The sequence below is a fragment of the Mastacembelus armatus genome, chromosome 2 (genome assembly GCF_900324485.2).
Source record: "Mastacembelus armatus chromosome 2, fMasArm1.2, whole genome shotgun sequence".
Lineage (NCBI taxonomy): Eukaryota > Metazoa > Chordata > Actinopteri > Synbranchiformes > Mastacembelidae > Mastacembelus > Mastacembelus armatus.
In genome coordinates, this window is record NC_046634.1 from 7920055 (window position 1) to 8167527 (window position 247473).

General features: G+C 43.4%; 16 protein-coding genes and 2 long non-coding RNA genes across 34 annotated transcripts; 11 read left to right on the forward strand and 7 right to left on the reverse strand.

Moving 5' to 3' along the window:
• The first annotated feature begins 3680 nt into the window (after window positions 1-3680).
• Window positions 3681-61825, forward strand: nrp2a (neuropilin 2a). Of its 5 annotated transcripts, none has more exons than XM_026301871.1 (18): window positions 3681-4508; window positions 12424-12595; window positions 21589-21770; window positions 28442-28672; window positions 30085-30240; window positions 30758-30930; window positions 31586-31741; window positions 39867-40011; window positions 41797-41972; window positions 42437-42616; window positions 42713-42857; window positions 47801-47881; window positions 48136-48240; window positions 51494-51759; window positions 52434-52530; window positions 54173-54205; window positions 59368-59430; window positions 59550-61825. In XM_026301871.1, the coding sequence occupies exons 1-18, from the start codon at window positions 4433-4435 to the stop codon at window positions 59852-59854; spliced, it is 2742 nt and encodes a 913-aa protein (XP_026157656.1). In that variant the 5' UTR covers window positions 3681-4432; the 3' UTR covers window positions 59855-61825. The 5 variants fall into 5 exon arrangements, with proteins under 5 accessions (XP_026157656.1, XP_026157658.1, XP_026157657.1 ...); XM_026301873.1 differs by having other exon boundaries at window positions 48139-48240; XM_026301872.1 differs by having other exon boundaries at window positions 30761-30930; window positions 59550-61824.
• Window positions 61826-73958: 12133 nt separating this feature from the next.
• abcb6a (ATP binding cassette subfamily B member 6 (LAN blood group) a) lies at window positions 73959-81986 on the forward strand. 2 transcript variants are annotated; one of them, XM_026301877.1, is made up of 20 exons: window positions 73959-74257; window positions 74800-75323; window positions 76161-76301; window positions 76504-76693; window positions 77141-77233; window positions 77355-77547; window positions 77649-77770; window positions 77865-77974; window positions 78064-78129; window positions 78398-78523; window positions 78642-78718; window positions 78800-78863; window positions 78953-79038; window positions 79153-79210; window positions 79288-79392; window positions 79864-80038; window positions 80230-80342; window positions 80587-80681; window positions 80799-80867; window positions 80969-81986. In XM_026301877.1, exons 2-20 carry the CDS (start codon window positions 74808-74810, stop codon window positions 81126-81128), a joined length of 2559 nt encoding a protein of 852 aa, XP_026157662.1. In that variant the 5' UTR covers window positions 73959-74257; window positions 74800-74807; the 3' UTR covers window positions 81129-81986. The 2 variants fall into 2 exon arrangements, 1 of the variants encoding a protein (XP_026157662.1); XR_003295417.1 differs by lacking the exon at window positions 80969-81986 and having other exon boundaries at window positions 80230-80360; window positions 80799-80835.
• A 600-nt stretch (window positions 81987-82586) lies between these two features.
• On the forward strand, window positions 82587-86044 carry cnppd1 (cyclin Pas1/PHO80 domain containing 1). Its single transcript, XM_026301886.2, has 8 exons — window positions 82587-82789; window positions 83096-83198; window positions 83417-83498; window positions 83590-83710; window positions 83879-84007; window positions 84086-84147; window positions 84313-84430; window positions 84628-86044. The coding sequence occupies exons 1-8, from the start codon at window positions 82727-82729 to the stop codon at window positions 85264-85266; spliced, it is 1317 nt and encodes a 438-aa protein (XP_026157671.1). The 5' UTR covers window positions 82587-82726; the 3' UTR covers window positions 85267-86044.
• Window positions 86045-86788: 744 nt separating this feature from the next.
• On the forward strand, window positions 86789-89772 carry prkag3a (protein kinase, AMP-activated, gamma 3a non-catalytic subunit). Of its 3 annotated transcripts, none has more exons than XM_026301907.1 (13): window positions 86789-86911; window positions 87054-87093; window positions 87257-87383; window positions 87486-87567; window positions 87645-87703; window positions 87957-88017; window positions 88102-88156; window positions 88276-88402; window positions 88508-88673; window positions 88760-88797; window positions 88937-89083; window positions 89168-89261; window positions 89530-89772. In XM_026301907.1, exons 1-13 carry the CDS (start codon window positions 86875-86877, stop codon window positions 89550-89552), a joined length of 1056 nt encoding a protein of 351 aa, XP_026157692.1. In that variant the 5' UTR covers window positions 86789-86874; the 3' UTR covers window positions 89553-89772. The 3 variants fall into 3 exon arrangements, with proteins under 3 accessions (XP_026157692.1, XP_026157691.1, XP_026157693.1); XM_026301906.1 differs by having other exon boundaries at window positions 87957-88002; window positions 88081-88156; XM_026301908.1 differs by having other exon boundaries at window positions 87957-88002.
• A 771-nt stretch (window positions 89773-90543) lies between these two features.
• On the forward strand, window positions 90544-96130 carry retreg2 (reticulophagy regulator family member 2). The gene is made up of 9 exons (XM_026301879.1): window positions 90544-90861; window positions 91294-91397; window positions 91505-91535; window positions 91841-91970; window positions 92284-92368; window positions 92618-92755; window positions 92909-92997; window positions 93376-93511; window positions 93837-96130. Exons 1-9 carry the CDS (start codon window positions 90608-90610, stop codon window positions 94631-94633), a joined length of 1764 nt encoding a protein of 587 aa, XP_026157664.1. The 5' UTR covers window positions 90544-90607; the 3' UTR covers window positions 94634-96130.
• Window positions 96131-96322: 192 nt separating this feature from the next.
• mdh1b (malate dehydrogenase 1B, NAD (soluble)) lies at window positions 96323-98917 on the reverse strand. Of its 3 annotated transcripts, none has more exons than XM_026301881.2 (9): window positions 98875-98917; window positions 98672-98784; window positions 98448-98582; window positions 98181-98323; window positions 97914-98082; window positions 97488-97842; window positions 97256-97397; window positions 96799-96974; window positions 96323-96699 (listed from the first exon to the last, which is right to left on the reverse strand). In XM_026301881.2, the coding sequence occupies exons 1-9, from the start codon at window positions 98894-98896 to the stop codon at window positions 96404-96406; spliced, it is 1551 nt and encodes a 516-aa protein (XP_026157666.1). In that variant the 5' UTR covers window positions 98897-98917; the 3' UTR covers window positions 96323-96403. The 3 variants fall into 3 exon arrangements, with proteins under 3 accessions (XP_026157666.1, XP_026157665.1, XP_026157667.1); XM_026301882.2 differs by having other exon boundaries at window positions 96334-96456; window positions 96560-96699; window positions 98672-98892; XM_026301880.2 differs by having other exon boundaries at window positions 98672-98892.
• On the forward strand, window positions 97983-104341 carry fastkd2 (FAST kinase domains 2). Its single transcript, XM_033325553.1, has 12 exons — window positions 97983-98120; window positions 99500-100135; window positions 100216-100319; window positions 100486-100594; window positions 100901-101024; window positions 101210-101349; window positions 101503-101675; window positions 101967-102130; window positions 102210-102446; window positions 102570-102654; window positions 103371-103485; window positions 103943-104341. Exons 1-12 carry the CDS (start codon window positions 98061-98063, stop codon window positions 104063-104065), a joined length of 2070 nt encoding a protein of 689 aa, XP_033181444.1. The 5' UTR covers window positions 97983-98060; the 3' UTR covers window positions 104066-104341.
• An 899-nt stretch (window positions 104342-105240) lies between these two features.
• On the reverse strand, window positions 105241-107747 carry LOC113127392 (uncharacterized). Of its 2 annotated transcripts, XM_026301916.1 has the most exons (5): window positions 107673-107747; window positions 107422-107577; window positions 105911-106246; window positions 105688-105827; window positions 105241-105569 (listed from the first exon to the last, which is right to left on the reverse strand). In XM_026301916.1, the coding sequence occupies exons 2-5, from the start codon at window positions 107504-107506 to the stop codon at window positions 105456-105458; spliced, it is 675 nt and encodes a 224-aa protein (XP_026157701.1). In that variant the 5' UTR covers window positions 107507-107577; window positions 107673-107747; the 3' UTR covers window positions 105241-105455. The 2 variants fall into 2 exon arrangements, with proteins under 2 accessions (XP_026157701.1, XP_026157700.1); XM_026301915.2 differs by having other exon boundaries at window positions 107422-107741.
• A 1395-nt stretch (window positions 107748-109142) lies between these two features.
• Window positions 109143-146105, forward strand: raph1b (Ras association (RalGDS/AF-6) and pleckstrin homology domains 1b). 5 transcript variants are annotated; one of them, XM_026301863.1, is made up of 19 exons: window positions 109143-109398; window positions 109487-109556; window positions 120007-120084; window positions 130136-130255; window positions 130571-130676; window positions 130784-130978; window positions 131649-132079; window positions 132834-132920; window positions 133590-133664; window positions 137105-137182; window positions 138577-138736; window positions 138997-139118; window positions 139409-139474; window positions 139563-139706; window positions 140118-140228; window positions 140519-140617; window positions 140831-140951; window positions 141221-141357; window positions 141475-146105. In XM_026301863.1, exons 4-19 carry the CDS (start codon window positions 130136-130138, stop codon window positions 144217-144219), a joined length of 4797 nt encoding a protein of 1598 aa, XP_026157648.1. In that variant the 5' UTR covers window positions 109143-109398; window positions 109487-109556; window positions 120007-120084; the 3' UTR covers window positions 144220-146105. The 5 variants fall into 5 exon arrangements, with proteins under 5 accessions (XP_026157648.1, XP_026157649.1, XP_026157650.1 ...); XM_026301864.1 differs by lacking the exon at window positions 120007-120084; XM_026301865.1 differs by lacking the exon at window positions 133590-133664 and having other exon boundaries at window positions 109144-109398.
• On the reverse strand, window positions 145139-148160 carry spp2 (secreted phosphoprotein 2). 2 transcript variants are annotated; one of them, XM_026301917.1, is made up of 7 exons: window positions 147672-148160; window positions 147467-147594; window positions 147234-147356; window positions 146852-146959; window positions 146671-146716; window positions 146482-146549; window positions 145139-145244 (listed from the first exon to the last, which is right to left on the reverse strand). In XM_026301917.1, the coding sequence occupies exons 1-7, from the start codon at window positions 147721-147723 to the stop codon at window positions 145176-145178; spliced, it is 594 nt and encodes a 197-aa protein (XP_026157702.1). In that variant the 5' UTR covers window positions 147724-148160; the 3' UTR covers window positions 145139-145175. The 2 variants fall into 2 exon arrangements, with proteins under 2 accessions (XP_026157702.1, XP_026157703.1); XM_026301918.1 differs by having other exon boundaries at window positions 147467-147611; window positions 147672-147752.
• A 216-nt stretch (window positions 148161-148376) lies between these two features.
• Window positions 148377-151655, reverse strand: alg11 (ALG11 alpha-1,2-mannosyltransferase). Its single transcript, XM_026301885.1, has 5 exons — window positions 151584-151655; window positions 150895-151116; window positions 150431-150802; window positions 149643-150208; window positions 148377-149553 (listed from the first exon to the last, which is right to left on the reverse strand). The coding sequence occupies exons 1-5, from the start codon at window positions 151628-151630 to the stop codon at window positions 149270-149272; spliced, it is 1491 nt and encodes a 496-aa protein (XP_026157670.1). The 5' UTR covers window positions 151631-151655; the 3' UTR covers window positions 148377-149269.
• A 338-nt stretch (window positions 151656-151993) lies between these two features.
• On the forward strand, window positions 151994-154820 carry cpb2 (carboxypeptidase B2 (plasma)). Its single transcript, XM_026301921.1, has 11 exons — window positions 151994-152060; window positions 152300-152375; window positions 152462-152586; window positions 152680-152788; window positions 152966-153067; window positions 153280-153384; window positions 153478-153588; window positions 153667-153757; window positions 154106-154308; window positions 154448-154532; window positions 154600-154820. The coding sequence occupies exons 1-11, from the start codon at window positions 151996-151998 to the stop codon at window positions 154803-154805; spliced, it is 1278 nt and encodes a 425-aa protein (XP_026157706.1). The 5' UTR covers window positions 151994-151995; the 3' UTR covers window positions 154806-154820.
• Window positions 154821-155677: 857 nt separating this feature from the next.
• On the forward strand, window positions 155678-165571 carry zc3h13 (zinc finger CCCH-type containing 13). Of its 2 annotated transcripts, none has more exons than XM_026301860.1 (20): window positions 155678-155824; window positions 156196-156363; window positions 156569-156672; window positions 156807-156921; window positions 157053-157164; window positions 157349-157515; window positions 157733-157881; window positions 157996-158196; window positions 158320-158466; window positions 158590-158933; window positions 159266-159754; window positions 159894-160139; window positions 160249-160777; window positions 161321-161517; window positions 161934-163166; window positions 163262-163942; window positions 164035-164178; window positions 164385-164585; window positions 164668-164831; window positions 164960-165571. In XM_026301860.1, exons 2-20 carry the CDS (start codon window positions 156205-156207, stop codon window positions 165158-165160), a joined length of 5583 nt encoding a protein of 1860 aa, XP_026157645.1. In that variant the 5' UTR covers window positions 155678-155824; window positions 156196-156204; the 3' UTR covers window positions 165161-165571. The 2 variants fall into 2 exon arrangements, with proteins under 2 accessions (XP_026157645.1, XP_026157647.1); XM_026301862.1 differs by having other exon boundaries at window positions 161321-161433.
• A 5223-nt stretch (window positions 165572-170794) lies between these two features.
• On the forward strand, window positions 170795-171682 carry LOC113127395 (protein unc-80 homolog). Its single transcript, XM_026301920.1, has 2 exons — window positions 170795-171239; window positions 171330-171682. Exons 1-2 carry the CDS (start codon window positions 171137-171139, stop codon window positions 171449-171451), a joined length of 225 nt encoding a protein of 74 aa, XP_026157705.1. The 5' UTR covers window positions 170795-171136; the 3' UTR covers window positions 171452-171682.
• A 1279-nt stretch (window positions 171683-172961) lies between these two features.
• LOC113127397 (uncharacterized) lies at window positions 172962-173981 on the forward strand. The gene is made up of 2 exons (XR_003295418.1): window positions 172962-173270; window positions 173939-173981. It is a non-coding gene; the product is annotated as an uncharacterized LOC113127397 (long non-coding RNA).
• LOC113127399 (uncharacterized) lies at window positions 173960-201230 on the reverse strand. The gene is made up of 2 exons (XR_003295420.1): window positions 201003-201230; window positions 173960-174000 (listed from the first exon to the last, which is right to left on the reverse strand). It is a non-coding gene; the product is annotated as an uncharacterized LOC113127399 (long non-coding RNA).
• A 10969-nt stretch (window positions 201231-212199) lies between these two features.
• On the reverse strand, window positions 212200-217925 carry LOC113127355 (SLAIN motif-containing protein 1-like). Its single transcript, XM_026301833.1, has 9 exons — window positions 217478-217925; window positions 216535-216671; window positions 214312-214476; window positions 214098-214217; window positions 213695-213844; window positions 213084-213395; window positions 212847-212987; window positions 212519-212747; window positions 212200-212447 (listed from the first exon to the last, which is right to left on the reverse strand). Exons 1-9 carry the CDS (start codon window positions 217789-217791, stop codon window positions 212384-212386), a joined length of 1632 nt encoding a protein of 543 aa, XP_026157618.1. The 5' UTR covers window positions 217792-217925; the 3' UTR covers window positions 212200-212383.
• Window positions 217926-218520: 595 nt separating this feature from the next.
• mrps9 (mitochondrial ribosomal protein S9) lies at window positions 218521-229009 on the reverse strand. Its single transcript, XM_026302281.1, has 11 exons — window positions 228894-229009; window positions 228398-228580; window positions 225124-225186; window positions 224417-224447; window positions 224236-224315; window positions 221171-221256; window positions 220933-221008; window positions 220677-220845; window positions 220131-220239; window positions 219277-219446; window positions 218521-218893 (listed from the first exon to the last, which is right to left on the reverse strand). The coding sequence occupies exons 1-11, from the start codon at window positions 228990-228992 to the stop codon at window positions 218802-218804; spliced, it is 1158 nt and encodes a 385-aa protein (XP_026158066.1). The 5' UTR covers window positions 228993-229009; the 3' UTR covers window positions 218521-218801.
• Between the last annotated feature and the right edge of the window lie 18464 nt (window positions 229010-247473).

Below are 247473 nucleotides of genomic sequence, written 5' to 3' on the forward strand. Positions count from 1 at the left end.
TGCCTGGATTCTGGATTTCTTACCACCTTGGCTTTTGCAGTTGCCTGCCCCCATTAGGCTCTGTTGGGTACTGCACATGTCTCACCCTCCTATGAAAAAAGCTCTTTTATTGAAAATGACTCTGGACCGCAGTCAGTGTTTTGTCTCTTTGCCGCAGGGGGTAAAAAACTGATCATAGTGACTGCAAAACGTCAGAATGAGTAAAACCAAATACCAAAACTGAACCGGAGAAAAACCTGCAGAGCTGCATCATAAAGCCGGTGTATCTGGGTGTTTCTGCACAGCTTTATTGTGAGGTTTTGCCTGCTGCGCCTGCTGTTTGCTGTCTGACTGCAGCTGAATGTGTTTTGATGATTGAGCTGTTTTTGGTACTGAAGGTAGCACATACAGAAGCACACATACACACATAGAAGGAGGCGAAGAAGGAGGAGTGGTGAGACAGCAGACAGACACCAGATGTTTCCATACAGTCCAACCAGCCAGCACAGCACAGCTAAGGCAAGATTATGTACTACCGTAGGTTGAAGTGGGTGTGTAATTAGTACCCTGGCCAAGGCAGGCCCATATCCTGGGTGGCCCATCAGGAATTTGACAGTGGCAGTAAGTCTAGAAATAACAGAAGATGTGGGAGATTTGGAATTTCTGGTGAAAGAGAGAGATTCTCCCACTGGAGGAAAAGGTGTGTGAATATTTAGGAATATGGAGCAGATGGTCTGTGTGTCTGTATGTGTCTGTGTGTGTGCACATGTGCTGATAAGATAAAGATCAGATGAAATTTTAATGATCCCAGGGGGAAACTGGGTTACTGCAAAAACAGTGTAAAGATAAAACTACAATAAATAGAACAAATTTGAAAATGAAAGATGAAGCATTTAAAGGTGAAGCTCCTATAGACGGTGGAGCTCTGCCTCCAGCCTCTGTTGGTGTGTGTTTGTGTGTAAGCATTTTTATCATTTTGATATTTTTTTCATCCCTAAAAATGATTGGAAAGCTTTGATAGTGCTAGCTGAAGTGTCTCTTTAATAAATACCAAAGGGGAATTCAAACCTCCCTCCTTGACCTGCACCTCTTGATGTGCTGACAGTCCCTGTAGCCCCTCCCACATACACACACCCTCACACATACTTGAGATGCTGATAGGGTCGAGTTGAAGCTATCTATCGCTTATCTCCCCCACCGTCACATCTAAAGCAGTGTCTGTCAGTGGTGAAGAAAAGAAAGCTGAAGGTCTTGACCGGGATCACTCAGCCTCTCAGAAAGGCTACCAGGCCTTCACACAGTTTCCTCCTTGAAGCTACAGCCAGCTGATGGCTAAACACACTGATGGGAGAGGGAGGAGGAGAGGTGTTGAGTCAGTGGAAGAGGTAGAGAGGTGTGTGTTTGTGTGTGACAGCAGTGGAGAGGAGAGAAAGAAAAGAGAGGGAGAGTTATCAGTCATGCTGTCAGTCACTGGGGCAGGTTGTGATAAGAGCAGCAGTATGGCAGTGGTTGGTATCTGTCTCTCCCTCCCTGCCTCCCCCTCAAACACACCCACATTACGGGGGAGAAAGACCCTGTTGTGTTCCCCTCCACCGCTCATGCGTGAACACAGTGCAGGTGTGCTGAGCTGAGGAGCTGCACTGTATGGCAGCCATTTGTCGACTGTATTCTGGGGCAGAGGGATGAAAGAGGGAATACAGATGGTAAGACCTGTGGAAAACACTTTATAAACAAGGGGCTCGTATCTTGCAGCTGCAGGTTAAGTGTTTGGTTTCATTGCTGTTGTACGTAAACTGCCTGTGACACTGAGACCAACAGTGTCCTGTGGCTTCTTTAGATGGAAGGACGTGAACGCCAAGTGCCTGTGAGGTGGTAAATTTCATTTTAGTTATTTGCAGTGTATCACACACACTACTCTGTGCTAAATGACTATTGTCCTCTCCACTAGAGCTTCTTTTAAATCAATAGAATTGGGTTTTGTAAAAAACAGCACGGCTGAAGGTACAAACAAAAAGGCGCAGTGATCTCTGGAAAGTAGATTGCAGCATTGAAAATGTTGCCAGAAAAATAGTTTATCAAAAATACCAATACATACATATTCCCCTGTATGTCCGTCTGTCTCACAGGTTCTCTTGTAGACTGTTCGCCTCCATTAGCCATGCATTGACCCAATATTTTGGGGGTTGAAAGCTGATGGGGGGGGGGGGGGGGGGGGGATGTTGACAAATGGGAGAGAGGAGTATCAGATGACCCCTGGAGACTGGTGGGGGGGGTGCAGAGAGAGCAGAAAGTGACCCAGTGCAGCTTGAAAGTTTTGTACTGGCTGTGTTTTCCCCTGTCTCGCTTTATCTCGGTGATAGGGTCATTACGGGGGTTAAGCAAAGATCAGCTGGTGCTCAATTAATCAGTGCTTTCTCATCAATAAACACACACATGTAACACACATCAGCGACATAGGAAAAACAATATGGCACATGGTTAAACTGTTTTATGCCTCAGCGGACCCCCACCCAGAGGCTCAGATTAGCCAATCACAGTGACGTCTGACAGTCGCAGTACCCTCAGGCTGGAGGTGGGCTTACAAATGACTGACAGGCTTTAAGAAAGCTGCAAGTTGATGGCATCTAGTAAACCTAGGGGGGTGCAGAGCAGCGGGGGATGACAGTTGACTGAGGTGACAGACTGACACACAAAGCTGTCATACAACCTTCTGTCAAGGGCACCAGGATCTTTTGTTGACACTGTTTGCAACTTGTGACTGTCATAATTTAGGGAGAGAGGTTGTTTATAATCGACGTCTTGCTCTGTCTCCGTTCTACAAGACGCCAACACTCCCGTCACCAATGCGTGCACCTACACCTACAGAGGGGCATGTTGCTGGCAGAAGGTGTAGAGTGTTACAATGTCTGAGAAAGTTCCCATGTGTCCTGCCCTTTAGGAATGCACCTAGCTGTTCCAAATAAAGATGCCAGCGAGGCTACATATTGTACCTCATTACACAGCCAGGCTTCAGCCACTCCATTACATTACACAGTAATACAAGCCATAGGCAGGGCACATGGACGCTGGAGAGGCCTTTCTCAGCAGATTATTTTGGGCTTGCTACTGTGTCATTATATGGCCTCCCACTCTCTATTTAGGCCTGTTGATTGTAGGGCAAAGACTGGGCAGGGCTGAGGTGGGCTCTCCCTCTATTGAGTTGAGGACTTTGACATTGGCTTGTTCGTTTGATGTGTTTTTGTGGTGAAAGCTGACCATGTGCCATTTGCTGTGCAACCACCCCCTCCCCAGTCAGACTCCTCTCTCTCTCTCTCTCACTGTTTCTGGGATTTTCTGTTCCTCAGCTCTTCTCTCTGATGGTTGGAAAACAGCCGTAGGAGAAGTTCTGCTCCCCTGTTTACCATTACAATATGTTTTATCTCCGCCTTATCTGTGGAAGACCTCATATCTGTAGTATCTGAAGGGGCGTGTGTGTGTGTGTGTGTGTGTGTGTGTGTGTGTGAGTGTGTGAGTGTATGAGTGTGTGTGTGTGAGTGTGTGTGTGAGTGAGAGAGAGACCGGTGCGCGTACACGTGCGCGCTCTCCCAGCCTATAATCAGCGACCGGCGGGAGGGGGCGGAGCCGAGGCGCTGTGACTGTAACGCGATAGCTGCTCAGCTCAAAAGCGCGATCACTCACACACAAACTCCTCACACACCTCCCAGCCGCTCACACTGAGCACACGCTGCCGTCGGTGCGGAGCGCAGGGTGCAGGGAGCCGCTGCCAGAGACACACACAGGACAGGAGCGCTGCCGCAGGAGGTGGCGTGACGTGAGCGGCGTTTTTGGGACGCAAGAGCTCAACACTTTTTCTTATTTATTATTTTCAGACTTTTGTGCCACGTTTAAAAGCAGCTTCCGATACTCCCAGGGCTTTGAGAGCTGTTACCGTGGATCCTCAGTTCGCTACTACAAAGCCCCTATAGGGGGACCGACCCTCGCGTGCGCAAAATACGCGGAGACTCAGACAGAGAGAAACGGGGACTGGGAGCCTCTCAGTCTGAAACTGACTCACCCTGGAGCCGCTGTCCAGACTCTCCGGAGCGCAGATATCGCCTGAAGCCTCCCAGCTGCGGGGCGCGCGCAGTATTGATAAAGGAGTTTGTTTGTTGACTTTTTTTTTTTTTTGGATGAGCTTTAGTGGCATCGCTCCTTAAACTGGACAGACTTAAAAGGCAAAGGGCTACAAAAATAGAAAACCCCGAATTCCAATGACATGTAGTTGGCACTTAGTTTTCTCCACCGATGGTTTAATAAACACAGTGGGATTTTTACTGAAGTGGTTTAGTCTTGGCCGCTGCCAGTTTCTGGTGCTTAAGGGTTGTGGATTTTGGGGGGAAGTGCAGACTTTATAACCTACGAAGTGGAAACATTAGACACTTAAAGCTCTTCCCGAGTTTCTGCATCATCCAAGATGGATTTTGTGTCATCGCTGATTGGATTTTTAATGGCAATGTGTCATCTGGCGTTGAGAGTCAGAGGAGAAGAGGGTGAGTTTTAGTCACTTCTTTGATTTTGACGCACGGTCTGTCTCAACCAAAATACACAAAACTGGAAAATAACAAATGTGCTTAAACCAGAGAATCATAAGTGTATTCTCTGCGCCGATACATATCAATCACTATGAATATTATGATGAGGAGCGTTTTAAATTGTTCCACCACACAAACGCCTGGCCTGCTGAAGCCATTGCGTGATAACTAAAGCCATGTGTCTCTTGGATATATTTCACTTAAACAATTTTAAGCTAGTGAGGAAGGAGCAGTATATACTCAACATACACACATTATATTGTACCCTTGTTTCATCAAAATCACAGGAACCATGTGATTCGTTTAGCCATGTGCCAATCTACTCACATTTAAAACTAAAGAACACAGATGCTTTCATCAAATATTTAGGAAATCAAGACAGTTTGTGTCCCAGCTACAGTCCAGGGTAGAGCTGACCAGTGACCACTGGACTGGAATGAGCTGATTATATGCATGACACATTGTTTACCCCGAGTTGCCCCTTTTTGTTTATTTGTTTGTCTTTAAGTTATTCATCAAGGGAAAAACTCAAACCCATACCTCATTACAATGCTATTTAAGATCGGGGAGAAAACGCGTATTGGGCGTACGCTGGTGTGCTACTTTACAAATACGCTGGTGTCCAAAAAAGACGTGCGTAAAAGCCACACGGTCATTGCACTATCTGAGTAATAACTGTATCTGTTTTCATCACCATTGTGTTTATCAGCCACAAGTCTCTGTTTCACTATTTCGCCCATGCTGCTGTGCGCAGGGTGAAGGCAGGAATGCTGGTGGCTGAGCGCAGGCATCTCCAGGCGTCGGCGCACCGTCACCTCCGTGCGCTCTCAGCAGTCAAATTAGCAATAAGCAGCAATTATAGAGCGAGGTGAGCCGCAGTATGGCAGTCCTGCTGCTAGTACGCATTCAGGGCTGTGCTTCCAGGCACCTGGGCAGGGTTCACTCTTTCTGAAAAGTACAGCAACGGAACTGTGGCAGAGTCCACATTTGTTTTTCTACCCAAATTCATTTAGATCGTGATGAGTTATGGATGGATTGTATGCAGGTGGTTACCGTGCAGAGCAGTGACGTGACTCATGGGGTGACACATGACCTCTCCCACACTCAGCTTTGTAAAGAACCTACTCTGACCTTCTTGTTGCTTTCACGATGGTCTGACGCCGGATGTCACATTGTCCGTGCGTTTTTCGCCACCTGTCGCCAGGTGGAATTTTTGCGCCAAAATGAGACATGACAGTAGCGTGTTTCTGTAGTGTTGTGTGCGACACAATGACGTTTATACACCATTCATTTAAGATTTGTCTTTCCTGTTGTCATACAGTGAGTCCTGGGAATCAGATGTACAGGTTTTGCTGTTTGTGTAGTATCTACATGTGGCTGCAGAGCTGTGGGTCCTTTTCGCGGGGACTAGGTGGCGTGAAGCGCTGATCATGATCCCGTGATGATCTTTGAGCCTTTACGCACCACCCGCTGCTCTGCCCCAGAGCTAAAGCCAGCTTCTGTTCTTCTTTCACACTGACTCTTCCTCTTGTTTAGGCTACATGTTTTTAAATAGGACAGTCAGTTCCCCTTGTGTGTGTGTGCTTGTGTGTATGTGTGAGGGTGAGTGTGTGCATGTGTGTATGTGTGTGAGTGAGTGAGTGTTTTGCCGAATGCCTCTGTACCCCATAATCGGAGGCAGATGTGGGCCTCTTGGCAATCACAGGCCGAGCAAGAAGCTAGATCCCCCTTCTCACTCTCCCTCTCCCCTGCCAGGACGTTGCACTGTAGGTTCCTGCCTCCACGCTTCCCTCAAGAGCCACATTACACACAGATGCCAAAGGGAAGACGGACTGAAAGAACAGATCAGAAACAGAACAAGGAACATCAGAGACAGAGAGGGTGCAGCAGCAGGGGTGGGGTGGTGGGGCATGAAGGGACAGAAAGACAGCGACTGTGTAGGACAATGGAAGACAGATGCAGTCCTACCCAAAGCACAGAAAAGTGAACATGGCATCCACCAGCTCATAACAGGAAGAAACAGAAAGCAACTAGAGAGAAGGAGAAGTCAGAGAAGAAAACTGGGGGTGGGGTGGCAGATTGTGCATCAAACACAGTGTGAGAAGAAAGGGCAACATCAAAGCGTGCCGGGGTCACAGAGTTAAAAAGGCACAGGACAGAGAGGGAACAGATCACATTAAGGGTTTATGAAGTGATGCTGTTGTCTGGGGTGACACAGATAAAGTGGGATAAAATCACTGCCAGAGCTCTGCAGGGACATTTTACAATAAGACAAGTGAAGTGAAGTGTATCTACTATTTGGGGAAAAAAAACAGTCACACATGATGCTCTGAAAGTTACTCACACTGCAGTCCCATTAAAGGCTTTAATTTTTGCAACAAGTTCCTGCTTTTGATCATAGCTTCCATCTGGCTCTCAGTGACGTTAAAAGATTTCCCTGAAAATATAATGTTTTGGAACAAACTGATGTGTGCCCGAGGCATCTCAGCCAGAAACCTCTGTAAGTGTAAAAATCTTACATGGTCTGAAGTAAATGATCCATGAAAGATGTTTGGTGCATGGACATTTCCAGCTGTGGCCTGCTGTTCTCTGCTGGTGGCACCTTCACATGGAATAGGAAAGTTCCCTTTTCATGTCTAAAAACCCGTTTGCTGCCATCTTTGTACTCGAAGCAGAGAGACTTCCACTCTGCCAGTACTGTAATCACAATAGTTTGACTCAGTGACATGTGCATTAATTACTCCTTTCCACACCCATTAATATTCAGACCATTAAGCAGCTTATTTGCATGTTTATTGAGTGGGTGGCTGTGCATCCTCTCCACCTACGGTATCAACTTCTTCCAGAGTTGGATTTCTATTCATTTAATCATTTCTTTTCCAAATGTTAGCTCCTGGGTGAGTGGACCTTCTCGTTTTTATCTTTTTTGCCGTTCTCTATTTGTTTTTCTCTCTTACACCTTTGCCTTTCCTCTCCCCCTGCAGCCTGCCCTTCAATTCTTTGCATTTCTCTGTGTTTTAATCTGTTCCAGCCTCAGAGGTATCAGCTGTGAAAACAAGGTCACCTATTAGCATTCATAGCCAAAGACAAACTGAGCAGCCCGTTCAATACCAGTCAGGTATGGGAGTCACATGCTCGTGCAAAGCCCTGGAACAGCCCACCACACTTGAGGTGAAATTAAAAACGAGACCCCCATAAATAAAACAGAGCTGTCTCTTTGTTCTGCCACATAAGTCACACGGGGTGGGGAGCATAGGGGGTCCTTAACGGGTGCTCAGGGATGGCTTTAGAGATGGCATCTGGAGGGGCTGACAATGTCAAGCAGCAAAGTATTTTAAATTTACTGTAATTCACACAGGGGTCAAAGAGGAGAGGGGGCGAGAGGAAAAAGTACAGAGTACGAGTTTAAAGAAAAAGCAGCTTGTGTAAGAACTTTATTCGCCTAAAAATGTTTTTTAAGTAGCTGATTTTGAAATTTTTGAAAGTCTGATTTGAAAGTCAACGTTCTGTGGCAACACGTCACCAAAACACGTGCAGCGAAGCTCAGTTCTTCCCTCCTCTCGCTGATGTCGACTCCAGAGACGAGCAAATCTTCGGTGGTGCAGAGACAACAGAGCTCACTAAGGCAGGAGACATGATACTGTAGTCAGGTAGTGTTTAGGCTTAGGCACACGCCATCACCCCCCTCCAGGCACCAGCAGCCATCTGTTTATTCGATTGATCCATTGAACCATTGATCACAATGGTCAGCACTGTGCATTTAGCTGATTAGCATGGGGCACTTATCCTGTTAGGGAGGGAGGAGCAGAAAGGGAGGATGGAAAAGGAGACAGAGAGGAAAAGAGGATTTGGGGATATTATCTGCTCTTATTGTAGCTTTTGTTAGTTCTTTTAAAAAAAAAGAGCCCATTTTACACTGTTTAACTAGTGCCTGTGTGTGTGTGTGTGTGTGTGGGTGGTGCATTACTGGGCTAACAGAAAATGCAGATGAGAGTTTCTTCACGTATTGTGGCCTCAGTGCAGCATCTCAAACTAATTAACCCTTTAATGTGAGGGTGTTGTTTCCATTTATTGAAAGGAGAAAAATGTTTATTTACAGTTTTTATTACAGTCGATTACTAATTATTTTCAACAATCAGATCATTTCAGTTGTTTGACTTTGTTTATTTATTTTTAACAAAATTAAACTTATTGCTTCTCACAAGTGAATGCAACAAGTAGGGTAAAAAATGATATTTAACCTTGGATCAGGAGGTGGATTTTTCATTAATGTGAGTTTTAAATTCTCGTGCTCTGCTCATCACCACTGCTGCTTCCCCTTTAGAGCACTGTCATTCTGCCTCAGCAAAAAAGTCTTAAAGCAAAAGGCGCCGAAGGTGAATCTCTTTTTTTCTTCAGCCTTCCTCCTCCTCTGCTCCCTCTCCTCAGGTTCCGTCTACTGTGCAGCGGGTGAGATTAAAAGCAGTGGGAGAGACATCCCCTGCTCCAGACTGAATGGATGAGTGCTGCCCACTCTCCCCTCTCATTCCCTCACTCTGGGCGATAGCACTTTTTAATTAAGGTGGGGGGGTGTGACACTAGGAAAGATGGAGGGATTTATCAGCGCCTCTCCTCATACTTGCAGCTTATCCCAGAGTGTGACGCTATATTTCCCTGATAACGTGGCTAATAGAAACGCGAGTGTGGGTGCGCACACGCACACACCCACACACCACAGTAGAGTGAAGACATGCAGACATATGCACATTCATCTCACATCTCAGATAATGAAGATAAAGGCCCTCACAGCGGCTGCAACAACATCTCTGGGTTCGGCCTGATCTGCAGTGGCTGCATGCAGTGACACACACATTCACAATTTGGTTTCATCCCCACAATGTTCAGAATAATAATGAAACACACAGTTCAACAAATACACTCTCATGGTGTGCACATACAATGGAGTGACATTGTTCTTGTGTAATAGAGTTTTGGTCCCTGCATGGTGGGAACATATGTGGCACTTGTGTGTGTGTGTGTGTGTGTGTGTGTGTGTAGACAGATGGGCTCCTGTACTAGCAGAGACAGTGTAATTCATGATCTAGCTGGCAGCTCCTGAGTGCTTCCCCCGTGTTACTCATCCAACACCACAAGTTCTGTTCTCACAAACACATTCTGCTAGAAACACTTACACACACACACACACACACACACACACACACACAATTGCATATTTTGCATTTAACTAATGAAGTGTAATTTGTTAATGCTAATTGATAGCCAAGCAATTAGGGGAAAAAAAACACATCTGCCTGAAAATCTTCTGTGTTTCAGTTAGTACATATGTATTACTGCTGCATCCCGTCATTCTTTATTTTGTCGCAGCAGTAGAAAACAAACACCCACACACGCGGGCGCGCGCACACACACACACACAGGCACACTTAAACACAAACATGCTGCCAGTGTATGTGAGCTGACTGACAGAGGTTTCCCAGTGGGGTCAGTGTGTACAGGGAGCCGCTGGATAGTGGGTATGTCTTAATGAGGCTCGTCAGGTTCTCTGTGCATCACACACACACACACACAGACACACAGTCCCTTCCCTCTATCTTTTCTCTCACTGCATCTTCCTCTCCCCCTTCCTCACCCTCTGTATTTCTCCATCCTCATCCCTCCTCCTCCCTGTTCCTCACACTTCCCCCCTATGTCCTCGCACCTGCCCTTTTTACATCAACCCCTGTCACCGCCTTCACCCTCCTCAACCTCCTGATCAATCTTCTTTTTTTATTCATCTTTTATCCATTGCCTCACCGTCTCTCCTTTTTTCAATCCACCCTTTTCCTCTCCTCTTCCATTTTCCTGCTCAGTCTAATCCTTTTCCCCTCCTCTTCTCACTCCTCCTCTCCCCTCCACTCCTGCTCTTCATCATCTTGGAGGCCATTGAATGGACAGCTCATGGAAAAAGTGTCGAGGCTGCAGGATTCTCCTCAAACAGCTTAATCTGCCAAGGCTCTGCGTGCTGATAGCCTCCTGCACACTGTTCCTTCCATAGGCTGCCCAACAATGCCGGCCTGTCTGCACCGCTGCAGCAGATAAAGAGATGTCTGAGTGTGTGTCTCCCTGTCTCTGTCATTCTTTGCCATCCCCACTATCTTTTAGAAGATTTTCAGTTAGCTATTTTCCACCCTCTGTTGGACACTGATTGAGAGGCCAGGCATGTGTGGGTGGCCATTTATGTTTATACCTGGGTTTGTGTTTAAGTATACATCCATGGACATGTGTGCACATGTGGCTGAAACTGAGTGTGTGTGTGTATGTTTGTGGAATCAGCCATGTGTGCCTGAGTGTGTGAACGTAGGCGTTGCTCCTCTCCAGTAACAAACTAAGGAAGCCATCGCAGCTCTATCAAATGTCAGAGAATCTTAAGTGTGCCTTTTAAGCACAATAGGCGGTGGAAATGTCAACACTTGAAGGGTCTATTACACTTCAAACCTTTGGTGCTGTTTTTTTCTTTTTTTCCACTTCCTTTATTGATGCTTTCACAGAAATTTGAAAGAAACAGGCAAGAGTATCAACCCACTTATGTCAAGAATAGACTCAGCTCAGGGGCTGAGTGGTTAAGCCCACCATTTGTAGTGCATTGTTAATGGCAGTATACTATACGTTTTAGTTTACTGGCTGATATAACACTGCTTTCCCTCCTTTGTACTGTTTTCTTTATTTAGCCAACGAACACCAGCTACAGTATTAAGAAAACATCTGTCGCTCTTTGAGTTCAATATCACAGAATTCATTACATTTAGAGATCCCACCATACACACAGTCATATACACAGATATACAGTGCTAGGTAGACACACACACACACACACACACACACACACACCCCACTGTTGTCATGGAGAACACGTTTCACCGTTGCGTCTCCATAAAGAATAATAATGCCTGCAAATCTACTGCAATGCAAGAGTAATAAAAGAACCATTGTGCACTATGGTGTGTGTGTGTGTGTGTGTGTGTGTGTGTATGTATGAGATGTCCCATTGGGTGTGTGCGTGCAGAATACCTATATACATGCTCTTTTTCTATGTGCATGTGAGTTTATGTGTTTAGTGTGTTTATGGGAGATAACACAAAGTGTGAGAGCTGCTGTAGCCGTCAGGGCATAAGTAGAGAATGGTGCCTTTGTTGCCATGTTAGCTTCTCATTACAGAGTCGGGGTGACCCCCAGAACCCCGCTAGACAGGCCGTCTGTGTGTCACTTCCTGCCTAAGCCTTCCAAGCCATGCCATTGGCAGGCTATTGTTCCTGGGAGAGCGTGATAGGATCAGGGAATGTGTCCTAATGTTTGCAGATTAGCTTGCCGGAGCAACAATTACAGTTGGACAACACTCCCAGTGGGGAACTAGAGAGATAAGAGCCTGGGTGTGGAAGAGGGTGAAAAAGGCCCAGTGTGTTTCTCTGCATATGTGTATGTGTCTGTATGTGTGCTCACCAAATGCAGCAGTGATGATCTTTTGTTGTTTTAATAGCTTACCCAGGTGGCCTCGGTCGCACTGACAATCCACAATGCAGAAGTTTTTCCAATTTCCTCCTAACTGACGTCCCAAATTGCTTTCTTTGTTTTACTGTTCATTTATTGCTCATCACGTCTTCATACAGAGAAACACGCTAAATGAAGGAGCGTCCTCTGAGTCACTGCTCTACAGAGTGTGGAGTTTACTGGGAATTTATGTGGTTTGCCGTCAGCCTGCCATGCAAATAACAGACGTACACATGCATCACAGCATGTGTCAAATAAAACCATACTCAGTTTACTGAAATGTTTCTGTATTTCCTGTGTTTTACAATCAACAACCATCTCCCTCTTTCCGTCTCTGTCACATTATCAGAGTGTGGGGGCGTCTTAGATGCCAGCGAGGCAGGTTACATCACCTCCCCCGGGTATCCTATGGAGTACCCACCTCACCAGAACTGTCACTGGATCATCACAGCGCCGGAGCCCTCCCAGCGCATCGTCCTCAACTTCAACCCACACTTCGAGATCGAGAGGCTGGACTGCAAGTAAGACGGGGAGGGGGCGAGTGGAAGAATAGTGTTTCTTTTTTTGTTTTGTTTTGATTTTCGTGGAGGGGCAGAGGCATAACCATCTCATAACAGTCAAGTCCGAGAACTATTCTTTTCAATCAGAACAATGCTGCTGTGATCAGTAAGACGTCATTCTGACTGAATGATGATTTATGATGACGTTTTCATTAGTATGTGGCAAAAACATTTGCTCCTCAAATAAGTAACTTCCTGTTGCAACACTGATTTTTACATGCTACTGTAATTCACTGCCAGTGGTTTGGCTCGATCCCACGTAGTTGAAACATTTTCCACATTTGAACCGCAACAGGTCATTCGCAGAGGAAATTTTAATTGTAGATACAAGCTTTCTGCAAAACGCAGACCATTAAGTGGACTGTGGTTTTCTGTTTGTGAGCTAATTATTTACTGAGAGAACAGTAAGCACATAAGCTTTTTTCAGTGCCGTTCCTTTTTCACATTCGCACCGTTACACACATTATATCCTGGATGCTGCCCAATACAACCACAGACGTTTAGTGTTGGCTTCTCCAGAGCAGTTACTGGGTTAAATTCCTTGCTGAAGGGCACATCAGCTGCATATAACCTCAACAGTTCAGAGGTTCCACATCCCAGGATTTTGTTGTTATTTTCACAATGTTGGACAGACAAAGCAGGTCACAGTATGAACGACTCCAGTGTCTCACATCCCTCTGGTTAGGCTTATACTGCAGAATAAACAACACAAACTTTCATTTTTAGCCAACTTAGAAACAGATGATTGATTTTTGCACAACACAATCAGAAAGTAGAGACAAACTTGGAGAATCATTTTTGTGTATGTGTCTGTTTAACACATTTGACATTATCGAGAGGATCCAGCTGTAATCCCCACCCATCTGATAATCAAATGCCAGGCTGTATTTGAAAATCTGTAAGTCAAAGAGTTTCGGGGGGGACAGGGCAGATAGTACGAAAGGTACACAGGGCAGATGGGATGAAAGAGAATTATGATGTAGCTTGAAGTTTGTGAGGGGAAAAGGCAGAGAGAGAAAATAAACAGGGAAGGAAAGAAGAAGAAGAGAATGAGGCCCAGCTGTTTGTCTGGATATGACTGCATAGGTCAGTTTCCTTTCTCAGAGATGTGAATAATCCAAATCATATGGTCTTCCATTGTCTTTGGTCTCAGAGGAAAAAGAGCTCACAGCCTCCTCTGTTTATTACACTTTTATACAACTGAGTCAGGGAGAATCAGCCACTGGGTCTGTTTAAAGTGAACACAGACTAGATTTATCAGTGCGCCTTCTGCAATTACAGCCATTTATTTCTCCTTTCCTCCGCTCTGTAAATTGAAGAATTAATAATCCAAATGAGTGTTTTTGCATTGTTCCTTGACAAAGCATTTAGTCTGGCCAGGAGAAGAATGTAACTTTCACGAGGACATCAATGGCGGCTCTGGTGAAAGGGTTTTGTAGTGATTGTCGGTTCTATTCACACAACTGTGTCACGCTGCAGTGAACTGGAAATGTTATTTTGAAGTCTCTGTGTCTCCACGTTTCTGACAGTTTTTTGTCAAAGGCAAAATGCTGCATAATTATCTCAGTTGCAATATGTTTCCCAGTATAATGCTTTAACACTAGCCTCACACTGTCAGCACTATAGCCCGCTGGACTCCCCGCTGTAGTGCTAAAGGAGGGAGGAATAGCTCAGCTGTTGATAAGCAGTGTGTCAAGCAGTTTCTCACAGCCCAAGGCTTGCAGGGCAGGAGGCCGAGGGAAGGAAGAGAAAACTCAAATGCCTCCTCTTCTCCCCTGCACACAGGGTTTTATTGGAAAAGGGGGATATTTTTTTACACTTGCCTGGAGGGTCCGAGGCCTTGGCCTGCCCTCAGCACTCACTCCCACTCAATCTTCCTTCATCCTGAATGTATGAGTGTGTGCATGTGTGTATATGAGAGAGGGAGTCAGTGAGCGTGGGCGGGAAAAGGCGTCTATGTGTGAGTAACCCTCCAAGCATGTGAGCAACTGTCAGTTTGTGAATCTTGCTGCTCTGCTTCTGCGATTCCTCCATCCCTCTATCCATCCACCCATCCTCAGAGTGATAGCCCCCATTTTAAAGGCCCATTAGAGAAATAGGGGATAATGCCAGCATTTATTTATGCGTAACCTCTAACACTAATGTGTTTGTCCTTCTGTGTTTCATGGAAGAAGCATTTCCCTCTGGGGAACAGAAACAGCACCAGAAATAAGTGGGAAAAGCCAAAGTACAGCTCGATATTCCTGCTCTCTCTGTCCTGTGTTATGCTTTTTACCCGGATTGATCTGAGCCCTGTAGCACTCTTATGGGTTGCTTCCTTTTTTGCCTGTGTGATTAGGCACGGCAGTGTGAGCGAGTGAGCAGAGAGTAGATTTTTGCATGTTTTCACGGTTCTCCGCAAGGTTGGGGCGATGGGAGCCGCGGGGGTGCAGAGGTGGAGGGCTCGTCATCTCGGTCAGGGTTGAAAATCTGCATGACAGCCGGGATTACAGAGACGGCAGCAGAGGAAAAACAGAACTGTGTGTTACCTGAAAGACACACTGCTGTTTGGTCTCGACTGCTGATCATGACAACACAGTGAGGAAAAAAAAACATAGATGATAACATGGTCATAAAGATTGTAAATAGACATATGTTTCAAGTTGATATGCTTAAAAACTCATGCACATACACACTTAAGTATGCAACCTGTCAGTGTAAGAGTGCTCATCAGCCATCACGTCCCCCCTTGGGCTTTTTAAGCCCTTATAAAACTGAGAAAAGTGCTTGGTCAGCCCAGACTAGGGGTCTGAACTCTGGCTAATATCCCTGGCCAGCTGGTCATTTTCCCTCAGTGGGTTCAAACAGTCTGTACTCTGACGATGTAACGTAGCCAAACCGCGGCTCTACTGCAGCAATCAAATCCGCAGCCTTATGCAGGCACTCCATGTCTGAGGTGGCACTTTAATTCAGGATTTCATTTCAGGGGGAGTCCGGCCGCGTGCCAAATAGCTCTTACCTACAGGCTGCCAGCCGATTGATGTGAACTAAATGTAATAAAGGCTAGATGAAATATCAGGCCCATATCTCTAATGCAATCTGCCATCACCAAGCCCCAGGATGCTACCTAGTGATATACCAGGAGTGGAGGAGAGGGGAGAGAGAGAGATGATTCTCCCTTTTTCTGTTTTCTCTGGTTCTCTTTCTCTCTCCCCTCATCTTTCTCCCTCCCTGTCTTGATCTATCGCTTTCCTCCCTTTGTTCTTTCATTCTCGCTGTCATCTAGCCTGGGGAGGAAGTGTTTTATTTTTACACACATGAATTAAACATTGAAACAGGCAGAATCACATACACACAAACACAGAGACACACACACACACACACACACACACGCCATAAAACTGTAGTCATTCAGAAAGATCCATTCCTTCAGCCTCTCTGGGTTTTATTTTCTCACTTTTATTTGGTTATTTGTTATTGGTTGCAGCCTGAGGTGGAAAAATGTGATGAAATAACTTTATAACCTCACACACATGAACACACACACAAATCTACAGGTCCCCTTGGCCCGTGAATGCCCTGTCATAGTGCCGCTAACACACAGCAACAACTCTGGTGTTTGGGTGAGTGTGCATGATATCACAGTCTTACTTATACCCAAAGGGGGAGCAGAGAAGTGTGGGATCAATGCCTGTATCGCTCTTGTAATGGGAAATCGATAGATGATCAGCAATAAGTGGAGAGAGAGAGAGGGGGAAGGAGATGAAGAAGAGGAAGGTGATGGTTAAGGATGAAAGGAGAGACAGATGAGTGGCCAGAGGTCATGACTAAAGGGGGACGTTCAGGTTCTGATGTGTCAGTACGTGGCACTTAGGCAGCAGTTAGATTGTGGTCATCAGCAGACAGTGGTCATGACTATTACAGCAGCTGGTGACATAATGATGATATAATAAGTAAATGGCACAATTAAACATAAAAAGCAGCATCAGTAACATTTTTAAATGCTTTCTGAGATCAGTTGCTATAATGAAGTCATCAAGCTTTATGGATAATCTGTGCTGTCCCAGTCTTTCTCTTCATATCCACAGACGGGAAGCAGCAAAGTGGAGAAAATCCTTCTAAGAAATATATGTTTATCCAGGTTGATTAAAATACAGCAGGGTCACGACTTCAGCCCAGACAGTTTGTAGTTTAGTGTGATGTTTCAGATCGATGCCGCACTAGAAGATCTGGGGCCAGGCCCAGACTTCCTGTGGTCAGCGGTTTGGTCCAAGTCATCTGTAAGTATGAATCTGTGATGGACAGCAGGAGAGGGAGGTGAAGCATCAGGAGATGAGGAAGGGGAGTGTTATTTGTTTTTCAGCTAGATTGAAGATGGCAGGCATGTAGATCTGCAGGGATTTTGCTTGCAGCATCTAGTTAATATTTCAGAGGCACTTATGGTTTATTAGAGTCCCTTTTGAGGGCAGGAGGGTGGGTGGCAGTGTGTGTCTGTGTGTGTGTCTCTACTGTACACCCTCTGCCTTACTGAATTTCTGTTTCTGTGCATCTCGAGAGGGAGAAGACAGAAGTGACAGGCAGTTCTTCATTGTTTACCAGATAGGAAGCTTGTGGGTTTCTGTGCTCCGTGAGTGGAGAACAGGGCATAAAGCACAGTGGAGCAGAGAGGGAAGTCATTTCAGATCAAGGCCTTAAGTGTCTGGGCAAAGTTTGGCTTGGTGATATTCAAGAACAGCTGTTGGCTCTTTTATCAACATAAACAAAATAAAGCGTCAACAATGATGCACCTACAGCAATTTACAGGTTAATCTTGTATAATTTCAACACTAAATAAATGTTTTATGTGTTTGTCTAAGTAGATTAAACTAAATGAAGATAGTTCTCACACAGACGGGCTTTGCTGATTTTACAAAAGGAATAAATACGACTAGTACTGATCCCTGGAAGTGACATGATCAAAGTGCCTGGTGTTTATAACAGGGAGCAGGTCACTTACAAAAGGCCGCACATATTGACATGCATAGGTCTACATACAGCATACATATATAGTGAGGCACTGATGCCGGCAGGAAAAGTCCCCGGTCCCCAACAAACAAAAAAAGGTGTGAAAGGCAATTAGTTGTTTTGGTGGAGGGACGAGTGATATATGAGAGCAGAGGAAGAGAGGACATGTCTGGACTGGTGCAGAATTACTGGCCCTAAAGGGTTTTTAGTTTCTTTAACCCTTCTCTCTCTCCTCCAACTATTCTCTGTGGGGAAAATGGGCTGAGGGGGTGAATCTGGTGCCCTGTAATGGCTCCCTGAACACAGACACACTGCCAGACAGACAGAAAGCTGGAGATGGGGGAATGGATAGTGTCAGACGTAGGCGGGGTTTGGATCAAGACAACTCCTAATGGAATCTGGATCTGAGTGGGGGGCTACATGCATGCTTGAATGTGTGTGTGTGTGTGTGTAGAGAGAGTGTCTATGTAAGCGTGCTATGTGTCTTCCTGGGTGCTGGTCCATGTGTGCACATGTACAGATGATTAATGTGTGTGCACAATGTCCTGGAATGCGTTCAAGTGTGTGTTTGGGAGAGACAGACAGTGGGCTCTCACACGTCAGGCCCTCATGCATGTATTCATCAGAGCCTGGGGAGAGGCTGAGCGAACAGGTCAATAATCACATCTGAGGAACACTCACTCGCTGACGCTAATCCATGACAGGAGAGAGCGAGACAGAAGGAGGGAGAGAGAGGATAGAGACCCACTCCAAAATCAATTAAAACCTAATTAGGCTCTCAGCTCTTTCACGGGCCTTTTATCCGTGGTGTTGGAGATACGACGCAGAGTGTGGACGCGCGCCGGTGTTTGTCTGTATCTGCCTGTGTGTTTGTTGGCACATGTTTGAGTGTGTTTTCCCTAAGCATGTGTCAGTTACAGCCCTAAGCAGGCGTACTCGGGGATAGTTGTGGCTCACCGTCAGAGCTGCCACTAAAGCCTTTACGATCGCCTCCGTAATGCAGGATTACAACCAAGACGCTTATAAAAGGATGGCGACTTCCTCACTTCCGTGGATGAGCATTCTTCAGGCTTGCTTTTGTGCAGATTTTCTTCAGCCCCAGTCATTACATACTTAAACTGCTAGGTTTGGAGCCTTAAACCTGGAACATACGTCTGAGTAACTTACAATTCTTGTTTCTTGCTGCAGTTTGTTTTTTCTTTCTGCATTTCCATAAGGTTAGAGGCCTTGAGACGGGCTGAGAATCAGTGCTGTAGAGGCAGAGATATGCTGACTTTTAGTCCAACGGGTCAAGCTTCAAAAATGCTACATCCTGCATTTTCCCTAATCCCATCCAATAGCACCTTTCCTTAGACATTCCTTAGCTGATAACAGACTTGTATCACCCTGTTGTGATTCTGGCTTTCCCTTAAAAGTTTCACTGTAGCTATAATTTTCTCAGACTGACAAAGCTCCGCAGTAAACACATACACAACAGTTTTCACAGTGTGTACCACTGATACCTCCCTGTAAAATCAACCTGCTCTTTAGGTTTAGCAGTTCAGTCAAACTAGAAAAATGACAGACAGCATCACTGAAAAATTCATCAGTGTGTCAGTGTGTAGTCATCCATTACTGCTACCAGCGTTAAATCGGGGCCTAAATATCTTTTTTACACTTTGATCCTCACCTGTACATGTGCAGCCCTGACCCAGATTAATGTGGCTGAGATTATCCCTCCATCAGCAGTCTCAGCTTGAATGCTCTGTATGGGAATCAATACCCTGCAGGAATGAGATGGTGAAAAAAGGCTCAGTGACTCTGGTTAATCCAGTTTTTGTTCCAAGGTGGGAATACAAAAGCAGTGTTAGTGCTTAGATACCACAGAGAAACACAACCTAGTGCTGACTGGTACTTCTCAGCTTTACCTACAGTTTGGATGAGAAGTGACAAAAAAAGTTTCCTGTTTAGAACATTAACAAGATGCCGCGTTTCGTGAGACGTCTGTGTGGCTTTTCAGCATCAAGCAGCCCGTCACTGTAATTAGAGAGTCAACAGAAACCCTGTTGTTTTTTGACGACTTCGTCATATAAACTAACTGAGACGAGTGTGTGTGTGTGTGTGTGTGTGTGTGTGTGTGTGTTTGTGTGTGTGTGTGGGGGGGGGGGGGGGTCCTCTTCGTAGCTGCAAGGCTCCAGCAGCGATGCAGTTAGTTACGCTGGGAAGCACAATGTCGGGTTTGAAGAGACACTTGTTAGCACTGTAGAGAGAGAGAGCAACAGGATTAATATTACGGAGAACTAAATGACAAGGAAATGATTTGCTACTGTGAATCCTGAAATACAATAACATTTATATTTTAGCAGAAAATGCAGATACACACATAAACGGCACCAACATAAATACATGTTAGTATGACTGGGAGAGTAGGAATTTTGTGTAACTTAACTAAAAATACTACTTAGATAGTAACAAATAAGAATTATGGGGATTTCTACAACCTCTAAAATTGTCACAACCCAAAATTATGACCTTAAAATGTGGTGGTTCACTGTCATCTCCCAGTCTCTTTTTAATCTCGTCAACAAAGACATGGCATCAATTATTGGAGGTACAGCATAGAAGGACTGTGGTTTACAGAAAATGACAGTTTTCATTGTACTTGATCATCTAAGGCCTGAAAATACTGTAATGGAAGTAAATCGAAGAAGTGAAACCTTCCTTGAAAAACATTCAGGGTAGCAGATAGATTTGCATCTTAGGCAGTGCAATTTAAGTGTAATAAAGAGTGTGAAATCAGTTTAAGCATGCTGATAGTGATGCAAGGGCACTTAAACTTTAAAATAAAGCTCTCGTTCATTAGGCAAAGAACCTACTGTAGACATCACGGCTCACGCTGGGCGCCACTGGGTTGTTTATTCCTACTGACTTCTTCTTCTTATGCACAAGAAAAAATGCACAGCAGACTGGGAATATTGCAAGATAAACCACAAACATTTGTCGTTGTCAAGATTAATTCTAACAAATTTGACAAACATACAAAAAAATGCCTATTTTGAAAGCTTGTATGTGACTGAATGATTTGTCCCCACCCGTCTGGTGTTTAATAGGAAGTAAATCAAACATCGCGGCAGACAGGGAAATGTGTGTCACCTCTGACTCTGTGCTGCTGCATGTGTCTGATAATGTTAGAGGACTGACACACAAGGCTATGGGCTAATTTTGGATCAACCAGGTGGGCGCCGTCTCCCAGCACACACAGAAAGTTCGTGTTTGCCTTTATCGTTTGGGGTCAGTTGGTAGGTCAAAGGTCATAATAAGCTGAGGACTCCAGCATGTGGAAGCGTTGACGAACTGAGGCACCTTCTGTGCTGCTAATGTCCTCACCTTTCCTCTCCCCAAGCCCTCACCTCTTTACTTTTTCATGTGCTTAATCTATTTTTATGCTTCTTTCTAATGAATCCGTTCGGCTGCATCTTCACTCACTTGCTCGAGTGTGTTCTGACTGAAGCACAGCTCTCCCATTTTCTTTTCTCTGAGTCAGAGATTTGGTGATTGCTCATTCCAAGCTGATGTCAATTGGTGTGTGTTGTCCCAGCAAAACTGGGTCGTAGGAGCTAAATTTATTGAACACAGCTGAAGGAAAACAGCACAAGTACGGTGGAGCTGCTTTGACTGAGAGCCAAGTGTGTGGCAGATATTATTTATTTGTGTCTTTAGTGTTGTGCTGTGTTTCTAAATGCTTTGCTTAGACATTGTTTTCTGTCCTGAGGTTGAACTCTGATGGCAAGCAGGTCCACACCCGTCTGGTTTTTGTTAGCTTAGCTACTTGTATAACCCCATAACTATGTATGTATGTAGCTCTCAGCCACTGCTCTCCTTTTATCTCTTTACCCCTCTTAATGTCTTTCGGATCATTGTAATCCAATTGTGAGAAAATATTCTAATGCAAAAGGAACTAATCTCCATCTTTTTCCTTTTTCGGGGATCAGGTATGACTTCATCGAGATCCGCGATGGAACTTCAGATACTGCTGATGTTCTGGGTCGACACTGCAGCAACATCGCCCCAGCACCCATCATCTCATCTGGACCCTCCCTCCAGATCAGATTCGTCTCAGACTACGCCCACCAGGGGGCAGGTTTCTCTCTGCGCTATGAGATCTTCAAAACAGGTGAGGGACCTTCATCAGGACCATGGAAGGAGAAGGTTGTGATTGGTTTGTTAAAGTTGGGTCTGTTTTAATAAAGCTGATAGGCATTATTAAATTGCTCAGTACTGTAACATAATTTATCAAGCTGTTCATCTCTCTTGGGATGTAAAGGAAGGAGTGCTGAGCCACAGTTTAGAGTAAAAAGGACAGTAGTTGATTAACATTTGTGTCATGTGGCTGATTTTTACAATATGTACAAAATCTCACTAAAAATCTCACTCAAAGTGCTTTTGCTATTTGATCACTGACTGTGTCCATCTCAGCTCCTAGCCAGAGGCTACGCCTCATTGCATTAATTTATCAGTGTTCTGGCACCTTGGTGGGAAATTTGAGTTTGACAACTTTACACTTTGAACCAAGCATAGGCAATTTGACTCTGCTGCACATTAATAAAATTAATGATTTTGTCATTCTTCCACTTCTTTGCCCCGTGTTAATGGACCAAAACTTGTGATCATCCAGCCCAACAGTCTCACAACAGTTTATATCAGCAGAGGCAGCCGTGCATTTAAACAAAACTTAAAGAGTGAGGGGAAAACTACCAAACGGCTTTCAAGCTGCCTGAAAGCATGTGAGGAATTCTTTCTTAATTGGAGCAGGATCTGCTTCCTCTGGGGAGATGAGGAGGGCTGGGAGTGGGAGGTGGTGGAGGGATGATGGAGAGGGCTCCAAGGCAGCGTGGAGTTGGACTTAAGGTTAAAGGTTTATGGGTAGAGGCGGAGGTGAGGAGATTGATGGGGATGATTGTGTGCCGAAATGGAATTTTCTCGAGGTCGTCTCAGTGCGAAGTGAAGTGCGCTTTGCAGGTGAAGCTGAGTAGGAAGTATATTTGTTTTGCTGGTGGTGTGTGTTTTTTGTGTGTGTACGTAGGAGAAGGAGAGGTGAAGTGGTCCGGTGGCCTTGAGGCAGCTAAAAGATTTATGCAGTTACCAGCTGATTGTCTTTGCAGCAGCATTTTAGGGTTCCCTTCCACAGGCCAACATTGATTTACATTCAGACTTTTAGATATCTAGACATATCTTCAGTAAAAAAATGAGAATTCAAAGATTGTTTCAGCTGAAAGCCAATAAAGACACATGAAAGTCAGGGTGTGTGGAGAATAAAAAATAAGCATTAGCCTTACATAGAAAGAATGTAAGAGATATCACTTATCAGTTTTGTGTGTCAAATAAATGTGACCCAGTTTTGACGCTCCATTACCAAAGCCACAAATTCGAACCCTGAAAATGTAATAGTGTATATTGTATCTGTCTCACACACACATGTGCAGATGGATTGAAAGCTGGTGGATGGGGGATGCGGTTGCCATGGCTTTAACAGGATCCTGGTATAAATTTGGGGGTATGAGAGATTGTGTTAATGCGTGAGCACATGTAGGTGTCTGCTCGCAGCATGTGTGGGTGGTTCCACTCAGCTCGTTGTGTGAGATGCTGTCTGTCTGCATGTGGAGGCGGAGCGACAGATGTATGTGTGTGCGAGAGACAGACAGACAGACATGGGGGGGAAATGATTGGAGTCAGGGGAGACAGATCAACAATGTAGAGGCAGAAAGTGAAAATGTATTGGTGATGCTTGATTGAGGCCATGTGTTAATTACACCATTTCCAGCTCCTGCACGCTCTCATCATAGCTGTTTGTCTTACCGGAGCAGGCCTGTGCCATTGGTATCCACTAACCACAGTATGACTACTGATGGGAATGCTGAGATCATGCTGAGATGTGTTTATTTATCAGAGAGGAAGTAATTGTGCTAATGAATATTAAAATGTTGTGTACTTGTAATTCCTTTACGGCTTTGGAAGACAGTAGCGTCACATCCGCTGTGATTTTTGTGTTTTTGCTGTAAAAGTATGAGGTCAGTCCCAGTTTGAGGTGGAGTGGAATGTTTTTGGTCTGGAGTGTGTGGATCCGTGAGGGGGCGTGTGTTTATGGGTGCGTGTGTGTTTTTAAAGGGTGCGTCCTAACAGAGATAGAAATCTCAGCATACAGCTGGGAGTTGTGTGTATGTGTGTCTGTTCAGCTTCCTCCACATCTTAAACAGACAGCACAGGCTGACTCCACTACAGCGTGTGAGACAGTGTGTGTGTGTGTGTGTGTGTGTGTGTGTGTGTGAGAGAGAAGGAGAGACAGGTCTATCTTGACCTGTTTTTCATACAATGAGCTAATGATTTTGAAGCTTGTTGTTGTTTTGTTCATTCAGGCCTGTTACATAAGCACTGACTGTAACAACTCCAGGGTGTTTGACTTGGACAAGCAATCTGTTTGTGTCAACGTGTGTGTGTATGCGTCAGTGTGTGTGTGTGTGTGTGTGTGTGTGTAATAGGGTACTGTGCGGTGAAAGCTAATTATTTCCAGCAAGGAGGAGCAGGAGTCGACCTCTGACTCTACATCCATCCTGATACTTAGGCCCCTTCAGTCCACCTCCTGAGGGGAGCCCCACAACAACATCCAGCCACCTACACATATACAGTACACACGTGCTTTAATCCGGCTGTACAGTGAACATGCACAACTCCCCTCCTCCCGTTTATTGTTGTGGCCTACTTTGCTCCTACTCATGCATGCTTAACCCTTTATTCAGCCCCGGCTACCACTCCCCACCCATGCCCCCGTACACCTCTCATACACTTTCACTTACATGCAGTCACGTGCTGCTGATGCTGTTACCACGGCTACAGGGGGAAGACTTGCCAGCAAAGCCCCCTTCATCCCAGTTACCCAAAGCTCTCTGTTAATGCAGTGGGGGCAGATATCGTCGCAGCCAATCCCAAGTTAAGACCAGGCCAAGAGCACCCCAGGGTGTTGGGTCTCCTCCGTGACCGCTACCGTGTCATCTGTCGGGTTGTGGATGGACCGCAGCCTAAGGCGGGACCCCCGTCAAAGTGCCAGTCATAACACTAGCCCTGTGTGTATTTCTGATGCTGCAGTGTTGATTGGACAATGAGCCTCGCGTCAGTGATGGCTGTTACTATATGACTGATTGCCATGTGTTGTTTATTCCTGAAACACCCAAATCATCCTAGCTCTGAGATTGCATTTAAGTAATTAACTGGGAAAGCTAAATTAAATTCATGAATAAATGAACTGATTGCAAAGAGTGTTTAAGACTGATCAGTGATGAAGAAAACATGTCCCAAAATGAAATAACAACACATGATGAGCAACTGCATGAAGCTGCACAAACACTTTGAACCACAGGAGACTTTTTGACATCAGCTTTTTTTTTGTGCTCAAGATTAAAAAAACTTGATAATTTCTTCAACACACAACAGAAGCCTCAGCACTACACATTCAGAGTGAATTAGGAGTGTTCTTCTCTTGGTAATGCTGCTTCAGACTGATCCAGAACGTCTCTGTGGGTCTATAAAAGTGTCGAGCTGTGACACTCCAAGAATGTTGTTTTTCTTTTCTTGGGTCTTCATGTTGTTCTCGATGTTATTATGGGCTTTCCACCCTCACCCACAGCACACCCCTTCCACCACATATTCACACACACACACAGGCATCCCTCCTCAGGTGCCTCAGGAGAGATTTTCTTCAATGGAGTCGTGAACTGAGCTCAAGCAGGGTTACATGAGAGATCTGCGTGTGGCTGTGTATGAGGAGTAGATGTGTGTCAGACGAAGACAGGCAGGTGGAGAGCGGAGGGAGAGGAGGTTTTGATGTGCGGCAGACGCTCGCAAACGCAGGGGTGAGCCCTCAGCAAGAGTCGTGCACTGAGGACTGGGGTAGCTAGACGTTAGCAGACGAGACAGAGAGTTAAAAGAGTGAATGAACACAGACTCTGCACATCGCTGCTGAGAAGAGAGAGAACCAGGGAAAAGATAAGAGAAAAACAGAGCAGGAGGAAGAGGAATGGGGGTTGCCCTGACACAACATGTGGAGTTGCTACTACATCAGGCACTCATGTGCAAGAGTCGAGTGGTTTCTACCCAGCAACCCACCCTCTCGCCCCCCCGCGTCACACTCAGACACACACACAGACTGACACAATGACCTCCCCCTCGCTGCCAGCAGACAGCTCTTGCCAAATGGCAGCTCACGGTGCAATGCAGGCACCAACCAGGGGCCAAGACATGGGCTGACAGAGGGAGGTAGTAAGAGGGACTTGTTTTTGTCTCGTTCACGTACTGTGAACTAATGAGCACTAACGATAAGAGAAGGTACTCATGCATACATAGACACTGCAAAGTGCACATGCACACGTAAATATACATACACATGCGTGCACCCAGCATAGGCACATGGCAGCACTGTGTGTGTGATGTGTCTAGTTTGTGCAGACTGTAAAACACACAGGGTGGTGTGCTTGGAGGCGATGGAGTCAAGCTGTGCTCAGATTTTAGTTTTCGGCAGTAGCACTCTGGACTGCTGCAATGTGACCCAGTAAGAAACAAGGCCAGTGTGTTACTGGGCCTTGCACATGCTGGGATGCTATCACACAAACCTTCAAAACCAGACCCACACATAGTTCAGACACATACTGAGAGACAAACATGCCAGCAGGAAAAGACTCACATGTGATGAGCTTAATAAAAGGCGTAAACAAACAACACATACAAAGACACACGCACTGGCATATCACTGTACACTGCAGTTCATTTACTACATTATGAACAAGATTACAGTCACATTCATGTTATTGCTTTAAAGGATTAATAGCATTCATGTTGACTCTGATTTATGCTGCTCACTCCAGGAACTAGACACACACACACACACACACACATCCAAAAACACATGTAACAGAGGGAGGTGGGGGTCTGTAGTGGAGGCGATAGGGACATATCGCTGGTAACTTGCTGTAAATTACCATCATATTTCAACATGCCCAGGTGTGTGAGCTGCTAGGCTGTGCGGGCAAATGATCCACTGGAGTCGATTCAAGAGTTTTAGCGTTGGGGGAAATTTTTCCATCTTTAGCAGAGCATACTTTATGGATGTGCATGTGTGCAAACCTGATTAATACACATGCATTTTATATTCATAAATATGTATACACAGAGAGAGAGAGAAGGAAATAAAACCAAAAATATTTAAATAGAAAATTATTTGCAACAAAGCAATGAAAGAGGCAAAATAATGAGGAGGAATAGACTGAAAAAACAGGAAAAGCTGTGAGTGAAGAGGAAAAACAAACGAGAGAAACAGACAGTGCATTTATCTCGACTTTTTTTTTCCCTCTGTCTCTGTGTTGATTGGGGTCAGTTCTCTGCTATTAACCAAGTGTAGACAGGGGAGGGCCAGAGCAGCCAGTCGACCCCTCCACTTTTATAGGGCTGCCTGATAATAACAACTGGTGCCTGGGAGGAATGCTGCAGAAGGAATGTGCTGTGAGCACGTCTCTGCTCCTAAATGCTGCTTTTATGAATATGTATCTGGTTATCAAACACAGCCTGGCAGTTCTCTGACACAGTGCAGTGCTGCTGGATGCAACCCTGCTTTCCCAGGTTTGAAATCCACCAGAACCTTCTTCCCTGAGCCTCCTTAACCTGACCTCCTTATCTGCTTCTAACAAAGGCAACAATTGGAGAGATACAAGAATGGACTCTTTTCTTTGTGTTAGTCATGTGCTGCCGGTTGTCTTGGCAAAGGGAAATGTAATGACAGCCTTGTAAAAATCATTTCAGTTGGAGAGAAGCTGAAAACCCCAATGTCCAGTGCAAGTACACTTATAAATAGCCACAAGAAGAACAGAGTTTTGAGTGCCATCATTAGGTTTAGAAAGACCACTACCACAGGCATTTCACGATGTTAAATAAAGATCTAATTAAATTCCTGCTTTTTCTTTGCAACGTTATCACATGAGGATATTTGCCTTACTGGCTAGTATATAAATAGTCATACAGATCCAAGTGTTTACAGCCTGCATGTAAAGATATTAGGGGAGAAGGTGAAAGAAGTGAGAAAATAGCTGGGTGAGTGTAGTTTTGTGTGCATATGTGCATGTGCTGGACCGTCAGCTCTCCCACCCTCATTGACGTGCTGGTCCATAAACACTCAACCATGACTCAGGCTCCCCAGTGGGCCGCAGAGCAGTGGCTGATGGGTAGATGATCTGAGCCACACAGCTGTTGGCGCTCAAGGTGAGCCGCCCAGGGCGCATAAATCTGCATGGCTAATGAGGAGCTGCCGCAAAGGGCCCACTTAGAACCATTACACAACGTTTGTGGTGTGTGTGAGAGAGTGTAAGACACACACAAAAGAGTGCACAAAAGAACAAGAGGGAAAGAGTATGTTTGTTCACATCCTGATCAAGTCACACATTGAAAATATTGGTGCTTTGTGTCAAGATGGTGGTGGAGCTGATTGGTGGGTGGGGACACTGAGGTCCAAAGGGCACAGCTGACAAAAAGAGCCTTCAGCCTGCTCATCTCTCACATCGCAGTGTTAGATATGCCTCCTTGAGCATTTGCTTGCTGTGTATTTTCTCCTCAATCGACAATCATAAATCATGTGTGTGTCTCACACCACAGCTACTTTATACACCAGCTTGCAGTCAGTGATGAACGATTCTCTGAAACACCCTCTGAAAGTCAGATGAGATATTCCCGTGTGATCAATTACTTATATATCTTCTCCTAATATGACCGATTGCTTATTCCTTTCTAAATATCCTCTTATCTGTTCAGGGTCGGAGTTCTGCTTCCGCAATTTCACCAGCTCCTCCGGCATGATCGAGTCCCCGGGGTTCCCGGATAAATACCCTCACAATCTGGAGTGCTCCTACATGATCATCGCACCGCCTCGCATGGAGATCACACTCACTTTCCTGACCTTTGACCTCGAGAACGACCCCCTGCTGGTGGGAGAGGGTGACTGCAAGTACGACTGGCTGGATGTGTGGGATGGCCTGCCCCAAGGTGAGGACGTGCACACACAAATGACACATTCAGATGTTGAACTGACAACTGAGGGGAAGCGTGCACGCACTGGATCAACCGCACATACACTCACTTATTAAGGTGCGGAGGCATACAGTTGCCTGGAAAATCAATGTTTCTGGGATGTGGGGATCACACATACACACGTTATATTCATATCCACATTTCAAGCTCACACTGACTCATGCAATCCCCTACATTCCCACAGAGAAATCTCCATACCAGTCTTCAATTTCCTGAGCAGCCAACACTCTCTTTGATGTAAGCAGCCTTGCCTTGCATCCCTTTACATTACATAGAGGAAACATTATTTCACACGGGGGGCTGAAAGTGCCTCAACACCCCTGAGGAGCAGCTCTTTCCCAGGCCCCTCTTCCCTCTCCATAATAACACCCTTCAGCACCCCCTTCCTATACTCCCTGTCCTCTCTCCTTATCACCTAGCACTTCCTTCCTCTTCTGTGTGAGTGAGAGTGACGGCCACGATGAATATCTGTGTGTATCCAATAGGAGGTGCGGTGCGTCGCAAAGGTGGCCTATCAGCTGAGATCAGGAAGTGGCGAGGAAAAAACATTTGAGGATGTTATCAAGGGTTTTGATAGTGACCGCCATAGGGCAATGTTTGTTAGTTGTGGTGGTGGTGCTGCTGAAAACCACATTAGTGGTGGTGAGTGGTTCATTTTCCACCTCTTTCTTGATAAACCCCCCCTCCCCAAAAACATAAAGCAGAGAACCGAGGATTTGATCTAATTATTTCATTTTCATTTGCTAAAAAGGGATCCAAGTGGATTTAAAATTCCAATTATAGCCTTGAATTTGGGAGCTTTGATAGCTAAAAACAATTTATACCATTCAAAGTTGAGAATTAGGAGGAAATTAAAGTGTAACCCAGTTCCAGTGAGCTGAGTCCTCGGGCATGAAAAAGGGATGGGAAACAAGACGGAAGGGTGAAGAATTTGGTGTCTGCCAAGGGAGCTCCTCTTGAGACTACTGTAATCCTCACTGGTACATGTGTGAGTGTATGTGCAGTATGTGCATGTGTGTGTCTCTGCAGCTGATCCCAGTGCAGCTTGCATTAAGGCAGGGATTCCAGTCCCCCTGCTGGGCCCTGGCTGAGACACACACAGCAGATGGAAGGATGGACAGGAGAGAAACAGGAGAGCGAGGAATAATGGGAGGCAGGGAGATGTGGGGACGCATGCTGTGACTCATTAGACATCACTTACTGCAGCAGTGTGCCACCGAAAGCCTTTGCAGTGCTGGATTTTTATTTTAAAGGAAGGGACATAAACATAGCACATACAGCAAGTGGCAGTAAATGCAAACGGATACATTTTAAAAATGAAATCACACAATGTTTAGATCTGTTGAATCTGTGTGTGTTGTCTGCAGTGGCTCCTCTGATCGGCCGGTACTGCGGGACAAAGATCCCTCCCGAGATCCAGTCGTCCTCCGGCCTGCTGTCCCTCTCCTTCCACACTGACATGGCGGTGGCCAAAGACGGCTTCTCCGCCCGCTACAACATGACACACAAGGAAGTCGCCGACTGTGAGTGCGAGATAACTTTTAGCAAATTTGTGTTCAAATGCCGTCTGTGTTACCTTGTCTGCTGACACTCATCTTTCTTTCTTCATCTTTCACTCCTCTCACCCTCAGTCTTTTCAGCTTTGTCTACTTTAATGCTATTTCAGTCTTGAACCTCTTTCTCACTGCTCTCTGCCTATCTTGCTTTCTCCTCAGAGAGCATGATTTCTCAGAAGTAGACTCATACTATTTTCTTTTAGAATATAAATTAACTTCACCTCAATTTACTTCTGCTCACCTGTTGGGCTCTTTTTCTTTTCTTTCTTTCTCCTTCTGCCCTTTCTCTGTCTGGATTTACCTTTTTGTCTCTGTCTTTGAGCTCTGTAAGACACTGCTTAGATCTTCTCTTTCAGTCTCTAATCATTTTCTCTTGCATCAGTCATACATTGTATTGTCCTCTCCTCACCTTCCTTTCTCTTACAGCTCATATTCCACTGTGAAGTCACATTAATAAATATTCTGGTTTCCCCTTCTCTCCCAGCAGCATTCCACTGCAGCATGGCACTCGGCATGGAGTCAGGGAAAATCAGTGAGGATCAGATCAGCGCCTCTACGACCTTCTACGACAGCCGCTGGTTGCCACGGCAGGCCCGCCTCAACAACAACGACAACGCCTGGACGCCATCGGAGGACAGCAACAAGGAGTATATACAGGTGATTCTATTGTTCTACGCATCATGTTTGCTGCTAAGTGTATTTATTGCTGCACTTCTTTAATGAGGTTTGGAATCAGCATTAGCTTCATTTGCTGAGAACAATAACTCATCTCAGTGACACTGGTGCAGAGGAGAAGATGCACTGGAGAAGGCAGCAGCATCTTGTATAGTGTGAGATCATGAAGCAGACACACACAAAGGAAATGGAGAACTGTGAACTGATGATAAGGACATGCTGCTATGCTCTCAATCTTTCCTGTCTCGAACACACATGCATGCATAGAAACACACATACACACCAGCACAGTGGAGAGCACCCAGAAGCCCATGATTGATGAAGGTGCTCTTTGGGAATGCATCTGAACATTACGCCATTGATCTTTGCCTCCAACCTTCCTCCCCTTAACACACCACAGTGCGCACACAAACACATAAACACCCTCTAGCTTCCAGCAGTAGGCCCCAGTCAGTGTCCATCCCTGTCCCTGAGTGACAGAGGCAGCAGCTGGTCTCTGTGGTGTCTACATCAGCCCTGTGCTCCATAGGCTCCTACCTATTACCTCCCTTATCCATACTGTTCATACACAAACTCAGTACAATAAATCTACTTTTAAATTCTTATTCTTAATGTAGTCTTTTTTTCTTTTCACTAGGTTGACCTCCACTTCCTGAAGGTTTTGACAGGCATTGCTACACAAGGAGCCATTTCCAAGGAGACTCAGAAGTCCTATTTCGTTACCACCTTTAAACTGGAGGTCAGCACCAATGGAGAGGACTGGATGGTGTACCGACATGGCAAAAACCACAAGGTATGTGCGCACACGTTCAGCAACATACTGTGCATTAAAGTGAGTCATGTAAAACAAGCCAGGAGCTGACTTAACTAGCCCTTGTAAGATGGAGGTCAAGCCTACTTGCATGCATTAAGATTAGCATATTCTACATATAAAGTGATGAAACAGTCAAGAAATGGAGCCTACAAAAAAAAAATCTCACTTTGCTTAATCAGGATTTGAACTTGTAGTGCACTTCTTATAGATTTTATACTACTATCATGATTCTTTTCATAACAACAGGGTCTGTTGTGTGCATATGCATAAATGGATGCAACATTCCTGAAGGAGTTGCTCCCCTTCTAAGACTGTTAGGAACCAGAGTCATGACCCCTGTCACGGGTTAGAGAAAGAGGGAATAGGAGGCTGGAAGAGATAGAGACAGAGAGAGGAGGGGAAGCTGACAAACAAGAACAATGGAGTCCTCTGTGTGCCCTTATCTGGGCTCACTATTCATCATCTCTTTCAAACCGTCACACACGCATACACACCTGAGGTTGTGAAACACTTGGACTGACACTAGGTGCTGGCTGAGTAAGTTTGTGTTAAAGAGGTTTGTTTTTGCGTTATTTCCTGAAATTGGTGATGTTCAGTGCTTCTATTGATCCTGGTTTGTGTGTCAGATGGGGGGGGGGGGGGGTAGATTGACACACAGGCTTGTGTATGAATGTACTTACAGTCTAGGTTGTTATTGTTGTTGTTCACATGGTGCAACCACCGGCTTGTCTCCAGGGGGTTCGAACTCACTCCCTGATCTCTGGTTTGAGGTCACTGTGGATTTCAAGAAGGAAAATAGAAAGTGGGTGAGGTTCGGGGTGTGTGGAGTCAGTTAATCCACACACTTACCCACATGGACTGGGATCTCCCTTCTGTGAGTGCCAATGATTAGTTTGGGTGGGGCCAGTGGGGGGTATTTGATGCTGAGATTATTGAGTGAAACGTGGATTTGACTTAGAAGTCAACATCTGTGCAATTTATTGCAGCCCCCAGATGCCTCTCATTCCTTTAACGTCGACATCCACACAGAATCCACAGACCCCCCTTTAACTACCCTCTGGCTGATCTATCTGTCTGGAGGTCTGTGCATGCGTGTGCATATGTATACTGTGTGATGTGTGCCCGTCTGTACTGCGTAATCTGAGTCCACTAATCTGTCTGAGCAAAAAGAAAAAAAAATTCAGACATGGACTCAGACAGATGCATCAACATGCACTTGATGAGATATTGCTTCCTGTATGAGAGGTTGCTTTGAATTGTGTAAATTGGTTATGATTTCAACTTTCAGAATGCACAAAGTCCAGTGGGAGGACAAAAGATCAATAAAACAGCAGATTAGTTTTAAAGTATGGGCTCTAAAGAAAAAGGGCTGAAGTGGCCGGTGCAGTGAAAATGAACAGGACCTTTAGAAGGCTGCACACTGTATTTAAGTCTGCACTCAGCACAGTTTAGGAATATTCAGCAAAAAGCTGAAACCAGGTAATAATGTCTGGCATTTTAACCAGTGGCAGGCTGCATACATAATCTACATAACGTATATCTGCTTAAATGTACTGCAGATACTAGTAAATATAACATTTTGTTTCTGATAATCATAAAGAAAAGATGACTCCATGTGTGATAGGGCTATGTTTGAATTCCACATGGATTTACTGTAAATTCATGCTCTCTGGTGTGTGACATTGAGGCAAAGCATCTTGGATAATGTTGGATAAAACTTCCTCGTTGTATTTTTGCCGACCAGATAGTGATATATGAATAAGATTTAGGAATAATGCTGTGGACAAATCGGTTCACTGTTCCTGTCTTTCATTCTCCTCATCAGTCAGGTTTCCCTCTGGTCCCCACAGGCTGCAGTTGAATCTTCCGTGACTGTTAATCCACCAGTCATGTCGTACAAACTCCCAGTTAGCCCATCTTAAGCCCCCCAAAGAGCCCTTAAGTGGTTGAAGCTCAGTTCTCATCAGGGGGTCCTGTAATGACTGGGGTTTGGTTATTCTAATTGTCATTTAACAGTGAGCTTGAAACTAATGTGGCTTTGGAACAGCGTGCATGTGTCGGTAGTGTAGAGTACATATGTGTTTGTGGAAGGTTGAGCAGTCATTGTGTCTTTGTGCATCAGATATGAATCATCCATGAATAAAAGGATTGGCTTGGCAGTTCCTACATCAGTGTGTTTGTTACAGGGAGAGAGCACGTTGCCATTTAGATCTGTGTCCTTATTTGCTGTGTTAACAAAGACCGAAGGATTTAATGCCAGTAAAGATTGTTTGACAGAAAGAGAGGCAGACAAAGAGAGAGCTGCTGAAAAGAAAAGGCATTTTGGAAAGCAGTGGCTTTTTTTTTTTTTTTTAAATGAAAGTGCTGTGAAGAGAAAATCACCAACACAGCACATTGGATCACCTCACCCCAACAAACAGGAGGTGTGTGTGTGTGTGTGTGTGTGTGTGTGTGTGTGTGTGCGTGCGTGTGTGTGTGTGTGTGTGCGCGCGCGTGCGCATATATATATATATATATGTGTGTGTGTGTGTGTGTGAGAGAGAGAGAGATATTCTTTTGACACAATTTCAGTTTGACACCCATGCGACTTGTTAATTCTAAATCACACTCCTCACATATGCACCTCATTACTTGATGAGACTCCAGCTCACTCAGGAATTGCATATCTCTCACACAGCCACTCTCACACAGACTAAAACACACAGTCATTTTCTGTAGCATACTCACACCTGTGCACCTAAGCAAATTAACATTAAAGACACACAATGTCATCCTTCTGTGAGGAAAATCCCATCAGCCCCAGTGCTAACCAAGCATTGTTATAGTGAAAAGCATTGTGAGACTGCACTAAATCTGTTCAACACACTCACATAAACAGAAAGTAACCTGGGAGGGGAAAAAGCCCACACAGCATTTCAGCCTGCACCTCCATCAAACACTGTGGCATGCACCCACGCACACAACGCTCAGTTCTTTACTTACTCATCCTTCATGCTAATACAAACATAACTATATGAATCATTATATGCACAAGTTACACCTCATGCACACAGACGTGGGTCAGACACAGCTGGTAAGGTTGGTACAAAGTGGGAGAGTTCGACATAAGGACATAAGGAAGTATAAGACAATTTATAAGGATGACTGCTTCAACCTTAACACACACACACACACACACACACACATACACACACCTCTAGCCCCTCTTAGAGGCAGTAGTGAAGAGCGGCCAGCTGGAACCAGTTCCCACTGTCAACATCTTCATACCGAGAGCCAAGAAAGGGGGAGGGAGGGAACGTCTGGAGCAAAGATGGAGGGGGGGGTAATGGCTAGAAAGAAAGAAGGAATAACTGGAGCAGGAAGACAGGGATGAGGAGTGTAATGGACAGAGAAAGAGACTGGGATCAAGGGAACAACATGGGGATGAAAAAATGGCTGGAAAACGAATAATGTCTTGCACAGACCTCGCCACATCTCCCCGTGGTGCCATCAGCTTGAAGGAAAACACTGGCAGAGGAAGCAGACGTGCCAGAAATACAGAATAGAGAGAGAAAGAGCGAGATGGTAAATGAATCATGCTATGATGTATGCATCAATCTATGTCTCATTTTCCAAAGAACTGATGCTCTTTGCTCTAACAAGAACTAGTGAAATGTAGTTGTTTGGGATGCACATTAGCTTCTTTTTAGTGTTTGCTGCTCCAGAGCTTTAGATCTTATCAGTGGGTGTTTACGACAACACACACACACCTTCCACAGTGACCTCGTTCTCTGGAGAGGTCATCAATAGTTAAATACCCATGATGCCTCTGTCCTGCCAGTGTTCACACAAATGACTGGCCATCATATGCTGTGTGTGTGTGTGTGTGTGTGTGTGTGTGCGTGTGTGTGTGTGTGTGCGTGTGTGCGTGCGTGCTTGCGTGCGTGCGTGCGTGTGTGTGTGTGTGTGTTTCAGACTAGTGAGGCTTCGTTATATTTTCATGACTGCGCACTAGGATAGACACAACATGACAACTTGAATTATTCAGCCCACCTCTCATGCACGTCATGTGATGAGAGAGGCTCACACACATATACACAAGCAAAAAAAAAAAGCATGCGCGTCGTCAGGCAGATTACAGGGCTGGCTCAGACGCCAGACTGGCGGCCTTGCCCTTCCATATGCCACACATGCCAGCACTTACACACACTTTAGGTTCTGCTTGCCCATTCTTTAATAAAATGCACAGTTCAATTCCCCACTTCCTAGTTAGTCAAAAAGTAACCACATTATCAACGTGGCTAATGACCAACCATCTGCTGCTTAAGGCCATTGCCCTTTAACCTTGGATGTAATAGGTCAGGGGTCAAATGAGTGACCTTTCAGGTGCTCCAACAATAGATGGGAGGAAGTGAAGGTAGACAGAAGAAGCTGGGAGTCTTGTCGTTCTCGTCCTCCTCCTGAGTTTCTTTTCTCTCCTCTCAGATCAACAAGAAAAATGGAAAGAGCCTCTCGAGCTGATTCTTATTGAACAAATTGTTCTTTTTGTGTCAGTAATGTTGGCCATATTCCCTGCTTTTATCTAAAGATAAAAACAAAGTAAAGCAGCAGCCAATATTATAATGCACCAGCTAATGGCCTTTTAGTCGTGGTGGGCATTTTGTACATTGGAACAAGACATTTCTGGGAAGTTGTAATGGACAAATATTTTATAGGCATTTTCAAACTTTCCACTTTTGAGACTGAACTATTTATGGCCTTGATTATGCCTGTTATGTTTTTTTATTACATATTTTATGTTATTAAAGTAGAAACTATTGCTAATGATTTACACTTAAGATGATGATGCTTGAGTGCTTAACAGGGCCACACAACGTTCTGATGCCTGAGTTATGGTGTTTGTCCAATAATGTGCTGGCAATTTTATGTAAAAACTGAAGAAATTCCACTGAATTTTGCAGTTTGTTTGTATTATGAAATCAACACTCAGACGGAGTATTTCCTCTCCAGTGATGAATCTAGTCGTTGTTTGCCACCACTCCCTGCCTCCTCTTCCACATTCCTCTGTTCCTATTCTTCATTAAGTTAAATCTGCTGCCCTCCATTCAACCTTTTCTTTCTATCTCCTCCATCCTCTCTTCTCCTCATCTGTTTTTAACTATTCTTCTGAGGACTCTTCCTCCCTGCAGTCATTTTCTGTTTTTCCCGTCTTCCCTCCCTGCTGCTCTTTGTTTTACGCACAGATTTTCTGGGAGTGGTAAAGGTGGTTCAGTGTATGAGGCACACTCTCCATCTCTACTCGTGTCTTTGTGTGAGCATGCATGGGTGTTTACATAACCCCCATAAGAGCCTGCATCCACTGTTTGGCCTCTTAGGTAAACATAACGGCTGTCTATCCTCATTTCAACAGCAGATACAGCAGAGATAGCCCCGCTTATCTGTTCAAACACTCATGCTCCTTTGTATTACCAGTGTCAGCTCCTCTTGATTAAATCAGGCCATGCCCAAAATCAAATAAAACCCCTTGAGTAGGATTTTGAAGTCATATCACTCATATTCCCACTGGTTTTGGAATTTCTGGAATATCATATCATTGTGGGACTTTAACAAATGGGTCACTTTACAACATTATGGCAGAGTATCATTATCTCACTTTACTGAAAACACACTTATAATGAAAAACAATATCAAAAGAAAGGAGAATCAAATGTGTAGGCTGTGGGAGCTTAGGTTTGATCATCCTGTGCTCGGATTAGAGTAAAAGAAAAATCATGTAGGAACTTTTTTTTTTTAGAAATGATGCCTTTAATCTTTAATTCTGCTGCTTGTAGCAGATGTCGCTCCATCTCTCCATTGTGCATACTGTCTATGATGTCAGTCTGAGTGTTTTCGCTGATATCAGTCGGTCAGCAGCAGCTCTTCTATCAGCCAACCCAGTCAACCGCAAACACACAGTGTGAATGACACTTAACAGTCACTCAGTCAGTTAAAAGACGCTTCCTCTGCTTATCTGACTTTGTAGGATGTGTGTGGGTTCCTGTGGTTTCCTGTGTCTTTGTGTGTGTGGTTTCAGCATGTAGTCACCAACAAGACGAGGAAAAGTGTATGGGGGTGAGAGAGGACGAGTGGGGAGATATCAACTGTACAGTCCTGAAGAGCTTTAAGGGGAAAATGGAGGTGATTAAGAGAGATGTGGCAAAGAGTTACCAAAATACACAATGACATGTGCCAAGAAATAGGTGAGCTTACCTATGGAAGCTCCCTGCCTGGTCCCAAAGAGACTGTTATGAGGCCATGCCGTCATAAATCTTCAAGGCTTCATAACAAGATCGCACTCCACCCTTCCCCATCTGAAACCTGTTTGCATATTATATCCTATCCTTCTGCCCTAATTCACAAGCCCCGCAGAGCCTCACTCCAGGTGTGCAGGCAAGTCTACAGGGTCATCAGGTGGGCACCCGCTCAATGAGAGTTGGGCCCACAACACCAGGAAGGCTCATCAGTGAGTTCCAGTGTCCCAGAACCACCCTCCTCTCTGTCCCACACACCCAAACCAGCCCAGCAGGGCCTGAGCCTACCTTAGAGCCTACCTTAGAGACTACCTTAGGGCCTAACTTAAGGCCTCCCTTAGAGTCTTCCTTAGGGCCTCCCTTAGGGCCTACCTTAGGGCCTACCTTAGAGCCTACCTTAGGGCCTACCTTAGGACCTAACTTAAGGCCTCCATTAGAGCCTTCCTTAGGGCGTCCCTTAGGGCCTACCTTAGGGCCTACTTTAGAGCCTACCTTAGAACCTCCCTTAGGGCCTCCCTTAGAGCCTCCCTTAGAGCCTCCCTTAGGGCCTACCTTAGGGCCTACCTTAGGGCCTACCTTAGAGCCTACCTTAGAGCATCCCTTAGGGCCTACATTAGAGCCTACCTTAGAGCCTCCCTTAGAACCTCCCTTAGGGCCTCCCTTAGAGCCTCCCTTAGAGCCTCCCTTAGGGCCTACCTTAGGGCCTACCTTAGGGCCTACCTTAGAGCATCCCTTAGGGCCTACATTAGAGCCTACCTTAGAGCCTCCCTTAGGACCTCCCTTAGGGCCTCCCTTAGAGCCTCCCTTAGAGCCTATCTTAGGGCCTCCCTTAGGGCCTCCCTTAGCCTATGAAATACAATAACAGAAAAGCTAAGCTAATAGCAGCAAATTGACCTTGTAAGATTCAGGCCCGCTTTTTTCACCCACCATTTGTTGCTGGTTTGGACAGCCTGAAACTAAAGAGGAACTAAAACAACACACACCAACAGGCCTTAGTTACTAGAAAATAAAAACTCTTGCCAGTGACAGAGTGGAGAGAAGAGGTAGACAAGGAAGCGGAAGTTACTCATAATTACAAACCAGGAGTTATGGTTTTGGAAAATGTTTTTGCCACAAAAAAGGAAGGAAACCACAGTCTATCTATCACTGAGTGCCCCCCCATCCTACACCCTGGAGCATCATGGGATGCTTTTCTGCCCAAAACAGGAAGTAACTTGATCACATTGGTTACATTTTCCCTCCAACCTCTGGTGCCCCACCCTGCCTCTTGAGAGCAAATGCTAGGAAGGGAGTGTTGTTGAAGTAAAGGTGATTGTTGATGTTCTGGGGTGGATGCCTCAGGAAGTGAATTTCACTCACATCCTTCCCACCTGGACAGACTTCCTGCGTCTGAAGGCCAGTCATATTTGGCCGTGTCAGGTCATGTCTCCCACAGTTTCCTATGACCACCAACACAGTGTGTGTGGAGGCTTGTGGATGAGTTAGCAGTGTGTGTGTGTATGTGTGTTTATGTGTATGTGTCAAAGCTTGGAAGACAGAGAGAAAGAAACCCTCATCCATCGTCAGGCGTTCCCAGCCTCCCAGCACTGAACCTTTGACCCCAAAACACATCGACAGCTGGGAGGGTGACATTGGATCTGTGTTTGGGTTGTCTCTGCTTTGTCCGGCCTCCCACTGTGTGTGCGTGTGTGTGTAGTCAAGCGAAACATGCACTGTTGATGGGTGTAGAGCAGTGTGTGTGTGAGAGGCAGAGAGCGATAAGACACAGTACAGTATAGTACATCTCCGTCTGACAGCCGCCAACCTTTGTCTTCTATTTGTCTTTGTTTTTCCAGACTTTTCATGCCAACACAGACCCAGCCGAGGTGGTCCTGAACCGGGTGCCACAGCCGGTTTTGGCCCGGTTTGTTCGTATCCGACCACAGACCTGGAAGAATGGAATCGCCTTGCGCTTTGAGCTCTACGGATGCCAGATCACAGGTGTGTGCATATGGGCGTGTGTGTTACAAGGTTAGGTTTATCTAACCTTTTTTTATTTATTTATTTTTCCAAAAGAAAGTTGACTTCGGTATCATCCTGTTTCATATTCATGCAGCTTGAAGAGGAACAACACTTTTCTGCTGCACTTCAGGGCTCATATTCCTGTTCAAGGGCAAGTTAGCAGAAGTGATGAGGGAGAAGAGAAATCCTTTTTTTGTCCACTTTTGTGATTTAGGGATTTAAATCAAGAGCCTTTTTCATTGTCTTGCCAAGAAAGAAACGTTTGAACGTTAAATATATTGTTCTTAGGGAGGATCAACTAGTAGAACTTCCTTTACGTAAAAAGCCAGGAACACACACATTGGCACATACACACTCACAGATTTACAGTGTCTGTTGTCTTTCAAACATACCAACCCTCAGGCTAATTAAAGGAAACTTTCTCTATTCTTCCTTCCGGAGGCACCACCAGTGTCATTTCGCTCTCATTGCTCTCCCACGTCTTCTCTGTGCTCTCTCTATCTCTGACTCCCCCAGCACCGCCTCCTTTCCTCTCATGGTTTTAGATACTTTTTTGATGTGTCCTCTTTGCTCTGTGAGCTTTTCTATATCGAGAAACGAGTACCGATCAATCATTCATGGCTCCTGTTCACTCTTACATCAGAAGCTGTGATTCGCCTCAGCCTTAACAGCTACAGCTGAAACAACTATTAGCTGTTACAGTACAGGTACATCCACACAGGCGGAGTCTAAATATAGCAGAAGATTGAAAAAAAACTCTCACAGATGACCTCAAAAGAAGGCATGCCCTGTGAAATCTACATAGACACCACCCACTGGCACACGCACACACACATCCTGTGCCTTTTATTCATTATTTACATCTCCTGCATTTGCAGTGACATAACAGCATGAAACTTTGATCTGTGTTCTCCTAAATCATCAGCACAGCTAACATCTCATCTCCGTTTCTTCTGCCCTTTCTCTCTTCCTCTGTTTCTTCCTCAAGCTCTCTCTGCTTCTCACCACCCTGAGTCTCTCAGTCCTCATCCTTCTATTCTTCCCTCTTCCACTGTTTGTCTCTGCAGGAGTCTCATCTCCACGTCTTGCTCTCCTCCTCCCAGTCTCCCAGACGTCATCTTCAGCTCTGAGTTGCTTTCTTTAGCTTTTTCTCACTCTTTCCACGCTCTTTCTACTCTTCTGCCTCCCAGCTCCTTCTATTATACTGTTCTTATCCCCTTAATCCTCATTTCTCCCTCTCACTCAGCAAGTTACTTTTAACGCTACTCCACAGTCCATGTCTGAATCTGTGGAACTTTCCCTCAGTGGGAGAATGTACATAAAATTTGTGCAGCATAGTGAACAGGCAAGGAAATGTACAGAATATAAAGACACAGTATATCCACAACATATTCAAAAAAGAATTAATATTTGTGTGAGATGTGAAGTGCATGAATGCAAAGTTGGGAAGTCTGCCCATTCAGCAGCAGACTTAACATATGCTTTTACCTCACTAATGGCAGTCTAATTGCATATTGGACATGAAGCAGTAGTGCTGCGCTACACATCTTTTTTCCTTCCCCCGCTCCCTGGTCCTTCACATTCACCCTCTCCTATTTGTTTCAGTCTAAACTCTTAATGCCTAGTAGCCAGTAGTGCAATCCTGCGGTGAAGCTTAACAGCTCCCAGGTGGGAATATGTGTAACAGCTCTGGTGAAACTCCTCCATCAACTCCCCTGAGGTGAAGGTTAAAGTAATCTCTGCCCTCTCCGCTGTCCATTCCAGATGCTCCGTGTTCAGACCTGCAGGGGCTGCTGTCCGGCCTGTTGCCTGATGCCCAGATCTCAGCCTCCTCCAGCAGGGACATGGTATGGAGTCCTGGGACCGCCCGTCTGGTGGCCAGCCGCTCTGGCTGGTTCCCTGCCCCTGCACAGCCGCTGGCTGGAGAGGAATGGCTACAGGTACAAGAGGGTCCCTTTCTTCTTCTACGTTAAAGATGTAATATGTGATGTTATAATATAAATGAAAAATGAATCACTCTAACATTACACATTAAGCAGGAGATGATCCTGAGGGAACCCCAACTGTGCAGAATACAGTTAATGGAGATCAAAATTAGTAAATAAATAAATATGTCTATTTCTGCCTATAATGTATTTTTATATTATTACTCACAGAGAAAGGTTTTGTGCTACATATACACATTAGAGGTTGGCAGCTGTTTGGTTGCAGTGTCATTTGTTCAGAAAAACAGTTGTTTGACAGCAGAAATGTCGTTTCTGCATGTAGCAAATGGCAGGTTTAAGCTCCGGTTTCCACATACAGTCATTTCAGCTGCCACAACAAAGGCACACAACTGCAATAAAACATAACCATGGGTTGGTTTACACAAAATGCAACATGTTAATCTAAATCTAATCCACAGGTGGACTTGGGTGTGCCCAAGACAGTACGCGGTGTGATCACCCAAGGGGCAAGGGGGGGAGATGCAGGAAGTGGAGCGACTACAGACAATCGAGCATTTGTTAGAAAGTACAAAATAGCACACAGCCTGAATGGAAAAGAGTGGAATTTCATCATGGACAGCAAGACTAGCCTACCCAAGGTGGGTAACAGGGGAGAGGACAGAACGGTTGTCTTGGTCCCAAAAAGCTCCAGTTCAGTAAGTGTCAGTGCTAATTTATATTTGTGTATCGTGCAGATTTTTGAGGGGAACACACACTACGACACCCCAGAGCTGCGTCATTTTGAGGAGACAGTGGCCCAGTACATCAGGCTGTATCCAGAGAGGTGGTCTCCAGCAGGGATCGGGATGCGAGTGGAGATACTGGGCTGTGACCTTCCAGGTAGGGCATTCTGCTGTGGCTTATAAAAATCCCATTGTATTTGACAGTTTGATGCCTGTAGTACTCCAGGATGAATTATTTGCACTGCAGTCTAATAAACTGATCTAACCAGAACTGAGTAGACCTAGAGGAAGGTGGTTCTCCATAAAAGTGAGGTTCACATTAGACTTGCATGAGAGTCATTAGAATCTGTCAGAGGTCAAAAGAGACCCGCGGTGTTAGCCAAGAAAGGAAAAGTAATAGAGCGAAAGCTCATGTTATTTTGATCCATTTTGATACTGTTTCACCTCAGAGATCTGTTAGCTCCTACACCATTGGCAGGGAGTGGACAGGGTTCGGTTTTAAGGAATGTGTCCCCACTGAGTGAGAATGTTAGTTTGTTCACTTTCCAGCACAGCCTGTTATCCAGATGTGAGGCAGTGCTGGAGACACACACACGTTCACTGGCACTTGTGCACATATGGACTCTCACTGTTTACCACTCCCTGTGCGCCTGAACAGGATGACTGGGCTGTATAGTGCAACATGCTCAGCACTTACATACAAGCATACACACACATATTTAACACACACACACAAACCACAATGAGAGAGATATATCCATGGATCCTCTCATTTTCACACACCCACACACACACCACTGTACTCGCGCCTCTATAAAAGCAAGTTAGGCAACAACTTCAGCTCCGAAGACACACATGTATATATATATATATATATATATATATACAGTGCTGAGGTTTTCTGCTTGAAACACCTGATGTCTTATCATTTTTATTTCCCCAAACCTCCTGGGAAACAGTTTTTTGTGCTGTTGATTGACAAGTGACCTGTGGGAAGTGCAGTGCAGAAACACAATGAACACTAACCCTAAAGATGGAGACAAACTGAAAAATGAAATCCTCAGGCATTGCCATTTTGGTCGACAGTGATTTTTATCAGAGGGAGCGGAGGGTTGTGTGACACAGAAAACTGCTGTTGCAGGTCACACGTAGTTCACAGGCCCCCAGAACTCAGCAGGAATAGTGGACTACTGCTGACATCCTGTAAATCATTCACTTCCCCTTCCATTCAGACAATTCAATTCTCTCTGTTCTGTCCTCTGTTGAGTGTCTTCACTGTTCTCATTTATATGATTTAAGCAGATGAAATAGATATATTTTTACCCCAAATCCTGCTGAGTGCACTCTGAACATAGGACAAAAGCTACCACAGAATAGGCCTCTCCCCTCACATGGTTGCAGTTTTTTCTTGTCCCACCCTGAGGCCCTGTGCGTGGGTTCATAAATGTTTTTGTTCTTTTTTCGTTACCATGCCTCCTCTCCTTTCCCCTCCTCTTCTGTTACTCATCACTTGCTTCCACGCTCATTGCTGTTGGTCTTGAATGCTTCCATTTCCCCGGTTCATGCGCAGCTGTCTCACACACACACACATACACACACGCACAGCGACTACAAGTCTGTTTTTTTTTCCTAGTGTACGTTTTCCAAAAATGAAACATTTGTAGGGAGAAGTAAGTGCAAAAAAAAAAAAAAAAAAAAGCATAATATCATTCCTTCCATTTTCCAGGTAGGATGCTTTTAGTCTCAGGAGCATTGTGGAGCTCACACATGCACATACACACTTGTAAAGTAAATCTAATGTAGTAGAACTCACTAAAAACAGTGGACACTGGTTGGTCCTTATTTATCCCATCCAGCTCTTTGTCTGTGTGTGTGTGTCTGGATGAACCTTGATCTGAGCAGTTAACACCACCCAACAGAATACCAAACAAAGGCTACTTGTCTTTCAGATCATGTTCTTTTGGGCTATATGTGTGTGCGTGTGTGTGTGTGTGTGCGTGTACATCCATTCATCGGAGTGTGTGCGGGCAGGCGTGTGTGTGTGTGCGTGCGCTCTCTGCCAAGCAGAGATTTACAGAAAGGCTTTCTACATAATTGAAGATTTTTTCTCTTCTCTGACATAGTGCTGAGTCAGATTCTTTGGGAGTGAGCAATATCTTTTATGCAAAGTGGGTTGGCCCATGCCACCCTGTGTGTGTGTATGTGTATGTGTGTGTGTGTGTGTGTGTATTTTGGATCTCTCTGTGTTGAAAAATAAGCACTCAAAAGCATTGATCTTTGTGTATGCCTGTGTGTACTTTTATGGGCGTAAGTGAATGCATGTGCAGCTGCATCATGTGTATAAATGTATATGCAAGTGTGTGTTTCCATTACCTATGCCAACAGTTCCCCTGGGTCCAGTTCTAAGTGCTGGGCTCTCACCCTGCACATGGTGATGACTTGTATCATCACCTGCTGCAGTAGACACAATATGTATTATGTAAGACAACACTGTGTTGCAGAAGGACTTTTCCTGCAGGCCCTCCTCTGCACGTGCTCTAGGCCTGCCTGTGCATCATGGGCGTGACATGGTTCTTCCACACATCAAGGATAGGGCTTGGGGCAAGGATAGGCAGGTCATATACATTCACACACATTTTCTTGCTGTCTCACATAAATATATTTACCCACGCAAGTGCACAAGTGGGTCCCACTGCCCCCGACATTCCTGTCACACCCTGGAAAGGTCAGCACATTTACACTGTGACAAGGCGTGACCTTTGAAAGCACAGAGTGCTCAGGAGCTGGCTAGAATCTTAATGGACTGGACTGTGCATTTTGTGTTTATGTGTTTGTGCGTGTGTGTGCTGGCACCAAGGTAATGTGTAGCTGGTCCAGAGACCTGAGTGGAGGACGTAAAGGTTAGACTGGAATGAAAAGACAAATATAAAAAGGTAAAATAAATGAGAAGAGTGAGCATAAGAGAGAATGAAGAGTAGGAAGGAAGCAAGAGCCAGGCTTGAATTGAAGGACGAGTGTTACTTTCCTTGTCTTACCTTGTCCCGTGAGCTGGCAGAGATAAGAGTCTAATTAAGTAGTTAATGACTGGTATAAAGGACATGACATTAACACTTGGTTAATGTCAGAAGCCATTGCCAGCTGTGGCTGGCCCTTTCATGTCTGCTGTTTCTCCAGCTGGGACTTTAAGCAGATCAGTTGTGCATCATGCAGCGTTTGTGGCTCTCACTGCCTTTTATAGTCTGTAAATGATAATGATAGTCATGCAGAAAGGAAAATTCTAGTATTGCCAGTAACAGGCATTCAGCATTAATCCATGTGAGTTTTTATTTAATGGATGTATGCATCCTTTGGCTTGTCTTTCTGTTCCAGCTGATGAGCTTTGTTTCACATTAGACTGTGATGCACTCAAGCTTTAGAGTTGTTTGGATAGATTTAAATGAGACAAGGCAGGGAACACAAACAAAGTGATTTGAAATATAACATGCTTTAAGAATCTACATACGTCATTTCAGTGGTCATTACTGTCAAATTAGCACAATATGGTTCAGTCCTGTGTAGTGAAATAAGTCACTGTGTAAACATGTGTTGCTAATAACTTTTTTCAATACTTATACATATTGAAATTGAGACAACAGTTTACAGAGTTTGCACACACGATAAATATGGGCCTTTTGGTTGACGCAGGACCCAAACTTCTGTGTAAACTCCCATAATACACCAGGGTTCACCCATCTGCTCCTAATAACACAGAGCTTTCTCCCACTTTACATTCCAACAGCTCCAACAATGTGCCTGTGTATGTGCACATGTGATGTGTTTTAATGAGCAAATTGTTGGCTTATTTATGCCTCTGGGGGTTATTTGTCTGTTTTTGTGATATATGTGTGCTTAAATAGATGTTAAGGCAAAGAGAAAATCATACATTTCATTTTGTGTTTGCTCTCCCTTCTCCCCGAGTGCACATGAGTTATGGAGTGAGGGAGACGCACACAATGACTAACACATGCACAAGAAAACACAGTGGGAGATGGAGTGTGTGTGCTGTGTATATTCTCGGACAGCCAGCGAGAGGTCCCGGAGTGTGATCAGCACAAGGTCAAAAGGACCTCCATCCATCCATCAGCATTAGTACCAGGCATCCTGCCTGTAAGCAAGTGTATGTGACTCTGCGTCAGTGTGTATATTAGCATTTACAAGTGCCTGTGTGTCAGTGTGTCTGTGTATTTGAGACTGTGTGTGTGTGTGTGTGTGTGTGTGTGTGCGTGCGTGCGTGCGTGCGTGTGTGTGTGTGTGTGTGTTGGATTGTGATACACCCCAGACACAACATGACGGATGCTCTGGGGCTATCGGTGCCAGTCTCTGACCCAGTGGGAACAGAAAATGACCTTAAACTCTCAATTATGGGATGTGTTTCAATTCGCCCTTAATATACCACTGAGATATGATGTTTGTGTGCTGCATAATGAATAAAGAAATCAAGACAGGTTGCTGAAAACAGCTCTGTAATTGCAGTGGAAAATGTATGAAACTTTTGATTGCTCTGTGCTACAGGTTAGACTGAAAATTTAAAAAAAAACAAATAGTTTTACAAGTGGTTTCATTCCCAAAATGAATAAATGAATGAACTTTTAAACCTTTTGACAGAACTGGGCTAACTGCTTCCTCTTGATTCCAACCTGCTGCTGCCTGTAGTTTCATAGTTACCTTAGATGAGAGTTGTATCACTCCGCTCATCTAAGTCCAGAAAGTCAAGAAAGCAAAAAACTTCTCTAAGTACTGAAAATGTAAAACCAGATCTACAGCCTTCGAAACAATTGTATGCTATCCCAGTCACCACAGCATCATTTAAAATAAACAGGGTTTTTAGATGTGTATAAAGGTGCTACACTTCATTCCTTTCTGGTCTGCCTTTCTTCCTTATCATTTCCTCTCCTGTCTGTATTTCCTGGCTCTCCCTAACATATGACACCAAGGGTGAAATTCCACATCAATAATGTCTTGCACAAACACTGGGTGATTATGTCGTCTTGGCAGGAATCTAATGTCAGGTTTATTTCTTGCTGCCGCCATTGACCTGATCTGTCCTGTTTGTTTCTGCAGAAACCACCACACCAGCAGACACTGTCACACCAACTCTGCCTGCCGACATCGAAACCACCACTGTGCCCATTACGTCTCCAGGTGAGCCCAAGCAACAGTGTGTTACTTGTTGATAAAAGCAAAGGAAATATTGCACTTATATTGTTATTAGGCAGTTGATGGTAGATGAAAGCCTTCAAAAGTCATTGTGTGACATTATGTAGAGCAGCTGTGATTTTTTTTTTTTACATTTCAAATGACTGATTCCTTTTTCCTCTCTGCTCTTTGTCTCTCACTCTTACTTTGCCGTTTCCTTCCTCGCGGCCCTCCACCTCCGCCTCCACCTCCGCCTCCAGTAGCAACCACTCCTCCATCAGACAGTGTGTGTGACTTTGACCATGGCCTGTGTGGGTGGACACATGACTCCAACGCTCCTCTCTACTGGTCCCTGCACAGCAACGGTGAGTCTCCGCATCAGTCAGATTTTACATTACTGCTGCTGCTGTCTGGTTAGTGCAATGACTCAGAGCTGCTTCAAGCAGCATGCATGTACTTCCCTATATGCAGCCGTCAGTTGATGGACAGTGACTTGTTTTCCAAAATAATGCCGCTCAACTTGATAATAGACGGTCTTTTGTATCAGTTTCTGTCAACATTAAAATCTTTGCTGCAGAGCTTTTATGTATGCAGCTGCTAAAGGAATTTCATTTGGGTGTAGAAAATTGCACAAACACAAATGCATATGTTTATTCTATCAACTTCAGTGGGTCTAGACAAGACAGTTTTCTATAATTAAATGGAATCACTCTGCTTGTGCATCTTCATTCAGTCCATTTTCAATTTGATTAAAATAACTTGTTAAATTGAAACCAGTCTAATTTAGCAACGACATCGTCTGCCAGCCGTACGTCTTTTTCCGAGTGAATGAAAATGAAAATGAATTAAGGGAATCAGAGATTCGACTGCTTCACACGTGACCCACACCAGCTCTCCACCTGTTCGTCTCTGTATGTCAGAATCCATGACGTCTCAGACAGGAAGGGGTTAAGACTCAGTAGCTCCAATTTAGCTCAGAGCAGGAGTTTCCAAAGTCACGCAGTTACTCCCAGCTGTCCCTTACTGCCCCTCTATTAATTCATGCACATCCCAGATGGTGCTCTATAGACTTCCATCTACTTAGGCACTCCTTAAAGAAATTATTATTCATTTTCCTCTTATACATACCCACAGAACAGAAGTGCAGCTTTTGGCGTGTTATTAAAAGCCACAGAAGATGTTTCCTGTTGGGTTTAAGGAGGGCTTTTTATACTACTATTTATAATTTTCCATTGGCAGGATTGTTATCCCAACCTTGTTTTAAAATTCACTGGTTTTGAGCAAGTCTCCATGAAATATTAAACATTTCTCCAGCTGCAAAGAATTAAACAAGAGGTTCAGCGTGACTCCCCCGCCCCACCCCTTTTTTTTTTTTCTTTTTTGTTGAATCCATGATGTCACCTGGGTCATGTTCTGCAGGTCAGCTCCTCTCACAGTAAATTTAGAAACTTTCCTGAAGTGTGACCTTTTTAGGTCATAGCCATCTTTGAGAGGGAGCTTCAAAGCAGCGTCTTTCATCACAGTGGGATTGGGAAGGTTTTCTTAGATTAGTCAGGTTGTGGCTTTCATGTATGCAGTATCATTTCCTGCCGTTTTCCACACGCCACACCGGCCTTTGATTTTCCCACAGATGCCAAAGGTCAGAAATTGAAGCCAACACAGGATCATTATTTCACCACTATCAATGCACTCTGTAGAGATTCCCTTTGTCATGTGACCCAGAAACCAGGATTTCACTCACGTTTTGACCTCGGTTATGCAGTAATAAAACACAGAGCTGGAATTAGCTACTATATATTGTTAAATATGGCATAATATACCCCACTAGTAAAAATGTGCTAACTAGGCGTCATAGATTGAGTCCTTGTTTGCTTCTCGCTGCAGGAGACCGCTGTGAAACTGATTAATAATGCTCTGTTGTGCTGTGTATGGTGAGACAGTCTCGATTATGAGCTGTCTGGCAAACAAGAGGAACAACAGTGGGGGGTTCACTGCGAGACGCCACGCTTCAACATGAGGCAGAAAGAGAAGGCTTTGGTGCACCCAGTAAAATGAGTGATAAAACGCATCGCAGAGTCACAAATATGTTTCACATCCGCTCCAGGCCTATACACATATACAGAATATACACTCACCCCCCCCACCCCACTACACAAAAAACAGCAAGGGAGAGTACACACTCGTTCCAGAGCTGCAAAGGGCCAAGGGACATACTGTCACATACGATGTCTGCACTGTCACACACAGGCGAGTCTGGGCGTATGGTGAGCAGAGGGGAGCTGTCAAGTCAGAGAAAGATTTGTCCCCCCAGACACTGCTTGTCTGATCCGCTGGAACCCCCCCCCCCCGCCCGACACACACACACATACAGTGAAAGGTTATCGCCCAGTCACTCAATAACTTGAGCGTGGCTGCACTAAAAACATAGTCTCACTGGGTGTGGATGCTACTGTGAGGTGTTTTAGTTGGAGACAGACGTGTTAAAAAGACAAAGCCTGTGGTGTTACTGGCAAACAAACACATGTTCTGGAAAATACCGTACCTGTATTCTTCCTGATTTGTGTGGGGATACTTTTCCTTGCCTGTAAGCCAGAAAGGCAAGAAGTCACCCGGACACATTGTTCAGTTGTTCATGATAAAGCAGGCGATTTAATCTGCAGATTGTTGATACTGGATGTTTTCCCACAGGCTCCACTTGAGAAATTCTTCAGCAGACGCCTCATTGAGACAACCTCACATATACATAAGCACACATGCGTTTTCCTTTCCACACATACACTCATATACATATAGCAGCCTCACCAGTCTCCCTCACAATGAAACTCATATTGGCATCCAATTTGTGAACTAAACATCCTCTGGTGTAAACAAATGGAGAGGGCATGCATTTTTATTTTTTTACTATTCCGTTGTTTGAGTTATATACCTGGAAGGGAATGAAGGCCCTGAGGGTCTTGGCAGGCGTAGCGGTAATGCTCCATGTACGAATGACGCTCTCATTGGACCTATTCTTCTGTGTTTATATTTGTCATACCCCTATTGTTTGGTGTGGCTATTGTATGGGGGTGATTCCATTCCTGTTAGCAACTGGTGATTAGTGTCTTTTTGTTTGAGAGTCATGCTGGAAATGTCTGTAACCGTGTGAAAGCACTCGTGTACATGGCTCTATATGGATATATGCGTCTAAGTCGGGCTCTAAGTGCGAACAGTGATGATTGATGATGATAACTGACACACACAGTATGTGTCCGCTCCACCTGTGGCGCACAGACTTATTTCTGCAGCGTCCATTTACAGTGGATATCAAAAGTCGACACAGCCTTTCAAATTTGCTAGTTTTTCTTGCCTTGAGGGCTGAAATGAAAACCCATTAAATGTGTTTTTTTTCTTTCAATTGACTGTAGAAACCCGTGAACTCAAGGTTAAAACTGAACTCTGCTGATTTTTGACAACGTATTAAAGCTACTAAAGCAGTTTGGTTGCATTCTGGGGCAGTGAATTTCTCCACTGTCAATTTTATTTTCAACATGATCCTGTTCATACCTGAGTTTTGAAATAGTCCAAAAAACTTGTAAATACAGCTAAAACAGGAATCTGTCATATCTCACTCCCCTCCAGAGCTCAACAGCTTTCTGTATATGGATGCCAGCCTAAAGACAGAGCAGCAGCGAGCCCGGCTCATGAGCCCTGTGGTGGCAGCTGAGACCGGACCCCTCTGCCTCCTCTTCTCCTACCAGCTGTCGGGGGAGGCCCAGGGCCATCTGAAGGTCCTGCTGCGGGAAGCCCACAATGAGGAGACCATCATATGGACTCTTAAAGATGATCAGGGTCTTGTTTGGAAGGAGGGTCGTACCATCCTGCCTCGCTCTCCTAAAGAATTCCAGGTAATAAAACAACATCTGTAGGTCAAATATTAATTGAAACTAATTCTATATTTACTGGCAGGAAAAGAGGAAATGCTGAAAAAGGAGGTGATTAGAAAGGTTGTAACTGCAATGATAAGAAAGCATCCGAATTATCAGTGAGCTTTATTAAAGTATGTCTGTTTGATGAATTGGTATCTGGGTCAGGTCTTTTATTATGTGTCTCCCCAGAAAGAGAAACATGTCTTTAATGTTCTTTGCCAGGGTTGATTAGACAGATATACGTTCATCTCACATGAAAGCATCAGATCTAACCTCTCTGTCACCTTAGGCCAGGTTTGACTTCAAAAGCAGCTAAAGTAAGCCATGTTTTCTCAGTTGGCTGCATGATTGTTTGGAGATCGCTGTGCATTTGTCAGAGACATCAAAACCAGTTAATGTTCTCATAAAAAAGTAAGTTGAAGGAGCTTGCAGAGAAGAGAGCATGATTGCAAGTGTTGAGTGCAACTTTGAAATCACAGACATCATATTAAGTTTTTATCCTTTCTCCTCCTCCTGCTTGTCCCTGTTCTCAATTTACCTCCACTCCCCTGCTCCCCCCTTTGGCTTCATCCTGTTTCCATCTTCCTCTTCTTTTTCAACTTTTTCCTCCTCCTCTTCCTCTTCCTCTTCCTCCCTTGTTTTCCTTGTGCTAGGTTGTGATGGAGGGATTCTTTGTGCATGGCACCAGAGGACACATCTGGATAGACAACATCCACATGAGCTCGAGCACCCCTCTGAAGGAGTGTACACGTAAGTCCCACACACTGTATACACGCAACTCTCTGACTGACAGATAGGAAGAAACTTTTTCTTTTTGCTTCAGTTGCCAAAATCTTCTCTATCCACAATATTGAAACACACACACACACACACACACACACACACATCCATTTGACCCTCTTCAACACTACCACCTCCTCATCATCTCTCCCTCCATCACTCTGCCGTTCCCTTGCTTTTACCTTCTCTACTTTTAGTCCTGAGGATCCCTCAAGTTCTCCCTCTACTCCATCACCCTCCCATCCCACTTCTGGAGATTGGCTCTCCCCCAAAAGAGCCCACCGAATACAGAGATGAAAGGAGGGAGGAGAGGGAGGGACAGCATTTATCCCACCACAAAAAAAGAAAAGAAAGGAAGAATAGGAAAACTAGGCCATAAACGCCCCGTGGGCCCAAACGATGCTAATCTATGTTTCATTAGATTTCACTTCTTCTCTTTCTTTCTTCTCACTCTTTCTCCCTTGCACTCGTATTTGTAAACAGAGCTTTTCCCGAGCCGTCAAAGGGAATTACTAGACAGGCTGTTTCCCAAGCAAGTTTCTGGGTGCCTGGTGTGAGCTGAGCGCCAGCATAGCCTCCTTAATCTGGCCTGAGCAGGGGCTTTGGAGAGGGTCTTAAACAGATCAGAGACCAAGCTGGGGGTGCAGCGCCAAAAACCTGCCGTCATCGCTTCTGACTGACATCCAGTGTGCTTTGGAGCTGAACCACAGTGAGGGCCAGGACCACAGGCAAAGTGTAATTGAGGGAAAGTGTGTGTGTGTTAGGTCCCTAGCTCAGGACAAACAGTTCAGTGTTTGGTTTTTTTTCTTCTTTGTGTGTTTTATCAGTCATTTCTGCGTGTGTGTGCGTGTGTGTGTGTGTGCGTGCACGCACGCACGCACGCACGCAGCACACGTGCTGCACAGCAGCTTGGACGGCAAAGATGACAACCCAGCTCCCTCCTGCCTCCTTGCTCCTGTGTTTTCTCCTTCCTCCCTTCCCTCCCCTCCTTTGCCACTCCCAGAGCATGCTGGGATGTAGCTTATCACCCAGTGCAGTTGAGTTTTTCACAGTATGTTGGCGTTCCTGCCAAAAAACAGAACCAGTTCCCAAGTTGGTTTCCTTGTTTCTTTAACTCACCCACCCCATGACACACACATGCACATACACTATGTAAAACACACACACACACACACACACACACACACACACCACATCTTTGTGTTTGCATTCCAGACAATCAAAGTGAAGGTTCTGCTTTGTGCATTTGCAGCAAGCCAAACACCCTCAGCCTGCTCCGGTTTAACTGGACTCCACAGATAAACAACTTGAAATGCACGAACGTCGCAATCACAGATGCATACGCACATTTACACACGTAGCATATACACTCTCAGCACATCTTAAATTCTGAAATCCCACAATGCACTCTGTTTGCAATTGCATCCTAGCAAAGGAGCTGAGTAAATGCCATAATTCATGAGTTATCTGAGGAATGAACTTAAATTTCCTCAGGAGTGGCTTGATAGTCTTGTGACATTTGTGTGACATTTTGCTGACTTTTACCTCATGTTTAAAGTTATCTAAAACTGCTGTCTCTCTCTTTCTGCTCCTCTGTCTCCCGTCTTCACAGAACCCTACGCCGCTTTTTCTCCTGAAAATTCAGGTACGTTTCACTTTGGTGTGATGTCACTTCCTCTCTGGTCTTGCATCCTGCCCGCTGGTATGCACTAGCCTGGGTTTTTTGCTTTGTTAGTTCTCTCAAATGCTGTAAGCCCAAACCAGTCTTTCACCAACAACACAGCGGCTGTTTCTGCTAGAGCTGTGTCACTGCAGATGAATAAAACTACTGATTTACTGCCACATCAGCAGAATGTAGTCGTCATAAAATAATAAAGTACTTGCAACAATTAAATTTATTATTCTTGCAAACTCCAGATGAATTTTCTCAAATTAGAATATTTCCGTAACATGTTGTGCATTAGTTTTACCTTGTCAGTCTCAGTGGAAACAAAGGATTAGTCTCCAAAGAGCAAACTGCGTGCAAGGCAAGCTAAATCAAGCACACCTCATGGAGTTAGCTGTTTGAAAAGAGCTACATATCCTAAGTTCTAAGCTGCCTGACATAGCCTGAAGGTTTTTAAATAACTGTCTGCCTCATGAAAAATATTTGGAGCATCCTGGGGGACTCTACGAGATTGATGTTATTGTTTTGGCATCTCATAATGTCTTCCAATAAGATAAGAGCTTGGCGGTTTGAGTGCGAATGTGATACGTGCACACTTCTTCAGCTTTTCTACTCCTTTGACTTTATACACTCACACAGAGTCTCTAACCCTTGACAAACATGCACAAACACACACATTAATATCACCACACACACACTCACCAGTGTCCCCAGTGAAAAGCAATCAGATAGAGTGACTGAGCATCAGCAAGCACGAGTATCTCTCCCTCTCTCTCTCTCTCTCTCGCCCTCTCTCTCTCTCTCTAACGCAGCTCCGTCTAATGAGTGTGTGCAGTGTGAAGTAGCAGGAGCACGCACCATTTCCCTCTGTAATTATGTGACACAGTCCAGAAATCAAGATGTATTCAACTCTGCTTCACTTTCTCTAGTTCAGTGTGACATTCTCTCGGCCTTACAGCTCTCTACATGAAGTTTGGATGTACATGTGGGCTGAGTGATTTTCTTCCACAGTTCATTTTTGCAAAGCAGACTTGGATAGTCAAGTAGAGGCTTCTTGGAAGGTGGTTAGCTGGTTCTTACCAAGAATTTGAGGGGAGGGGGTTCAAGTCAGGGGCAGCAGTGTAGAGGATCTGTGGAGATAGTCTCCAAGGAGACGGCGCTTGGCTTGAGGAGGAGAGGACTGGCCGGGAGACTGATGCATGAGAAAAAGGAAAATGAAAAACCAAGAACAGAGAACAAGATAAATTATGTACTCAAAACAAATCTGCCAACTCGAGCCAGCTAAATAACAAATCCCAGTCCAATATCGGCTCAGAGAGGGCGCACTGGAACATTGGATTCCCATGTGGTGTCTGACTGATTCTTGCATGGCTCTGAGACTTTAACAGGGGGCTGTTTGTGACTTCCTGTGCCAGTGCAGGAAGAGGAAGCTCCTTAATTCAATGTGTGTGGGTGCTTTTATAACTAATTATTTTGGCTTTCGTTTCACACCAAGTTGCTGGAGCCTTCAAAACAGTGTATTTTACTGCATTTGATCAGATCAACCATTGGACTGATTTCAAGTCAACTCTCTTGATGATCTTGGTGTGAAAACTTGTCCTCCAACTGCAACTCAAGCTACATGAGAGAAATGGATGCATTTTATTTATTTTTCTTTTTTTTGGCCTTGGAGATTCATTTTATTTTTTGCATCTGGCATGCTTCTGCATGCTCGTATGAGGTGCACGCCTGTTGTTCATATGATGAAGACCAGTAGGAATAGAGAATAGACAACTAAATGTAGAAAATAGCAATAGCAAGTGCCACTCCTCTCTTTTCCTATTGGCCAATTATTCTGTATCTCTCCACCAGGGGGAGGCGTTCCTGTGCCTCCCTTGCCCATCCACTGGTATTACATTATGGCCGCCGGGGGCGCCCTCCTTCTCCTGGCGGTGGCCATCTTGGTCAGAGCCCTCTGTTGCTGTCGACAACACCTGGCCACCAAGAAGAGCCAGCTGTCAGTGGCCTATCACAGCTCCTCGCAGTGCTTCCAGTATTCTAACTGGTCTTCCAGTATGGCCACCCCAGGGGTGGAGCCAGTCCTGACAGTGAGGTTGGACAGCCGGGACCGACACCGTACCCTCTGCTGAAAAGAAGCACTTAGCTGCGTTGTGTTTGGCAGAGCAGGACGCCTAAATATGTCAGTGGCAGTGTGTCGTGACGCAAGATCGGAAGAACATCCACTCAGTGAAACTTTCCCTCCTTTAGTTTACAAATGCAAGGCTGATGATGACACAGACATTGTGCTAAACTGCCAAGTTAAAATTTGCAAAGAAGCAGTGCTCTCTATTGGATGTAGCTTCGGTTGCTGTTTTCTTCTTTGTTCCATGAAGGAGTTTGCTGTTGACATTTCAAATCATGCTGTTCCTGATGAGAGAACTGAAGTCTGAGTAAGTTATTTATCTGAACAGCTTGTTATCTGAACAGCTTGTTTCAGAGCCGTCTGGCTCCTCGTAACCCCATCGGTTTTCCTGGAATGACCCCAGCATGGACATACACACAAACGTGTGCTGGGAAGAGGAGCGGGTCAAGCCAGTTCTGCTGTGGAGGCCAGGCAGAGCTGCCAAACTACAGGCTAAAACAAGACCCCAGAGACACGAGGAGCTCTGCAGTGCTGAGACAGAGGGGAGAAAACTGTTAGGCTGAGAGACATCCAACATGCTAGCTGTGGAAATGATCTGGCAAGCCCCAGAAAATCTTGGTATCCTTGTCATAACAACACGAGATAGCTGTAATATGAGTTGTCCCAGTAATGAGGGTGTTGTAAAGAAAAAAAATCCTTCCATTGTCCTTTCACAGAGCATGTGCACATTTAAAAACAAAGGAATGCAAATCCATCATACTTAAAGTCCTGCATCACAAATGGAGATAACCAGCTCCTTTGATTGAACTTCTTGTCTTCTGCTGATAAAGGCATCAGTCAGTGATGGATGCAGCCGTCGTGAGTGTTTAGTGTTTCATCTTGATTCTCTGGAGTAATAAAGCACGTTGTTCCACTCCCATTTATGTTTCGTACCACCCGCTCCCCCTGTTTCTCCATGACTTTGAGCTGCCCAGATGAAAGTCAAGCCAAGCCTTGTTGTGTTTTCAGTGTGAATATGTGCTTAGTTGTTTTTAGGATTGTAAATAGACACAGCTGTCTGCCATCACCCTTCCTTTCTTGATTTATACTCCTACAAATCCCACAATGCCACTGCAACAGCTGGAAGTCATAAGCGCGGTGTTTTGGTGTATATTCGCACCCTGGAACAGGATCCAAGATATTATGAAAACCAGAGCGCAGCTCCAGCTGTTGACAGTTCTTCCTTTAGTGCCATAGGATGAAATGAATGGCTATTAATGCGAACATATTTAACATATCTGGCATCTAGAAATCTATTTTATTGTGAAATTTCTCAAGATTGACTGAGTTAGACAAACTGGCACCAGTTCCTCTCGTCAGTCAGTACAGAGATGGACAGATTTGACCTGAGCTCACTTTACCATCTTATATTGAATGAAATTGAGGTCTTTACTCTGCGGCTTAACGGGGTGTACTTTTGTGATCTGTCGCAGCAGAAAAACTCTTATCACCTACTAGCCCAAAGCTCAACAGCTCTCGATTTTTTTTTTTTTTTTTTTTGGCCACAGTTTAGAAGCTGCACTTTTCTCTCCAGAGTGGGAAAGTGTTTTTGGATCCCTCTCACTCTGTGCTTCTAAATCAACCAAGGGAGGTGGGATTGGACACCCTGTTTGGTCCATCTCAACACCATTACACTCCAAGCCTCTAATAGTTGTAATTAGTTAATGGACAGATAACATTTATTAAGGCTGCGGTAAGCACTTTTCCCTCCCATCTACCCACCTCCATCAACCAATCTGCTGCCAACTTCAGTTGCCCTGGTAACAGTATTAATTACGCCATTGGCCATCAAAGACCTCCAGATCTAGACTCATGCCTTGCCAAGCAGTTTCTCCCACTTCTGAAAACTTGCCAAGAGCAGCAGGCATACACACACACACACACACACACACACACACACACACACACACAGCCACACACACACACACACACACACACACACAGCCACACACACACACACAGCCACACACACGCACACACACACACACACACACAGCCACACACACACACACACACAGCCACACACACACACACACACACACACACAGCCACACACACACACACACACACACACACACACACACACACACAGCCACACACACAGCCACACACACAGCCACACACACAGCCACACACACAGCCACACACAGCCACAAATGCACACGGACATACGCATAAACCCACACACACACAAAATCTCTGAAAAGAAAACTCATCTGAAGTGTGTTCAACTAAAGTGCTGCAGACATCGCTACTTTTGCCACACTTGTAATTTTCCCATTCAGTCACTGACGTACATATCACTTTTCAGTTCGCATAAATCTGGTAAATGATTTCAACAGAGCCCTACTTAAATGTGATTTCAGTTTAAATGTTCACATTTGTTGCTATTACTTGCTATTTTTTTTTCTTACAGTATACACCACTCTTAAACTTGACAGTAATAGTGTTGATTTTAACAGTAATTATGATAGATAATGTTAATTATTAGATGTTTGCATCTTTATTCACATGGAATGAACAGTCTTATGCCGTCAGTATCTAATGTGATGACTGTGTTTGACAGGAATGTACCATAATGATCTTTCTCTATTAATAAAGTCATATTTTTCTATTATTCCAAGACCAACGTCTGTGAATGGATGCTAGATCCCTAAATGGTCAAAATTAGCACCAGCAAAATACGAAACTTATTCACAATATTTAAAGTTTTGTTTTGTTTTTTTTTTAAATATTCATGTGGTACTGCAAAATGATACCCACCTGTTATTGCTGCTGATTGTTGGCATTACAAGAGCGTTACAATTGAACCAGAAAACTGAAAAACGTTCAATAAAGTAATCTGACAAAAGTACCAAACATGTTGCAACTTTGACTCAACTTAGCACCATTATTTGGTCCACCCGCTGTGCTGAGTCACAGTAATAATTAACAATTGCTCGATGCTTACAGACAGTGTTTGTGTGCTTTTCTCTAACAGTTAAGAAATTCAACGAACTTGGCGATGGACGACATATCAGTGGCAGAGACCCTCTAGGTGGAGGTAAGGCACTAAAGACCAGCTAAGTCATAAAGTAGCTAATGATTGAGCCTTCAATATCATTTTTCCCCACATTACTGGATCCACATTAACGTGTCCATTTCCCTCTGTTCCCGTCACAGTTTTACAGCTCCCTGAGTGGAACACAGCTTCGCCATCATCTGAGCCTCCAGTGACCCGTGTCTCAGAGAAGGACAACTCATGGCTGTACACCCTGGACCCCATCTTGGTCACCATCATCGTCATGAGCGCCCTAGGCGTCCTGCTTGGGGCGGTCTGCGCCGGCCTCCTCCTGTACTGCACCTGCTCCTACAGCGGCCTGTCGTCACGCTCCTCCACCACCCTGGAGAACTACAACTTCGAACTGTATGACGGCCTGAAACACAAGGTCAAACTGAACCAACAACGCTGCTGCACTGAGGCATGAGAGAGAGAACTCAACAAGAGGTGAAAAGAAAGAGATACAGCCATTTTGTGAAAACCTCCCACTATTTTCTTCATTTCCTCCAGTTCACTTTAGTGTCAGTTTACTTCCTTGGTGGTGCAGATCCCTGGACACATGGGCCACGAGAAAGTCACCTATTAGCTCGAATGAGAACTTGTTTCCTGTTTGGAAATCATGGCACCGTCCAGTGTCTGGTAGTTTCTGTGGGGAGAGAACTAATGAGAGAAAGACTGGGGTTACTGAGACGGATTGTTTCACTGTGGGGATGTTAGGCCTGAAAATTAAATATCTACACATATCAATTACAGATTCCTGCTCCACCAAAAGAGAACTGTTTATAAATGCATCTTAGATTTGTAAGAGGTTTAGTTTTGAAACTGGAAGCTGTAAGCTACACATTCTGAGTCAGAACACTTTGTGTTGGAAAGGTGGTAGGTTAGGAACGTGCTTAGAAAGCAGTTTATCTTTTTGGGTTTTTTATTTTTGTTATCACATGTGAACACAGTGGCCTAGAACTTAGTTCCTTTTTGTGGCCCGTTGGCTTTTTTGTTCCGTCGTCGACTCTGCTACCTATCAGCCTCCGTTACCCCCTTAGTTCCTGACAGTCTGTGGTATTTTTAGTCACTGACGAGTTTGTCTTTCTGCTCGGTCACTCTTTCTGTTTAATGTTTTCGTTCTGACCTATTGCCTGTCTGTGATGGCAGATAAGTAGAAAAAAAGACAAAGACAGTCTATGTGTGTGTAGAGGTGTGTGTGTGTGTGTGTTGGGGGGGGGGGTATTTTAACACATTCTTTTAATGACAGAAAGAGTTATTGTTAGATTTGCTTGTTGGAGACTGCTGTAACTGGTTCCTGTCAAACAGAAGGTCATGTTTACACTGTGGTTAATGTGGAAAGGTCAAGGATCTTTGGTCGTGCAACCTATGGATTGCTGGTAAGAACAGAGACTGAAAACCACTGAAGAAACTGAAACAAAGACAGTGAGAATATGATTGACAGTGCGCTGAACTCCCTCGCCTCCCTTCTCTCACAGGGGCAATGTGCGTTCTGTCTCTGTGCGTTTCGAGGACGAAAAACAATTGGGATCAAAAACAAGTGCACAGCTTGGAACAGCTTTCTCAATCGACTGACTGCGTGCCCGGATACAAACAAGCCTTAAAAGCAAATTGTTTGCGGAAATGCTATAAAAAGAAACGTTGAGGCACTAGGACAACAGAAGGATCCATCTCTCTATTTACATGTGGACCTCAAAAGCCATGATTTCAAGGACCTAACCTCCACCCAACCCCCAGCTCCCACATCGCACCACCCACACCTCAGTCGACTGACTAATCGCGCATATTATTTGAAGTTGTTTTTGTTACTTTTGCATATGCTCTCGCACAGCAAGGCGGGGCCGGTTTTAAACCAGCCAGGAAGGGTCTCACCTTGCAGGCTCTGAATGGACTCGTAAGCCATGAGAAACAACATGCACATACACACATTGCTTCACTTGTATATACACATGTATATACAGAACATGAATACACACTGGGAGGCATTCAGGCTGAAAAATGAAGGGAACAGTTGCTCCGTCTGTGAGGTATATATATATATATATTTGAGACTGGAAAGTAAAAAAATTGCCTTGGATTCACAACAGACACATTTTATTTCATCCTATATACCTTCACCATGTACACACACACTCCTCTGAGGCCGCATCTCTGGACCCCACTGACTCTCTTTAAAGTGCCTTGGAGCCTCGGGGATCCAGCTTGCCTTTGGAGCCGGGATCAGACACAGTAATTTGACATGGACAGTGATGGTCACAGCACCCCCTTCTGCCCTGGAGGACCAAACACATTGGAGGAAAGGCTCCCCCCTTTCGCACTGCTCGGACTGCTGTTGTTGTTGTTGTTTTAAAGGGGTCTTTGTACAGAAATGCTCTTTTTATGATTGTTATTATAATTATTGTTATGATTATTTAATAAAGGATTTATACCATACTGAGGAAAGAGCTAGTGAAGATTTTCTTGTTGTGATGCATTTAGAAAAACATGTAAAACAGGAACATTTGATTGATGTTGTTTTCATAGCCTTATTTAAATTTGTGCAATACTTGTGAACACAACTAAATACGTCCTGTCCAATTACTCACAGACTCCATTGGAGACTGAAGCAAACTTTCATTTTTAATTGCGAGAAGAATACAATAACACACATACAAAAATGTTTTCTCTGTCTCTCTGCCTGTCACATACACATACATACATAGGGCTGTGTCGTCAGCCTGCTGCACTTGGCCTCTAATCTCCACATGATGTCCCATTAGTCTGGACCTCTGGTGGCCCTCATTTAGGAGCTCCAGCACCAAAGCTTTGAAGTGCCCAGCGTCTTAGCCACACACAGACTCTTACAGCACACATGCAATTACTCTGCTTCTCTTTTATACAAGTCACTGCGTCTCCCCCATGCGGTTCCATTTAACCATATAAACTTTCCTCACCTAAATGCAAACCCTGTTAGCAAATACAACAAAGTTTCAGATGCAGACTGTGATATCTTTTATTCTTTGAGGTCTTATGGAGGCCTGTAGTAAAGCAGCCAAAGTGGGCCAAAATTTGTACCAAGGAGAGCTTATGGTGGCTGTTAACAGCTGTGACTTGGAAGAAAAATGACAGTGCCAAGGTTAATGTTGCATTTCCTACTTTGTGAGTGCTCCTGAAATCTGTTTTTCCTTACTCACATAGGCTGTTATCATAGCTTATTAATGAAGCAACATTTAACACAAGTTTTACTTGACATGAAATGGAGCCTGTAGCACAGGTATCACATTATGAGGCATACAAAGCAGAACGACATGTGTTGTCGCTGCACAGCGGCGATGGCAGCGGCTGTTAGCATGCTCCGGTCCGTGACATAGCGAGCCAATTACCGTATCTAAAAAAACACAGACAATCCCCAGTTTACTAGAGGAGTGAGATGCCATCTGCTCACAGGTTTGATTGATCCCGGCAGAACAGTCACCACCACATCACACGAATGAACGCCAACAGGAAATTACCAAAGGAGCCAGACTGTCATTGTTCCATACCGCCTTTTGTTTTTACAACCAAATTATTCCAGTTTTCTTCCCTGTGAGTGTGAGTGCTACCCAAATGTTTTCCTGGGTCTTTATCAGTCTGTAGTGGCACACTGCAGGGGCTCTTTCCTTTAGCCATCAGATCAGAGAGTTCTTTTGCCTCTGATGCCTAGGCGGCCTTCAAAGAAAAAGCTTTGGCGCCCTGTAAGTCGATAGGCCAGATTGTGGTGGGAACTCATTTGAGGGTCGCACTACAGGAAGTGACTGAAACACACTAATTAATCTGGGGATTATGTAATCAAGATGGAGAAGGGGGCAAACTGGCAGCACATTACTCGTCACAGTTGGGGAGGAAACTTTTGGTTTTCAAACACACTTAGTATTTCCTTAGTATTACTACGGAGAGATTTCTTACCCTGTCCTAGCAAAGTGAGGAATGGGTAAATCATTGTGCGTAAGTCTTAATGCTTATGAATCCCTAAAAAAAAGTGAGTGATACAGCCTTACACAGTATTAATAGAAGCAAATTCAAAAATCCCCTATATCCTCCTCACAGCTCCTTCAGTTACAGTCTGACGAATGGAGCCACCTGGAGACTAAACATTACATTTCTTTCAACAGCTTCCAAAGCGCTGTCACAACTGCAGCACTGCTGCATATACACATGCACATTCAGAGGCTGACAGCACACTTACATTTTTACATATGTGTCATGCACATACATACACACCACCATGCACCCACATCCCAGTGGTCTTACTGGGAAGGGGGCCTAGATAATCTTGTCAGGCCTGCCAGCAGTTCAAAGCACCTATATGGGTCAGAGTGGGGAGGGTGTGAGTGTATCTGTGTAGGATGGAGGGTGGAGAGGGGCTCTGTGGCAGCTTGCCTGCCAATGACGGCAGACCCAAAGACAACAAATGCCAAAGTCTTGCATAAACACCAGGCAGACCATCACTTTCCTTCCTCTGTGACATGATCATCCCCCCACCATCAGAGGATAGTGCCTCTGAAAACAAATACATGAAGGAAATGATTGGAATGAGAAAAGCGCCATTCAGAGCTCCAAACTAGGCCAGCCGCCTTGTCACTGTGAAGCAGCACAGAGGAAATTAGTTTGATAGAAAGATACTACGGGTTATTTGAGGCAATTTTTGGGCCTAATGGCCAGGGACCACATGACTGGTGGTCTGGCTTTAGTTTTGTTTTTGTCTCTAGACTGGAGCTAATGCCTCCTGCTGGTTTTGCTCAGTAGCCATGTTTGGGTGCAGAGCTCTGGATATAATTTCCCAGAAGCGTCTCCGCTCTGATATCTTTTCCATCAAGAGATCTGAGGCCATCAGAGCATATTGGGCCATGAAAAGGATTGCCTCATAAGTGAACTTTTGTTGTGGACACACAACATGACCAGTGCTCCTATGTGGTAAGCCACCTGTTCACGCCATTTGAGACTGGTGTGTTTACAGTCACGATTGCCCTATATAGCCCAGGAAACTTGTTATCAGGCATAGTGGGAGGCCTCTCACTGTGGGTCCTGTCCATCTGTCTAGAGTGTTTGTGGTGATTTTGAGTGAAGGTGTTGGTTGCAGTTCACATGCGCCCCACTACAAGGGCAGAGAAAAATTAAATGATTGTTCATTATTACTATGGAAGTTCTTTAACAAATGCATTGTTTCAGCAATAGCTTTATATGAAGGCAGCAGATCGTACAGTTCATTAAAGGGAACCTGACCTTTTTTGTAGACCCATTAGTCTGATTTGAACATTTCATTTAATGTGTTTTCTTTGCCCAAGGAAGTCTTCACATTACTGATACTATGCTCAGTTTGATAAAAGCTCTATTTTCGTATTGGGGTCAATGTTACTATTAATTTAGGGCAGAATCCACTAAACTAAACTCCTTTGCTTCTGGTTTGACCTCTGGCTTCTACCATTTTTATGACCCTTATGTAGGACAGGATGCCACATCATGATGCATGCTGAGGTTCTGTGTTCTGTGTTCCCACCTGGCAGCAATTATGTCTTTGAAATTACATTAAGGAGGAACGACTGATTGTTGTGTTGGTGCTCTAAATACGTTGGAACAACAGTAGACTCAAAAAAGTTTTAACACGATTCTCAGAACAGATCAAACTAATTCTGTGAAATCAATATGAACTCTTGAACCACAGAGAAAAAAGCAGCTAAAAATGTTTCTGTCAATCACAAGTTAAGTAAAGCAAGCTGTTAGTGGAGCAATCATGCTTGACAGCTTGTCAGGATTTGAACGTTCTTGGACAAAGCATCTTAAAGCTTCTGTAATAATGTGTTCGTTGTTGGCACAGTAGACAATTCTTTACTCCAAATCTGTCAAGTGATTTCAGCAGAGATATGTCGCCAAGCCTGTTATTATTTGAACAAGAGTGTCAATAATAGAATGAAAAACAAAGTTGTATTTCATAAAATGTGGTAATCAATTAACAATGACAAAAGTATTTTCAAGAATGCAGCTAAGGCAGATTTCAGAAATAAGCAAATCGACAGCTGTGCTCATCATGAGTCACACGCACTGTTATTAAAGGAAAGTGAGGCACAAAATAAGACATGGAAAAATCATCTGAATGCCTGAGTCTGTTGTGCTACACCAGTTTAGTTTGTGGAGTAATTGAAAGGGCCTTCTCATAACTTTCTCTTCAAATTAGCGCTCTTTCATTATGTATTCCATTGAGGTGATAATCTAATTCAATTCCACTTTGAGACCCATCTGTTCCAAAATAACTGACAATTCTACCCTTCAAAAAAGAAAAAACAATCTCCCCAGTCTCCTTGGCTCAACACATAAATCTCCTCATCTGAATCAAATTAGCTCCACGAGTAACGTGTGTTTGCGAAGCGGCTTTGTAAGAACACCCGCCACATTGCCTCTTTGATGACGCCGGATACTGCAGTATGATTTCAGCAGTTAAAAACATAAAATGCAAAAGCATGAGAGGTTTTTGTTTTGTTTTTTTTTTCCCTAAAAGGTTTCAGTTTAGTGCTAGTTGCTACGTAGCCAAATAAAATCCCGTATAAATATAGGAAAAGGTTTCTATCACTGCAACTATTTCCAGTCTTTCTTTTATTTATTTACAGTTCTGAGTTCCATTATGGCCTGAAATTGCAGCTGAAATTGTCTTGTTTTGTCATTCTCCCCTTGACTCTCTTTTCATGATTTGATTGTAAGCAGTGTAAGCTGTGCAGAGAAGTGATGTGGCAGAGGGAGATTATACCAGTGAGGCCAGTGTGGATGTGAAGCTTCTAGAGGAGAGGTCTCTGTGTTTGGTTAATGTGGGCTGGAGCTCTGTGCTCTGTGTACATCCTCAATCCTCTGAGTGGGTTGCTGTTGATGGTATGTGCAACATTTTATGCCCAGCAGGAGCTGTGTGTGCGTGTATATGTGTGTGTGTGTGTGTGTGTGTGTGTGTGTGTGTGTGAATGTAATGTGGTGACATCGTTCTCTGTGATAGCTCTGTACCACGGCGCTCTGAGTAACTGCACCCAGGAGAAAGCGGATTTAGAGCCTCATTCAACTGAGCTGAGCTCCAGTTAAACATCATTCAAACTGCCAACTTAGCAATCCTCCTCTATTTTTCTCCATCACACCACACACACATGTATACACACACACACACAAACTCTCTTCTTCATAATAACACACACAGGCTCTTGCCGAATGATGTCGTAAAGTCAGATTCATGGGACATTTGCAGTAGATGCTTTAGAGATTTATCTCTGTGCATTCCTCTCAATTTTGTTCAGATTTCTTTTTTATATCAGAGGTGAATCTCATAGTTGCATTGGCTTGGAACCAACACTTTCCCACATGTTTTAGCGTTCTCTCTCATAAATACAGTATTCAGGCTGTGACTTAGAGAGGAAAAAGACAGAGAGACCAGGCAGTAAAAACAGAAAATACACTCAGTACAAATGAAACAATTGTTCTGCATATAACCAAACAGAGGAGAGAGGAAAGGGGCCTCCTCAATTTGCTTATCAGTCCCTCTCAAGCTACTGTTTGGGCCCTTGGGGACATAACAGCATCAGGCCACTGGGACACAAGCATGGAGTCAAGTAAACACATCATAGTGGAAAAAGCAAGCTATACAAAAGGCCTTCCTCCCATGACCATGGCCACACACCACGCTGCTGTGCTGCAGTTTCCATATATACACTGGAAAGCATAACAAACAAGCTGACAAATACTGCTACAAATATCAAATCAATATCTTTTTATCTCCCTCATTATTTTTGAAACAGTTTGGACGTCATCATGGGATTATTTGTAACAGTAATAACCCTCAGAGGATGGGACCAGGGGAGTGCACACCACCTGCCCTCTCCTCTAAACACACCTGGGGTGGGAAAACAACCTAAGACAGTGGATGAATGGGTTGATGCAGTCTGGGTGTGTAAAATTGCACAACTGCATTGTCATGTCTATTGTTGTTTACATGTGTGGACCAGCTTGTGTGCTTTTTATTTACAGTGTCCGTGTGTGCATACTCAGGTTTAGTTCCCATGTGTCCTCCCACCCAGGCTGCTATGGGTTTTTGGTTAGATGCCTGTCTCCTTCACCTTTAGTTGTTATGGAAACAAGAGTGGTTGCAGGAACAGCATTAGCATGGGTGTTGTATGTTAGCCCCAGAGAGCATGGCATGCTAAACAGTGATAGTTCAGCAGGTCAAACTATGGTATCTCTCTCTCTCTCAGCACCTTGCCAAGAATGAGAAGTGCCTCTGTACTTGTATGTCTCTGTACTGAGTGGATTGCCTCCATATTTATATAGAAGTGGAAATACAAAGTGTTTTGCAAATTATGCGCATATAAATTTCTGCTCCTCTGTTCACTTGTATTTTTTAGCCATTTCTGTCCAAAATAATATTTTTTTAACTTAATACCTTCCTGGCAAATGTGTTGGGGAGAATGTTAACCTTCCTGCTGAAGTCCTGTCCTGTGCATAGTGACATGTTCGAAATAGTTGTCATTAAAAAGCAGTTAAGTCATGAATATGAACTAATGTGCATGTAGGCACAATATACACACAATATACACACATATGCTTGTCAAGGCTTCTTATTGCATTATTGCGTTTACTTGTTTGCCGCCAAATATCCTCATTGCATGACAACATCTGATGCTGGAAATATGGCCTTTGACACAAAACACATATTACCATGTGTCTGAGAGCATCAGTTCTTCATCAGCAAGAAGATACTTGCAGTATTCCCACGACCCCCAACCAAATTAATAACACGTCTCTGCTTGACACCAGTGAGAGTCCTTGTCTCCAGATGCTCTGCCTGCCCTGCATCTAAGTGCAGGGCCAACTCCCCTGCCCTTCCCTCCAATAACCACACTACAGCCTGGAGGAGAGCAACACTACCTCCATGCAATCAGCACATGCACATACTGTACATACATACCAAGACTAACACATGCATGCTGCCATGATGGATGGCCTTTTCATCTCAGTAATGCACAAAAGCATTATCCGTCACCTTGCAGCCTGCACTTTTAAAATTGACACATTGCTCCCTGGTAGCATCCCCAGCAAGCCTTGTGGAAGTTGGCCCAGCTGCAGACCTACTCATGCAGGAAGGTGCAGTATGCTTTGGATCATTTGCATATCTATTTGTTGATGCTACTTCATATATCATACATCATATTTACTGTTTTTCTCTATTATATGTCTTCCTTTGTTGGGGGTGGTGCATTTTTGCACATCCTGCATTTTCTGTAGCTTTACCATGTCTTCATTGTATTTTTATATGTTCATGCATGTATTTGCACACAGTATATGTTTCAGCTTGTACATGGTCTAGTGTTGTGTGACTGCCCATCTGCTCTTGTTTTTTGTTTCAAGAAGCTGCTTTCTATTTAACTGTTCCTGCCCAGTCATTGACACCTGACAAAGCTGCACAAGTCCCTTCCTCTTTCTCCCCCTCAGCCTGCAGACTGCAGAAGTCATTTTGGATGTGGGAGGTAACCTGTGATAAGATACTGAATTGATTTCTTCTTACATTTTAGTTTCCAATCTTTGATGTTTTGCTTTTGTTGCTTTTTTAGTGTTTAAGATTTGTTTTGTATGTAGATTTCATTCCTTGTATAGATGTCTTGGGAACAAATGGGTAGTAAGTCATCATGCAGAAAAGCAAACCCAATGTTTTTTTTTTATCTGGGTACTTCCCAGAGCATCAAGCAGCCTCAGCAGGAGGAGGGCTCGGAGCCAGTGGAACCTCCTGAGGCAGCAGTTTGGAAAGCTGTGGCTCAGTGTCATCATCCAATGAAGGAAGCCTTATGTTTTTCAAATCAGAGTGCTTCTTCTCATAAGTGCTGCACAGCATTAGCAGGAGGAGGACTTGGAGGCAGTGGAACCTGAAAAACCACTGCACTGACAGTCTGGGAAATCAAGCAGGCCTCTTCATCGTCCAGAGAACTCAGATCTGAGTACTATTTTTCCTTTGTCTGTGGAGGTGGCAGAATTGTATCCAAAAGGACCTGGTTGTGGTGTGGCCTGAGAGTCAGGAGTTAATTTTGACATATAGGCTAATGCAAACAGTAAATGATTGCTTATCTCACACACTATTTGATACATTTTCTTTTTAATGTAATTGGAAGAAAATGTAATAATGTTGCGTGCTGAGCCACAATAGGCACACCACATGCAGCACAATATAACAATAACACACATTAATATAGTTTGTTCCAGAGTTCCCCCTCGAGTATGTCTATATCCAATATTCAAGTTCATACAGTCAAAAGCTTTTTGAGAAATAAGAACTTAATTTACTTTTGCAAATGCAACTTCATGCTTTTATTAGCCCATGTAATTTTTATAAACAGATCTGTCCAAGATTAGCAAATCAGATATCAAAGTACAAGAATTATTGCAATATCTGCAACACTAGCAATATAACATAAACCAGTACTTCACTGCCTCAAGTTAAGGGATTTAAAATAAATAATCAGTTCAGTGGTTTTGTTTAACAGACGAAGAGTGTCCAGAGACAACCATGGTCGTGGATTTGGCAGAAGTTACGGAAGTAGCAAAGTAAGTTTGTGAAGGTCAAACACATCAACCTCACGACATCTGCAGCCGACCAGTAGACGGCATGAGGAGCTTGAGTCACTCATCAAAGACTCGGCCGCTGGTGGTGGGGATGACACCCACATCCACAAATCCGTGAGTGGAAGGAGGGGACAACAGAAGAATGGATACAGTCTTTACTAAATGGCTCAGTCTCTTAGTGCACTGCAGTAATAGAATATGTGTAGTTTAGGCTTTTGAACAGATAGTTTTTTAGCATGATTTCGAACTGAGTCTTGAACAAATTATTTAATAGAGGATTATATGACTGTATGATTCAAAAAGCAGTCTTTCTATAGGAGTGGACAAACAGACACTGCCTGCATTCATCTTTGCGTTTCCTTTAGTTCATTTCTATTCCTTGTAGTGGGGTGCAGGCAAAAGGTGCTGCTACTTTTCCAGTCCATAAAGCACTGACTTTATTCACTATGGATATACTATAGTCTGTAGTGCAGCATATTAGTCACCCAGAAGTACTTTCTTTCAAGTTTATATTTCATTCTACTATTCATCATAAAGTCTTGTGCAGTAGAGCGTGTCTGACTTCAGGTCTGAGTGTAGAAGATACGCAGTAACTCGTTTTATTCCATTAATTCTGTCAATCTGCATATCACTTGTCTCCAGAAGCCACAGGTATTGCTGTAATGTGGGAATGCCCTTAATGGTCAAGGGAGACTGTTGTAAGATGATTTGAGAGAAGTGCCACTCAGGTTGTAACAGTTTTTGTTATGTAAATTATTGGTATGTGTGACAGTAATGAAAGTAACCAAAGATTACAGCTCAAACAGGAAATTCCACATATTTAAATTTGTAAACTGTGTGTGGGAGAGAGGGAGGGAGAGAAGGTGCTGCTAGTTTTCCAGTCCACTGTACGTGCGGTGTGTGCTCCTCTGACAATGCCTCTCTGCCTCAGCCTATCTGCTTCTATCTGTGACAGATTCACCCACACACTGATGGCACTGGTGTGTCAATCTGGTTTCTCTAGCCTGTTATCTTGCATACACACTCACTCTTTCACACACATAATCTCCTGTTCTCTCTACCACTTCTCACTCACCTCCTGGCTTCCAAGCCACCCGTTTCCCTCTGCCTCTCTATCTAGAGGACTGTGGTGAGCGTGCAGTTCAGTAGCAGCTAAGGGAGCCGCTTTGTGTTTGTCAAGAGCAGTTTGACAGGAGATCTTATCCCCTGTGCTGTTCTTTTCACAGCAGGAAAAGGTGGCTGAACTAGACCCTCAGTGGGCTGCCAGGGTCAGACTGTTCAAGCTCAACCTCAAATGCAGTGTCAAGTTCAGCAGGCCAAGAGGAAAGTCTTTCCAAGTGGAAAGCTCTTTCAAATATCCCTTAAGTTCTAGGTCATTAACTCTAGAAGCTAGTCACCCATTTCAAAGACTTGGGTTACGTGCGTGAAGTATCATATAAAAAAAAAATAGGAGCATATCATTCTTTATTATCCACTTCCAAAAAATCTGCTAGAGTGTGACTTTAATGGGCACAAAAACTGTAGGTTGTTCTTTCAGTCAAGGACAACAATGATGAAACAGGTTGAAAACTTCATGAAAGGAGAGTTCCTTTTGTACTGCAGCCAGCCATTAACATGTGGGTCAGAGGACGAGTGTAGACCAGATGTCTAAAACAAGACGTTGTGCATATATTTTCCAAGAAACTCTGTGTGTTATTTGAACTGTGGGTTGTGACAGATAAGCTCATCAAAAGCAGACATACAGTAGGAGTGAGGGGAAGCTGTGGCATGAATACCGATGTCAAACTCATTCGATATATGCATGAAAGTAGTTGTAGTATCACCAAGCTCTCAAATATCTAAATAACATATGAGCTACCCTAACATAGAGGTACCTGTAATTTATTCTGTTTATTTATCCACATTGAAAAATCAGATTAATTATTGCCGCTCTGGAAGTGAAAAACCTTTTTTGGATAGAAAATACAAGTTGGTGGAAGTCCAGTGTGCACAAAAGCACTGAAGCAACGGTAGATGCTTGAAAGCCCATATCTATATGAGCCTGTCTACACACTTGGCTTTCACTCTGCTACACAATAGAGCATGAGTGATTAGTGAATAAAGGTAGCAGAAGTCGTCCACCAGTGAGCTTTATGTAGGAATTGAATTCACAAAGTCCAATCCTTCAGTGAATAGTACATTTGGCAGAACCAAAAGCTTTATTGATCACCCTTAGTACTAATGAGATTGGACATAGTGTTTTCAACACCTATACTCTCTTCTCACTAAATCAACGGCTTAGATTGGCATACACATCCGTCTTATCCCTGCCTGTTACCATTCATATGTGTCAGGCGGCTTCAAGTGAACAAAGAAGCATGAAGGAGAATGGGAGAAAAGGTGGGACTGAATAAAAGAAAAGACACACCTAAAGGACTTATAAGGCTCCAGCTGACTCTGTATGCTGAGGTAGAGGTGCCCACAAAAGGGGCGAGAGATGAGGGGTGTGATGGGCAGGCCATCACATCCACTCAGGGACAAAAGAGCAGGGTGACAAGCAGCTGATGGACAGAAGGTCCATTTCCACTCACACAAAAGAAGTGGGGAGATGAAGCAGATTAGCAGCTCTTTATGCCCATTGTGAAGGTTCTAAATGATAAGATTTACCCCTTTTCTTTTCCCATCCCAGTCTCTGCTGTGTGTGTGTAATAGAGAGAGAGAGAGTGAGTGTGAGCTCACACAAGACTCTTTTCTCTCTTTCTTATGCACACTCCATCTGGATATACTTCCTCTTTTTCTTCTTTCACCTGCAAATGCATACACACATCTGCTGAAGAGTCTTTATCCATCCTCAGATGAAGGACAGATGCGACAGCTGGCTTTTTGAGTTACTTCCCTTCTTTCTAAACCCTAAATTTACAGTTTGATGTGAAAAGCTTTTAACTTAAACCCCCTCATCACTGAAATATAGTGTTTTTTATGTTCCTTTGACTTGAAAATTGCTCTTTTCAGTAGTAGTAGCACACTTGGGGTATACTAATATAATGTGATTAATCACTCATTCACTGGCCTTAATATAGCAGTAAAATGAGATCCCCTTAGCCATTAATAACATGCTGCACATTGTTACCATGTTGCATCTCCTCCAGGAGTACTTTATCCTCCCCACCTGTGAATATGGGATTAGAGGTTTTCTAGACTACAAAATGGTTCCTTGTCATTACACCTTTGTATTTAGTGCCATCTAGTGATCATTTTGTTACATTGCAAACTCACATTTTTCCCACTTTGGTAAAAGATTTCATATAATTAACTGTGTAGGATCCTAAACATCTATGACATTACAGATATCTGTCAATCAAAGATACATCAGCAATAATACCTAGTTTGTAATGTTAATGTAAACTGAAAGTAATGCAGTGTTGCAGAAATTGAACATAACCAATCTATTTAAGTATTGTGGTAAAAAACAGTTGTTATTTACAATTTTAGATAATTTTGTACTCGTACTAAAGGAAATATGGTACTTTTTTGACATATTTGACAGATACAGTTGCACAATTTCCCCAGAGAAGAAGCCAAATGAGGTTAGTATAATCTTTTACAATAGAGCCCTGTTACTTTTCATAATACTTTTTGCTGTTACAATTAACCAAAGGTAGTTAAAATCTCCACTTTGTTAATAAAGCTGCTTATACATATGACTTAAATACAACACACCTGCCACCGTTTTTAAGGTTTATTGAGTTTAATGTCGCAGAAACAGATTTTCTTAAAGAAAATTCTGTTTTTCTGTTTTCAGAATAAACCGTGCCTTAAGCAAAAAAACCAAAAGTAACAAAAATACGTTCAGTCATGAGAGAGATGTAATTTTTGTTTGTTTTGTTTTGTTGATAAGAAAATGCTTCCTTCCGGTTTTCCTCTTCTTCGTCACTGGATCTTTCCTGATACCATGACTCAGCAACAGTATTCGACGAGCAGCAGCACAGAGGTGCTGAGTCATGGGTCGCTGTTCCTTCACACGCTACAAGGACACTTAGCAGCGCATGTAGCTACTCGGGGTTGGTGACAGCGATGGGAGACTCACACACATTACAAGCTGTCGTTTGTGCTATAACCCGGTGTAACGTTAGCCGACTAGCTCAGCTGGTTTCCAGCTAATTGTTTTTAGCAGACGTGCTAACGTTAGCTCCTCAGGGGTAGCTAACGTCCTATTACTGACGTTGAAGTGGACAGCCGCCGCCTGGACAAATAGGTAAATGTTAAAGATTAAGCTGTTTTATTTATTTATTTATTTAATGGGGTTGAAGCTTTTTGCATGTTGTGCTGAAGGTGTCTGGGCGGGGTGACGGTTTATAACCAGCTGCTTGAAGTTCACAGCGTTATATAAGTTAGTGTTGTAGAGTCTGTAAGATAGTTTTGGTTTGTTTACTACTTTATTAATCCCACACGGGGCAATTACATAGGGCGTAGGCAGCACATCCCAAATTTCAGTTTAAATATATATGAAAACACACAGACACACAGACAGAAAAGACATTTTTACACAAATTGCAGCAGAAGCTTCATATTAAATTCAACCACAAACAAGAACCAATCAAAAAATAAATAAAAAGTCATTACTACTCGTCTATACTCTAATTCTTGTTACAAATAGCTTCTGGCAAAAAAAGTGAACTTACATCGATTGGTTATGCACTTAATACTTCTGAGTTGCCTTCCAGAAGCCTACACTTCTGCACTTAGTGGTTTATCTGTCTGTTTTGGTCTCTAATTAACTTAATTCTCTCTCCCCAGCTGCAGCCATGGTGTTTATGCAGAGCTACTGCGAAGCCAATTCCTCCATCTCTCACACCTGGGTGGATGAAGGCATCTCCCCCTGCTTCTACTTCACGCTGGTCCCCACCATCCTGCTGACCATCGCCTTCTTCCTCGGCACCATCCACTGCATATTCTATCAGAAATATGGCACAGCAATGGAACCCAAGTTCATGCCCCGTTCCCGCCTGTACGTTTTCCAACAGGCCATCTCCGTCCTTCTCCTGGTCCAGTTTCTGGGTGGGCTAGTGTGGCAGGCTGCCAGTGGAGGTGAGCTCCCGGGCTATGTGGTGTTGTATGGCTGCTTCTCTGTATTGGCCTGGGCCTGGGCTATAGCCCTGCTGACAGTGGAGAGACGAAGGGTCCTAGTGATGGACCGAACAAGGGGTCATAGCACGGTCCTGCTGCTGTTCTGGGCTATCGCTTTTTCAGCTGAGAACCTGGCTTTTGTCTCCTGGTACAGTCCTCACTGGTGGTGGGGCCTGGAGAACAATCAACAACAGGTGAGAGAGGAAGCAATGTTGCATTTTCTAACCATAATTTTAAAAACTGACTCAAAGAAGACAAACTTAGCAGTATTTGTTCTTTAGCAGCACACTTCAGGTTTCTGTTGGTTCTTGTGTACAGCACACTGCATCCAGGTCATGTGCATTGCTTTACTGTTGTCCTTGTGTTTGTGTTCCCATTTGTTCAGGATTAGGTTTAACTGATTTTATTTATCTAATCTTAATCCAGAAATGTGCTGATAGTGGTTGCCTTTATGTGTGTATTTTAAGTGTGTCTCTTTAGTTAACTATGCTCAAAGCTTTATAGTCTGTCTTGACAAGCTGGGCCCTACAAAATATGTCAACACCAACATAAATGTGCACAAAGTTGTTTTTTTTGCTGAGTCATTGCCTTATCTGATTTACAGATCCCAGACAACTGCTCAAATCTTAAGATAGAATCTCTCCCCTCCCACACCACTATAGTAGTTCCAACTATAATTCTCAGCATGACTCGACGTTTTTGTCATTTATTTGTATCGTTTGTTTTGTTCTTAATATGAAATATGCAGTGGCTCTCTAGTCTAAAGCCCCCCTTTTCAAAATGAGCTTAAGAAAAGCATTATCCCATTTATTAAATAAACTTGTACAATTATGTATTAATCTAAGTAACTCAAATGCATTGTTATCCTCTATTTTAATAAAGGACACATCTAATGCAGACCTCAGTTTAGTCATCTTCCCATGTGCAGCTGTGTTATAAGCATTAAATTTACAGCTCCCCCTGTTACATGCTGTTTAACTGCAATGCAGTGCCCATATTAATCTGTTTGTAATTATCTATGAACCTCTCAGGTGCTGTTTGCCCTGTGGCTGATGCGTTACATTGGCACCGGGCTGCTGTTTTTCATTGGTCTCAAAGCTCCCGGACTACCACGTAGACCATACATGCTACTGATAAACGAAGATGAGCGGGATGTAGAGAACTCTGGACAGGTAATGATACGTAAATACCACCTTGAAGTTTTCCCCTTCTGATTTGAAGGCTATACTACCTTTTTTTTACACCTTGTTTAACGCACATCAGTAAAACCTGTGACATTTCTATTTGATATCAGTATCTCCGTTCTCAAGTATACACTTGATTCTGCTTTTATACGATGCTGTGTCAGATATTTAGTGTGTTTCTCTATCCCAGAGTCTGTTGGGCAGAACTGAAGACAGCCAGTCAACCTGGCAGGGCTTCAGAAAGAAAGTGCGTCTGCTTGTTCCCTACATGTGGCCAAGACACAACATCTTCCTGCAGCTGCTTGTTCTCTTCTGTTTGGGGCTGCTGGGAGTTGAGAGGGTTATTAATGTGTTTGTGCCCATTTACTACAAGAATATCGGTAGGTGAAATATCTTTTTACCTTGCCCTGTAGATGTAAATTTATTTCAGAGATACTTCACAAGTTACATGGCCTGTTGCGGTTGTTACAAGTAGCCTGAGCCACAGGCCAATAGAGCTCTAGTGTTTATTCATTTTGAGCCACAGGTCGCAGGCTTCAAGAGTCACATAAAACTCACCAAACAGATAGTGTTGAATATACACCTGGTGGCTTGTGCAGAGACTCATCAAGTTCAGCATGCACTGTTCCTCAGGATGTGTGATGCCATGAAATTGAGGCATCCATCTCCTGATGTCACTGAGCTTCTGGAGGACATGGAGATGAATATAAAATATCTTAATGACAGAGAACAACTTGAAAATTTTACCTGTCTTGTTTATCAGTTTGTTCATCTTCCTTATCTTTGAGCCAGACCCCATCTTTACCTTTATGTCTTTCTCCCCTCAGTGAATGAACTGACTGATGGCAGCAGCTGGCATACTGTGGCCACTACTGTGTGTATTTATGTGCTACTCAAGTTCCTGCAGGGCGGAGGGGCAGGTAATACTTTATGTCCTGGATAGATCATTTAACCACCCATTGATTGTCTGCTTGCCGTCACACATCACATGACTATAGCGATTAGGTTTGTGACTTTCATCCATATTTTGCCTGTTCTCAGGTGCCTCTGGGTTTGTCAGTAACATGCGCTCTTTCCTGTGGATCCGGGTGCAGCAGTTCACTAACCGTGTGGTTCAGGTGCGTTTGTTTGCTCACTTGCACTCCCTCTCCCTGCGCTGGCATCTGGGCCGCAAAACTGGTGAAGTGCTGAGAAGCATCGACCGTGGCACTTCGTCCATTAACAGCCTGCTCAGGTAAGACGATGCTGGATGTGCTGGAGGATTGTAAAAGCATTGGAAAATTAAATGAGCAGTTTGATTAAAGACTTTACTTATCTGTCCTTTTTTCTCCATAGCTACATAGTGTTCAGCATCTTCCCAACCATTGCTGATATTGTCATTTCTATCATCTACTTCATCACTTATTTCAATGCCTGGTTTGGCCTTATTGTCTTCATCTGTATGACACTGTACCTCAGTAAGTAGTACATGTTGAACCATTACTATTCACTGTTCCACTATATTGTTTGAATATTCCTTCCGAGGTTTCTGATTGTTTATTTTTCCTCCAGCCCTCACCATCATCATCACTGAATGGAGGACCAAGTACAGGCGAGACATGAATCAGCAGGACAACCTTGCCAAGTCCAAAGCTGTGGACTCCTTGTTAAACTTTGAGACGGTACATCAAACATTTTGATCTTTGATTCCAAGACTCTCTAAGATGTCAAACCTGAAACTCCACCATCATTTCAATTTTCTGTTTAATAGGTCAAATACTACAATGCAGAGAACTATGAGGTCAGTCGTTTTGAGGATGCCATCTTAAAATATCAGGTAAGTCAAAGGTATTTAATTATAAAAACAGCCAATTAAATGTTTTTTGCAACTATATATGTTTTAGAGAATACAGACTTCGCTGCAGCTGTAGGTTGATTTAGAGCTGGTGTGTATCAAGCAGGGTATGAAGCCACGAACAGGGAATTATTGTTGTAAAACTGGAAGATTATTTTAGTGAAATTACATCTGAATTTAAATATCTATCACTAAATTTTTTTTTTTAACTGGCCTGAAAATAAAAGATCTTTGCTCCCTCTGTTTCTAGGCGTCAGAGTGGAAGACCCAAGCATCCCTGGCCTTGCTCAACCAGACACAGAACTTGATCATCGGATCAGGCCTGTTGGCCGGCTCCCTGCTCTGTGCCTATTTTGTGACTGAAGGAAAGTTCCAGGTACTGGTCACATCAACATGTCCTTAGTGAAAGTGGAAGTGACAATTAGTTCAAAAATATTTTACCGATGAAAACAAAAAATAGTGATACTGTCTTGTAAAAAATCTTCTGATTCTAGGTTGGAGATTTTGTTCTCTTTGGTACTTACATTATCCAGCTGTACACCCCTCTCAACTGGTTTGGAACCTACTACAGGTAAGAAGAGGAGGAGATGCATTGTGGTTTATAGCGTGGGAAAGGTTTTCTTGTTTTAAACTGCTGCCTTTTTTATTGTAGAATGATCCAGAACTCTTTCATCGACATGGAGAGCATGTTCAAACTTTTTGAAGAGGAGGAAGAGGTACGTTTGAAACTGACACATCCAGGTTTTCACTGTCAGTAATCTATTATCCACACTTTGGAATTGGCTGTATTTGTTTCCCTGTGCAGGTGAAGGATGAAGTGAATGCAGGAAGTCTTCTATACAAACAGGGAAAAGTGGAATTTGAGAATGTTTACTTCAGCTACACAAATGGGTTTGTTCATAGTTTTTTTTTCATAGGATAGGAACAACTAACTGTGGTTATCAACTAAGTTTAAGTACAGAACATTTTGAGTTTTAAAAGGTTAAATTTGTACATCTTTTACAGCAAGGAGATTCTTAAGGATGTTTCCTTCACTGTACTGCCTGGACAGACAGTTGCCTTGGTAAGTGTCAGGCCTGTGGTCACTGTAACTATAGTCGCCATTGAAGCTGTGTAGTTATTTGCTGATATTCTCCACAGGTTGGGCCATCAGGGTCTGGAAAGAGCACCATCATTCGACTGATCTTCCGTTTCTATGACGTCCAGGGAGGCTGCATTCGCATCGACGGCCAAGATATATCAAAAGTGAGACGGAGAGTAATAACATGAATATATGTTGCGAAAAACAAATGCAAATTGGTACAATGTGCATATATTCAGAGTGAAACTAGTGACATGAACACATATATACCAGTACAATTCATTATCTCTACAATTAAAAACTACCTTTTTAATCTGTGATAGATTTAAGAACATTACAAATATGGCCACAAACATTACATTAGTTTAAATAGTGCCTCCATGATGCATGAATTAAAATTTTAAGCTTTACATTATATGACAAGGACAGCTTAATAATATGCACCCAGAGCTAAATGCATTAGTGCAATGAAGTACTTCAGCTGCTTATGCATAAATATGCCCCTTGTTATGTTGCTCCTGAGATTACCAAGAGCAATGAAAGCAGAAGTTACAGTGTGTCTAGCATTTTGTGACTGAACATTTACAGGCACACTGTGGACTTGTAATTACCCTGTTTTCATTGGCTCTGCTCAGGTGAAGCAGACGTCTCTACGAGCTCACATCGGCGTGGTTCCCCAGGATACTGTGCTTTTTAACGACACCATCCGGGATAATATTCGCTACGGTCGCATCTCTGCCAGTGATCTAGAAGTGGAGGAAGCAGCCATAGCTGCTGATATCCATGATAAAATCATGGCCTTTCCTGATGGTATTTTTTTCTTTCTGGCTCATACTTCCAGTACTGTATGTAGCAGATATTCAAAGTAATATGAAGAATCCAAATCCTGTTGATCAGCTGCCAGGGTTTGTCTGAGTCCTAGAGAGCAGCTGTAAGATGTCCTATAGTCAGATTTCTTTTTTAAATCACCTATCTTTTTTTTCTTTTTTTTTCTCTGGCAGGTTATGATACGCAGGTGGGTGAAAGAGGTCTGAAGCTGAGTGGAGGAGAGAAGCAGAGGGTGGCCATTGCCAGAACTATCCTGAAAGCACCACAGATCATCCTGCTGGATGAGGTGTGATTTTTAGAAGAGGTGCAGTGGTATTTAAATGGACAAGCAGATGGATGTTGAATCCTAATGATGAAGTTCTGGAGAACAACCATGTCGTGTTTTTTTTTTTTTTTTTTCCTCAGCTTGCATGTTGATATTCACTTAATTTAAATCCTTTCACAAACCTTGCATAACTCGTTTCACTATTATTCTGCAGTAAATGTTGAAATCCAGAGATGCAGTTGTATAATGTGCTGTCTCTCTGTAGGCCACATCAGCACTAGACACACAAACAGAACGCAACATTCAGGCCTCTTTAGCCAAAGTCTGTGCCAACCGGACTACAGTTGTTGTTGCTCATAGGTAAGAGATGCAGATACTCTAGATTTGTTTTTTCTTTGTGATGCATTTTTGTTTCTGTTATCTTTATTTAAGAAGTTAAGTCTCTTCTGTTTGTCCTGGTTTCCACTTATACTGTAGGTTGTCCACCATAATTGGAGCAGATCAGATTCTGGTGGTCAGGGATGGCCAGATTGCTGAACGAGGACAGTGAGTGTGTTTTATTAACCTCTAGCTCTGAATTACATGCTATCCACTGTGCAATACACACTCTTGTTTACTGAATAAGTGACTCTTTCTCTCTAATCAAGACATGAGGAATTGCTACTCAAGGGAGGCCTGTATGCAGACATGTGGCTGAAGCAACAGCAGAGCCAGGACTTGGATTCCTCGTCAGACACAGAAGCCAAAGATCGCAAATCTGAGAAGCTGCAGCCACCATCAACCTCTTCAGGCCACCATGGCCACTGAATATCTGATTTCTTTTGTTTTTAAAGAACTCTACATTTGAATTTCCCTATTAATTGTGAAAACTGAATAGATGGTTTCAATGTGATGGTACACTCAGCTAGATTAACATATTTATTTTTAAAGGTTTTTTTTTTTTTTTTTAGTTAATGTGTGATAGCTGGTTATGAAAGTGAGGTAAAGTGTCTTAGTAAAGCTCAGCAGTTACAAACACTCAGTTCAAATGTATCTAAGAGACATTTATTTAAGTTTATATTTTGTGTGTGATAGTCTAATCATTATCACAAATAATAGATGTAGACACTTTTTTTTTTTTTTTTTTTTAAGTTGAAACAAGACACTGACTACAAAGCTAAAGAATAAAAGGAATGTATATAGTCTCGTGCCTTCATCACATGACATGCTGAGTGTTCTAGCACGTGAACATTTTTTGGAGCATATTTTTGCCTTTTTTTTATTGTCATATATGCTGTTTTCTTTTCCTAGTGCAAAGATAAAAAAGGGAAAGTTGCAAGAATAGGAGAACAAATAGTGCTAATCTCAGCCTCAGCACTACATCTTGTACTCAGGGGATAATGATGCCATAGATGATAAAGTATGAATGATCGTGGGTTGGTTATATATATGTTGATTGTCTGATCCTTCCATTTTTTTAATTTTCAAGTAAAATATGACAATCGTATGTTTTAAATCTGTTTTCAACTGGCTAATCTTTTTTTTTTTCTGCATGAAAAAATATAACATCACCCACAATAGCTGGGGCAGTAGTAATACAAACAGTATCTGAAAGTGACAATCTCAGCTGTCAGGATGTGTTCCCTTTGCTCTGATGAAGTTGTAATTAAAGATGAGTGATATTAATTTGTGTTAGTTTGTTTTTTCTGACCTTTTCTAATCAGTAAATTGAATTGAAACCCATGACATGCAAAACCCTTAGCAAATTGACTGAAGTGTACAGTGGAGCCCTCTGTTGGCCAAATTATGTAACTGCATTTTAAAAATACAGCATGACGTTATAAAGGTAAAGTAAATAATACTAGTGCCACTTAAGGTGTTTTTGAGGAAATTATGGAATATATAGTCTTACAGTAAAACCAAACTTAAATATGTACAAACTTTCTCCAAAACACTGCTCCAAAACAAATTGTTAGTAATAGCAATCTACCATTTAAAGTGAAAAGATCTTCGCACAAAACACCCAAGAAAATGTTTTAATAATGTAAATAATGTAGAAAATAATCAGTCATTGGTTTTGCTGTGTTTCTTTGCATTTCACTGACAAAAACAAACTCTATTTGTGATTTTATTTTCGTGGAACCTCAGTGGTACGAGCACATCTCATGTAATCCTAAACGCGCGCTCCCGTATCTGTTTCCACGGGGTGGGGCTAAAACGGGTACCACTCGACAAGGTAGCATCTCTCGACAAAACACCGTCACAGCCAATCAGAACGCAGCTGCTGTGCCTGGAAAAAAAAACAGCTAAGCGCTTCAATCGTCACTGACTGTTCCTGGTCAGGGCGTGTTACTAGCTGGGCTTTACCAGGCCAAGCAGTCGTTTTCTCTGGAATTAACTTGAGTAATGTTTAATACACAGTAAATATGGATTTCGACGCTTTGTTTAACGAAAGTACATTTCAGTTTTCGGACTTCCAGGAGTTCACGGTAGGTCAACAAATTTACGCTACGGAAGCTAACGCTAGGCGCATTAGCTAAGTCAGCCAGCTAGCTAAGTTAGCTGTCATTTAATATTGCGTCCCTGTATAAAATGTTACAGACAAAGTTAGAGCTGTAGAACTAATGTGGTCTTAGCTTGCTAGCTAGATGTTTCTGCTAAAGCTGAACGGCGTGTCGTTCAAAAGTGCAAACTAAAAAACGATGGGTTAAGCTGTAACGTTAGCTCCGCTGCTTTTATTTTACGCGCTAGTTTAGCTCTCAGTTAACTTAATGTTGTATTTATTGTGTTCATAGTTCCTCCCCGGACACCAGAAGCTGACCGAACGAATGAGAAAGCGACTGTATTATGGCCTGGACAAAGACGTTTCATTAGATGCCCTCTCTTGCCCTGTTACAGGTGAGTTAAATATTATAAGTTAACTAATGTATAAAACACTGGATGTGGCTGTTTCTGACTAGCAATAAGCCACTGTCAGGAGAAGATGGTTTTAGTGACGCAACAACTATTTAGGTAGAACTTCATAGGAGTTTGTCACTTAGAGCTTACATGTACAGTAATGCCTTAAATCCATAATAACATTGATTTTTTTTGTCTTTCTATATGCACGGTTACAGACATTGCCGTCGAAATCTTCCAGAAGTCTGCCCCAAGCCCGATACGAAAGCTCCACAAGAAGTATGCTTCTCATGTTGCCAGGTTTGTACTGTGCTTCATATACGTGTGCATAGACTATACAAATAAAGCATTGCTAGTCATGCATCTAAAACCAATCTACTGTTTGCTTCAGGGAAGCTTGCATCTCTCCGTGTGCCATGATGCTGGCTCTGGTTTACATAGAAAGACTCAGACATAGAAACCCAGAATACCTGCAAAAGATTTCCTCCTCTGACCTCTTCCTGATCTCTATGGTAAGTGTTTGGTTCAGAGGTCATCCTTAGTGTGTCACTGATATTTTTAGAGTAGTCAACTCTCATCTCTGGAGTTTGAGATGTTTGTATGGCTGCCTATCGGAGCTTGTGTTTTCTGTCCTTAAAGGGTTTATAATGATACAGCACTGATCTCTCACTCTGAATTAGATGGTTGCTAGCAAATACCTGTATGATGAAGGGGAGGAAGAAGAAGTCTTCAATGATGAGTGGGGAGCAGCTGGAAAGCTGGATGTCCAAACAGTCAATAACCTGGAGATGAACTTCTTGAATGCTATTGTAAGTGTCCATTTGTGTCTGTGTGCATGCATGTTTGGCTCAGGTTCTTTGTTCCAAACCTTGTGTCGCATCTTCTAGGAGTGGAGCCTCTTCACGGAGCCAAATGACTTCTTCGATATATTGAGTGAACTGGAGACCAGGTTGGTGTCAGTATAGGACTGTAACTGTCCCTGCACTTCAATGACCTTTGATAATCATTTACAAGAATTGACATTATTTTGATATATGGGTCTTGCTAAGATTTAAGCAAACTGATGTTCACTGTGATTCAGAGTTGTAAAATACAACATAACATGTATTTCCAGCATCGCGGAGCGGCAAGGGATGAAGCGTGGCTGGTTCACCTACACTGACCTCTGTGTGCTGCTGGAACAATCAGCATGGAGTCAAGCCCTCACAGCTATTTACCAGCACTTTACGAAGGTGAAAAGTACATTTCATTTTAAAGGAGCTTAGTCTGTTTGTGCTTTGAATGTTTAACATGTTTTTTTTTTTATGCATCTTGTTTTTATTCTCCATTTTGAACTTAAGGCTAAACAAACACTACAGTAAAGTTAAAAATTCCAAAGGAAAATCGGTTATTAGATTTGCTCCCATTTATTTATTTATTTATTTTTTAGGTTTCCTGTATGCTCAGCCTGGTCTATCTGACCAGTGTGGCTGCCCTTATTGCCACCAGTGCTGTGCTGCACCAGCTGAGTCTCTCCAAGAGCGACCAGTCCGTGTTCACACCTCTAGTCGAGATCAGCCCAGCCCACCTTCATGCCTGTAACCTAAACCCTGGTGCAGCCCAGTGCCCCCCTGGTTGTATTCTGGCAAACAAGAGTCTTAACCGTCAAGCCATTGCACTTGGAATAGGCAAACACCACAGACAAAGTCCACCATTGGCTTCCACACAGACATCAGTATTGTGTCTCTGGGGGTCCTTCCTTTCCTCAATGGGTCACATACATCCTGAAACAAAATCTGAAGTAGAAACTTCCCAAACCTGGTCTACTGCTTCCTACTTCTGTCCTGGTTGTCTTGCAACCCTCCCTCCTCTTCAATGTGGGCTAAGAAACACCTCATCACTCTTAACTCACGGTCCCTTTGATAACCATCAGGGTCACGTGCCATGGCTGTTCTCCAATCTCTTTGGAGCAGTGGAACCAAGTCAGAACTCTCACCTTGGGATGTTTCCCCCTGTACAGCTGGGACCCTGTCATCCAGAGTCCATGTTACCTGTTGACAAAGCACAAGCTCTGCTCATATCTGGTTAGAGACCAGCAAACACCACTGCCCTCAGCCTGTAGTAATAAACTCTGGAAACCAGCCCTGTTTTCATGACCCATCAGCTGCTTTGAGTAATGTTTTGAGCTTACCATATCTAGAATACAGGTGAAAAGGCAAAATCACATTTCAGAGGCAAAAAGAGTTCGGGTGGAATTTTGCTTTGTACTGCAAAATAAATTTGCCATAAGCAAAATGCTAGTGTTCAGTTGTTTTACTACAGAAAATATTGCCAGATTTGAAGATCCTTTAATATGTTTTTCTTATATGCAACAGCATAGTTCAAAATCCACATTAATCACTGTTTGAAAGTTCAGACCTGTCAAGTGCTGGAGTAGGGTGTTTGAGATGAGTGGGTATGACTTGTTATATCACGGCTGTAATGTTAAGGTGGCTTGCTGTTTAGGTAAAGAGACGAGGCTTTGCAGTATATCGGAGTTTCACAGTAAGTTTTTGTTTTTTAAATGTAGGGGCATTGTTACATCCATGTTTGCTTAGCGTGACATGTATTTCTCATGTATTCATATGAAGGTTTACATCAGACCTTGGTCATACACATGTTCAGAGCACTGATTTTGTACAGCACAGTTTTTTTTGTTCCTATTTGTGAAACCAGCTGTCTTTTTTCTTCAGGAGCAAAACAGTTTGAATGCAGAGTGCATCTCCATACCTCAGTGTGACACTGACCACACAGAAGTCAAAACCTTTTTCCTGTAACAGCAATGTTTGGCTAAATGTAAGAAATTAACCTAGACGTTCCCCCAAGAGGGGAGGTTTGCAAAAAGGATGAGCCCCTGGGACTTTGTGTAAATTCTGGTTGGTGTTTTTCAAGTGAGCATTTTAACATGTTAACAGGTTCTTTGTTATTATGGTCTGAAATTTGCACATGTGGCTCCATTTCTTTCTGCAGACCATTCGACTATGATAATCACATTGTCAAGTTTAGCTCCTAAACACCAGAAAAAATGTAAAGATTGGTTTATATTTTATATCTGCATGTCCACACCTGGTCCGAAGGACTTTGTAATTGAACCTTTGAGAAATTATAAGCGTTTGCATTTGATATACTTTGAAGCATAAAGTCCTTTAATTTTGTAAATGCTGTTAAATGCAAATATTGTAAAAATCTGTACAAACAAACAACTAATAAATAATGCACTTCTTAGGCACACTGTTAATCGACTGTGAAGTCCAGAAGAATCTTTTGAAACACTGTTGTCACAAGTCGGCAGCCAACAATACCTTTTGTACATTAGGACTGTGCACCCTGGACATTTACTCTGTGTATCCAGGAGTGGGTGCTACGTAATTCCTGACATAGGTGACATTATATTGTATTCATGGACCTTGATAAAGCATTTAACCGTTCCATGAAATAAGTCATTACCTTATGTTTACTCAGAGACAGGAGGCAGGGGTCTTATTCTGGCAGAAGCTGAAGTGTCCCTCCCCCTGAGACAGAGCCAGTTTCTTTAACCCCTCCCCTTGCACCCCTGGCCTTACACATACCACCAGAGCGCTCCTAATATAGACCCAACTGCTTCGTAGGAAAGGGTACAGAACCGCAAGGAGTTTGCTGCTTTTAAAACAACTTTTTCATGGGCATGCAACAGAAATATGGATTCTCCCTCACAGGTGACATGTTACTTTGGAAAGGGTACAGCTGGGAGAATGCGTTTTGGTGATGTTTAAGCTACTAGTGGAGCCAAGGACACGAGTCTATTAGGTTTAAAACTACTTTGACTATTTTGAAAAAGGTTCACTTGCTGTGTTATAGGTATCATTCCCAGAAAAGAAGCAGGAGCTACAGAAACAAGGTGCGGTGACAATAACTGTCATAAATATTCAGATCTCTGTGAATGTGTACAAATATAGTTTATGGATCTATGCTGTAAAAGCTTGTTTGCTATTTGTAGGTGTGTGTGTATATGCGTGAATATGTCCATGCCTATATCTGCTCTTTGTTATGACTGTGACCAGCTGTTCTAACATGGAATTCCACCTAGAGCCAGATGCCGTAGTCTACATGAATTTCATGAAGAGCCACCGCTGCTATGATGCTATTCCAACCAGCTGTAAACTGGTCATATTTGATACTAAACTACAAGTAATACTGCAGCTATTAAAAACCTCTCATTTGTCCAGTATCTCAAATCAAATTGAAGTACTAACAATGTTTCTTTCCTTCTGAATTTATCTACTTCAAAAGGTGAAAAAGGCCTTTTTTGCACTGGTTGCAAATGGCTTAAGGGCTGCCCCTCTATGGGATAGCAAGCTGCAGAGATTTGTAGGTAAGACAAAAATTACTATCGTTGTCACAGTAAAGTATTAGTATTATTAAAATTGAAACATAAATCTTTTGTCACAGGTATGCTGACTATTACAGACTTCATCAATATCCTCCACTGCTATTACAAGTCCCCAATGGTGAGCATGAATATGTGAAGACAGAAACTCAGTTTAACATCCTTTTCTGGAGTTTTGTCACAGATCATTATTTGCCCCTGTATGTTAAGCCACAGACATAAAAACCAAGGTTAGAAGATTTACAACACGAGCTGCCTAAGTGCTGGCAGTACAGCACATTGTGAATCACTGACACATGACACGACACATTGCAGGGTTGCAATATTTGATTTAATGTGACTCATGACTTGACATTGTGCATTTCCCTCTAAAGGTTCAAATGTATGAGTTGGAGAGCCACAAGATTGAGACATGGAGAGGTGATTTATTTCAAAGTAATTAACTAACATCATCAATGGTATTATCTCTGTGCACACATCTCCATGAATTTCCATTAGCATTCCATCTCTTCTCTCTAGATGTCTACTTAAAGTTTTCCAGTCCCCTCCTCGTCAGTATTTCTCCAGAGGCCAGGTGAGCACACAGAGCACCCTCCCATGAAACCTTTGACTCAGTTTTACAGTTTACATTCCAGCCAGCTGACTCTTCTGCCAGGCAAGAAATTCCTGTTCTCTTCTGCTCTCTCATCTTAGCCTCTTTGATGCCATCTATTCATTACTCAAATATAAGATCCACAGACTCCCCATCATCGATCCAGAGTCTGGAAATGTCCTGCACATTCTGACGCACAAAAGAATTCTCAAGTTCCTTCATATATTTGTGAGCAAGCACTGACTAAGATTTACTTTCTAGGTTGGTGTTTGTGTGTGCCATAAACAAAGGACTGTAACATGAAGTGTTCTCCTGCTGTTTGGATGTGTTCAGGGAAAAAGAGTTCCCAAGCCTATGTTTATTCGGAGGCAGATCCAGGAGCTTGCGATTGGAACGTTCAGGAACATCGCCACAGTTCAGCAAACTGCATCACTCTATGATGCCTTGTCTATTTTTGTGGAAAGGCGTGTGTCTGCGTTGCCAGTGGTGGACCGACAAGGTATGCACTTTAAGAATTGATGTATTCTCTAAGCTGTATTTATTAGTATTGATGGCTGTTATAGCATCCAACAATCTGTTCTTCAGGCAAAGTGGTGGCCCTCTACTCAAGATTTGATGTGATTGTAAGTACTATAGAGAAATCATGCCAGTTTTGTTGAGCTACTCTCTTTGTAGTGTATATTCTATGCCACCATGTAAGTTATTATCCTTGCAAATTGCATTTGTTCAGAAACAGGACTAGCTGTGTTTCCTCCCTGGCAGAATCTAGCAGCCCAGAAAACTTACCACAATTTGGACATAACTATGCAGGAGGCCATTCGCAGGCGGACACATTTTGTGGAGGGAGTAATCAAGTGCTATCCTGATGAAATCCTGGAAACTATCATAGACCGTATAGTCAGCGCTGAGGTTGGTATTTTCTTCAAAGAGATTTTTGCCTCTTTCTTATAAAAAGATCAGGGAAAATAACTGTAATTTTCTTACATATCTCAGGTTCATCGGCTGGTCTTGGTGGACAGGGCTGATGTGGTAAAGGGCATCATCTCGTTGTCTGACCTGCTGCAGGCCCTGGTCTTAACCCCTGCAGGTATTGATGCCCTCTCTCTTGTCCTAGCACAGGGCACAGGGGCCTCTTTCCCCCCTTAACCAGCAGTGTAGGCTTGAGTCCTGGCCAAGTGCCCAGGCAGGTAGGCTCTGGAGCCTCTTTGCCACCTTGAAAAACCTCTCCAACCCCCTGTTATCAAGACATGCATTCGCTTTTACCAGCACAACCCCACCCCTCTGACTGCTTTGCATTGCTTTGCTCTGATGCTACTTGCTGAGTAGATTAATAGTCACTTTCGTTTGTCTTCCAGAAATCGCCACACGATTGCAGTGAAAGATTACACAAGAAAGAAAAGGTTCCTATGTGCTGCAGTTTACATGAAGATGTCTTCCCTGATGTACTTGCTAAATTAATTTTCTACAATAAATGATCTTAATCATGTCACGAATTTCTACACATTTCCAGCAATGTCCATATCAGCTGGATTTGATAAATTGATCAATGTATGTTTATTCAATACTATTTGCTTTGGTATTAAATATTTGTATCAGAACTTGGTGTGAGGTATTTTAAATGTGCATCTGGTTTTAGAGAGCTTACTGTTTTACTTATATGCCACCATCATGCAGCAGCTTGTCTAACCACACGGTGGTGCACTTGAGCTTTAACCCCATTCTCATACAGTAAACAAGGAAACACGTGACTGCATTATTTGTCATCTGTGACGGGCCTTGCGAGCCATCCTCCGATCCGTGTCTGGTTTATAAAGGGGCCTGAAGTAATCAAGAAACAAGCCGGAAATACCTGCTGTTTTTAAAACAAAATAATCTTGATGGGCATAAAATATTAATTAAAATGACAAATGTGTATTAGAACAAATATGAATCTGTCTGTTAAAAACACTATCGTTTTCACAGTCTCTAAGCTTTGAAAACCATGTTATGTTTGTTTAATCAGTGACTAGTCTATATGCATCTGTTAAATTAAGTATTTAATATTTACTTCCACAGGGGTAGTCTACACATCTTGCAATAACAGTTGTTTTTGTTTTAAAGTCATAACCACGTTGTTTTTATAATATGTTTAGTGTTTCATGTTTCAAAACTTGTATTTTCATTCATCAAATAAATCTCATGTGTTCATCCATGTATGTGCTTCTTGCTTATCCGTTTATAGGTTTAGATGTTACCGTTTTTATTTCTTTATTTTAGTGAGCTCTTCTTTTCAGAATAATACCTTGTATTAATATGTATTTTCATTACTTGCGCAGTTTCCTTTATTTTGAAGGTCACAGCCGGAAGTTTTACTTTTTAGGCCTGTAAAACTTGACGAGGATCTTCCCGTTCACCCCGTGCTCTCCAAAACAACAGAAGAAAGTGGGGGAAAACATGGAGAGCGGAGAGGAGGCCAGAAGACGTCCCTCGGTTACCTCCTCTTCGGTCGGCCTGGAGGCTCTGTTCCCTGCCGGGACATCGGAACAGGCATGCGGGGACGGAAACCCGGAGCTCGTCCGGCTGAGGGAGCGTCTTCAGGGCTGGCTATCGCAGTACGAGCCCCTGCTGCTGTGGGTGCAGAGGCTGCTGGTGTGGGAGAGGCCGTTGTACAGCGTTTCTGTCGCGCTGACTCTCAACACTTTATTCTGGTAACACTCGAGTCTGTGTTTGAAAACGTTTGTCGGCTCCTCGCAGTGGAAGTTTGTCGTTAGCTCGCAGGCTAACCAGGCTAACTAGCTCACGTTAATCCCACGTCTTTAGCCTGGTGCTAGAGTAGCCTGCTAGCGGCTCAAACTTCACTTTCAGCACGGTGAATTTGGCGTCATGCATCAAACACTGCCAGGAAAAGCATTACTGCGCTGACAAAATAGACAAGCGTGGTTATTTTGGGGCGGTACACCTGTTTGCTTTTGGGCAGCTTAATCCTGACAAACACTCATGTCACGCTGAGTGTGGCCCCGGGCCTTGTTAACCAGCTGCAGGTGACAGATTGATGCTTTCCCCGGCCACAGCAGACAGAGGCGAGAGGGACATGTGCTTCTTGGTATGTCTGTGAGCTGTTTATGTTTGTGTCTCCACAGGCTCCTGTCCTCCACCTCCCTGCGGCCTCTGTTCCTGCTCACTGTTTCCCTGCTGGGATTCATGCTACTGGAGAGATGGAAGCCCAAGTTGCCCATCATTACTGGTAAACCAATTCCTTTATTTATATGTGAAGAGCATTTCTAAAAGATCCTCTTTACTCCTCTTTTCTTCATGATCACCTGCTAATTGTGTGTTTTTCCTCTGCTGCAGTTCAACAGGCAGAGGCCCACCCTGTGCAGAGGTGTGTACTGTGTTGTCTGTTTTTCTGATATTACTCTTGTTTTGTATCTATTGAGACATTTCCTGAAGCAATTCAAAGTAAGAGCCTGTGTTAGATTGTAACATTATTTCCTCACGTGATACCGTATCAGTAAAACATTTGAAGCTACCAGTCTAGTTTAGTCTGTTTGTGTGTGTCTCATGACTTCATTTATCCTTACACAAAGACACAATCCTGTGCTGCCTCTGTTTGAATTGAATATGATGCACAGATTTTCTTCTTTAAAAGTGTCAATTGTGTCGTGGTCTCCCTGCATTTACATACAGTGAAACAATGAGGGTGGAGCAGCATCTGCTGAGTGTTCCTGAGCTTAGCCACCACCTGGCTGAGAGCTACCTGACCTGCTGTCTGTATCTACAGGAGATGCTGCAGTACAAACGACAGAACCCCGGAAAGGTACGGCACTTTGAGTCACGCTGTTAAAAGTCTATAGCTCACAGTCTTTAATGTAATTCTGTAAAGTGTGGATCTATGCTTAGTCTTGTGTTTACTTCTATCTAACCAAAAAGATGCTTTGGCTGAGTGGTTTAATGTAGGATTCACACTGTCTGATCTCAGCTGGTGCTGCAGTTTTGAGAACTCATTTGGACATTTTCTTCTGTCAGGCACAGACAGACCTCACACCTGCAGAGATGCCACATTTTCACTTCCTCCTTTTATACCCCTTGCAGCTTGACACCTTTGTTTCTCTTATTTGTTGTGCTTCCAGTTTTGTGTGATGATGTGCAGTGGCTGTTTTGTTCTTGCCGTGGTTGGACATTACGTACCAGGAATCATGATCTCCTACATCATCGGTGAGTTTCTGCACGTCCACGTTTTTATTTTTATATTTTGTATTAAGTGTTTGTTTTTTTTGTTTTTTTTTTGTATCATCAACTATGTCTCTCTTCATAGCTCATCTTAGATCACATTAGTGATCGCTTATTACAAACTATACCTTTTCTGATTACATCCACCCTGTGTGCATTTGGAGGGTTTTGTTTCAATACTTGTGAAAACTGTTCCTTTTTTTTTTTTTTTTTTTTTTGTCTGCACCTGTTCAGTCCTGAGTGTGCTTTTGTGGCCACTGGTTGTGTACCATGAACTCATCCAGAGAATGTACACGGGCTTGGAACCAATCCTGATGAAACTGGACTACAGCATGAAGGGAGATACAGAGCACCGCAAGCACGACAAGAGGAGTGAGTGACACGCATGCTTGTCGCTTGTAATACTGATACAGCACTTAAGCTTGCAAGGAGGAGAAAGAATTCCACTTTGTATTTCTTCATACTGAACCTCAGGCACAAACCACTGCAGACCTTCTAAAAATGTCTGTGTGTGTGTTTTACCAGAGATGAAGAAAGAAATGGAGGAGGGTGATGAGCCACGAGCTGAAACAGAGAGTGAGAGTGAGGAGGAGTTGTCCTGTTTTGCCCCAACGGTATGGACACACAGCTCAAAAAAACCCCACATCATGCTGCTGCATCCAGTAGTTTTTAGTTAGGGAGTGCGTAACAGCTTGAAGACCACCACAGGTAGCATGAAGTGCTGTGCCCCCGTTAGTCTTGAATTTAATAGTGTTGGCCTGTGTTGGCTGTTTTCAGCTGCAGCTAAAAATAGTTTTTCTTTATTCAAAGAATACCTTTCAGGTACCACGACATTCAGTTCATGAAACTCTAGGATGTACTTAGTCTGTTCATTACCTGTCATACCAGTTATTCTGTCACTATGCATTGTCTGTGGAATGACATAGAACCTACAGAGATCAATGTGATGTATCTGTGTGCTGTAGTTCTGACGCTGTGGTTTTGTTGTGCAGGTGGATGTGAAGACTACTGCTCTGGCAATGGCCATCACAGACTCAGAGTTGTCAGATGAGGAGGCATCCATTTTGGAGAGTGGAGGCTTCTCAGTGTCCAGAGCCACCACTCCTCAACTCACTGATGTCTCTGAAGGTAAATATAACTCACTTCCGTTGTTCTTACATTGATTGATGCTTACTATATGGAACTATTCTTCTTCCTGGGAGAAAGGTCAAAGATTAAGATTATTTTGACTCTGGAGATACTGGGAATCCTACATATCTTAAAATTATCTTATGTCTTGACAGCACCAGGTGTTCAGTTCTCCTTGAAAGCAAAGCTTCAAGTTAAATATGTGTGTTTTAACACACATCTTCATTTTCAGCATTTTCTGCATTCAAAGACATTTATTCTTGTTGATTTACTGCTTTTATATGTATATTGCTGTTAATTTTCATTTGTCTCAACTCTGCCAAAGACTTGGACCAGCACAGTTTCCACAGTGAACCAGAGGAGTCCTATCTGCGGGATCTCCCTGAGTTCCCCTCAGTCGAGGACTTCCCATCCATGGAACACAACCTGCTCAACTTTCCTCTTCAAGGCCCCAGTCAGGGAAGCGGAGTCCAGGCTGGTGCTCATTCAGAGGTGGAACCGTTGAGCCCCGCCAGCCTGCTTGTCCAGCACTTGGCGTCCCCGCTCCACTTTGTGAACACACACTTCAATGGACATGGAAGACCACCAGGGGGTGAGGAGGGGATGTTGCCTGTGTTAGGTGCAAAGCCAGAAGCAGGGAAGCAGGTTGGTGAGGTGAAGGAAGATGCAGTCAGCCTGGGTGCACAGCAGTCCTTGGAGGCCTTGAGTGAGGAAATAGTCAGCACGGCCATCTCCACCGTGGTGCAGAACACTCTGTCAGCCCTGCTGCGCTCCAGTGAGGCCAGCGAGGACCCGTCCCTGGCTGAGTTCCTTCCCACTGAAACTCCACCGGGCCCTCTGGAGACCTTCACCCAACCCACTGACATCACTGCTAAGACTACAATTACTACAATAGGCGAGCTGGGGCCTGATGAGGGCCTGGACGAGGCCATTACGACTGAAAGCAGCACCGGTGAGGAAATCCCTGACGACACACTAGTTCCAACTGAGGAAGAGGACTTTGAGCTTCTGGACCAAAGTGAACTGGATCAGCTGGATGAGGGACTGGTGAGCTCTGACAGACAGGTGGTGGGAGGAGCTCTAGACACATCTTCATTTCGTCCACATCAATCAGAATCATAGCTTCCCCGCCCCACTTCTGTTTTGTTTTTATTTCAACATTAGGACTACATTATAGCCATACTTCTATATTCAAAACATTTATCAAAGAGCTTGGCATTTAACTGTTGGTGATTATGTGGCAGATGGTTGAAATTACTGGTTCTGCTTTCATAGCTTCACATTACAGGGATCTGTTCTGCTGTCATCAAGAGTTGTCTTGTTGGATTATATAACGATTAATATATGCTATAAGTTATTTAAATTAATGGTCAGATTAAAAATTATTCTTAAAGTGAAGAAAAGTTTCAAAGTAAATTTTAGTAAACTTCCTGCCCATTATGAATGTATGGTAATTTAATAACACAGTGGACGTTCGGGTTTCAAAGATAGTTTCATGTTCCCAGAGTTAGACTTAGTAAAACAACTTTTCAGCTTTACCTTCATGGTCTGTAGTTTTGACAGAAGCATTCAGTCTATAGTGGGTTTTCACTTGTTGCCTGGAAATGGAAACCATGACACTGTTGGACGTTGAGTAGTAGATCCTTACCCGTACACTTCAGTGACTGATGTGGCAGGATAAAGAGAAATGTTCCAGAATTTCCTCTCTGATTGATGCCTCCTTTTTATCACCTTTGTGAATGGACTTCTAGCATCCATATGTAATTGGTCCGTTTGTGATTGAATTTATTCTTGATCTACATCACTGGCTTCTTGTGAGTTAGGCCCATCTGTACCTGGCTGTTTGTACGTGTATAGAGTCATCACTGGGAAATGCATCTATACCAAATAACCTACTTTGTGCCACGACAAGTCCATGCATGCCATGAATCACGCATGTATTACAGTGATCAATGTTTGAGGGCAAGATTCAAAAGATTCATTTTACTAGAGAAGATTCATTTTCTGTTTTTGAAAGATCATAATAGTCAACTCGCTCATCATGTATCTGGCCGATGAGATTTGTGGAAAATCTGGCACAATGCTTTACTGGATGAAGATGCCCACTGTAGTTTTGTGTAAACCACTCAGCATCCAAGTCTCAGGGGCGGGTTGTACAATTTGAATATAACATTGCAGAATATGTGTTCATTTCCCGACTTGTCGTAGTGCACTACATTTATACTAACCTTTTCTTTTTTCAGTCAATGCCTCCTTGTGTATAGTGTAGAAATGCTAAAAAAAAAAAGTGTATATTCTGCATGTAAAAACAGCACTCTGTTCAAGTTCTCCTTGTTAACTGACAAAGTCCTGCACAACTTGTAAGAAGAAAAAAGTCAAATTGAATGTTTCAGGTTTAAAAGAGCCCAGTTTGCTAATTACCTATGAGGGGAGTAAAAGCTCTGATGTATCCCTAATTTTAAAAGACTACCTAACTGTAAAAGGGAATGTGTGGCAAGTGATAACATCCAAATTGAAGGATAACAGACTAGTTTGTGTATGTAGTAGTGTGTTTTATGCTTAAAATATGGCTTCAACTATATAAAATGACATTACTGAACTGTACTATTTTAAAAAAAAGGAATATATTTTCTAATTTCTCCTTTTTCCATAAAGTACTCAGTTTGATCTTTTACATCTAAAAATCTAACAGCTATTGAAGAGTTTCACAAAGCAGGAAGGATTTATTGTCATCAAAACATTAAAATAAAACTGCAAGTCCACATGTGAAAGTAAGAGAATAAAAGAACAAACTGAAACAAGCACAAGATGTGACACTGGAATTCATCTGGATTATTTCCTTTATTTTGCTAAAATATGTCTGTTTTCAGTGGGGATAGTATTTAAGATCTATCAATTGTCTTCTTTTATCATAACGTGCAATTTTCTGATCCAAGCTCTTTTTGCTAGAAAAGAGAAACAGCTGTTAGAGACATTTTTGAGAGCACCAACATCTTGTGGCTGTAAAAGTGTATATTGTGCAACATCCTCTGTTGTAACTTGCCATACCCCCCTGAGTTCAGCAGCAGAAAAGTGAAGTGTCTCCTTCAGCTTGTCGCCAACGGTCACATCAAAGAACACAGACCATTTACCACCTGTTAAGGTTACTGGAACTGAGAGGACGCTGCCATCTGGGAGATCATAGTAGCCTGCAAGAAGCCAAAGACAATTGCATTTCAGCACTGGCTTAATCAGCCAAAACCAGAGCTAGACTTTGCCTGTCACTCACTGCTCGGCCATATCCTAACCTGAGCAAAGTACACCCAGAGAAAAGACCTCATCTGGATTACAAATGTCATTCCACGCCTTTAGAATGGTGAGGATCCCATTGGCTGCAGACATGGCAGCTACTCGACGGGTCTTTGAAGTCACAGCTGCGCGCCGACAGCGTACCAAGTCTTGAAAGTCTGTTTCCATCCATTTCCTGGAAGGGAGATAGTGACTATGGTCTTTTTGGCATATCCCATCAGAGCAGTCTACTGGGTCAGATGTATTGGGCAATCAACACTGGCACAGAGCAAAGTCACGATCTACAGATTAGTAGGCAGTTTTGTAATTTGATAGTAGACCTGACCTAAATCTGTTGAGCCCGACAAAGTGCAAGTGAGTTGGAGTTAATCAAAAATTAGTTATTCTGAACCAGGGGTGTGAGGCACAGTTGCATATAAATACTTCTAACTGCTTGTTTGTGTTATTGTAACAAACCTGTCATGGAAAATCTTGAAGAGTGATTGCGAAAAGAATGAGGGTCCTTTGATAGCCCCATCATAGTTGAATACCTTTGCCCTCTGCAGGTCAATGTGGAAAACACCACTGACATTTCCCCACACTATGACATCTGCAATATCTGAAGGACAGAAGGGAGAAATTAAGTCTTACATGAAGTGTGCTGGTGCTAAAATGCAGTAGACGTCTGGTCAAAGAAATAATTATCTACCTGATGCCCTCACTTTCAGCTTCTTTGCAATTATGGCCCTGGCTTCATTCTCCAGCTGAGTTGCCATAGTGACGAAGTGGTGGAAGTCAATGGAGCGTGCATTGTCCACAAGAATTGAGCATTTCAGGTTGACAAATGCGTCACCTGACACAATCACTTTCACTTCTTTGTTGGCCCTTGCATCGATTAGTTGTCCATACTCTCTGTACCGCTCTGAGATGTCCTTTACTTTCTTCTTTTCCGCCTCATTTCGATTCCTCCTCTCACTGTCGCTGCCATCACGCCACCAGTCATCCAGCAGGATGATGACATCTGCTTCTTGAAACGCCTGTTTTAAATCTGTGTGAATGGTCACCTGTGGATAAATATCATTAGATTTTTTTTCCTTTCAGATATGAAATATGTTTAAAAAAAAACATGTTGTACCTGATGAAGCAGAGGGAGAGCCAGGTCCTCCATCTCCATCCTCAGCCCTTGCAGTCCCTCCTCATCCCCCTCAAGGTCCAGTAGGTGGAGGCTGATTGCAGCAATGTGGGGGAAGACCTCAGCAGAGAGCAGACTGGGCATCAGGAGATGGCAGGTTGGACAGAGAGCACTGGAAATGTATGGAAAAATATGCATGCAATCTGTCAGGTAACACTCGTAACACCTGAAAGATGTTTCTTCTTTAGTTTTGACTGTTGACTAATGCACCTTGTGATCCATATATGAAGAGGCTTAATGAGACTGACACGGTGCTGCTCCTCCACAATAAGGTCCATGCTGGTCTCCAGATTCTCTGCTGCAACACTTAGCATTATATCTGTAGACATGTCTGATGTTATGCTGTAGTAGTCCTACACAACCATCGATTAAAGAAATGGGTGTCGAGGTTTGAGTTTGAAACAGTGTTAGTTTGTTAGACAAGAGGAATACTATGATGGTTTATATTGACAGAAAATCTAATTTACTCGTCACTACCTGACAATGCTCTAAGAAGTCACTGAAGCCCCCTAAGAGCACCCCCTTTCCCCCTTGGTCCACTAGTTCCCTCCAAACCAACGGGGACTTCTCGTGTTTCCATCCATTTCTTTTGCAGGTGTCCTCCAGCCACTCCTGTCAGAGGTGACAAACAACGACACAAGGAACACGAATGTAAATTTCAAAGACCTGTTGCATTGTTAAAAGGGGAAATATCTGCCTACCATCCATTGGTTAGGGGGGATCGGGATCTTATGGGTCCTGAAGTTTGGCAGGGATCGCTGCAAAGCGTCGGCTAAAAGTTCCGCTTTGGCATAATGAGGACAGTCGGTTTTTCCTGAAACGGTACAAATTATAAATATGCATGTTTTATATATATATATATACATATAAATAGAAAAACGTGAAAACTAAAATCAAACGTTACCAGCGAGCACAAACTTTGACATCGTATACGGATAGCGTCGGTTGCTAGGGAACCGTGAGTGTAACGCTTATTTAAGTCCGAGTAGGAACCAGCTCTCGCGCACTCTCATATATATATATATACACACGCACTTTTTAAAGACTTGTTTAAAAACGGTCATAAAATGGTTTTTATCAACAATAAACATTAAGATATATGTTAATTGGTTTATATTCGCGATAACAAAGTTTATTATTGCGCTTCTATTTGGAGTTGGACGGTAGATGATGTGCTAAGTTGACACACGGAGCGAATATGGCAGCGCACACAGCACTATTCGGCGTGTGGTGTGGACGAACCTGGACTGGACCCAGGCTGTGATGGTTTTTACCGTCACATCAGCTTTTTGTGTTTGTTTTGGCGCAGCAGGAAGTGATTCTGTGAGTGTCACGTGTTACTGGCTAATGTAAGCTAGCTAGTGTTTCCATAACTGTTGACCTTGCTGAGTGATAGTACTGTGTTGTTACTACCTTGTGCTAGTACTACTAATGTAATGGTGTTAGTAGCTACTTGTTCCCCATTGAAGAGGAGCTGAAATAAAACCCCCAGTGTCTTCATTTCATTGTCACGTCCCTTAATTCGTCAGAGAAGAATGTCGGTCTTGGTTGTGGAGGAGGTCCTGAGGTGGACCATGCGCCTCTGCGGCCGCGGGTCTCAGTGGCAGCATCTTTTGATAACATCTGTCAAACACGGGTCTTTTCCTCGCAGACAGTTAGTGCACATCTGGGCCACAAGGCAAAGGCACACATGCCTGACCAGGTGCGGTGCAGACTCCGTGAGGTTTTATTCACAAGGTGGGACTCACAGTGATGAAGTGGAAGAGGAGGAGGAGGAGCACCTCTCACTGTCCACTGAGATCAGGTCTGCTGAGTCTGTCCCACAGCAGAGATACTGGAAGTCCCCTTTCATGAGCGGGCTGCAAAAGTGTGTCTCTCCATCAGACGTGTTAGACCTCACCTGTCAGTACGCAGCTACACATCGACAGGTCAGCAACTGCTTGACCCACATGTGGTCCAGCACCAAGAAGATGTCAGATGAGCAGCGGCGCTATGAGCTGCAGCTGATGTTTGAGCATCCTGCATTTGATAAACTCCTGCAAAATGCTATGAACGGTGCTTGGCACATGCGCATTGAGGACTTGGCTTACTCTCTCCTAAGTATGGTCAATCTGGGTGTGCCTCAACGTAGCCGTGTGATCCAGACTTACCTCCGAACCTGCCAGGTAAGCAGTCAGCAAGCATAAATGTCATCACTGTCTTTGTACTCTTATTTAGCTCAGTGTGTTTTGTTGTCCACTACCAGGAGAAACTGAACGACTTTGATGAGAAGAGCCTGTCCATCCTGGCCTCCTGTCTGGAGCACATGGAGAGCAGTCCCAATGTTGGTGCCCTTAGGGACGGCATAAGGTGCAGCATAAGGAATGATGCATAGAGCTCAGGCAAAAATAGAGTTCAAACTTTTGATTTGCTGCAGAAAATAATCTGTTAAAGTCTCACAGAGAAACTTTTTATGACCTTAACAGATTATTTATTTGCTTATTTGTTTATTTTCTCTTTTCTGACTGTGTCCTAGGTTGGTAGTTGAAATCCGTCTTTCTGGCATCAAGACTGTAATGGCCCTCCAGACCATGATGCGTCTGTTGGGGAAGGATGTCCCACTGGGTCTGAAGCGAAAACTAGAGGTTATTAGATTTAGAGTCTTGGTTTTGACCATATTTGTTATTTAAGTCCTAACATTATCCAGGTTTATGATGGCCAGGTCATGTTTTTGACTGTTCATTGTTCTGGCCACTGTTACTCTCGTGTACAGGCTGTCAACTTATTATAGGTTTTAATAGGTTTAGATTCTCATTGCTAACTGGCAAAGATTTACTCTAGACATAATTTAGTTTCTTGATTCTTGATTCATAGTTAGAATTAAATATGTCCTTATCAAAAGAAAAATGTGATCCCTAGCTAAACTTTCTCCTTTTGTACACTTACTACAGGGTAAAGCTTTGTCAATGACAGACCAGTTCAGCCTTCCCAATGCCCAATACATGATTTCCACTATGGCCACAATGGGATTTTACTCCAAACCAATTCTGAATGTCTGCAGTAAGAAGATCATAGGTAAAATATTTCCCACGAGACACATGACAAAATGGCTAAATGCTGACAAACACAAAAATCCTAGTTATGATTTAATAAAGTATTTCATGTGGGATATAATATGGTCACAAATATCATCTAGTCCATTGGTAATGCAAGACTTTGGTATGTGCCGTCCCACTTACCACATCCATCCTCTCTGGTAGAAAACCTCCATGGAATCCCCTTCAACAGACTGCAAACAGTGCTGCATTCATGTAAGGAGCTGCACTACAGAGACTCAGACCTGCTCACTGGTGTTTCAGACTATGTCGCCTCCACACTAGATATATGGAGCAAGAAACAGGTGCTGTAACAAAAAACCCTTTTTTGTTGAATATTAGATATGAAGCTGTTCCTCTAGAACCTATTTTATAAACAGACATCTCAGGATAACTGTGCTGTTATATAGCTTTGTTATTTATCTTTAACTTCTAATGCATTCCTCCTTTGTGTTTAGGTGCTCCTCTTTCTGTCTGTGTTTGAGTCCCTGGTCTTCTGTCCCACTGCTTTATTGGAGGCGTTTGCTGAGAGGACGATCGCCAACCCAGACGCCCTGACACTCAAAGACCTGCTCTGTGTCCTGAAGGTGTACTCCTCTCTCAACCACGATCTGAAGCACCACAGACAACAGTATGTCTCTCACATGTCTGGAGACAACTAACTTGATATAGATGTCACTGTTTTTAAGCCTCCTAATGTTACTTATTACTTAAATTGCTTCTTTTTGACTATCTCGAGGCCACAACATGTGTAATCTACTACCTTAAAAAGCCAAGTTCTGATGCATCTTACATTTATCTGGCCTGAGTGATCACCCAACAGCATATCTGGATGAATATATGTTAGACAGTGGAAACTCTCAAACATAACTGACCCCAGCAGTATTGCTTGTAAGGTTTGATGTATTTCTTGCTGCTCCAGGTTCCTGGATGGTCTCAGCCAGGCTCTGGCCACCTATCTGCCCAAGATGTCCATGTTTGAGCTATTAAAGTCAGTTTATTGTTTTTGTCTACTGGGCCACTTCCCCTCTCCATTACTGGAGCAACTCTTGCAGAGCAGCACTCTGGAGCAGTGTAACAATACAGGTAAGACAATTGACACACATGGACAGTTTTAAATGTTCATAATTTCATCTTTCTCAACTTTTTTCTGTTTTTTTCTTAGCGTCAAAGTTTCACAAGAACCTGGAAAGAATGTTTCAGACAGTAGACTTGTGCCTCCGTCTTGACCGTCCTCCTCTCCCTCGGCCCTTGAGTGTCCACCCATCGGTTCTTGGAGACCCCGCACCCAGCAGCACGTCAGTCAAGCTCAGTCTCTCACAGGGCCTGCATAGTGTGCTGGGAGATCAGGCAGGCACAATGTTACAGGAGATGGTGGTGGTGGAGAACGTCTATGTCATAGGTAATAAGGGTGTTTGTGATAATAATCAATCTTAATGAGATTATTAGCTGGGGAAAACAATTTCAGCTCATCTTGAAACTAATCAAGCAGCTGTGTTTGTGTGTTTTGTGTGCTGATTCTCAGATGGTGTGATAACCAAACCTCTGCCAAGCCAAACTCCCGTTAGTGAAGTGAGAGAAGAGCAGTCTCCAGCAGAGAGCAGTCTAAGGTAAAGTATCGGCTGTCGTGCGTAGCCGCTAACACTGTCAGTGTTGAGCAGTTCTGCAGTGGCTTTTTCTTTTTGATTTGATATGTCATGTCACATTCGGTTAAGGCTCATGCTACGACAGCAGTTTAGGAGGATAATTGTTTTTTTGCTTTGGCGTTGGCACTGACACATGCTGTGATCAGTGCCCGCCAATCAAATATCTGTTTCAGTTCAATTGTAAACTCTTTTGAAGGTGCAGCTGCAACTTTGAAACATCTGCCTTTGACTGGAGATTCTATGATTGATTGATTGATTGATTCATTCATTCATTATCAAGTTCGGTCCACTGCAGTTCTATAATTCACTTTTAATGTATTAATAATCTTTAAATCCTGCTTTTCATTGACTGTTCTTATTGTTAGATCTCTCATAATGTGCCCAGAGGTTATTTAATATATGAGATCATTAAGGCAAAATGAGAAATCCAACCTAACAACAACCCTACTGAGTTAAAATCGTAAAGTATGTGTCAAAGGAAGTCATTAGTACAAAGTGCTCCAAACACAGCACTATGTATGATAATAAAGCCACAGTCTGCTCTGTTTTTGACGTTTTAGATTTTTATCTTTCAGTGATGATTTTTTAATCAGACCTCTACTTTCATTCTCTTATGTCTGTAGATAAATTCAAATTTTGAGCTTTTTAAAACTTTTAAAACTCTTGTTTTGATTTTATAGAATTGCAGTAATTTGTGCTTCACCCTCGGAATTTTGTTATGGTACGTCCAATGCCCGTGGTCCCTTAGCGGTGAAGATTCGCCATCTGAAGATCCTGGGATACAGCCCTGTCCTGGTGAGACCTTGGCTTTCCTTTATGTTAGTTACCCACTTTCAGAAGTTTTAATATTGTTTCTACATGTAAAAAGTTTTCCCTCACTACTTTTCCGCCCCTGTCTTTAATTAACGTCAGTTTTAATGTAGAACATTATGTGCCATCTCTATACCAGCATGTGTTTCTCACTGCTGATGTTCTCACTCATGCTTTGACCATTTATACAGAGGATGTGTCTTCGTTATAGAGATTCAAAGTCTCCAAATCTATGCTGCACTGACTTAAATAAACTCCGTAAAATACGTATCATCTGTAGATATTACTCTTTCTGATTATATTGTTAAATTTTGTTCCTCCGTAAGAACATCTTACTGACATTAAGTGAAATCAAATTATTCCACTTCCAGAGAAAGAGCTATCAGTGTTGAGTGCGTGTCTGTTGTAGTGAGATTTATATGATCCTCATCCGGTTCTCCAGGTAACGGATAAGGAGCTGCAGTCTGAGTGTGACGAAAAGAGGACGGAGTTCCTCAGGGAGAAGATTTTTCCAGAACACCAGAGTGTAGACACAGAACCTAAACTGGAGCAACTGGGACCTTGAAGACAGATGTCAGTGGATTCAACCATGATCACACATTTTGCTGTGTTACTCAAGGTTTTATCAACAATGGAAAAAAAATATTAATGTATTTAAAGTGATTGTGGCTGTTTAGTGAAAATATGGTTTGTTTTTTGTAATGGCAGTGAACTGATGAAACTCACACAGGACATATAATTTTACCAATTGTATGTTTGTAAATAATGAGAGTTGGAATAATCAGTGGAATATCAATCTGTAGTGTCTCTGCAAGATTTATAAAACTTCCTGATGAAAGCAAACAGCTGAAATTCTCTTTTTTTTTAATGGCCCAGTTGAACTTGTATGAGAATAGCTCTGCTGGGGTTTTTTTCTGTTTTAATTTTCTCACTTTGGAAAATTGTTGATTCTACATCGAGATGACTGCAGGGGAAAGGAAAAATGCCTTCATCATAAATGACATTTATTTTTAATCTTCTGTCAAGGTCCCAAAGTGCTTAAAAAGCTAACAGAAAGTATATGTTAATCTTACTGGGACTTCTGGTAGTTGATGACTAAGACTATGCTGCTGAAACCAATAAACCCAGTGTGTGTGTGTGTGTGTGCGCAATAACTGCACAGAAACTGCAAGGTGAGCAAGGTAAAGGTGGAGTCCCTTTGAAGCACTCGTATCTGCAGAAAGCACTATGAAGGAAGAGAAGTAGAGGAAGGTAGACAGGAAATGTGCAAACTGTGACAGCGTTCACCTCTCCTGGTTGTGTATCTGCTTCTCATCAGCCACAGTGATATTACCTCTGAGAAAACATTCTCCGCTTGCTGTTTTGTAGAAATAAGAGCATGCAGACTGGAAAGAGAAGCATGGTGTGATGTTAATCTGTTGCGTGTTGTTTCAGTTTTTCGCACCCTGGTTTGTACAGGCCTATATTGTTTTGTTTTTGTTTGTTTTTTTTCCATTGGTGGTCTCATTGTGGTTTCTGATCCGAATGATAACGCTCAGATTTACAAACTGAATGAGCCCTTTGAATGTGGTTAAATCCCCCCCATCATACACAACCTTCTGTTTCGACCACAAAGGCTGGTTCCTGTGTGTGTGTGTGTGTGTGTGTGTGTGTGTGTGTGTGTGTGTGAGAGAGAGAGTGTGTGAGAAAGAGGCAGGCACAGTGGGGCAGTGAAATAAGAAGCAAGCAAAGTCAGAAAAGTTCAGTATATCATTTATTTTATGGTTTTATACAGTTACAACTGTAAAACAAACTGCTACTTTTGCTGTGTAGACACAAAACAACAACTACATCAAAACAAATCCTCACAAAATCCACAACAATGTTCTATTTAGAGTAAGCTATGGCAAGAACACCCCCTATGTTTATATCTAAATTACTGGGGATAGCTGTGCAAATGGTCAGACAGATAATAATCAGAAGTGTCGTGGTATGGGATTCTGAACCCCTTTTTTCTTCCTGCGGTCCCTTGATGCTCTGGGCTTGGTGTTCATGTAGTCGCTGTGGGAATCGACCCTCTGCAACTTGACCTGCAAGACCCATGAAGACAAATGTGGAAAACAAAAGCATAAAAAAAATGTCCCCATTCCTACATAGTTCAAACATCACTTCTCCTTTTAGTTCGAATGTGTTAGAGGAATCCCTTACCCAGGTGACGAAGGCAATAATGGTGACAGTTAAGCTGTAGACGATGAGAAGTACAACCACCAGAATCCAAGCCCAATGAAATTCATGCTTTATATTGTCATCCGGTTTATTGATGGCATTATTGCACTTGCATTGGTTTCCTGAAAGAAGCATATTCAGGAATTTCTCAATATACTTTATACACACAAATGTATAGATCTTGGTACGTCTTAGGAATCCTTACCTTCCTTAAGTACTCGGACCCTCAAAGTACTTGGTACTGTTTTCAGGGGAGGAGGGTAGGTTACTGTGCCTTGACATGTGTAGACTCCCTGGCTACTGTCAGTCAGTCCATCGAGGATGAAACTGAATGATTTATGCTCACTGTTTTTTTGCAGTTTCATGCCCTGCTGGTTGGGTTTTCCTGAACAGTTCCATGTATTGTTTTGAAAGTTGCACACAAAGTGCGAAGTCTCATTATCATCCTTAAAAAGTTCAAACCTCACCTCGCCGGCAGTCACATTTGGACATGGCACATGCACACTCTCGCTGCCAGGTATGCAGACAGTTTTCAGCTCCACTGGAGAGAAAAATGTGACAGTTATTCAGGTCCTAAGTGTGATACATATGAAATTAGTAAAATCTCTAATTCACTGCAGCAAGTTATGGCTTTGGCTTGCAAAATACTTCCAATGTGACTTTAAACACATTGACACTTTGAAAGAAACGTTGTTCTGAGCATAATGAGAGCAGTCCAGCACTGTTTTTTGTTGCAGTGAAGCAAATCAGGATCCCCATCTTTTTAATCAACACCAAACACCGTTACAAAGGAAATGGCTTCTTACAGTTATAACTGCTGCAAAGATTGATCTAATTACAGTTAATTCCCCTGACTGAAATTCTGGCATCGAAACCTGTCATTTCACAGCATCTCCACCCCCACGCGGAATTTTGTTAAATAACAGCACGTCTAAGCACATTTATCTCTGTTTTTTTTTTTTTTTGTAACCAGCTTAACATTTCATAATACAACCAGAGATGTGCCATGTGAGTGGTATACTTGAGTCAGCCCTGACTGACTCAAATATGCTACTCACACATTTGTGGTTTACGTGATGTGGAGCTAGGTTTTGCACATGTTGGTGCCTTCTGCACTCCGCGTTAACAGCGGTTGCCCTGAAGTTGTGGCAACATGTTGTTTTTTTATCCTCCTTAGACTCTGGTAAATGCTGGATCACATTAAAATGTCTCAACCTGCAAATGCATGTATTCCACCTGCATTAGGCCACAAGGGTCGTCTCAAGTGCTAATTAAGAGATAAGCAGTGAATAATTAAAGAAACTCGCTGTACGTGTAGCAGAACATACTCCTTTAAGCCTGAACCTTTCACGTTTCACTAACCCCAACCCAGAGCTGTCAGCCATAGAGTAGTTAAAACACACCACCTAAATATCTACTGAAGTCACTGCTGCAACCTTGTAATCCTAAAGTAAATAAATTTATATTCATGTTTTACTGCGCTACAAATTAGGGAGCTACAAATCAGACCAAATAGCCTGTTGTAAATATCTACTGTATGCAAAGTACCATCACTTGGATTAGTACACAGAAATATTTACTTATGAAGTTAATTGCTTACAATAACTTGTATTTTTCATTACTAGTATTTATAGTAATTAGTACCTGAATACTAACCACTATGACTGTATGAATTACTGAAAGCTAGAGATAGATACAATAAAGTCTAGAACTTACCATTGCAGGGGCAGGTGTTCTGAGACTCAGTGGCATGAGACAACCTACAGCCCAGGAGGATCATGAACATCCAGCAAACCCTCATCTTGATCTTTTGCCCTGTGAGTGTGAACGTGCCTCCAGCAGAATGGTGTCGTCCAGGCTTTTCCTCATCACCTAAAATTTGAAGCCCAAACTCCATGAACCGTATGTTGCAGAGAGATCGACACCGTTACTCCAGTGTCACGGACCCTGGCTCTGTGCACGCTTATCTTCAAGAGCAATACATCATATCCTTTGCTGTGCCTGTGAAACACTCCCACGAGGCTGCAGTGACTGAATCTCATATAACTACTCTAGAAGGAAAACATCCTGTGGCAGAAAACACCCCCTCGTCTGAAGTTTCCGCTCTCTCCCAGGGTTGTGACCTTTTGATTGCTTAATTATTTTATGTAAGACTATTCATGTAGTAATTTAGGGCACATGCCACTGCAGGACAGATCAGTTCCCATGTCTCGGGTATGTGATTAAGGCCTGCTTTTGTAAACTGTAACGTAGTGAATGTAGTTCAGTTTTACTGCACAAATTTTGATTCAATTTGAGCAGTAGTCAGTTGTGCAGGTGCTGCACAGTTGATTTAGTTTTTTACCGTATATTTTAATATTGTGTAATTTGGGAGGGAGAAAAGAGACCACACAAATCTGTGTAAATCTAAGATGTTGTTTGTTTTTTACAGATTTTAGCTCCTGGTGACCTGTAACCACTTGTGATATACCTTAAATCTTTAATACTAACTTACAAATAAGTACTGCATGATTATATGTTTTTTAATTTACAGCTGTGTTCAAGCTTTATGAGAAAAATAAAGTTGCAGCCAAAGTTAGAAGTGGAGTGAGTGACCAAAAGTGCAATGACCCAGTGGACCATGTGAAAGTTTTATGGAACAAAAAGCCAAAAACTGGAAAAGAAAATGTGTCTTGGACAAGTGAACAGTGTGTGAGTCAGTCAGTGAGGCAACTGTATAGACACTGGCACAGATCCATCAGAGAAAAATAGTGTGTAGCTCCTCTATTGAGCCACTAGATGGCCACAAACTACTGATTCTAATCAGCCTGTTGACTAAAATGCAATAGTTTTGTAATACGGGCCAGAAAAACAATCATTTTTCACTATAGTCTCATTTTAATTGCAGCAATATTTAATTTTGCTTCACTACTAATTAGAGGTTAGAGGTTAGAAAAGGGCAGAAATGTTTTCCTTTGTGTGCCAACACATGGTGACAGATTCATAGGATTGTGAAGTAGGGATTATGGCATTTCCAAAACGCTTCCTGTAATTGTAACTGAAAATGGGTGAGCTGAATTGACGGGTTAGTAATGTCATGTGTCCATATGGGCAACACGCAATAATCTCCTAATCTGGAACATGTCTCTTTTGTTTCGTGGTGATGGCATCTTTAGTGTTACATATACCTTCTTAACTCATCCAACTGTATTTTGTTTTATTTAATATTTTACCTTTATTAATTTTACTATTAATATTATTATTATTATTATAGGAAAAAGCTACTGGATGCTAAGGCTGCCTTCAGTGTTCTCCCAAGACTTTCAACCTTAAAAATATGTTAAATAATGTGCTGTTGAAGTAATCGACCTTAGAAAAGCAGATTTTTCACTTGTTTTATTTAAAAAAAAAAAAAAGACGAAGAAGAATACATTTTTTTCTTTCTTTTCATTGGTCTGATGGAGAGACGAAAGTGAGCATATAATTTAAACTTTCCTCTGTTAATCAGCAGAAATTAGTAAAATGCTAGGTCATTCTTCTTCTCTGCGATCACTTGTGCAATGAGGTTTTCCCGAGCGACCGTGAAGGCAGCACAGCTCTCTGGGCTGGACAGGAAACGACGGAGACGCGCAGCGTGTCTCCTCAGCGGCTCCGGGAGAGAAGAATGGAAAAGGGTCTGGGAGTGTAAATATAGACCAGGCGACGTGAGAAAACGTGAGGCCAAAGCTTTAAAACTAGATTTTTCTCTAAAATAGATAATTCCACCTTTTATTTGAGAGGTTTTTCTCCTTTCCCCCCTCAGGACAGGGATATCTGCTCCAGCTGGACAACATAGGAGAGGAGAGGACCCTCTTTGTCAACCCAAATTGACTGTAAGTGGGTTTTTCTTTATTATCCCCGCATGTTTTAATTCCATAGCTCCTTTTTATCTTTCCTCAATGTCCATCTTCCTTTGAGCACAGTGCCAGTTGGAGAAATGGAGCTAATTATGCCATTCATTGTTGGCAGCATTTTGTGCTGTGGAAAGCAAAGGAGGAGCAGCACTACATGTTTACCACACTTCTCACAGGGACCAGGACCTGGCTTTACTGCTACTGTTGTTGGAGACCTGTGTCTGAATGGGGGTTTGTGTGCCCCCTATGCGGCCATTGAACAATCCCTTTCTTGGGGAGAACCGGTGTGCAGCGTTTGGGCCGACTGGGAAAAGAGCCGCAGCTTTTTAATGGGAGTGACAATTAAAGATGAGTCCATTGTTATGATGCATCTGTTAGTTGTGTTTCCTTATCCAGTGTCCATGACTGTGTCCTGACCGGGACGTATGTTCAACCTTAATTTTCCACCTCTGCATCTGAGCAGAAGGGAGATGTGTGGTCTCCACCCTGTTCAGCGGGAGGAGGCTCTCAGCTGCTGCTCCTCTAATGGCCGATGGTTTTGTTGCGCTAATATGCACATCTTGCATGGGGACATATGAAACACTAGAGTTTAAACCGCAGTGAAGTGTGTGTTAGTGAGGCTGGAATCGCTTCGTGGTTAGATTCCTTCTTCAGCTCATGAGCTGTGTTTTAATTCCCTTTGTTGGATGGCGCCGCCACTGCAGGCTGGATAACATGTTGCCAGTTTGACCAGTGTTTACCCCCAGTTTAATGCAAACACCCACTTTGTTTTGTAGAAACAGAAAGTCTAAACTGTGCAGTTTGTCACTTTGTTCAGAAGTCAATTATTTGTGTTTGCATTCCTGCTGCTTTACTGACAAAAAATAAGGAGATAATTGTAAATTAACCTCTCCACCAAGGACATGCTGTTTCCTTTGCTCCCATTCAGGCATTAAGGCTGGAAAGATAATGACCTTTCACTGACCATGGGGTTCAAAGGTCATTGGTAGAGGGGCTGTCTGACTGGCTGCCATATGCACTCAGGTTGTCACCCAGTAAACATTCCCAGTGCCTGTGTTATTTACACTGCCAAGGCCAGGAGGGGACAGTTTTTATCAGTATCTTTTCAGTTCAGGGGTGAACACAGCAAAACAAACAAAATGTGCTCAAGCAAAGCTTCTCCAAAGTCACTTAGACCAGCCTTTATTCCCCACTGTGGCATTATAATAGACCGTCTGTGTCCTTAAGGCACGCCTGATTTGCATCCACAAAGCACTAGACCAGAAGCACATTATTCTGGGCATGGAGACAGTGCAGCAACAATGCAACCTACTCGCTCACAGGGCTGTTAATGGGGAAGGTGCTGGCCTTCTGGTTGCTCCCCCTCAGGCAAATGGCTTTAAGCTTATTATGTTTTGGGCAGGATCTTGGAGTCAGATTTAACTCACTATCCTGTCAGAGAATCAGAAGAAGACAGAAAACATGTGATGTCCAAAGCACATCTGGAAAACCCAGTGAACTGTTGTTTTCGTTCCTGCAGGCATTGTTACACTGCGCCTCTGTTCTCGGTGCTGTGTCCCATTATGGCTGGGCTTCCTAAGAACTTAATCAGCAGCTTATGCAAAATAGAAATATTTGTTTTTGAAGTTAGAGGCAACTTTCTGAGCCTGTTTTAGTCCAATGAAGTTAAATCCACTGAAAAGAAGTTTTTGTAAAATTCACTGGTGCAAACACATGACCACTTAAAAGGCAACAGCGAGCATAAGGACAGACATGATTCAGCACCTCAGGCTGAAAACAGGTAAAACATATGTTGGAAAGGAGTGTGTCCTTTCAGTAAGAAGTGTTTCACTGTAAACTGTCTGTCTCAAGGCTGTTGAAAAGACAACATGGGTACAGGGTATATATTTTGGGAGCAGGCACGGCTCAAACTAAAAATATGGTTTTCTCATTCATCCACCCCGTCTTACTTGGCCAAAAGAGGAAGGGAAGAAAAAGTCTGCTGCTCTTCTCCCTCTATCCCTCTGCTTCCTCTCCTTTTTGTATGTTTGATTTCCATGAGACGTAGTTGATTAGATGAGAAAAACAGTTGTCGAAATGTTTGGGGTTTAGGAACAATCCTCAGAGACCGTCTGCAGGAGACATTTGAAAAGCTATTCTTGGTTTGTGTGTGCGTTACTATCTCCTGGTCTGTCCATCTGTCAGCACTTTTCTGAGTCTGTCATGCGAGCTGCAAAGGCCATCTATGTCTGACCTCCACCCATCCATTCACCCATGTCCCTGGGCAGAAGACTTTCCTTAACAAAGGCTCCAAAGTCAAGGCTGGAGGGTGGCGAAGGCGTTTGGTGTACGTTTACCCAGCTTGTGTTACAGCCAGAGGTGTAGGTGGGTGAAGGGAGGGCGGGTGGAGGATGGCACTTCAAACGCAGCCTTCGACACACCTTGATGATGAGCCAGGGGGTAGGGTGTAACCTGATATTAGCAGCTACCTTGGCTTGGATTGCAGAGTGAAGCGCAAACTGAAAACAGACCACCAGCTACTGCAGGGCCCGGCTCCTTGATGCCAAACAACATGCCATGTTATGGGTGTGATGAGCTTGAGTCAAAATGTGATAGAAAGTAGCTATGTGTTATTCCACCTGGGTGTGTCCCTCTTCTGTCACAGGCACGTGGTCCCAGCCTCTATGGGGCCTTGTTCTGGAAACATTTTGCTGACCTTTGGTGGCAGCTGCCCCTGCCATTTGGAAACAAAGACAAATGGTTAACCATCCCAGCCATAGCCTGCAAAACCTCCGCTGTCCAGATAGTTTCTCTTCCAGTTGGCCTTCTCATGCATGCTCACATCAGGGCTCACACTGGTGGCAAATCAATTGTTTGACAGCTGTAGCTTTTTACTTTGTGTAGATTGGGTATGGTTCTTCTGTTCTACTATTCATCCCCCTTTTTAGTATTAAACATGCGGCCACTGCACATGTGCCAGTACTGAAGCAGCAAACTGTGGACAACTTGGTCTCTATTCTCCTTCTGCAGCTCTGATTGGAGTAGACACAAGGAGGGCACCCTGCTCTCCTTTCAGGGCAATATATGATCCAGGTCCTCGTTCAGCAGGTGCACTCAAGCACAAGACAATTACAGATACAAATGACAAGGACTGACCTACAATCAGATCTCCTTGCTATGTTAGTTTCCCTTTCTGTGCCATTTAGTGAGCGGTTTCTCCTGCAGCACACAGCACATTCACGAGTGTATGCATTTTTAGTACGGGTCAGTCCTGGTGGGATTTACACTCTTAAAGGAAAAGTCTTGGGTTTGCACTTGTTGCTTCCAGCTGTGGGTTGTAATTTGTAAGTGGAGAGAGGCAGTGTAATGTGTGGGAAGAGTGTGGAGAGAAAAAATGAGAGAGTTACTCAATAAACAACATGTCTCGCTGTGGCTGCATTGGATTCTGCTTTATTGAGGTGGAAACGGACAGCATTAGGAAACAGAATGCATTTGGTTTCTCTGTGTAATTGTTAGGCATCTGTATTAGACTAGCGGTCCAGAAATCAGCCCTTGTTGCTAGATTGAGAAGTACGGCCACCGAAGCTCGACATGGATAAGTGCGTTACACTATTTCCTGTTCACCAATTTACACACACAGTCACACACTGGTGCAAGTGCTGCCATGGGGCCCCAGGAGCAACTTGGGGTTCAGTGTCTTGCCACTTTATTCATGGCACTTTAACATGTGAGCTAGAGAAGCCGGGGGTCGAACCACCAGCCTTTTGGTTTATGGCTTTAGCTCCTGAGCCACAGTGACCCACAATATAATCAGTCCATGTTTTTAGTGGTAGGTTTTCCTTTGCAGATGTCATTAATAGGCCCTTCCTCACCCTGCCAGTCTTTATCTCCACACACCACTCATTCCATGACCTAATTTCGTACATTTTATCTGATTTGCCATAATACACGTCTAGTCTATTGTATTGTTCATTCATTAATTGCCCCTTTTGTTTGCTATAGTGTTCACTGTACAGTTTGTTTAAGCAGCTTAGGCAGCTATTAGTCAGTGTGAGTTTAACGACGGCAGGTGGCTCATTCTCACTGCTGCACTCCCTTTACTGTATTACAGATGGGCTGTTCCACTCACTGTTGTCAGGTTGGTGTGTGTGTGTGTGTGTTAACTGTGTGTTAGACAGGAAATTGGAGGCCTGGAATAAAAACAGGTATTTTGTGAGACTTGCTGACATAATTGTTGCGTTGTCACACATTTATGCAGTTGGCATCATGAACACCTGTGACTGCCACTAAGCCTGGAGGCACCTTTCTTTAGGTTTAGTTACACACAGTTGGCTCATCACTTTGAAACTGATGTTGATACTCAAGTTTGGAAAAGGCTCATCCCAGTGGGAATTCTCAACCAGAATTCCAGCAGTAGCATCAGATATCAGAGGGGAGCGCAGAAGAGGGAGGCATCGTGTTTCTTTCTCTGCCCCACCAGCCTGTGTAATCCACAGCAAAGTCCAGTTACAGCTCCACCACAAGAGCCATGGGCCAGCTGATGGATGGGATAGGTTGTCTGTGTGAATGGACAGACTTTGGGGCTGGGCTATGTGTGATGCATCTTTGATATGGAAAGAGCACAAAGCGCTTAAGGCAAGCAGCAGTGCTTCAGAGACAGTATTAAGACCACACAAACTGCTAACTCAGAGGAAGCTACTTGTGCTGTCTGGCTGCTGTATAGAAAATATACATTATAGACTGGCTGTGATTTATAATCTGTCTGGTGTGAGAGTTACATATAGGAGGAGAATGCAGAGTTATTTTCTGCTCTCTGGATCGCTTTCACATGCCTTTGCATCCCTTATCGAATTAAATGTCCAGTCCTTTGCAGCACATCATGGCCGTGGCTGCCTTATAGCCTGGGATAAACATCGGCACCATGACTTCCTGTGTCCTCTCTGCTTCCTGTCTCATCAGAGTTCATCTGTTTCTCATGAAACCATAACAACAGTTTGTGTGTCTGTGTGCAGGGTGCATTGTGTTTGTTTGCCTTTTTGCAGTCTCTGAACACTTATGGTTCAACATAGCTGAAACTGAGGGAGAGACGCACTGCATACACATGCACAGATGCAAACAAAATAAACTATACTGTTTCCTCCCACCCCATTGTGAAATACTTTCCTCTTGGCCTAAAATGTTTAGATGACTTCTATTTACATGAGTTTACGGTTGTGCATTTGCCCTCTGGGCTACATTCAAGCCAAATCCACTGAGGATTCAGTTTTTATACCACCTAGAATACACTAACAATAGTGGCATTATAGGGCCATCAGAGAAAGTGAAGGATGCAGTTACAGTGATTACAGTGTCCCTTCCTGGTGTCTTTTGGGAGGTTACCATCATATTGTGTTGGGGGTGTCATGTTTATCTGTGTGGTTACAAAAGCAGTGGTGCATGTCTGAATCACTGAAACAAACAAATATCTATGATGCTAGACCAGAGCATGCACTTGATTTAAGTTGTCATCCTCTTGAATTGTAGCTCCAAACAGGATTCTGCTGCACTCCAGAAATACACTGGATTTGAAAACAGGCTCACCCCTACATTATTTACATTTTCCAAATGTTTCAACTATCTCTGTCTTCAGTTCAAGCCACAAACTTGTCTTCAGTACATAAAAAAAAACTGGGGCTGTAACGGCTTGTTCTACCATTAAATATGCACTGTAGCCTATTTTCCACCCCTCAGATCTTTAACTCCTCTCTCACTCGTAATCTGAAAAGTTACCAAAGCTCATGTTTGTGAGAAAGCAGCAACACTATCCAGCACTAAGCCTGCAGTGAAACCTCAAGGAAGGGAAATGAGAAGAGTTGGAAAGCAGCCTACACTAGTCAGATTGCCTGTTCTCTGCATCCCAAGCCAAGTGCCCCATGGTTCACTACACATCGCCGTGTCACTAATGACTGTTCGACCAGCTTGGCTGCCAGGAAGAGTTAGTGAGGTGGAAGAACACCTGTGAGGAAGAGAGTGGAAATGATAAGAGGAAAGAAGTATCAGGGGGAGCATGAGAGGTTTTGGAGAACCAGTGAAATATTCTTCATGGCAGATGTCATGTGAAATACAACAGCTTGGAAACGCTGATGTCATTCTTGGTTTTCCTTGTGTCTACACAAGTCATGCTTTTTCACACTTCACACATTCATGTTGGTGAATTTACTGTACAGGCTGATGTTGGCTGGCTGCTCCATTTTCCTTTTACGTCAGGGTTCATGCAGGACACTGCAGGAATGCAGAGTTGTACTGACCTACTGTGCAGACACAATGTAAGTGAAAACAGCCGTGCGTGCCGTGGTCAAAGCGGACTGACACATTTCTGTGACAGCATCCCTTGACAGTCACTCAAACCTGCAGGCTTAATCTTGCAGAATAGTGCAGTGTGTGCGTGTGTGTCTGTGCTGTTGTGGCTGTCTCTTGCCAAATCTCATTGACTAATACCATGGCAGCTCTCGGAGTGAGCCCAAGCCTCTACTGCCTGGCTGAAGTTCGAGGCTGAGTAGCTCGCTAATCTCTCTCTGCTCCACTGATCTTTACTTTCTAGGGATTCCTGATTATCTCGGCCCACGTGCCACACGGGCAACTCACTGATTGAATCAGTGGAGTCTGGAGTCTGGCACTCTGGCCAACTTTGAGGCTATGAGGAGGGTTAGTAGCATATTTGTGGTCAGTCAGGTTGACCCCTCACCCATCACTGCTGTTGGGGATTCCCATGGAGAAACTACTGGAATGAAACAGTGTGAGTGGGAAGACGTCTGTCTTTAAGCTGATCAGCTCGGAGCAAGCCGTACTAACGATGAGGTCTGAGAGCTGAACACGCTGAATCGTTTTGCAGCTAAATGAAAACAGCAAACAAATCCTTTTGACACAAAAGACTATTTTGATCCAACACGGATCTAAATAGTCACAACAACACAACTCCATAACCAATCTACACAAAGTGGAACAGATCCATATGTAGGCTAACACAAGAGACATTTGATTGCCTAACTCTGTATGTGTGTGTAACATTACCCATAAACCCCAGCCAGCGGGACCTACATCAGATCACCCTGACCATCGTGGGAACATTCCTGACGCAGCATTATTCCATAATTCCCACCATGTGTGGTTTTTGCTCACAGCACGGACTGTGGAGAATCCCACTGAGGAGGGGAGATCAGCTCCTTGTAATCACAACCAGACTTTACTGTGAGCAGGAAGAGCATACAGTGTGTATATGACAGTGGAGGTCAGTTTATAACGCGTCACTCCAGGTTAAACCAGAGAGCAGGTCGTTTGCTTAACCTCAGTGCAGAAACCCACTCTTGGTATTTATGTTTTGTCATGTGACCAAGATGCACTCAGGAGCCTGCCAACTTGGTTACACCAGAGAAAATGAATTACCCACATAGATGTGTTAATATTAGTCATAGATGATTCACTTAAACTGAAAAATCCAGTATTCAATAGCTGTCAGACATTTAAGGAGACCAGCCCCAAAGAGAACCATGGCAGTGATATAACCAACATGATTATATTGGACTGTAGAAGTGGTAGGTGCAAACTTATTTGTCTCCAGCTCCAGAGGACATAAAACCAAGCAGTTTCTAGATGTGGTATCTGACATTCTCAGGTGACTTCGTATTGACCTGCTGGAGAGGTCAACCAGTCCACTGTGTAAGACTGGAAGCAGTAGCTTCTTTGAAGTGCACTTGACTTGCTATAAAAGCAATACACTGATCAATGCTAATGGACCTTCCCAGTGAGGACTGGCTCTGTAGAGAGCCGTTAATCAGCTGACTGCTTTCCGTCAGTGCTCTTACAAGAGTCACTGCTAAGGCCTCACCCTGTTTTGAAACCAGATTAAAATGCTGCTGTGTGTTTCTGATTAATAACTTTTCCCGGGTCCAGTCATTGTTATACAGGTCAGTGGCGAATCAGGGGACGTATGTGTTTTCTGTCTTGAATCAAAGGTCACCACCAGATTATTAGTGGATGGCATTTGCCGCGCTGTTTCACACACTGTGGTGATATGTCGCAGTCCCTGATGTACATTGGGCAGTATGTGTTTGTCTGCTGGTGGGAAGATGGCAAGTGCAAATCAGATGATGCTTTCATTTAAAATAAAGCATTCTCTGGTGGTGAATGATACGAAAAACTGAAGCTTACCAGAATCCTTGTGAATGAAAAACAGAACTGAAGCTCAATGTGAGGGGTATATTCCCACTCTCTTTGAATGGGTCTAACACAAAGGCCTTCGGGGCAGAATGTGCACTGATCTACCCATTTAATGTGGTGTGTCATCCTGAGCAACAAAGACCCTGTGTAGTGGCTTGTGTGCCAGTTCTGCCTTTCATGTCTGTTTGGAACAACGCTGTTATGTGGTCATGTATAACCCATATTTTAGTATAGGGGACTTAAAAGATTTACACTGTATTGTGCTTTTAGCTCTGCCTGATTCCTACTTACTCATTTTCTGTGCTGCCCCTGTAACAATCCTGCCTTTATTTCCCTGCTGTGACATCATCGTCACGCCTGCTAAATCCTTGCCCTGCCCTCCTTCCCACTTCCTGCCCAAACAGGAAATGAGCCACCGTGAAGGACTGCTGCTAATGGGGGAAGTGTGGATGGACACACCTGAGTCCTCTACAAAGGACCCAGTGTTTCCCTTAGTGTTTGTTGTCGAAGTGGGGCACCGATCTAGGTCACATACAGTCTGTTGGTGCTAACACTGGTAACAGCAGTGACACACGGGGCCTGTTTTTGGGCAGACTTGCCTGAGCATCCAGGCACATCGTGTCACTACACGTACTGTAATATACAAGTTTCATCAGTTGTGCAGCGTCTGAAAATTTATACTTGTGTCCCAGTACTGCAGTGGTTCAGCAGGAAATGTCTGATACCTATAAATCAGATATCTGGACTTATAGCAGTACCAACTAGCAGCACTGGTGTGTTTTGTCCACCTGATACTTCTTAGACTCAAGAGTATTGTTTCATGTAACACATGAACAAATACACCATGTCATTTGACACTCATTATAGCAGAACCCAAAAAGGAAAGTCTCATGTCTGGATTTGGGTCATTTCGGTCTTTTAAACTGCGGTTTAGTTGTCGTCCCCTTCATTCAGTGCCTCTGGATCATAAGCTGGTCATGTTTGTCTGTGCATGTGCCGCCGGCCGGTCTTTGTTTTCATCTTAGGAGCAGCTGCCTGCCGCCCCCTGTGCTGTTGTGACTGGAGCGACTGTGTTCCCTGCAGCTGCACAGACCCATGTGTCACTGCCACACCTGTTCTATGGCCTTGTTGACTGAGTGATATCACACATTAACTGTGTGCAAATTACAGAAGAGGTGATGGGGGGGGGGGGTGCTGACCTGTAATCTGAGGAGGCAATTGTGTGTTTTAGACACACGTAAACAGATGACGTGGATGTGCACAAAGGCACACACACACAATCTCCCACCCTGTTACAAGAAGCCTGTTTGCTGTGAAAACACACATCTCATGCACACACACACTTTGTCAGGGGAAGGGACACATGCTGTGGCTGAACAACAGTTGGTGTGTAGAAAAACGAAGGAACAGCTGAGGCCAGTGGGAATAGCTTCCTAGTAGCTGCCTCCCACCCCCCCCACTCCACTCACCCACAGCAAAAACACACCGTGCCCCAACTGTAGCTTCTCAGCCTGTTCAAAACTGACGTGCCTGAATGATATTTTACTGCCAAACTATGACTCAGCATCCAGGTTGTTGTAGTTTAAATAAAGTTAGGCTTGTATGAGTCAGCACTGAGGTGGATGATTCGCTGGAATGTTTAATGCTGGTCAGCATTATTGAGACCTGGTGGAGACTGGTGAGTCACAGTCAATACACAAGTGAGAGTTTTGACAAGGTTTAAGTTTCTACTCTGACTCATGTTGTGAAATTATTAGCCTTGGGTGGTGACATGCTTATTAAGCTGCCTCTGCGCGTGCGTGCGTGCGTGTGTGTGCGCGCGCGCGTGTGTGCGTGCAAGGCTTTGTAGTCAAATGAAGATGGTCTCTGCAGCTCAAATGTCACATTCTTAAATCTCACAGTAAAGACGAAGAGACTTTCTAATCAAGGCAGAACTGTGCTTGATTGCTTTCAGAGCTTGGAGATAAGTGTCTTTCTGGCTGTGCGTGTCATTTTGTCTGTGTTTAGTTAAGTCTCTCACACAAGCACCCTCCATAGTTAATCCTCCGAATTCTTGTGATAGTGAAATCAGTCCGCTCTCCTCCAGCTGCTGCCGCCGCCAAGTCTCTGTATTCTCCTGCACTGCACATTCAATCCGTACATTTGGTATTTCACTGACTTATGGCCTTGAATTCGGTGTAGCTGAAGCTGCATTTTGCTGCTCCGGTCACAAAAATAGAAACTAATTCACATCTGATTTGTCCTTCTGTTCCAGGGGATAAAAGCCCAGAGAGGAGTGGTGCTTTCATCTGACCTTTAACCTTAGTAGGAAGGAAAGAAAACCACTTCTGAGGTAAGAGTTCCAGTAAACCAGAGTGAGCAAAGGTGATACTTTCTGTGGGTAATAAATTCTGAGCAAAAGAGAAAAAAAAGTATTGACGTAGCTACCAGTAAGTTTTACAAAAGTCATGCTTCGTCGCACAAATACCGCAGGGATTATTTTGACACAAGTTGCTGCTGTAGAAAGCTGCCAGGGAAACTATATTTAAGATTTGCTCAAATGCGGGTTTTGTTGTGGCACCCCTGACGTGCCTGACAGGGGCATCATCTGTGCAAATTGTCAGCTTGCTATGTTTTGTTTTTGAGTAAGTGGAGTCCCGAGTTGACAGTGTGGATCCATGTGTTTGCAGTTTGTTGTAAAAAGAGGTAAATCCTCCGCGCCAAACCCTGTCAGACACCCCTGTAAATCAAGGCCAGATGAAAGAGGAGTCAGGCCTCTGAGGATCTTGTCATGGGAGAGTCTCATTTGCAGAAGGAGACAGTTCCTGACTAAAGTGGAACCATCTGAGGCTGGTGGTGGTGGAAAGAGATGCTCCATTCAGTGAGCCTTTATTCTCTCCCTGCCACAGATCTGCAGTGAATTTGCGATTCAGGCTCCACTCATATTTACGCAAGGGATGTTCACTTTCTTGTTTTTTCAGAGTAATTGCATATTGTCCTCATTTTCAGGTCTGTTATGAAAGCCCATTGTTAGAGCATCATCACGGCTGTGTGAGGCTGGTTTTATAGAAAATACACATGACAGCACACATAAACACCTAGGTTTTTTTTTTTCCCTCCCTCAGACCCAGAATGTAAAACAGTTTTATGGAAAGAAATAAATCTCAGCAAAAACTACAGGCTGACTCTTCTCTGAGCGATTGAATGTTTTTCTTGTTAAGGAAAACCATCCATCCATCCATCCATCTTCTATACCCGCTTTTCCTGGTTCAGGGTCACGGGGATCTGCTGGAGCCTATCCCAGCTCTCTCTCGGGTGGAAGGCAGGGGTACACCCTGGACAGGTCACCAGTCTGTCGCAGGGCCACATATAGACACACAAAGACAGACAACCTCACACACTCACACTCACTCCTACGGGCAATTTTAGAGTCACCAATCAACCTAACATGCATGTTTTTTGGACTGTGGGAGGAAACCGGAGTACCCGGAGTAAACCCACGCAAGCACAGGGAGTAAGGAAAACCAGCTAATTGAAATGTTGTGGAGGCTGCATGTTGCAGTCTGATTGTTGTTTGTTATTTGCAGATGCATTTGCCTGGGTGGAATGCAGGCCTGACAACATTGCTCATTGTTTTTAAGTAGTATCTTTTGTCTGTAGGTATTATCTGTAGGTTGTGTATGTAATGTATTAATCGGGCACATTTCTGGGGATTAATCTACAACTTTTACCACCCGTCCATTATCTATACCTGCTTATTCCTATTTCATGGGGATCTGCTGCAACCTCTATAACATTAAACCTAGATGCAATTTGTCCCATTTTGAAGGAACACAGTGTTTGGATGCAACTTGCATGTAAGTTTTCAGGTCTGACACGTGAATGGACACAGGCCCAGAGACCTGCAGAATTATGTTCATCTTGGGAAACAAACCCTTGATGTGTTTTAAAAAAAAAAAAAAAAAAAAAAAAAGACTCAGGGGTGAGGATGTGGAAGGAAACTGATGACGGAGCCTGAGGCCGAGAAGAGGAAGCTCACTCCTCTGGGCTTGAACTGTTTCAGGAAGTAGGGATGTGTCAGGGTCAGGGAGGTTTATAAAGGTTTTTGTGTGTGTCTCATGTGTTGTGATGCAGAGATGCACATTTGCTTTGACATCCGGCTGTCAATACTATTCAACATTTACATCACACTTGCAGGCCACGGTGAACGTGTCATTGGTCTGCGGTGTGGTTGCCGTGGCAACCATTTCCGTCATGTGCCGGGCATTATTAAAAAGACTGTCCTTGAAATTATCTCCCCTGTTGTTCCTGAAGACATACAAGTTGCAACTACGAAGACCTTTGGGAAATTAAGTGTGTGTGTGTGTGTGTGTGTGTGTGTCCCTAAATCGAGGGGATGGCAGCATTGACACAACAAGAATGCTGGAGATGGTGTGGCAGGAAAGAGGCTGCCACATTTTTTGTCTTTTTCTGGTGAGATACACACACACACACACACACACACACTTAGACATTTGTTTTGAATCTGGATAAGAAGAAGCTTTTGTGCAGTAGCCAATCAGTGGACAGCTGCAGGTGTCACGAGGACTATTATTACTATGGGCAGCGCAAGGGGTAGATGGGAAATATAGTGGGCTAACACCCCCAGCTGTGAGAAGCATGTGCACAGATGTGTGTAATGCATCCTTTGCATTTACGGCTGGCTTGTTGCAGCAGGAATGTGTTCTTCACACACAGGTTATTCATCTGTGTGTTTGTGCATGTGTTGCTTGTGCAGTATGTTGTACCTAGTGTGATTTGTTTTCCCTGACAGGTGGCAGATCTAAACTTCCTGTTCTGCTAGACCAAGCAACAGAAGGATGATGGAAATTAGTGGTACCCCAATGAGTTTATCCAGAGCAGAGTAACAGAAAATGAGAGGCATTTTTAGATAATACATTTTTTAAAATGAGCAGTCTGGAATTACTAAAGTCAGGGGCCTTCATTACCAAATACACAAACGTCAGCTACACAAACAGAAGACACCAGCCAAGGCTTTCCTTCGTGGCTTTGCAGCTCTTTTTACTTTACGTCTTAACAAAGCAAGGCCTGCTTTTAATGTCAGGCTAGTTCTCAGCAGCCAGCCTCTCTCTGCTGCTGCTGCAGTGCTGCATCATGTTCACAGCAGTGTGTGTGACCCCGCTGCAGCAGACCACCTGAGCCCGTGAATGTCTGTGTATGTGTGGATGTAACCCAGTTTTATTTGGGCAGGGACAAGGTTATTGATTTTACATTTGGACAGCTGCCCTGGAGAGACGCAGGGACGCTGACACATCCTACGTGTGTTTGCGTGTGCAAGGAAGAGAGAGCGAGCGAGGGCAGGTGGCAGTCAGGAAGAGGGACAGAGGATGGACACACACACAAATGAGACAAGAAAAGACTGAGCCACATGTGCTGCTTGATTTGTAGTCTGCATTTATAGTGAGGTCAGCAATTCCACTCAACGCCAACCACCTTTGTAAGTCACGGGAGATTATGGAACCCCAGGCAGTCATCAGATGAGTGCGCTGAGGTTATATGACCAGGTAGTTGGACACCCTGCAGGCCAGGGTATTGAAACATGGCGTCAATATGTTGAGGATCTAGGCTAACCTCATACCGTCATGGCTGCAAGTCTGATGTGCATTTGTGTTGCCATGGCAATACCTGCTGGAATAGACAGCCGAGGGTCGACTGGCGCTTGGTGAGCTGTCGAGTCCTCACACCTTCTGCCCACCAGTGTGTCCATGCATTTTCACACTTGTTCATCTCGTTCTCCTACTCGTCCCCCACCCCCGACTCCCTCTCCATCTGTCTGCCTCTGACATCCTCCTCATCTTTCTCCCCTCTCTGTCCCCCACCTCTTACTCTGCCCCTCCTTCCTAATTGGCTGGATAAGCCAGTGGCTCGCTGTGTCACGCTGCGCATGAGTGAGTTTGCATGTTTGTGGATCCATGTGTTTGAATCCTTCCTCTACTTGCAAGCTGTTAGTTGTGCATGACTAGTGACATTGGAGCTGTTGTTTTGGCCATTAGGCCCTCCCTCTTTATTCACAACCTAATAGTTCACTCCATCCATCCATTAATGTTCCTATCCATCACCCCCACCCCACACCCCCACCCCCACCTCCTGCTCTCTTGCCCATCAGTCATTTTCCTTAATGCACTCTTTCTCCTTTTATGTGATGCTGCAGGACACATGGAAACATGATGAAGCACTGAAAGGTTCTTGTTTTAGTTGCAGAAACACTGAACGTAATAAATCTTTTGCCTTTTAACTGGAGAGAATGAAGGGAAATTGGTAGAACAAAGTGCTAACGCCTCATTATGAAAATCACTTCATCGTTGCTTTAATTGACTTGCCAAAGAGCACGGAGGTGTTCGTCTTCGTACTTCCAACCCATACAGTAGGTCGCCACCTGTGAATGTGTTCAACCTTTAATCCCCCATCCTTTCAGCTACCATTTACCATTTACAGACCACACACTGGGCATTGTGTCATTTTCTACGTCAGACGTGAGAGGCCACTATAGGTCAGTTAAGCCGACCACACCTAATTGGACTTTGGACTGTAGCTCACAAACCACTCCCTTGTTCTTTTACTGGCGCTGGGAGCTACTGCTCTTAATTTCCTCTTTACACTTCTAACATGCACATGTCCATGTGACGCAGTGATGCTGGTTCCTACTCACCCTGCTCCTCTCGTGGTTTAATGTCTGAAGGGAGTTGCCCAGGAAAAATGGCAAAGGAAGAAAGGAGCAGAAATGAGCAAACAACCACAGCCTGTACTGAATACATGAGCCTGGAAATAACCATTATTGCTCACACATTAACAATGAGATTGTATCTGTTTTATTTCTCAAAGGCAGTGAAACCAAGCATTTGGGAGCTGCAATAGAGGCTTTGTTCATCCCTGACAGACGACGTCTTTTGACTGTCTGGTCGTAGACGAGCTCTAGAATGTGTACTGCCTTTAGTATGACACAGGAAGTCATTATGAAGCTATTTAAGGAGATTATGTATTGGTTTTAAACAGTTATGATCACAGTGAGCCCCATGCATATGTGTTAGAGGAGATTCATAGTCAGGGTGGAAGCACAGTTTGCACCAGATGTTTAGTTGATCCTGGAGATAAGATTTTATGTAATTGAGGTTTAAGATGTTAGAATGTAATATAAAAAAAACATAAATTTAGCTTTAATTTGTTTATTTGACTTGATGTCATTATTAGTTTCTCAAATTAGTTGCAGGTTCAACAACAACTGGGCTTAAAACTACTGGATTTTAATGAGGAAGTGAGGTGCCGTGGAAAAAGCATGAAAATATTTGTTTGCATTTACATGTCTCTGTACTGAACATCACAGGGACAGCTTTGCTATTAAAAGACATTCTGGAAAATAAATTTACCCTGTAGATTTTTCCACTCTGAGTGTGGTGTAAAGTCAAAGTCATGCACAAATACAGTTCCATCTCACTGTTTCTCCCACAGTTGAGTCAATCAGCAGCATTTAGTGGTGGGCTAGAGGGGTCCACACTGTTGACTCATTACCTTTCCCAGGCCTGCTGAATGACTGTGTATAGAGCTGTTCCTAAACATGGGTATGCTTTTACTTGGTCCTGCAGTTTGAGCTTTGTGTGCATCTGCCATCAGAGACTCTTGTTACTGTGAGCCCCATGCTCAGTTGTTTCCAGTCTCTTTCTTCTGGGATTTGGCTTTCTTTGGTGGGATGAAGTGTCGAGAATATTTTTAGAGTATAGGTGTCAGACATTCTAAGATAATTTGAGAGAAGAGGAAAATAGCTGCCTTCTTCAAAGTTTGTGTGTAATTCACCAGTTTTCGAAGTGGAAATGAGGAGAGGAAAGGTATTGGTGCCCGGTTTCATTAACCTCCATGGTCCTTGTTGCCACATTATAACTAGCACACACATGCAGTATGTCTAGGTGGAGTATGTGGTCCAAAAATAGTCTATTTAGAAGTGTTTAATGGAAACATTCGTCATCCCAGTAGTAGTATCTGGCCCCAGTAGTGTTTACAAAGCTAAGGTCATATTCCACGTCCCAGCCCTCCTATTTCCCGTGTGACTGAAATATGAAAGGATTTAACTGTAACTCAAATGTTTGGAGCCATTCAGTATTTAAATGCCAACTGGCAACAGGGCGAGTGATGCTGACCCTGTCAGTGAAAGGCTGTTCTCCTTTCTCTGCTGGGATTGGATGCTGTTTGATTTGTTCTCACAACAAGTAATTCAACTTAGTCCAACAAAATAGGATTGTAAAAATGCATAATAAGTAATATGGGAAAATACAACATACACATTTGGATGTTTCCAGGTTTCAAATTTTTGGGGCTTGTACCAAAGAAGGACTGGGCTCATGGAAAAATACTTTGGTTTTTCATATCAAAGTGGATTAATAAAACCCAGGCATCATGGAAACTGTCATTCTCTAAATAAATCGAGTCAGAGTATAATTTTAACAGACTAGTCCACTGGCCCATTATGTCGTACTGAGTAGAAAGGGGTTTACAGTACTTATCGACAGGCAGAATCTTTAAATCTGTCCTTCTAGCTAGTGTGTAAAGTAACAAACGTTTTTTGTGTCCCAAACGCAGTTTAATGTGAACCAAATGGACAACAGAACTCTCCTATCATGCAAACTGCATTAAGGCAGAGCCAGCCACAGAGACCTAACCTGACCTATGATGTCATTATGTGCTCTGCCTCGCTCTTTGTCACACCCAAATAATTGTGTGACTTTTTTCCTGCTCCTCATTTCTTTCTGAAGATGGAGGTTGATGGAACCTGAGCTGGGCTCTCTCTGTTGTACAGCTTGTATAATCTCAGTGAAGGGGCCTGATATGAATATATATCATCAATCAAGTACTGAGGACATATTTAACATAACTTACCCTCCATAACTAAACCAGAGGCTTATCTGCAGTTTGTCACATAAGGAGGAAAAACAGGCCTCAAGCAGCATTGGTCTTTCTTAACCATGTGACCTACAATGTGACAAGAGGTCAGTAAGTTCACTAAACCAGTACACTGGAGCTCCTTCTCATTAACCTGGTTTGTTTTTGGGTTGCGTGATGTAAGCCTGAGCCATTCGTGGTTAGATAGAAACTTTGAAACCTCGTCTAATTTGTACAGATATTCAGGAGTAGTTGCCTCTGAGTCTGAGGTTAGGAAAAGAAACTGTGGAAAACTATTCTCGACACTATTCCTCTCTTTGTACACCAAGTTAACATCTAGTCTTCATACCACTCTCTTTCCCAATCCCCCAGACACTGTCTCTTCTGAACAACTTAGTCTAAAGATAGACATATCCTCCTCCTCCTCAGCACTGGTTGCTGTGCTTTCTCAGATTTAGCAAGAATCTTTTCCCCAGAAAAGACTTTTCATCTTCCTTTCATTTAACTCCACACGTCCCTTCGCCAGCACTGCAGCATCACTGGGAACTGCACGTGTTTAAAACGTCTGCAGAACAGAGGGACTCTCCACTGGGAAGACCTCTGACCTTTAACCTTTCACCCTGGACCTCTGAGCCAAGCAGGAGTCACAAGAGACAGATGATTTCTGGTCATGCTCAGACAAGAAAGAGGGACCGTGTGGTATCAGAAGGGGAAAAGGCCAAGGCTGGTGTTTGGTTTGTGATGAGCCCTGTAGAGATGCACATACACACATACACAAAGCTTTCTCCTGTCCATTTGTGCGTCCTAAGTCATGCTCCATAAGCTTAAAAGCAAAGCCTCAGGTGCTAATTCACTTAAACCTGCAGCAGCATTGGCCTGTGAGGCTATAATTCCATTAGAAAGCCAGCAGTGATATTTTCAAAGTACTGCTTTGTTTCTGTATGCATGCGTTTTTTCTTGTTTGGATTTCTTATTCTTTTTACAGTTAGGAGTGTGCTCACTATTGTGATTGATCCATGCTGTTTAAAGCTGCTCAAGGTGTCCTGCTGTGTGACTCATTGCTTGCTGGTGTATTTACATAGAAACTTAGCTGAGAATATTTGCAAAGACAATACAACCTAATCTCATTTTAGCTGATTCCTCTTCCTGTTTGTTTCCAGCCAGCCATGATGTCATGCCTTACAGCAAGGGTACTGAACCATTTTCCAACTGGGGAACCCCCCAAATGTCTGTGACCAAAGGGCCCCATGTGGAGCCACATGTGAGGGCAGCCAAGTAGGCAGATGGTTGCTTAAGTTCTTTGGTGTAGTTTAAATATGGGTAAACCATTTTATGCTTTTGTCACCACTGGATGTTTGGAGTGTGGATATGAACACCCTGAATTTCTCCTCCTGCTCACTGTAAGTGGTGCAGATAATTCAAAGACGTCTGAAGTTTACTGCAAAGAAACCAGTCACAAGGGAAATCGAGAGTTCTGTACATCCTGGCCATTGCTCTCATGAGCTTCTGAGTGCACCAATGTAATTCCACATTCGGTTGTTTTTGTTTACATATCTAAACAAGATGACAAGTTAGTCATGTGTTTAAAACATGTGCCAGGGCAGGAAACTATCCATCATCAGTACTGTAATCTGCACACACATACACAGGAGACACGGAGGCTTGGTGAGATGGGAGGTTGGAGCTACTGTAGGAGTATGTTTGTACATGCAGCACATACAGTGACTCTAAGGAGCATAACATGTGCTGTCTGGAATGTGACTGCTTCTGATCAGAAACAAAGACTCCTGCGCTGCTCTGTGTGTGTGTGTGTGTGTGTGTGTGTGTGTGTGTGTGTGTGTGTGTGTGTGTGTGTGTGTGTGTGTGTGTGTGTGTGTGTGTGTGTGTGTGTGTGTGTGTGTGCGCGTGTGTGCGCGCGTGTGCGCGCGTGTGCATGTGGGGGGGGTCAACTGACCAGTTTTCAGTGCCGTTGTTATCACATTCCCGTTTGCTTTGCCAGACGCTGCCTGTTTTATTACCTGCCTTTATCACCTTCTAACGACAAAACATGACTTTTAGATTGCATCTGGAGTATTCACTGTAACTATAAAGGCTTAGATGCACAAAGACATTCATATTCACGTGCACATTTTTCTGGATCAAAAGAACAGGGGTCATCAGAGGGGTTAATCCTGGTTTGGCACACTGTGTGGATAACAGAAAGGAATGAACCCCCCACATCAGAGGGATTACCCAAGAATATTTCATTTGATTTTTACTTTTTACTGGGAGCCACTGGACTGGACCAAGACAGGTGGATAACAAGACAAGCTTTACCTTTATATTTATTTTATAGACTATCCGTTGTTTAAATTAGTACAGTTTTATATGTGGCTCTATCCATGCTAAGACAGAAGGGTGCAATAACCAAGTGAGTGTGTGTATGTGTGTTTGTGCGCTCGACACTTCCTCGTTCAGCTGACCGTGTGACTTTCTGTACCTGACCATGTTTTTCTTCCCGTTTGTATACATATCACCAGATTATATTACTCAGTGCATATTAGCACGTGTGGGTGTTTTTTCGTTCTCTAGGTCAAGTCTGAATAGTTTGACTGCCCAGCTGACCTAGAAATGATATGGAGTGGCAGAGAGGGATGTCAACATGTTTTTACATATTGTACAATGGAGGCTTTTAATCTGTTATTTTGTCTCATTGAAGTTTTCATTTAGTGGCTTGTCTCCTGTACATTGTCCTTGTATACAATCAGAAATTGTGCTGAAAGGTCAATACAGAATCTTATCTGCAAAATGGTGCAATATTTTGAAAGTTGTAGATTTTTTTAAAAATAAAACTGAGCTAATGTTTATTACGGATCCTCAGAGTGTTTATTATGGTCATTTCTAACCATCTCTCATTAAAGATGAAATTGATGAATTGGAAATTCTCACCGGTTCTGTTCCATTACCAGAAAAGCTGCCAGAATTGAGTGAACCAGTCACACAGCTGTGTTTTGCAGGTACACCTGTTTCCTCTTTGTCCACTAGAGGGTGTACTGTCCTCGACTTTGACAACACACAACTGGGCATACAGCTTCCTTCATTCACACTGGTCTATAAAGTCACTACAGCCACCAGCTAGTGTTGCTCAGAGCGGTTTGATTGGTGTTTTCTCCCAGGACACCCCATTTGTTTGGTAAAACACTCCATTTAGGTGGCACTGGGTTGTGTCCATTCCAGTGGCGAGCAGCACGCTAGACACTACAGGGTATCCCAGCGATTAGACTGCACAGGGTGCCTGCTAGGGGTCCATGAGCGTTGCCATGGTAACAGGCAGTGGGGTTGGCATGAGCTGAGCCGAAGGATGTTTTTTCTTCCTTTTGATCATTCCTGCTGTGTGGGTGTGATCTGACAGTTTTTGAATGTGTGTACATGTGTAAAAGCATCTGACAATGTCTCATTGTATTTATTTGTGTCTGTGTGTGTTTGTGTGTGTGTAGATGGAGCAGGTATCAGATGACGAGTTGGACCATGGAGCAGAGGAGGACAGCGATAAGGAAGACCAGGACCTGGACAAGATGTTTGGAGCCTGGCTGGGGGAGCTGGACAAGCTGACACAGGTTCACACACAGACACAATAAGGATGGTTGGTTACACAGATAAATACTCAAACAGGTTGAAGAGCAGAGAAAAGGGAAAGGGCTGTATCCATAGCAACCTCAACACTGCTAATCCCGTCTCCCTATGCTGTATCCTAGCAACTCCCCTCCCACCATCACTTTGTCTTGTGTATTTGAGCAGGTCTGTGTGAGTGTGTGAGAATTAGGATTCTGGCAGGTAGACACAGCTGCTTAGATGTTGTGCTTTGACTGTCGTGTCAGAATGTGTGTGTTTGCATAAATGCATCTAAGGTATTTCTTCTGTCTCTGTCTCAGAGCCTGGATGATGGCAGGCCACAGAAAGCACTGCAGAAGCCTCCTCTCAGGCAGGAGACAAATATGGCCAACTTCTCCTACCGCTTCTCAATGTATAATATAAATGGTGAGTCCTTATTCGCAGTGTCCAGTTAAATGGTAGCACTGATGAGAAATGACCAACCTGCTCCTGCTCCCTGATTCTCCTCCATCCTTTATTGTTGCTCTCTGCAGAGGCGTTGAACCAAGGAGAAACAGTGGACCTGGATGCGCTGATGGCCGACCTGTGCACCATCGAGCAGGAGCTCAGTACCATTTCTAAACCAAACTCCACGTCTCGTGGCCAGAGCAAAGGCCAACAGAGGGCCCCTGGGGGCCGCAGTGCTAGCACCAAGCACACAGGCACCAGTGGAGGAGGAAGCAGCGGAGGTAGTCCTACTAAAAACTGTTCACTTATGACAGTATTTTATGTCCTGTTTGTTTTTATTTTTACTTGATAGAATAATTTGTGGAGCGACTAAACACTGAATACGAATGGGGCCATACTCTGCTTTGCATTTGACATGATATTTGTCATAATATTTGGAGGTGCAGCACAACACAAAGGAGGAACAGAAAGGTGTTATTTCTCCTGCTGCAAAGGGAATTAAGTAAAAAAACAAAAAAAACAAAACTCATGCAGAAAATCCTCTTCAGTAAACCGAAGACAAAACAAACACAGGCTCAGCAATAAGTTAGAGGAGGAAGAGGGATAATTAGCAGCGCCCTGTTTCCGGCAGGAAAATGTACTGTAATGAAAGCTGACAATACCACTGTTAAATGTACCAAGTTGTTCCTGCGATGGTCTCATCTGTAATATTTTCATAGGAATCATTACAATGTTTTGTAACAACCTAACCTAATTTATGTCATTATATATATTAAACACATGTATTGTTTTTAAATGGAAAAGTAGCAGCTCAAATCAGCAGTGTAACATTAACAAATGGACTGTAGAAAAACCATCATATGGATTATATATTGTTTTAAAATGGAGTGGATGTACAAAATTATTTCTTCCATCATCTAAGTTGTGTTTAAAGTTTGAATTTGCTCACAGGAAGCACCAGTAGCAGTACCCGGGCATCACCGGCCAACACAGTACGAGGCGGCAGCGTCAACGCCCGCCCTGCGGCCTCCAACATCTCCCTGGATGACATCACCTCTCAGCTAGAGAAGGCTTCTCTCAGCATGGATGAAGCAGCTCGTCAAACCTCCTCCTCCTCTTCCTCGTCCTCCTCCTCTTTGTTCTCCTCCACCACACTCCGGCGGCCGTCCTCCGGGTCAACCGGTGTCGGGCAGCACCGGAGGACGGGCTCGGTGGGTACGGTCAGCGAGCAGGAGGCCCAGTCGCAGCGGTCCAGTGTAAATTCAGCATGTGCCTCAGCTTCCAGCATGGACTCCCTGGACATTGATAAAGTGGTGTCAGGAGGAGAAGTGGAGGGCCAGAGCAGCCTGAACACACAAGGGCAAAACCAGACCAGCACAGAGGTATGACACTGAAATACACATGAATATTGAAGAACACACACCAAGGATATCCAAGAGCTGGATATCGTATTATTGGCTAATGAGCGTGTGTGTGCGTGTGTGTGAGCCACAGTGTGAAAGACGTGTATATTTTCATATGTGTAGGTAAGTAAAATGAGGTTTAATAAGATTTGGGGTCAATTTAGCTTTGGTTCAGTCACTGAACACATGTAATACACAGGTTAACAACAAAGTAGATATTTGAATTTCATAGAAAATCCAAATCCTGAATACGCTGACTTGACCTCAATCCAGCTCTGATCCTGCATGTTTAACCACACAGCATGACATCTGGAAGAAACCGCATGCCTAAAGCGTATCGCCAGCCAATCCACAATAAAGCCTATATATTGTGGATTGGACAGTGTGTTTATGACGACACTGTAGTCTCTTATTACTCTCCTGAATCTGACTGACTGCAACCATTTCTGAATTCTGTGTTGAATCACTGAGCACGATGGCTTTCTAGCAAAAGTACATTCGAGATGAGTTTGACCTGCTTCAGTATTAGACGCCTATAGAAACACACTGTACGTGACTTATATAAGAGGGAGTGAGTGTTTCAGTTCAGAACAATAACCTAACCTGTGCATATTAACACAGTCTCTTGCATGTCCCCTGTCGCCTTGCGTATATGTAATCTGTGTTTGCATCCCCTCATATCCCTGTGGTCTCTATCCACACACACCTTGCCTGCACCTTCTGATTTTCCCAGCATGTCATACTGCGACGGGCCAATGGTAAGCCAGCCAGACGGCAGCTTGACTTCACCTCACGAGAGGGTGAAGTGGATCGGGTCACTGTAAGTGCATGTATCTGAGCTTGCTTGTGTGCATCCATGTCTACAGGCGTTTGCCTGTGTAAGGCTGCACAATGAGTTATTTATAGTGTATTCACATCTTTTAGTTTCCACTGTACATATATAGCCATCTTATTAAAAATATAATTTAAATACCAGTAATCTGATTAAAGCTGATTTTTTTTTTTTTTTTTTTTTTTTTTTTTTTAAATTTAAATGTAATTAAACTTTTACTTTTCTGGATTTCAAAATTGACATTTGGCTGTAGTTAGCACAGCCTTGGGTTTGTGTGTAAGACATGCACTTATATATGGTGTGTATGTATGACGTGAGAGTTTTTGTAGCTAGCCAGAATGCACAATATACTATGTATATAAAACCAGTATATATGTATATAACACCCCAGTTTACTGCAATCAGGTTTGCTTTGTCTGTATCTACAGTACTTTTCACAGTCATTGCTTCTTTACCCACAGCTGCAGCTAATGACAACCACAGCTGCCGAGCGCTCTAATCATGGACCCTTCTCTTGCTTCCACGCTTCTTTATTCCAAAAAGATCAACACACCTGCGATTAATAAGCCTCCAAGAATCATCTGGCACTGACTTCTCTGTATTTTGTCTGTTCTTCTCTTCTCTCTTCCTTTACCCCGTCTCCTCTCTTCACCCAAGCACTCCTATCTGGACCGAGAAACCTCGCTCATTCTGAAAAGCATAGCTGGAAAGCCTTCTCACCTCCTGACCAAGGTGACTGCCTCCAACACTTGCTTCTTTTTGCCTGTGTCCGTCTCTGTGTCCGTCTCTGTGTCCGTCTCTGTGTCCGTCTCTGTGTCCGTCTCTGTGTCCGTCTCTGTGTCCGTCTCTGTGTCCGTCTCTGTGTCCGTCTCTGTGTCCGTCTCTGTGTCCGTCTCTGTCCATCTCTGTCTGTGCACACTGCTCCTGTCTTCTGCTTTGCTTGCCTTTTAGTGGAAAAATCCATCTTGATAACACCTGTTAAAAAAACAGTTAACAGTTAAAAAAAGTGTTTTAAGCCAGTGAAGAGGTGACAAACAATATTACATGCAATAAATGTGGAAATGCACATGATGAAAAGTCATGAGGTAAGTTGAAAGAAATTTGACATGCCCAGAAATAAATTGTATCTATGTTCTAGATATCACAAGTAATAAAATGAAGCATTCCTACATATTCCATACATATCAGAATGGATTTTGTATCCACACACAAGTATATTTGATTGTTTGTTTTCTTAAATGCTTTCACATTTATCTTTCACTGGCATGTGGCCTTTTTCCTCTGGGTCTTTGTTTTCTTTGACTTTTTTTTTTTTACCTTTTCTCTGTGAAGCCAGCTTTGATTTGCACTCTGACCTTGAATTGATACTATTCTAATATTATATAGACAAAACAAATAATAGTTACAGCCCTATATAACTGCAAAGTAGTGAGTTTGTGTTGAATTTGAAATATATACTCTGTACTGCAGGTTAATGATGATGAACTTAGTTTGCTTTGCTATTGTTTTGCATTATATTTGCAGTATTATGCATAAATTTACACATAGATCTGTTTAATCCATTAATACAATATCAGTCACATCTGTTTTACTGTAAAGCTCCTGGCACCAGTCAGATTTCCCAGTAAAAGTGTTGGTTGCAGCCTTTGGCTCCTGTGCAGAGCTTATGCTGATCAGATGTGTACAGATTTGTGGTTTAAAGTTGGCGGCCGTTGACTGTGATTTATTCCACCATTGCTACACGATGCATAGCAAAGCACAGCAGAGGTAGATATTGGAGGCAAAAGTTCCTTAAATCCTATGGAGCTTTAAAGAATTTACCTAACATAACCCAAGAGCTTTTCCTGAATATGAGACAAACCACAAGCTATTCTGGTTTTATGAAGCATTCCGCTATGATGGGCTGGGCTTTAGGACTCTTTCGGGCTCTGTCCTTTAGAAGAACTCACAAAAATTAACCTTTTACTATTCATATGAATGTAAACTAAAAGATCTCCTTTAATAGTTATCTCCATTTATTTGAAGATAGTTAGAATGAAGCTGGTGGTCTCATGCAGTTATGTCAACACAGTTCATCTGCCCTCAAATTGCACAGCCAAAATCTTGCAGGGGGCATTATTCCATCTATTTCTCTTTGTGCTACAGTACAAAGGATTTAATTCAATGTTTGAAGACTATTGGTTGCTGGCATCTAAACTCTTGTGCATGCACGATGCATTTAAATCATTTTGAAAAGGGGGGAGGATAAAGAGCCTGTGGCGTACAGGCTGTGAGTTTGTTAGTGTTACACTTTACACCAGAGAATGGGAGCAGACCAGCCACAATAGCCTCAACTGACAAATACTCTATGTCTCCTCATTCGCAAGTGAGAAAATGAAGGCACATGGGATGTTTGGGAACAAGCGAGGATGGAGAGAATTGGAAGAAATCAAACAGAACGAATGCCAAGATTTTTTTTCTCCGGCCAGGCAGAAGAGCCTTTTAAAACTGGCTGCAGTGTGGCTCAGTGTGAAAGTGGAAGATAAAATGGCTGTGGAATAGGAATCAGACTAATGTCATATAAAAGTGTCATGTGGAGAGGGAATAATAGAGGAGGGCAAGATGTGAGGGGGTTACTCTGGCATTTCTAGGATTAAACCTACAGTTGTGTTTCTGGACTGTAGTCAGCACAGCCTCTGTGACCTCGCCTCTGCTGCTGTTCTTTTTACTCACACACACACACTTGGCTGACTTAAAGCCTGCCAGTCTGTGTTTGCCAGACTTTGTTGGCTTTATGGCTTTAATGTGTGTGCACCCTGGAGCTGGTCATGTGGAAAAGGTAGTCTGGGTCAAGGAGGAGGATTTTTTTTTCTTTTTTTTTGAGCTAAGAGGTTTGGGGAGCATTTGTTAATCCCCCTCTCTCCATCTCTTTCAACACACACGCCTGTGTGTACACACACAACTTTAAATATTCAGCACCTCAGCATCTCATTCACCCAAATTCCACTTTCTGTCCTCGTCACTGTAGTTTAGCTTCAGGGCTGGTGTCGGTCACGGTCTCCCCCTTTGTCGTGATTGGCTAAGGGGTACGGGGTCATGCAAACGGGGCTTGCTGGTTGGCTGAGCCGTCATTGTACTATTTTTGTGGGGATTATGCTTTATCGATTGGGCATGCTCCCAAACCCCTGCATCTGTTCTAGAGAGAAAAGGGAAGAGAGTGATGGAGAGAGGGGGGAGGAAGCAGGAAGAGGGGGGGGAGGGGCATCGTCCTCCCCACTGTCTCACTTAGGGTGTTAGTCAGGTTGTGCTCATCTCGGGCGCACATGTCTGCGTGTCAGTGAACCTGCTGTCACAAAGTCTCAGCTCACTTGACCGCTGTCGCCTGAGCGATGGAAGACGTGGATGCAAGACTGAACTTCACCTTCTGAGGATCATGATGGAATAAGTTTTTTTATATAACAGTTGGTGACAAGCAGAAAAAAATTGCTTTTTTCTTTTTTTTCTCCATCTTGCATTATAAAGACAACTTAAAAGAAATCTTTTTTTTTTTTTTTTTTTTTTTTACTTTATCAGTGATGGACGTAACAGGATGTTAATTCTTCCCTCTTAAATATGATCAGTGAAGGTTTGACTGGAGGTTTTCTGAGCTGATCCTACATGTATCTGCAGCCCTTCGCCCTTTGGGAATCTTCTGCTGTTGTTTCTCTTGTGCACTATAGCAAGATCAAAGAAAACCAGCTCCATGTGAATCCAATATGGAACCACAGGCAGCAAATGGTGCGCCATATTGGAGGAAAGTCTGGACCACTGTCACAATAGTAGTGATTTAGAATCGTGTTGTTTGTTTGTGTCTGAGTGAATATTCACATACAAGTAATAAAACACACCCACTCACACACGAGGAACACCACCTGCGATATGGAGGTGATGGCATCTTGTTGGAGGGGGCAGGTAAGCAACCCAGAGGAAAATCATATTTCGTTTTTGCACGACAGCATCCTGCCCAAAGCTGGTGCATTTAATCGCTATAGAGGGCTGCTTACTATTTAATGAAGGTGTGATGTCTTATTCCAGCGAGAGGAATAAAGACAGACATGGGTGAAGAGGATGAGTGTAGGGTAGAAAATCAGAAACGGTTTTTGTTATTGTGGGAATGACAGCTGAATTTACCGTGCTCGTGTGTGTCCATTTAGGAGGAGCAGGCTGCCAAACTGAAGGCAGAGAAGATCCGAGTCGCCCTGGAGAAAATCAAAGAGGCGCAGGTCAAAAAGGTAGGACCTCTTTCTTTGTGCATGCAGTGTCATTTACTGACTCAGTTTCTCTGTTAAAACGCCATTCTGACTCGTATATAATAATTACTGTCTTGTCATATTCACTGCACGCTGATTCTTTTTGAACTTCATTCACAGGCGGGGAAGCGCTGAGAAAATAGGTCATTGCAGTGTTTGTGTGTGTGTCTGCTGGGGAGGGTGAAATCAGAAAGAAGCTTCAGAAAGAGGGGATGTGCACCATAAGACAATGCAGACACATTCTACACAGAACATCCTATTTAGCCCCTCCAAACAAATAAGTGCGGTGCCTTGCTCCATTGAAAGCTGTGGCGTCTGTATGTCTCCATTGGGAACTGGTTATGGGATGCCACAGTCAGGCCATTTTTACCACCAATGAATGAACTGTGTCTGTGAATGAAAGCCATGGCACTAGTTAGAATAGTGTCCTTTTACATGCAGTCAATAGTTGAGACCTAGTAGTGTTTCACTGAACAGGGACAGACTTTACTCTGCCACATGAATACATGATGTGCTAAATTATTAGTGCTGTCGTCAGCCTTTTCTAGTGTGAGCTGTGCAGTCAGTTTGTGCTTCTCTTGTTGAAGTATTGCGGTTTCTGGATTCTATTCAGTCAGACTAGTGGGTTTTAGGGGTTTCTCCTGAGAGAAATGTAGGTCAGGCTGTTGCTCAGACCCTTATCTAAGTCTCACATATGTCCCAGCATTGTCATTCATCCAGATCTCTATCCAGTCGACTGTCCCCACATACTATAAGATCTCAAGGTCCTAGTGGAATTGGACAAACAGGAGGTCAAGGAACTGAGGGCTTTATTTGGTTCCACGTGAGGACAGGTCTTATGTAGGCTGCAGTTGTATCAGCTGCAGTTGTTTGGCCTGCATGTGTGTGTGTGACCCAAAAATAGAAGTATGTAGAACGTGACTTATAGGTGCACATGGTCAGATTGTATTCCTTAAGTACATTGAAGCTGTCGATTGTATGAGTACATTATGTTTGAGGGGTCCTGTGCTGCAAAAACACTGACATTAAATTCACTTAAAACTAATTTATCATCTGTTCTTCCAATAAAGTTTTGCCCCACAGGGGCCTCACTGTGTTGCTTCAAGCTTCATTTGTCTCCACTAAGCTGAGTGGTCAAAAGTGCTAGAGTTATAATTTGTAGCAGCAAAGTTAAATCAAAGGTGATTATCTCTGCCATTCTTGCCTGCAAATAACAGATCTTTGAAATGCCAGGCACATATTTCCCTTTTTCCAAAGATACTTAATGTAATCAGCTATAGAGACAAATGTACAACAGAAGGTTAATTAAGACAGTGTGTCCTAACTTTTGGAAATGTAAAAAAAACATTTCATTTATTTCTCCTACTCTTCTTCAGCTGGTGATCAGGGTCCACATGTCAGACGAGAGCTCCAAAACCATGATGGTGGATGAGCGGCAGACAGTGAGGCAGGTGCTGGACAGTCTGCTGGATAAGTCCCACTGTGGCTACAGCCCTGACTGGTCTCTGGTGGAAACCATCACAGAGCTACAGATGGGTAAGAGTCCAACACGCCAAGGTCAAATAAACAATGTTTATGTTGTGCCATCAAATTGTACTGTTGGCATGTCAGTGGGAGTGGGTGGGCAGAAAATGTAAACAATGTAGAATAAGTGTCAGGCTTACAGTTAAAGGTTTTGCCCCACCCAGACAGAAATCCCCTGAGGGAGGAAATAAAGTGCAGAATTGCAGATCATCAAGAAAATGCATGTTGTACATGTTATCTTCATTGCTCATTCTCTGCTCTCTTTCTCTTAGAGCGTATTTTTGAGGATCATGAGAACTTGGTGGAAAATCTATTAAACTGGACCCGGGACAGCCACAATAAGCTCATGTTCATTGAACGCATTGAGAAATATGCTCTTTTCAAAAACCCTCAGGTGAGTGTCCTTTACACTTCCACATGCGTGTACAGCAGAGTGAGAACAGATCATCTCCTTGATAACCTCAATAGCTGCTCTGTATTCTGTGTAAATGCTGAAACACACACACACTGTTTATGCACGCTGAGTGCCTGCACAGCCCACTGAGCCAGTGTGTTTGTGCAGGAGAGTTGGAAGTAGGTCGAAGCACTAAAGTGAGTAAAGGTGAATTATTTATTTAACGTGTTGAGCCACCGACTCTACAAACTCCATGCCTGTCTTCCATTCACAACCCTGTTGTTTTCCAGAACTATTTGATGGGGCGGAAGGAGACATCAGAAATGGCTGACAGAAATAAAGAAGCTTTATTAGAGGTGAGTGTTACAGACCTTCCTGTGCTTTGTACTGCTCAGGAGCGTTAGATCATCTTTGACGTACATTTTTGTGCCTGTATGTGTCCAGGAGTGTTTCTGTGGCGGCTCGGTGTCTGTACCAGAGATTGAAGGTATCCTGTGGCTCAAAGAGGATGGCAAGAAGTCCTGGAAGAAGCGTTACTTCCTTCTCAGGGCTTCAGGGATCTATTACGTCCCAAAAGGGAAAGCCAAGGTCAGTAAGACTTGAGACTTTGTACTGTAGGCGCACAGATAACTAACAGGCAACGAAACAGCGAATGCGAGTTGGGGTTATGAGAACCAGATTCACACAGTCTGCTCTGTGGTATTTCCTGTTTTGGGCCTGATCGTTTAAAGACGACGGAAACTGCACTTCTTTTTTTTTTTTTTGTTTAGGCTGGGAAAATTTGCTGTGTACATGTGCCTGTGTTTTAAGGTTCTCATCCGCCAGGCATTTCAGAGTATAACACTTTGTGCCCTTTTCTTCAGTGAAACCACATCAGACTAAATCCTGCAACCTTGTATGAAGTCCTACAACACATTATAGTGCCCGCTCAGTCACGTTGTCACGTTGTCAGCTACGCGTCAACATATCCTGTCGTCTCCTGTCTATCCTCCTCTGCAGGCGTCCAGAGATCTCGTGTGCTTCCTGCAGCTGGAACATGTTAACGTGTATTACGGCCAGGACTACCGCAGCAAATACAAGGCTCCTACTGACTACTGCCTGGCCCTGAAGGTAAAGCCCAGTTGCTGTACCTTCCACCGAATGGGAGGAATTTGCTGTTTTGTGCCCTTTTCTTCTGAGGTCAAAGACTATTTATTTCCTTTACGGTTGCATATGTAATAATGAACCAAGTAGAATAATGCATCAAAAATACAACCTCTGACATGGTCTGTATAGAGCTTCCTAACAAGACAAGTAGACTTGTTTAATTTGATATGACTAGGCAGTGTCTAAGGTTTTATATGTCATATTGGAAACTTGTCATTAAGATTATGTCACTTTTCACTTATTGTTTTGTGCAGCATCCACAAATCCAGAAGAAGTCCCAGTACATTAAATATCTGTGCTGTGATGACGTCAGGACCCTGCACCAATGGGTGAATGGAATTCGAATCGCCAAGGTAGACCTGAAAAAAAGCAGCTGGAGAAATGAGCAGAAGTTTGTTAGCACAATTAAAATGAATGGATTTCATGTAATTGTGTTCTTTCACCGTGTGTGTGTGTGTGTGTGTGTGTGTGTGTGTGTGTGCGTGTGTGTGCGTGTGTGTGCGTGTGTGTGCGGGTGTGTGCGTGTGTGTGTGTGTGTGCGTGTGTGTGCGGGTGTGTGTGTGTAGTATGGGAAGCAGCTCTATGTGAACTATCAGGATGCCATGAAGAGAACAGAGGCGGCCTATGATTGGTCCTCTCTCTCTACCTCCAGCATCCGATCAGGCTCCAGTTCTGCCAGTATACCTGGTTAGTCAATCAAACCTGGTCTGAGGACCCGTGTGATAGATTTTAGTGGAAGGTCTGTTTTTTTATTTTATTTTATTTTTTTTTTTCTTTTACCTCAAACAAACCTAAAGTGTTTGAAGAAATCCATAGTTTGTATTTGTAGTCATTACCAAGCATATAATGGAATAGCTGTGGTGATATAGTCCTAAAATAATAACAGTTTCCTGTATGCCTTGTCATACATTTCATACATGTCACAGTAAAGCTGAGTGTCATTTGTGTGTTTTCAGAGTCCCAGTCTAACCATTCTGGCCACTCAGACAGTGGGGTGGACACAGGCTCCTCTCATGGCCGGTCCCAGAGTGTTGTGAGCTCCATTTTCTCAGAAGCCTGGAAGAGAGGTACCCAGATCGAGGAAAACACCAAGGTACAGCTTTGTTTAAAAGACTTCCCAAGGCGTGTGACATGGATTGAAGCAAGTGTTGGCTTTTTGGGTCAGAATATGTCATTTGCTTTACTGAGCTAACTCACAATCTCATTCTAGCACATGAGAATGGAGGCATCCAGAGGGGCCACGCTGCCGCACTCTTCCCACAGTCATCGGCACCACAGCCAGCATTCAGTTGACCACTCAGCTGTGACGCCCCCTCCCCAGCCTCAGGTGCAACCTCAGCCCCACCAACAGCACCCACCGCAGCCACAGCCCCACCAACAGCACCCACCGCAGCTACAGCCCCATCAACAGCACCCGCCGCAGCCACAGTCCCACCAACAGCACCTGCCGCAGCCACAGTCCCACCAGCAGCACCCGCCACAGCCTCAGTCCCACCAGCAGCACCCGCCGCAGCCTCAGTCCCACCAGCAGCACCCGCCGCAGCCTCAGTCCCACCAACAGCACCCGCCGCAGCCTCAGCATCCCCAGACAATGACCCAGCCTCAGCACCAGCACCCACCCCCCCAGCCTCAGTCCCCTCAGCATACCCCTCAGTCGCCACAGCACCCTGTGCAACCACCACAGTCTCTACAAGAGCAGCAACAGCCAGAGACCATTGGCAGCTATAGCCACATGCCCCCACCACAGCAACAGCTGGCTCCTCCACCCCCACCACCTCCACCCCCTCCCCCACCCCCAGTTCAGATGGTGTCACACCACTCACCGGCTCCTACCATGTACAAGTACAGCACAATCACCAGGCTGCAGAACCAGAAGGCCTCCCAGGCTGCCAGTCACCACAGGTTGCCCAGTCACCTCCATGCAATAGCTCAGCAAGTACTACCCACAACTCCGACCCCGCCTGCATCGCTGGTGTCCATCAAACCCAATGTGAATCACATTGCAGCAAGGACTAATGTCCCGCCTCCACCTCCTCCTCCCCCTCCTCCATCCATGCCAACCCCTGGATCAGCCATGGCAGTGTTGAAGATGGGCCCTCCCAGCCCAGCTACTCCACCCGCTTTCATTCCCACTCTACCCGCTTTCATTCCCACTCCACCCGCTTTCATTCCCGCTCCCCCAGCCCCTCTGCAGATGAATGGAGTAACATTTCCTCCACCACCTCCTCCACCTCCACCTCCTCCTGCACCAGCTCCCATGAGCCAACTTGTTTACCCCAACGGGCTAAAACAGGCACTGAAGGAAAGATTTCCCAGCCCGCCGCGAGACCTCCTATCTCCAAATGGAGGCCTTGAGGAGTCTCCACCACCTGCCCCTGCTCCACAACCCCCACCTCCCCCACCTCCACCACCACCGCCACCTCCTCCTCCTCCTCAGCAGTTCCCTGTACCAGCCCACTTTCCACCTCCTCCTGCACCACCACCAGCGCCACCCAAAACCTTCATGCCAGGTTTTGTCCCTCATGCTGCCCCCAAGCCGGTGTCACCAGTCTCCCCTTTCCCTCCTGCACCACCCCCTCCTGCCCTGGGGGGGGCATCCCCACCACCACCACCACCCCCTCCTCCACCTGCACCCTTCAAGAAGCAGTTCAGCCTTCAGGCAGGCCACACCTCCAGCTACCCCCCTCCAACTCTGCCCAAGCAGCACAGTCTGTCTAAACCAGCACCTACTTCCACAGGCGCCCCTCCTGCCATGTCTTTAGTGAAACAGTTGGCAAGTCAGTTTCCAGGAGCTACATCCCAAGTAGCCAATCATACAGAGAGCCCCAAAGCCCCTCTCTCCCAGCCTGCTGTCAAGACCAAGCCAAAATGGCAGCCTGGGGGTGGGCAGCAGCTACAGTCTCCAGAGTTCCCTCCTCCTCCTCCAGACAGCAATCCTGGCTTTCCTGACCCTCCTCCTCCACCACCACCTCCTCCAGCACCTGTCATGGGCCCAACACCGCCTCCTCCTCCTCTTCCACCTGGAAACTTGGGATCCCCCATGAAGAGATCACCCTCTAGTTCTTCCAATTTGGCAGGCAAAAGACCTCCTCCCACCCCGCAGAGGAACTCCAGCATCAAGTCCAACACCTCAGCCTCCTATGAGGAATCCAGAAGGAACTTGCTCAGTAAGTTTGCTCCAAAGAGCAACACTCCACCCTCATCCCCGTGCCCCATTTCCTCCTCCACTAGATCTCCTTCCAAGGACCTGTCATCTGGACCCCCTGCTCCCCCAAAACCAGGCAAGCTCAACCTGGCCAACCTTCCCTTGGCACTCCAGGCTAAAGTGAGCCATCCAAAACAATCCGGTGGCGACTTCCCTTCTCCACCACCTGAGTGCGCCTACTTCCCACCTCCCCCCCCAGCCTCTGAGCTCTTCCCCCCTCCCCCACCTCCTGGTAGTGACACCCATGGCGGAGGACCTCCTAGAGTAGCTGTGGTAAACCCCCAGCCCCAGGCTCCCCCTCCTCCACCACCTGTCTCCCTTGTCTCCAACTCAACATGGGGAAAGAGCTCACTGAAAAAGACTCCTCCACCCACACTCGGGAGGCGTAGTAACACCACCCCAGAGCCTCCTCCCCTTTCACCTCCTCCACCCACATCCCCTAAGAGCAGTTCAGGCCAACCCAATTTCCTGGAGGATCTGAACCAGACATTGAAGCGAAAGTCACTGGGTCGCCAGGGTTCTCTCAACTCTTCTGGTCTCTCAGGCAAGTTGGACCCTGCAGGCACTATGGATGACATGGCACTACCTCCACCGCCCCCTGAGCTGCTCGTGGACCAAGGAAGGCAAAGCAACGGAGGAGATGGAGGCTACATGTCCGGAAACATCTCAGGCTATGCAACACTACGACGCGGACCACCGCCTGCACCACCCAAGCGGGGGGACGCTACCAAACTTACTGGAGAGTGTTGAACTTGAAGATCACAACACAATGAAGATGGATGAATAAACAATAAAAAATATATAAAAGTGAAGATTTCATTAGTCTATTGGGAGAAAAATCCTGGATTCCTTCTGTCCTTTGGGGATCATAGTGATAACTAGATGACTGTGTATATACTAAAAGCCAAACCAGACCGTGGTCAATTAGTGTTTGCTAATTATTACTCTTTTTAAACATGCTTGGCCTTCTGGGTTTAGTGGGGCTTACAATACTGGGGCACTTAAAACTTGAGCAGGTAAGTTTGAGTTCACAGACTTAACTTTCTGGAACATATTGTGCTGCCCTATATGGTAAACCCCACCCGCCTGACACACCAAGCAAGATAGAATAAATACTAATAAAAATTGTGCAAATATTACTGGATCCAGGTCTGAGCCAAACCCTGTATCTTCTTCTTTGCCATAAGTTTGTGCCATGTACTGGAGACATAAAAAAGGCAACAAAACACTTCGGGATCTTTCTGCTTTGGTACTGCATGGACCTCATGTAACAACAAGCTGTAAAACATGAAGCTATCCTGATGTGTGTGCATGTGTGAGACAGAGAAACTGAGACTGAATATGCATACTTGCGTTGTGTGCATGCATGTATGTATGATTATACAGTGGTGAAGTAGTTAACCAATAGGGAAGGCCTTTGTGGAGTGGTTTGCTTTTATATGAAATTATTTAATGATTGATAAATGGAAGGATTTTTTTTATAAAGTCTCTTTTAATAGCTGGTCTTTGTCTGGAGAGGAACAAAACATTAAGGCACAAAGGAATGTATACAGATGGTGTGTTTTAAAAACATTATCAATTACACTTACGAAGGCAGTGATTCAGTCGTACAAATACACTGAAAAACAGCTAAAAGTTTAAAATCTGTTGTCTCATACATTTCAAGACCCTTTGACCACTTGGCAAATGCAAATAAGAAGAAAGCCTTATTCCCAAAGTCCTGCACAGGGGTTGAAGCTGAAAGGAGAAGTCTCAACCGAGCCTGGACTGTGCAACTGGAAATAAAAAAAAAAAATTAAAAAAAACTTTTCTATTTAATGCAAACTTGTAATGGACTTCAGTAAACAGAGAGGAGGACTGTGCTGGTGTATTTTCGTGGACTGTGTGAGTTCCCTGTGCATTGGCTTGATTTTTGGACCTTCAGTTTGTGTCTGTACAGTTGCAGCTGCTGCTCCTTCATTGTCGGTCCCCACCGCCTTCTTAAATCACATGGTATCACAATCCAGCAAGTAGACAGTATAGATTGGATTCAGCCATGTGAAGTAAATTCATCTTGTCCACACAAGGGGAATCCAGTGAAAAAGAAGCATTTGTCTGGTTTAATCATATGGTCAATCACAGAAATCCTCTGACTGGCATTAGACTGAATGTTGCTTTCAGCATTATGTGTTGTCTTGTTTCTTCATGATGCCATTACTGCTTCAATCTGTACTGCGCAGGGACTAAGGTTATGGTTATGGTGGTTGTGTATCCACAGAATGGACATTTTTAGGGTGCTAGCACTGTTCTTCAAGGATCTCATTCTCAACATGTCCTTGTAGGCCCAAATGACATATCATTCCCATTTCACACCATTTAAACTGTAGTGGTCAGTTCAATAAGCAGCCTGGTTAACTCGCTATTCTTTTGTCCTTCTCGGCCACAGTGGTGAGATTGCTACTTGCAGGCACTGTACCATTTCTTATACCTGAATATCATCGTCCTTGAAGTACAGATATTAAAATTAAAGCTATTGATGTGCTGATGTGATCATGTGGGGCCAAATGAAATGAAGAAAACTTGTTACAGATGGGGTAAATGTGTCCTCTTGCATATAAACTGAAAATCACAATATAAATGTTCAAACCAGACCTCAACCTGCCTCAGAGTGCTCTTTTGTTGAAACGGATCTGTATTGATAATTTACTAAATGTAATTCTTTTAAGAATTGATTGTTGCTGGACATGTACAGTTACAACACTTAAAATAGGAACAGCATTCATTTGGTCAGTGAACCTCACGCTCCCTCTAGTGGTTATTCTAAGATATATATGTATTTTAAGCATAGTGTAACTACATGTTGGAACCTTTCATTGGCCATTTATTGAACAAGCAAGAGAGTCATTATTTGTATGTGGTTTGATAAGGGGTCACTGACATGCAACCAAATAAATATCGGGGGAAAAAAAGAAAATGTAAATTTCTTTTTTAATTCAGCACATAATGTTTGCAGAGCAAGCTGAAATTTCACGCCAGGTAGTTGCTGAGAGTGTCTTCAGACGGGACAGGCTGAGGTGGAGGCGTCGCACGAGGAGCCGGGACTGTTGAGAGCGACTTGGTCAGTGGTCACTTACATTCACTTTCATACGCATGTTGAAATACTTAGGTCTATATTTAAAAACAACAATCCTAATCTTTATTTTTGACCTGAAGCATGCTTACCTCTGTTTGAAAATGGGATATTCAGGTGCCTTCCTCTTGAGAACACCTGTGGAACCAAAGCCTTGAACTTACACAGACAGTTCAGAACAATGTGATGATCACTGACAAACTAGCATCCCAAATTAATCAATTGTCTCTTTTTCCTGTTTGGACACTGGTGTGTTTTTTCCGCTGTCCTCACCTCCTCGCTGGACTCTGAGCTTGAGCTGGTGTCATGGCCGCACCTGAGAGAGATCACCTGGGCTGAAGTGGCAGACATTCTCACCCGACTGGAGCAAAAGAAGGTGGGCTGAAATGTAGAAAGTTAAAGGAGAAGCTATTAGCTGCTGTCCCACCACATCAATCACACAGACAGATCAATAGATTAAGTCTCTGGATATTCATGGCAGCATTACCAGCAGGCTGCAGTAAGAACGCACCACTGAGATATCAGGCCTTCAGTGTCCAGCAGTAGCATAAAGGTGCAATGAGACATTTTCCACCCAATGCAACAGATGTTGACTGATCATTTTTAGTTTAGTGGTTTAATATGTTGTAGTCGAGTGACTGCAGCCTTTTCTCACCACAAAGAAGCCAGGTCTGAAGGCACAGGTCTGCGGGTCGCTCGTGGAACTCTTCACACACACTGTTTCTTTAATGCCAAATACCATCAGCAGGTCAACAGTGTTCAGGCCCACGGGAATAAGCTGGCAAACATGTGATAGCTGTCATAATCTTTACCACTCTCTAGGATAAAATACTCTGAACAGACACTCTTCAAAGTAACAGAGTATGTGTAATGTTTGTGCAGTGTCACCCTTTTGATGGAACCTCGTGTAGCACGGTAAAAATGGCTGATAGCATACACAGAGTTGACCTCTGCCAGAGCTGCTCCGAGCCCCCTTTCTGCCATGGACTGCAGCTCTGAGTTGTACAGTGGGACGCCTGCAGTGGCAAAGGACCTGAATTGAATAATGTGGCTCTATTTCCATATGAAGTGATCAGTGGAGAAAAGCACTCACCTGAGCATCCCAGAGACTGCAGCAGGGCCAAGAGAAGCACGTATGACTTCATCTTTACTAGAACCAAAGCAAAGTATGTGAGATTTTCATTTGTTCTCCTCTAAATATGTTCAGCTTTGGACCTGACATCCCTGTGCGCCGCCTCTTACACTCTATAACCCCCATGTGTCTGCCCAGCTTCCTTTTTGCAATAGCTCCTAACCTTTGATCAGCACTATTGATCTCAGGACTCTGTGCCAAATTAAATGAAGACTGATAAGAAACATTCACTCATGCTACATTATACTGAAATATGTCACATGTAGAATATAAAGGCCCTGATTCACCATCTCATTCTTCAAAATGACGTACACGAACACACGGTTTTCTGGTTATTTTACAAAGACAGGACACTGATGATGTCGGTTACATTTGAGTCAGAATCACATCTGCTCTAACTCCAACCACACAGTCCTGGTGATATTTAGAGTTTGATATTGTACCTAGTGTGTTGCTTATTTCTTTTTTTAATATTTAATGTTGCTTAAAATTTGAAGCCAAGATGTCATGGGTTTAATTTGTGACTGTTATTGATCGTTTCAATTCACGTCAGTCAGCAGGTGGCTTCCAGAGGCACTTTAGGCCATTAAAAACAAGTTTTTATTAGTTCAACACACTTACATGAAACACAAATGCAAATTAACAAATGTTTCAAAACAATAAAAATATAATTATACAGTTTATTTTTCCATCCAAGTCTTTTAAAGCAGCAGCAGTTAAAGCTTCCTAAGCAGTGCTGAAAAAATACAATCCTGAGGTTACTGCTCAGTTCAAACAAAACAAATAAGGAAAATCAGAAGCAATATCACCTCTAAAAGTGAAGCCCCCTCAATCACCTCTGGAAATAAAAGTCAGAGATAGTGACTCTGTTCAGCAGGCTGGGAATGAAAAACCACTGCAGCCACAGCTCATCTGCTAATCGCTTTGGTCTCCTCAAACACTGATGTCTCTCTCGGCTCATTTCAACATCAGGCCAGTTTTTTAAATCAATTTTCACTATAGACCAGATTCAGTTCATTAATAAGTACAGTGATGTTGTCTTTAAACAGTTACATGAATGCACCAATTCCTTCCTCCCTTCTTATCTTTTTATTAACATATACCATCAATATCTGAAATAACTTCACATCCTGAACAAGTAGATAATTCTCGTAGACTTTCTTCAGAATTTCTTTTTATTTTTATTGGTCCCTTTTTTTTTTTTATTATACATCTTTCTTTTTTTTTTAACACAACTGGAACAACTAACACTGATCTGTCATTTCACAGGATCATCTAGTATTTACAAATACAACTCTAACAGAACTTCAGTCTCTACCTGAGCACAATGAAAGATGTCGCTACAGAGTTAGATACTGCCTGCACTTGAGTTGTATCACATTTATGTGACAAGGGACCATGTATGTAAGATGTACTGAAACCTTATTAAAATACTGATTACTCCCTCCATTCTACAGTGTGGACCACAGCAACCTTCTGTTTGGAGATGTAGACCCAAGTCAAGTGAATGTGCTCAAACTGTCAAATATCATGTTAACTATACACACACAAAGAACCTTTCATCTCTCAAGTGTTCCCATCAGAGGCTCCATCGCTGCGAGGAAGCAGGCGTCAAACTCCTGATCTGAGAAGCGAGCCACTGACTGCCGGGCATTGCGTCTGATCTCCAGCCGACTGGCAGAGGGCAGAGCCAGGATCCTCTCTATCGCCTCAGCATAACTGTCCTCGTCATCAGCCAGGAAGCCTGTCTGGCCCCCCTCGAAAGGCACCACAATGTCCAGCTTGGGACCTCCGGACTTGTGGGCCAGAATGACTTTCCCTGCTGCCATACACTCCACAACACCTAGAAGGGAACAGGGGGTTGAAAGTGCACTTGTTATCATCTAAAAAGGCTCAGTTCTAATAAACTGTCAACCTCGGTTAATAGATTACCTATTCCAAAGTGTTCGTTCCACATGGTATGTAGTCCAATAGTGGCTTCCCCCATTTCTCTCTTCAGCTCCTCAAAGGATACGTTCAGCTTAAACTCCACCCTGTCAGCTACACCCAGCTGCTGGCATAGCCCTCTCAGTATGAGCACCCTGTCCTCATCTTCCTGATTCCTGCATCCACCAATCAAAACCAGCTTCAGTGTGTCCCTTGCGCCCATACAAGCCCTTCTCCTGTCTAACACCTTCTTAAAAACTCTAATCTGCAGCCGGTGGTCCTTCTCAGGTCTGAACTGCCCGACAGAAACGATCGAGTGGCACCTCCTCCCCCCGTCATCTTCCAGTGGGATATCTAAGAAAGCACTGACGTCACAGGGAGGGTAGACAACACTGGTGCGGTTGGGAGCGCGCCACAATGACAGGATGTGATCGAGGGTCCAGGAGGAGTTGACCATGATGAGGTCGCTGCAGGAGCCAGCCGTGCCGTAGAGCAGGGCGAATAAGCAGTAGTAGACCACCTTGAGGGCACTCAGGAACAGACTGTTGGAGACATAGTCTGGGTTGTTGAACCTAAGACATTAAGAAGTTGTGTTATTTGAGGTTTTCACAATAATGCAGTTACTTCTGATCATCACTAAAGGTTAATGTTGGTCATTTTAATGCTCCTGATTGTGATCTGTGTGTCTCTAAGAAATTCTATTATTTGTCCTATGATGTCGTAGTTTGAGAAATGCCTATAACATTGATGTGACTTCACAAAACAGGCCTTTGGTTAAGACGCACGTCAATTACCTGGGATTCCTTTCTCTCACCACAGACAGCATGTCAGTGCTTATGGTGGGGTAGTGAACGTAACTCCCCACCCTGCAGCCTCCCAGATAGCGGAACAGTGGCAGAGTGAAGGCGTAGCCCATGGAGTCGATGTAAAGGTCTGGGACAAACTCCATCAGCGCCTCCCATCCCAGGAAGATGGAACCCACACTCTGTCCCAGCAGGGTGAAGTGAGGAAAGAGGCTGGGCTCCACGAGCAGCCGGTGCCTCAGGAACACAAACTGAACCGGCCGGGGGAGCACGATGTTGAAGCGACGCCGTGCTCCGTCCAGAATCTGCTGGCTGGTCACACCGAGGTCCCCTGTGTACACCACAAAGTTGATGTCTGCATACCTGTAGAGATAATTAACATTTCACATAAACAGGTATTTTGATGCCATTATCTATTACCCATGGTCCACCCTGTGTAGATTGTCCCAAATTACCTGTTCTGCAGAGCCCTGATAGCACACCAGAGCACCCTCTCTCCCCCACCTCCAGCATTGCAGTAGGGGTGGAAGAAGGCCACCGTGGGGTGGCCGTCTCTCGCTCGCCGAGCGTTCCTGTTGCTCTGCAGCCAGAAGCGCAGTGCCAGGACCAGCAGGACCAGGACGGCGATCAGCAGCACACACAGAAACACAAGCGGCAGCAGCAGCTTCCACAGCAGCCTGAAACACACACACACACACACACACACACACACCCCCACACACACCAGAGGTGGGTTAGAGGTGAGCAAAACACCTGTTAAAACACACTCTCAGACAACACGAAGAATCAAGCATGAAACAACAAAAGACATTAAGAGACACATTATAAGAATCATTATAAGAGACTGTGTGGAAGGTTGTTTGTAAATATAAACAACACAGCAAAGTATTATTACTACAAGTTACTTCCTGTGTATGGAATATATAAGTCAGCTTCATCTCAATGTCCAGTAACATTAACATAATAAACCAAAACTCTTATTTATCTAAAAACTATAAACAATGAATGAGTTTACTGTTAGATAAATAACATGCAGTATGTTGCTATGGCTGTATTTGATCAGAGCAGCAGCCAGTGTGTTAACTGCGCTTTTAAAATGAACACTTGATTTCTGAAGTTGTGTTAAAAAGCTAAAACATCCTACCTGGTTACTTCACATAAACAGTGGACCAGCTGATCGTGACCCGACATTTTGCCAACACCTTCCAACTTGTCATTTTCCTCCCGTTTTCACTTCCTGTTATTTGTCTGGCGCCACCTACCGGTGAGGAGGTGTGACTGCAGTGTTTATTTTTTCTTCTTTTAATGGATGTTAATGTAAATGTGAAGTTTACCTTAAATTTAGGCAATTGCGAATTGCACTCATATTTTAAATAGGAAAGTATTTCACCAGCCATATGCTAACCTGCCTCTCAGCCATGTTGATTGATCTATGGCCTCCTCCTCTCAATAAAGCAAAGTTTAACTTGTGAATAAACAAAGTGTCAATCAATAGTCTCTCCCTGCCCCTAGAGTTTGAACAAACTTTTCCCATTTCAAGTCTGGATCCTGACATCATGAAGACACTTTGGATTTTATTTGTTTTATTGAATTTAGACAAAGGATACTGCACAAAAACACAGTAAGTTGATTTAGTGATTTGTTTTCAGGGAATTAAAAGCATTTAAAAAAGGAGGATTAAGTGTTTTCCAAACGCAGGTTACACAAACACACACCCATGAATACAATTTGTCTTATGTTACTCACACACATATGAACTGATTTTACCGAATATAGAGTAAATTATTCACCTCACCTTTATATTCTAGTACTAGTTTTAATATGGTGTATTTTACTCATATTGTTTTTATTGTTACTCAGTGACCAGGTTCTATCAATCACCCCGAAAACCCAGGAGCAAGTTGACATTGTGAAGAATGTATCCACTCAGTTTGAGGTAGAACTGAGCTTTTTATGGATCTGTGGTAGCTTTGCTGATTACTTTTCCTTCTGTGAATCATTTTACTACTTATTTTCTCTCAGACAGTCTTATGGCAGCCTGTTTCACCTCACTTCATCAAAGAAGAAAACCAAGTCCACCTGTTTGTCCCTGCAAATAGCTCAACGTCTGTCAAGGGTCTGCTAGAGAAAAACACCATAACATATGAGTATGTTACTTATCTGAAAACATTCCTGTATTACTCACCAATGATGTGCAATCTGTTTACAGCCTTTGTTACTCACCTGTTGGGTCGTTACAGGGTTTTATTGACCAAGGCTGATGAGTTGATGGCAATGCAGACAAGGGACAACTCCACAGACCCACGAAGCAGCTCATCTTTCTACGAAAGATATCACAGTCTGGAGGATGTATGCTTTTCAGCTTTACTTATCAGCTCCCTGCCTGGTCTTGTTGACACTGTGTTAGTTAGTGGTGATTTCACTCCATGGGGACAAAAACAAGATGACACGGTGTCAACAAAACAAACTTTGTAAGTCTCACACGCTACATATATTTCAGTTTACATCCTGGCATCTCCCCTGCAGATCTATGACTGGATAAACAGGACTATACAGGACAGCCCAAACACAGCGAACCTCATTCTTATTGGGTCCTCATATGAGAAGCGACCTTTATATGCACTGAAGGTACTAATTTCCATCAGATAATAAATTATTATGACAATAAAAATCATCTATTTAACTTTTTTGCATGGATTTCCAAAAAAAAAATTGTTTATATTTTAGAGTAGAAAGCTGTTTCCAATTGTAGAGCTGACGTATGAGAAAATGTAGCTGACTGTTTCACTCACACTCTAAATTCTGATACTCAGCTCAGATTAATTCATGATCTTTCTCAGCTGTCTCTTAATAACAGGCCAAATAAAAAAGCAATGTGGATTGACTGTGGGATACATGCCAGAGAGTGGATCGCTCCAGCTTTCTGCTTATGGTTTGTGCGCCATGTGAGTACATTTACAATATAGAAGGCTGGAAATATCGCTTACGAACAATTTTGTTGTGGTCATGCACTAAAATACGCGTTGCTTCTCTCCCAGGCTTTGTTACATTACGGCAAAAACCAAGACATTACTAACATACTGGACAACATGGACGTCTATATCCTGCCCGTTATGAACCCTGATGGATACCTCTACACATGGACAACAGTAGGAACACACTGGATATTAATTTGTGTCACTGCATGTGTAAGAGAAGTAATTTCAAATGCTCCCTCACTGCCTCAGGACAGGATGTGGAGGAAGAACCGCTCCATCAGCAACAGCAGCATCTGCGTTGGAGCCGACCTCAACAGAAACTTTGATGCCAACTGGTGCAGTAAGTTAGTTCCCAGTGTAAACCATTAAAGCAAGACATTGAAATTCCTGAACTTTTATGAACAGACAAATTATTAATCACTTCAGGGAGCTACCATGTTTAATATTTGATTATTTTCCCTAGAAAAGGAATGAAAAATCACATCTTTATGGTATTTTATACCATACCATGGCCAGATTTTGAAGTTTCACTTCATAACTTATAAACTTGTAAAATTACGTGTTAATATTACAGAAAGACTTTTATATAAAACTACCCTGCCACACTTACTTTTTCTTCACCTTTTGATTGCTTGTTCAGCTTATTATAGATGTCATGTCTGAGGTGAAGTGTTAATGTTTTTTCCAGCGGTGGGAGCCTCTCATGACCCCTGCTCTGAGATCTACTGCGGTGAGTTCCCTGAGTCAGAGCCAGAGTCACAGGCCGTGGCCGACTTCCTGCGCAGTCACAAGGATTCAGTTCAGCTCTACTTCAGCATACACTCGTACTCTCAGATGCTGCTTTTCCCGTACTCCTGCACCTTAGATGAAGCAGAGAACCACAAAGATCTGGTGACTGGTTGGACTGATCAATCATACAATCAGTGTATCATTCAGTAATAAAAGTTTTGGTAAAAGTCTTATACCTTTGCATGCAGATAATGAACAATTGCTCTTTCTAATTGTTTGTGTATATGTACTTTTTTACAAGCTTGAGATGGCCAAAGAAGCTGTTGAAAAAATCCAAAGATATTATAGGAACAACTACAAATATGGTGCTGGGGCAAGAACAATATGTAAGTAGGACTTATTTGAACTGATCAACTCTCACAGTACACATGACTGACATTGTCTATTCTCCAGATCTGGCTCCTGGTGGTTCTGATGACTGGGCATACAATCTTGGCATCAAATATTCTTTCACATTTGAGCTCCAGGACCGCGGGCAGTACGGGTTCCTCCTGCCACCATTTCGCATTTCCAAGGCCTGCAATGAGGCTCTGACCGCAGTGAAGAGCATTGCTCTTAGGGTTATAGAGAAAACACAAGTGGCAAGAAGTTCTGTTTAAACGGCGTGAGCAGCATTTTTTTAATCTTTTAAAATGTTATGGCTGTCTATTGTGCAGACAGGCTTCTGATTATGTGCCTATATAGTAAACATTCACATAAATATTGCACAAATGTCATTGTAAAAATTGTAAAGAAAATAATAAATTAATTGAAGACATAATTCCAGTGTCCAATATATTTATGTTTTTTCTATTTCATTACTGAGTGAATATGCTATTGGTGTGATACAATTAGGTAGAAAGTAGTTCCAATGAATACTACACCATCCTACAGATAAAACATATAAATAATGTCATGTTTACTGGTTTTATAGTCATACCATTATGTTAATAATATAAAAAACTATCTGTAAAGTTATCTAAACAGTGTGAACCCCTGTACAATGTAATGCAAAATATTGGAAACATTTCTACTTCGGAAATTTTATTTTGTCGGAGCTGCCCAAAGATATACAGTATACACAGTATTTAATGTCAGAATTACCGTTACTGTACTAAGTCTGTGCTAGTCAGTTTAAATGTTATTACTATAAATAATATCACTGCTACCATTTTGATAATCAGTGTTTAAATAACAATTGTGATTCAGTATAGTTGGGGATATTTTCTCTCTTTGGAAAATCGGTTACTGCCCTCTAGTGGTCACAAAGAGAAACTCCAACGCTACTTAAATAAGAGGTTAAGATCAGCATTACTAGTTATAGTGACACAGGTGTTAATACATTAAAATTTTATATTAGTTTACCAGAAAATGTGAAGCATGAAATACGCTAGTTAAGGCATATTAAAGTGTAACGATCGTTTTTGGTAGGTGGCGCTAATGCGCTCTTGACGCTGCAAAGTCTATAAACCATAGAAGAAAAAGAAGGGGACCCATTATGACGCGCACCCTCTGCCAATATGAAGGCACTCGGGGCAGTTTGTGCCTTTGATTTTAAAAAATAAGCTTTGTTGTTTTTATTAGTGCTGAATCCGCTAACTGGACACAAGTAGATGCCACACCGACATTAATATCCTGGGTGAGGCGGCCTTTTATCGGCACATTACCGAGCAGAAGGTGCTTCAAGGCCCCGCGCTCCGCTTAGCTAGCTTTAGCATTAGCCGCGACATGGTTGTTTTTTCCTAACACGAGACTTGTAGTAATTTAGTCGTTGCTAATAATACGATACTCAGTCGAAGCGCACGTACACGTGTTTGGATGTAGGACATGTAAACATTAGCTTTAAAGTGGTGCGGTAAGCTGATTAGCTAGGAACGTTAGCCAACGTTGAACGTTGGGTAAAGTAAAAGTCAGTTTGTATGGGGACGCTTGCTAGGATTGAAGCTGTACTGTGTGGACGTATGGGTGCAGATGATGATGATGATAAAGTATTTGTAATCATATTTTCAGTCCTGCAGAATGTCCAAGATCAGACGGAAGGTTACAGTGGAGAATTCAAAAACCATATCTGACAGCAGCAGCACCACAACCAGCAGCACCAGCAACCCCGCCGCCCCCTCCCGCAGGCCAAGTGTGTTTGAAAGACTTGGCCCCAGCACTGGGAGTAATGCTGCAGATGTACGTATAGCCTGCAGTGCAAAACACTTGCATGGACACAAGGATGCAACTGGGTCTTTCTATCACACCCTAGGGATGGAGTTATTTTCCTTTAGCAGATGCACTCAACACTCCCTGTATCCTTCTAGTCTCTCTGCTGCAGTGGCTGTCTCAGGTTAGTGGACGTTGTTGTGTCTGATCAGGTTCATTTGTTTGTGTCTTTCAGAGTCACTGTAGAAATTGGCTGAAGACTGGTAATTGCAGCTACGGCAACACTTGTCGCTACACACATGGAACTCAGCCGCGAGGCAAAGGATTCAGCTTTAGTCGGTGAGGTGTTTTGTTTGAGTGTTTGCTGTGTGGCATTTAAGATCTATGATTGTCTGGACCTTTCAGTTTGTTTGTCTTTTGTGATCCTGTCCACAGCTTGTGTGTATTCATGTTTGTGTATGTCTTTTGTGCAGGTCAACCGAGAGGCCCACAGGTGATCTGCGGGAGAGGATGAAGAATAAAAGACAGGATGTTGACCCAGAAAACCTGAAGCGAGACATAGACGAATCCACATCGCCCACATCAAGAGTGAGTCTGTGCTGTTGCCACTATTTGAAATACTAGTCTGTTGCCCAATGTATAAAAGACATCTGGGTTAAAAACAGGAGTTAGTGCAACCTGTATGTGTTATTCTAACGTGTGTGGGTGTCATCATGCAGCAAAGAGACTCCTCCAGAGGCCGTCACAGGGAAAAGGAGGACATAAAGATTACAAAGGAACGCACACCAGCCAGTGAAGAAGAGCCCACAGAGTGGGAAACCAATCGTGAAGGTTCAGTAGCTTATTTTTTAGTTTATGTGTAATGGACAAGTGACCTGTAAATGTCATTCAGGCTCTTTAGCGTGATTTTACAGTTTGACACGAACTGTCAAAAAACATAAATATGGGTTTTGACTTTCTATAAAATTTACAGTTGATATAGAGTGGAAGCCTGTGTTTTCTGGTTCACTTTCAGACTCGGATATCGGTGATTACGACTACGAGTTATCCTTAGAGATGAAGCGCCAGAAGATTCAGCGTGAGCTGATGAAACTTGAGCAGGAGAACTTGGAAAAGAGAGAGGACATAGTCATCAAAAAAGATGAGACCCCCACCAAAACAAGAACCACGGCCTTGCCGAAGGTAAGTCATGCAGCGCACCCTAGTTTCAAAACCAGAATCTGTACTAGTACTACTACTACTACATGACCACTTGTACCACTTTGAACCTTTTATTTGCACTACAAAACTACTTGAAATTCCCTCTGGGGATAATTAAAGTTACTAAAAGTATGTTTAACACACTTGAAGTGTGTGTGTAGCAGGAACTTTCACCTGATCTGTCATCTCTGCCCTTCAGTCTTCCCCTGAGCAGTTAAGCTCCAAAGATTCACCCTCGTCCAGGAAATCCGGTGGATCCCCAAAACACAAAAGTGCAACCAAAGGCCAAGGCTCTGGGAAGAAAGAGAAGAAGACATTGGTGGCCTCGCCTGTTTCTGAAACTACCAGGTAGGAGTGTGCCTGAGCTGGACTTGTTTGTTTGTGTTTTTTGTCACCTTTGCTAAGGAGAGCAGCTTTTCAGTCTTTTCTGTCCTGTTTACCAGCATATCTTGTTCCAACCAGGTCTTCTAAAGGGAGCCATAGCAAGAAGAAAGGGCCCCGTACGCCTAGCCCTCTTCCCCCAGTTCCTCTGGACCTTCCTGTGATCGGGAAGAAACACAAAGGCAAGCACAAAAACAAGGACAAGTCTGAGGACAAGCAGAAGGAAGGGAAAGATCGGGGACGAGACACAGAAAAACACAAAGAGAAGAAGGAAAAACGCAGGTACAGTGTGGAGCCACTCACATTAATGTTGGAATGCTGTTTACAGTGCACTGAGAAATCATTAACATGGCAGTCTAGTTATGTCTTGTTTGAGTTATTTGATTATAAACCCATTGTTTACAGGGACCGTTCAGACAATTCCCATAAGGCCAAGCGTTCAGTCACATCAGAAGAGCGTTCTGGAAGTGCGTCACCATCTGGCAGAAAGAAATCCCTTTCTCCTAAAGCTTCCTCCCATAAGGCCTCTGCCCTAGGCTCCCCTGCTCGCAGGTGAGCACATGCAGGATGCTGAGGAAACAGTGCTGTCCTGAGCATTATGTGACAGTAACTATATAGGCCAATCAATGCTGGACATGTTGTAGGTGAGGAAGTAACTATCTTTGTTCACTGCAGGTCTTCCTCTCCTCCACGCCACCACCGAACCCCTACTCCTCCTCGCCACCACTCTCCTTCCTCCCACTCAGGTTCCTCTGCCCAGCGGCACTCTCCGTCTCCACATCGGCGGCGCTCATCCTCTCCCACCTACCGCCGGAGCACCACAGCCCAGGCCTCTGCCTCCTCACCTCCGAGCTCCAGGCGCTCCCGTTCACCTCCTGCCTCACACGACACCTACTCTCCTCACCGCCGATCCGAGCGGTCGAGCCCTAGTCGGCGACACTCCAGGGGCCGTGAGAGGAGCCGTGGGGACAGAGAGAGGAGTCCACCTGCCCAGGAGCGCAGACATGAGCGCAGAGATGGTATTTTACTTTTTCACTCTTGGATTTCTCTTGGGCTGTTTCTGTAAGGGCTGTTTTATTATGAAATTATGAGGCTTTTGCTTTTTTTCATGTAATTGTCACAGTAGTTTTTACAGCGTATTCATAGGAAGGTTTGATTTGCTGTAACTTAGTTCCTTGAATTAGTGATGAACTTTAATTTGAATCACTTCAGTCATTTGAAAATATGCAGTTATGTTTCCAGTCTTATTCTGGAAAACTGGATGTTTATAATGTTCCCTGTCCCTGATGAGCTGTTTTATTTTTTCGATTGTCCATTCATCAGTTGATAATTGTGTGTCTTTTGCAAACAGATAGTCGCAGCAAGCGAGACAAAGACAGCATCCGTGATGACCGGGACTATGACTGTGAGCCGGCGTCATCACGGGACGTTCGCGATGACAGGGAGACCAGAGAGGCTCGGGACAGACGAGATGCTCGTGATCGTGGAAGGGACGCAGCTCGAGAGCCTCGCGATCACCGAGACAACAGGGACATAAAGGACTCCAGAGTGAGCAGGACAGAGACCCATTCCAGCCGTGAATCTCTGGAGCGGCGAGACCGTGAACGGGAGCGGGAGAGGGAGAAGGACAGAGAGCGAGAGAAGGACAGGGAGAGGGAGAGGGAAAGGGAAAGGACTGACACCCACAGGAAGGATGAACTGGTTCAGGATGACAGGAATTACGGCAGAGGTCATGGACGTGAAGATGGAGGGAGAGCTGAAGGAAGGTCAGACAACAGGACAGACAGAAGTGAGAGGAATGGACGAGGGAGAGGGCGTGCCAATGAAACATCTGATAAAGGTAAGAACTAAGAACGATCTGACAGCAACAAGAAGCTTATTGGGTGAATCATTATGCTGCTATTCCTTTGTTTCTTCTTCATGTGTGTTTGTGGTCTTTTTTTTTTTTCTTTTTTTTTACTTGCCATTTTTCCTGTCAGCCTCAAGCAGAAACTCCCGGGGCTCTCAGTTGGACAGCAGCTACGACAACTGGGAGTCACGGAGCAGTGCGGTGCGTGAGCGGAGCCCAGAGAGGAGCACAGAGCGCAGCGTCACTGAAAGAAGCTCTGACAGGGGTTCAGACAGAGACCGCTATGAGGGAGATCGAAGAGAGCAAGCCAGAGACTCCTCCTATGACCGGAGGGGGGGACATGCAGAGCGGGATCGCAGAGACAACCGGGAGAGAGGTGGGGGGGTTGCAGTCTTTTAAGCATGTGTAAAGTCTGAAGAAAGAAGAAGGTTTTAAAAAGCATGTGGACTAATTCAAGTTTTTTTTTTTTTTTTTTTTTTTTAAAGATCAAAGAGCAGCTTCTCCAAACAGACACCAGGGGAGATTGGAGGAGTCTGAGAGGGAGGACAGGAGGGAGGAGCGCAGGACAGACAGAGCAGATGAGAGACGGGACGACCGGATCCGTGACCGGGAGAGAGAGAGAGACAGGGAGAGAGACAGGGACCGGGAGAGAGACAAAGAGAAGGACAGAGAGCGGGAGAGGGAAAGGGAAAAGGAGAGAGAGAAGGAGAGGGAGGCCGAGAGGGAGAGGGAGCGGGCCAGAGAGAGGGAGAGGGAACGAGAGAGGGAGAGGGAGCGAGAGAGGGAAAGGGAGCGTGAGGAGCGAGAGAGAGAAAGGGAAAGAGAGCGTGAGGAGCGAGAGAGGGAGAGGGAAAGAAAGGAGCGGGAGAGGGAGCGAGAGAGGGAACTACGGGAGAGAGAGAGGCAGCGGGAATGGGAGGAGCGAGAGAGAGGAAGGGAGGAGAGGCGGGAGAGGAGAGAGGACACCAGGGATGACCGGTCTGTTCGAGACACCCGGGATGATCGCAAGACAAGGCATGTATCGCCCTACTCCATTTATCCTGCATTAACGCCACATGTTTATCTCCTGTGTACACAGAGGTCAGACAGCAGGTCAGGCAGAGGCAGCTGGCTTTGCATTTCCTGTGTCTGTTTTTGTCTTATACTGTTACTGAAATCCTTTCCTCTTCTTAAAATAGATCTAACAGACCTAACATTGTAACACTTGCAGTGTTCCAGGTGGATCAGTGGATTTTACAGTTTGTAACTTGAGAAACAATCCATCCCTCTAAATTTACCTGTGAACTATTGAACTACAGGATGCCCAGAGATAATAAACTGTACTTGTGTTTAACAACAAGTTAAATATATGAAATCATTCCTTTAACAGTGAAATTTATTTCATAACAGCCTGTTGAAATACTTTGGAAACAGAAAATGTCATTTTTAGTTTTGTGTGCAAAATCCCGTGTTTCACACAGCGCTCAGATTCTCCAACAGTTTTTATGCAGTGGGCGTCCTCCTTCCCAATACTGATTTAATGTTGCTGTGTTTTTGTAATAATTCTTCTCACTCTAGTCGTAAGAGGCCCCGAGTGGAGAGCAGCCCAAGTCCCCGTCCGTCACCGAAGCGAGCAGCACGGGACCAGAGCCCAGCGGACAGCGACGGCTACAACAGTGCAGAAGAGAAAAGTGAGCGCCCGTTTGGCCGAGGGCCGGCCAAGCTCCACCCACAGCCCCTCCTCCCCAGCCCAGTGTGTCCGCCTCCACCTGACAGTAGGGAAAATCTTTTTGAAAGGACACACTTCTGTTTAGTGGGGAATGCACCCTGTTACGATGTAAACACACCCTTGGAATGCACCGTTAATCACCAAACCTTGATGTTTCTTTGGTATAGTTGACACTGTCATGTCACTTGTATTATTTTAATAATTTGATTTAATTCGAATTGATTACATTTCTTCCTATTATAGTCATTGCAAATTTAATTTCTTTTCCTCTTCCAACTTTTAGTACATTTTTCTCTTTGACATTCACCTTTAATGTAAGAACACTGATCCTGAAGGGTTCTGCAAATACTACTGTAGATTCCTCAGCTGGGAACTCAGGCAGACTGCTGTCAGAGCTCTTATTTGGTTGGCGTGTTTAATGCTTAAAGATTACTGACAGTGTTTATGTGACTGTATGTTCAGGTGGCGACAAGCATCGTCTGCTGAGTCAGGTGGTACGGCCCCAGGAGCCTTTATTACGTTCTCCTCTGCGGGTTGCTCCATCTGATGACAAGACCAGCCACTGGAAGGACGAGGAGCGCAGAGGAGCCACGGATAAAAGGGATGCACGCAGCCGCCACGAGGACCTGGAACCTCGAGGGGAACGTGGCAGAGGGGGTGACAGACGAGGAGACCACCTTTCAGACACCCCTTCTGACTTGCGTAGCAAAGGCAGAGATCTGCGAGACTCCACGCCGCCGCCTCCTCCCTCAGCACTTGGTGCTGGCAGTGAAGACAGAGACACTGCTGGTGCTCAGTCCCATGAGGAGGGCAAAAAGAAGACAAAGTCACAGAAGAAGGGGCTGAAGAAGGGTCGCAAAGATGATGAGACCGCCGGAGGCACCCGCATGCCTGCTGCAGGGGACCGTTTCAACCCAGAAGCCCCGACCGGTTTGTCTGCAGATGCACTGTTACATTCCCCCAGGAAAGGAGCCAAGAAAAAGGTACTTGATCGAAAGAGGAAATGGTCACGAGGAGAGTCTGATGTTTCTGAGGAGGATACTGCAGCCCATCCGCCACACTGTAAGAGGAAGAGAGGTCCCCGAACTCCACCGCCTTCGACGAGGCCAGACTGTGGTACAGGAGGCAATGCAGACCTGTCTCCACTCCCCAAAATAGACAACTTCAGTGACTGGTCAGATGAGGAGGTCACAGACCGGGGTGGAGGACCAGTAGAAAGACAGGCGCCCCTGGTTCCTGTGGAGAGGGTTCCCGCTGAGACTCTTAGGAGAGGTGCTGGTTCCAGGGTTGGCAGGGACAGGGAGAGGTGCAACCCTCCTAACATTGCCCCCCTGCTTCCTCAGGATCCACCAATGCTGCTGCAGACTCTGACTCCACAGCCCCTCATGTCCCAGCCCCTGCTCCGCAAACCTCCACCAGAGCAGACGCGCAGCAGCAGCATGGGGAGCAACCAGAGCCGCACGTCATCCCGACGCCTGCGGTCACCCTCCAACGAGTCAGCCCATCGAGATGAGCCTCAGGGTCCGCGATCCCACAGAGGCAGGCTGCAGGGCGCCAACTCACGTGATCGGGACAGAGAGAGAGAACGGGAGAGAGAGCGAGAGAGGCCAGCGGTGAATGACCCCCCAGGAGCAGAGAGGAAGTCTCGAATTGACCAGCTGAGGAGAGGAGAGCTCAGCCGCAGCACGTCATCAGGTAAATACACTTTCACACACAACAGTCCCTTAACATCAAGGAACAGTATAATAGCTGATGTCACTGTAATGATACCTGTTTCTACTGTGGTACAGACCGACAGGATTCTCGTAGCCACAGCTCTAGACGCAGCTCTCCAGACTCAGAGAGGCAGGCCAGGTCCAGGTCCCGTGCGGGGTCCTATGACAGCCGAGAGCGGGAGAGGGACAGGGAGCCGTTTGAACGGGAACGGGAGCGTGAACGAGACAGAAAGGACCCCAGGCCTCAGCAGCAGCCACAGCAGCAGCAGTCCCTGCTCCTCCAGCAGCCCCTACAGCAACAGAGAGACTGGGATCCAGAACCCAGGGACTGGTCTAGCAGGGGACGGGAGCCCCTGCTTATGCGTCCTGGCCGTGAACCTCTCCTCCGGGAACGGGACATCAGGGACCGGGAACGCTTGCTCCCAGAGGGACTCATCCAGCAGCACGAACGGGAGCGGGAAAGGGAGCGAGATCGGGAGCGGGAGAGAGACAGCAGAGGGGAAAGAGCTGGCGATAAAGAGAGGGAGAGGATGATGATGGACCTGCCGCCTCACGGGGACTCCAGGGCTCCAGGACGAGGGGACCTTAGGCTTGAAATGAGAGGAGATGTGCGAGGGGACATAAGGCAGGACAGGAGTGACTATGAGCCACTGCTGCCAAGAGAGGCCTTCAGCCCAGCAGAGCCTGAGAAGCCAAGCAACAGTCACCCTCTGATGGGAGAGCAACGGGAGCTGGAGAAGGCGGACAGCATCGACGGTAAGAAGATTTTTGTCATGTTTTCCTGACACATTCCAAGATTTGTTTATTTGCTGATTGAAGTAATGTGCGTGTGTGTACACTGTTCACAGGAGACGAAGATGGGAAAGAAGACGATGGTCAATCAGTTGCATCTGTAGGGGAGGAGTATGAACCGATCAGCGATGATGAACTGGATGAGATTCTTGCTGACAGCCAGAAAAAAGAGGATCAGCAGGATGATGAGAAAATTACAGGTACCAGGAAAGAGCTGTATTGAGAATGTCCAGATCAGTGTATTAAATTCATTTGTTATTCACATATAGTTAGAAAGAGAATTTACTCTTGTACATGAAATTAATTGGCTTTTTTACTGGTTAAATAAACATTGCATATTGTTTTTTATGTAGAACAAAGTGGATTTTACCTTATAAAATAAAAACCCTGATTTGTGTTCTGACAGGCCCTCTGGACGTGATTGACGTGGACTGGTCCAGCCTGATGCCCAAACAGAAGCAGGAACCCCGGGTGCCAGGGGCCGCGTTGCTCCGGTTCACCCCAGGGGCTGTGCTTCTCAGGTCGGGTATCTCCAAGAGACTTGCTGGGCCTGAGCTTCTTGAGCAAGTCAGAGAGGTGTGTAAGTCAGAGCTGGATGACCCCAAAGGTGAGAGTCTGCACATCGTCACACCATAAAATCACAGTTCATCGTCTGTCTGGTAAAACTTAATTTGAACTTCCTGTGTCAGATGCTGACAAGCTGTTTGAGCATGACCTGGGGGCCCTGAACATGGCAGCCCTGAACAGGCGGGTGGAGAGGGCAGGTTTATTGACTAACCTGGGGCCTTGCTGCAAGGCCTTGTGTGCCCGCAGGGATTTCACCATCCGCCGGCAGCTGTTAAAAAATGACAAGGTAGCATCATCCTACTGCTGACCTGAGCTATTTCAGTACTGGCCTGTATTGATCTTAGCTATGTCCTCATGAGGTTAGAGCTTCTCAGAGTGAAGTGATTTTGAATGTCTGTACCCTCTTTCTTTCAGGGCCTAATGAAGCAATACCCTGCTACGCCTGTGGTGGACAACGAGCTGCTGCAGATGAGCATGCGTCTCTTCAGAAGGACCATGACTGCCCAGGCGTCAGCCCCAGAAAGGTCTGACAGCGTGTCGGCACCAGCAGCTGAAGTTGCTGCATCAGGTGATAGTAAGCTGAGCTCCATGCCAGCCGAGGTGTGTGTGTCGTAGGAGAAATGGGTCTAGTCATTAAAACACATGCTTCTAAGCCTGTACTTTTCTTCCAGCCCCTAACTCCCCATGTCTCTGTCCTGTTTTATTGCATACATGGCCTTTTCAGTCATGAGAAGAAATAAACACAGCACAATTGAGAATTTCTCAATTCTGCTTTACATGTTTTTGATTATCTGCAAGTACTGTGCCATAGTCTAGTGGACATTCTAGCCTATGGACGTGTGTAGTGAACCATGTACGAGAACATAAAATGCACCTGAAATAAGTTCATGTTTTTTGTGCATTACAATGTGTTAGAGCAGCTTTTAAGTCGTCAGTGTCACCTGTCTAACCGAGATCACATGACTTTCTTTTTGTATATTGTGCATTGGTTACTACATGCATTAAAATGGTTAGATGTTGATTTTACTAGCGGGTCTTTTGCTTTGTATGAAGTGACTGTTCAGCCTTCAGATACTGTGACATTTGATGTTATTGGCATAATTGTTTACATCTCATCATAAAATGTCTCCAGCTCCAGTGTATACTAATGTATAGTGTTACGGACCAACACCGCAACATCCCGCAGGGACTTGAATGAATGTTTGTCGTGAATCAGCCAAACCATTCCTTTATTGAATGTAACGTGTTACAACTTGTGTTCAATGGGAACTATGGGGTTTTTCGCTTGATGGATTTCTTTTGAGTGGTTTGGCAATGTGTCCCTGAAATGAACTGCCGTGCAAATAGTGCAGAGTACCAGATTTCCAACACCATCCTGTGGAACTCCTCTCCTTAATGTTCAGCAGCCCACGCCATGGTAAAAGGAGCCAGTGTGTTCCTGATAACAAAAGACACTAGACTTCTTAGATGAAAGTGACTGAGCAGAAAAGTAATTAGAAAGTCACATCTTGTTTGCGTCCTAGTGGTTGACCAGGACGAGCCACATTATAGAGACTTGTACAGGAGGATAAACTGAAGCCCTGTGATGTGGTTATATACGAAGAAAACATAAAAAAACAGGACGTTAGTGGAAAACACTTATCTTAGAGCTCTGGATTCAACATGACACTGCCTACCAACCATGCAACTATGACTAATGTTACAAATATGGAGAAGGTTTGGCTGTGATATTGTTTTTGTCTTAAGTTTAAGGTCCATTTTGAGATGACTAGGTAACAATATGTGGTTTGATGCTGTATTTTTTTTTTTTTTTACTGTAAATAAATACAGAATGACATTTTTAAATGTCATATGAGAGTGTTAATTTTGATATTTAGCTGTAGCATTGAAATAAAAATGTTTTAGGTAAAATGTAATAATTTTTGTTAGTAACACGAGTGTCATTATTTCCTGCATTTGTAATGGAAAAGCATTTTGTGGCTACAACCATGTCCATCTTTTATTGTGTGCAGGTTAGTTTTGACTAAAATCCTGTCCAGTTCAGGTTTGGTTTTCCTACAGCTGAGGAAGACTAAGATGGTTGATGCTGACATGGAATATATGAGTTCCTGAGATTGGCAGGGTCCCTTATAAATGTGTTGGGAGTGTTTGTGTTAAAGAAAGGATGTAAATAAATGCTGGACGTGTGTTAATGGACAGTATGTGTACAAGTCGATAAGGTTGTTGGTATTTATTGTTTTCCAGTATCGTTTAAATGAGTTTGTAATTCCCCAATGCAGCTCCGGTCCAGTGGGTGGCGGTAATGAGGCATCAAGTTGTTTCAAGAAGGATGACGTAACTGCGACGTAGGTCGTACACAACATGCCTGGGTTAGCACCTGAGGCTGTAGCTCAGGGTTTTATCGGCACTTTGACTTGACGTAAACCACCGTACAGCCCAGGAGAACTAGTCGGCGTCTACAGTAAAGTCTCATTTCTACCACATTCTACAGTAAAACATCATTTCTACCACATACTACAGTAAAGTCTAATTTCTACCACATACTACAGTAAAACATCATTTCTACCACATACTACAGTAAAACAATTTCTACCACATACTACAGTAAAGCCTCATTTCTACCACATACTACAGTAAAACATTTCTACCACATACTACAGTAAAACATAATTTCTACCACATACTACAGTAAAGTCTAATTTCTACCACATACTACAGTAAAACATCATTTCTACCACATACTACAGTAAAGTCTAATTTCTACCACATACTACAGTAAAACATCATTTCTACCACATACTACAGTAAAACATCATTTCTACCACATACTACAGTAAAGTCTCATTTCTACCACATACTACAGTAAAACATCATTTCTACCACATACTACAGTAAAACATTTCTACCACATACTACAGTAAAACATCATTTCTACCACATACTACAGTAAAACATAATTTCTACCACATACTACAGTAAAACATCATTTCTACCACATACTACAGTAAAACATCATTTCTACCACATACTACAGTAAAGTCTCATTTCTACCACATACTACAGTAAAGTCTCATTTCTACCACATACTACAGTAAAGTCTCATTTCTACCACATACTACAGTAAAGTCTAATTTCTACCACATACTACAGTAAAACATCATTTCTACCACATACTACAGTAAAGTCTCATTTCTACCACATACTACAGTAAAGTCTCATTTCTACCACATACTACAGTAAAACATCATTTCTACCACATACTACAGTAAAGTCTCATTTCTACCACATACTACAGTAAAACATCATTTCTACCACATACTACAGTAAAGTCTCATTTCTACCACATACTACAGTAAAACATAATTTCTACCACATACTACAGTAAAACATCATTTCTACCACATACTACAGTAAAACATCATTTCTACCACATACTACAGTAAAGTCTAATTTCTACCACATACTACAGTAAAACATCATTTCTACCACATACTACAGTAAAACATCATTTCTACCACATACTACAGTAAAGTCTCATTTCTACCACATACTACAGTAAAACATCATTTCTACCACATACTACAGTAAAGTCTCACTTGCCGCAATGATGCTATTGTTTTCAGGCTGGTACCATATACTGCCTAAAGTGTTAAACAGCTCCGGTGGCTGACAATGTCTAACTACACAGCTAAAACACTATCACATCGTCAACATTTTCACTGTGTAAGATGAGATAAACACGTGACTCCGCCGCTTCTTGCTTGCGACCATTAACATTATAGCGTCATTAAGAATCATGACTGTTAGAAAATTAGCTATAAACTATGGACAGAAATGAAAGTTTAGTCTCTGTTACTTCATACCTTGTTTTGTTGAATGAATGAGTAGAGTGGCGCTGACAGCGGGACTTTGAAAGTCGAAGGACTGCTGACAGGACTGGCCGACAATTCTGGACGACGTATTGAATGTCACTAACTTTGTTCTCTCTCTCTCTCTCTGTCTCTCTCTCTCTCTGTCTCTCTCTCTCTCTCTCTCTCTCTGTACCTTCTGCAGGTGTCCCTGGTCCTGGAGCTGTATATTGCTGATGTGCAGTTACTGGCCCCACCAACCTGCAGTGTCTATTTGTTGTTTATTGTTGCTGTTCTCTTCTCTCTCCTCTGTCCACTCAGCCCATACTAGATTATAAGAACATGGAGTCTGTAGGAAAGTAGTCGTTGCCTGCAGCTGCAAACGCACGATGTAGCAGTTAAGAGGACTTGCCAGTATCCAATCACTGTCTATGATGGTGTTGAGACGATGGTCAGCACGGTACATTCTCTGAACTTGTCCCGTATGGTTTTCTGGATCAGCTCGTCCGTCCTGCAGACACACGGTGCAGTCCATCAGATGTGCTTCGCCTTGTTTTTTGCCGCAATTACACGAACTGGGTGTTTGATATGAAACAACACTGCATGGATATGTCATGAGCCCTAGTGTTTATACAGGGCCACTACACATCGTACCTGGGATCCATGTTAGCTGTCGCCTCATCGATGATGAGAATGCGGTTCTTCCTCAGGATGGCTCTGGCACCTGCTGCCTCTGACCCACGCTGAAATTAGAACCTGACTCAGCCAGGACCGTCTCCAACTTCGCGCTCAGGTGCGCTCTCACTGACTGAATACAATCCCACTTTTTTCTCCGTGTCCCTGTGAGTGTATCAGATGCAGTGGTGTATACAATAGTTACATGGCTTCTCGGCATCGCTGACAATCTGTTGCTGTGGTGCTGAGTTGGCTGTTTGTGAGCTTTGTGGTATTTGTTGTTGTCAGTACAGCCTTTGTTACAGCCACAGAGGGGGTAGTAATTATTTGGGAGGACATGTTTATAGAGTGATATGACTGTGACATTTGTGTTTTAGTCTTTCAGAAATTCATAGAAATGTGCTTTTAATGTGGTGGTGGTGTATGGTGTGTGCTCTCCAGGAGACAGGTGGACTGGGAGGTAGTGATGTGTCGTTCGTGAGCGATTCGTTCATTGTCATGCAGTACCTTCTCTCGCCACATGGCGGCAGCTGCATAAACTCAGTCAGCAGGACAGGAAACAGAAATGATGAGTTCACGACTCACTCAACTGTGCGTCCGTCCTCAGGTCTTCTTCTTTTGTCCACGTGACAGCTGTATCTCAGCTACGGGGCTGTGGACTGAGAAACAAGGAAATGGATGATGTCTGATATCTGACGTTCATGTATTTGTCACCTGACACCCGACATACATTATTTATTCATGGGATCATAATTAATTAGTGGTCTTTGATTCTTGTAGATGTGTGTAGTGTTATTGTGTATATCATGTGAAGTGTGTTTGTAAATAAATACTTTCGAAAATTATATCAACATGTTGATTTTGTGTTATACTCTGCCACAAATCGTTCATCGTTCACAGCTCAGGCTGTGTGGCGAGCTGTACACTCGTTCTCGGATCGGTCTCTCGTTCATTTGTCACGTGACAGCTACCAAGTCACTGTCGCGCTGTTAAACAACAATGGCAGGGAGGATGCAGGACACGAGTCACTTTATTGTGGTGTGTATTTGCTTTCCTAGGTTTTCACATGGTCTGAATTGCTTGTGGCATTTTGAGTATTATAATATGTCAGCTGAAGCAAACCATGGTGTCTTCACTATATAGTGTTTGAGCACCGCGGCCATTTTTACAACGCCCACAAGAGGGCTACAGCGCCACCTGCTGAAAAATGAACGGAATGACTCAAAATGATTCGTTCAATTTACTGTTCGAGAGTTAAAGGTCTGAGTCCGTTTTTGTGCATTGTCAGGTGATGGGTGTGGTTGGACCGTCCAGTGTGGCAGACGGCTTAAATCCTAAATAATATGTTCCATACGCCCACTATCAGGGCTAACTTCTGTTTCCTCCTTTTCCACCATCCTAGGCCTTAAAGGATGATTTCCCTCTCAGCCATGTGATCTCACCTTTCACCAATCAGGAGAGGCGTGAGGGGATGCTGCTCAACCTGCTCATTCCCTTTGTATTGACAGTGGGGTCTGGAAGCAAAGGTACAGACTTTTTTCTGATTTGAGGCAGTTCATGAATAGTTTTTATGAAATCAATTTGGATGGTATCTAAGATCCATCGTATCTAACTTATATTTGCATTTTGTCAAGATTTATTTATTCACATGAAGTTTATTTCTGGTCCTGAGGCAGCATGAAGTCTTTTAAGTGTTCTGTTTCTGGTCTGCACTGTTATTGCTGGTTACCTTGTAAACAGATTAGAAATCTTAGGGACGATCTAGTATAAACACGTCCGTTCACCTACCGTATAATGAAACTATGTTGTAAAATCAATGACTTTGATCCGTGCAGGTTGTTCCTCCATAAAATGACATTGTCGATCCCACAGTAGGTCTTTACTAGAGACACTCTGCGATTGAAATGGCCAAAAAGCAATAGCAGATCGGCTGTACCTGGCCGTCTGTGGTGTTTTCTTTGCAGACAGCCCCCACCTGGAGCAGCCCGAGATCTTCCTGCTGCTGTAGACAGTCATCAATATCCTTTTGCCTCCTCGGATCATCTCCGCCTCTCGCACCAAAAACTTCATGCTGGATGCTTCCCCAGCTCACTGCTCCACCCCCGGCGACACAGGGAAGGATCTGCGCAGAGAAGGTTTAGCCGAGTCCACCAGTCAGGCTGCATATCTGGGTGTGAATGAGAAATGACATCAGCCGATGGCTTTTCTTGTTCCCACCACTTTCTCTTCTAATCCTCTTGCCTTCTTTCTTCCCTTTCCAGCTCTGAAGGTGGTGCTGGTTTGCTTCGAGCGCTCGTTAGGGAACCAGTGGTGCCACTTAAGCCTGCAGGTAAAAGAGATGGCTCTGCAGCAGGTGGGCGGCCTGGCCTTCTGGGACTTCTAAATAAAGATCAGACATTATCAAGTGATTAATATATAGAAGTTAAACATATGTATAGTGAGAGTAGAGAATATACATCTAAGAAGAAGATGCAAAGTTTATTATGTGATATACATGTAGTGTATATTGTATACATTATATACAACAGTCTGGAGATTAGTCATCCAAAGAATAAATTTTTATAAGAAAATATAAGATTTCGATAATCAAATCAAATCAATCAGTATTAATTAAAGTGGCTCATTATTAAAGTTTATTGTACTTGAATTTAAGTACTATATTAAAGTTTGTATTAGTGATGTTGTCTTATTCCTTATAACTCATTTGACCGGTGAAGCAATGTGTCATCATTAGCTGTGTTTAACATTGTGTCCAAGTTTGTGAAGATACAATCATATCTTGTGTGTAGTCTTTACAATAGTAAAGTGAACTTATGCATATGGGTTGAGTTTTTCACACTTTATTGAAGAAGCGTTACTGTTCCCTTTAAATGTGCCATTTCTGTGTCTAATTATGTAACTGTGTTTGTGTGTAGCTACAGGAATATATGATATACAATAAACGTGATATTTACGATATCAGCGTTGGGTGCATTTTTTGTTATCTTTTAAAATCATAACTTCAATAACTAAACCATGAATGTTTTTTGCCAGATCATTTATAGCTTCTCAAAGTGTCCAAATTGATCCAAACAGAGGTGTTTGATTTGACAGCCAAACAAAGTCTTGGTATTGACTCTGCCATAGACATTAAATCTTGTTTGGAAAGTTCCAATATGGCATAGACGTGTAATCTTAGACGCCGACCAGCAGATGTCGCCATAGTTGATTTGTCCAGCAGGTGGCGCCCTTGTTGACCGGCCAATGCTTGGAAACCGCGAACTTCTTTGTATCCTTAAAAAAAAGTTTAATTTTATCGTAATTCTTGTACATAGAGAGAGCTTAGTGAACCGGAGTCAAATCTCAATCTTGGTCCATAAAGCGGAATGTGATAATAACAGGCTACGGACAGGACCATTGGATCTTTAGTATGAATGGAGTCTGGAAATGTATGTTAGTCGGATAAAAGGAGAGACGGAGGGAGTGACAGCCAGTGACATGGAAGGTGTTTTAGACAAAGAGTGAACACAGCGAGTCATAATAAATATTAGAAATCGGATCTAAATATAGATAATAAGAATAATGTTGAATGAAGTTCACACCGCGGGTCAGTAGGCGGCGGTAAAGCAACTTTGGCGAGGCTACAAGCTGCCATGAGAAAATGGCTGAGGAAGAGAGGATCCACTTCCTCCCATAAATCCCTTCGGAAAACGTCGCTTCCTCTTTGACATTCGGCGGAGCCAGGCGGAAGAGCCGCAGCGACCCGCGTTTGGCTCAGTAACGGCGCAGATTCGGTGTCGGCGGCGGCTCGTCGTGTGGCGGAGACAGAGGAGACACACTCGGCTTTAGTTGGACGGTCGGACCGCGTAGATGGACGTTTGGGGACAAGGTCGTGGCGGCGGAGGATGGCGGCTAGCTAACCGGCTAACCGGCTGGGCAGTTGGCAGACGGACGCCACGTGTGAGAGTCGCGGTCACGTCAGGGCGAATTGTCCAACATGTATATGAAAGAAAACGACTCTCTGTACCTTTGTCGTTGTCACGACAATAACAAGAAAGGTCTAGAGAGGCCGGGGGGGAAGACACGGGGTTCATAGTCAGGTGCAGTAATTGTTTTCGTGTTTTTCATGTTTTGATGAAGGTACGGAGCACGGGGGACGGAGGGACACCCGGGGCCCGATCCAGACGGAGTCGTCGACCTCCAGGAAAGGACGTCGCTGAGCGGTGAGTGTTAGAGTAAAGGACAGCGTATGTCGTAAGGTGTGGGTTTGTAGTTCTGAAAGTTTGTGTTCAGACAAACTAGTTACCGAGAAGCCGTTTAGGTCAATGCATTGGAATATTTGAGTAGCACATACATGTTATACCTTTATCTGCAGTCATCTCCTAGCCTTAGTCATGTCAGTAGCCCAGTCAGTTAACTATGTCAGTGGTTGTTTCTTTCCAAATCATATGCAGTCAATGTATTTCAGTAGATGTGATAGATGAGCAAAGGTTTAGAAAAGTGTTAAGACTCCAGGGAAAGAACAGTGTAGGAGAGGGTGTGAATAGATGTGCTACTTGTGATGTTTGTTCTTTCTAATAAAGTGACATGTAAAATCTGACTCTTTTGTCCTCATCATTGTAACTAACTGTAGCATGAGACAGCCCTTTACTCTTTCATACTCACATTGCTAATTGTCTAGTTATGTGGGAAAGGTTATGTAGTGGTGGTAGAGAACAGAAATGTGTTATTGACCACATAGTGTGTTTCATTGTTTGTGAGCATCATGTGCCCCTCATTTATATCAGACAAAAATAAAAACCTTAATTTGAAGAAGCAGTAAGCAGATGGAATAAGTGTAAATCATCTTTATTGGTGGAACAAATGTTAACAGTTTGTGTTGTCATTGCAGGATCCATTCAGAGGCCTTTTGGTTCCTGCTGCTGCCCCAGAGGAAAAAAGCATCAAGGTATCCTGAATATGGAACATTGAAAAAAGAACTTTAATAAAAACTGAAGTGTCTAAAAATGGAAGAAGTTTGTGTTTTTTGTGTTTAGACAAAAATGAAGTTAAGTTTAACATTTACTTAAAACTTTATTAACTTAAAAAGTGCTTTTTGAAGTGTCACATTCAAGTCAAATCACTTCACAACAACACACAGACCTTTAAGGCCAAAAGTTGCAAAGTCATTTCACTTCAATGCACAAAGCTGCTTCATCCAAATCAAACTCATCTTTGCTCTGGACTGCAACACTGACAAAGTAGCAAACATCCAAGTCAAGTCACTTTGCAACCACAGGTACACTTCCTGGTCTTTGTGTTGCAAAAATGACTTCACTTCGATGGCTGTTCCTTTGTCATCCAAAGCAAACTTTTTTTTTTTTGTAAGGCAGGAATGAAGAGTCCAGGAAACCTGAAATGAAAAGAAAGAAAGTTCAATTTTACTATGGATTGAGGTTGATAAGAGAAATGTTTACTTTTTCTGTGATACTGACTATCTCCACCTGTAATAAAATACAAAACAGGTTTCTAAACACTGCAAACAAGCAGTTCACAAGGTAGCCAACAGCTTCTCCAGACCAAAACAGTATTTCCGGAAGAGGAAGCCTCAGCTACAATCCTGAGACAAAGGAAACGGAGGGAAAAAAAACTAAACTGCTCCGTCGCACGTCTCTGAAATTAAAAACAATTATTAATTAAATTAACATTATTAAGCTGCTCCAAACACTCGTCTTTCTTTGCCCACGGCTGCCGAACCTGCGACCTTCCGCCACCTCCTGTAGAGAGGACACCAATCTCCTTTTTACTTCCTCTGTTTTCCGACACCACCTGTCAAAACACCTGCACAGTTCGTGAGGCTGCTGTCGGAAGTTCAGACTACATTCATTCCTTCCGCCCGTGACGGACACATCCGGTGCCATGTCACGTTCCCGACACAAACCCCGCCCTCCTCTACAGCAAAAAAGAAAAACCACGTTATTTCTGCTTCTCTTGTCTGTAAAACAAACAAAGATCTTCGTCCACAACCGCCATTAAAAACATGCGGGGACTCCGGGTCTGCTGCGCGACTCCAACCCGCTTCAGCACCTGAAACAAACTCCGTTAACACCTGCTACAAACATTTAGCTCCGACGATAAACACACACTCTGCCTTCTCCGCCGACCTGTAGGAAACAAACACATTAAACAAAGAAACACTCCTCACAAACCGCCAGCCCCGGACTCCAAAACTGACGCTGTTTGCCGTCGTCCCGCAGTCACACCTGCAAACCAAAAACCAAACCAAACTTTCATGCCGGTTTCGTCCTCAGCGGAACGAAAAGCCCGAACTCTGCAAACAAAACACAACATGTCAGAAACAAGTTCAACTGAGCGTCGACTCGTCAAACGATCGACCAGCTCACGCCGAACGTACCGCAACCGTCTGAACCTGGACCTTAAATGAGGCCCGGGCCCGCCCGCAGACGCTTAAATACACGCTCAGCCACGTGACTGAGCCGCCGTCCAATCGCACGTGAATCCTTTCTACGCATGCGCCGTACTGATGTGTCGTTCGTGAACGAAACGGCTCTGAGAGCAGGCTGTTTGACGTGAACGACGGGAGCCGGCTATGTCAATGACCAAACTAAGGCAGAACGTAGAGTCTGCAAGACTAAAATCTCACATAGATCTGGCTTGTAAATAGTTAAACGTTTGTTTTTGCACTTTCTAATTGATTTCTTTATCACACTGTAGAGTGTATAAATAAAGGTGGACTTATATAATAAACAGCTCATATAGTGCATGTTTTTTCACATTACTTGCGCATAGTTTTACATTATTGCTGGTAATAAATGAATTTAAACACCAAAAAATCTGAAGAGCCACGGAAAGAACCGTCTGTCTTAGTGAGCCGAGCCAAAAGAGCCGGAAATCACATGACTAATGCGCCGCACGTTTTCCACATTACTGATTATCTCTCGGCCACGCCCCGACTCCTGATTGGGAGCCGCTATGTCTCTCTCTCTCTCTCTCTCTCTCTCTCTCTCTCTGTACCTTCTGCAGGTGTCCCTGGTCCTGGAGCTGTATATTGCTGATGTGCAGTTACTGGCCCCACCAACCTGCAATGTCTATTTGTTGTTTATTGTTGCTGTTCTCTTCTCTCTCCTCTGTCCACTCAGCCCAACCGGTCGAGGCAACCGGTCGAGGCAGATGGCCGCCCAGACTGAGCCCAGTTCTGCTGGAGGTTTCTGCTATCGCCAAGTGCTTGGTCATAAGGGATTTGTTGGGGTTTTTTTGTAAAGTGCCTTGAGATGATTTGTATTGTGATTTGGCGCTATACAAATAAATACACTGAATTGAATAAACAGGACGGGCAACAAACATCTGTGAGTTTATAAAGCAAACTGAACTCTCATCATCAAAACTTCTCAAGCTAGATTTGGTCCACTGAACTTTCTACTGCACACCTTGACTTTGGAGTTTCAAAGCAGATCTTGAATAACAAATTCTGCCAGCTGTGCCTGTTGGCTTTGTTAGATCCCTTGAATCTTTTCCTTTGGAAATGGCTTCACAAACTGCAACAGAGGTTGTGTAATTTCCAACCAACAGTTTTCCAATAAATTTTCTTTCATAAAGGTTTCAATGATCAGTGTTTGCTGAAACTGTTTTAAAGAGATGCTGATTTAATGGTGATTTTGCACTTTGTCCTGATGTTTCCTATTATTTAGTCCACCCTGATACAAACGAGGTGCAACAAACAACTCCCATCATCAAAACTTCTCAAACTCAACTTGGTCTACAGCACACCTATCCCCCCCTTCACCTCCCTGACCCTTCCCCTTCATACCTGCTCCTTGAACTTAAAATCTCTAGCCTTTCTAACAGCACTCTAACACCCAGAAATATCAACATCACTGCTCTCAGAGCTTTTCTGAATGCTTTACTTTTGATTAGCTATGTCATCCAATCCCAGCAAAAAAAAGACTGTCTTGTTAGAGGTTTGGGGCCTGTTGGTTCAAGTCTCAATCAGTAAATTTTGTTAACTCAGGATGTCATCTCATGTCTGATATAACAAAAACATTCTTGCATCAGCTGTCAAACGGTTCTCTAGTGGTAAAATGAGGGATTTGGGACCTGAAGGTTACAGGTTCAAACCTCACTCACATCTTTTTGTGGGCACCCATCAAGTCAATAAATGTAAAAAATTAACTAGTACAACACATCCACATCAAGACAGTGATGGCTCAGTGTTAAAGCTAGCAGCTTGGAACTTGTAGGTTGTAGGTTCAGCCTTACCTTATGGCTTTCTGGTCACCGATCATGTCAATAAATGTTAAATATGACTACAACACCAACGTAGTATGGAGACAGTGATGGTGTAGTGGTACAGGCAACAGTTTCTATCTCGCAGGTTTTTGGTTCAATCCTCACTTATGTCTTTTTATGGTAGACCATCATGTCAATATATGTTAAAAACGACTGACAACACCATCCTAATGTAGATGAAATGGTGGCTTAGAGATAGAGTGTTGGATTGGGGGCCTGTTGGTTGTGGGTTCAAGCCCTACTTATAAAATTCTTGTGGTAAACCATGAATTCGATACATGTTAAATATGACTGACGACAACACTTAATGTGGAGAAAGTGATGGCTTAGTGGTACAGTCAGCAGTTTGTATCTTGCAAGTTGTTGGTTCAATCCTTACATGCAAATCTTTATGGTAAACCATCATGCCAATAAATGTTAAATACGACTGACAACAGCATACTAGTGTAGATGAAATGGCAGCTTAGAGATAGAGTGTTGGGTTGGGGACCAGTTGGTTGTGGGTTCAAGCCTTACTTATAACTTCTTGTGGTAAACCATGAATTCGATACATGTTAAATATGACCGACGACAACTACTAATGTGGAGAAAGTGATGGCTCAGTGGCAGAGGTGACGGGCTGACAATCATAAGGTTAAGGGTTCAAGGCCTGGTGGAGAGAGCGATGGAAGCAAAACTAGGGGAGAAAATTGCCATAAAAACTAAAAAAAAGTGTGTTTTTTAAAAAAAATTTATTTTAATTCCTGTCCCTGCCTCGACAGCCACTTTCCTTGCTTGGACCGCGACTGTCCCTGCCTCGATCGACACTTTCCCTGCTGGCACCGCGACTGTCCCTGCCTCGACCGACACTTTCCCTGCTGGCACCGCGACTGTCCCTGCCTGAACACTGCCCCAACCGGGCCTCGAACTCACAACAACAATGCACAACCACCCACTTCTTCAACAGCACATCAACACACAACGCCACAGGGCGAGAGCCTGAATGATTGGTGTTTTTACAGGTTTTCTGTGTATTTTAGTTGGACTAAAGACTAATAAAGATAGTTTCACCAGGAATTGAACCCCTGACCTTCACGTATGAAAACCACTTTGTAACCAACCAAGCTACTCGGCTATACAGGCAGCAGCCAAACAAAATGCATTATCTTAGTGGGGACCTAATCCACAACCTCAAACTTTAAACACACACAAACCATGAGCTATTCTGTTAAAGACCTACCACTTTCTAATCCAATCCGTCATAAATGCTGCACTTTGTCGTGATGTATTATTTATTTAGTCCACACACTGATATACACAGGACGGGCAACAGACAAACATCTATTTTAGTTGCATTAAACACAAATAAAATAGTTGTCCCCACCTGGGGTCGAACCTACATCCTTTGAGTTATAAGGTAGGTCTTTAACCAACTGAGCTTGGTGAAAGAGCTTTCTCTTGATGTCTCCTGTTATTTAGTCCGTATAAACACTCATCAACACTCACATCTTCTTGTGGGCACCCATCAAGTCAATAAATGTAAAAAATTAACTAGTACAACCTGTCCACATGAAGACAGTGATGGCTCAGTGTTAAAGCTAGCGGCTCAGAACCAGTAGGTTGGAGGTTCAACCTTCCCTTCTGGCTTTCTGGTCACCGATCATGTCAATAAATATTAAATATGACTGACCACATCAACTTAGTATGGCGACAGTGATGGCGTAGTGGTGCAGGCAGCAGTTTCTATCATGCAGGTTGTTGGTTCAATCCTCACTTATGTCTTTTTATGGTAACCCATAAAGACAAATGTTAAATATGACTGACAACAGCCTACTAATGTAGATGAAAGAGTGGCTTAGAGATAGCGTGTTGGGTTTGGGGCCTATTGGTTGTGGGTTCAAGCCTTACTTATAATTTCTTGTGGTAAACCATGAATTCGATACATGTTAAATATGACCGACGACAACAACTAATGTGGAGAAAGTGATGGCATAGTGGTACAGTCAGCAGTTTCTATGTCGCAGGTTGTTGGTTCAATCCTCACTTGTGAATCTTTATGGTAAACCATCATGTCAATAAATGTTAAATACGACTGACAACAGCATACTAATGTAGATGAAATGGTGGTTTACAGATAGAGTGTTGGGTTGGGGTTCCTATTATTTAGTCCTGCCTTGACCGGTTGGGATGAGTGGGCAGAGGAGAGAGAAGAGAACAGCAACAATAAACAACAAATAGACACTGCAGGTTGGTGGGGCCAGTAACTGCACATCAGCAATATACAGCTCCAGGACCAGGGACACCTGCAGAAGGTACAGAGAGAGAGAGAGAGAGAGAGAGACAGAGAGAGAGAGAGAGAGAGACAAAGCGGCTCCCAATCAGGAGTCGGGGCGTGGCCGAGAGATAATCAGTAATGTGGAAAACGTGCGGCGCATTAGTCATGTGATTTCCGGCTCTGTTGGCTCGGCTCACTAAAACAGACGGTTCTTTCCGTGGCTCTTCAGATTTTTTGGTGTTTAAATTCATTTATCACCAACACTAATGTAAAAAAACATGCACTATATGAACTGTTGATTATATAAGTCCACCTTTATTTATACACTCTACAGTGTGATAAAAAAATCAATTAGAAAGTGCAAAATGAAACGTTTCACTATTTACAAGCCAGATCTATATGAGATTTTAGTCTTGCAGACTCTACGTTCTGCCTTAGTTTGGTCATTGACATAGCCGGCTCCCGTCGTTCACGTCAAACAGCCTGCTCTCAGAGCCGTTTCGTTCACGAACGACACATCAGTACGGCGCATGCGTAGAAAGGATTCACGTGCGATTGGACGGCGGCTCAGTCACGTGGCTGAGCGTGTATTTAAGCGTCTGCGGGCGGGGCCGGGCCTCATTTAAGGTCCAGGTTCAGACGGTTGCGGTACGTTCGGCGTGAGCTGGTCGATCGTTTGACGAGTCGACGCTCAGTTGAACTTGTTTCTGACATGTTGTGTTTTGTTTGCAGAGTTCGGGCTGTTCGTTCCGCTGAGGACGAAACCGGCATGAAAGTTTGGTTTGGTTTTTGGTTTGCAGGTGTGACTGCGGGACGACGGCAAACAGCGTCAGTTTTGGAGTCCGGGGCTGGCGGTTTGTGAGGAGTGTTTCTTTGTTTAATGTGTTTGTTTCCTACAAGTCGGCGGAGAAGGCAGAGTGTGTGTTTATCGTCGGAGCTAAATGTTTGTAGCAGGTGTTAACGGAGTTTGTTTCAGGTGCTGAAGCGGGTTGGAGTCGCGCAGCAGACCCGGAGTCCCCGCATGTTTTTAATGGCGGTTGTGGACGAAGATCTTTTTGTTTTGCAGACAAGAGAAGCAGAAATAACGTGGTTTTTCTTTTTTGCTGTAGAGGAGGGCGGGGTTTGTGTCGGGAACGTGACATGGCACCGGATGTGTCCGTCACGGGCGGAAGCAATGAATGTAGTCTGAACTTCCGACAGCAGCCTCACGAACTGTGCAGGTGTTTTGACAGGTGGTGTCGGAAAACTGAGATCGGTGTGTGTAAAGTGTTGGTGTCCTCTCTACAGGAGGTGGCGGAAGGTCGCAGGTTCCGCAGCCGTCGGCAAAGAAAGACGAGTGTTCGGAGCAGCTTAATAATGTTCATTTAATAATTTTTAATTTCAGAGACGTACGACGGAGCAGTTTAGTTTTTTTTCCCTCCGTTTCCTTTGTCTCAGGATTGTAGCTGAGGCTTCCTCTTCCGGAAATACTGTTTTTGTTTTTCAGGTGAAATAACGAGTCCTGGAGAAGCTGTTGGCTACCTTGTGAACTGCTTGTTTGCAAGGTAACTTTTATTAAAGTGAGTACAAGACGAGCAGTGTTTAGAAACATGTTTTGTATTATAAAAGTAAACATTTCTCTTATCAACCCCAATCCATAGTAAAAAAATTTTTTTTTTTCCATTTCAGGTTTCCTGGACTCTTCATTCCTGCCTTACAAAAAAAAAAAAGTTTGCTTTGGATGACAAAGGAACAGCCATCGAAGTGAAGTCATTTTTGCAACACAAAGACCAGGAAGTGTACCTGTGGTTGCAAAGTGACTTGACTTGGATGTTTGCTACTTTGTCAGTGTTGCAGTCCAGAGCAAAGATGAGTTTGATTTGGATGAAGCAGCTTTGTGCATTGAAGTGAAATGACTTTGCAACTTTTGGCCTTAAAGGTCTGTGTGTTGTTGTGAAGTGATTTGACTTGAATGTGACACTTCAAAAAGCACTTTTTAAGTTAATAAAGTTAAGTAAATGTTAAACTTTAATTTTACGTTTACTTAAAACTTTAAGTCTAATATTTAACTTCATTTTTCTTGTCCAAACAGAAACACAAAAATTTCTTCAATTTTTAGACACTTCAGTTTTTATTAAAGTTCTTTTACCTTTTTCAATGTTCCATATTCAGGATACCTTGATGCTTTTTTCCTCTGGGGCAGCAGCAGGAACCAAAAGGCCTCTGAATGGATCCTGCAATGACAACACAAACTGTTAACATTTGTTCCACCAATAAAGATGATTTACACTTATCCCATCTGCTTATCTAATTACTGCTTCTTCAAATTAAGGTTTTTATTTTTTTTTGTCTGATATAAATATGAGGGGCACAAGATGCTCACAAACAATGAAACACACTATGTGCTCAATAACACATTTCTGTTCTCTACCACCACTACATAACCTTTCACACCTAAACTCCCTTCTTTCCCACATAATTAGACAATTAGCCCTGTACTCTTTCATACTCACATTGCTGTCTCATGCTACAGTTAATTACAATGATCAGGACAAAAGAGTCAGATTTTACATGTCACTTTATTAGAAAGAACAAACATCACAAGTAGCACATCTATTCACACCCTCTCCTACACTGTTCTTTCCCTGGAGTCTTAACACTTTTCTAAACCTTTGCTCATCTATCACATCTACTGAAATACATTGACTGCATATGATTTGGAAAGAAACAACCACTGACATAGTTAACTGACTGGGCTACTGACATGACTAAGGCTAGGAGATGACTGCAGATAAAGGTATAACATGTATGTGCTACTCAAATATTCCAATGCATTGACCTAAACTAGTTTGAACAAAAACTTTCAGAACTACAAACCCACACCTTACGATATACGCTGTCCTTTATTCTAACACTCACAGCTCAGCGACGTCCTTTCCTGGAGGTCGACGACTCCGTCTGGATCGGGCCCCGGGTGTCCCTCCGTCCCCCGTGCTCCGTACCTTCATCAAAACATGAAAAACACGAAAACAATTACTGCACCTGACTATGAACCCCGTGTCTTCCCCCCCGGCCTCTCTAGACCTTTCTTGTTATTGTCGTGACAACGACAAAGGTACAGAGAGTCGTTTTCTTTCATATACATGTTGGACAATTCGCCCTGACGTGACCGCGACTCTCACACGTGGCGTCCGTCTGCCAACTGCCCAGCCGGTTAGCCGGTTAGCTGGTTAGCTAGCCGCCATCCTCCGCCGCCACGACCTTGTCCCCAAACGTCCATCTACGCGGTCCGACCGTCCAACTAAAGCCGAGTGTGTCTCCTCTGTCTCCGCCACACGACGAGCCGCCGCCAACACCGAATCTCCGCCGTTACTGAGCCAAACGCGGGTCGCTGCGGCTCTTCCGCCTGGCTCCGCCGAATGTCAAAGAGGAAGCGACGCTTTCCGAAGGGATTTATGGGAGGAAGTGGATCCTCTCTTCCTCAGCCATTTTCTCCTGGCAGCTTGCAGCCTCGCCAAAGTTGCTTTACCGCCGCCTACTGACCCGCGGTGTGAACTTCATTCAGCATTATTCTTATTATCTATATTTAGATCCGATTTCTAATATTTATTATGACTCGCTGTGTTCACTCTTTGTCTAAAACACCTTCCATGTCACTGGCTGTCACTCCCTCCGTCTCTCCTTTTATCCGACTAACATACATTTCCAGACTCCATTCATACTAAAGATCCAATGGTCCTGTCCGTAGCCTGTTATTATCACATTCCGCTTTATGGGCCAAGATTGAGATTTGACTCCGGTTCACTAAGCTCTCTCTATGTACAAGAATTACGATAAAATTAAACTTTTTTTTAAAGATACAAAGAAGTTCGCGGTTTCCAAGCGTTGGCCGGTCAACAAGGGCGCCACCTGCTGGACAAATCAACTATGGCGACATCTGCTGGTCGACGTCTAAGATTACACGTCTATGTGATATTGGAATGTTCCAAACATTTAATGTCTATGGCAGAGTCAATACCAAGACTTTGTTTGGCTGTCAAATCAAACACCTCTGTTTGGATCAATTTGGACACTTTGAGAAGCTATAAATGATCTGGCAAAAAACATTCATGGTTTAGTTATTGAAGTCATGATTTTAAAAAATAACAAAAAATGCACCCAACGCTGATATCGTAAATATCACGTTTATTGTATATCATATATTCCTGTAGCTACACACAAACACAGTTACATAATTAGACACAGAAATGGCACATTTAAAGGGAACAGTAACGCTTCTTCAATAAAGTGTGAAAAACTCAACCCATATGCATAAGTTCACTTTACTATTGTAAAGACTACACACAAGATATGATTGTATCTTCACAAACTTGGACACATAATGTTAAACACAGCTAATGATGACACATTGCTTCACCGGTCAAATGAGTTATAAGGAATAAGACAACATCACTAATACAAACTTTAATATAGTACTTAAATTCAAGTACAATAAACTTTAATAATGAGCCACTTTAATTAATACTGATTGATTTGATTTGATTATCGAAATCTTATATTTTCTTATAAAAATTTATTCTTTGGATGACTAATCTCCAGACTGTTGTATATAATGTATACAATATACACTACATGTATATCATATAATAAACTTTGCATCTTCTTCTTAGATGTATATTCTCTACTCTCACTATACATATGTTTAACTTCAATATATTAATCACTTGATAATGTCTGATCTTTATTTAGAAGTCCCAGAAGGCCAGGCCGCCCACCTGCTGCAGAGCCATCTCTTTTACCTGCAGGCTTAAGTGGCACCACTGGTTCCCTAACGAGCGCTCGAAGCAAACCAGCACCACCTTCAGAGCTGGAAAGGGAAGAAAGAAGGCAAGAGGATTAGAAGAGAAAGTGGTGGGAACAAGAAAAGCCATCGGCTGATGTCATTTCTCATTCACACCCAGATATGCAGCCTGACTGGTGGACTCAGCTAAATCTTCTCTGCGCAGATCCTTCCCTGTGTCGCCGGGGGTGGAGCAGTGAGCTGGGGAAGCATCCAGCATGAAGTTTTTGGTGCGAGAGGCGGAGATGATCCGAGGAGGCAAAAGGATATTGATGACTGTCTACAGCAGCAGGAAGATCTCGGGCTGCTCCAGGTGGGGGCTGTCTGCAAAGAAAACACCACAGACGCCCAGGTACAGCCGATCTGCTATTGCTTTTTGGCCATTTCAATCGCAGAGTGTCTCTATAAAGACCTACTGTGGGATCGACAATGTCATTTTATGGAGGAACAACCTGCACGGATCAAAGTCATTGATTTTACAACATAGTTTCATTATACGGTAGGTGAACGGACATGTTTATACTAGATCGTCCCTAAGATTTCTAATCTGTTTACAAGGTAACCAGCAATAACAGTGCAGACCAGAAACAGAACACTTAAAAGACTTCATGCTGCCACAAGACCAGAAATAAACTAGCAGAAATGAACCAGAAAAACCAGAAAACCAGAAATAAACTTTATTTGTATAGCACCAAATCACAATACAATGATCTCAAGGCACTTTACAAAAACTAAAAACCCAACAAATCCCTTATGAGCAAGCACTTGGCGACAGCAGAAACCTCCAGCAGAACCGGGCTCAGTCTGGGCGGCCATCTGCCTCGACCGGTTGGGGTGAGTGGACAGAGGAGAGAGAAGAGAACAGAACAGAGAGAGAGAGAGAGGGAGAGAGAGAGAGAGACAGAGAGAGCGAGAGAGCACAAAGTTAGTGACATTCAACCCATATATATGAGGAGGACAGGAGTTTAGTATGTGTCAGGAAATTCTGTGAAATTTTGCAGCTGCCTGCTGTGAAAATGAAGCAGTAGTGTCATATGTGGAGAAGTTGTGGTGAAAAGTGAAACGTGAATGATAAACATTTTTGGGTCATGTACTGAAAGTGTGGTAAAACTGAAGCATCAGTATAAGAAGTGCTAAAAATCCGATGATGAATGAAGAGCTGGTATAAAGGACTAAAATGAGGTGTTTAATGTGAAATAAAGTCCAAGTCCAAGAAATGGTTTAGTGTAGATGTGATGAGAAATAAGAGGTCGGTTATTTTAGGAATACATCTGTGACTATAGAATCAGTGAGATGACGTCATCTGTAGGCGTATGAAGGTCATAGGGTCAGGTGCAATGAGGCTCTTGAGGGGGCGTGGCCGAGAGATAATCAGTAATGTGGATTTGGCTCGGCTCACTAAAAACAGCCGGTTCTTTCCGTGGCTCTTCAGATTTTTTGGTGTTTAAATTCATTTATTACCGACGATAATGTAAAACTATGCGCAACTAATGTGAAAAAACATGCACTATATGAACTGTTTATTATATAAATCCACTGCTTTAGGCAGTATATGGTACCAGCCTGAAAACAATTGCACATTGTATTTATTAACTTATTTAAGTATGATGAGGACTGTACTGTACATTTATATTAGAAAGTGCAAAAACAAACGTTTCACTATTTACAAGCCAGATCTATATGAGATTTTAGTCTTGCAGACTCTACGTTCTGCCTTAGTTTGGTCAATATAATTGAAATGTGTCCAGATTTTGCTGCGTTTTCTGTTGTCACTCATTTTCTCACTTTTTTTTAACTGTGTGTGTAACTCCGCCCTTCCCCTCTCTGCTCAGCGCAGACAGAGACGCCACACATGTCAATCAAATGCGGATTGAAGAGAAAAGCGACAGAGAGAGAGAGAGAGAGAGAGAGAGAGAGAGAGAGAGAGAGAAACAAAGTGGCTCCCGTCGTTCACGTCAACCAGCCTGCTCTCAGAGCCGTTTCGTTCGCGACTCTTTCTACGGCACATGCGTAGAAAGGATTCGCGTGCGATTCGTCCCTGTCCAGCTTCTCCAGAATTGTCGGCCAGTCCTGTCAGCAGTCCTTCGACTTTCAAAGTCCCGCTGTCAGCGCCACTCTACTCATTCATTCAACAAAATAAGGTATGAAGTAACAGAGACTAAACTTTCATTTCTGTCCATAGTTTATAGCTAATTTTCTAACAGTCATGATTCTTAATGACGCTATAATGTTAATGGTCGCAAGCAAGAAGCGGCGGAGTCACGTGTTTATCTCATCTTACACAGTGAAAATGTTGACGATGTGATAGTGTTTTAGCTGTGTAGTTAGACATTGTTAGCCACCGGAGCTGTTTAACACTTTAGGCCAGGGGTGTCAAACTCATTTTAGGTCAGGGGCCATATGGAGGAAAATCTATTCCCAAGTGGGCCGGACCGGACCGGACCGGACCGAGAAGGCAGCTGGATCCGGGCCAGCTAACAGGTGTAGGCCTACTTGCTCAGCCCCGGTATAAACAGTTTGCCTGCTTAACATAATTGCTATTGCGACACCCAGTGGACACATTTAGAACAGCAGTTTCTTTCATTGAAAAATTGCAGCTAATTTAAACTTCAAATCATCTCGCAGGCCGGATTAAACCCGTCTGCGGGCCTGATTTGGCCCGCGGGCCGTAGGTTTGACACCCCTGCTTTAGGCAGTATATGGTACCAGCCTGAAAACAATTGCAGCCGCTGTATTTATTAACTGATGATGACTGTACTGTCCATCTTTCAGCTAACATAGATCTGAAGTTTCTCTGATCTGATGGTCAAAAACAAAGCTGAGCCATGATGTTATTTTAACTGCAGCCTCAGTCAATTTACTTTAACGTCATAACGCTGCTAAGTTATGCTGTTAAATTATATTCTCATGTTGTTTCAAGTCACATTGGGAATGAGATTTGTGTTGTATTGTCTAGTGCACCTGTCGTTACACAAGGTCTAACCTTAACTACAGTGTGTTTACTTCCTTCAAAGTCCACTGGTGCATTTGTGTGTTAGCAGAAATATCACAGACACTATGTTGTAAAAACATGCATCCATAATCAAACTAGGCAGTTGGAAGTCAAGCTTTTGTACCAGATGTTATGTTATTTTATTCAGCCTGGAAACAGACCAGCACCACAGCAAAATAAGTGTCATGATCTGTATCAGAAGGTAAAGCTGGACAGAGTGATAGGAAGTGTAAAGATAAGTCATCTTAAAAGGGGACACATTCTTTGGATTTGTTGTTAAACTGTATTACGGACTGAGAAATGTCCGATGCAGCTGAGGGGACAGACGTCTCTGTTCGGAGGAATGCAGACATGCAGCTGTGGTTTCCATGTAAAGAAGGTAATGGTCACAAAATGATCATGCTTTCCTGTTGTGTTTTGTATGACTGATTCTTTTCTGTGCACCTGTAGTCTTCCAGCTCTGCCCCCCTTCTATCACACACACCACAACCACGAACGTCAGCAGGACCCTCTTCTGCACAGACAGCAACACCGGGGCAGACACTGCTCAGGCCCAGTTGGACCTCGGCATCAGTAGAGTTATGTAAAAGTTTGTATTTTTCACATATTTTAAGAAATAACAACGTGCCACTTAAGGTTACAGGTTTTGGAGGGTCTCATGGTGCCCCTCAGTGGTTCCTCTGATTCAAGTGTGACGGCCCAGGCTGTTATAAAGACACCGTCACCTGCTCCCAGACCCAGGAAATGTATTCAGACGGCCTCTCATCTGTTTCTCCCTCCCTCTCCTGTGCTGGCAGCCACCTCGGCCTCCTCTCCCAGGACCCCCGGCCGTCACCCCAGCAGTCAATGAGCAACGTCAGGTAGGTCTTTTTGCCGCAGGTTGTACTGTGTCATGTGTGCTGTTTTTCTACTTGTGATGGTAGGATTACTTTTGATTTCCATTGTATTACTGTGTTCACTAGGCTGCAGATGAGCGTGGTGTAGAGTGGACAGCCTAGCAGAGTACTCGGTGAAACTGAGGACCTAAACTGGCCTTGATGCTCAGCAACCAGCAGGTCACCACCACTGTGTCCCTCTGGCAGAATCTTCTGCCATACAATAAGCAGCATGTGGCAAATGCTGCTTGGTATATTATTATTATTATTATTATTATTGACATGAGTGAATGTGTTGTGCTATACCGTTGTAATGACAGTTTTTTGGGCTGTTAAATTATTGATATTATTATATTACATTTTCACATTATAATATTGTATATATTTATGTTCTATATTGATTTTAATTATGTATATAATATTTTAAGATTGTAATAAAGTTTGGATTACATTTTTAAAGCATCTTTCAAGTGCTCTAATCCTTTATATCTTAGTATTACTTTTATTTAACACTGAGATTTTTTTAAAAACATGTCAAACAGTATACAATGACTAGAAACACTTTGAAAACCTGTAAAGTCATTCTTACTAATGTTAGTCACATGTTAACACAAAATGCAAACATTCAGCAGCAAACTCTTAACGCCTGGCTGTATTAGAATAGATGGAATTGATATTTCTAAAGTTAATTATATGGAATTTCAAAGTTTAAAGACACTTAGTCTGAGTTGGAGTGAAACAAACACATGCAGCGGTCGGGGATTGAACCGCTGACCTTTAGATCTATAACTCCCCCTGCTGTAGTGCAGCCAAGTGTTAAATTCTGGCTCAAATCTTACAATAACACAATGAAAATTGCATCTGACAGCGTCAACCTGGTCAGACGTTCAGTAAGAGTAATAAAAACTCTTAATCAATTTCGTTTTCTTCAAAATTTCCATTTTTTCCTCATCCCCCTTCTTCCCCCTCTTTCCTCCTTCTTCCCACCCTGTGAAAGGCTATTGTTCCCCGACGAAAAGTCGAAGGACTGCTGACAGGACTGGCCGACAATTCTGGAGAAGCTGGACAGGGACGACGGCGATTGGAGCCGCCGTCCAATCGCACGTGAATCCTTTCTACGCATGCGCCGTAGTGATGTGTCGGTCGTGAAGGACGGGAGCCACTTTGTGACTCTCTCTCTCTCTCTCTCTCTCTCTCTCTGTCGCTTTTCTCTTCAATCCGCATTTGATTGATTTGATTGACATGTGTGGGCGGATTTACACACACAGCAAACACACGAACAGGAGGGAGGGACCGAAACACAAACGGACTGGAAAGGTAGAAAAAGTTGAGAAAATGAGGGACAACAGAAAACGCAGCAAAATCTGGACACATTTCTATTATATTGACCAAACTAAGGCAGGACGTAGAGTCTGGAAGACTAAAATCTCATATAAAAAAAAGAGCCGGAATTCCCATCACTAATGGGCAGCACGTTTTCCACATTACTGATTATCTCTCGGCCACGCCCCGACTCCTGATTGGGAGCCGCTTTGTTTCTCTCTCTCTCTCTCTCTCTCTCTCTCTCTCTCTCTCTCTCTCTCTCTCTCCCTCTCTCTCTCTCTCTCTCTCTCTGTACCTTCTGCAGGTGTCCCTGGTCCTGGAGCTGTATATTGCTGATGTGCAGTTACTGGCCCCACCAACCTGCAGTGTCTATTTATTCCTCTAAATATTCCTCTTCTGTGCTACGACCGACTTCCTTCACCTTACACATTCTCACCTTTGCCGATGTTACTGTGAAGCACCGTATTAGTTAATGTTACTGCAAACCTGATGAAACACACCACCTTGTCTTAAGGAAATAAAAGCCTGTATGACTAACACAAAACACACAAGTTATTGTACTTTGCAATGACAAACCTCTGACATACCTCTTCTTATAATATACCTACTTTACCCTCTCTCTTCTCTCTATAGTCTTGACCCCCGTACAAAGGTTCTACTTCATCCAAAATGCTGCAGCCACAGTTCTGACAGGAACGGTCAACAAACATCATATTTCTGCTATATTTACCTTTTCTGATCAACAAAGCTAATGTGACCAAGATCTGTTAGTGCACTTTATTCAGCTTAGCTTTGGACAGGACTTGAACCTACCACGTGCAAGTTTCTAACCCCTGACTCTAGTCTCTGACCAGCAGATGTCACCACATTGCCTGTGCGTGTGTTATACTCTGCCACAAATCGTTCATCGTTCACAGCTCAGGCTGTGTGGCGAGCTGTACACTCGTTCTCGGATCGGTCTCTCGTTCATTTGTCACGTGACAGCTACCAAGTCACTGTCGCGCTGTTAAACAACAATGGCAGGGAGGATGCAGGACACGAGTCACTTTATTGTGGTGTGTATTTGCTTTCCTAGGTTTTCACATGGTCTGAATTGCTTGTGGCATTTTGTGTATTATAATATGTCAGCTGAAGCAAACCATGTTGTCTTCACTATATAGTGTTTGAGCACCGCGGCCATTTTTACAACGCCCACAAGAGGGCTACAGCGCCACCTGCTGAAAAATGAACGAAATGACTCAAAATGATTCGTTCAATTTACTGTTCGAGAGTTAAAGGTCTGAGTCCGTTTTTGTGCATTGTCAGGTGATGGGTGTGGTTGGACCGTCCAGTGTGGCAGACGGCTTAAATCCTAAATAATATGTTCCGTTCCATACGCCCACTATCAGGGCTAACTTCTGTTTCCTCCTTTTCCACCATCCTAGGCCTTAAAGGATGATTTCCCTCTCAGCCATGTGATCTCACCTTTCACCAATCAGGAGAGGCGTGAGGGGATGCTGCTCAACCTGCTCATTCCCTTTGTATTGACAGTGGGGTCTGGAAGCAAAGGTACAGACTTTTTTCTGATTTGAGGCAGTTCATGAAAAGTTTTTATGAAATCAATTTGGATGGTATCTAAGATCCATCGTATCTAACTTATATTTGCATTTTGTCAAGATTTATTTATTCACATGAAGTTTATTTCTGGTCCTGAGGCAGCATGAAGTCTTTTAAGTGTTCTGTTTCTGGTCTGCACTGTTATTGCTGGTTACCTTGTAAACAGATTAGAAATCTTAGGGACGATCTAGTATAAACACGTCCGTTCACCTACCGTATAATGAAACTATGTTGTAAAATCAATGACTTTGATCCGTGCAGGTTGTTCCTCCATAAAATAACAGTGTTGATCCCACAGTAGGTCTTTTCACTTTCACTTTCTCACTTTCCACTTCCTTTTGAGCACTGACCCTCATCGTCTCAGCTCATCTGCTGTGCTATCTAACCAGCCCCCTTCCTAAAAATCAAAAGAGGGCCCTTCAGCCCCAGGGCCAGGGAGCTCTGTCTCTTCTTCTGTGTTAGCTGTGAGTCTTTACAGTTGATGTGCCTTCACCAAAGTCAGCCTCTCTCCCATAGTGTTTCATACTGTTTATGTGTCTCTCAGGCTTCTCGCTAATCAAATTGGGCATCCTACTGTGGATACCAATCTGTAGGCACAAGGGGGAACTGGGTTGGCAACCATAATGACACTTTTGTTGTATTTTTTTTTGGTCCTGTTCTATGAAATTGTACTTTTCAGAAATGGATGTCAAATCTGTTTAACCCCTATCCTACACACTTCAAAAGGAATGAAGGGGAGATTTAAAAAGCTAGACACCTCCAGTTATTAGTACAAAAGTTTCTTTTCTCTGCGTTGCTACTCCAGCCCCTACTGTCCCCTGTTGTGTTTTCGGTGTATGAATCATGGCAACCTGCCCCACACCGGGCATCTTGTAGCGTAGTGTTTGTGTTGTGTATGGGTATACGTTGAAGTTAAATGTCGTCAATAGGCAGAGCTGGGGATGCGGTGGCCTTTTGGTTCCTTCGCCGTTACGTATTTCTGCGTCTTTGCGTTTGTGTCCATCTCTGTGATTGAACCAGGGTGGCCAGCGTGCAGAGCGAACCGGGCCAGCAGAACCTCCTGATACAACCTCCATTAGGAAGAAAGCGTGGCCTCAGACAGGTGAGACCCCATCATCGTTTGTCATCTTTTATACACGCACAAACACTCATACATGCATTGAGAATAATAGGGTTGATTTATAGATGTATCATGGTCTCGACTCCCAGCGTCGCGGCCCCTCCGGCCCCTTGAAAGTCCCCCACGCCGGAGGTCACGTCCACTCCCACAGTCAGCGCCGACCTCCACGGCCCTGCAAACAAGCAGGTAGGAGACAATATAAGGGGTACGCTCACTTGAATTTCATGCAATATTTCAATATCTTAAACTTGTTAATATGGAGACTCATGAAAAAATGTAAATCTTTAGTTGGATAACTACAGACAATATGCAGTGGGATCCACTGACACTATTTTCTTTAAACAAACTGAACAAGGAACAGAAGAAGAGAGAGCAGTGGGGCCTCCGCAGCAGCCTCTCCCCTCCACCCTCCATCTCCCGGCCCTCTGCCACCACCAGCGCTGCCGTCGACCCCGTTTCTTCCTCCGCCTCCTCCGGGGCCATCCAGGATCAGAGAAAGCCCCGGGGACGAGGACACGGCGGCAGTCCTTCCACGCAGTGACGCCCTGCTGCGGTTCAGCGAGGATGACAGCACAGAGAATTCCCTCCTCACCCCCCTGCTGTCTTCTCCCTCACCCTGCAGGACACCCCTGCCCCTTTCCCCTGTTGACCTGGACCTGGATGAGTCCCATGTTTGATGAGGCGACAGGTAGATTGATTCTCTATCTATTCTTTTCTCAGGCAATGACCTGAATGTATAACATAGTTTATTTTTCTGTTATGTTATGTCATCAGTGGTGTTAATGATGACATAAATAAAGATCAGACATTATCAAGTGATTAATATATAGAAGTTAAACATATGTATAGTGAGAGTAGAGTATATACATCCAAGAAGAAGATGCAAAGTTTATTATATGATATACATGTAGTGTATATTGTATACATTATATACAACAGTCTGGAGATTAGTCATCCAAAGAATGGATTTTTATAAGAAAATATAAGATTTAATTATCGATAATCAAATCAATCAGTATTAATTAAAGTGGCTCATTATTAAAGTTTATTGTACTTGAATTTAGAAGAAGAAGAAGAAGTACTTTATTAATCCCCAAGGGGAAATTCAGTTTTTACAGCAGTTATTAAATTTGAGATTATTTAAATTATATTGATTAATAGTAATTCATAAAGTAATAAAGTAATTAACTAATTATTTATTTGTCTCAACTTGTGCTGTACTATCATACTGTTTATGTGTCTCTCAGGCTTCTCGCTAATCAAATTGGGCATCCTACTGTGGATACCAATCTGTAGGCACAAGGGGGAACTGGGTTGGCAACCATAATGACACTTTTGTTGTATTTTTTTTTGGTCCTGTTCTATGAAATTGTACTTTTCAGAAATGGATGTCAAATCTGTTTAACCCCTATCCTACACACTTCAAAAGGAATGAAGGGGAGATTTAAAAAGCTAGACACCTCCAGTTATTAGTACAAAAGTTTCTTTTCTCTGCGTTGCTACTCCAGCCCCTACTGTCCCCTGTTGTGTTTTCGGTGTATGAATCATGGCAACCTGCCCCACACCGGGCATCTTGTAGCGTAGTGTTTGTGTTGTGTATGGGTATACGTTGAAGTTAAATGTCGTCAATAGGCAGAGCTGGGGATGCGGTGGCCTTTTGGTTCCTTCGCCGTTACGTATTTCTGCGTCTTTGCGTTTGTGTCCATCTCTGTGATTGAACCAGGGTGGCCAGCGTGCAGAGCGAACCGGGCCAGCAGAACCTCCTGATACAACCTCCATTAGGAAGAAAGCGTGGCCTCAGACAGGTGAGACCCCATCATCGTTTGTCATCTTTTATACACGCACAAACACTCATACATGCATTGAGAATAATAGGGTTGATTTATAGATGTATCATGGTCTCGACTCCCAGCATCGCGGCCCCTCCGGCCCCTTGAAAGTCCCCCACGCCGGAGGTCACGTCCACTCCCACAGTCAGCGCCGACCTCCACGGCCCTGCAAACAAGCAGGTAGGAGACAATATAAGGGGTACGCTCACTTGAATTTCATGCAATATTTCAATATCTTAAACTTGTTAATATGGAGACTCATGAAAAAATGTAAATCTTTAGTTGGATAACTACAGACAATATGCAGTGGGATCCACTGACACTATTTTCTTTAAACAAACTGAACAAGGAACAGAAGAAGAGAGAGCAGTGGGGCCTCCGCAGCAGCCTCTCCCCTCCACCCTCCATCTCCCGGCCCTCTGCCACCACCAGCGCTGCCGTCGACCCCGTTTCTTCCTCCGCCTCCTCCGGGGCCATCCAGGATCAGAGAAAGCCCCGGGGACGAGGACACGGCGGCAGTCCTTCCACGCAGTGACGCCCTGCTGCGGTTCAGCGAGGATGACAGCACAGAGAATTCCCTCCTCACCCCCCTGCTGTCTTCTCCCTCACCCTGCAGGACACCCCTGCCCCTTTCCCCTGTTGACCTGGACCTGGATGAGTCCCATGTTTGATGAGGCGACAGGTAGATTGATTCTCTATCTATTCTTTTCTCAGGCAATGACCTGAATGTATAACATAGTTTATTTTTCTGTTATGTTATGTCATCAGTGGTGTTAATGATGACATAAATAAAGATCAGACATTATCAAGTGATTAATATATAGAAGTTAAACATATGTATAGTGAGAGTAGAGTATATACATCCAAGAAGAAGATGCAAAGTTTATTATATGATATACATGTAGTGTATATTGTATACATTATATACAACAGTCTGGAGATTAGTCATCCAAAGAATGGATTTTTATAAGAAAATATAAGATTTAATTATCGATAATCAAATCAATCAGTATTAATTAAAGTGGCTCATTATTAAAGTTTATTGTACTTGAATTTAGAAGAAGAAGAAGAAGTACTTTATTAATCCCCAAGGGGAAATTCAGTTTTTACAGCAGTTATTAAATTTGAGATTATTTAAATTATATTGATTAATAGTAATTCATAAAGTAATAAAGTAATTAACTAATTATTTATTTGGGGGGGTTTGTGTGTACATGCGTGTGTGTGTGTGTGTGTGTGTGTGTGTGTGTGTGTGTGTGTGTGCGCGCGCGTGCGTTATTGTTTATATTGAGGAATTATAGAGTCTTATGGTCGTGGACACAAAAGACTTCCTGAATCTCTCAGTCTTGGCTTTAGGGGGAATTAGTCTGTGGCTGAATGAACTTCCCATTCGCCACAGTTCCTCATGAAGTGGGTGGGCAGAATTGTCCAGTATGGAGTTTATTTTGTCCACCATCCTCCTCTCTGCCACAGCCTCCAGACTGTCCAGTTCCAGTCCAACAACAGATTTTGCCTTCCTGATCAACTTATTTAGTCTGCTGGCCTCACCAGCCTTGATGCCACCTCCCCAGAACACAACTGCAAACAACAGTGCACTCGCTACTACAGACTGATAGAACGTCTTCAGTAGCTTGTTGCACACACCAAAAGAACAGTCTCCTGAGGAAGAACAGTCTGCTCTGTCCTTTCTTGAAGAGTGCATCTGTATTGTTTGACCAGTCCAGTTTGTTGTTAATGTGGACTCCATGGTATTTGTAGGAGTCCACAATCTCTACTTCGCTTGCCATAGACATTAAATGTTGTTTGAAAAGTTCCAATATCGCATAGACATGTAATCTTACTTAGACGTCGACCAGCAGATGTCGCCATAGTTGATTTATCCAGCAGTCTTCCAGTCCGATGTGTTCTTGATATGCAAACTGCAGGGGTCCGGAAATTCAGACACTTGGGACCTCAGGTGTCGCAGGATGAGTCTCTCAAACACTTTCATGACATGTGATGTTAGAGCGCTACTGGTCTGAAGTCACTAAGGGTATGGGGACGGGCTCTTTTTGGTAATGGGACAATACAGGAATTTTTCCATAACTTAGGCACCTTTTTGAGCCTCAGAGAGAGGTTGAAGAGTTTCTGAAAAACCTCTGCAAGCTGTCCAGCACACACCTTAAGTACTCTGGGACTGATCTCATCTGGTCCTTTTGCTTTGTTGGCCTTTAGTTTAGCTAGTTCCTTCCTCACCTGTTCTGTGGCAAAGGCTGGGCCTGTGTATTGTGTTGATGAGGAGTCAGATGGTGAGGGCAGGGGAGGAGTTATTGGAGGTGAGGTATACTTCAATGTTGTATGACTGCTGATAGAGGAGATGGCATCAGTGGGCAATGGGGCGGCAGCATTGGCAGAGATGTTGGGTGGGGGGATGTGAAGAGACCCCAAGGCATCAGCTAAGGTGGTGGAGGGAGGAGGGATGGTGTGTGAGGACACTGGGTCAGAGTAAGAAGCAGAGGTGGTGTCAAATCTATTAAAGAACAGGTTAAGTTCATTAGCAAACTTTGAGTCTCCTTCCACAGCAGTGTGCGACTTTTTACAGCCAGTCATTATTTTCATCCCATTCCACACCTCTTTGATATTGTTCTGTCTCAACTTGTGCTGTACTCTGTCTCTATAGAGCTGCTTTGCCTCCCTCAGCTTCCTCTTGAGTTCCTTCTGTGCGGCTCGGAGTTCCTCCTTGTCTCTTGCCATAAAATCCCTCTTCTTCTTGTTGAGGAGGCGTTTAATGTCCTTATTTATCCATGGCTTATTGTTGTGGAAACAATGAACTTTTTTGGATGGAACAATATTGTCCTCACAGAAGTGGATGTAATCTGTGATGCAGTGAGAGATGCCTTCGATGTCCTCACCATGAGCGTCCATGAAAAGGTCCCAGTTTGTAACCCCGAAGCACTCCTGCAGGGCCTCCTCAGCATCCTTTGACCAAACTTTCACATACCTCTTGGTAGCAGACTGCTGTCTTACTACAGGCTTGTGTGTTGGCACTAAATATATTAAGTTGTGGTCTGATCCACCAAGTGGGGGTAGGGCTGAAGAGCTGTATGCCTCCTTCACATTGGCATAAAGGAGATCGAGAATCTTATTTTCTCGTGTTGCACAGTCCACATACTGTTTGAAGTTGGTCAGAGTTCCCGAAATACTGACATGGTTAAAATCCCCATTAATTAGTATGAGGGCACTGGGGTGTTTTGTCTGGAGACCAGCGACAACTGTGTGGATGATGTCACATGCACTCTGTGCTGCAGCTGATGGAGGAATGTAAACAGTCACAACAATGGCGTGTGAGAACTCACGGGGCAGGTAGTATGGTCTCAGTCCAACCACCAACAGCTCAATGTCTGGAGTACAGATACAGTCTTTCACTGTTACATGTCCAGGGTTGCACCATTTGGAGTTAACAAAAACTGCGAGACCACCTCCTCTTTTCTTGCCGCTCTGTTTGCCTCTGTCCGCTCACACTAGTGAGAACCCAGGCAGTTCAAGCGAGCTGTCCGGTATATTTTTATTCAGCCAGGTCTCGGTGAAGCAAAGCAAGCTACACTCTCTGTACTCTCGCTGGCTGCTAGCTAAAGCTGTAAGTTCATCCACTTTGTTGCAGAGTGACCTCACATTCCCCATAATAATTTTTGGGAGAAATGGTTTAAATATCCTACGTTTTTCTCGATGCTTCACTCCTGCTCTGCAGCCCCTCCTACACCTCCTCAGGTCTTGGGGGATGTCAGGTTTTATACCAAGAAGCAGACCTGTTCCCTTGAGAGCTAACAGTTGCTCTCTTGTATAGATGCCGTTGCCACAAAAACGTATATTTTCTGATACAGTTTCCATAATCTCCATATGTCTCTCCACAGGAATTAGAAAAACCCAACTCGTCCACTTTCATCCGTTATCACAGAGAAAGCATAGATCTTGATTTGACTTGGATTAACAGACGATAATTCAGTAAAAAACTTGCAAAAAACAAACAGAGGAGCTTCTGTAACAGGCGCCATTTAAGTACTATATTAAAGTTTGTATTAGTGATGTTGTCTTATTCCTTATAAGTCACTTCACCGGTGAAGCCATGTGTCATCATTAGCTGTGTTTAACATTATGTGTCCAAGTTTGTGAAGATACAATCATATCTTGTGTGTAGTCTTTACAATAGTAAAGTGAACTTATGCATATGGGTTGAGTTTTTCACACTTTATTGAAGAAGCGTTACTGTTCCCTTTAAATGTGCCATTTCTGTGTCTAATTATGTAACTGTGTTTGTGTGTAGCTACAGGAATATATGATATACAATAAACGTGATATTTACGATATCAGCGTTGGGTGCATTTTTTGTTATTTTTTAAAATCATAACTTCAATAACTAAACCATGAATGTTTTTTGCCAGATCATTTATAGCTTCTCAAAGTGTCCAAATTGATCCAAACAGAGGTGTTTGATTTGACAGCCAAACAAAGTCTTGGTATTGACTCTGCCATAGACATTAAATGTTTGGAACGTTCCAATATCGCATAGACGTGTAATCTTAGACGTCGACCAGCAGATGGCGCCATAGTTGATTTAGAGATTCGACATATGAATTCAATGGCCTAAATAGTAAAGAGCATATAGGCTACAACGGACCCAGAGGTCAGTCACATTTACATACACCCCTAAATCACTGAGAAAATTAAAAAGACACATACAGCCGAACCAAACAGATTTGGACAGGTTGTTTAAAGGTGCTCATCTTTACAACGTCTATAGAGCGAAATAAGATGTAATGAAAGTCTCAGAAGACTGCGGCTTTTCTCGCCGTGATTTATGTCCACAAATGCAATATCAAGGTTTTGTCCAGCAGATGTCGCCATAGTTGATTTGTCCAGCAGGTGGCGCCCTTGTTGACCGGCCAACGCTTGGAAACCGTGAACTTCTTTGTATCTTTAAAAAAAAGTTTCATTTTATCGTAATTCTTGTACATAGAGAGAGCTTAGTGAACCGGAGTCAAATCTCAATCTTGGTCCATAAAGCGGAATGTGATAATAACAGGCTATGGACAGGACCATTGGATCTTTAGTATGAATGGAGTCTGGAAATGTATGTTAGTCGGATAAAAGGAGAGACGGAGGGAGTGACAGCCAGTGACATGGAAGGTGTTTTAGACAAAGAGTGAACACAGCGAGTCATAATAAATATTAGAAATCGGATCTAAATATAGATAATAAGAATAATGTTGAATGAAGTTCACACCGCGGGTCAGTAGGCGGCGGTAAAGCAACTTTGGCGAGGCTGCAAGCAGCCATGAGATAATGGCTGAGGAAGAGAGGATCCACTTCCTCCCATAAATCCCTTCGGAAAACGTCGCTTCCTCTTTGACATTCGGCGGAGCCAGGCGGAAGAGCCGCAGCGACCCGCGTTTGGCTCAGTAACGGCGGAGATTCGGTGTCGACGGCGGCTCGTCGTGTGGCGGAGACAGAGGAGACACACTCGGCTTTAGTTGGACGGTCGGACCGCGTAGATGGACGTTTGGGGACAAGGTCGTGGCGGCGGAGGATGGCGGCTAGCTAACCAGCTAACCGGCTAACCGGCTGGGCAGTTGGCAGACGGACGCCACGTGTGAGAGTCGCGGTCACGTCAGGGCGAATTGTCCAACATGTATATGAAAGAAAACGACTCTCTGTACCTTTGTCGTTGTCACGACAATAACAAGAAAGGTCTAGAGAGGCCGGGGGGGAAGACACGGGGTTCATAGTCAGGTGCAGTAATTGTTTTCGTGTTTTTCATGTTTTGATGAAGGTACGGAGCACGGGGGACGGAGGGACACCCGGGGCCCGATCCAGACGGAGTCGTCGACCTCCAGGAAAGGACGTCGCTGAGCGGTGAGTGTTAGAATAAAGGACAGCGTATATCGTAAGGTGTGGGTTTATAGTTCTGAATGTTTTTGTTCAAACTAGTTTAGGTCAATGCATTGGAATATTTGAGTAGCACATACATGTTATACCTTTATCTGCAGTCATCTCCTAGCCTTAGTCATGTCAGTAGCCCAGTCAGTTAACTATGTCAGTGGTTGTTTCTTTCCAAATCATATGCAGTCAATGTATTTCAGTAGATGTGATAGATGAGCAAAGGTTTAGAAAAGTGTTAAGACTCCAGGGAAAGAACAGTGTAGGAGAGGGTGTGAATAGATGTGCTACTTGTGATGTTTGTTCTTTCTAATAAAGTGACATGTAAAATCTGACTCTTTTGTCCTGATCATTGTAACTAACTGTAGCATGAGACAGCAATGTGAGTATGAAAGAGTAAAGGGCTAATTATGTGGGAAAGAAAGGAGTTTAGGGGAAAAAGGTTATGTAGTGGTGGTAGAGGACAGAAATGTGTTATTGAGCACATAGTGTGTATATATGTTTTTCATTGTGAGCATCTTGTGCCCCTCATTTATATCAGACAAAAAAAATAAAAACCTTAATTTGAAGAAGCAGTAATTAGATAAGCAGAGGGGATAAGTGTAAATCATCTTTATTGGTGGAACAAATGTTAACAGTTTGTGTTGTCATTGCAGGATCCATTCAGAGGCCTTTTGGTTCCTGCTGTTGCCCCAGAGAAAAAAAGCATCAAGGTATCCTGAATATGGAACATAAAAGGTAAAAGAACTTTAATAAAAACTGAAGTGTTTAAAAATGGAAGAAATTTGTGTTTCTGTTTGGACAAGAAAAATGAAGTTAAATATTAGACTTAAAGTTTTAAGTCAATGTAAAACTAAAGTTTAACATTGACTTAAAACTTTATTAACTTAAAAAGTGCTTTTTGAAGTGTCACATTCAAGTCAAATCACTTCACAACAACACACAGACCTTTAAGGCCAAAAGTTGCAAAGTCACTTCACTTCAATGCACAAAGCTGCTTCATCCAAATCAAACTCATCTTTGCTCTGGACTGCAACACTGACAAAGTAGCAAACATCCAAGTCAAGTCACTTTGCAACCACAGGTACACTTCCTGGTCTTTGTGTTGCAAAAATGACTTCACTTCGATGGCTGTTCCTTTGTCATCCAAAGCAAACTTTTTTTTTTGTAAGGCAGGAATGAAGAAGTCCAGGAAACCTGAAATGAATAAATAAAAAGTTTAATTTTACTATGGATTGGGGTTAAGAGAAATGTTTACTTTTATAATACAAAACATGTTTCTAAACACTGCTCGTCTTGTACTCACTTTAATAAAAGTTAACTTGCAAACAAGCAGTTCACAAGGTAGCCAACAGCTTCTCCAGGACTCGTCGTTTCACCTGAAAAAAAAAAACAGTATTTCCGAAAGAGGAAGCCTCAGCTACAATCCTGAGACAAAGGAAACTGGGAGGGCAAAAAATTAAACTGCTCCGTCGCACGTCTCTGAAATTAAAAACTAATTATTAATTAAATGAACATTATTAAGCTGCTCCAAACACTCGTCTTTCTTTGCCCACGGCTGCGGAACCTGCGACCTTCCGCCACCTCCTGTAGAGAGGACACCAACACTTTACACACACCGATCTCCGTTTTCCGACACCACCTGTCAAAACACCTGCACAGTTCGTGAGGCTGCTGTCGAAAGTTCAGACTACATTCATTCCTTCCGCCCGTGACGGACACATCCGGTGCCATGTCACGTTCCCGACACAAACCCCGCCCTCCTCTACAGCAAAAAAGAAAAACCACGTTATTTCTGCTTCTCTTGTCTGTAAAACAAACAAAGATCTTCGTCCACAACCGCCATTAAAAACATGCGGGGACTCCGGGTCTGCTGCGCGACTCCAACCCGCTTCAGCACCTGAAACAAACTCCGTTAACACCTGCTACAAACATTTAGCTCCGACGATAAACACACACTCTGCCTTCTCCGCCGACCTGTAGGAAACAAACACATTAAACAAAGAAACACTCCCCACAAACCGCCAGCCCCGGACTCCAAAACTGACGCTGTTTGCCGTCGTCCCGCAGTCACACCTGCAAACCAAAAACCAAACCAAACTTTCATGCCGGTTTCGTCCTCAGCGGAACGAACAGCCCGAACTCTGCAAACAAAACACAACATGTCAGAAACAAGTTCAACTGAGCGTCGACTCGTCAAACGATCGACCAGCTCACGCCGAACGTACCGCAACCGTCTGAACCTGGACCTTAAATGAGGCCCGGGCCCGCCCGCAGACGCTTAAATACACGCTCAGCCACGTGACTGAGCCGCCGTCCAATCGCACGTGAATCCTTTCCACGCATGCGCCGTACTGATGTGTCGTTCGTGAACGAAACGGCTCTGAGAGTAGGCTGTTTGACGTGAACGACGGGAGCCGGCTATGTCAATGACCAAACTAAGGCAGAACGTAGAGTCTGCAAGACTAAAGTCTCATATAGATCTGGCTTCTAAATAGTTAAACGTTTGTTTTTGCACTTTCTAATTGATTTTTTTATCGCTCTGTAGAGTGTATAAATAAAGGTGGACTTATATAATAAACAGCTCATATAGTGCATGTTTTTTCACATTAGTTGCGCATAGTTTTACATTATTGTTGGTAATAAATGAATTTAAGCACCAAAAAATCTGAAGAGCCACGGAAAGAACCGTCTGTCTTACTGAGCTGAACCAAAAGAGCCGGAAATCACATGACTAATGCGCCGCACGTTTTCCACATTACTGATTATCTGTCGGCCACGCCCCGACTCCTGATTGGGAGCCGTTTTGTCTCTCTCTCTCTCTCTCTCTCTCTCTCTCTCTCTCTCTCGCCCCCCCCCGTCTGCACCTTCTGCACCTTCTGCAGGTGTCCCTGGTCCTGGAGCTGTATATTGCTGATATGCAGTTACTGGCCCCATCAACCTGCAGTGTCTATTTGTTGTTTATTGTTGCTGTTCTCTTTTCTCTCCTCTATCCACTCAGCCCAACCGGTCGAGGCAGGACTAAATAATAGGAACCCCAACCAAACACTCTTTCTCTAAGCCACCATTTCCTCTACAGTAGTATGGTGTTGTCAGTCGTATTTAACATTTATTGACATGATGGTTTACCATAAGGAGACACAAGTAAGGATTGAACCAATCGCCTGCGAGATACAAAACTGCTGACTGTACCACTAAGCCATCACTTTCTCCACATTCGTTGTTGTCGTCGGTCATATTTAACATGTATCGAATTCATGGTTTACCACAAGAATTTTATAAGTAGGGCTTGAACCCACAACCAACAGGCCCCCAACCCAAGACTCTACCTCTAAGCCACGATTTCATCTACATTAGTGTGCTGTTGTCAGTCGTATTTAACATTTCTCTTTATGGGTTACCATAAAAAGACATAAGTGAGGATTGAACCAACAACCTGCACGATAGAAACTGCTGCCTGTACCACTACGCCATCACTGTCGCCATACTAAGTTGTTGTTGTCAGTCATATTTAACATTTATTGACATGATCGGTGACCAGAAAGCCATAAGGGAAGGTTGAACCTACAACCTACTGGTTCCAAGCCGCTAGCTTTAACACTGAGCCATCACTGTCTTCATGTGGATGTGTTGTACTAGTTAATTTTTTACATTTATAGACTTGATGGGTGCCCACAAGAAGATATGAATGAGGTTTGAACCTGTAACCTTCAGGTCCCAAATCCCTCACTTTACCACCAGACAACAGTTTGACGGCTAACGCAGGAATGTTTTTGTTATATCAGACATGAGATGACATCCTGAGTTAACACAAAAGTTACTGATTGAGACTTGAACCAACAGGCCCCAAACCTCTAACACCACCACTACAGTTACCAGTCTTTTTTTTGCTGGGATTGTTATTTGTTATTCAAGATCTGCTTTGAAACTCCAAAGTCAAGATGTGCAGTAGAAAGTTCAGTGGACCAAATCTAGCTTGAGAAGTTTTGATGATGATGGTTCAGGTTGCTTTATAAATTCACAGATGTTTGTTGCCCGTCCTGTTTATTCAATTCAGTGTATTTATTTGTATAGCGCCAAATCACAATACAAATCATCTCAAGGCACTTTACAAAAAAACCCCAACAAATCCCTTATGACCAAGCACTTGGTGACAGTGGAGAGGAAAAACTCCCTTTAACAGAAGAAAAAAACCTCCAGCAGAATCGCACCCTGATTTTTCACACCCTGATAAATCTTTTCTTTTTTTGTGATTATTCACATCCTGATTTTTCACACCATCATTAATCACACCCTGATTTTTCACACCCTAAATAATCACACCCTGATATTTTTCACACCCTGATTTTTCGCACCCTGAATAATCACAACTTGATTTTTTTTTCACACTGAATAATCACACCCTGACTAATCACATCCTGATTTTTCCACACCCTGAATAATCACACCGATTTTTTTCACAGCCTGAATAGTCACACCCTTAATAATCACAACTTGATTTTTCACACCCTGAAACTACATGTACTGTAGTATGTGGTTGAAGTGAGACTTGAAGAGAGCATGAAGTCAGAGACATTCAATGGTGTTTATACGGACTAAATAACAGGAGACATCCAGCGAAAGCCCTTTCACCAAGCTCAGTTGGTTAAAGACCTGCCTTTAAACTCAAAGGACGTAGGTTCGACCCCAGGTGGGGACAACAGTTTTATTTGTGTTTAGTGCAACTAAAATAGATGTTTGTCTGTTGCCCGTCCTGTGTATATCAGTGTGTGGACTAAATAAGTAATACATCACGACAAAGTGCAGCATTTATGACGGATTGGATTAGAAAGTGTTACGTCTTTAACAGAATAGCTCATGGTTTGTGTGTTTAAAGTTTGAGGTTGTGGTTCAGGTCCCCACTAAAATAATGCATTTTGTTTGGTTGTTTCTCATACGGCAGAGTAGCTTGGTTGGTTACAAAACGGTTTTCATACTTGAAGATCACAGGTTCAATTCCAGGTGAAAATAACTTTATTAGTTTTTAGTCCAACTAAAATACACAGAAAACCTGTAAGAACACCGATCTCTGCAGCTCTCGCCCTGTGGCGTTGTGGGTTAATGTGCTGTTGAAGAAGTTGGTGGTTGTGCATTGTGGTCATGAGTTCGAGGCCCGGTTGGGGCAGTGTTGAGGCAGGGACAGTGGTGGTGCAGGCAGGGAAAGTGTGGGTCGAGGCAGGGTCAGTGGCGGTGCAGGCAGGGACAGCGGCGGTCGAGGCAGGGACAGCGGCGGTCGAGGCAGGAGCAGTGGTGTGCAGGCAGGGAAAGTTGAAAGAAGAGTGGGAGGGAATACAATCAAATTTTTTTTTTTTTAAAAAAAAAAGCACTTTTTTTCGCTTTCACGGCAACTTTCTCCCCTAGTTTTGCTTCCATCGCTCCCTCCACCAGGCCTTGAACCCTTAACCTTATGATTCTCAGCCCCTCACCTCTGCCACTGAGCCATCACTTTCTCCACATCAGTAGTTGTCGTCCGTCATATTTAACATGTATCGAATTCATGGTTCACCACAAGAAATTATAAGTGGGGTTTGAACCCACAACCATCTGGGCCTCAACCCAACACTCTTATCTCTAAGCCACCATTTCATCTACATTAGTATGCTGTTGTCAGTCGTATTTAACATTTATTGACATGATGGTTTATCATAAAGATTCGCAAGTGAGGATTGAACCAACAACCTGCGCGATAGAAACTGCCGACTGTACCACTACGCCATCACTTTCTTCACATTAGCTATTGTCGTCCGTCATATTTAGCATGTATCGAATTCATGGTTTACCACAAGAAATTATAAGGAGGGTTTGAACCCACAACCAACGGGGCCTCAAGCCAACACTCTATCTCTAAGCCACCATTTCCTCTACAGTAATATGGTGTTGTCAGTCGTATTTAACATTTATTGACATGATGGTTTACCATAAGGAGAAACAAGTAAGGATTGAACCAATAGCCTGCGAGATACAGATCTGCTGACTGTACCACTAAGCCATCACTTTCTCCACGTTAGTTGTTGTCGTTGGTCATATTTAACATGTATCGAATTCATGGTTTACCACAAGAATTTCATAAGCAGGGCTTGAACCCACAACCAACAGGCCTCCAACCTAAGACTCTACCTCTAAGCCACGATTTCATCTACATTAGTGTGCTGTTGTCAGTCGTATTTAACATTTCTCTTTATGGGTTACCATAAAAAGACATAAGTGAGGATTGAACCAACAACCTACACGATAGAAACTGTTGCCTGTACCACTACGCCATCACTGTCGCCATACTATGTTGTTGTTGTCAGTCATATTTAACATTTATTGACATGATCGGTGACCAGAAAGCCATAAGGGAAGGTTGAACCTACAACCTACTGGTTTCAAGCCGCTAGCTTTAACACTGAGCCATCACTGTCTTCATGTGGATGTGTTGTACTAGTTAATTTTTTACATTTATAGACTTGATGGGTGCCCACAAGAAGACATGAGTGAGGTTTGAACCTGTAACCTTCAGGTCCCAAATCCCTCACTTTACCACCAGACAACAGTTTGACAGCTAACGCAGGAATGTTTTTGTTATATCAGACATGAGATGACATCCTGAGTTAACACAAAAGTTACTGATTGAGACTTGAACCAACAGGCCCCAAACCTCTAACACCACCACTACAGTTACCAGTATTTTTTTTGCTGGGATTGTTATTTGTTATTCAAGATCTGCTTTGAAACTCCAAAGTCAAGATGTGCAGTAGAAAGTTCAGTGGACCAAATCTAGCTTGAGAAGTTTTGATGATGAGGGTTAGGTTGCTTTATAAACTCACAGATGTTTGTTGCCCATCCTGTTTATTCAATTCAGTGTATTTATTTGTATAGCGCCAAATCACAATACAAATCATCTCAAGGCACTTTACAAAAAACCCCCAACAAATCCCTTATGACCAAGCACTTGGTGACAGTGGAGAGGAAAAACTCCCTTTAACAGAAGAAAAAAACCTCCTGCAGAATCGCACCCTGATTTTTCACACCCTGATAAATCTTTTCTTTTTTTTGTGATTATTCACATCCTGATTTTTCACACCATCATTAATCACACCCTGATTTTTCACACCCTAAATAATCACACCCTGACTAATCACATCCTGATTTTTCCACACCCTGAATAATCACACCGATTTTTTTCACAGCCTGAATAGTCACACCCTTAATAATCACAACTTGATTTTTCACACCCTGAAACTACATATACTGTAGTATGTGGTTGAAGTGAGACTTGAAGAGAGCATGAAGTCAGACATTCAATGGTGTTTATACGGACTAAATAACAGGAGACATCCAGCGAAAGCCCTTTCACCAAGCTCAGTTGGTTAAAGACCTGCATTTAAACTCAAAGGACGTAGGTTGGACCCCAGGTGGGGACAACAGTTTTATTTGTGTTTAGTGCAACTAAAATAGATGTTTGTCTGTTGCCCGTCCTGTGTATATCATTGTGTGGACTAAATAAGTAATACATCACGACAAAGTGAAGCATTTATGACGGATTGGATTAGAAAGTGCTACATCTTTAACGGAATAGATGTAGTTTTGCTTCCATCGCTGCCTCCACCAGGCCTTAAACCCTTAACCTTATGATTCTCAGCCCCTCACCTCTGCCACTGAGCCATCACTTTCTTCACATTAGCTGCTGTCGTTCGTCATATTTAGCATGTATCGAATTCATGGTTTACCACAAGAAATTATAAGTAGGGTTTGAACCCACAACCAACTGGGCCCCAAGCCAACACTCTATCTCTAAGCCATGATTTCATCTACATTAGTGTGCTGTTGTCAGTCGTATTTAACATTTCTCTTTATGGGTTACCATAAAAAGACATAAGTGAGGATTGAACCAACAACCTGCACGATAGAAACTGTTGCCTGTACCACTACGCCATCACTGTCGCCATACTAAGTTGATGTTGTCAGTCATATTTAACATTTATTGACATGATCGGTGACCAGAAGGCCATAAGGGAAGGTTGATCCTACAACCTACTGGTTCCAAGCCGCTAGCCTTAACACTGAGCCATCATTGTCTTCATGTGGATGTGCTGTACTAGTTAATTTTTTACATTTATAGACTTGATGGGTGCCCACAAGAAGATATGAGTGAGGTTTGAACCTGTAACCTTCAGGTCCCAAATCCCTCACGTTACCACTAGACAACAGTTTGACAGCTGACGCAGGAATGTTTTTGTTATATCAGACATGAGATGACATCCTGAGTTAACACAAAAGTTACTGATTGAGACTTGAACCAACAGGCCCCAAACCTCTAACACAACCACTGCAGTTACCAGTCTTTTTTTTGCTGGGATTGGATGACATAGCTAATCAAAAGTAAAGCATTCAGAAAAGCTCTGAGAGCAGTGATGTTGATATTTCTGGGTGTTAAGAGTGCTGTTAGAAAGGCTAGAGATTTTAAGTTCAAGGAGCAGGTATGAAGGGGAAGTGTCAGGGAGGTGAAGGGGGGGATAGGTGTGCAGTAGACCAAGTTGAGTTTGAGAAGTTTTGATGATGGGAGTTGTTTGTTGCACCTCGTTTGTATCAGGGTGGACTAAATAATAGGAAACATCAGGACAAAGTAAAACATCATTTCTACAACACACTACAGTAAAACATAATTTCTACCAAACACTACAGTAAGACATCATTTCTACCACATACTACATTAAAGTCTCACTTCAACCACATTCCACAGTAAAGTCTCACTTCAACCACATACCACAGTAAAACATAATTTCTTCCACATACTACAGTAAAGTCTCACTTCAACCACATACTACAGTAAAACATAATTTCTACCACACACTACATTTAAACATCATTTCTACCACATACTACATTAAAGTCTCATTTCTACCACATACTACACTAGTCTCATTTCAACCACATACTACAGTAGAATATTATTTCTACCACATACTACACTAAAGTCTTATTTCAACCACATACTACAGTAAAACATCATTTCTACCACATACTACAGTAAAACATCATTTCTACTACATACTACAGTAAAACATCATTTCTACCACATACTACACTAAAGTCTCATTTCAACCACATACTACAGTAAAACATCATTTCTACCACATACTACACTAAAGTCTCATTTCAACCACATACTACAGTAAAACATCATTTCTACCACACACTACAGTAAAGTCTCATTTCTACCACATACCTCTTCGGGCCTCTGTGTGCTGTGGACACAGATACGTGTATGATCAAAACAGAGATGACAGCAACATTACATATTTAGCTTTAGGTTTTTATTAGCTAACTACAGTGGAACACAAGCACTTTTCATATGAAAGTCAAAACCATTTTCACATTTGCTTTCCATCATCCTCCTCTGCCTCTCTGTCATCTGGGAATAAAATATCTCATATTTTCATAGTATTGGTTTTGGCCTATCTAAGGTATCCAAGTGCAAATAAAGTTGGGAAATATGGTTTCATTAACTTTAAGAACTGAAAAAAAAACATAACTAAATCACAGTAACAATGGGCAATCTCACCAAACTGCCACCGTGAACTAAAATATACTCAGATCTTTGCTGCACATGTACCCAGGCAGTGAGGCGGACTTCCCCCAGAATCTGTGAGGTCTGTTGCTGCCTCGTAGAGAAGCAAAGGCCTCGTATACAATACTGCACATCCTGGTCACAAACTGACGATCTATAGAACAGGAAGATCTAAGACACACAGAAAGTGAAAAAGAATAACATTAAAATTTTAGAATTCTCACACACCAACCTGCCATCCACCACCTGGGTCAGAATCAGCAACTATTAGACTTTACATATACTGTAATTAACTGTAGTAGAAATACTTGGATTGTTGAAAACAAGCTGCCATCGCCATTTGAAGCTATAGTAGCTGTTACACCTGGGAGCTTTAACATACTGAGCATTTCAGAAGTGGGAGCATGTTCAAGATGGTCATGTATGACAAATATCAGAATTTTAAAGACTTGCAATCTTCTACATGTCCACATGATGGTGCTGTAGGGATCATGGTATAGTTTTTCAAGCATTTCATCATGACAGCTGTAAACCAACATTCATGTCTTCACATTCAGTAAATGATGAGATCAGGTGGCACTACAGTATCAGGCTTCAGTAGGGTTTACACCCATTCATGGGGATTGTCACTGGTAACATCTTTACATTCATCACTTGTGTTGCTCAGACTCTGACCTGTCCAAAGGCCACAGTGAAGGTGAGGGCCAGTGTGTCTTCTGCCTCATCATCCTTCATCCACTGAAGGGACCAGTTAAACTATATAGTCCAGGTCACATGGACCACATGGTGTGAAACATAAGGGTCACTATATTTATGCATGGGTGTGTTTCTGTCCAGAACTTATCCTCACTCACTTTTTATACACACTAAACTGCACAAACAGTCTTATGAGATTTTATACGCAGATATAATGAATGATTTTTCCATAAACACCATGCATGTGACAATTACCACCATTCAAGTGTGGTACTCTATTGTGAGTTATTTTGATCAGGGACAGCAGTTCACTCTGAATAATTAATCAGCAGTCCCCTTTTTTTCAAACTACAAAGTTGACTTCAAGTGCTTGTTTCTCATGTCTGAAACAGCAGCTTTTGCTTCAACTACCTCAGTCTAGTTATTTACTTGTTTCTGTGCAGTCAAAATGTGGAGGCTCTGTAAGAAAGTGTAAATGTCACTGATGATCACAATGCAAAACAAAATATACATAAAGTGAGAACTACATTTATTTTTCAGTGCCACTTTTCTCAGTATATTAACACTTTTATTCAGTACCAATACATTTTTCCCCCCATTCCAATGTCTCATTTTAATACCAGATAAACACCCAAGCTTAAACCAGGGCTACTCAAACCATGTTCCTCTGCTTGTTTTCTCAACTATCCCTGCCCTACCTGCTGCTGAATAACCTGGATCAGGTGTGCGCTCAGCTCATCTGAGGCTCGGTTCACTTTGTCTTCCCACCCGATTAACTCAACACACCTGACCCAGGTAAACAGCAGTTGGCAGGGCAGGGACAGCTGGAAAATGAGCATATGGACCTGGAGTTGGACACCTTTGATTTGAAGTCGCTGCTCAGGGTGGACACAAAGCCATTTTGGAGAAGAACGACCTTGGTGCTGTGTGACCTTGGGCTTTTCAGGAGCCAGCATCCTCATTGTTGAAGCAGAACTATCACAGCTACATGTTTCTTTGCTTCCCTTCCCCTCCGCTCTACCTGTCTGTCCTGTGCTGCTGATCACCTATATCAGGTGTGTGTCGCTAATCACATGATGGAAAGTGAATCGGCATGTTCCAGCTGCTGATTGGCTGAACGCACCTGATCCAGGTAATCAGCAGTGTAGGGCAGGGATGGTTGGAGGCTGTGACCTTTGAGGAACATGACACATACGTTACAGCCTCACTCTCATAGTTACAAGATACACAAGCGACCAAAAACATACTGTGTGTGATGTAAAGGTAGCATGGTGGATTAGTGGTTAGTACTGTTGCCTCATAGCAAGAAAGTTCCTGGTTTGAAACCTGGCAGGGTGTGTGGGTTTACACCATAACATCGTTTTCATTAAATACTCAACTGAGAGCCAGCTCAAAGCTAAAAGCTGCTACACAGCTACATTAAATACCAAACCCTTCCATGCAGTTTATCACTGTTTCAGTATTGTCATTACATTAACTGTAATATTGTAGTTCCACAACATGCATAACTTCAAAACCCTCAACACACATTTTGCTCCTAACTGTCCTCACATGTAGACATAAATCCCTGTATTGTGGCTTTTAACTTGGGATAAAAAAAAAAAAACTACACTGGACTTTTATGTAGTACTGTTGTGTGTAATCACTTATGAAAAGACTTCATGCTTCATACCATAAGAATAAACCTCAATTTAAGAAACATCAAGTGAGAACCATGAACCTTTAATTTTTTAAAAGAAGCGCAAACAGTACAAACATTTACAAAGTGCATTAAAAATAGTTTCCCTTGCAGGCTGTTAATATACTGAACATTTTGTGACACTTATTTAAAAATTTCATAATATTGCATCAATTAAACTGAATTAATTAGCAGCATCATTGGCACTTGCCAGAGGAGAAACACCTGATTGATTTTTTAAAATAAATATGTAAATAACAGCATCATAAAAAGTGACAGTGGGTATTATGAGTGTGTGAATGCAAAATTAAGCTATGCATATTTCAGGTCATCAGAGGTCCAGTCACTGCACCGTGTCATCCATCAGTAGCAGCCATCTTGAAGAAGGGCACTAAGTGTGGACAAGCTCTTTGGAGGTGTCAGTAAACTGAAGAGAGACAAAAGGTTATATATTTATTGCTCCACCGCCACATCGTCATGTGTTTTACATGTGTTTACCTTCGTGGTGGTTGGGCCACTTTACTGCGGGGGGTGAAACTTGTGGTGCCCACAAAGGAGGCGGGGCGGGGCAGGCTGCTGCGAGGAGTGGAAGTTGATTGACACGTGCTGCTCAGAGACTGGAGGCTAGTGGAGGTCAACATGGAGGCTGAGCCTTTGATGGTGGGACTGACATAGGCGGTGGCCTTCAGCGGTGGCCGTGACGACAAGAACCGGCTGTGCAGCTGGCCTGGAGCCGGACAGCACAGACAGGACAGATTCTGTGTTACATTTCACACCAACAACATTTGGTCTGAAGTATTTCACATGAAACACATTTGTATCTTACTGGATTTTTCGTTAGATGAATCAAAACTGCTGTTGTTGCTGTTATGAAGCAAAGAAGGGCAAGTGCTAGAATTGGTCAGCAATGGCACACTAGGCATGCTGGGAGATCTGAGAAGGTTAGGGGTGCTTCTCCTCATCTTATCTAACAGAAACAATCACACAAAAATAAAACCAGCATTAACATCTATTGCCTTGTCAGTTATACACCACAAATTCTAATCCCATCGAACGTTCTCACCTGATCCTGGTCTGAAGCCCAGGTGCTCAGCTGCACAGAGGCTGCCGAGCGGCTGAGGCCGAAAGACCAACCCACCGGAAGGGTACAGAGGGGTGGAGAGGGAACTGGTGCTTCTTTGCCAGTCTTGGATGCTGGAGAAAGTGTGGGAATGTGGCAGGCGGGTGAGGCATGGCTGTGGTGGGGGCAGGAGGCCGTAGTCTTCGTCGTCCTCCTCGTCTTCCTCCTCCAGGCCGGTGCTGAGCTGGAAGCTGAAGCTCTGACTGCGGCGGTTGGCCAGGATGGACGACGTGCTGGCGTACGCCTGTCTTAGACCTGAGGAGCAACATATGAGGACCAGCATGCAAAACATAAAAAGCGCGCGCACACACACACACACACACGCACGGACACACATCACCTCATGGGGTTAATGAAGCTGAAGTAGCGATGGGCTCTGAGATCTGGTGCCATATGTTAAAATATTAGAAAGGACGGAACAGTAGAGACATGAAAGTACAAAATATTACATCCATTACCTCTGTTTTCTGAAATGATTATTTCTCACACATCAGCAGCACAAAGGCTCCCTGATGTGTTTGCCTGGTGTTTATCACCAACTGTCAATAACTTACTCTCCTCCTGCAGTCGTGCCATAACCTGGACATCAGTGAGATCCTGCAGTTTGTATCCCAGAGAGATCGAGCTGTCCTCCACCTCTGAAGCACCAAGGTTACTGTCCATGGAGGACTGGGGACTGAGGGCTGAGCAGCGAAGGCTGCGGCCTTCAATTTAAACAAAGATGTCGTTTTAAAACCTTTTGTCAGGTTTTGCTTCAACTTCCACAGGTGTAATAATCCATGAAGAGTATTTGTCATGTTTCCTGAACATTAACATTGTAAGTGACACCCAGACCTGGTATATATGTGTGAGATGAAAGTATTCTGTCTAAGGTAAATAAAACATATTATTTATACAAGATATTTTGATAAGCTAAGCAGATAAAGGCCAACAACAATGAAAAGCACCGCTCCTTACTGCGGTTGGCTGGATGAGGGAGGAACGTGGGACTCCTCTCAGCTACAGGGGACAGCTCCTTCCCTCCAGGACTCAGATTCTGATGGAGAACTGGGTGGAGAGGGGAGGGCAGAGCTGAAGCTGCAGGATAAAGGGTGGGGTAAAGATTTTCTCCACAGATCACTAATATCTGTACTGCTTAATTTATGAATCCAATATTTCAGAATGTCCGTACCTGCGTGGTTACCATGTCTTTCAGACGACCGGGAGATGGAGCAAGGTTTGGCTGATGGAGGCGTGCTGACGGGAGACACTCCGGTGACTTGAGCTGGAGTCGGAGTAGTAGGGCCTGGAGAGGAGAAAGAGGTGGGGCTGTGCAGGGAGCTACGCCACCTGGAGACTGAGTGAAGAAAATGTCTTGTTCTTTTCAGAAATCAATAAATCATCATGAAATACCTTGATTTTGAATATACAGTATTAAAACTACATTTACTATTACATTAAGAATAACAGCTTTGCTCAGTAATGTTGCCGTATATTTCTGCTAGTCAAACTATTCTACATGGTTCAAACTGTGATTTCTCTCTTTGCTGTTTATTACTGTGCTTGTCAGTCACACACAGGATTTTGTGCAGAGGACAATGGAGCAGTTGTTACCTCAATGTGTCTGTCACTAACTGCTCCACATGTGCTCAGTGGAGAACAAAGCTGTATTCAACACAACAGAGCCGCTCATACACTCCAGCTGCACCTAGTGCCGACTGCTACTGCACACACACAGACACACCTCAGTTTCTATTCACAGATAAAGAAACACAGCTTCGTTTGAAGCACCTGCGATTTGCACACCTATTTGCTGCACTGTGCTTTTTGGATCTACATCAATAGATGTAAGATGCAGAGGAGGGTTTCTCTCTGTCACCTGTCAATGCTAATATAAACCACTTAGCTACGAAGGAGGTGTATGCCTTTTATGTGCATGGTTTCCATGGAAACAGCTCTCCATTTCACTGCTCTGAACCGCGGGTGCACAGACAGATCAGGCCGAGCTGGTGGGAGGATTCCTCTGCAACTTTAAGCAATGCACAGGCTCCAGCAGAGCAGTTCACGTGTTCACCATCTCTGATGCAACAAACTGCAACCTCAGGAACCGAGATCCATCTGAGGTCAAGTGCTGTGACGGAGCACATTAAATCTCACCTGTACAAATACCTGTGGCCTACATTCTCAATTCACATGCAGCCATCATCACACACACACACACTTCAACCTAAGAAGAGATGACGCAAACGTCTCACTCACTCACATTCGGATCAATAACTATGATCTGCTTTTTCGAGTTGCCTGTCAAAAAAGCGAGACGTGACATTTCTTTTTAGGAAATTGTCTTTGATAATCAGTCAATGAACCCGTAAGACCTCATGTATTAACAGCTAAGTGCCTTCTTCAGTGATGCTTCATGTGATTAAGTGATGTCTGTAACCCTGGCAGACATATGCAGGTCAGGTGACTCAGACCTGATCTACTTAATGCTACGAGGCATGGACCGATTAAAGTCTGTGAGCTCTACTGTCCTGGTGATGCCTATTAGTCACAGTGAAGTGAGGAAGCTGATCCAACTTTATCCTGATTAGAGTGGGCACAAAGGAAAGGAAACTGGACAGAATCAGACTGTTAATCGACACGCACGTCACAGCACAGGGAGTATTTTATCATTTGGCTTTAGAAAGCAAAAACAAATATTTTTTTATAACTGCTATGTGTAACCTAGAACCAATATGACTGCTTCATTCAGAAGACAGTCAGTTCATTGAGCTCTGAAGTCTTAGTACATTTTCATGGCCAAGATCTGTGTTGTGTGAGACAGAGCCCATCAGAGCACATCAGGAAAATAGAAAGGAACCAGCCTGGACACTAAACTAATTTATAAACAATAAGCAGGATTCTAAATATGGTGGTTGATGAAATCCAAGTCTGACACTTAGACAAATGTATACTGCGAAAAACATCCATCTAAAATTAGTTACATCCAGACACGTCTCCAGTGTTTGCTACCAAATAAGAAACTCTCACACCCATCAAACATCCACACACACACACACACACACACACACACACAGAGCTACCTGACCTGACTGTACATTACTCTTCCCTAGGTTTGACCAAAAACACCACCAACATCACATGTATTTAGATTGTATATCACACAGTATTATACCCAACTCTGTAATCCACAAACCTGGTTTATATTCTCTATTATTTGTCCAATAGTCTGTTACGGTATATCTTACACTTTGACATTATCTTTTAAATTCTGAGGTGCGTGGGTGTTTCAATGAAGGGGGTGTTTCGATGGGTTTCGATATATATATATATATATGATGTATAATAGTCTGGAATTTGTCACTACTGTGGGAGTAGTGTGTTTTCCACACACAAACAATCGATCATCTCGTACCTTGCTCCAGCCGAAGGGAGAGCAACTGCCTGGCGGCCTCCACCTCTGATCTGGGAGAGTCCAGAACCTGCCGGGACCAGTGCAGAGGACTGGTGGACTTATTTGTGGACTCAGTGGGTTTTGATGACACATACAACCTACGAAGAGACACAGACAAAACATCAACACGTTTTGTAGAGAGAAAAAGATGCCATACCCATGTTCCTGTCAGGCTGTGCTAAGCTTCGCTACCACGTTGCTCTGCAGGCAACATGGAGGAAGCTGAATTATAGATTAAAGCCTTTACTGACCTGAAGGGGACAGGGGGGACAGGAACACACCTTGGCACATACATCTACATTATTTAGTGGAAACATACAAACTTATGATTCACTTCCTTCAGTACTTCAGGAAGTGAACGATTATCAGACCAAAATAAACACTGTCAAAACAGTAAGATGAAACAATCATCACAATCAGTAATTACTAATAAACACAGTTAGTTGCAGCCTATATATTATTCCTGATGACATCACATGGCCTCTAAAAGCTGCTATATTTTTAATTTATTTTAATTTTTACTTTAGCTCATACTGACTCAGGCAACATTCAAGTGTTTCCCCACAGGCTTTCAACAAATTTAGGCAAAGCTGTCACACTATTTCTTTTTAAGGGGAATGATTTCTGCCTGACACTGACGCTGTCAGGGCTTTGTGGTTCTATGTAAATGTAATGACAATAATCTGAACTGATCTCAGCACAGAAACATAAAAAAGCCATCTTCTTCTTCTTCTTGCATCCATGAAACAAGTGTCCTTTTCTCTCAGCTGCCTTATTACTGTAAGATCCACAGTCACAAGACTCAGATCCACAAACAATGAGAGAATCGGGTCCACATTACAACATAAGTATTCACAAAGACAGAAGAAATAATGGCTGAAATGTTCTAACACTAGACAGTTACCATGTTTCATCAGACTCATCTGAAGAGCACAGTGAATCCAAGTCCAGCAGCTCCAGTTCATCCAGAACCGACTGCTCGGGTCCGTCCTCCACCGCAGCAGCTGCTCCATCCCCGGCCGTGTGCGGATGGAAATAGTCGAAAGGCTCGTCCGGGAACGCGAACGACCCCAAGGACGACTGGCACAGCAGGGGGGACAGGGGGCCGCTCACCCGGGTCCGCAGCTGTTCATTCTGTCGCTCCAGTTTCCGGACCAGCTCCTGCAGCTTCTTCACCTCCAACTCGGCGTTGAGGCTGTTGCTGTCCACCTCCGTCATTATTGGGGGACACACACAAAAACTGACGTATCGGCTGCAAACCCCAGATCCAATTTAGACCAGAAATGTCGGAGCGGTGGAGTCGGCTGCTGCAGCGCTCCGGATCACCCTGGCGCCCTCGGTCTGGTCTCGGTCTACGCCTGTCTGGACGGTCACCTGACGGGAGAGTAGCTGCCTCCACTCCCCCCCATCGAAACACCCACGCACCTCAGCCTCCACCCTCACCCCACCCACAGCACCGATCACAGGAAGGTTCACCTGTAACATCCAGAACAAGAGCTGAGGAGCATTTTAGTGTCTTTCTTCCTTTCAGGAGACACCATTTACTTTTATCCACATCCTTTCAGCTGCGGCCCTAATTATTCCGAATGAAATAAATTATTCCGAATGACCATTAGAATTAGTGACCTACATTTATGAGCATTTGGCGCCATCGTGCGACTAAACGTGGTTACAGCACCAAACCAATCAGCAGGACTGGGTAAAAATTAAACGATTGATTGATCGGTTAATGGGCCAACAAAAAAAGACATTTCTGATCCTGATATAAAATAACTCAAGGTTAAAGGCCTGAAATGCTAAACTCAAATGACTCGTCAGTCCTTCCTTTGGTTTTAGTGTGATTACTTAAGACTCCAGGCTTTGTATGCCTGTTGGCATGTGGCCTAAATTACACCAAATAATTAACATTAGAAAATGTCATGTTTGTAAAATGAGTTAAAACAAATATTTCCATGTGAAAAACTTAATTTATTGACTCAAACATTCAGGTTTGTCATGTCCCTTGAAACACACACTGCCCTCTGGTGGCTCAGGGAGCACAATGCACCCTGTAGAGTCTGGCCTGCATATTTAAAACACAGGAAGCTGATTGTTGATCCAAGAGCTTCAACAAACGAAGTGAAATTGTCTTTGGGAAGAAAAGATAAAGACTCGGGTGAAATGGAGCAAACAGATTCCAGATGTCAGTCAGAATATTTAACATTTCAGTTCTAATAGGATCTGTCTTCTCAGCGTTTCTTCCAGGTGAACTTCCTGCGTGCTCCCTCCTGTCCTGGCTTCTTCCTCTCTCTCACCCTTGGGTCAGGGGTCAGCAGACCAGCTGGAAACAAGAAAAGTAGATGACACCGAGAACAAGTGAAGGCACCACTGCACGGCCGTTTTTTTCAATATTCACAGGTGAACTGCTTTTGAGATGAGTGACATTTTGATATTGGTTGTTTCCATGTTCTGTTCAGCTGCACCTCAGTGAGTCATTATTTACTCCTGTCATGGGGTAAGAGTTTTAAAAAGCCTTTTAGCATTTCATCTATACTTTCATCTACTGCCCTTTAAACCTCAGACCTGAGTCTGAAATATGTTTGACTTCAACACACTAAGAAACCTCTCACTCCTTCTGAGAAAGGAAAATGTTTGTCATCAGTCTCAAATATACAGAATTTGTTGTCTGCAAACAGACTAAAAAAAAAAAGGCAGAGGACCCACCTTGTCTCATGATCTCCATCTGTCCCTCAGACAGAAAGCTAAGCAGGGCACGAGAGATGGCGAGTCGCAGCGCCCCCGCCTGGCTGGACCTGCCGCCGCCGCTCACGCTGCACTCCAGGTCGAAGCGTCCCAGCATGCCCGTGAACTGAAACGGGAACATTAGCTGCTCTCTGAGAGGGGAAGGATAACAGGAAAGAAAAAATGACCAAGAGATGATAAAAAGGAGGTGAAAGAATGAGCTGTGGTTGAATAGGCAGAGCAGGAGTGTGTGCGCTTAACAGATAGCAGTATCAACACCGGCAGCTTAGGTAATTTAATGACTTCTCAGACAAGCACAGAGGATCTGAGCACTGTGAGATGCTTTCTTTTACAATCTCACCTCCACGTACTACAGAGTAACTTCTGACTCAGCAGGAAAAGGATAAGGCTGCGAGTGTGAAAGAGAAAGAGTCTATGTTCTGGATGGCGTCTCAGGCTGAATGGCCTATGGCTGCTGACAAAGTCAATTGTCACCTCTCTGCTCCAATTACAGCCTGTCCTCACACTGCGTGACAACACTGGCTCTGGACATTCATAAACACACACACCAGCCTCACTCACACACAGTCACTCAACTGTGTAATTAACTTACTACAAGGAGATAAATAAAAAACGAGGCGATGCTGTGAAGAGTGAAAAAGCTGCTTTTTAATTTTTTGAGGGTGAGGGGGAGTAAAACACATCATGTCTTGCATTTTAAAGAAAACAGTGACTATGAATGAAGCAGCACAGAGCCTGTGATGTGGAAAAGGTTGATTTGTTCAGAGTGGACGGACACACACACACACACACACACACACACACACCTCTCCTACCTGTCTTGCAGTACAGGAAAGTAGTGCAGGTAGTCTTGGCCATTGATGGTGATGCGTCCAGAGCCACAGTCTCGAAGAACCACAGAGGAGGTCGACGTCTTCCTGCGGCCTGACAGTGAACACACATGATGCTCAGCATTACCTGCTGTTACCTTCTACTCTCCTACTACTCACTACAGCTGGAAATGTGTAAAAACAAAAATGAGAGCCAAGTCATTTCAAACCTGAACTTCCAGAGGACATAGTTGTATTTTGTTCCAGTGTTTACTAGATTTGCCATTTTGTGTTTCCACCATGACGACTCAAAAACACTGCGGCTGCTCCACATTTCCAACTAAATCAAATTTACAGAGGGACAATTTATCTACAACCATCAGGACTGAGCTGAGCTAGTTCACCTACACTGTTTCAAATATCTTCCACACTTTTTTTAATGAGGTCATGTTTCATACACATGGACCTGCAGACATAGAACGATGTTTCAGCAGATACGCTAACTGCAGGACATTACAATGCACCAGTGAAAAAGTGCTGGTGTGTATGTACCATCTGAAGTGCTAAAGGCCACGCCCCGTTCATCCTTCTCCAGCGGCGCCACAGTTTGCTTCGTGGACTGAGACTCCAGCTGGCGGCGGAAACGCAGGACAAACTCCTCCTCTGTGGCGCAGTAGGGCAGGGACAGCAGGCGCTCCATCAGCTGGATGAAGTGATTGTACTAAAGAAAACAACAGAAGTCATATTTTTCAGGTTGTGTGAGGGCTGACAGTCAGGGCAGAGGATGGGAAGAACAGTCTGTTTTTACATCATGAGTCGAGATGGTCTCCACCAGCAGCAGCTCCAGCTCCTCCTTCGTGAGCCACCTGCTTGTGCCTAGAGAGCTGACAGAGACAGAGACCAATGCTTATAATTTTCCGACCAACATTTCAAGTGGTTCCAATTTCCATCTGACATGGTTTATTCAACTTTGATGAGTAAAATTTAATTTTGAAACTAAATGAAAATGTCCTGGACAGTGTCAAAACAAACGTTCTTCTACTTACGCCTGCGTGACATCCTGAGAGAAGAGTCCTTTGGCTCTCAGGCGATCTTGATGCTTCTCTATGTTCAGGATTTTGTCGTAAGTTTCCTAAAATACACAGAAAACAACAATTAGCCTCTGGAATATCTGCAACTTGCATTAATTGCTGTAAATGCTGCAAGTTTAATGGTGTGAAAATCAAATTGGACTCGACTCCAACTCTCTTTTTCCTCAAATGGTTTTGGGCATGGGGTGTTGTCATATTGAAACTACAACAACTTGATTTTTACCTTCTCTATCATTCCAGGCCCCTAAAGTTTACATACCAAAGTCCTACATTTCACTTTGAGCCACCAGAACGGGCCACAAATGCAGGACTTAGCCAGACTCACTATGGAAAGCCTGGACTTGATATACAAGTTAAACTGTTTACTGGAAAATAATTATGCAGAGCTCTGGATCTGGCTTATATGAATTTCCGATGCCTTGTAAGCCTCTGGCACATGACTGAATGTATCTGGCCTGAAGCGAAGCTAGAAGAAAAACCTTCTGGAGCAAAAACATGAGACGAAATAAATGACAGGACAGTTTCGGGCCTCTCTTGTCATTAGATCAGCCTCCAGTGGGAATAACCTGAGGGGAGCGTGTCACAGCGATGGGCACAGACAGACAGACGAAGAGTGGGGGAGAGGGTGGGCATGCTGGTCACGTCCCCGAGGCAGACACCCCCCCACCTCAGCCACCCAGTGCCTGGGTGAGAACTCATTTCCCTGTCAATTATTCACCAGATGTTTGTTTAATTCCTTCTTGATAGAGTCTGCCTAATCCGCTGCCACTCTGACCAGCGCAAGAAGGCAAACATCAAGCAAAAACCAATTTTCTTTGCAAAAAAAAAAAAAAAAAATACAAAAAAAAAAAAAAATACAAAAATGCTAATAGAAAATCAAAAAAAGAGAAGGCAGGAAGAGTTGGGGGGTTAGGTGGGCTGAATAAGGGGCTTGTGTTACACGTTTGCAAACACTGGGCCCCACAATAGCAAGGAATAATTCACATAGATCAGCTGGATGAAAGGAGAAGAGAGGCTGTTACAGAGACAGATAGATCCACTCTTTCTTTTCAGTAAGTGCTCTTTATATGAACAACCGCACCTCTTCAGCTTTAAAGCTCTGGCTACGAAGGCAGAAGAAACACAGGGTTGTATTTAAATTCAACTAATTAAACAGAAACGTAATGATAACAGATGAAAGTCCAAAGCCAAAGGGTTCCAGCAGAACCTCTTTTCAGGATTAAGTGTATTTCACGCAGGTTTCACTGACATTAGACTGAAGACGGAAAATCTGTTGGTGTGTTTTCAGGTTCCCCAGGGCTGTGGACATAAAGGGCTCAGTGGAGCAGTGAGCGGGTTAATGTAGCACGCTGGCTGAACCCGACGACAGCCAGAAGAGAGCAGTAGACCAGCAAGCCTGCTTTACACGCCACTGCCCCCTCCTGGCAACACTCCTGAGGTGTGTGTGTGTGTGTGTGTGTGTGTGAGAGACGGTTGGTGATGACAGGCAAAAAATGAATAAATAAATAAAATCTTTGGTTGGATTCAAAATGGGAAAGAATCACGGGAGGAAACGTGGAAGAGAGGGAACAATGAGCAAGCAGCAGAGGAAAAGTGAATGTAAAGCAGAGTGAGCGAGACAGGCCCTCAGACACTTCTAACATACCTATTTAAACCAGCAGCAGGGGGTGCAGATTGTGGCTGCGGGGCACAATGGTGTGTATGTGAGCTTGGACCAATATTCACAGATCATACCTCTCACTGTTTTAGAAACAGACACGTGTCTTATCAGTGAAATGTCTTTGAACAAGGTCAGCAGCAGTGAGGAAGGAAACAAATATGAAAACAAAAGATGGAGGAAGAGGAGAAAGGAGGAGGAAGGCATGTGCACAGAACTGAGGAGCGGTGTGAACGGGGTAGCAGCTCCCCAGGCCTCCCCAGGGGGCCCAGCTCCCCCTCGCTCCCCTCACCAAACTACTCCGCCCCTCCACGCTTCCCTCCAAATCCCTGTGGAGTTGCTGCTCCTTGTGGCGGGACAAAGCCTGACAAACCAGACGTGCCACACCTCCAACACGAATTCAAACGTGGACACAAAAGCACGCACTTTTTATTTTTCTCTCCACCTCTAACTCCACAGAGGCAGAAAGATGTTCCTGCTTTTTTTGAGTTAGTTTCTCACTCTCCTCATGTATCGTACATAATCATTTACATGATACTGTAGATTTTTGGTGCCCCCTGTTGGCCCAATGAATTACTTTCTTGCAACTTGTTTGGACATTGTTTAAACATTTTTAAATTCCTTCTTGTTTTATTTCAAATGCAACAAGGAAACAGATGGTGCAGTAAGGGGGGGGGTATGAAAGAAAAGAAAACTACACACATTTTAATTTCCATTTGGAAAGCTGATTTTATCCTACAGTGTGGTTCTGTAAAACAGTCATAAGTGAAAGAACAGGGATACAGTCATGTCCATTTCAAACACCTCAACCAGTAAAATCCTCCAGTACAAGACTTTTTGTTTTCCATTTTAAAGCTGAAACAAACATCTGACAGGCCTCTAGTGAACGAACAAAAAAACACATCCTTCTCTATAGCTCTACCTGACCTCATACATAACTAATAACTACAATATGCACTGATACAATAAGTGTGTGATGATCTGAAACTGCTCAATAAAGTGATTTTATATTCAAATCAAACAGGAAATCAAACAGCACAGGTGGACACAGGTGCTCCTCAGTGATCCACCCCGACTACATCTGACCCATCTCTGCTGCTCGTCTGACTCCTCCTCCCTTTGTCTCACCTCCTTCTAATCTCCCACCTCTCTTTCACCTCAGCTCTGTGGAAAAAAGCATCTGATGTTGTCTCTCCTCAGGGACAACTCCCTCTCTCTAGATAGGATATGACCCGAGGGTGCAGGAAGCAGAGAGGGGGGAGGGAAGGAAGAACTAGGGATTTGATCTGGATGAAGATTTACCTCCACCTCACATAGAAACCTGACAGTACTGCTAAGTGCTACACCTGCCTGCAGTACTCACATGCATCAGGGAGTAGTAGGACTGTTTGCCCGTGTAGAACAGAAAGTGGAAAGGCCGTCTGTCTTCTCCCCACTGAACAGCTTTATAGAGACAACAGAGGATCAGTTAGAAAGCCTCCACACTAACTGTGCTGCAAACATTTCCAGTTAAAGAACCTTGAGAAGGTGCACAGACTACATACCTCTCTGCTTTGGAAAGATCTCGTCTGGATGCTGGAAATGAAAACAAGAAAATGTTTACAGCAATTTGGTGAGTTATCAGAAGAAAATTAGTTAATAGTAAATATATAGTGAATATAGCTCAGATATTAGTGCATAGTAAATATGTCTACTTTCAGTTTGTTAGCGTAAATCTACGCTTCGATAATCACATTTGTGAGTCATTCAACCCAACAGTGATTGTAGTGTTTAGTATGAGAGCTCAGTTTTCACTTAAAAGAAAACTGCAAAAAAGTGAGAAAAGACAAAAAACAAACACTCATTTTTTTTTTCTTCCTTGTGACTGCTCTGACTTTATGCTGGGACTACGATGTAGTCGATGTACAAAGAGTAGTGATCATCATAAGGACAAGCAGCCAGGAAGAGTTCCTGTAACACAGCTCTACATAGCTCACATACATCTCAATGACTTTAAACAGGATTTAAGCAGGAACAACACATCACACTGATGATGTTACTTCCACTATAATGACAGTTGAGATGAGACTTAATGTTTTTCACAAAAACCAGAAAACGGCAAAATGCTCAGTGATCATTTCTTGTCTGGTTGCAATATGGAACAACACATGATGGGAAAAGTCACGCACTAAAAGTTAAGTCACTTTTCTGTGAACTCGCACCCTAAAAAAAACTACGTTTGCAACGTTTTAGCGAACCCTCACAGTCTTACCTTCATTAGGGGCCGTGCTTTCTTCTCAAACAGGCCGGAGGGGAACAGATAGGAGATACTTCTCTGTGGGGAGACACAGGAAATAAATTAACAAGCAAAAGTAAAAGAGATGGCAGTTTGAGACAGTTTGGCAGATTATGACAATGCTGACATGTCCAAGCAGCAGAGGTCACACCCATGGACGACAGCGAAAGTGACAGAAGAAGAGGCACAAGCTGCTGACGGGTTCAAGGAAAGGCGAGTGTGTTTGTTAGAGCTGGAAAGTGTTAGAGGAGAAAACAAGCAGAAAAAGGCACAAGTTTTTGGCTTTGTTGACAGTGAGCAGAGGACACTGTGGACATCCAACAGTTCACTCCAAGTTCATCCTCTTCAGTCTGTGTGAGGGGGGGGGTCATGTTATTAGCTACAGATGGCACTGTAAATGTGTGTGAGAGAAGAGAGGGAGACAGGAAGTGTGTTGGCCCCCGCCACACTCATCAGGACAGTCTGTTCATCTCCCTCGTCCTCCATCCCGCCATCTCTCCACTCCTCCTCCTCGTTTCGTTTCTTCCTCCTGTCTGTCGGTTCAATTAGTGAGGAAGCAGGTGCCGCACTGAGAGAGCAGGTTGCTGCCTTTAAGGTTGTCAAAACGACGGAAAGCAGGAAGAAAAGGGCTGGTCGAGGGAAGTGTGTGTGTGTGTGTGTGAGAGAGAGGGAAGGTGTGAGAGACAGGAAGAAGACGACAAGGAGGAGAAGTTAAAGGGTAAAAAGAAAAGAGAAAAAGGGAAAGACAGGCAGAGAGGAGCAGGGAACAGATGAAGACACACCTGCTCATCCCCTGAGCCTCGGCACAATATGGCAGAGATCCCCAAGGGCCAAAGATGGAGTCTCACAGGCAGAAACAGGAAGAGCACCAGTCTAACCATCACCAGACAACTGAGCAGTGCCACACTGCAGGAAAGTGTCAAATCCTACTCATTTCAGCGACACGGTGGAATCAATCATGTTAAATATTTTGCACGTCTGATGATCAGATTGAAGCTGTCGTCTTTTATCACCTGTGCTGTGTTTCTGAAACCTGGCAAATGGCCCTTTGCTCTCACATCCTCTGACTGAAGGGTGGGACACAAAACTTCAACGGGCAGCAGACTACCTGCTCAGACTACCTGCTCACGACTGCATGCCCCGCTCAGACAACATGCCCCGCTCAGACCACATGCCCCGCTCAGACCACATGCCCCGCTCAGACCACATGCCCCGCTCAGACCACATGCCCCGCTCAGACCACATGCCCCGCTCAGACCACATGCCCCGCTCAGACCACATGCCCCGCTCAGACCACATGCCCCGCTCAGACAACATGCCCCGCTCAGACAACATGCCCCGCTCAGACAACATGCCCCGCTCAGACCACGTGCCCTGCTCAGACAGTATTTTCTGATTTTTGGTTTCATATGACAAAGTCAAACAGAAGTTATGTGAACATATTTTCACAATTTGCAAAGAAACATTAAGTGATCAGCCAAAAATGCTCTCAAAAACTAAGTGCTTATCAAAAACAATTGGCACTAAGCAATCAGTATTCTCAGGTTGGCATCTTGGACCATCTTGTTTATTCTGCCTGAAACCCAAACACATTTGATTTACAACTGCAGAGAGAAAATCTAGAAGCCCAGAGAATCTTAAACGTCAATTAAGAAAATAAATGATTAATCAATCTTTAAAACTGTTGTGGATTTGTTTTGATTTAACACAAATCTGAAAAAGAAGCTAAACTAATATCTGTCCTCTTTGGAATGAGCAGACTGCAGCAGTAAGTCCCACAGAACCACAAAAAAGCTTAATAGGTTTTGAGAGTCTGGTTATTGTGTGGGTCTGTGGCAGACACTCAGTGTTCAATTCTCCCCCTGACTGTAAACATCTTTTTAGTTTTTCTGGGTCTTTATCACCGTCACACCTGAAGAGTCTGGACTTCAACCCAGAGAGGAGGGATTTATCAGGCGACCCGCTTCGCACATCTCCAGTCCTCCTACATTTTCCCCTGTCCCTCCAAATATTTAAGTTCGGGCTGCTGGCCGTCGCTTTGGCTTTCACAGCCTGGCACCAACAGCTCTCTTCATTATTTGTGAGGGACACTGGGGACTGGGCAAGGGGAGAGTGGGAAATCAAGCTAAACGGTTGGAGCAGTAGGGGCTAATATATTGCCAAAACCCAGAACAGGCATGCGGGTGTGTGTTTGAGGGCGTTGCTAACATCCCTGACACAGTGGATTAGCCAGGTATAGCCATCCTCTGATGCTAATGATGATGATGATGTGAAGAGAGCTTAAAAAAAATAGCTCCAGCCTGAAAATGAAATCTAATCAATGTATTAAATGTGATTTGAGATTCTGTTTCATGAGAGGACACATTTGGACAAATCTGTGGGCCACCTCACTGCCAACCAGAAAATCTGTACAAACAGTTTTTACCCGTTTCGCTGACACCAACTGTGAAACTAATTTCTGCCTGTCAACAACTATTCAGGAGTTCTTCTTACATACAATAAGACCAGGAGCTGCTGTGCAGTTTCACAGTTGGCCTGTGTCAGACTTTGGCAAGTCTTTAATAACTGCTGCTCAACAATACTGACTATGTACTGGGTTACTGTAAACAAACCTCCCTGCAAAGACAAAAACCCTCTGACTTCCTCAGCCACATCAGTCTCTACTGAAAACATCTAAATATCAATTTTCATCTTTAAAAATGGTGCATCAATAATGAAATAATCCACAGCTGGTGCTTTACATGTGTATTTACATGAGAGTCAAACTAAAGTGCAGTGTCTGTGTGTGTGTGTGTTTTCACAGTAGTGAAAGAATGTGGTTCCCTGTGAGTCGTTTGCTGCCTAAAACATTTTTAATCCAGAGCTCCTGGATACGTTTACACACATACTAAATGTAGCCTGGCCACATCTGGATTTTTGACGCCAATGTTGGTGACTTTTAAAAATCCGACGACATGTTCACACTCATATAGGCAATAAACTAATACACATCAACAGCAGAGCAGAACAGCAGAAATGGAGGCTGAATTACGTTGGTCTAGACCTTTTTAACATCACTGACCCAAGACTGATTCAAACATCAACATTTTAAAACCGGAGCTAAACAGCCTCGCTTCAGGCTCCAGGGGATAAAAAATGTTCCTAATTCAAGACTGAACCACAACTAGTGCAGCAAAAGAGATTTCCACAAGCCAGAGTCAACACAGGTAGAAGAGTACTTCCAGGTCAGACCCAGTCTACTCGGACTTACATCCACGTCCTCCTGTGTGAAGTTCTCTGGGTCTTCTCCCATCATGTTGGCCAGGTGCCTTTTCCCGATGTTAAACTCCTCCACCTGTTTTTCAATGAACTCCACTGTGAACTTCTCTGGCCCTGCAGCCGCCAGGTTCTTCTTGTGGAGGGCAGAGCTCCCACATATGTGCCTGCCCAGGACCTGCAGGGAAAGACATGGTAGAGATCTGTAGCCAACTTAGGCCAACGAGCCAAAGACATGGAGCGAGACCACAATACAGCCGAACTGTTTTAAAGACTGCATAATTAAACCTGAGCTAGAAAAATGTCTACAACTCCACGATATAACTGCATGCGACGTCTGCTGACTCTCAATTCATCGATCAGCCAGGCAGGTTTCGGTTCACAGAAGAGGATGCTAACGCTACGACTCAAGGACGTCGGTGTTTGTGCATTATAGTTAATTTCTCTCGGCTCACATGAGCATGAAGCCAAACAACCAAACTCCACTTTACCATGCGGCACAACTGCGACGTGACTGTGGTTAGACTCGAGCTGCAATTCCCACATTTCCCGAGAACCGAACCCACGGTTCGCACACAGGGCGCCGCCATCTCTGCTGACAAGCAGTGACGTCACCGACGGAAGCTGTCACATCTAAGACACGTGACTTATAAACAAAATACAGTAATTAAAAACAAATATATATATATAAATAAAAAATGTGTGTATATACATATATATATATATATATATATGTATATACACATCTTATTGAAACAGACGTCAGTATCAGTAAGATGCTGTAAATTGGGTGACTGCATGTGTTACTGTTACAGGCTTTTAAATGTTTAAAACACTTTCATGGCACAAGTGTGCGTATTTATTTGTTTGTGTTGATATTAAAGGTAAATCAGAGATTCCATCTAAATCTTCCTCTATCATCTGTACATACCTATGCAACCATGTACGGCTCTATACTGTAAAGATCATAAAGAGCATGTGTAAGAATTGTGTTTCTTGGAAACACAGACGCAGCAGATTTTTGGGGCATTTACACTCACAGACGACTACAGCGTAGTGTTGCAGGTGAAAGGTGAAAGTAAGAAAGAATTTATTTTTTAAAAAGGAATAAAATTAAATGCATAATACGACACACATGACAACAGACCACAAAGTTGCACAAGCTGCCTGAAATGACAAATGAGGCAAATAAAAAATGTGTATCACACATTTTAAAACAATCGAATACAGTGACTTACACAGGCTGCTAAATGTATCACAGATTTTTTTCTAATCGCTTAGACATCAGGCCACATCACAAATGCCACAGCTCATTGAAAACTTGTGTTGTTTGGGCAATGATGGAAACCCAAAACATGCAGGCCACATGGTGCAGCTAACAGCAAAATCTGAGGCAGACTAAAAATATTCCCTGTGTTCTTTAAATTAATACCAGCCACTGACCAAATGCTGAAAAGCAAAACTTCAAAATCTTGTTTGTCTAAAGGTTAAAAATAACACTTGTCGACTTTATCATCCCGACAAGTGTATGTTGACTGTTTAATTGATACTGCATTATCCAGACAGCACTGACTTCAGTGAGTTTATTCAAAGCTCTGTGATAATTTGGCTTTCTTCATTTGTACGTCATTGGCCTTTTTTCCAGTTGTTTCAGGCTTTGACACCACATGATCACTGTGTCTGGCGCCAGTTGTTTAGTATGCAGGCAATTCCTATCAACACATACAACTATCCAAAACCACTTCGACCTCAGGGACCGAATAACATTGCACTCAGGAGACTCTGACGCCCTGTCCAGTTTAATACAAACTGCATGTGAGCACCATCTGTCTTCCATGTAAAATCTCTGACAAAAGAAGGGCTACTGTAACAGTCACGCCACAGGATTTAAAGCAGCGGATCCACAGGAGTTATCAATAACAGCATCAGTGACCCTCTGCAAAAACATGTTGACAGAATTATACATTAGACAGATTGTTTTGTATAAGTGGTGTATGTGCTGGGCAGTGCAGCCATCCATTAACACAACATTTTGTAGACCAGTGTAACAATAATCGTCCTCCCTCCAAAGAGAGATGACAAAGTATATCACACAACAACATAGTAAGTGCAAACACAGGTTTGCCACATTGCTGCTGCTGATGAGCAGCGGTCAGGTGCCTTGTTCAACAGGCATGTGCACATGGCAAATTTCCAATTGCACTGACAGCCAGTTTAAGATAGCGCTACATATAAGTGGCATTTTTCACCTCCTAAAGTTGGTGCTGCTTAAGTGAGATCGAGAAACATTTAAGTCTGATGTTTACAGTGGATTTGCAGCCTCTACTTTACAAAGCCAGTTGGATTTGAATTTGTTGAAGTGACTCTTTGTGGGTTAAGAAAATGCTTAAAGTATAAAAACCCCACATTGGATCAACTAAAGACTGAATTGTCAGAAAGTTTAATTTGTTTTCTCAGCTTATAAAAAACTGACTGGTTTCCAAAGCACGGTGATAAAACAGACGTCACATTAATCCAGTGCTTCAGATGCTGGTTAATATAGATATGAAGACCTTTATGTAAAAAAGCACTCAGCATCACTGACCACTATCACATCTTATATTCTTATTTAGGAATTAGTGATGTTAAAAAGCTGTTTGTCATTTGTAATTTGTGCAACAGTGGACTTCCTTTAGTTAATAATTTGTGGATACTCTCCCTGGAATTGTGGTCCCTTGTCCTGTGTGTGTGTGTTTGGTACAGTTGTATGCTGTGTTTACAGATCAATGTTGTGTGTCTTCACTTAGATTACTTTGATAGAGTTGGAACAGGAACACAGGGAGATTAATCAAAGTGAAGGGGCACTGACTCCCGGCCCGTGCCAGTCGATATGGCCGCGTGGATAATTTGCCCCGAGGAGACCTGTCGTAAGGCCGATGATAAACAGTGTTTGCCCCGTTTTTTAGCTACAAGCGCGCTCCTGCTCACCAAGAAAAATAGTTTCGACCCATGGTGTCTAATTCACAGTGGGGGGTGAGGGGTGGCACATTAATCATCCTTCTGCCGTGGCCTGTAGGTGACAGGACAGACTCCTCGGGTAGACTGGGTGGAGATATTCATTTGGTGAGTTGACTATGACTTAGGTAAACCTTACACACACTGCAGTGACTTGACAGTCTGTGATGACTGCAAACTGGAGAATTTACTAATTTCACAAGTCACTTTTTGTTAATGAGAATGTACACCTTGTTAATGAGATGCAAACATTGACAGTTGCTGTGAAAATGGTAAATTTGCAATGAAAACAGAGCTGTGACGTGAAAGTGAAGGGATTTAATTTAGGGAACCTTATGGGCATTTGTTTTCATGCTTGGCATGTGCCATCAATGCTTCATATGAGGCTGAAACTCAGTGCCAAGCATTAGACAGTTGGCTCTCGTCCAGCTGTTCCAACAGATCTCCATATGGCCAGCAGGGATTCCAGCACTGTCTTGAAAAGGAAAGACCACAATTGGTGGCATTGACCTCCTCTCAATTTGCCCCATCCCCAGATTGAGTGACATCCTTTTAATTGTACGGTTGAAACAGCGATGGAGCAGGAAATAATGGAGGATATCACACTGTGGAGCTGTGCCAAGCCCACTCCTTCCCCCTCTTTCCCAAGGATGGAGAACTGAGGGCTTATAATACCAGCGAGCTGAGGCTTTGCTCCAGTCATCATTTCCATGCTGCTTTATGCTGATTCCCTAATATCCTTAGCGTCTTGCGTAGGGATAAGCCCATCTTGCCGAAACATGGCTGTCATGCCTATAAACCGTTCACGGCTCTAAAGAATCCATTATGGTTTCTCCACAAACATGGGGACTCAAAGGGCCACTTTGCTCAAGCTCATTTAGTCTTTTAAAACATATTTATTTACCCTTACTGCTGTGGTGGACATCGAATCATCACGGTATACTGTAGTCATGTATATCATGGTGGTGGCAGCTGGTGTGCACACATATATTTAATATACCAAGCAGCAGATTTAAAGGGAGCCATTCTCTCTGCAGGTCAGTGGTAGGTTTGGCCTCTGTTAGTCTGACTTGCACTCATTCAGCATACACATTTCACACATATCACAAAATGCATGAAAAATAAAGATGAAATTTAAAACATACCATCATTTGCTGGTTTCTGCTCTGAAGGGTGATACTGGAGTCGAAGCCTTAGAATGGGATCAATAAAAAGGTCTGAGGTCCTTCCACCATCCACATGCAGATGGTCTGCTTGCACACCCATACACTCTGTACATAAAGAAACTGCATCGCTGAAACACAAGTGGATCATAAGAGAAAACAACACAATGAATTTATGTGTTGAATATTACTTTTGAGGCCCGAGGACCAGAGGTGCGAAGCCCTATTGTTTCTGTAAGGGTCATTATTATTATTATTACTATCATTATTATTATTATTAGTCTCCTGCTGCGAAATGGAGCCATTTTTGAACTGGTTACCATGGTGAGCAGTCACCGACAAAGCCTAAGCTATGGGTGTGGCGCCCCCTTATGTCAATGAGTCTTGTAGTTGGCCTGTAGTTTCAGCTACACACACCAAACTTAGTAGCTGTAATGAACTACCCGGTATGAACATTTTGTGCATACACATTACTATAGCTAAGCCCAACAGGAAGTGAGGTATTTGGGATTTTGTGTTTTTTGACATACAATAGAATTTTGCATAACAACCTATTGCAGATGTCAAATTGTGAGCATTTTTTTTTTTATATGTTGAAATATGACGAACTAGCGTTACGATGAATTTACACAGCTCGCCAAATAAACAGGAAATGTGTCATAAATTTAAAATGCATTCCTTGACAAACACCAAACCTCAGTGGTTACTGACAAAGACTATGATCATACACACACACAACACAGCAGACTGACATAGAGCCACCGTGTGGCAAGCTAGCAATTACGGCTTCCTGTGTCTAAAGGTTGTGACATTTGGCACACTCCCATTACTTCTGTACATCTGATGGACATCCCATGGTGGTGACATGTCAGGTGCTCGGGCCCGTCACTGCCACTCAGGGCTATACTCTTTTACTGTTATTCTGCTGCTTGTATGGTAATGATGATGATACTGTTATAATTTCTACTGATACTACTTACTCTACTCATAAAGACTGCTGTCACCACTGCAATTACTTCAACAAACATGCTGAAGCACATAAGACAGCATGTTACACTGTTATATCAAACTAACACCCACAGTGATCTGTGTGTGAGGTAAACCAGGTTATACGCTCTGAGATCAGAGCTCTGTTAAGGATTACTCACCCCCCTTCTCATACATACACACACACACACACACACACACACACACACACACACACACACACACCAAATGTAGATTATCAACAAGTATGGTCATTGAGTGGAAATTAATTTACCACTGTTAATGGATAGAGACATTTTGCTGAGGTGCGTGAAAACAGCTGAACTGCCAGCGATTACCTGCTGGAATCAGCCTTCATCAATATCAGGATAATTACAAAGCACTTCTGGCAGTGCGTGAAATGAATGGAGCGTGCAACAGATTGGGCGGTGGCCATAGATGTCTGCAGATATTAGGCCTCCTCGTCAGAGCGGCTCCGCTGGGGAGAAAAGCTACCTGAACAGACCGGAGCTTCAGAATAGCTGTCAGGTAGAATAGAACAGAAACGACTGTGACTCAGTGTAACAGAATTGCAGAGTAACGAACGGAATAAAAAGTACACAAAATTAGAATAAAATGAAGTAGAAAGCTTTGGGAAGCAGAAAACAACAGTACATGAGGCATATACAGTACAGGCACTTCAGTGTGATGAGTATACTACAACAGAACTGCATTACAAACAACTCAATACACATCAACAGTCGACAAAGACGAAATGAAAGAAATCTGTCACAATAGAGTTGGAAAGTGTAGAACACAACAAAACCTGGTAGAGTGTAGTAAAGAGCCGAACACCACAGAAAGGAAAGAAGAGGGAAAGTGCAGATGGAATTGTAAATTGCAGATGTTCAAATTGCTGTTATTCTGGGCATTTAAAGGACTTCTTGATCACGAGCCCTATTAAAAGTTTAGGTTAAAGGTCTTTTACTTGCAAACATTGGTGGATCAACGAGAATTTAGCTGTTCTGCAGCTTTGGATGTATCACACAATCTTCCTAAGCAGATGGCGTTTGTTATAAAACCACAGATGTTACAATTTCCATTTTTAAATGACTTCTTGTCCATTGTAGCAAAGAACTTGAGGCTCAAAGAGACACTGGGTTACTTCCAGAACATTAGCCAACTGCAAGCTTTAGAGCTAAGAGGTTATAGTCCTCCAGCATATATACAGGGTTGATGCTGGTGATCACCAGGCAGAGGACAGACTGTGAGATGCTGGGTGGAAGGAGGGGTGCTCAGGGTGTTGATCCCTGTCTTTCCCAGACTTCATCCCTCACATGGAAACACTTTGGTTGACCCCTCCTCTTTGGTTGCCCCCTTCTTTCTGTCCTCCCAGACAGCAGGCTGGAGGCAGTATTGGGTTTCCTCTGCAGTTGAAGGGGTTACTTCAGTCCATCACTGGGATGAAAAGATCACTATATTCCTCCTTTTCTTCCATCCTTGCAACTTCTTTTCTTCAGGTGACAGGGTTGTAGAGGAAGGAAACTATTACATGCAGGGTGAACTGGGGCCTGGAGACGTAGATGCCACCCCTGCTCAGCCTGTCAGGGAGGAAGAGGCTCAGGAGAAACCCGAGCTCTCTGGAAGCGGATGGGAATGACCCAAGAAAAACTTCCGCCGCCCCTCCGCCATCCTAGTCCCATCTTGTCCTGTCTGAAAGTGTTTCTCATGATGATCTTAACTTACAAAAACGTGTGTTCCCAAGGTGGTTGGGGTTTGCTAAAGGCCCACAGACAGACCCATGGGAACAAACACACTTCCCACTGTTATCAGTAAGATTAGAAATTGGTGAAAAGCAGGGAATAAGGTTTATATTAATTTGTCCAGTGATGTGTGTAACTTCCTCAAATCTGTTTTGCCTGCACCGACACCTACAGGTTTGAAAAGAATAATGGAAACCAGTCCCAGCTGTTTGGCTTGTGGTCGAGAGAGGCTTACATTTCTGGGTGAATTTTTTGAATGCCTGGCAAGACTCAAAAAGTTGGGGGAAATTCCAATCTTGGGAAAATGTTTTCATATTGTTTCCATTTTATCTGGTCGAACGCTCTCGCATGCACATCAATCTCTGTGATGTGGAGGATTTGGTGGAGAATAAATCTTTTTATCTGAGGAACGAGATTGTATAATTGCTGCTCATTTGACGTTGCGTTTGCCACAGAGCTGCGACGTGAAGAACCCCGCTGCTTTGTCGTCCTAGCTGCTGCAGGGTAGCACAAGAACAGAACCTTCTTTACTCCGTGACAAATTGGACGACTAACTAAAACAAAAAATAATCTCACCAGATTTTGTGGAAAGTAGTTGCACAATTTCACCACAGAAATCTTGGCAGTTTCTTTCTATTTGGGCTAAAATGTATTGACTTCAGATGAACAAAGGAGCCTAATAATAATTACTGAGCAACTTTACAGGCCAGATTTTTTTTACATGTACTGTAAATAATCTGTATTTCTACTGCATCTAGAGAAAGACCTGCTCCAGTGCACGTGTTGCACCTCACCAGCTGACAAACTGCTGGGTCGACTGAACTGCAGCACTGATTACTTGGGTAATATCTCCACCATTTTTTTCATTGATCGTTTGTCTCCTGCTAATGACTGTGACTGAACTGATATAAATAATATGTAACCTGACATCAGAGGAGGGGATAAGGATCTGAATGTGACCATTTCTCGGGAAAGGAACCCGCTGCGAAAAATCAGCTTGAAAGGCCAGAGGAAATTGAGACAATATTAAAAAGAAAAGGTTCAATCTGTGAGCTTTTTTCCCTGCTGATCAGAAGGGCTGTGGAATACTGCTGAGCTCCTTAACATCTGGTTGGGCAATTTACCCCGCTCTGACGACTGGAAAGGTTAAACCACTAAAATCTAATATTTGCCTAGAGGGGGTCAAGTCACTGCAATTACAAGGTACAATCGGCAGGGCTAATCAGCTAGTAGCGCATACCAGGGGCTCGGCTGGGCAAATAAGCCCTGATCAGAAGCACTGTTCTCTGTCTCTCCTGTTTACTTATTAAACCCTGTTCTCATGTTCAAGGGCCCCACTGCAGCCTCTGGCCCCACACACCCCATGGCACCGGAGAGTAAATTTAGTTCATGACACTTTTTAAATGGGACCCACACCACTTGGCTAGAAAATAGCCTTCATGTTAATCAGTATCTGTGGCCTTTGTTGCAAAATGATCTCAAATTACTTTCCTCCAATCTGGCAGGCATTAACACCTTGGGAAGAAATAGGTAGGGATCTGTACCCTGAGGAGAAAACCAAGTACAAAGCATTTAGACAGACGTCTGTGTGTGCGAGGACACCGATGAAGACCCATATAGGCGCCGTGTCTCAAAAGGATGTGTGTGTCCCACGACAATGTTTACATGATTGCTCTTTGACACACATTTCCTAATTGACTGAGTATCAACTGCAGGATTAGTGTGTAATATATCAGAATTGTCTGGCGCGCAACACTTTTGAACAAGGCTTGGGGAACAATTACTGGTAATTAAATATGTGCCAGTTACTGGAAAAGATAATTATGTCCTTGGTGTATAACACCAATTAATTACTTTTATTTCAGTGAGCAAAGCTTTTAAACGGCAGCGGAAGCCATTCGAATGCCGCCTGTGTTTGAGTGCAAGCAACCTCTGTGTTTGCTAATGTGTAAGTCGTGTTGAGCATTAAGGCACCACACATGCAAATTGTTTAAATCTGAATCAGGCATTTCACTTTGCTAAAAAGCTGTAACAGAAAGGAGAGCTGCAGCAGATACAGATGTTGCAGCTTCAAAACAACCAGGAGAATTTGACAGTAACGGTTCCTCTCTCTGGCATTAGTTGCAAACAAGCTCTGCAAAGACTACAGTCATAATATTTTTACCTCTCTCCTCCTTAGGTATTAAACATTGACATAACAGATTGAATGAAAAAGAGACTTTGCTGGGGAGGGCAGAGCTCAACTCTCTCGTGCTAAGAGGATTGGTCAGATTGGATATTGAGCCCATGAGGAATCATGAGCGCTCCGTATATCCTCACACCTTCTCTTTCTGTACTTTCAACACCCCAACACACCAAGATAGTAGCATGAGATTAGCTGTAAACCTTCTTCCTTCCCCCACTCCTTCACAAACTAACTACTCTGAATCCAAACATGTATAACCTACTGCTCTTATTCACATATCAAAGTGGGTTTCAAGAGAGGTGAAAACGTATGGATTAGCAAATGATCTCATTTTGGAAATTTGCCTCTAATGTCTAACTTGGAAATACCTGTGGCTGATCATTAGTAATCTATTAAATCCTCAGCCTAGAAATGGTTACACTGCCAGCCCCCCTGAGCCAAATGTGGCTGATGCTGCTTTTCCAATCCCCCTCTCGCTGTGGTTAATGAGATACAGAGTCAGCTCTGAGTAAACGGCCCAAGCGTGATCTCTCTCCCTTCACCTTCCTCTTTTTCTCTCTGGTCCTGCAGCGCAATCATTTTATCTGCTTTGCTCTTGAGTCTTGCACCCATGACTTAATCCATGCATCCATCCAGTCTGTGTGTCTGTATAATCCAGGAGAAAATGTACACGGTTTCCACGTATGTCATTTAACTTTGTGCTCATATCTCAGTGTGTAAATATGACTACAGCTAATGATGAGTGTTCTTCAGGCCAAAATCTACATTTAGCACAGTAATGTTGATGTTCATGTCGGTGTGTGTTTGTAGGTGCACTTTTATTAATCACAAAAGTCGGTTCACACTCTTACATTCTGGGGACTCCTTCTATTGGGTACGAAAAGCAGAGCAGGTCCCCACAGAGTTAACACTTCAAATTGTAGGGTTAAAGCTTGAGCTGCATCCAAGATCCACACTACATACCACAGTGTGATAGCTTGTACACAAGAAATCAATTGGTTTTTCCTGCTTTCTGTCTTTTTTTTTATACAAATGGGACACAATTCAATGTGCGTACCATCAAACAGCAAGAAAACTGACTTTAACTAAATGTTTTTTCCAAATATTTACTATGTTATGTTTTGTTTTCTGAGAGCTGTCTCACTCGCATTTGCAATTTAATTAATTTTTGCAGCTCGGAGTAAAATATTTATTTCCACAGTTCCTTTGTAGGACAGTAGTGCACACAAGAATAAATCCTTTTCTTATTTGTGTATGTATCTCTGAATTTGTCACAAGGGTGAATGTAGTGACTACATTCTTCAAATCTGCTTAGAATTAGTGTGGAATTTGGACACTGCTTGATTTTTGGTTAAAGTTAGGGTGGGGTGTTTCAAGTGCACTGTTTTGTTTTATTACTGTGATCACACTGTGGACAAAGAGTCTTGACATGCATTGACATTATGAGGACTCACCTCCAATAAGCAGCCCCCCCCACCCCAGGGTAAACTGTTTTCTCTCGCTTTCCCTCCATCATGTCTGCCTCTTCACCGTCATCTGCTGCTAAAAAAGTCATCAAAAAAGACAGGGCCATTAGGTTTGGGGAACTTTTAGCTTTAGGGATGAGGTTAGATATGTAGCAGCTATGGTTAAGATTAGATTATGTCTCCAGGAAATTCATTTAAGTCAATACAATGTCCTCTCCATTAAAGAAAGCATGTTTGAGTATGTGTGGGCATGTCCTTTCATAATTGTAAGCAAATGCAAGTAATTTCTTTTTGTTTATGAAGCCACAATTTAAAACTGATGGGTTTATCTCGCTATGTGTGTGTGTGTGTGTGTGTGTGTGTGAGAGAGAGACAAATGTTTCTAAACCAAAATGCATATGTTGTACATATTGTGCGCACATCTGGAATCTTGTGTGTGTGTGTATTTGTTTGGATGTATGTGTGTGCTTGTGGGCAAGGTTGTGTGTGCTGCTCTCAGGAGGGGGGGCCCAGTGTGTGTCACAGCGAGCTCAGCTCCCCCTGGATCTAAGGAATATTGACAAACCCATCAGAGCTGGTGATGCATCGGGCTCCCTGCTTGCTTGCCTTCCCCTCCTGCTCTCAGCGGCGCTGTGGGGCTGCGCTGACATGCTGTCACCTTGGTAACTGCTGCCAGAGAGAACGGCCTGCTGGGATAGCTGACCCGAGCTGGCGGGCGGCCGGCGAGCTGCAGCAGGAGATGTCACCGGTGGACCCCTGAGGACCAACTGACCCCTGTCTCTGTCCCTGACCATCGATCCGTCTGCTGTTGAGATCCGGGACTCTGGCTCAGACAGGACAGGGAACACATACACCCAAAGTTCAACCTACAGTCATTCAATGACAGATGAATACACATTCTCACATCAGCAGAAAAACAAGCACATACATTATTTCCTTTAATATGGCTGAAGATGAACCGTCATCTGTCCTAAAGCAGGTTCTGATGTAATTTAACTCATTTCGGTGACGTGAAAACTAACCTGAAAACAACCATAAATCAAAGGGTAAAATGTCACATATAAACATTTCCCATAAAAACATTATCTCAAGGCCGAAACTACAAAATCATCTGCCTCAAGATTCTCTATTGAAGAAAGGAGCCATCCTCCGTGAGATGGTTGTGTGCATGAGCAGAACGTAATGGCGTGTCTTTGGAGAATCACTTCTTCTTTACTTTTCGAGTTTAGCAAGTCATTACTTGGCAACTTCTGAATCCTTCTCTCTGTACGATTCTTGAAGTCAACATAAACATGGATTTGTTGGCACCAGCCTGTCAGCGGCTGTGGGCGTCAGTCTCCACGAATGTTCAGAGTCCTTTGAAATGCTGACCAGCTTTTTGGCACGAGGCTTTGGAAGCAGCCGAGTTCTCGCTGTGAGACGCAGGCCCAGCTGGATGTGGGGTGGAGATGGGTTCAATTTCATGTTTCAGAGGGATTATGGGTAGGGACCAAGAAGTCTTTACATCACAGGCTGCACTTACTATCAACTGGGCAATCTGTTCAAAGATAACTTCATGGACGGATGCCACTCATGGCACTAGGTCCTGAGAAGGTTCCTGAAGGAATATTATTCTGAGGAGGATTTCCATTTAATGCAGCTTTTCTGTTACTGCAACTCAAAACGAAGCGTTATGTCAAACTCCAACCCTGAAAACAGCTGCTTTAAAAATGTTGCGATTATAAAACGTATCTAAAAATGTACAATATTGTCAATTCAAGCTGTCAAAGACAACAATTTTGCCTTCGCTTTCAATATATTTTTGTTACTAATACTTCATTTTTGATGGTAAGACTGTCCTATTATGCCTCACACTGCCTTAATAAAAGACATAATATCTTCTACAACCTAAATTTAGCATGTGAGACTTTACATGATGCCACCGTACTCCTGAAACACCCATGGGAGCGATTATGATGCCATCAGCATCAACAAAGTTGCCAATCCTCAAAAGGTGCTACAGCTTTTCTACAATGCTTTCCACACACGTGTGCACTGACTGAAAGGCTCATCGTGTCATACAAATAAACAACACAAGAAGATGTGAAAGATCACTAACTAGCTTCCTGGTTCCCATGGCAACAGAGAAAGCGGGGCCTGCTCGGCTATTATGGGGCTCATCAGCACCGGTGGAGCACGGGTTAAGCCCAGAAACAAGACGCCGCATGAATGAGAGTGAATAAAACACAGTCTGAGAGAATTTTACACAAAAACTGCATAAAAACAGAAAAGCTGCACAGCAGAAACCAATTAAGGTGGTAATAATAGCAAGCTGTTGCTATCCTAGAAAAACCACCTAACTCCAAAATTTTAACTTTTTATGAGCTACGGAAGACATCCTTGTTTTTAGCTTTGTGACAGAGCATAGAAGGACAACTCATTGTGTTTTAAAACTGCTTACTGATCCCAAACAGCAGAATCTTTTCCACCTTTAAAGGAAGATGAAAAACTGAAATTCAGAGGCATATTGTTGTCCCTGCACAGTTATAGTGGGTACACAGTAGAACAATCAACATCGTGGAGGCTCTCTGACAACAATTTGACAAGACTTGACCTCACCTCCAGAATAACATGCATGTCCTCCTACCTGAGCCACCTACAGCAACAAGCCAGGAAGTAAATAAACCAACGCACCTGCTCCTCCTCACCAAGTCGAATGTGTCAATAGACAGAAAGCTCACCAGTCAGAACATACAGTGTCTCTCTTGTACAACAGAATTCATTCAAAACAGCAGCCAAAGACAGAAATTGCATAAATCTCCAGTAACCTTAAAAAAGGCCAAACCAGGAAGCATCCACAAATATCTTCACGCAATCCATCCGAGCTAAACTCCATGAAGAGAATAACTAATTTTCATAAATATGTAACAGAACAGTGTCATAAAATGACACTTTTCCATTTATATTTGTAAGCCAACAGTTTTTCAACTAACACATTGCTGCTGCAGCGTGTGAGCAGCATGTATTTCCATATTTGATGATGTTGAATTTTTCAAATAAACTCATGGATTAAGTGCTTTATGGGTTTTCAGAATCACATCTGAATAAAAAGCCCGGTGGATTTTCTGAAATGGTGACAAAGTTGAAAATGAATGAAAACAGGGATTTTTTGTAGATAATCAGAAGCTGATATTTTGGCCATACATGGTTTTCACAAGACAGTGATGACATGCACTGAACTGGGCAAAAACTGAAATAAACATCATGTAAGACAATTAAATAAGATATAATTAGAAGAAATAAGGTCTAGAAATCCACATTTAATGGTACCTGCATTATATATCATATGGAAAAAGAGGAATGACAGTGAAAAAACCATGGAGCACATCTTCATATTAACCATTTCAATTCAGGACCAAATATATAAAATAATTAAATTAAATTAAATGCAGCCTTCAAAACATTGAAGGTGCCTCAAGCTCTTGGAAAAAATCTAAATCCTTCTAATCCAAACTACTCAAAATGTCATCTGCCTATTAATTAACTTTGATTAAGGTGGTTGGTTGTAGTGGAGATAATGACAGCAGCGTTGCAATTCAGGAAGCTGCTAAAACGGCCACAGGGTGGCGCTGTAAGGTCAGGGACGCTGGAGGGGAGAGTTTCAGCCCTGTGAATTTCATCAGAAAGCAGAGATGGGTTTAAATAAATATATCTGGGCTTTATCAGTAACACAACGGAGTATTTTGCTGTGGAAAAGATATTCATGAAATATAGAAGAAATTTTTATTTTAATGGTTTAAATGTTTGGAAAAACTACAGGAACAAACGCTTTGATGATTTTATTAAAGATATTCAGTTTAAGGCCGTTTGTTTGCTGTTAATCCCTGCAACAAATAACACACAAATCTATTTTCTGAGCAAGCACATTATGAACATGTGCAAGCAGCAAATAATGCGAATGCAAACATTAATGTGCTGCAGTGTGTGTCTTCGTGTGGGCCCGTTTATTAACTGCTGCAACTTTCCTTCAGCAGGACACGAAATCTGTCACTCAAGAGTTTCAATAAACAAAAGAAAATAATATGTAGCTGATTCATTTTTATCCTGTTTGACCGGTGCAGTGTGTGTGTGTGTGTGTGTGTGTGTGGGCTGAACGCTGCTCACTGGGAACTGACCTACAGCAGACACCCACCCGGGATTATTTCTCCGGCCAGGAAACCTGCCTCAGAAAACCCAATTTATTTTGAAACAGCGGTGTGTGCGCGGCCAATGGAATAAAACGCAATTAAGTGCCAATAAAGTTCCATAGTAACCGAAGCTGCCAAAAAGTATAAAATAAATTAAAATATACCATTACGGTATATCATTATATTTTAAATAATGTTAAGTTTACTAAAAACTTACAATGCACATATATGGATATAATATAGAGGAAAAAATAATTCTAGGGATATAACGGTGAGACGTCAGTACAAAGTAAAGCTACTATGGAGATAAAGAGAAATTAAAACCAGAACATGATGACAAAAAGCAGCACCTGCAGGAAAATTACACCTTTTTGTCTAATTTGTTCGTAGGATTTTCAGAGGCACATTAGGACTGAAATTTCTTTTCGCAGCAAGTTTTAGCTTTTGTCACTTTATTTTGAAAATCCATATAAAATGATCAGCAATCTTAAAACGACACAACTTTCCTGTTTGTCAGTTCGACCTGCATTTGAAATGTTGATTAAAGCTAACAAAGTGTTGAATTAGAGACGTTAAATTCGCATTTGGAAGGAGAGAAAGGAGTAAAAGACACATGCCTACATCAGGCTTTATGTGCGTTTGAAATGCAGACAGGCAGATGAGACGCTGGAGCACATTACCTCTGTATGGCTGAGCTGCCTTCAGACTCCATTCACCCCTCCTCTACCTATCCATCCTGCCTGCTCACAAAACCATGACCTTCACAATTTATAGAGAGGAAACCCCCGAGAGTCACGTCATATTTAAAAACGTCCTCCTGCTTCTTTTTCTTCTTCTGCTCTTCCTGCTATTGCCTCAACAAACTCACATGCAGGCCCAGTGTGAGCTGCAGTTTGTTTTTGTTTTATCTCCAGTGTTTTTAGATTCTGGTGGTCGATGTCTGACATTCAATACCTCAATCTGTTTTATGTATTAATATTAATATTATTATTATTATGATTATTATTATTAATATTATTATTATCATTATTATTATTGTTGTGTCCTGCTTGGGTAATTTATTTATCTAAATCAACGCAGAACTGGGTTTGTGGACAACAGTTGGAACCACAACGTATAATGTCAAATAACTAAACAGAAAAATAAATAAAGGTATATATGATAATCCCCCAAATATTGTGTCTGCAGTTTGTCATTTTAGAAACAAATAATAATGAACAAAGCGGCGGGAATAATCTTACAAAATAGGAATCTGAATTTTGCATCGCACCTTCATTTCTTATGGTGTTACCAGGATGCTAAGCAAAAAAAAAAAAAAAACGAAACAGGGTTAAATAAATGAAATCGGTTCCTGTACTTACTGTAAAATAACAGTAATAATAAAGATAAAAAGTCAGCAGTCACAGCCAGACAGAAAGATATTTTCTGAGCGTCTTTTCTGCAGCAGAGATAAATCCATGTGGACGTGGAAGAGGAAGGCTCCCTGTGGAGAACAGCTCAGAATAATCCATATTCATGCGCTCGACACGTGGAGTAAATACAGTATGAGTGGGGAACCACTGTGTATATGTTCGTTTTTACCAGGTCAGAATGAGTCTGAGATACATTTACTGGGCTTAGCCTTTTTAAGTTACACACAGTTCAACCATAAGAGCAATGCAGTGCATAAAATCTGCAGGAGAAGGGCGCATCTAAAAGGGTCCATTATGCTGTATATTACAGCCCACTCTATGAAAAGAATTTATGAACACCCTGCATTGGATTAAGCCTCTCAATAGACACATCACAATTTTAAAAGCGTATATTATTACATTAATTAATACATGGTCGATGAAATGAATATTAAAGTGACCTAAAGTATGAAGGTAAATAGACAATTGCATAAATAAGGATTTTACATCACAGTTAACTATAAAACAGCAACTACAAACCAACATAAGGCGAATAATTGCAACAGTTTAGTATTGAGGCACATTTAAGTTGCTGTGGGCCTAAAGAGAAACTCAGACACCACACTGTAAATCTTAGCGTCAGATCATTTAAGAGCATTATTTACTTAGGCCGATATGTAAAATATAAATCTGTGTAATTAGATGACTTCGTTTGATTTATGTGGTCGCAACATCGACTTCATGTCAGTGTCAGTGACTGATAGAAAGGCGCAGGCTGCTGACAGTCACATGAAATATTATTAATAATTAGGCATTAAAAGTTTGGTTTTGCGGGACAAACCTGAAGTCCCTTTACTTCCTGCTGAAGTCCTGTTTTAAAGAGCAGACCCGTGTGACAACGAGCAGCTGTAATTAGAGCCTGTTGGGCCACTGGCGTCCTAAATCAATAGAAGGGAAAGCAAAGTGCTCCCAGGGCCTAAACGTATCGGTGCACACACACACATGCACACTCACACACACATACACGCACGCACAAACATGCTGCTGCCAACACGGTTGTGAAGACCCATGAAAAAGGCAAAGCTGCTGCAGAATAGGCGGATCAAAACCCATTATGAGATTTGAAACTCTTTTTGTGTCGCCCTTGGTAAAATCTCTCACTAGATTGGGTTATTCCTGAACAAGCCATGCAGGCTGCTGGCTGCTCTAAAAGCTATTTTGCGGGACCCATATGCGTGCACAGTGTAAATGCACAGGTCTGCTGGATGGGATTTGTTATAGTCAACTTAGGATAGCAGCAATGAGCCGCTCTGTGGTGAAGGTCTTGTGCGTTGGGCGGCATGGCAGGCTTATCTTAGCACGTCATGTGACTTTGCATTGGATTTTATACAGAGGAGCACAGGAACTGCATGCATAATGAACAAGTGCATAGGTAGGCAACATCAGGCCAAAGTAGAGCCACACTGCACTCATGCTTTATTTGTTAAAAGCCTATTTATTCAGTCTTTCTTGTGCTATAGAAATACATTCAATCTATCTATTTTTTCATTTAGATATAATTAAAGGAACAGTTTTTTGAAAGGCCTCATAATTAGCTTTGATTTTCTTCTTTAAGTAGCTCAGCATTTTAAAACGCCACACGTCTTCTCCAACGCCATTCATGCAGTTGTAAAAAAAAAAAAAAACAAATGATAAGAAAATGTGAAAATATAAAGTTTTGAGGAGAGCATACAAAGCGTGTCTCTGCTGCCACTTTTACTAATGGGGACAAAGAAAAATGATGCCTTCTCTATATCATTGAATTCAGTTGCTAAGCAACTAGTATGGGAAATCATCCGCGAAATTCAAATCCTGCAGCGAGGGGACACGTTTTGTGAGTTTTGCTGAATAGGCGAGCAAGACACTAAAGAAAAAAAAGTTTGAAACCCAGGAACGTTTGCCTCTTGCAGCCTTGGCGAGAAATAGTCTCGTGGTAAAAAATAAATAAATATATATATATATATATATATATATATATATATATATATATATATATAAAACACTGTCTGCACCACAAGCAAAGACTGGACATGTTATTCAGACTTAGTGTAGAAAATAAAATAACACAATGTCTGCTGACTTGGTTGCACAAGCGCATTATCAGTCCCTTTTGGAATATGGATATGAGTTTTTCGTTCGTCCTTTCCTGGGCCTGTCAAAGCCCCTGAACCAACAGCCCTGATATAAATCTACAGCACTCCGACATGTCAACCCTCACTCCACTGCTTCTTCCTCAGTACCTGCTGTCAGAGGCTCAGCCTGTGGGCTCAGCGCTGGACAGACACAATCAATAAGCCCTCTGACCCACTGCCCCGGATCCTAAAGCAACATGTCCGCTCACCTGGAAAACACACCTGGCGAGCGGTGCCGGTTCTGTGAATGTGGACGGGGTTACATGAAGCATTACACACCACTTTTTTTTTTTGGCAGTCATTCATAATGTTGCACGGAACCAGCTTGAGACCCAGTTCTGTGAGTTCAATGAATTATTTTCTCAGTTATTTTGCAGATTAGACTTTTTGTTGGCGAGCGCGTTAGCAAAGCGCTCACAGAGCCGCTTAATGATTCTACTAAATATGTGTTTATGTGACGCAGGATCTGGACTGTACCGTAAATATTACATAACATGCAGTCAGGACATGTGGACGCTCATACATCAAACCTAATACAGTATAGACGTGTCTGCCTGCTGTCTGTTTGAACTGGACTTCTCTACCAAATGGCCATGTTCTCCATTTATTCCCCCAAATCTAAATTCAGCCTCGCATCGTTTCCATCCTGCAGCCCGAGCTCTGGGCTTCTGCTTTTTGCCCAAGGCCTGAAGAGGCAGCAGATGTAAACAAACAGACGAGCCATTGTGCAGGCCTGCAACTGACCGCGACGTTTCACTGAAATGGCAACATACAGTTAGAGGATGATAGTAACGACATTTATTATA

What these genes read in the sequence shown, in the direction of transcription:
- spp2 (XM_026301917.1), bottom strand. Translation starts at nt 147,723, where the DNA reads ATGAAGTCATACGTGCTTCTCTTGGCCCTGCTGCAGTCTCTGGGATGC. An exon ending in GCAGTCTCTGGGATGCTCAG is followed by an intron (nt 147,595 to 147,671) that starts GTGAGTGCTTTT and finishes TTGCCACTGCAG; the next exon opens with GCGTCCCACTGTACAACTCA. An exon ending in ACACTCTCAGCAACTACCTG is followed by an intron (nt 145,245 to 146,481) that starts GCGTGAAATTTC and finishes TTTTATTTCCAG; the next exon opens with TTGCACAGTCCAGGCTCGGT.
- cnppd1 (XM_026301886.2), top strand. Translation starts at nt 82,727, where the DNA reads ATGGATTTCGACGCTTTGTTTAACGAAAGTACATTTCAGTTTTCGGAC. An exon ending in CGGACTTCCAGGAGTTCACG is followed by an intron (nt 82,790 to 83,095) that starts GTAGGTCAACAA and finishes TTGTGTTCATAG; the next exon opens with TTCCTCCCCGGACACCAGAA. An exon ending in TGAACTTCTTGAATGCTATT is followed by an intron (nt 84,008 to 84,085) that starts GTAAGTGTCCAT and finishes CGCATCTTCTAG; the next exon opens with GAGTGGAGCCTCTTCACGGA.
- raph1b (XM_026301863.1), top strand. Translation starts at nt 130,136, where the DNA reads ATGGAGCAGGTATCAGATGACGAGTTGGACCATGGAGCAGAGGAGGAC. An exon ending in AAAACCAGACCAGCACAGAG is followed by an intron (nt 132,080 to 132,833) that starts GTATGACACTGA and finishes TGATTTTCCCAG; the next exon opens with CATGTCATACTGCGACGGGC. An exon ending in CTCTTTTCAAAAACCCTCAG is followed by an intron (nt 139,119 to 139,408) that starts GTGAGTGTCCTT and finishes GTTGTTTTCCAG; the next exon opens with AACTATTTGATGGGGCGGAA.
- nrp2a (XM_026301871.1), top strand. Translation starts at nt 4,433, where the DNA reads ATGGATTTTGTGTCATCGCTGATTGGATTTTTAATGGCAATGTGTCAT. An exon ending in GACATGGCAAAAACCACAAG is followed by an intron (nt 31,742 to 39,866) that starts GTATGTGCGCAC and finishes TTGTTTTTCCAG; the next exon opens with ACTTTTCATGCCAACACAGA. An exon ending in TTTTTCTCCTGAAAATTCAG is followed by an intron (nt 54,206 to 59,367) that starts GTACGTTTCACT and finishes TTTCTCTAACAG; the next exon opens with TTAAGAAATTCAACGAACTT.
- retreg2 (XM_026301879.1), top strand. Translation starts at nt 90,608, where the DNA reads ATGGAGAGCGGAGAGGAGGCCAGAAGACGTCCCTCGGTTACCTCCTCT. An exon ending in ACTCTCAACACTTTATTCTG is followed by an intron (nt 90,862 to 91,293) that starts GTAACACTCGAG and finishes GTGTCTCCACAG; the next exon opens with GCTCCTGTCCTCCACCTCCC. An exon ending in CAAGTTGCCCATCATTACTG is followed by an intron (nt 91,398 to 91,504) that starts GTAAACCAATTC and finishes CCTCTGCTGCAG; the next exon opens with TTCAACAGGCAGAGGCCCAC.
- zc3h13 (XM_026301860.1), top strand. Translation starts at nt 156,205, where the DNA reads ATGTCCAAGATCAGACGGAAGGTTACAGTGGAGAATTCAAAAACCATA. An exon ending in CCACATCGCCCACATCAAGA is followed by an intron (nt 156,922 to 157,052) that starts GTGAGTCTGTGC and finishes GTCATCATGCAG; the next exon opens with CAAAGAGACTCCTCCAGAGG. An exon ending in AGAGCTGGATGACCCCAAAG is followed by an intron (nt 164,586 to 164,667) that starts GTGAGAGTCTGC and finishes TTCCTGTGTCAG; the next exon opens with ATGCTGACAAGCTGTTTGAG.
- fastkd2 (XM_033325553.1), top strand. Translation starts at nt 98,061, where the DNA reads ATGGCAGGTTGGACAGAGAGCACTGGAAATGTATGGAAAAATATGCAT. An exon ending in ATATGCATGCAATCTGTCAG is followed by an intron (nt 98,121 to 99,499) that starts GTAACACTCGTA and finishes TTAATTCGTCAG; the next exon opens with AGAAGAATGTCGGTCTTGGT. An exon ending in CCAGCAGAGAGCAGTCTAAG is followed by an intron (nt 102,655 to 103,370) that starts GTAAAGTATCGG and finishes TTGATTTTATAG; the next exon opens with AATTGCAGTAATTTGTGCTT.
- cpb2 (XM_026301921.1), top strand. Translation starts at nt 151,996, where the DNA reads ATGAAGACACTTTGGATTTTATTTGTTTTATTGAATTTAGACAAAGGA. An exon ending in ACCTCTACACATGGACAACA is followed by an intron (nt 153,589 to 153,666) that starts GTAGGAACACAC and finishes TCACTGCCTCAG; the next exon opens with GACAGGATGTGGAGGAAGAA. An exon ending in TGCTGGGGCAAGAACAATAT is followed by an intron (nt 154,533 to 154,599) that starts GTAAGTAGGACT and finishes TCTATTCTCCAG; the next exon opens with ATCTGGCTCCTGGTGGTTCT.
- mdh1b (XM_026301880.2), bottom strand. Translation starts at nt 98,836, where the DNA reads ATGTATATATATATATATAAAACATGCATATTTATAATTTGTACCGTT. An exon ending in TCCCCCCTAACCAATGGATG is followed by an intron (nt 98,583 to 98,671) that starts GTAGGCAGATAT and finishes CACCTCTGACAG; the next exon opens with GAGTGGCTGGAGGACACCTG. An exon ending in TCTGGGTGTACTTTGCTCAG is followed by an intron (nt 96,700 to 96,798) that starts GTTAGGATATGG and finishes GGCTTCTTGCAG; the next exon opens with GCTACTATGATCTCCCAGAT.
- mrps9 (XM_026302281.1), bottom strand. Translation starts at nt 228,992, where the DNA reads ATGGCGGCGCCCTGTGTGCGAACCGTGGGTTCGGTTCTCGGGAAATGT. An exon ending in GATCTTTCCAAAGCAGAGAG is followed by an intron (nt 224,316 to 224,416) that starts GTATGTAGTCTG and finishes GTCTCTATAAAG; the next exon opens with CTGTTCAGTGGGGAGAAGAC. An exon ending in TTTCCTGTACTGCAAGACAG is followed by an intron (nt 219,447 to 220,130) that starts GTAGGAGAGGTG and finishes TTCCCCTCTCAG; the next exon opens with AGAGCAGCTAATGTTCCCGT.
- LOC113127392 (XM_026301915.2), bottom strand. Translation starts at nt 107,602, where the DNA reads ATGGAGTTTGGGCTTCAAATTTTAGGTGATGAGGAAAAGCCTGGACGA. An exon ending in GAACACCTGCCCCTGCAATG is followed by an intron (nt 106,247 to 107,421) that starts GTAAGTTCTAGA and finishes TTTTCTCTCCAG; the next exon opens with TGGAGCTGAAAACTGTCTGC. An exon ending in TTATTGCCTTCGTCACCTGG is followed by an intron (nt 105,570 to 105,687) that starts GTAAGGGATTCC and finishes TGGGTCTTGCAG; the next exon opens with GTCAAGTTGCAGAGGGTCGA.
- alg11 (XM_026301885.1), bottom strand. Translation starts at nt 151,630, where the DNA reads ATGTCGGGTCACGATCAGCTGGTCCACTGTTTATGTGAAGTAACCAG. An exon ending in TGTTTATGTGAAGTAACCAG is followed by an intron (nt 151,117 to 151,583) that starts GTAGGATGTTTT and finishes TGTGTGTTTCAG; the next exon opens with GCTGCTGTGGAAGCTGCTGC. An exon ending in ATCAGGGCTCTGCAGAACAG is followed by an intron (nt 150,803 to 150,894) that starts GTAATTTGGGAC and finishes TTATCTCTACAG; the next exon opens with GTATGCAGACATCAACTTTG.
- LOC113127355 (XM_026301833.1), bottom strand. Translation starts at nt 217,791, where the DNA reads ATGACGGAGGTGGACAGCAACAGCCTCAACGCCGAGTTGGAGGTGAAG. An exon ending in AAGACATGGTAACCACGCAG is followed by an intron (nt 214,218 to 214,311) that starts GTACGGACATTC and finishes TTTATCCTGCAG; the next exon opens with CTTCAGCTCTGCCCTCCCCT. An exon ending in TTCATCTAACGAAAAATCCA is followed by an intron (nt 212,748 to 212,846) that starts GTAAGATACAAA and finishes GTCCGGCTCCAG; the next exon opens with GCCAGCTGCACAGCCGGTTC.
- LOC113127395 (XM_026301920.1), top strand. Translation starts at nt 171,137, where the DNA reads ATGCTGGATGCTTCCCCAGCTCACTGCTCCACCCCCGGCGACACAGGG. An exon ending in CAGTCAGGCTGCATATCTGG is followed by an intron (nt 171,240 to 171,329) that starts GTGTGAATGAGA and finishes TTCCCTTTCCAG; the next exon opens with CTCTGAAGGTGGTGCTGGTT.
- abcb6a (XM_026301877.1), top strand. Translation starts at nt 74,808, where the DNA reads ATGGTGTTTATGCAGAGCTACTGCGAAGCCAATTCCTCCATCTCTCAC. An exon ending in CTGTATGACACTGTACCTCA is followed by an intron (nt 77,771 to 77,864) that starts GTAAGTAGTACA and finishes TTTTTCCTCCAG; the next exon opens with CCCTCACCATCATCATCACT. An exon ending in AGATCATCCTGCTGGATGAG is followed by an intron (nt 80,343 to 80,586) that starts GTGTGATTTTTA and finishes GTCTCTCTGTAG; the next exon opens with GCCACATCAGCACTAGACAC.
- prkag3a (XM_026301906.1), top strand. Translation starts at nt 86,875, where the DNA reads ATGGGCATGCAACAGAAATATGGATTCTCCCTCACAG. An exon ending in CAAGATTGAGACATGGAGAG is followed by an intron (nt 88,003 to 88,080) that starts GTGATTTATTTC and finishes AATTTCCATTAG; the next exon opens with CATTCCATCTCTTCTCTCTA. An exon ending in CCTGGTCTTAACCCCTGCAG is followed by an intron (nt 89,262 to 89,529) that starts GTATTGATGCCC and finishes TTTGTCTTCCAG; the next exon opens with AAATCGCCACACGATTGCAG.